General features: G+C 42.8%; 12 protein-coding genes across 24 annotated transcripts; 7 read left to right on the forward strand and 5 right to left on the reverse strand.

Annotated features, from left to right (window-relative positions):
- The first annotated feature begins 355 nt into the window (after positions 1 to 355).
- Positions 356 to 4,033, forward strand: LOC121401303 (vomeronasal type-2 receptor 26-like). The gene is made up of 3 exons (XM_041585687.1): positions 356 to 369; positions 2,934 to 3,043; positions 3,126 to 4,033. Exons 1-3 carry the CDS (start codon positions 356 to 358, stop codon positions 4,031 to 4,033), a joined length of 1,032 nt encoding a protein of 343 aa, XP_041441621.1.
- Positions 4,034 to 13,387: 9,354 nt separating this feature from the next.
- LOC108710454 (extracellular calcium-sensing receptor) lies at positions 13,388 to 19,243 on the forward strand. Its single transcript, XM_041585688.1, has 5 exons — positions 13,388 to 14,026; positions 14,117 to 14,224; positions 14,991 to 14,995; positions 18,112 to 18,221; positions 18,306 to 19,243. Exons 1-5 carry the CDS (start codon positions 13,388 to 13,390, stop codon positions 19,211 to 19,213), a joined length of 1,770 nt encoding a protein of 589 aa, XP_041441622.1. The 3' UTR covers positions 19,214 to 19,243.
- A 5,113-nt stretch (positions 19,244 to 24,356) lies between these two features.
- Positions 24,357 to 32,950, forward strand: LOC108710455 (vomeronasal type-2 receptor 26). The gene is made up of 5 exons (XM_018251592.1): positions 24,357 to 24,478; positions 24,743 to 25,034; positions 26,710 to 26,937; positions 31,836 to 31,959; positions 32,043 to 32,950. Exons 1-5 carry the CDS (start codon positions 24,357 to 24,359, stop codon positions 32,948 to 32,950), a joined length of 1,674 nt encoding a protein of 557 aa, XP_018107081.1.
- Positions 32,951 to 37,917: 4,967 nt separating this feature from the next.
- Positions 37,918 to 44,574, forward strand: LOC108710457 (extracellular calcium-sensing receptor-like). The gene is made up of 6 exons (XM_018251595.2): positions 37,918 to 38,132; positions 39,749 to 40,040; positions 41,523 to 42,323; positions 42,415 to 42,642; positions 43,461 to 43,584; positions 43,664 to 44,574. The coding sequence occupies exons 1-6, from the start codon at positions 37,918 to 37,920 to the stop codon at positions 44,572 to 44,574; spliced, it is 2,571 nt and encodes an 856-aa protein (XP_018107084.2).
- A 7,803-nt stretch (positions 44,575 to 52,377) lies between these two features.
- LOC108710458 (extracellular calcium-sensing receptor) lies at positions 52,378 to 56,317 on the forward strand. The gene is made up of 4 exons (XM_018251596.1): positions 52,378 to 53,049; positions 53,277 to 53,504; positions 53,652 to 53,775; positions 55,413 to 56,317. The coding sequence occupies exons 1-4, from the start codon at positions 52,378 to 52,380 to the stop codon at positions 56,315 to 56,317; spliced, it is 1,929 nt and encodes a 642-aa protein (XP_018107085.1).
- Positions 56,318 to 93,140: 36,823 nt separating this feature from the next.
- On the reverse strand, positions 93,141 to 109,863 carry LOC108710656 (protein mono-ADP-ribosyltransferase TIPARP). 2 transcript variants are annotated; one of them, XM_041587368.1, is made up of 6 exons: positions 109,526 to 109,863; positions 97,379 to 97,811; positions 95,059 to 95,221; positions 94,432 to 94,619; positions 94,060 to 94,311; positions 93,141 to 93,715 (listed from the first exon to the last, which is right to left on the reverse strand). In XM_041587368.1, exons 1-6 carry the CDS (start codon positions 109,623 to 109,625, stop codon positions 93,265 to 93,267), a joined length of 1,587 nt encoding a protein of 528 aa, XP_041443302.1. In that variant the 5' UTR covers positions 109,626 to 109,863; the 3' UTR covers positions 93,141 to 93,264. The 2 variants fall into 2 exon arrangements, with proteins under 2 accessions (XP_041443302.1, XP_018107259.1); XM_018251770.2 differs by lacking the exon at positions 109,526 to 109,863 and adding an exon at positions 109,193 to 109,498.
- Positions 109,864 to 111,638: 1,775 nt separating this feature from the next.
- On the reverse strand, positions 111,639 to 117,951 carry LOC108711768 (protein mono-ADP-ribosyltransferase TIPARP). 4 transcript variants are annotated; one of them, XM_041587369.1, is made up of 7 exons: positions 117,719 to 117,951; positions 115,280 to 115,366; positions 114,636 to 115,069; positions 113,867 to 114,032; positions 112,690 to 112,877; positions 112,334 to 112,585; positions 111,639 to 112,162 (listed from the first exon to the last, which is right to left on the reverse strand). In XM_041587369.1, the coding sequence occupies exons 3-7, from the start codon at positions 115,052 to 115,054 to the stop codon at positions 111,703 to 111,705; spliced, it is 1,485 nt and encodes a 494-aa protein (XP_041443303.1). In that variant the 5' UTR covers positions 115,055 to 115,069; positions 115,280 to 115,366; positions 117,719 to 117,951; the 3' UTR covers positions 111,639 to 111,702. The 4 variants fall into 4 exon arrangements, with proteins under 4 accessions (XP_041443303.1, XP_018109288.1, XP_041443304.1 ...); XM_018253799.2 differs by lacking the exon at positions 115,280 to 115,366; XM_041587370.1 differs by lacking the exons at positions 115,280 to 115,366; positions 117,719 to 117,951 and adding an exon at positions 117,406 to 117,687.
- Positions 117,952 to 118,614: 663 nt separating this feature from the next.
- LOC108711770 (protein mono-ADP-ribosyltransferase TIPARP) lies at positions 118,615 to 125,848 on the forward strand. 5 transcript variants are annotated; one of them, XM_018253806.2, is made up of 7 exons: positions 118,615 to 118,633; positions 120,620 to 120,702; positions 123,061 to 123,488; positions 124,009 to 124,174; positions 124,407 to 124,594; positions 124,790 to 125,029; positions 125,273 to 125,848. In XM_018253806.2, the coding sequence occupies exons 3-7, from the start codon at positions 123,061 to 123,063 to the stop codon at positions 125,721 to 125,723; spliced, it is 1,473 nt and encodes a 490-aa protein (XP_018109295.1). In that variant the 5' UTR covers positions 118,615 to 118,633; positions 120,620 to 120,702; the 3' UTR covers positions 125,724 to 125,848. The 5 variants fall into 5 exon arrangements, with proteins under 5 accessions (XP_018109295.1, XP_018109294.1, XP_041443307.1 ...); XM_018253805.2 differs by lacking the exon at positions 118,615 to 118,633 and adding an exon at positions 118,843 to 118,903; XM_041587373.1 differs by lacking the exon at positions 118,615 to 118,633 and adding an exon at positions 119,900 to 119,918.
- A 1,766-nt stretch (positions 125,849 to 127,614) lies between these two features.
- chd3.L (chromodomain helicase DNA binding protein 3 L homeolog) lies at positions 127,615 to 184,881 on the reverse strand. Of its 4 annotated transcripts, none has more exons than XM_018253803.2 (40): positions 184,329 to 184,878; positions 167,927 to 168,063; positions 167,650 to 167,814; positions 166,329 to 166,450; positions 165,974 to 166,215; positions 165,343 to 165,464; positions 164,768 to 164,897; positions 163,310 to 163,494; positions 162,852 to 163,082; positions 161,970 to 162,173; positions 161,462 to 161,667; positions 159,892 to 160,023; positions 156,792 to 156,891; positions 156,207 to 156,398; positions 154,837 to 155,037; positions 152,382 to 152,519; positions 150,836 to 150,957; positions 150,405 to 150,578; positions 150,020 to 150,161; positions 149,788 to 149,919; positions 148,676 to 148,793; positions 148,364 to 148,488; positions 147,130 to 147,361; positions 145,955 to 146,124; positions 145,685 to 145,859; positions 144,274 to 144,339; positions 144,102 to 144,187; positions 141,821 to 141,954; positions 141,200 to 141,344; positions 140,632 to 140,797; positions 140,353 to 140,495; positions 137,408 to 137,543; positions 137,055 to 137,162; positions 135,829 to 135,975; positions 135,618 to 135,726; positions 135,306 to 135,438; positions 134,190 to 134,385; positions 132,729 to 132,892; positions 132,310 to 132,433; positions 127,615 to 128,152 (listed from the first exon to the last, which is right to left on the reverse strand). In XM_018253803.2, exons 1-40 carry the CDS (start codon positions 184,576 to 184,578, stop codon positions 128,052 to 128,054), a joined length of 6,105 nt encoding a protein of 2,034 aa, XP_018109292.1. In that variant the 5' UTR covers positions 184,579 to 184,878; the 3' UTR covers positions 127,615 to 128,051. The 4 variants fall into 4 exon arrangements, with proteins under 4 accessions (XP_018109292.1, XP_018109291.1, XP_018109290.1 ...); XM_018253802.2 differs by having other exon boundaries at positions 145,685 to 145,862; positions 145,955 to 146,121; positions 184,329 to 184,876; XM_018253801.2 differs by having other exon boundaries at positions 145,685 to 145,862; positions 184,329 to 184,876.
- Positions 184,882 to 194,210: 9,329 nt separating this feature from the next.
- Positions 194,211 to 200,136, reverse strand: cyb5d1.L (cytochrome b5 domain containing 1 L homeolog). Of its 2 annotated transcripts, none has more exons than XM_018251178.2 (4): positions 199,863 to 200,136; positions 197,329 to 197,405; positions 195,203 to 195,346; positions 194,211 to 194,828 (listed from the first exon to the last, which is right to left on the reverse strand). In XM_018251178.2, the coding sequence occupies exons 1-4, from the start codon at positions 199,987 to 199,989 to the stop codon at positions 194,598 to 194,600; spliced, it is 579 nt and encodes a 192-aa protein (XP_018106667.1). In that variant the 5' UTR covers positions 199,990 to 200,136; the 3' UTR covers positions 194,211 to 194,597. The 2 variants fall into 2 exon arrangements, with proteins under 2 accessions (XP_018106667.1, NP_001088827.1); NM_001095358.1 differs by having other exon boundaries at positions 195,128 to 195,346; positions 199,863 to 200,016.
- Positions 200,137 to 200,248: 112 nt separating this feature from the next.
- naa38.L (N(alpha)-acetyltransferase 38, NatC auxiliary subunit L homeolog) lies at positions 200,249 to 203,862 on the forward strand. Its single transcript, NM_001092050.1, is given in 3 exon segments — positions 200,249 to 200,351; positions 202,768 to 202,939; positions 203,350 to 203,862. Coding segments are annotated over 3 exon segments (342 nt in total). The 5' UTR covers positions 200,249 to 200,294; the 3' UTR covers positions 203,463 to 203,862.
- On the reverse strand, positions 203,788 to 206,387 carry LOC108711771 (transmembrane protein 88). Its single transcript, XM_018253808.2, has 2 exons — positions 205,941 to 206,387; positions 203,788 to 204,520 (listed from the first exon to the last, which is right to left on the reverse strand). The coding sequence occupies exons 1-2, from the start codon at positions 206,184 to 206,186 to the stop codon at positions 204,272 to 204,274; spliced, it is 495 nt and encodes a 164-aa protein (XP_018109297.1). The 5' UTR covers positions 206,187 to 206,387; the 3' UTR covers positions 203,788 to 204,271.
- Positions 206,388 to 224,772: the final 18,385 nt, after the last annotated feature.

Here is a 224,772-nt window from a genome sequence, read left to right on the forward strand (position 1 = left end):
CTACATATACCTCCATTGTAACTTTGCATAGCGCCGTATGCAAATTAAGCATCGCTAGCGTAACTTCACTTTGCTTGGCGAATTAAGGCTAGCGCAACTTCGCAACCTTGCGCTAACCATTAGCGCAACTTCGGATTTTAGTGAATTTTCGTAGCGCTGGTGAAAATACGCCTGGCAAAGTGCGGCGAAGCGGACGCTGGCGCAAATACGAATCTTAGTGAATTTGCCCCTATGTGGTCTGCAAAAATAACAACAGTAAAAAAGTAACCGGGTTCAGTGACAAAGTAAAGAGCCAAGAGTTTAAAATAGGGAAAACAATAACTTGTCTTACAAAATATGTGGTGTATGCGGTACAATGCCAATGTGGACGTACGATAAAACAATTACAGGTTAGATTGGGGGAACATCTGAGAGGTATTGAGAATAAAGATAATGATAATCTAATTTTTAGACATTTCAAAGCGGTTCATGCACGATCAATTTAAAAATTCAAAATGTTTGACATTGATAGCATAAATGAAAACAGTGGGGGTAATTTAATTACTAAATTATTGGAATAAATTGGAATCAAATTGGATTTTTAAATTAGGGACAATTATACCTGAAGGAATGAACAGTCATTTTGAACTAAAACCATTTCGTACATCACTATGGAGTTAATAATATTGTTTTTAATGTTTTATAAAATTTGAAAAAAGATTCGGAGTATTTATGAATAAATATATACAATGGTATTTTATATGTAAAAAAATGGGAGTTATTTATGTAATTTATGTAATATTTGGCACTTAAGCACTTTATTATTATGCACAACTAGATTTGTTTAACTTCAATATAATGGAAATATTTTAATGGTCATGTCCCCTATCCCAAGGATTGAAAATACATTTTAAAATGTATAATTTTAAGAACATATTATGGGGAACTGTGGAGGCTACTGGCTCAGAATGGAATGGAGTGTGTTATAAGCTAAGTGGTGAAGGTTGATAGAGATAGCTATATGAGTAGCCCCAGAACCTGTATAAAATAAGCCCACAGGTATTTAAGGGACATGACCGGTATCAGCCATACCTCCTCTGATGAAGCACCCAATAGCGTGAAACACGTCAGGAGGGAGTTGCTAACACAAGGTAGGCAGACCGGGGGGGAGACACTGCACTGTGGTGTGATTTTGAATGTGTTAATATTAAATTTTGCTGTTGTTAAAATGCACAAATAAATGTTTTAAGTAAGAAGCTGGGCTTGTTTCTAATTTACATGTAGATGCCACTGTTACACTCAAAGCTTTTTTCCGAATTGTAGATAATAGTTGGCTTACCCATTTGATACCATTCTGGTCCCAATTTCAGAAGATCGAGCCCTCAGTACCATTTTGGAAATCAAGGACACTGACAAAGGGAAGCCATAGTGTGTGGGTGGTTTGAAGGTCCATTTTGGACTGGAATTGCCTCCAAGTCTTCAAGGCTGTGTAAAGGAGGGGGTTATTTCATATTTCCTCTGATAGGTTGTGTTGTGGTGTGTGCAGTTGGGCTCCTAGTGTATGGTGTGATCTGTTGGTCCAGGGTTGTATTAGTGAAGGTCTCATTGTTATTGAGCCAATCTTTGATATGTCTGAGTTTTGCTGCCAGGTTTTATAGTTTGATGTCGTGGGAGGTTAATACCTCCATTTGCTTTGAGCTGACTCAGTTTCTGAAGGCCTATAGTCAATCTTTTACCACTCCAGATATATGCAATTAATTGTGCTCTGAGTCCTTTTTCATCTTTTGGTTTTGGGAGTAGTGGCAGAGCTTGAAGGGGTTGTAATAATCATCTTAAATAATTCAGCTTTCCCCAAATAACATAATTTTCCAGTTCTGTAGTTCTTTTTCAATTTTCTAGAGTATGGAAGGAATATTAAGACTTTATAGTTTGTGCTGTTTTTTTTGGGAGAAGGGTCCCTAAATATGGGATTCAGTGTTTGGCCCATTTAAATTGAAAGTGGGTGCCCAATGCAGGGTTATGTTCTAGTGTTAGAGTCATGGCCACCAATTTAGTTCATTGAGTAACCTGATGCTTGCCCAAAGATCGAGAAGAGTTTTAAAATGGGGGTGGAGGAGAGTGGTCTGTGCTTTGTCTATGAAGAATAGCAGGTCATCTATGAAGGCTATCAGTTTGGTTTCTATTTTCCCCAATTCCCTTGAATTGGGTGGATGAGTCAAAGATTCAAAGTAGCAAGTCTAGAGCTAAGTTGAATAGAAGTGGGGAGAGTGGGCAGTCTTGATGGGTCCCTCTCTGTAGGCGGAGGGTGTGTTGGTTCAACACATTGATGGACAGGGTATTTTTTGGGTTGGTATAAATTGACTTGATAAAGTTTGTGAAGTAGAAGCCAAATCTCTGTTCTTGTAAGAGAGTGGTAATAAAATAATACTGTCAAAAGCCTCGGTGGAGTCTAAGCTCAACAGTATGGCTGATTTGCAGTGGTTGGTGTTATATTGTGAAGTGTTGGCTATTGCTGTGTGGATGCCTTTGGTGAAATGTCTGTTGTGGTGAATCCTAGTTGCTGTAGGATAGAATCATATGTAATCGTTATGCCATTATAGATGTTAGAATTTGTGGGTCTACATTCAGCAGTGAAATTGGCAGATAGGCTTCTAGGTTTGTTGGATTCCTTGTCTGGTTTTAGTAGAAGGATCATTTAGGCATCATTGAAATTTGGGCAAAGGGTTTGTTCAGCTCAATAGACAATTTTGAATAAATGACAAGCCTACAAAAGTTACATAAACTTTTCAACCAAAAAATGTTTGGTTTGCACCTGGACTATTTCACTCTAACAATGCAAATTGCAAAACGAAAAGGGTTTGCTATCAGATCTTCTTTTTGAGTATTGATATCATTATCTATCCAACATTAGGTTCTAATATTGGATTCTTTATGCCATAGATTCCTCTTTCCAGATGCAGTGAGAGCTGTCCAGTAGGGTTTACAAAGTTGACATTGCCAGGAAAACCAATCTGCTGTTTCCAATGTGTTCGGTGTCCTCAAGGACAAATATCAAACCAAACAGGTAAGAATTTGAACCTTTTGGATTATTACCATGTTCTTTTACTGAATGAACATGGGAAACATAATATTTGGTTTCTTTCTAGATGCTGTAATGTGTGAGCAATGTTCATGGGATACATGGTCCAGTTTTCAACAAGACAAATGCATCCCAAAGGCAATAGACTTTCTCTCCTATGAAGAACTCTTGGGTTTAAGTCTAGCAGCAATTTCTATTTCTTCCTCAGGTTTTCCACTTTGTATTGTGAGCATTTTTATGTGTCATAAAACCACACCAGTTGTCCGAGCCAACAATTATTCCCTTAGCTGCCTTCTCCTGCTCTCCTTGTTCCTCTGTTTCCTTTGCTCTTTAGGGTTCATTGGTTACCCACAATCTGAAATGTGTCTTCTGCGCCAGGTGGCATTTGGGATGGTTTTCTCTCTGTGTATCTCTAGTGTTCTGGCTAAAACCATCACTGTTGTTATAGCTTTCACTGCAATTCAGCCTGGCAGCAGGTTACAAAGGTGGACAAGTGTTAAGGTGTCCTACTGTGTTGTTTTGTTTTGCATGTGTATTCAGTTATCTGTGTGCATAGTGTGGCTTTCCTTGTACCCTCCATTTCCAGAGTATGATATCAAAACCCAACCTGGAGTCATCATAATTAACTGCAATGAAGGGTCACCCACTGCTTTCTGGTGCATGCTGGGATTTCTTGGCATATTGGCTTCTATCAGTTTCATTGTTGCTTTCCTGGCTAGGAGACTCCCTGACAGCTTCAATGAAGCCAAATTCATTACATTTAGCATGCTGGCCTTTCTCACTGTCTGGATATCCTTTATCCCAGCATACTTCAGTGCACGGGGAAAATACACTGTAGCCATGGAGATCTTTGCCATCTTGTCTTCTACCTGGGCTATGGTGGCCTGTATTTTTATGCCAAAGTGTTACATTATATTGTTAAGACCTGATATGAACTCCAGAGAACATCTCATGAAAAGAGGCAGAGACCAGTGATAGTCCAAAACTTTCTTGAGATTAGATATATACCTGAAGGGATCATGGAAGGAGAATTAGTGTGTGGTTGGGGGCAGATCCCTATTGTTCAGACAATATCATAAAAGTATTTTAATTTTGAAAATATTTTATTCCAAAGAGCAACTTTAGTAGTTTAGAACAAATGTATTCTGTCTAGTTATTTATTGCAATATAAGGGTTTTAGCATGTTTAGGATTCTAATGTTTCTGATTTTAAATTGAGAAAGATTAAAAAAAAACACAAAAATTCAAATCTTAGAGTGAAGTTGTTTCTGCATCTTTTTCCTTCATTGAACTTTTGCGTTAAATTCTAATGCAGCATGTTCTCAGACTACAGCTACTTATTCTCTAAATTATATTATTAAAGAGCCATAGGAAATTAAAAATTGCAAATAATTCAAAACACACAAAAAGTAGGTGAAGTCAAAGTCAAATTGTAACCAAGTTCAACCATTGCAACTCACTCCATCTCAATAATGATGGTTGCACAGCTATTGCTATATACATTAATTTCTGTAATCTTTGAATGTGCAAAAGACATGGATGTTCAAGACATGAACAGAGAATTACGTGCGAATATACTACATGCTCAAAAATATAGAGATTATTTATATATCCAGACATACCATAACCCCCTCCCAAACTCACATCTCCTCAGTCCCAGATATAGGGAGGAGCAGATTAAACTACTTTATTGGTACGAAAATAATGTATGGGGATCCAAATGTGTTTCATGCCTAAGGGGCACTCAGAGCACTCATCTCAACTTAACTGAACACCTATGGGATGGATTGGAACCACACATGTGAGGGCTGATCCCCAATATCAGTGCCCACCTGGAATTGATCCATTCCATCATGACAGGTGTGCCAACATCAGATCATTTCAGTCCTGGCAGGTAAGAGAATTTTTCTTTAGTACCGTTTAACTGTGTTCAAAAGATCAACTTTAAGACCAAAGATGGAAGTAATATCTTTTTGAATGGTAAAAGGGAACCCTCCAGCTGCTTATAGTGAACTGGCATCTGGGTTCCAAGGGCAAGGTGGAGCAGGTTGTGGTTGGGAGATATGATTTGAACTCCCCAGATCAGGAGACTTTGAGCGTAGACAGAAAGGCTGTTACATGGGCCATTTAGGAATCTCAGGTAAGAGGATATATATATTTTACTGTGTGTGTCATTGATATAAGTCATTAGTTCCCAAATTGTTGGGCGTAATGGGAGACCTGAAGTCCAGGCTAAAGGAAAAGTAGGGAAAGCCAAGGGTATTAGATACGTGATTATAATCTCTGGTGGGTGCCTAACATTTTCCACCTCCCCAATGATTTCACCTTTCATTCTCCTTTAAGAGTTGTTTCTAATGGAATCTTCATCTGATAAAAGTTGCTGACTCAGACCATTCAGACTTAGACTGCTCATTGTAGGCCCCCATTTGGTAGCCTGGGGGCCAAACCCCCAGATCATCCCGATTTTGTCCCACCTGTCGATGGCCACATCAGGTTAAGATTGTTTTGTTTTTTTTGTAACTTAAATTTTATTTGTTTTCACAATAAACTTACATATTAAACAGCATATGCCATTTGTCATTATTCTTCGTATTCCATTCTGTTCCATTCAATATTTTCCAATACTGTTACAGACTGTGTTTTGAACGATTGTAAAATATCACAACCGTAATCGATAAGAAAAAAAAGAAAAAGGGGGGACAAATAAAATACCAACACAAGAAATAGCATGAGAAGGGGAAGATTCAGCTCACAGTTACATTTCGTAGCTCAAGCTTTTCAGTAATTATTAGGTGAGTTAAGATCAGTCATCTTTAGTTGTCAAGTAGTAATCCCAGTTGCCCTAAATATTGCTATGCAATTGTAATGAATTGTTAATACGGGCAGTCATTTCCTCAAATCTCTTGTTACTTTCAAGTCTAAGGATTAGTTCTTGAATGGTTGGGATTGTTGAAGATTTCCATTTGGAAGTTATTGCTAATCTGGCTACTGTGGTTACCTGGTTGACCCATTTTTGAGCCGCGTTTTTTCAATCCCGGAATAGGGAGAGCTAGCAGCAAATGAGGCATTTCGATATTCAATGGGGTTTTAAAGACCGCTATTATTAGATTGACACTTTCCTGCCAAAACTCAGTCAAGAACAAGCCCATAGAATGTGATGTAGTGTGCCTTTGTGGTGACACCCTCTCCAACACAGTGAGCTGCTTGTGGGAACATCTTGGAAAGTCTATCAGGGGTGAGATACAATTTCATCATAGTTTTGTATATACTTTCTTGTTGTTGGACACATGTTGTTATTTTGCGGGTGTTCTCCCATATTTTGCTCCATTGGGCAAGGGTTAAGCCAGGTTCCCAAACAGATTTCCAATACTGCATATATAAATGTTTCGGAAAGGGGTCTTCTGGTAGAGCATTCATTAACATGTATAATTGTGAGATTAGACCCTTATATGGAAAATTGCTTCCTAATATTTTCTCAAAGGGGTTAGCCGAATCTGGGTTTGCTGTCTAAGGAGAGTGGAAATATAGTGTTTAATCTGGAGAAATTCCATCTCTTTCCCTGACCCCCATTTACATCCATTAGCGAGTTCCTGGTACGTATAAAACCTTTGTCTTAGTGGGTCGATATAATCAATAATTCTCACAAAATTAAAGGAAGCCCAATGAGATTGGTATGCTTGTCTCCGACCTGGCTGGAAATCTGGATTCCCCTGAAGCAGTGTTAGAGCAGATGGGTGTTTGCTGATCTTATATTTTCTTTGGCATTGCCTCCACATAGTACAGGTGAATTTGATGGGGCTTAAGTCGAAAGTTGTACCTTAGGTTTATCTGGTACTATCAAATTGCTTATGTGAAGGGGAGATGTCCATGCAGCTTCTAATTGAGCCCACTTAGTAGGAGGTAAGGCTTGTAACCATGCCAAAGTTTGGCGTAGATGTGACGCTTCATAATATTTCCCAATATCTGGTACTGCGAGGCCTCCTTGGCTTCTCCCTGATATGAGTACTGAGCGTGGAAATCTAGCCATCGTTGAACCCCAGATAAACTTAAATATCAGCTTTTGAATATGACCCAGTTATGATGGTGGGATTTGGAGTGGGATGGTTTCAAACAAATTTAATAACTTAGGCAGAATAGTCATTTTAATTGCAGCAATACGTCCAAGCCATGAAATATGGTATTGCTGCCATTCTTGTAGATCCTTTGTGATTTGTTTCACCGTAGGTGAAAAATTAGCTTGAAACATTTGGTGGTAGTGCGGTGTTAATTTGATTCCTAAGTAGTTGATATGGGTCTTTTGCCATTTGTATTGAAAGTTTTCTTGCAGAGCCCTCCGTATATTTCCCTCTGTATGGAACATGAGTGCTTCTGATTTTGCCCAGTTTATTTTGTATCCCGCTACTTTACTATAATCTGATAAGGTGTATGGAGATTGGGTAGGGATATTTGTGGGTTACTTAGGGTTAGTAGGACATCGTCTGCAAAGAGTGATATTTTGTAATCCCCGGTGCCTACTGTTATTCCTGTTATATCTGGATGTTCTCTTATTTTAGATGCTAGGAGAGAGAGGGCAGCCCTGCCTCGTCCCGTTCCTAATGTGGATTGGGCGTTCCTATATCTCCATTCAATTTTAAATAGGCTAGGGGAGTTGAGTAAAGAAGATTGATTGCTTGTAAAAAGGAGCCTTGGAAGCCCATGTGCTTGGTCAGAATCGATCAATCTGAGCAATAGTGGTGGCAGTCTTTGAGCCAATAATTTTGTAAAGATTTTCAGGTCGCTGTTTAGAAGTGCTATGGGCCTGTAATTCCCACACAATGAGGGATCTTTACCTTCTTTTGGCAGACATGGGAAAGTTGTGCTCACCACTAATTTTTAAAACCATCAGGCGCGGGTGCAATGAGGCTGTGACCACAAAATACAAATAGACAAATACAAGAGTCCTCTGCAAACAAAAAAATGAGTGGTGAGCACAACTTTCCCTTGGTTGTTATAGTTTATACAGGAGCAGTGACCAGCTCCATGTTGTAGCTCCCACCCTTCCCAGCTATAGTCAGGTGATCCCACTGGTGTCTAATAAAAGGGCAGCCAAGTTTGCGAGTTTTACTTTGAAAACAGCAAGTAAGTTGCAGGTAAAACTTAGTCCAATGTATAATTAAGCAATTGAATTCTTAATTGAATCATTAATGAATGGGTCATATTTTAAAACCAAGGTCTGACCGTCACTTTGTGATTGTTCTAGTGTCTGGAGGGCCCTTGAATAATCCAGATAAGTCGAGGTTGTTCCCTGAAGACCCAGTTAGGGAGAGCAGTGGGTTAAAAAGTGCAGGAATCCTCAAGACCCTCCTATTGTGTAAACTGGAAAAGCAGTTCAAGTGGATCTTCCAACTGGGTTGGGTGGTAGGAAAAAACAAAAATCCAAAAAAGCTAAACCAAAAATAAATGTCAACAAGAGTAAACAACACATTTTTATATACATTGGTGTTACCTGACTTTTGGTAACCAGGGACCCTATCAGTAAATGGTATCCAAATACCAGTGTCCTGTGGAGCGTCCAGGCAGAAAAGATCAGGCGAGAAGGGTCCCCCCCCCCGCAGGATAGGCTTGACAAAATTAACTGTGCCAATTTAGGGTTAAAGCGATGAATATTGAAAATCTGGGAATAAGAGAAAATATATTTCTTCTTTGTCGTTCCTTTTTTCAGGTAGGTGAGTTAGGCACTGGAGTAGAAGATGCTGGGTTCCGGCGTGGGCTGGTCGTCTCCCATTCTGGAGCCAGTCTGGGCAGGCCTGCTTTGGGAGAGTCCCTGGCTGTTAATCAGAGGTCGCTCAGGAACTTGTTACTTTTCAGAGGATCCAAGAGAATATATTGCTGTCCCTTCATTGAGACCATTAATTTGAATGGGAATCCCCATCTGTAAGGGACCTCACGTGCCCATAGGTGCTGGGTAACCAGTCTGAGATCTTTCCTCTTAGCCAAAGTGATGGGTGAAATATCATAGATTTGTGATTTTGCACCCTGGAATTCAATATGTGTTGAGTTTCTAGTTGCCATAATGATTTTCTCCTTGCTCTCAAAATAATGGCAGCAAAGTATAATGTCTCTGGGGTTCGTTTGGCCTGGTTTTTTAGGGCCCAAAGCTCTGTGTGCTCTGTTAAATCTCCTTGCTTCCGTCGGTAAATCCGAGCATAACTTGGAGAACAGGGCTCTTGAATGTTGTCCGATGTCTTTTGGTAAGAAGCTTTCTGGGACCTCTCTTTTCTGTTTTCTGAGTCCTCACAATATGATTTAAGGCTGGCCAGTTCTTTTTGCAGCGTGAGTTGTTCATCATCTAGAGTGTTGTGTCTCAGTATTAAGTTGTCTGAAAAAGTCTCTAGTTTATCGACTCTTTGGCCTATTGGCAATTTGGCAATTCAGTCATAAATTCGTGAACAGCTTCTTTAACAGCTCCTGCTATGGCTGCCGATAGTGAGTTGTGTAAGGCAGATAATTGTTGGACTAGTATTTCAGCAGTAACAGGAATGGATATGTGGAGATCACTTACTTTGTGGGTTCTGGATGGCGCTGGCGAGTGTGGAGTTTGGTAGCAGTGTTGGAGATAATATCGTGCTCCAGATCTGAGTCATCTCCGCCATCTTTGTTCTTGCACCTCTTCTCCATAGCCATGGGGCTAGATAGTGAGCAGTTTTTCCACCACTTCTGACTTATTTGTCTGGGTCGTTGACTTGAGGGGAGTATTTGGGAAGCTGTTGGTCGGGGCCTGTGCTATGCCGACATTTTGGATTTTATCTGCAGCCGAACGTTTATGCAGGAATGGTGTCAGCGTACCTGCTGTTTCGTGATTCCTCTTCTTCCTCATATGTTCCTGTCGGTTTCTGATGTTTCCCCAGGCTTTTGTAAGCTCATTGTCGCTTAAATTCGGGGGTTTATGGCCTCTCACTGCGTAGCTCTGAAAACAAGCGTCTTCACCTAGTCATGACGCACATGCGCCCCCTCAAGATTGTTTTAATACATACACAACATGTAATAAATTATTATGGGTAGAAAACACATTATTTGGGGGTATATGTGTGGTATCATCTCTTTAAAATAAATAAATCCTTTTTAATAGTCCTTCCCTTGAGGAACCACATGGAGAGTTCCATCTCTGGTTGAGCATTACTTTAGATATGGCCTTCCTCCTCTTCAGCAAAGGCCAGGAACCTTGGACTACCCATTACCCATTTCACTATATTTATATGATTTCAGTATGTTTAATTAGCAGATGATTACAAACATACAGCCAGTAATTATTTATGAATGATGACCACTCTCTGTAAATCATTGCACCATATAGTGTCACTATATAAATATAGAACATTAATAATGAAACTTTTTATAAATAATCTCTTGAGGAGGTTCCCAGTTCAGATGGTTTGTAAGGAACTAATCACATCACTGCTGTACAGAGGAGGGGCCCCTTGTGAGATTCAAGCAAAGTGAGGGGGAAAGATTGGAAAATGTAATTTAGCTGCCATTCCTGGAAACATATCAAAGTATAATTAACAAACACAACATAATTAATGTCTGTGTTCCCAGAAGTCCATGTATCAATCCTATGGTACATATACAGTATAAAAGTAGTGTAGTGTACAGCATGGATAGAAATTAAGGGTGTGCACATTGAGCGTGTGGAGCACTTATAGACAAGGGTCTTGTAATTTTATGTCCATGAAAGTGTTACATTCACTGTAGGTTCCTTGAGAAGATCTCTATCCTGTGCATGTGCCATAGTCAGACTTGTTAGAGATGAACACCAAAAGACAAAGGTGTCACACAACTATTCGTGGCCTCCAGCCTGTGACTGTTCTCCTTTATTCTGTAGCCATTGCTGTGGGTTCTTGCTGGGAATCTGGTAAAGGCTGCAGTCTATCCAGTCGCGACATGAGTGGTTTTCTGAGTCAACCAGGAGATATTATTATTGGGGGAACCTTTCTCATTCACGTGTATGGGAATTATATCCAACCCCTATTCACCACCAATCCCACCGACCTGCAGTGTCACACGTAAATCATGTTTTTACCTTGTTACCTCTTTTCAGTGATTTGTCTTTGATTTCTTTTTCTACACAATACACAACATCAATTCAGTCTGTACATGGTGTAAATCAGAGACAAATTGTGTTAAATAATCAGGCATGTGGCCAGAGCTCCATTCTGCTATAAGCATCTAGCGACGTGCCCACTACAGTTTAGTCCAAATACTATTGCTACTTTTTATTACTGTACATGAGAAATTTCATATAATTTTTTTCTCCTTGCCTCAGATTCGGAAGTGAGCATTACCAAGGTATGCATGCCCTGATGTTCGCTGTGCAGGAGATCAACAAAAACCCTGAGCTTCTCCCCAACACAACTTTGGGTTTCCAGATATTTGACACCTGCACGCCCATGAGACGCGCAACACAGGGAATGTTCTGGATGTTATCAGGGAGACAGGAGCTCACCCCAAATTATCACTGCAACAGAGAGTCACGTCTGGTTGGTATTATTGGAGATTCTGGCTCCACCAAGTCTATTTTGATGGCTCAGATCTTAGGACTCCACCATTACCCACAAGTAAGAGTAACTGTTAATTCCCAGGAAATCAAAGATGTGCCATATTTGCTGTAGACAGCCCAATTCTATCTAATAAAATAACAAAAAATTCAGTGTACTAGGAATCCATTTGGCAGTGTTCCCAACCAGTGGCTCATGTTGCTCACCAGGCAGCAAAACAATCCCTATTTCCCCTAGATTCTCTCCTGTAAATAATTGACTAGTGTTGGCTGGAGGGGTCGGCACCTCTCCCAATTGTATCAAAGAAGAAATTTGCCAAACACAAAAGGCTAGTGTAGGGGTGAAATCCCCTGCACGTTTATTTAGCCATATGATGTAACGTTTTGGGGGTGTGCCCCTTCCTCAGACATGCAGAAGCACTCTCAATTAGTGTTTAAAAACCCACAGTGATTTGCATAATTAATACAATAAACCAGTATTTAAGTGAAAAAGTACTTAGATAAACAAATACATAGTGAGCAGTTTTTATAAAAAAAAAACCTTAACCTTGTAATAGCTTCATAAAAAGCTTCGTAAAAAATTTGAAAACTTTAGAAAAAATTTTAGAGAAAATTCAGACAGTGTTAGTCCCAACCTGCAAATGGTAAAGTCGTCTTTGTTGTGCAAGTCCAATCTGTATGAAGAAAATTCAATAGTGTGCAAATATTCGCTAAAAAGATTTCAGGGGATTTCCCCGCTACACTAGCCTTTTGTGTTTGGCTAATTTCTTCTTTCATGTTGCTCACCAACCACTTGGCTGTTCCTCACAGTGGCCCCAAAGCAGATTTCCCAGGAAATCAAAGATGTGCCATATCTGTTGTAAACATCCCAAATCCTTTGAATAAAATAACACCAATGATCACACAAAAATTCAGTGTACCAGGAATCCATTTCAGCAGTGTTCCCCAATTAGTAGCTCATAATGCTCACCAAGAACTTGGCTGTTTCTCACAGTGGCCTCAAAGCAGGTGCTTATTTTTAAATTCTTGACTTGGGGGCAAGTTTTTGTAGCATAAAAACTATGCAAACTGCCAAACAGAACCTCCTGTAGACTGCCAATCCACATAAAGGTTACAAAATAGCCAGTAATAGTCCTTTTATGGCACCCCCTGGTATTATTTCCAGGCTTGTGTTGCTCCCCTACTCTTTTTACATTTCAATGTGGCTTACAGATAAAAAAGGTTGAGGACACCTGCCTTACAGTATTGGTATATTTTCCTTTTCATTCATTATATTGTTCTAACAGTGTTTGCAGTCACCAAATTATTGTGTATTCATCAACTAATCTGAAACACACAAATAATCCCAACATATATTTGGTAAACTTGGGACCACAAAATGGCATTTACAATCAAACGGGACATGTAAATCTGACAATGACATGACATGGAGGGGGCTCAGCAATAAAGTTTTATCGGGTCTCCAGGACCTCCAGTTATGGCCTATGTCTTATTATTGTTATGATTATTTAAAGTGAAATTAATGAAAGACATGAAACCAGTTGATTCTCATTACACATCTGGTGTAAGAAACAGAGGCTGTGCCTTAGATTGGTCAGTTTACTTTTTTTAATGTGTTTACAGATAAGTTATTATGCAACCAGTCCTCTTCTCAGCAACCGAGCCTTGTTTCCTTCCTTTTTCCGTACTATACCTAGTGATGAGTTTCAAATGAAAGGATTGGCCCAGCTTGTCTCTAAGTTTGGTTGGTCATGGGTTGGTCTTATGGCAACTGACAATGACTATGGGCAATATGCGATGCAGGTGGTAAAACAAGAAGTGATCAAAGCTGGGGCTTGTATTGCATTTTTTGTAGATATAATGACCAGCAAGCCTGACAGGAATGCTCCCAAGATTGCTCGGATCCTCAGAGAGTCAACAGCTAAGGTTATAGTTGTGATGGCCTCTGGTGCTGATTTTTTGATTGTGCTGGAAGAACTCTTGAGGCAGAATGTGACTGGCAAAGTCTGGGTAGGCAGTGAAGCCTGGGCAAGTTCCACTTTTCTCTCTGTGAAAAGATTTCAGGATGTTTTGGTGGGCTCAGTTGGCTTTAGCATCCACGCTGATCAGATATCTGGGTTTGCAGAGTATTTTGAAAGCCTCAATCCATCTTCAGATCTTCATGATCCATTCATAAAGGAATTTTGGGAACAAGCTTTCTCTTGTAAGTGGCTCGACCAGGATGAATTAGTCAACAATGCCTCACTCCAGCCATGTACAGGGAAAGAAAAATTGGGGAATGTCATGTTGAAACTAGACTTTCGACTTTCTCTCAATGTCTACACTGCAGTTTATGCATTTGCTTGGGCCCTACAAAATCTACATGACTGTCAGCTTGGAAAAGGACAATTTGAGCATGAGAGCTGTACCAACATCTCCTTTTTCCAGCCTTGGCAAGTAAGAGACCATTCCTTCTCCTCAGCTGCCAACTTCTTATCTGATTTTGGTGTCCTCTTTATTTATTACTTTCCTTTCTTGTTTTCTCAGCTTTTATACTATGTTAAACATGTCAATTTTAAAACCAAAGATGGGAACCATATATTTTTTGATGCTAAAGGGAACCCTCCACCAATTTATGATATTATAAACTGGCGGGTGAGTGCTAAGGGCTCTACAGAGCAGATCATTGTAGGGAGTTATAATGCAAGTGCACCAGATGAGAAGAATTTACCTGTGAACACATCTTCAATATTATGGAACACTGGTGAAACTCAGGTATGAGAAAATAATTCACTTTATCAACTTTGTCAATTTTTAAGAATATGCAAAACTGATTTTAATGGTGAACTGCATAAGGCCCTTAATTATTTTTACTCTCCAAGGGGTGAAAATGAAGACTGTGGGCTTTTGTGTGCTGTAGCAATTCTTATTGGAAAGCCAATTCAATAGATTGTATTACAGGTATAGGGCACAGGATTTTGTAGAGATGTTCTCATCCCACATGCAAGTAGGGTTGGTAGAGTATATGGTATAAATTCACTAGATAAACTTTAACTTCACATAGATGTTTTTAGCCTTTTGGATTTTTGAGTTCACAGTGAAGTGCGAATAGAAATAATTGTGGAATAACCCTTGTCATGTTAAACCTCACAATTACACAATAATCTTTCAGAACCTTGCAGGCTCCAAACAAACTTACCAATCAATGCCTAGATAGTGTACCAAAAACAGTTTAGCATGTAGCCTCTCACTGCTGTATCACACAGACTTGAGAAGCCTTATCAGGCTCACAGAGGTCTACTGTCAAGCAATCCAGATAAGTATCTCGTAGAAATAAGTCTAAAGCAACTGGACTTTTTGAGTTTTCTTGAAATTGTTTCACCACTCATCCGAGCGGCTTCTTCTGTTGTTTTTCCTTCAGCTCGGGTGAGTGGTGAATCATTTTTAAGAAAACTCAAAAAGCCCAGTTGCTGTCGCCTTTTAGGTAACCTTTAGTATATTATAGAATGGCCAATTCTTAGCAACTTTTCCATTGGTTTTATTTATTTTTTTGCCTTTTTCTCTTTGACTGTTTGCAGTTTTCAAATGGGCGTCGCTGACCCCATCTAAAAAACAAATGCTCTGTAAGGCTACAAATGTATTGTTATTGCTACTTTTTATTACTCATCTTTCTATTCGGGTCCTCTCCTATTCATATTCCAGTCTCTTATTCTAATCAATGCATAGTTGCTAGGGGAATTTGGACCCTAGCTACCAGATTGCTTAAAATGCAAATTGAAGAGTTGCTGAATAAAAAGCTAAATACCTCAAAAACCTTGAAAAATAAAAAATGAAAACCAATTGCAAATTGTCTCAAAATATCACTCTCTACATCATACTAAAGGTGATCAACCCCTTTAATTATAATAGATACTGTATATCATGACCTGGATGAATAAAAATCTTTATAGACAATCCAGATAAGCGCCAATGTTGTGAGCCTGAGGGTTTGTGCTTATTCCAACTTCTGGTTATCCTTAGGAATTGTAAAGAAGAGTGTCTCATCCCACTAAAAATGATTTAACTCAAGAAATCCCAAGCTAAAGTTCATAGACTGTGCCAATAGACATTTTTTAATAACTCTTTGTATTTCAAACACAGTGAGGAACAAGCTATTGAGTAACACATGCTATGATATCATCAGGATACATCAAAGAGAATGAAAAAAGCATATTACATCCATCATAATGGTTTCAGGTTCATAGCTGTTCCTACACAATAGGCTTTCAATTATTAGCATACAGGTGACTGTAATTCAATAAACATAAAGTAATTCAAAAAGAACAGTAAGGAAAGGGAAAAGAAGAAGAACATAAAGATAGGTAAGAGAACAGGCACCTGGATCTGGACTTCTCATGCTGCACACCCTCTTAGGCGCAGGTAAGTGGATAGCTGGGTCTTGTAGTACCATTCTACTTTCATATCACTTGGTGGCATGGACTCAGTTATGTATCTGTTTTTTGTGCTTTACTGGTAAAGTGTAGATTTCTCTTTTAGAAAATGGTTTGCTAGTGTAGGTTTCCTTTTGTAAGGATGTCTCTACCCATTCCATTAAGAACACATGAAATAGTTTTTTCTGGAAAAGCATGAATGGAGGTGGACTATTCACCATTGTAGTATTGTTTTATTAGCTACCACAGATATAACTGACAGAAGTTTTTTTGCTCCCACTTGTAAGTTCTGATTGGCATTGGGAGTATAAGTTAAATATTGTCCACTCAGGGGACATGGCACATAGTTTACCAAGACAGCAGTGGCTCATTTTCTGATTTGTACCCAGAAGAGTTTATGTATGGGCAATGCCATAAGCAATGAAACATCTGCCATTTATGGTTGGGTTGATGTTAGGGTTTATGAGATGTCTACGGTATGGGGATAGGTACTCTCTATGGATTATTTTCATCATCATTTCAGTGTAGGTAAATGCCTTTAGTGAAGAGGTTGCATCTATTGTGGCTTGCAGAAAATCTGGGATTGTTAGGGTTGGTAGCTTTGTTTGCTATTGTGATATCTGTTAGGAATAGAGTAGATGCCTCTATTACACTCAGTTGGCTGGCTCAGTTTCTGTAGGCCTATAGCTGATCTTTTACCACTCCAGATGTATGCACTAAATTGAGTGCCTTTTTATATTTTGGTTTCAGGAGTAGTGGCAGAGCTTGAAAGGGTGTATTTATTTAGGAAATAGAGTCATCTTAATTAATTCAGCTCTCCCCAAAGATAATTTGAGTCTTTTCCAGTTCTGTAGTTCTGTTTGGACTAAAGAATATGATAGTTATATTAAGACTGTATAGTTTGTGTGGGTTTTTTTGGGGAGAAGGACCCCTAAATATGGGATTGAGTGTTGGGCCCATTGAATTGAAAGTCTGTGCCCCATTCAGGGAAATGTTCTGGTGTTAGAGTTATGGCCACCAATTTAGTCCAGTTAATTGAGTAACCAGATGTTTGCCTTTTAAAATGTAGGGGAGAGTGGCATGTGCTTTGTCTATGAGTAGTATGTCATCTACAATGCCTATCAGTTTGGTTTCTATTTTTCCCACTTTAATCTCACTTGAATTGTGTGGATAAGTCTAAAATTCTAAGCAGCGGGTCTACAGCTAAGTTGAATAGAAGTGGGGAGAGTGGGCAGCCTTGACAGGTCCCTCTCTGTAGGCAGAAGGGGGGTTGGTCCAACCCATTGATGGACAATGTATTGTTGATGGACAAAAGTATTGTTTAGTATAAATGTACTTGATAAAGTTTGTGAAATGTCAGTTGTGGATGAATCCTAACTGATGTGGCGCTAAGATTGAGGGTACAATCATTTGTAATCATGCAGCCATTATAGATGTCATAATTTTTAGGTCTATAGTCAGCAGTGAAATGGGCCAATAGGCTTCTAGGTTTGTTGGATCCTAGCCTGGTTTTAGTTTGTGAAGTGGAAGCCAAATCTCTGTTCTTGTAAGAGATTGGTAAGGTATGGCCAAATAATACTGTCAAAAGCCTTGGTGGTGTCAACAGATCGACAGTATAGCTGATCTGGAGTAGTTGGTATTATATTGTGAAGTTCTGGCTATTGCTGTGTGGATGCCTTTGGTGAAATGTCAGTTGTGGATGAATCCTAACTGATGTGGCGCTAAGAGTGAGGGTACAATCATTTGTAATCATGCAGCCATTATAGATGTCATAATTTTTAGGTCTATAGTCAGCAGTGAAATTAGCCAATAGGCTTCTAGGTTTGTTGGATCCTAGCCTGGTTTTAGTAGAAAGATCATTTGGGCATCACTGAAATTTGGCCAAGGGGGTTGTTCTGGTTAATAGACAATTTAAAATGAATGCCAAGTCTCCAAAAGTTACCTAAACCTTTCAACCAAAAAATGTTTGGTCTGCATTGGGAATTGGGACTATTTCACTTTAACAATGCAAATGGAAAAAGGATCACCATCAGATCTTCTGTTTGATTTCATTATCTATCTAACATTAGATTTTTGTATTGGATTCTTTATGCCATAGATTCCTCTTTCCAGATGCAGTGAAAGCTGCCCAGTAGGGTTTGCAAAGTTGACATTGCCAGGAAAACCAATCTGTTGTTTCCAATGTGTTCGGTGTCCTCAAGGACAGATATCAAACCAAACAGGTAAGAATTTGAACTTCTTTGGATTATTAGCATGTTTCTTTCACTGAATGAACATGGGAAACATAATATTTGGTTTCTTTCTAGATGCTGTAATGTGTCAGCAATGTTCATGGGATACATGGTCCAGTTTTCAACAAGACAAATGCATCCCAAAGGCAATAGACTTTCTCTCCTATGTAGAACTCTTGGGTTTAAGTCTAGCAGCAATTTCTATTTCTTCCTCAGTTGTTCCACTTTGTATTGTGAGCATTTTTATGTGTCATAAAACCACACCAGTTGTCCGAGCCAACAATTATTCCCTTAGTTGCCTTCTCCTGCTCTCCTTGTTCCTCTGTTTTCTTTGCTCTTTAGGGTTCATTGGTTACCCACAATCTGAAATGTGTCTTCTGCGCCAGGTGGCATTTGGGATGGTTTTCTCTCTGTGTATCTCTAGTGTTCTGGCTAAAACCATTACTGTTGTTATAGCTTTCACTGCAATTCAGCCAGGCAGCAGGTTAAAAAGGTGGACAAGTGTGAAGGTATCCTACTGTGTTGTTGTGTTTTGCATGTGTATTCAGTTATCTGTGTGCATGGTGTGGTTTTCCTTCTCCCCTCCATTTCCAGAGCATGATATCATAACCCAACCTGGAGTCATCATAATTAACTGCAATGAAGGGTCACCCACTGCTTTCTGGTGCATGCTGGGATTTCTCGGCATATTGGCTTCTATCAGTTTCATTGTTGCTTTCCTGGCTAGGAGACTCCCTGACAGCTTCAATGAAGCCAAATTCATTACATTTAGCATGCTGGCCTTTCTCACTGTCTGGATATCCTTTATCCCAGCATACTTCAGTGCACGGGGAAAATACACTGTAGCCATGGAGATCTTTGCCATCTTGTCTTCTACCTGGGCTATGGTGGCCTGTATTTTTATGCCAAAATGTTACATTATATTGTTAAGACCTGATATGAACTCCAGAGAACATCTCATGAAAAGCGGCAGAGGCCAGTGATAGTCCAAAACTTCCTTGAGATTAGATGAAGGGAAGGGATCAAGGAAGGAGAATTATGGGGGGGGGTAGGTCGCTATTGTTCAGATAATGTCATAAAAATAGTTTCATTTCAAGAGAAAAACATTTTATTCCAAAGAAAAACTTAAGTAGTTTAGAACATTTTTTTAGGATTCTATTTTTTCTGTTTTAAAAATTGAGAAAGATTAAAAAAACACAAACATTAGAGTGAAGTTGTTTTTGTATTTTGTTTCCTCCAACTTTTGCCTTAAATTCCAGCTCTAAAGCAACATATTCTCAGACTATAGCTATGTATTCTCTAAATTATGTTATAAAAGAGCCATATGAAATTTAAAAAAAATTGCAGATAATTCAAAAACCACAAAAAGTAGGACAGATCAAATTGTAAAGGTCAAGTTCAACCATTGCAAAACAGAAGAAGACAAGCAACCGGCCCTCTATCTCAATAATGAAGGTTGCACAGCTATTGTTATATACATTCATTTCTTTTATCTTTGGATGTGGGAAAGACATGGACGTTCAAGAATGTTTTTTATATAACTCAGAAACTATTGATGCAGTTCTTTATGTACAGTTCAGTTATGCTCAGTTAGCACACAGTCCTTTTAAGCAACCTTATGATATGGTAGGACCCTTTGCATCAGGACGCAAAAATGTTTAGAGTGGGCCCCACATGCTCCTCTGTTTTAACCCATTGATAGATTGAAAATCCAATCTGAAAAAGTGTCCATGTTATTCCAAAGAGCAGCTTTAGTAGTTTAGAACAATTTTTTAGGATTCTAATTTTTCTGTTTTAAAAATTGAGAAAGATTAAAAAAACACAAAAATTAAAAACTTAGGAGTGAAGTTGTTTCTGTATTTTGTTTCCTCCATTGAACTTTTGTCTTAAATTCCAGCTCTAAAGCAGCATATTCTCACACTATAGCTACTTATTCTCTAAATGATATTATTAAAGAGCCATAGGAAATAAAAAATTGCAAATAATTAAAAAAACACAAAAAGTAGGACAGGTCAAATTGTAATGGTCAAGTTCAACCATTGCAAGACACTTTGCAAGTGGATGCAGAAGAAGACAACAACCAGCCCTCTATCTCAATAATGAAGGTTGCACAGCTTTTGTTATATACATTAATTTCTTTTATCTTTGGATGTGGGAAAGACATGGACGTTCAAGAATGTTTTTTATATAACTCAGAAACTATTGATGCAGTTCTTTATGTACGGTTCAGTTATGCTCAGTTAGCAAACAGTCCTTTTAATCAACCTTTTGGTATGGTAGGACCCTTTGCATGATTTCTGTACTACTGTATAATTTCATAGTTATTATTAGGTTCCTCTATCCTAATGCAGTCCAAGTTGTCTTCAGGATTCTTTCAATGTTCTTATGCAACCTCTATCACATTTAGGGATGTAGCGAACTGCCGTTTTGGTGTTCGCGAACGCCGTTCGCGAACACCGGCAAAAATGCGAACAGTTCGCGAACAGTTCGCGAACTTCGAACACCCGCAAAATCGTTCGGTTCGAACGATCGAAGGATTTTAATCGTTCGATCGAAGGGTTTTCGTTCGAATCGAACGATCGAAGCCATTCGATCGAATGCTTTTCATTCGATCGAATGCTTACAATCGTTCGAACGAATGAAAATCGTTCGATTTTAGCGGTCGAAGGAATCGAATGGTCGAATGGTCGAACGATTTTTATTCGAATCGAACGCGAACTCAAATTGGCGAACGTCGCGCGACGTTCGCGAACATTCGGCGGACGCGAACAGTCGAAGTTCGCGCGAACTAGTTCGCCGGCGAACAGTTCGCTACATCCCTAATCACATTCCTTGAAAGGAAGCTAAATGAAATTACTTTTTAGAAGCTGTGGAATGTCATCCATGTTCCTGGGACACGTGGCCAAATTTCCAGCAGTTCCTTTCTTATGAAGAACCTTTGGGTTAAAGCTAAGAAGGAATTTTCATTATCTCTTCTATACGTGCACTTGTTATTCTGGGACTTTTTATTCAATATAAAAGAACATCAATTGTCTGAGCAAACAATTATGCCATTAGCTGCCTTCTCCTGCTTTCCCTGTTCTTCGGTTTCCTTTGTTCTTTGGGTTTCATATGTTACCCACAATCTGAAATGTGTCTTCTGCGCCAGGGGGCATTTGTGATGGTTTTTGCTCTCTGTATGTCCTGTGTTCTGCTCAAAACCATCGTAGTTGGCATTGCCTTTAAAGAAAGCAATCCAGGCAACAGATTAAGAGAGTAGACAGGAGTAAGGGTGTCCTACTGGATCATTGGGTTTGGTGTATTTATTCAGTCATTTCTGTGTGTGATGTGGCTGATCTTATCTCCTCAAAAGTATGGTCCAGGCAAATAAACAGCAAAAAAAAAATGGGGCACCCATGAACTGCAGCAAAGTAAACCTTCAATTACACATAATTAGAGTTTTAAAAGGTGACTGGCACTAAAAATTGTTGCAACATGTCTCTGTGAAAACCCTGACCAGGAGGAGAAATAGTACACCTTATAGGTGTAAGTCGGGAAATTCCTTGTCCAAGCAAAAGCTACAATGTTTCTCAAGTGACAATAGTCTCTAAGAGAGAGTTTCTTCAGTAGGGTATTGCACTTTAACCAAATCCCTTCAAACGTAATTGATGGAGTGTTGTAGACCATATAACTACAAGATCACTATCTATGGTTGCCAATGCAGGATGTATGGTGGAAATTACAATTTTCCTAATACTTGAGATCAAAAGTAGCCAGTTTATAAAGCCTATAGATGGATTTTTATAATCTATAGATTTAATAAATAGATATAATTTGATACATATTTATGTCAATTGTTTTTGTATGGATTTTTATACAGACATCCTTGATCAAGAAATAATGAAGAAAACAATATGTAATTACTGTGTGCAGTACAACCAACATTTGCATATATTTTCTGATTATCCTATAAAAAATAATAATAAATAAAACTGTTTTGCCAAAAGTGAACTTTTTGTTTCTGGACAAGACTTGCCTGTGAATGTGATATGAAAACACAATATAAAAACATATTGAGGTGCAACACAAATAAGCTGAAATCTTCGTACACAAATGGAAGGTGAAATGACCAATAACTATTAAATGAGAGGTAGAGTTTGACTGTGTGTGTGACAATGATTAAGCAGACCTTTCCAGTGATATGTATTTACTTTTTCACAAAGTTTGTGTTTGATATCTACCTTGGGAAAGAAAAAAAAATATGAGGCTTATGGTACCAAAGTCCTAGTATGAATCCCTCTGCTCCTACTGGGGCACAATGAAAGCATTAAATTACCCAGTCAATAACATCAGCTCTGTGTTCACACACTGCATTACAGACATCAATTATGTGCCAGGAGGGCTGTGTGGAGATAAAATGTCTACTCTTTAAAAGAAAAAGAAAGGTTCAATCACTGTTGGGTGCTAATTGTTTGGGCTGGTGCTCCTGTTAGCAGAAAAGTCCAACGGCCCAGGGTACTTCATAGCAAGATCAATTGTCTTCTTCTGCTTCTTCGTTTTTCAATGGAACCATGAACAGTAGAGTGAAGGCATCCGTTTGCTTAAATTTCAGCACAGGCACATCTGGTGTGAAGAAGGAAGAAGCAAAAACATGGTAGTTCTGTTGTGTTCGCTCAGTAGTACCCCGAGGCATTGCAGTTTTCTGCAAGACGAGCACTGGCCAAAGGTATCAGATAAATGATTATAATCTTTGGTGGGTGCCTAACATTTGCCACCACCCCAGTGATTTAACCTTTCATTCTCTTTTAAGAGTTCTTTTTAATGAGATCTTCATTTTAAAGCTAATACAAGGACTGATAAAAGTTGCTAACTCAGACCCTTCAGACTTGGGAACATCCCAATTGCCTGTCTGGGTGAAAATCAGCCGTCTAATGTGTAGGTTTAAAAACCCAGACAGCTCATTGTAGGCCCCCATTTGGTAGCCTGGGGGCCAAACCATCAGATCATCTCAATATTGCCCCACCTGTCGATGGGCACATCAGGTTAAGACTGTTTTTATATATACACAACATATAAAAAATGATTATTTTTAAAAGACACATTATTACAGGGTACATGCGTTTAGGCAGTTTTCCTATCATTTCTTTAAAATACATAAATCCTTTTTAATGGTCCTTCCCTTGAGAAACCATATGGAGCACTATAACAGCTTCAATCCACACAGGGAACAACAATGAACACTTGGTGGGGCCACGAGTGTATCCCAGTGTTGGCCTCTGTACCCTGGATTCTGAAGACATATTGAGGCACTGGCTGTACCAGAACCACCTATGAGTGCTGAGGAGAATCCCTATTCATAAAGAGTAACTCCATCTCTGGTTGAGCTTTACTTTGGATAAGGCCTCCATCCTCTTTCACAAAGGCCAGGAACCTTGGACCATTACCTTTTTCACTATATTTATATGATTTCAGTATGTTTAATTAGCAGATGATTACAAACATACAACAAGTAATTATTTATGAATGATGACCACTCTCTGTAAATCATTGCACCATATAGTGTCACTATATAAATATAGAACATTAATAATGAAACTTTTTATAAATAATCTCTTGTGGAGGTTCCCAGTTCAGATGGTTTGTAAGGAACTAATCACATCACTGCTGTACAGAGGAGGGGCCCCTTGTGAGATTCAAGCAAAGTGAGGGGGAAAGATTGGAAAATGTAATTTAGCTGCCATTCCTGGAAACATATCAAAGTATAATTAACATACACAACATAATTAATGTCTGTGTTCCCAGAAGTCCATGTATCAATCCTATGGTACATATACAGTATAAAAGTAGTGTAGTGTACAGCATGGATAGAAATTAAGGGTGTGCACATTGAGCGTGTGGAGCACTTATAGACAAGGGTCTTGTAATTTTGTGTCCATGAAAGTGTTACATTCACTGTAGGTTCCTTGAGAAGATCTCTATCCTGTGCATGTGCCATAGTCAGACTTGTTAGAGATGAACACCAAAAGACAAAGGTGCCACACAACTATTCGTGGCCTCCAGCCTGTGACTGTTCTCCTTTATTCTGTAGCCATTGCTGTGGGCTCTTGCTGGGAATCTGGTAAAGGCTGCAGTCTATCCAGTGGCAACATGAGTGGTTTTCTGAGTCAACCAGGAGATATTATTATTGGGGGAACCTTTCTCATTCACGTGAACAGGAATTATATCCAACCCCTATTCACCACCAATCCCTCCGACCTGCAGTGTCACACGTAAGTCATGTTTTTACCTTGTTACCTCTTGTAAGTGTATTGTATTGGCTTTTTTTCTACATAATACAGTCAAACCAGTCAGTATGTGGTATGGATAAGTGGCAAATTGTGTCCAAACTACTTAAATAATCAGGCATGTGGCCAGAGTTCCATTCCCCTATAAGCATCTAGCGACGTGCCCACTACATCTCTGTCCAAATACTATTGCTACTCTTTATTACTGTACATGAGAAATTCAATATCATTTTTTTCTCCTTGCCTCAGATTCGGAAGTGAGTCTTACCAAGGTATGCAAGCCCTGATGTTCGCTGTGCAGGAGATCAACAAAAACCCTGAGCTTCTACCCAACACAACTTTGGGTTTCCAGATTTTTGACACCTGCACAGCCATGAGACGCGCAACACAAGGAATGTTCTGGATGTTATCAGGGAGACAGGAGCTCAGCCCAAATTATCACTGCAACAGAGAGTCACGTCTGGCTGGTATTATTGGAGATCCTGGCTCCACCAAGGCTATTTTGATGGCTCAGATCTTAGGACTCTACCATTGCCCACAAGTAAGAGTAACTGTTAATTCCCACGAAATCATATTTGCTGTAGACAGCCCAATTCTATCTAATAACATAACAAAAAAATCAGTGTACTAGGAATCCATTTCAGCAGTGTTCCCAACCAGTGGCTCATGTTGATCACCAACCACTTGGCTGTTCCTCACAGTGGCCCCAAAGCAGGTTCTTATTTTTGAATTATTGACTTGGAGGCAAGTTTTTAAAAACGATGCAAACTGCCAAACAGAACCTCATATAGACTGCCAGTCCACATAGAGGTTAGCAAATAGCCAATAACAGTTTTTGGTACCCCCTGGAACTATTTCCATGCTTGTATTGCTCCCCTACTCTTTTTACATTTTAGTGTGGAGCACAAATAAAAAATGTTGGGGACTTACAGTATTGGTATAATTTCCTTTTCATTCACCAAATTATTGTAGTTTCATCAACTAATCTCAAACACATATATATAATCCCAACATATACTTTGCAAACTTGGGACCACAAAATGGCATTTTCAAGCAAATGGGGACATGTAAATCTGACAATGGAGGGGGCTCAACAATACTGTTGTATCAGGTCTCCAGGACCTCCAGTTATGTCCCCTGTATTGTTTCATCTTGTCTTGTTATTGTTATGATTATTTAAAGTGAAATTAATGAAAGACATGAGATTAAAGACCAGTTGATTCTCATTACACATCTGGTTCTATGAATAAAGAGGCATGTGGGGTGCATACTTGACGCTGTTCCATGGATTGGTCAGTTACTTTTTTTTTTTATTTATTTCCAGATAAGTTATTATGCAACCAGTCCTCTTCTCAGCAACCGAGCCTTGTTTCCTTCCTTTTTCCGTACTATACCTAGTGATGAGTTTCAAATGAAAGGATTGGCCCAGCTTGTCTCTAAGTTTGGTTGGTCATGGGTTGGTCTTATGGCAACTGACAATGACTATGGGCAATATGGGATGCAGGTGGTAAAGCAAGAAGTGCTCAAAGCTGGGGCTTGTGTGACATTTTTTGTAGGTATTATGACCGGCAAGCCTGACAGGAATGCTCCCCAGATTGCTCAGGTCCTAAGAGAGACAACAGCAGAGGTTATAGTTGTGATGGCCTCTGACGCTGATTTTTTGATTGTGCTAGGAGAACTTTTGAGGCAGAATGTGGTTGGCAAAGTCTGGGTAGGCAGTGAAGCCTGGGCAAGTTCCACTTTACTCTCTGTGAAAAGATTTCAGGCTGTTTTGGTGGGCTCAGTTGGCTTTAGCATCCACGCTGGTCAAATATCTGGGTTTGCAGAGTATTTTGAAAGCCTCAATCCATCTTCAGATCTTCATGATCCATTCATAAAGGAATTTTGGGAACAAGCTTTCTCTTGTAAGTGGCTCGATCAGGATGATTTAGCCAACAATGTCTCATTCCAGTCATGTACAGGGAAAGAAAAATTGGGAAATGTCTTGCTGAAAACAGACTTTCGACTTTCTCTCAATGTCTACACTGCAGTTTATGCATTTGCTTGGGCCCTGCATAATCTATATGACTGTCAGCTTGGAAAAGGACCATTTCAGCATGGGAGCTGTGCCAACATCTCCTTTTTCCAGCCTTGGCAAGTAAGAGACCATTCCTTCTCCTCAGCTGCTAATTTCTCATCACATTTTTATTCATTACTTTCCTTTCTTGTTTTCTCAGCTTTTCTACTACGTTAAACATGTCAATTTTAAAACCAAAGATGGGAACCATATATTTTTCGATGCTAAAGGGAACCCCCCACCAATTTATGATATTATAAACTGGCGGGTGAGTGCTAATAGGTCTACCGAGCAGATTATTGTAGGGAGTTATGATGCAAGTGCACCAGATGGGAAGAATTTACCTGTGAACACATCTACAATATCGTGGAAGACTGGTGAATCTCAGGTATGAGAAAATAATTCACTTTATCATGCTTTAAGAGTATGCAACATTGAGAACATTTTTTTCTTATTTTAATGGGGATGGGCATAAGGCCCTTTTTTATTTTTTTAACTTTGTGTTTATTGAAAATTTTACACATGCTTGACAATATGTATTTTCCTTTTTTTGTCAATACATTAAATAAAGAACATTACTAATATGTATTCTTAGTATTTTTTATTCTGTGTTGTATAAGTTTTGTTTTATCATGAACTTGTAATTATACAAGTGAAGAAAAATAAGGAAAACAGGGAGGGGTGGGGTTTAAGGGGAGGTTTTGGTGGTTGAGGTATTATTTATACATATCTTTACAATATATGGAGCATACCTTCTCTAAATGGCCATATAGGCCACACTTCTTCACATTTGTTTTATGTATTTTCCCCATTGTTCTTCCTCTAATGATTCGCCTAGTCTTTGTTCCAATTTGAGCATTGCCTTTGTTTTTTCCCTTGAGTTCGTAAGTATTTCAGAATATAGAAGGCTGATTTTGTGCTTACGATTGGGATTGTTGCATAGCTATTCAAATGGTGAGGCGTCTGGATACGTATGCCCCATCAGCTTTAGTATGTAGTGGGTGATTTGTTGAAATCTGTAGTGTTCCTTTAGTGGTATCTGGTGTTTAACACGTAGAGTATCCCAGAGGAGCGGTTAGTTGATTTTCGAGTTCCACCCATCTGTCGTTGCTGGTATTTGAGTGCCACTTGACTATTTGGGCTAGTACAGCTGTTTCCTATAACTTTCAAGTGTGGAAAGGCCAATCCCCCTCTTGTGGTAGGTTGATAGCATATTTGTTCATTTATTCTATGTTCCTTGTGTTGCCATACGAAATCTAGCATTTGTTGCTGTAGTTTCTCATGATCTTTTTTTGGTGGAGACACAGGCAGAGCTCTATATAAATATAAGAGTTTGGGGAGTAAGTTCATTTTAACAGAATATATTCATCCCAACCATAATATCGGCATCTTGTGCCATCATTGTATATGTTTGCTCAAAGAGGCTAGCAGAGGAGTGTAGTAAATATCCGATACTTGATTGGTTTTAGGAGGAATCATTACCTCTAGATATTTAAGTCCCTGTTAGGCCCATTGAAATTCAAAGTTTAGTTTATAAGTTTGGTAGCGTAGTCTGAGGTCTGGTTATTGAGAATTTTTATTTTGTCATCAGCAAATAATGCAATCTTATATGTACAAGATCCTATTGTAATCCCTGTTATATCTGGATTACGGCGTATCCTGTGAGCTCGGGGTTCTATGCACACTGCAAATATTAGGTGGGCAGTGGACATCCCTGTCTGGTTCAGTTTTCAATTGGGAATGAGTATGAATGATACCCCCCTTTGATATCCGTGCTGATCGTGTATTGTATAGTTTTCTTAATGCTGTGGTGAATTTAGAAGTAATCAAGTTACACTCGGACACCCTGGCCTTCTCAAGCAGTGATACCTGGTGCATAACAACGGAGGAATTGGTTACCTCACTTCTAACGGATCCAAGAAAATTCACTGGCACACAGGTGATACTAACAGGATAAACCTTGCTAATTTATTAAGTGTATTGCAGCATGCAATGTTTCAGGGTGAACCCCCTTTATCAAGCGTCCATGCGTGGTGAATTTAGAGCCACATCCCATTTGAATTAATGTATGTCGTATATATATATCCAGTCTATACGGAGATAATGCTTTTTCTGCATCCAGCGATAGAAGCATAAATGTAATGTTATTATTTTCGACCGCATGGACTATTTGCAATATTTAATTATAATTAATAATTATCTGTTGCCTCCCTGCCTTGTATGAATCCCTGGGTGGATTAGTGTATTTAAGTGCTAATTAAGTCTGTTTGCTAATACTTTCACGTATATTTTAAGGTTTAAATTAATTAGAGATATTGGACAACAGTTTTGACACAAATTAGGATCTCGGTTTTGCTTTGGAATCACAATTATATTAGCTCTAGACATATATTTTGTTATTTCTGTATCTGAGATGAGTAGTGTGTTAAATAATTTTGTGACTGTTGGTGTGAGTATTGGTTGAAATTTCCTATAGTATTGTAGTGTGAAGCCATCTGGCCCAGGAGCTTTGGATGGTTTATGTTGGGATATAGCTAGTTCTACTTCTGCTTCTGTAATTTCTGAATCTGGAGTTGTAAGGTGTCTGTTTCTTGCAAATAGTTTTGTATGGTTGTATGAAAAAATTTTAGTATGTTTTGGGGGTTATTAACTATCTCTCCTGTTTTTGACTTGAGTGTAGTGATGGGCGAATTTATTCGCCAGGCGCGAATTCGCGGCGAATTTGCGCGATTCGCACCGAGCGAATAAATTCGCGAAACTCCCGCGAAAATTCGCGCTAAAAATTCGCCGGCGGCAAAAAATGTTTTTTTCGAAAAACGGACGCCGGCGTCAAAAACGGACGCCGGCGTCAAAAACGGATGCCGGCGTAAAAAAACGGGCGCCGGCGCCGAAAAACGGGCGCCGGCGTCAAAAACGAGACGCCGGCGCCGTTTCGCGAATTTCGCGCGAAATTCGCAAATTTTTCGGCGAAGCGAAACAGCGCAAATTCGCCCATCACTACTTGAATGCTCTTTTCAGACCTAGTTTTCGTTTATCATTAAGAGCTCAAGCTAGCATTGTATCAGGTTTATTGCCTTTATCGTAAAATTTCCTTTGTCTTTTTTTCCAGCGAGTGTTCAGCCTTATGGACTATTAGTAGATTTAATTCCCCGCTACATTGTTTCATTTCAGTTAATGTATCTGAGTTTAGGGCTTGTTTGTGTCTATATTCTAGGTCTCTTAGTTTATCTGTAAATTTCGTTATCTGGTATGTTCTCATTTTTTTTAGGTGGCCCCCATGTGTAATTAGATGGCCTCTGATCACTGTGTTATGAGTGTCCCATAATATCGCTTGATTAGGTGTCTCTTTGCTGTTTTCTTTAAAGTAATAGCGTATTTGCTTATAGAGATACTGTATTTACAGAATGTGTCATCAGCTAATAGGGATTCATTTAACCGCCTTTCTCTTCTTGAGGCTGATACTTGAGGAAAAAGCATTGTGCCTGTTATAGGAGAGTGGTCTGACCATGTTTTGGGTTCTATTGTGGAGTTATATATGTAAAGCTGGCCATAGATGTTCCTCATCGTGAGACCACAATTTCCTCGGAACAATCGTACGATCGTACGAATTGACCATCAACTAAAAGACCAATTTGCCAGGAAAACAAAAGGGAGCTGCCTGCTTGGCCCTGCAAACATAGATAGATTGCACTGTGACTGACAAACAATTTTTGACCTGGCCAATCAATTTCCTGACAGATGTTGGCCGAAAAATCATAAGATGCAAGTACAATCGTTCGAATCCCACTAACTGCACGTTAATTTCGAAGGATTGGTCGGACTTCCCTAAAATTAGTCGTTCGGCAAGAAGAATTGTCGCGTCTATGGGGAGCTTAAGGGAGATAAGTGCCTGATATTAGTAGTAAATCTATTCTGCGGTAAGATTTGTGTGGTGAGTAACAAAAGGTGAAATCTTGCTGTTTCGGATTCAAGCATCTCCATATATCAAATAGATATTGGTCTCTTATGAATTGAGTTAGTGCGCTTTTTGCTTTGCTTGTGCCTCTATCTTTTCTATAGGAAGAACAATCCAATTTACCATCCAACACAGTATTAAAATCCCCTGTGACCACCAGGTCTCCATTTTTTTTTTATTTGTAACAAAATTATTCAGGTGGGAGAAAAAATGTGATTGATTAATTATTAAAATGTGATTATTAAATGTGATTATTAAAAGAATATATTCCTACAACTGTTAGTGGTTTATCATTTGATTGTGCTTGTAAAAGGAGGATTCTTCCTTTCTGATCTGTCTGTGTTGCATGAATAATTATTGGGCATGATTTGTGGATCAGGATTGTTACTCCTCTTGTTTTATTTGTTGCCGAAGAGTAGTAGCATCTCGTTAGCTGGGGATGCCAATATTTAGGTTCTTTTCCTTTTTTAAAGTGTGTTTCCTGTATGACTATTATAGATGCACAGGGTGCTAAATATTCCTTACAAGCCATCCTTCTTTTAACTGGTGAGTTTAAACCTTTGGCATTATGGGAGAGAATGGTTAATTTGTAGTATGTTGTGTTATTCATTTTGATATCTAAGTTGTGTAAGCTGATAGGATACCCAGTGCTCACATGAGGCCAACATTTGCCATATAATTGTGCTATTTTTTGTGCTCAACCACCGAAGGTCAAGGTAGGGTATGTTTGGGAGTCGGGGAGATAAATTTAACCTGAAATGCTTATACTCTAAAACAGAATAACAAAGCATATAATACATTGCCATGGAAAATTTGTTAAGAAAAAGAAATAAAGAGATATTATAGGAAAAAAGAGTGTCAAGATGACATTCAAGCAATGTTTGTTTCCCATCTTTGGTACCTGGGAAAGTGTCCTCTGAGGTCTTAAGTGGGACCCGAGGTTTCAAACTGTCCTTGGGGGGGTAAAGGAAGTTACTTGTCGCCTCGCCTCCCAGGACTTGGGTTAATGTGTTGGAGTCATCCAATGATAATGGATTTGGGTTCTCCAGCTGCCTCCCATTGTTTCTGTGGAGGTGGTCTGCGTTGTTGAGGAAGTGGTTCATCTGGAGGTGTGTAGTCAAGCCTTGCATTGTGGCATTGTTCTCAAGGATGTTTCAGCGTACGGGTTCTGCCTCCATAGTGTACTATTAACTTGAAGGGGCTTGATAAAGGACTGGAATAATTTTGCAAATTGCAAAATGAAGAGGGTTCACCATCAGATCTTCAGTTTGATCATTGATATTATTATCTGTCCAACATTAGGTTCTAATATTCAATACTTTATGCCATAGATTCCTCTTTCCAGATGCAGTGAAAGCTGTCCAGTAGGGTTTACAAAGTTGACATTACCAGGAAAACCAATCTGCTGTTTCCAATGTGCTCGTTGTCCTCAAGGACAAATATCAAACCAAACAGGTAAGAATTGGAACCTTTTGGATTATTAGCATGTTTGTTTTACTGAATGAACATGGGAAACATAATATTTGGTTTCTTTCTAGATGCTATAATGTGTCAGCAATGTTCATGGGATACATGGTCCAGTTTTCAACAAGACAAATGCATTCCAAAGGCAATAGACTTTCTCTCCTATGAAGAACTCTTGGGTTTAAGTCTAGCAGCAATTTCTATTTCTTCCTCAGTTGTTCCACTTTGTATTGTGAGCATTTTTATGCGTCATAAAACCACACCAGTTGTCCGAGCCAACAATTATTCCCTTAGTTGCCTTCTCCTGCTCTCCTTGTTCCTCTGTTTCCTTTGCTCTTTAGGGTTCATTGGTTACCCACAATCTGGAATGTGTCTTCTGCGCCAGGTGGCATTTGGGATGGTTTTCTCTCTGTGTATCTCTAGTGTTCTGGCTAAAACCATCACTGTTGTTATAGCTTTCACTGCAATTCAGCCTGGCAGCAGATTAAAAAGGTGGACAAGCATTAAGGTGTCCTACTGTGTTGTTGTGTTTTGCATGTGTATTCAGTTATCTGTGTGCATAGTGTGGCTTTCCTTCTCCCCTCCATTTCCAGAGTATGATATCAAAACCCAACCTGGAGTCATCATAATTAACTGCAATGAAGGGTCACCCACTGCTTTCTGGTGCATGCTGGGATTTCTCGGCATATTGGCTTCTATCAGTTTCATTGTTGCTTTCCTGGCTAGGAGACTCCCTGACAGCTTCAATGAAGCCAAATTCATTACATTTAGCATGCTGGCCTTTCTCACTGTCTGGATATCCTTTATCCCAGCATACTTCAGTGCATGGGGAAAATACACTGTAGCCATGGAGATCTTTGCCATCTTGTCTTCTACCTGGGCTATGGTGGCCTGTATTTTTATGCCAAAGTGTTACATTATATTGTTAAGACCTGTCATGAACTCCAGAGAACATCTCATGAAAAGCAGCAGAGCCCAGTGATAGTCCAAAACTTCCTTGAGATTAGATATATACCTGAAGGGATCATGGAAGGAGAATTAGTGTGTGGGGGGGGGGCAGATCCCTATTGTTCAGATAATGTCATAAAATTATTTTTATTTTGGTAGAAAAACCTTTTTATTCCAAAGAGCAACTTTAATAGTTTAGAACAAATGCATTATCTATAAATGCTGTATGTATTGCAATATAAGGGTTCTAGCATTTTTAGGATTCTAATGTTTCTGTTTTAAAAATTGATAACAATTAAAAAAATAAAAACATTTAAATCTTAGAGTGAAGTTGTTTCTGTATTTTATTTCCTCCACTGAACTTCTTCCTTAAATTTCAGCTCAAAATTTGCCTTAAATGTTCTCACACTATAGCTACTGATTCTCTAAATTATATTATTAAAGAGCCATAGGAAATTAAAAATTGCAAATAATTCAAAAACCACAAAAAGTAGGTCGAGTCTTCAAGTGAAATTGTAATGGTCAAGATCAACCATTGCAAAACACTCTACAAGTGGATTCAGAAGAAGACAAGCATAGCTATTGCTATATACATTCATTTGTTTTATCTTTGGATGTGCAAAAGACATGGACGTTCAAAATTTCCTTTATATAACTATTGATACATTTCTTTATGTACCCAACAGGTCCATTGGCCCTTAACCTTAGTTATGATAGCACACAGTCCTTTTAAGCAACCTTATGATATGGTAGGACATTGCTTCAGGACCCAAAAATGTTTTGGGTGGGTCCCCATGGTGACCTTGAATACACTAAAAATGTCCTCTTACAATAGGAAGTAGTCATTCAAACTAGGTGCATAGCTACTTTAAACCAATATTATGATACACAATGTACTGTATATATTAGATACAACAAAATTATCCAGAGCTCCTAACTGTCAACTGTGCCCAGAAAAGTTGTTTATGTTTATGCAAAAGAATTACAGTCATTATGTGTCACTATAAAGATAATGTGGTAGAAGCCTACACAAAACTTGTCACTACAGATACTGATGGGAACGGACGCCCAATGGCAAAATCATTCTCAAAAGCATGGATAAAGAGGGAGTGCTGGTTGTACTAAACAGACAATATTATGTAGAAGAGATTTCAACACAATTCTCACAAAGAGAGGTCAATAAACAAGCCTGACAGTAATCCTAAAGTTTGATTTCAGCAATGCACTATGGGCAGGGTGTAAATTGCTTTAGGTGAAGGGGTTATCCATGCGGATCTTAGAAAATATCTGATTAAAGTAACCCAATTGTTTTCTACCAAGGGGCAGACCTATACTGGCAGATCCTGACTAAGCCCTTTAGCAATCTTCTTAGATAGCATTTTACAACCAATTATACATGACATAATATTGTATTTAAAGGATACAACTCACTTATCGAATGTACCCAATACTGTGAGCATGATATGGGTAGTCTTTGTAAGCCACTCTCACATGAATCAGGTGTGAAACATCATCTCAATGGGATGACCACTCACTGACTACTGGGCCTTCCTCCACCAAAATTATCCGATAGATTAGAAGATACCATAGCTGTTATTTACAACTAAGAGGCAATGCCATAGGAAGTAATGTAGCACCCCTTACACTAATCTACATATAGCTTATGTATAAGACACATATATTTATGGAAATGCCCTTTCTCAGGATAACTGTAGACTCCATTTACCCAACATTGATGACCTGTACTTATTTAGGAAACACAAGGATAGTCCCTTACAACTTTCACCCAATATCCCTCAAGAGGTCATTACTCTCCACACAATCTACAAGGGTTAAAGTAATGAGGGTGATTGTGAATGACGTCGGTGTTAAATGACTAGAGGTGTTTTTGAAAAGGGCCTACACCAAGGAAATATTTGAAGAGAATATACAAGGGCTTAAGCAAAAATATAGGAAATATCTAATAGCCCCAAATCAAGACAAACAACTCTTCTTACATTATCCCAAATTTGGAACATACTCTTGTTGGCCATTCTGTTATAAAGGCCAGTCTTATCCATCACTAGGGATGTCGCGGACTGTTCGCCCGCGAACTAATTCGCGCGAACATCGACCGTTCGCGTCCGCCGAATGTTCGCGAACGTCGCGCGATGTTCGCCAATTTGGGTTCGCCTTAGCTGGCGCTTATTTTTGCCCTCTCACCCCAGACCAGCAGATACATGGCAGCCAATCAGGAAGCTCTCCCTCCTGGACCACCCCCACACCCCCTGGACCACTCCCCTTCCATATATAAACTGAAGCCCTGCAGCGTTTTTTCATTCTGCCTGTGTGTGCTTGGAAGAGCTAGTGTAGGGAGAGAGCTGTTGAGTGATTTGAGGGACAGTTGATAGTAACTTTGCTGGCTAGTAATCTACTTGATACTGCTCTGTATTGTAGGGACAGAACTCTGCAGGGATTTGAGGGACATTTTAGGTTAGTTAGCTTTGCTGACTAGTAATCTACTTGATACTGCTCTGTATTGTAGGGACAGAACTCTGCAGGGATTTGAGGGACAGTGAGTTTAGGTTAGTTAGCTTTGCTGGCTAGTAATCTACTTTCTACTGCAGTGCTCTGTATGTAGCTGCTGTGGGCACTGCTTCTGATCTCATCTGCTGACTGCTGTAATAACCCAATAGTCCTTGTAAGGACTGCTTTTATTTTCTTTTTTGTTTTTTTACTTTGCTACTATAAGAGCCCAGTGCTATTAGTCTAGCTGTGTTGGGGAGTGGGACTGGTGTGCTGCTCCTCCTAGTAGTTCACCACTACCAGCACCAACCAGAGTCAAAATTGTTACAAAGTATCTTATTTGCACCTGTTAGCTGTTCTGAGCTCTCTGCCAAAAGCTAATTAAGTTAGAAACTGTTTTTTTTCTGGCTGTTCAGTGCAGAGAAAAGAGGGACTTTCCAGTACAAAAGAGGGACAGGGGGTTGAGTGGTCAAAAGAGGGACAGTTGGGAGGTATGCAAGTGCCACCTAGCTGTGTGAGCTTTTTCACATTCTGTCTAAATAACAATAATAATTCCGTGTCCATAAACATCACCTGAGTGCAGGGGCGCGCCGCCAATGAGGCGAGCTGAGACGCTCGCCTCAGGCGGCAACGCCGAAGCGGTTTCCAGGGGCGGCAAAAAGCCGCTCCTGCACCTTTAAGAGCCGAATTTCCGGTTTTTAAACCGGAAATTCGGCTTTACTAATGCGAGAGAGCGCAATTGCGCTCTCCGCATTAGTGTTCCTGCCTCCCCTCCCAACAAGTAAGTCAGCGAGGGGGGGCGGCATTGCAGGAGCCGCCTCAGGCGGCGCTTAGGTCTGAATCGGCGCTGCCTGAGTGATGTTTTTACAGCAGTAATAATATATTCCGTATCCACTACTGTATACGTTGCCCTTGCAGGCATTGTTTGCCCAGTCTTTAACCAAGTGCCACCTAGCTGTGTGAGCTTTTTCACATTCCGTGTCCAGAAACACCACCTGAGTGACGTAGTGTGATTTCTGCCCTTTACAGCACAAAACGCAGCGCTGTGTCAACAATGTATTTTTCAGATACATTTTTGCCCTTGATCCCCCTCTGGCATGCCACTGTCCAGGTCGTTGCACCCTTTAAACAACTTTAAAATCATTTTTCTGGCCAGAAATGTCTTTTCTAGCTTTTAAAATTCGCCTTCCCATTGAAGTCTATGGGGTTCGCGACGTTCGCGAACCGTTCGCATTTTTGGACGCATGTTCGCGAACATTTTTTCCGCCGTTCGCTACATCCCTATCCATCACCCACACCGGTGAGAGATATGAGATTAACCAATTTTTCCACATGTGAATAGAAGCATTATATCTGTTGACATGCCCCTCTGGTTTGCTCTATGTGGAAAGACAACACGAAAGAGAGAGAGACCGCACACTCCAAACACAAATCCATGATTTGTAGAGGTCCTAAAGCATTAGCTGTCCAGCACAACTTCTATCAGGCTGAAAACTCCAGACCATTAGTCAACTCCAATTTCAAATAATAGAATGAGTCCTGGAATGTAAAGTCAATCAACATGAGCACCATGGGTTTTGACTGCTACTTACAGTATGCATACAGCGATGTGAAAGTGCTTAGTACAGGTGGCAAGGTAGGTCCATAATTCGTCTAAGGCATGTTTGAATGTTTTAATGCTACTGGTAGATACATGTAACTTTCACATTTAAGGATTATGGACTATTACAATATGGACACCAATGGACTGCAATGGCCTCTATGTCTTATAACTATGTATAAATATATAAAAGGATCATATAATAACCTCTGTAATGCTTCGAGGGAGCCAATCAGATTAGGGCAAAGGAGGATCAATGTTAAGGAGGAAAAAGTGATTTGAGCTGTAAGAATGTGGAATTGTCTCCCTGAATCAGCGGTACAGGCTGATACATTAGATAGGTACAAGGAAGGGTCGGATGCTTTATTCACCAGTAGCTCCTCCCAGCAGACAGGAGGGAGCCAATGAGATTAGAGGAGGGAAAGGGGTGTTACAGGGAGAGCTGGGAAGTGAATCAGTGGTACAGGCTGATACATTAGATAGGTTTAGCAAGTGAGGGAATACAGGGATATGGGAGATAGCTCATAGTACAAGTTGACCCAGTTACCATGATCTTATGTTTGCCCAGAACCATGATTTCATGTTCCAATGGTACATGTGGTGCCAATTGTGCTCCTACTGGATGGAACAGTCCCACTGGCAATTACAATTAATGTGATAAATTACTCCAATTACTGACAGTGCCCTATGGAACAGTTACCTATAAAAGTCTATCTCACAAATTCAGAATTTGACAGACTGAGAGAGACGCAGTCCTGTATGTGGTTGTCATTTCCCCCAATTAGAGTGTGTTTGAAACCGACAGACTGACAGACTGACAGAGCTTCTCCTGTGTGTGTAACACTGAGGGAATGATTGAGTTCTATAAAATAAGGTGCCACGGGATTAGAAAATGTATGCAGTCTGTGCCAATCATCCTGTACGCCATAGCAATTTCTGTGTGCCCCTGCTCGGAGTCAGAGAAAGGCTGCAGTCTATCTAGACTGAGTATTGATGGTTATGTCAGGCATCCCGGAGACCTTATAATAGGAGCAACCTTTCTTATTCATGTCAACAGAATCCAGGACAAGCCCCTATTCACCAGCAAACCCACGGAGCTGCAGTGCCAAACGTAAGTACCTTGTACCCAAGTCTTTGCCTTACAGCTGACAATGAGCAAACCCTTAGAAGGTTGTTAGATAAAATGAGTACCCGTTATAGCACTAGGAAAGGTGGTTTGGGTGCTGCTACAACTTTGGGATGCCAGGGGCCCACCAGAAAATCTTAGACTGTGGGCCCATCTTAGACCATGGACTCACTTTCCAAACTATTATTCCTTCTCTCCTCACTCAACCTCTTTATTAACCTAGTCTTTTATATCTACTTGAAATATTCTTCCATTTTTAAGAATTTGTATCCCATAAAGAAATAGGTCACAAATGATCATAAAATAGGCTAAATGGATAGAAGCAAGAGGCCCACTGACACCTGGGCCCACCGGGAGTTTTCCTGGTATCCCGGTGGGCCAGTCCGACACTGACTATAGAGAACTGCTAGTGGGGGTAGAGGGGGCTCATTGGGACAGTGAATAATAAGCAGTTTAAATATATGTCAAAAATGTCATATTCCCAACATTTAGATAGAATGCATAAATGCATAGCATAGTTACACCACTGCCATTAGCGTTGAAGTTGGCCTCAATTACTAGCTACACCACTGCCCTTTGTGTCACTCATGTTCCCAATGTTTCTTTGGGGCAAATTTAGTAAAGAGCGAAGTGACTAATTCTGGCGAAAATTCGCCAGCGTGACATTATTTCGGAACTTCGGCGATTTACTAATGGTCACTGGCGTAACTTTGCTAGTGAATGAGACAGACTCTAGCAGTACTTCGCTCCCTAACGCCTGGCGAATTTGCGCTCTGGCGAATGGACGTAACTACGCAAATTCACTAAGATGCGGATTTTACTGGACGTTCCCTCTTTCGCCAGACTTGCCTTGGCCACCTCAGACCAATAGAGTAGATAGGACTACTCCTATAGTTTAACATTTTCTAAGTCCCAAAAAATGCTAGCATATTTTCCTTTTTTCAGGGTGATAAGCTGCAAAAGAGCGTAATTTTTTTGGGGGGTAACCGGCTTACCCCCTACATTTCCTAACACATAAAATATACACTGGGCTCATGTGTAGGGCATTATAACAACTTTATTGTATTAAGGTTTCCCTGGGCTTGTGTAGTGTAATGTATTTTCTGCAACATATACGTCCATTCAACTTTCACTTCCCGCCATATGCAAATTAGGCAACTCTAGTGCAGCTTCGCTTCGCTTGGCGCAGTAACGCTAGCGCCCTGGATGGAACTTTTAGTGAATTAGCGTTGTCCTGGCGAATCTACGTCTGGCGCTGTGAGCGAATCCATCGCTGGCGAATTTTCAGAGGTTAGTGAATTTGCCTCTTTATATTATTATTATGGTCACTTCAAACTCAATAGTGGAGTCCAACCATAAGTATTAGCCTAATGTAGTTCCCTTAGATGTGACATTAGTAGTGGCATAACTTTTCATTTATCATTACAAAATCTGAGTTTGTCAAGCTCCCCTGGTAGAATTAATTATTTCATTTCTTAATGTATTACTACTATTAACAATGTTTATTTATTATTATTCTTGATAGGTAGAACATAAGGTCTTAGACACTGTTCTGTGCCATGTATTTGTCTCCCTGTAATTCCTACATCTTTGTTCTCTAGATTTGGACTTGATTACTACCAGAGCATGCGTGCCTTAATATTTGCTGTGGAGGAGATCAATGCGAATCCTACATTTCTACCCAACATTACGTTGGGTTTCCAGATATTTGACACCTGCACAGCTCTAAGGCGAGCAGCACAAGGCACACTCTGGATGTTGTCAGGAGGACAAGAGATCACCCCCAACTATATTTGTGTTCCGGAGTCTCGTCTGGCTGGGATCATTGGGGATTCTGCTTCTGTTCGGGCCATTATTATGGCTCAGATCCTAGGACTGTCCCGCTATCCACAAGTAAGAAAAAGCACATCATATAAAGCTCAGAATGAATTTAAAGATCTCACCACAAAATGTATTTTGAAAATGTTGATGTTGTATTTAAATGAACAGCAACCATTTCAGAACCCATTTTTAGTACCCCAAAGGGTGATCCAATGTAACAGTCTGTGGGATGCTCAGATCTACTGTTCAATGGCTCAATGTAACGGTTGGCACCCTAGATTCAGGAGCCCTCAGCTACTCAGATGCCGCCAGGTCTTAAAACGAGAGGTGCAAGGCGAAGGGTTCTGACCAAGCAAAGGGGCACAATGGTTTGCAAAGTCTTTGGGCAGAAGGTCACAGTACAAGATGTAGGACAGGATCATAGTCAAATCAGGCCGGGTCGTGGCAGGCAGAGAGCAAACGTAGTCAGACAGGCAAGGTTCAAACTGGGTGATCAATCAGAAGGGATTTAGCAGGATCGGAGTCAGATAACAGGCAAGGGTCGGATTACAGAGGTCAGGATCGTCGAATAGCCAGGCAGGGGTCATAACAGGAACAAGATCAGATATACAGAATAGCACAATGCTAACAGCTCCAGGAACAAACTCCTATAATGGGCAATACAAGAATGAATGAAGTCCCTTTAAATACCCTTTGAATTTCGCCCTAAGAGACAAACATGGCGCATGAAGATGAGATGGCGTCCCTGCCGCACCACTAGACCACCAGGGTAAGCGGATTTTATTACACTCAAGATCTACTGGTAGATAGCAATCTACCTTTTGGGCACCCCTTATTTCGAGTCCTTTTAACCTTGTTAAGTTTGGAGAGCCTCTAGCACAGACTTTCTCCTCCATTTCTCAGACACTTGCTTTATGTCATCCAAGGTAACATAGTTACATAGTAAGGTAGGTTGAAAAAAGACACACGTCCATCAAGTCTATATATAACCTGCCTAACTGCTAGTTGATCCAGAGACAAATTGAAGCCTCTCCAATTTGCCTCAGAGGGGGAAAAATTCCTTCCTGACTCCAAGATGCAATGGGACCAGTCCCTGGATCAACTTGTACTATGAGCTATCTCCCATATCCCTGTATTCCCTCACTTGCTAAACACCATCCAACCCCTTCTTAAAGCTATCTATGTATCAGCCTGTAAGATTGTTTCAGGAGTTGCAGGGCATGTAATATGCATTAGAATCCTGCATCTGGGAGTAGAACTGTGGGCTTTTGCAACACTCTTATTCTTATATGTTGAGGAGAAAAGTGGTATTGAAGAATTGTGGAAAGTATGTTTGGAGAATAGTGGGGGGCAGAGGGCTACTTGCAGACAGAAGTCATGATTTGGAACCAAATTGGGCACGAAATGTAGGGAAATGTAGGGAAAATGAGGATGCTCAACCTCTTAATGTAACTTCCAATAAAAATGTTTACATTTTATTTTTGTGGAATCCTTGAGTAGGTGTAATAACTTGACCCAATAGTAGGTGTAATAACTACTCATATTTATCTACAGATAAGTTATTTGGCAACCAGCCCCATCTTAAGCAACCGGGATCTGTTTCCTTCCTTCTTCCGTACCATCCCTAGTGACGAGTTTCAGGCAATAGGCCTAGCCAAGTTGGTGTCTCACTTTGGTTGGACTTGGGTTGGCCTTCTGGCAGTTGACACTGACTATGGCCAATTTGGAATTCAACTGGTAAAACAGGAAATAGTGAAAGCCGGGGCTTGTGTGGCATTTTCTGAAGATATTGTGACTGGCAAATCCAACAGAAATGCTCCGCACATTGCCCAGGTCATCAAAGAGTCAACAGCAAAGGTGGTGATAGTAATATCTGCTGATTATGACTTAATGATTGTGCTGGAAGAACTTTTGAAACAAAACATAACTGGAAGAATCTGGATAGCCAGCGAAGCTTGGGCAACCTCTTCTCTGCTCTCAGATAAAAGGTTACAATCTATCATGAGGGGTACTATTGGTTTTGCCATCCATGGTGGGAAGATTTCTGGCTTTCCAGAATATTTTAAAAGCCTCTCTCCATCTGCCCATCTCTATGATGCATTCATAAGGGAATTCTGGGAACAAGCTTTCTCTTGTAAATGGCTTAATCAGGATAATACCACATTTCAAGGGTGTACAGGATATGAAAAAATGGAAAGTTTAAAGATGAAAATAGATATTCGAATTACTCTTAATGTCTATTCTGCAGTTTATGCATTTGCTTGGGCTCTCAAAAATCTGTATGACTGTAAACCTGGAAGTGGACCATTCAAGAATGGGTACTGCTCCAACATCTCATCGTTTCGTCCTTGGCATGTAAGTGACCGTGTTCTTTGTTTAGCCTACAGATGTCTTCCTTGTTTTTGATGACTTCTCCATTCCCAATGTTCTTTTTGTTTGTCCTCAGCTTCTCCACTATATGAGAAATGTTCATTTTGAGACTAAAGACAAGACCATGATTTATTTTGATGCTAAAGGAAACCCCCCAGCAATTTATGACATTGTAAACTGGTGGGTGAATGCAATGGGTGCAATGGAGCAGGTTGTAGTTGGGAGTTACAGCTCAGTTTCTGGAGGTGAGAAGACGTTGACATTGAACAATTCTGCAATAAACTGGATATATAGGGAAACTCAGGTATGGATTATTTTCTAGGACATTTCCTTATAAGACTGATGGAAATATATAACATAAAACAGTAGATATTGGTATATGGTATTATATTAATATAATAGATAATTATAAACATTGCTTTGCTGTTTTTGAGTCTTTTTCAAACTAAATTACTAGGTATCCTGTGTATCCAAAAATCATGCAATATAGTGGGGCATATAGCCATACACAACTAAGAAAAATGAGGTAAAGGAATAGGCAAGAAGGGGAGGAGTATATACAAATGAAACAATATGATAAAAAGGGAGAGGATATGGAGTAACAGAAGTGATAGTGTAGAACAAAATCAGTGGCGTAACTAGATATTACTGGGCCCCACACGAAAAAAAAATTCAGGCCCCCGAAATGTCTAGAGATCTGTTTTACCAATATTTATTGAAATTGTATATGAACCAGCGTCTCTTGGGGCCCCTATACCTCCTGGGCCCCCATGCAGCTACTGGGTCTGCTTCCTCTTTACTTATGCCCCTAAACAGAATAGTAAAGGGAGGCAAAGGAGACACGAGGAGAAAAAAGTGGAGGAGCAGAAGAGAAGGGAAAGAAAAAGGAGAGGAGGAGAAGCATTAGGAAGTGGAACAAAGGAAAAGCAAAACAGAAAAGGGTGGATTGAATGATGAAAGAATGGTGAGCAGAGGCAAAAAAGATCTAAAAATAGATCTAAAAACAGATATTAATGGAGAACAGACAAGTAGACAAAAGGGGGAAATGAGGAAAGGGGATAGATGTACATGTAATAGGAAGAACTTTCATTTGTATCTCTCCTCTGATTATATCTGCCATAGGTTCCTCTGTCTAAGTGCAGTCAAAGCTGTCCAGTAGGATTTATGAAGGTGGCATTGCCAGGGAAGCCATCCTGTTGTTTTGACTGTGTTCGCTGTCATCAAGGAGAAATTTCAAATCAAACTGGTAATTTTTTTTAAAAAAACGTAATGTTTTGTTTGTTGAATGAAAGTAAGAAACAAGATGACAGTTTGCTCTCCTCTAGATGCTGTGGTGTGCACTCAATGTTCAAAAGAAACATGGCCCAACCTTCAACAAGACCAATGCATTCCTAGATCCATAGACTTTCTTTCCTATGAAGATCTCCTGGGTTTAAGCATTGCAACACTGTCAATCTCTTCCTCGGCTGTCCCACTTGGTATTCTGAGCATTTTCATCATTTACAAAAGCACCCCCATTGTTCGAGCCAACAATCATTTCCTTAGTTGCCTTCTCCTAGTCTCCCTGTCCCTCTGTTTCCTTTGCTCTTTAGGTTTCATTGGTTACCCACAACCTCAAAAGTGCCTTCTGCGTCAGGTGGCCTTTGGGATGGTTTTTGCTCTCTGCATCTCCTGTGTTCTGGCCAAAACCATCACTGTTGTAATAGCATTTACCGCAACAAAGCCTGGTAGTAAATTAAGAAAGTGGACTGGGGGTAAGGTTTCAAAAAGTGTCATCGTGTTCTGCATCGGTATTCAGTTCTGTATTTGTGTAATGTGGCTTTCCTTCTCACCCCCCTTTCCTGAACATGACACCAAAACTCAACCTGGAGTCATCATTTATAGTTGTAATGAGGGTTCACCCTACACTTTCTGGATCATGCTGGGATATCTTGGCCTCTTGGCCACCATCAGTTTCATTGTCGCCTTCCTGGCAAGACGACTACCTGACAGTTTCAATGAAGCCAAATTTATTACATTTAGCATGCTGGCCTTTCTAAGTGTCTGGGTGTCCTTTATCCCATCCTACTTAAGTGCACATGGTAAGTATACTGTAGCAATGGAGGTCTTTGCTATTTTGTCTTCCAGTTGGGCTGTGGTGGGCTGTATCTTTGTGCCAAAATGTTACATTATATTGTTCAAACCCAACATGAACTCAAGAGAAAATCTAATGGGGAAAGGAAAAGGTCAAAGGTAGAACTACTAGAGAGCAAATATTTGGAAATAAAATCTGTGAAACCATTCATACCGATATGCATTGTATGCTGTATGTGATGTCCATTACAGTTGTATAAAGGTTTAAATTAAATCATAAAATAGTTTGAGAGAATTCACTCATGCATATCATCATATTTTGCTTATTCTGCAGTAAATGAGCAACATTAGTAAATTAACTAAACATATTCATGGGATAATAGTCTCTGGGAAGGGAGTGTGACTGTGGGATAGCAGGTATAGTAGGGAGAGATGGTGCCTATAGTAACAGTGGATAATAGTCTCTGGGAAGGGAGTGTGACTGTGGGATATCAGGTATAGTAGGGAGAGATGGTGTCTATAGTAACAGTGGATAATAGTCTCTGGGAAGGGAGTGTGACTGTGGGATAGCAGGTATAGTAGGGAGAGATGGTGCCTATAGTAACAGTGGATAATAGTCTCTGGGAAGGGAGTGTGACTGTGGGATAGCAGGTATAGTAGGGAGAGATGGTGTCTATAGTAACAGTGGATAATAGTCTCTGGGAAGGGAGTGTGACTGTGGGATAGCAGGTATAGTAGGGAGAGATGGTGTCTATAGTAACAGTGGATAATAGTCTCTGGGAAGGGAGTGTGACTGTGGGATAGCAGGTATAGTAGGAGAGATGGTGTCTATAGTAACAGTGGGGATAATAGTCTCTGGGAAGGGAGTGTGACTGTGGGATAGCAGGTATAGTAGGGAGAGATGGTGTCTATAGTAACAATGGATAATAGTCTCTGGGAAGGGAGTGTGACTGTGGGATAGCAGGTATAGTAGGGAGAGATGGTGCCTATAGTAACAGTAGATAATAGTCTCTGGGAAGGGAGTGTGACTGTGGGATAGCAGGTATAGTAGGGAGAGATGGTGCCTATAGTAACAGTAGATAATAGTCTCTGGGAAGGGAGTGTGACTGTGGGATAGCAGGTATAGTAGGGAGAGATGGTGCCTATAGTAACAGTAGATAATAGTCTCTGGGAAGGGAGTGTGACTGTGGGATAGCAGGTATAGTAGGGAGAGATGGTGCCTATAGTAACAGTAGATAATAGTCTCTGGGAAGGGAGTGTGACTGTGGGATAGCAGGTATAGTAGGGAGAGATGGTGCCTATAGTAACAGTGGATAATAGTCTCTGGGAAGGGAGTGTGACTGTGGGATAGCAGGTATAGTAGGGAGAGATGGTGCCTATAGTAACAGTAGATAATAGTCTCTGGGAAGGGAGTGTGACTGTGGGATAGCAGGTATAGTAGGGAGAGATGGTGCCTATAGTAACAGTAGATAATAGTCTCTGGGAAGGGAGTGTGACTGTGGGATAGCAGGTATAGTAGGGAGAGATGGTGCCTATAGTAACAGTAGATAATAATCTCTGGGAAGGGAGTGTGACTGTGGGATAGCAGGTATAGTAGGGAGAGATGGTGTCTATAGTAACAGTGGATAATAGTCTCTGGGAAGGGAGTGTGACTGTGGGATAGCAGGTATAGTAGGGAGAGATGGTGTCTATAGTAACAGTGGATAATAGTCTCTGGGAAGGGAGTGTGACTGTGGGATAGCAGGTATAGTAGGGAGAGATGGTGCCTATAGTAACAGTGGATAATAGTCTCTGGGAAGGGACTGTGACTGTGGGATAGCAGGTATAGTAGGGAGAGATGGTGTCTATAGTAACAGTGGGATAATAGTCTCTGGTAAGGGAGTGTGACTGTGGGATAGCAGGTATAGTAGGGAGAGATGGTGTCTATAGTAACAGTGGATAATAGTCTCTGGGAAGGGAGTGTGACTGTGAGATAGCAGGTATAGTAGGGAGAGATGGTGTCTATAGTAACAGTGGATAATAGTCTCTGGGAAGGGAGTGTGACTGTGGGATAGCAGGTATAGTAGGGAGAGATGGTGCCTATAGTAACAGTAGATAATAGTCTCTGGGAAGGGAGTGTGACTGTGGGATAGCAGGTATAGTAGGGAGAGGTGGTGTCTATAGTAACAGTGGGATAATAGTCTCTGGGAAGGGAGTGTGACTGTGGGATAACAGGTATAGTAGGGAGAGATGGTGTCTATAGTAACAGTGAATAATAGTCTCTGGGAAGGGAGTGTGAAGGTGGGATAGCAGGTATAGTAGGGAGAGATGGTGTCTATAGTAACAGTGGGATAATAGTCTCTGGGAAGGGAGTGTGACTGTGGGTTAGCAGGTATAGTAGGGAGAGATGGTGTCTATAGTAACAGTGGATAATAGTCTCTGGGAAGGGAGTATGACTGTGGGATAGCAGGTATAGAGGGAGAGATGGTGTCTATAGTAACAGTGAATAATAGTCTCTGGGAAGGGAGTGTGAAGGTGGGATAGCAGGTATAGTAGGGAGAGATGGTGCCTATAGTAACAGTAGATAATAGTCTCTGGCAAGGGAGTGTGACTGTGGGATAGCAGGCATAGTAGGGAGAGATGGTGTCTATAGTAACAGTGGGATAATAGTCTCTGGGAAGGGAGTGTGACTGTGGGATAGCAGGTATAGTAGGGAGAGATTGTGCCTATAGTAACAGTGGATAATAGTCTCTGGGAAGGGAGTGTGACTGTGGGATAGCAGGTATAGTAGGGAGAGATGGTGTCTATAGTAACAGTGGGGATAATAGTCTCTGGGAAGGGAGTGTGACTGTGGGATAGCAGGTGTAGTAGGGAGAGATGGTGTCTATAGTAACAGTGGGATAATAGTCTCTGGGAAGGGAGTGTGACTGTGGGATAGCAGGTATAGTAGGGAGAGATGGTGTCTATAGTAACAGTGGGATAATAGTCTCTGGGAAGGGAGTGTGACTGTGGGATAGCAGGTATAGTAGGGAGAGATGGTGTCTATAGTAACAGTGGGATAATAGTCTCTGGGAAGGGAGTGTGACTGTGGGATAGCAGGTATAGTAGGGAGAGATGGTGTCTATAGTAACAGTGGGATAATAGTCTCTGGGAAGGGAGTGTGACTGTGGGATAGCAGGTATAGTAGGGAGAGATGGTGTCTATAGTAACAGTGGGGATAATAGTCTCTGGGAAGGGAGTGTGACTGTGGGATAGCAGGTGTAGTAGGGAGAGATGGTGTCTATAGTAACAGTGGGATAATAGTCTCTGGGAAGGGAGTGTGACTGTGGGATAGCAGGTATAGTAGGGAGAGATGGTGTCTATAGTAACAGTGGGATAATAGTCTCTGGGAAGGGAGTGTGACTGTGGGATAGCAGGTATAGTAGGGAGAGATGGTGCCTATAGTAACAGTGGATAATAGTCTCTGGGAAGGGAGTGTGACTGTGGGATAGCAGGTATAGTAGGGAGAGATGGTGCCTATAGTAACAGTGGATAACAGTCTCTGGGAAGGGAGTGTGACTGTGGGATAGCAGGCATAGTAGGGAGAGATTGTGCCTATAGTAACAGTGGATCATAGTCTCTGGGAAGGGAGTGTGAAGGTGGGATAGCAGGTATAGTAGGGAGAGATGGTGTCTATAGTAACAGTGGATAATAGTCTCTGGGAAGGGAGTGTGACTGTGGGATAGCAGGTATAGTAGGGAGAGATGGTGCCTATAGTAACAGTGGATAATAGTCTCTGGGAAGGGAGTGTGACTGTGGGATAGCAGGTATAGTAGGGAGAGATGGTGCCTATAGTAACAGTAGATAATAGTCTCTGGGAAGGGAGTGTGACTGTGGGATAGCAGGTATAGTAGGGAGAGATGGTGCCTATTGTAACAGTGGATAATAGTCTCTGGGAAGGGAGTGTGACTGTGGGATAGCAGGTACAGTAGGGAGAGATGGTGCCTATAGTAACAGTGGATAATAGTCTCTGGGAAGGGAGTGTGACTGTGGGATAGCAGGTACAGTAGGGAGAGATGGTGTCTATAGTAACAGTGGATAATAGTCTCTGGGAAGGGAGTGTGACTGTGGGATAGCAGGTACAGTAGGGAGAGATGGTGTCTATAGTAACAGTGGATAATAGTCTCTGGGAAGGGAGTGTGACTGTGGGATAGCAGGTACAGTAGGGAGAGATGGTGTCTATAGTAACAGTGGATAATAGTCTCTGGGAAGGGAGTGTGACTGTGGGATAGCAGGTATAGTAGGGAGAGATGGTGCCTATAGTAACAGTGGATAATAGTCTCTGGGAAGGGAGTGTGACTGTGGGATAGCAGGTATAGTAGGGAGAGATGTGGGATAATAGTCTCTGGCAAGGGACTGTGGATGTGAGAAGACAGCTAGTTCTTGAAGAAATTGGCAGATGCTAATGTTACGGTCGGTTTGAGCCCACACACAACCTGATAAAGTGTTCTTTGAGAGCTTTGAGGTTTTGGGCTGGCCCACATATCAATACTCAATACCCCACTCAGGCAACCTTATATGGAGATTGTAGTTTTCTAAAAAGGGTAACTCCCCTTTTGGTATATTTCCTCATCCAGCTCCCGACCTATTGCAAGGTAGGGCATGTGAAGTTATCAACCCCTACAGCAGGGGTGCCCAAAAGGTAGATCGGGATCTACCAGTAGACCTTTAGCTGGGGATCAGTAGATCTCAAGACACTGTCAACAAACAGCTTGTCTAAATCACCCTCCTGTCTCATGCTTTTCATTCAGATGTTTATTATAAAGGTTACATAAGAAATATATATATGTAGCAATATATATTTTCTCATGAATCAATATTTTAGTTAGTAAAGTATGGGCACGCCGGCTCTACAGTATGGGTACCTATGTCCTGGGAGAGGTATGAGTTTAGTTCCTGTCCCCTAGTCTATAAAAGTGGAGGATTCACATAGGTCTGTCTCTAATGGGGTTCCACCTGGTGGCAAGGTGGATGTGACGGGGAGCCTGAGAAAGTAGGCCTGACTAAGAAGAGTAAGCAGAAAGGTAACCAGTGACATTGGGTAAAGGGAAGAGAGAGGCAAAGCTAATGTCAGCTAATATTATAGAATGATCAAAGACTATTATTAGTAAGCAGTCTTGTGCTCCACCAACAAGGCTTATTATGGTGTAGTTGCCACTCGCCTAATTGTAGTGTCAATTTCACATGGTCCATTGGAATTAATAATCCCCTTAGAATGTATGGATTAGTACATTTTAAAAAATCCATGCACAACAGTCCCAGGTTAGTTAGGTCTCTGTGGCTGCCATCACCAGACTACAGTATCTTTCCTCATGTAAGATGATGGCAGCTGCCCCCAGGGAGTAGACACTGAAAAAGGACAATGCCTTTATTGTGGCATCATCAATCTGCAAATACCCCAGAAATAACTGCCTGGGGTGCTTCAAGTGGGCAACTAACTTGATATCACTGAGGTTTGTATTTTGGACAGCTGTATGAGGCATTAGGCAGTTTAGTGAGTCTGATTAGTCTGACCAGTCTGGGTTGGAGCTGTCTCTTGGGCAAACATTTCAGAGGGTGTCTTTCCTACTTTTCCCAAAAGGTTCTTAATATGGTTTTTCTTGGGCACCAAGACAGGAATCCCCATACTTTCCCAGCAATGAACTCCTCTTCTATGCCAGCCTGTATGTGCCAAAAGTACACACTAATGAAATGACTGGACACCACAGGAGGGTTAGGGATGGAAGTAGGAAAAAATAGAAGGTAGAACTGAACAATCTTATTAGACTCAAATATAAGATAAAATAAAAATAAGGATTAGTTGTGCTTGAAGTATTGTTATGTGTTATTTGTGGCCCCCCTAAACTTTCTGGGTTACCCAAATCTTCTCTAAGTTGGGTCTGACAATGTCTTTCCACAGCCTCTTGGTGACCAGCATTTTTTTTCCCAATTGTCCTGTCAAGGAGTTCCAGAAATAGATCTCATTCCCATAGAGTCATCAGGGTCTTAGGAAATGAGAACATGCAATTCATACAATTGCTTTCTCCCTGTGGGCAACATCATGTTTAAAAGGAATCTCTAAGCACCAGCACAATTCAGAGACCCAGGACATACGGAGCCCTTTTCCACCCCGTGTGTCCCTCTCTGCATCTGTTCTTACTTCTAGAATCTTTCTTCAATTCATTTGTATCTCTCTATCTCTATCTGGATTATATCTGTTGCACATATCAGACACCGATATATATGTATCGGCTCCTCTCCCTTCTTCCACACTACTAATAATTTCAACTTAGTTTTCACCTACCCAGCTAGGGATGCTGTTTTCTGCCTTCTGGTATCTCCTAGTATTGCTCCTCCAAACTCTTGTCTCCTACCACCTACCCTGTTGCCTAATATTCTTCTGTCTCCTTGCTCCATGTGCAGGGGGTGTAGCTGGGATGGGTGCATGCAGGGCCCCTGAGAGTGATATAGCAGGACTGTACAGGGAGGGTAACATCATTATTGGTGGCGTCTTTCCTGTCCATGTGTATCGTGTCTATCAACAGCTGACCTATAGGAACCCCCCAACACCGGTAACCTGCAGCACGTAAGTAAGAAACCTTCAGCCATCACAATGCTACCCTTTAATACCTTCTTTATACCTGCTGTGCCTATCCTAATAATAAGAGTGATAGTGTTAGGAGGATGGGTATTGTACGACTCAGGAACATAGAATTGGGTAAGAATAGCAGTGTAAGAATTGAAAAGTGTAGGAAAATGTGCCTCTTATATCAGCATTCCAACAACAGCTCTCTGTGCGATAAATAATGGTGGAAAGCTAGAGATGCATTAGAAATATCTAAGGGTTGTAGAACAGTCTAGGCAGGATAGAATAAGGGCACACGTGAGTGTTTTGGCAGTTGCTTTACAGAGGCAAAGCTTGAAAAAATTGTGTAGGTAATAAAACATTGGCTATAAATATTGCCAAGAGTGCAGAAGTCTGGATACAGAGCCTTGAGTTACCCATGGCTAGACCTTGAGGGCTAAATTTGGTTAGCATATCAGACCCAAATGGATTGGTTAGAATTTTAGGAAGAGAACCATGATGCAGCTTGTTAAGAACCTGGTTTAGATGAGGGTATACTAAATGTAAGGGTATATATACGATTATGGTCAAGGTTAATTATGCCTGTACTAGAAATGCATTCATCTTCATTTAACTCCTCAGGTTTGTGCCCCTGACCTTTCAATGGCTACAGACACTTCTCCTGGCTGTGCAAGAAATAAGCACTTCTCCCTACCTTCTCCCTAACATCACCCTCGGTGTCCATTTGTTTGATTCCTGTGCTTCTCCTGGAAGAGCGCTAGAAGGGACCTCCTGGTTACTCTCAGGTGGGGCTTTGAAGCCCATTCCGAACTTCCACTGGAGGTCTCCAATTTCATCACTTGCAGGGGTCATTGGAGATTCAAGCTCTGCTTCTTCTGTGGCTATTGCAAGACTGCTAGGACTTTACAGGTATCCCCAGGTAGGGGATTTAATTGGTTGCTGAGATTTATTCTTTTGATTCCAAGTCTGTTTACATTTTTGTGTTCGATAATCCTACCCTGTTTAAGTGATGTTCTACTTTTCTTGTGTTATTGTACTCTTATGTAGACTTATGCCACACACCACCTCTACTGATTTGTATTCCTTAACCCCCATTTTTCTCAATTGAGATCTGCTTTGACCACCTGACTATTGGTTCCTGCTTTGTTACACCCCAGTGCCATGGATAGAAGAGTAGATCTGAAGTAGTTTTTCAACCACCAATAATAACCCAGTTGATGAAGTTATCTTTGTATTTTCTCTTAGATAAGCTACTTCTCCACCAGCTCAGTACTGAGCGACAGAACACAGTTTCCTTCCTTCTTCAGGACCGTACCCAGTGACATTTTTCAGTCAAAAGGGTTGGCACAGCTTGTATCATACTTTGGTTGGACCTGGGTAGGAATGATAGGAGAGGACACAGACTATGGGCAAGAAGGCATCCGAGCTACCACGACAGAGATTCTGCGGTCTGGATCCTGTGTGGCTTTCACAGAATACATACTGACTAGTCGCCCAGACAGAAATGCCTTTCATCTCTCAAGAGTCATAGTAGAGTCAAATGCTAGCGTCATTGTTGTCTTCTCCAGTGGTTCCAACTTTGTACCAGTGGTAGAAGAGCTTTTAAAAAATAATGTCACAGGTAAAACTTGGGTAGCCAGTGAGTCATGGTCAACATCAGCCTTGGTCTCCAAAGAAAAATACTGGCATGTCCTAAAAGGGACTGTTGGCTTTGCCCTACATAGTGGGCACATTTCTGGACTCAAACAATTTCTTAACTCTATGGATCCCAAGAAGACCCCAGATGATATCTTCTTAAAAGAGTTTTGGGAAGTAACTTTTCACTGTAAGTGGCAGATCAAAGAGGTTCGTTTTATCAACAGCACCAAAATTTGCACAGGGCAGGAGTCTAACGGGGCCATATTCACTGACAGCATCCAGAGGGTTACTTACAGCATCTACATTGCAGTTTATGCGCTGGCATGGGCTCTGCATGGAATCCTAATCAGCAGACAAAGAGCATGTCTTCAGATCCACGAGACCTGCAATGAACCCTTGTCTTTCCAACCATGGCAGGTATTGTATTAGATATGTAATTATATTTTATACTTGTATGTTGTGATCAGGAAGATGTTTAATTTTGCTAATGAGGTTTATATTAGTGGGTCTCTGTCTTGGCTGAGCCAACTGGGAGCCCTAGTTCCTAAGCAGCTTTAAACTATTAAACCTCCACATCAAGGACTTAGATGTTCCACCAAGACCCAAAACACAGACACCACTTCAAACGTCCTCTTTCCTTACAGGTAATGGATTCAATAAGGACTGTCCACTTTGAAGCCAAAGATGGGAGAGATGTATATTTTGGCTCTAATGGGGACCTCCCAGCTGTGTATGACATTGTAAACTGGCAGATAGATGCTACAGGCAAAATACAGCATGTGAAGGTGGGGAATTATGATGGCAGCACCCAGAAAGGGTACACATTCTCTGTGAATACCAGTGCCATCCAGTGGACCACAGAAAGGGAACAGGTAAGTAAATTATTGGACAACTGAGATTGATTGAACTATTTTTTCATATAAGCAATTCAGTCACTTTCTTTTAACAGTACACAATTGTACATGTAAAGATGCAAGCTGACTCTTTTGTCTTGTGTCCTTTTAATCCTCTTCTCCCAGGTTCCTTTATCCTACTGCAGTAAAAGCTGCCCCATAGGATTTAGGAAAGCAACCATACAGGGGAAACCGATCTGTTGTTTCCAATGTGTTCCGTGTCCTTCTGGGGAAGTCGCAAACCAGACAGGTACAGTCCCCAATCAAGTTCTATCAAAACAGGTTCTAGATTGATTCCTTGAGCAGAAAAATAGCTCTAGCCTTTTGTGCTGTATAGTAAACCAGTAATTTTATTAAGAGGACTTTAGTATTAAGGTATGGGCTATTAACAGGACTTCCAGTATTTAGGTATTGGCTAGCCACAGATAATTATGAAATGTGGAGCTCAGTGGTCTTAACCATATTTTTGTAATCCAACATTTAGACAAGGCCCTGCTTATCTTGTAAGATTGGATGGGTGGGAGGGTGGATGGATGGATCGGTGGGTGGATGGATCGGTGGGTGGATGGATGGGCGGATCAGTGGATGGGTGGTGATGGTATTTTTAGTAGTACCATTTTTGACCTCGTGTAAGAAAAAACTCAGTAAAGGAAAACCTTAAGTAATAGTCAGGCAATTTATTCATACATCATAACAGTTTTGTCTGGGTAAGCTGTTGGAGTAACACACAGAATGTCAGCCAAGGACTTACCAAAGACCCACCTCTTGGTCCAGGCGTTATATAGCTTTCAGAAGGCATTTACAGTAATTATGACAAGGGGTTCACGGAAATACCATACATGGTCTGGCGAGGAGACTTACTGACATATATATTTATACATTCCTGTAAGATGTGCAGTTTTGCAACATAAGAGATTTCTGGTTCCAACTGTCCACAGCCTCGTAGACATCTGTTGGCTAAACATAGTCATTGTGGTACAGACAGCTATTGAGCAACACTTCTGCAAAAAGGGCATAAGAGACATGCTGACACTCTGCTGACACTGGAATTTAAGTAACAGAGTGATGATCTTTTGTTTGTATGGCCTAGTATAAGTTATATGAGTGACCATTGTCCACAGTTGACCATTAGCCCATCCTGCCTTGGGCCCTATAGCGTTATGGCGTCATAGAGGGCGGGGGTGACAACTATCAACCCTCTGACACTAGCCATTCGTCCGTCTTAGGAATTAGACCGTTCCAGATATATTTTTTCCATAACAGTGGTTGGATGGATAGATAGAGATACACATGCACAAGTGTCCTGATCCTCATGCAGAGCTGCCATTCAACCTAATTACTGCTCCCCCTTACCTGTATGGAGGCTCCAAGAAATCTATGAGACCTGGATGGTGCAAATTTTTGCACTGACCTATTCTACAACAGTAGGAACTCCACAAGCAGGAGGCCCCCAAGGTCCCTCATAACCATAGGTGTATCACCCCTTTAACCTTTCTTGCCCCTAAATCATGTGCATAGCTTTACATAGTAACTTAGTAAGTTAGGTTGAAAAAAAACATATCCTAACCAAAGAGATTTGGGTAGTGGAAGGGTTTAGTGGGCCAACACATTCATTCCCTTGGGCCTTTTAGTATTGGTCCACAAAAACCAGAGCCTGCAGAGCTCAGTCAGCTTTGATTGTAGGCCACTGACTGATCCCATAACCCCTGGCTGTGTGGTAGGACCTAGCCTAAACAAAGAAGACAACTTTAATGGTTTACTTTGAGTTCAATTTCTATATAAATATTCTCTGAATATTCCTTCAGGCATATTACACACATACACATTGCCTGCCAAGATGTTTGTACTTAAAGCTCAGCCAATGAAAATGTTTTTCTTTGCTTTCAGACTCATTTGACTGTTTCAAGTGTCCATGGGATCAGTGGCCCAATAACCTGAAGGATCAGTGCATTACAAAATCAGTTGAGTTTCTTTCCTGTGATGATCCATTGGGTGTTACCCTAATCACCTCCAATGCCATTTCTTCCATCATCCCAGTGGCATTATTGGGGCTTTTCATTAATTTCAAGACTAGTCCCATTGTTCGTGCCAACAATTACCTCCTTAGTTGCTTTCTTTTGGTATCTCTCAGCCTCTGTTTTCTTTGTTCTTTAAGTTTCATTGGTTACCCTCAACCTGAAAGGTGTCTTTTGCGCCAGGTGTCATTTGGGATGGTTTTTACTCTCTGCATCTCTTGTGTTCTGGCCAAAACAATCACTGTTGTCATTGCTTTCAAAGCCACCAAGCCAGGCAGCAAATTAAGAAAATGGACAGGAACAAAAGTGACCTACTTAGTCGTAGGTCTTGGTGTTCTGCTGCAGTTTTGTATATGCATTATTTGGTTGTCCAACTTCCCTCCTTTTCCGGAAAATGACATCCAGACTAAACCAGGAGTCATCATTGTTCACTGTAATGAAGGATCTCCTACTTGTTTTTGGTGTATGCTGGGATATCTAGGACTTCTGGCCACCATAAGCTTTGTTCTTGCCTTCTTGGTCAGGAGGCTTCCAGACAGCTTTAATGAAGCCAAATTTATCACATTCAGTATGTTGGCTTTCCTCAGTGTCTGGGTGTCCTTTATCCCAGCTTATATCAGTGCTCGGGGCATGTATACTGTGGCAATGGAGGTCTTTGCCATTCTGTCTTCTAGCTGGGCTCTGGTCATCTGCATCTTTCTGCCCAAGGGTTTCATCATTCTCTTCAGACCAGAACTCAACACCAAAGAGAGTTTAATGGGGCGAGGCAAAAATTAAGAAACAGCTTCTATAGCCTGGACTTCTGGATCTGTGAAACAGACACTAATATTCCATTGTGTGCTGCTTCCTCTTAAAGGAAAACTAAACCCTAAAAACAAATATGGGTAGAAATGGATATGAACCTACTGTGCCAGCCTAGCGTTTCATAATCTCTCTGACTATAACAAGTCACGTTTAAATTTGCCCTTTTGGATTCTGAAGTGTCAGATTTGCCTTTTGGATTCTGAAGTGTCAGATTTCACAGAAGCTGCCCAGGGCATGCACTCGGAATTAGTAGGAGAGAAGATGGGGAGCTACAGGGGGCATCTTTCCTGGCATAGATCGTCCATGCTACAGGGCTGTGAGGACCTGGGACTGGTATAGAACCCTCAAAACATAATGTACAACAGCCCCCAAATAGCCTAACCATTCTCCCAGCCATACAAGAAGGGATGACCGTAACTTGTATCCTCATTGTAACCACCTCTTACCCACCTTGGTGTTTAAATTGCCACGACCCCTACCCTCTTAATGATCAGGACATCAATATGACAGTACTCATAAAGGTTTTATTCAAAACTGTTTATTGTTATATATTGTACAGTTCAGATGAAAATGTGTATGTTCTAAGTGCCTATACATTTCTGCAGGCTGGAACATGTCCAGTGACTGCGGACCTAGAACCATGTTTGTAGACACTCCTTTTCTCTGTTTCTTTTATCTGCAAATAAAAATAAATATAAATTAAAAAAAAAAAACCATAATGTACAACATTTCTACCCTACTTTTTTGTTAAGCTTTGGTTCTCCTTTAAATCAAGCATCATTAACACAAAGTAGGAGCATTGCAGCTTGAGATATGAAATATCCTATATGGTTTACAGTGATGGTGGCTCGCTGAGGATGCTGTGAGTTTTAATACACCAAGGTTGGGTGTAAACTCCTTAATATAACATATTTGCCATGCAGAGCTGGCAAAATGCTATTTCTATGTCAGCATTTAAAGGGTTAATACCAAGAATATTTTCTTGCCTATGATCCCATGGGGGTCCAGGACAAATGCCTTCCTGCATCCCATAGAATCTTTATCTGCAATATTTCTCCTTGTATAGCACTGAGCGTGGGGTTGCTAACATTCGCTGGCCTGCTATCCGGACAGGAGTGGGCCTAGAGTTGCCACAATTCCCCACTGCGAGCTTCAGGTGAGGGGCGGGCCAATGCCATCATGGGGTGGGGCGATGATGTTGTGGGCGGGACAGTGACATTGCATGGGTGGGTCGGCGGGCTGAGCTATGACGTGGCGGTTGTTGATCGCCAATCGTCGCATCAATCTTAGGGAAACCTGCCCAGTTTTCCAAATTTGGAAAACCAGGCAGATAGTTTTGACCCAGACAGCCCTCCCAAAAACCGGAATGTCCGAGTCGAATCCGGACAGGAGGCAACCCTACGCAGGCCTATGATATCACGGGGGTGGGCCGATGGCATAATGGGCAGGGTGAGTGTCGGCACGGGGCAGGGCTATGACAATGTCAATCAAGGGCAATTCTGCTTGGTTTTTAATTGGAAAACTGGACAAGCTGTCTGGGTCAGAACCAGATGGTTGTCAACCTTAACTGAGCGTAATTATTGGTCCTTCAAGCAATAATGATAATAAGAATTGCTGCTTCTCATGACACAGGGGATGTCCCTTCCATTGGAACATAAACACTGCACACTACAAGGGAAAACAGCAGGTATGACCGTTATAAGTGAAATGCGCCTGCCCCATTGGGGTATACGCTTCTTAATTACACCTATATATTGGCCACCTGGTGTATAAACATTAGAACTGCAGTGTGTGTTTATATCACAGTTGAAGGGCACGTCTATATCCCACTACAGCTTACGTTGCCGGCAAGTTGCACCCATTTACATGTCAGTCACTGACCAGCCCAAGTCTTTCTGCCTACGCTCTTTAGGCTGTTTTGTGGCTGGCGCAATTATACTGGGATTCTGGGAAAGGAACAACAGGTATTTCCCTGTTTTATGCATTTTGCTCTTGTTTTGAGCTATACTAAGGGGCAGATATTGAAACCTGAGAATGCACCACAGAGGGGCACTTGCCCAATACCAAGTACATAATGTCTTTGAGTGTCATGAGGGCAAAAGAATCCAGAATTTGTCCACCGGCACTGGCCAGCTTCAGTAATTGTTGCATTATTACAAGTGAACCAGTGATGCTGGGGGCAGGGCAATGATGGCGGGGGTAGGGCTATGACATATATAGGTGGGTTTAGTGCTGATTCTGGACATGAAGAAGGGGTAAGTTCAAGTGGGCAGTCCAGGTGCATAACAAGAGATATCACAAGTACACTGACATGAAATTGGTAAAATGGTCTCAGTCTTGGCTGGTGTTCTAGAGGTGGGGTGGCGACCACATTTGCCCTGGTTGACCATGAGCTATTTCTGGCACCAATGGAGGGTGAGAAAGTCATGACACATCACCCATATTGAAGCAACTTGCTCATGCTTTGCAAAGCTGTGTAAAATTGCTGAATTGTGGGAAAAGGCACGCACAATCACAATTAGGCCCACAAGTGGAACACGAGGGCTCGTGTACATCCATAAGTACAATTTCAGTCTCCACTGACATTAAAGGTACTTGTGCCAAAACAACGCTCTTCCATATAGTTGAATAGTTCCTGTCTTCCAATCTGAATTGAGCGATGCTATGCCGAATGCCAGACTATACAACTGCGCCCAATTTACAACTAAACACACAAAAATTGCTTTAATTTAGACAAATCATAAGCAATTGTGGTAGGTGCAGTGCAGATGTGCTAAGTGTATCACCCCCTTACAACAACACTGCAATGGCACCGCAATTCTGGGGAAAAACATGGAGAATCCATCACTGTGCTTGTGGATGTACCCTGTGTTCCCTATGTAACCCCCTAGTACAGAACCCACTCTGACCCTTTCTAAACATTTCCCCCACCCTGTTGCAGCTGAACTATAAATGTGTCCATTGGTTTAGGGGAAGCAGCAAGTTTGTCCACACCATTTCCATGGGCCCATTGTGGGGATTGTCAATGTTTAAATTGCCAGTTCCCCTGTAAACCAATGCCCAGACTGGCTTCTGTTTACCCAAATCCTACCTAAGCCTTTGTTATATTCACAGTTTTGCCCATTGCCTTACAATTATTGCCCTCAACTTTTTGCCTGTTTCTGAATCTAAACACAATCTTGCCTGATCCCTGTCTGTGCTCTACTATTCCTACTCCATGTGTGCAGATTCCACAGCAGAAACATCTTGGGGCACTGGAACAACTACTATTTCCCTGATACTACTTGCCCCAGCTCTGAATCTTACAATGCACGGGCTATCACAGTATAGCACTGGCCAATAAAGAGCCAATAAAAACTTGGTCCTTCCAGAACTAGTTGTCAGCTTATTGGCTGGTGTATGGGTCCCTGTGATGGAATCATCAGACTAGATGAAACAAGGAAGTGCACAGCGTGTTGATACAGTCCTTATATGATAGGTCTTTGTAGGCCCAACTGTATGATCCAATCGTTGGCCATAGACATCAACCTATTTGGCACAGCACATGGGTGGCCAAATCAGACCCAGATCTGCTGATGTTGACCTCGCCATACAAGTGTATCTGACTGTGTTAAGTATCCAAAACACTGGCAACCAAAGATGGTTAAAAGAAGCAACGGTGGAGTTGAAACCCTTAGGCAATCTAATGCCACATTTAATATCCAGACCACATCCATACGTAGGCCAAAAAGTCACATGTCTAGGGGACAAGAGCAGGACGTAGGGAGGTGCTGCTGTGTCAAAGCAAGGGAAGCAGGAGAGCAGGAATGGGCATACGAGGTACTTGTCTGGGGCGTTAGTGCCTTTTGGACCAGCTCTGACCCTTCTTGGAACAAAACTCACTAGATCTGCCGCCGCCCCTGGAGCGGTGAATCAATGGCAAAACTGATATTCGTTTTTTTATTGCTTTTCTGATCTGATAAAGCTGTTTGCTCAATGTTGTAATAAACTTAATCTTACTCCTATTATCTTTCCTTTTATTTATATTTCTATCTCTTTTATCTTATATTTCCTAATACTTTCTCTTTATTAAGTCTCCCTTTCACACCTCAAGGGGGACTTTCTATAGCTTAGCCCCTCTATAAACCAATCCCATAATACCCAGGCCTATATTACTCACTCATCCTACTCACTGCAAACCTCACCCAACCTCTAGTATTGTCCGTTATGGACACCATGAAACATGTGACCGGAGTGCTGAGTCTGCCCATTAAAGGAGAACTAAAGCTGAAACAGGCATTATACCCCCCTCTCCTTTGTTAATCCTGAGTGCAATGAATAGGACTTGTGCTCAACATAAGTTTTGCCTTTTGTTTTAATCACAAAAAAATACTTTTTTTATTTCTTGAGCTAAACAGGCCAAGCCTTCTCTCTGGATCCTCATCCTCATCCTAGTCTGGTGTAAATACAGCTATTTTAGATTTTTTTGGGTTATTTTTACCCACTCAATGCCAGAAGTAAATCTAATATCTAGATAGTCTCTGCTCATTAAATAACAGGTCAGTCATTTGCATAAGTTGTATCTGACCATACAAGCAGAAGACCATAGAGCCACCTAAAGTCCTACTGTGGAAAACCAAAGAAGACACAAAGCCATTGGTCAAGCGTTGTATTTCCCTTAAATGAACATATACACTCAGGGTCGGACTGGGCCGGTGGAACACCGGGAAAAAACACGGGGCCCCAGCTGTTTTGGGCCCCACCAGCACAGACCCCTCCCTGCACTTCCACCCCCTCACCTCCGACCCTGATGCCGGATGCTGGGGGACCTGGAGGATGGTGTGGGGGCCGCTGAGGCTACAAGCCCCAGATCCAATGCTCTATACACTTCATTGATATATTGTGGTGCTCCTTCAGCAACATGTTGGCAGGCAGGTTCCATTTGTAGTAGGAATATATTACAAACAAGGCCATGATGACTAGTAGAATTGGGCAGTTTAGATTTGTGGCCTAAAATTAGGTGTGGCTTGTAAAATATGGGAAGAGTTTGATCAGGAGCATATTGCTGTTGTTACCGGGCATATTGAGGTGGGTCAGGGTATAGACTGCAATGCCCAGATTATGCCATCCAAGGAATGCTGGAATCCATGCCCACTATGCCTCTGGTCATGCCCCATTTTGCACAGGCCATGCCCCCAGTTCTACCCAGTGCTGCCTCTGTTCCTGGTAAATTTGGAAAGGGTTTATAAGCACTTTAGTGGTGGTGGGGGGGAAACTATAGGAAGCAGGTGACTGGGCTGCTAACGCAGGAGACCTGGAGAGGGGGCATGACAAGGGTTGATACGTCTTTTGACCTGTTTCATGGATATTATTATTAAAATAATAAGTGTTGGACTGGATTTGGGGACAAGCCCCAGTCATTTTTGCCTACAATGCAGAAATGTTCCCAGAATTCCAGTGTCATTGCAGACACCTGCTAAACTAAGACTGGAAAGGTAAGACTTTAGATGCACCCACTTCATTGGACCTTCTGGGGGAATAACCCACAGCTCAAGGCAGGTACTTGCACCTCTAACATAGGAAGTGCTAGTTTGCTCTCCACTTGCACGCGGGAGCCCAGTATTTTGTCTGCCCTATATTCAGCCTTGTGTCCCTATGTGCTGCCCCTTCAGGGGGCACCACTCATGGGCATCAGGGTGCATGCTGGGAAAAACATGGAAAATATCTTCTACCTAAATGCAACACATAAGAAGTGCTCAAGGCCACATACCATTGCAGTGCTATACATAGTCGCATTCAGCAATACACGTCGTCCAGGCAGGAACAGCCAGAGTCGTTCTGTATTAATCTGACAAATAGGTTCCAGCTGGCACACTCACACTCAATTCTGATTACAGGGCAGCAGATAAGAGTCAGTGTAAACAAGTAAATAAAATACAGTCACGTGTCCGGTGCAGAACAAGCAGCCTGGTATTTCTGCCACTCCCGGGGCCATATTTCTGCAAATAAATAATAGGCCAGAATGATAGAGGAGCTCTTTAGCAGCGATATCAAGCCTGTACCCCCCCCCCCTGATGATCAATGGAATGGGCAGACTATCATTCTGGTCATAGACTAGTCATGGGCTACCATAAAGCTAGTCCAGCATAGGTATTCCCTGTACTAAGCACAATTCAGCAGGAACAGTCCCCTAAGTTTGTTCATAGTCTGTACAGAGAGATCCCATAAAACTATGGCAGCATAGGTATTCCCCTGTACTAAGCACAATTCAGCAGGAACAGTCCCTAAGTTTGCTCATAGTCTGTACAGAGAGATCCCATAAAACTATGGCAGCATAGGTATTCCCTGTACTAAGCACAATTCAGCAGGAACAGTCCCTAAGTTTGCTCATAGTCTGTACAGAGAGATCCCATAAAAACTATGGCAGCATAGGTATTCCTCTGTACTAAGCACAATTCAGCAGGAACAGTCCCTAAGTTTGCTCATAGTCTGTACAGAGAGATACCGTAAAACTATGGCAGCATAGGTATTCCTCTGTACTAAGCACAATTCAGCAGGAACAGTCCATAAGTTTGTTCAAAGTCTGTACAGAGAGATCCCATAAAACTATGGCAGCATAGGTATTCCCTGTACTAAGCACAATTCAGCAGGAACAGTCCCCTAAGTTTGCTCATAGTCTGTACAGAGAGATCCCATAAAACTATGACAGCATAGGTATTCCTCTGTACTAAGCACAATTCAGCAGGAACAGTCCCCTAAGTTTGCTCATAGTCTGTACAGAGAGATCCCATAAAACTATGACAGCATAGGTATTCCTCTGTACTAAGCACAATTCAGCAGGAACAGTCCCCTAAGTTTGCTCATAGTCTGTACAGAGAGATCCCATAAAACTATGGCAGCATAGGTATTCCTCTGTACTAAGCACAATTCAGCAGGAACAGTCCCCTAAGTTTGCTCATAGTCTGTACAGAGAGATCCCATAAAACTATGACAGTATAGGTATTCCTCTGTACTAAGCACAATTCAGCAGGAACAGTCCCCTAAGTTTGCTCATAGTCTGTACAGAGAGATATCACAAAAATAAAAAAAATACAAAGCACAATTCAGCAGGAAAGTGTGTTAAAATACTATTATATAGTGAATAAAGTACCCCCTCTTGTAAAATATAGGGATATTATCGAGGAGTTCCATGACCATATAAATGCATGAGGCCTAATGCCATGGTCATAGAACTAGGGGGTAACTTCTAATATCCTCATATTTTGCAACAGGGGGTACTATATTTATTACAATTAAAAAGTTTCAGTGAGTCGTGTGACAGAAATGACATCACTAAGCTCCAATTATAACCGTTGATCACTAAGCACCTTTTATATATATATATATATATATATATATATATATATATATATATATATATATATATATATATATATATATATATATATATAATAGGAATGATTTATGTGTATATTTATATAAAATAGAAATATATATATTGCCAGAGTGTATTATATATATCTATACATATAGCATTCCTATTTGCCTTCCCCTAAAGTTTATTCTTTAATGTGATTTCACTACATGTTATTTATTGCTCATATTAACACAAAGACTGAGCAGATAAAATGAATAGAAATAAAAAGAGCAGAGAGGGAAGGGAAAGCCCGTGGGATTCTGGGTTGTGACAGAAGAGGAGACTAATTGCGTGTGTAATTAATTGCTCGTTATCTCCGTGTCGTCTCTACTCACAGGGGTGTCTTTATCTTCCCCCAGGAAGGAGAAGGCTGAGGGCAGGTGTTGTCTCAGTTGCTAATGATCTAATGACAGATAATTACTCCTCCCATCTGCTCCTCGGGGGCCTGTGGGAGCTCCGACCCTGCAGAGCGTTGCTAATAGCTGAGAGCGCTCAGGAGTGTGTACAAGACTAATGGAAACTGCTCTGCTGGGAACTCACTCAATTACTCACCCACATCATTCCATTAGCAATTTTCCCTTCACTAAAATGAAAAATAGGTTCACTCTTTGTATGCTGGATGCGCTCCTCGTCTCCTCTTGTATTGCCCAATGGCCCCCGTTAGATTGTAAGCTCTTCAGCAGCCTTTTGTAAAACCTCATAAACCTCATGTTGACCTCCTCTCCACTGTACTGTTCAATGGCTTCAATAAATATCATCAGAAAATGAGAGTATTATAAAATATGATATAACATTATACATTATATTACATGTAAACCTTGTTTATTGTTTATTATACAGTTTAGAAATGAACTGCATTAGACTGACTTTTTTTTTTTATCATAATCTGTTTTACAGAGAAACGTCCATGTCCCCCAACTTTTATTTATTTCATGCATTATTTGTATTTATTTATTACTATTGATTATTTACATGGCTTTTTTTTTTATTTTTAGCTGATTTTTTATTTTATGCATTAAGTTATTGGTATATTTTATTATACAGGTTATCTGGAAATCCAGATTCGAATCCAGGATTCGGTTCGGGATTTGGCCAGGATTAGCCCTTTTTTCCAGCACGATTTGGCCGAATCCTTCTGCCCGGCTGAACCGAATCCGAATCCTAGTCTGCATATGCAAATTAGGGGCAGGGAGGGAAATTGCGTGATTTTTTGTCACAAATCTAGGAAGTAAAAAATGTTTTTCCCTTCCCGTTTCCCACCTGATTCGATATATATATATATATATATATATATATATATATATATATATATATATATATATATATATATATATATATACACCCCAGATCCTGAGCATTCTGGATAACAGGTCCTAAACCTGTATGCTCGGGACCTGGGGTTTTCCTGATAAAGGGTCTTTCTGTAATTTGGATCTTCATACCTTAAATCTACTAGAAAATCATATAAACATTAAATAAACCCAATAGGCTGGTTTTGCTTCCAATAAGGATTAATTATATCTTAGTTGGGATCAAGTACAAGCGACTGTTTTATTATTACAGAGAAAAAGGAAATCATTTTTAAAAATTGGAATTACTGCATTTGATTAAAATGGAGCCTATGGGAGACGGACATTCCATATTTTGGATCTTTCTGGATGACAGGGTTCCGGATAACTGATCCCATACCTGTATATTTATTTCTTATTTTTTATGTTATTAGTTTGAATCGTTATTATATATTTAATTTATATATTATTTCTATAGATTTTTTTCCCCCAGATTGTTTTTAATATGAATCAAGAACCAGACGTCAGCATTAGTTTTTTGTATGTATTTATTAGTATTGATTATATACATGTATTTGTATTATTTTTTAAAGTACCTATATTATGTTATTGATTTATTTTACTATACATTAATTTATTTTATTTTTAATTTTTATTTAGTTTATTTCTTTATTTTATATTTATTTTATTTATTTATTTGTATTATTTTACATATTATTTTGCACATGTAGGGGGCTGATAAATACCTTCCCCATTTATTATGCGCTCCCCTAAAGACACTGAAGGGCCCCTTAGTTATGGAGGAATTATTTGCGCCTCTTCCTTTTGACTTTTAGAGTTACCTAGTTTAGCCACATGGTGGCAGTGATTGAGGATATATATGTTGGAGCCCACAAAGGTTCAGGGCTTTTGCCAGGGACTCCCTAATGAGTGGAAGAGAGTCAAGAGTGCAACATACCTCCCAACTGTCCCTTTTTCGGAGGGACAGTCCCTCTTTTGACAGCTCAACCAGCAGTCCCTCATTATTTGTACTGGAAAGTCCCTCTTTTCTCTGCACTGAACAGCCAGAAAAAGAAACAAAGTTTCTCACTTAATTGGCTTTTAGCAGAGAGCCCAAAACAGCTAACAGGTGCAAATAAGATACTTTGTAACAATTTTGAGACACAAAAACACAGTTTAGATAAGGACAAATATTTCAAACTTTCATAACCTGCCAAATTTTGTAGAACGAACATGGTAATTAGGGGGTGTGGCCACAGAAAGGGGTGTGGTCAAAAAATTGCTGCACTACGTGCCGAAAAAAATTTTTTGTCCCTCTTTTTACTTCCAAAATGTTGGGAGGTATGGTGGAACTCCAGAGAAGTGCAGGATTTAGCGAGTGATCAGCTGTCTAAGAGATAGTTAGATATAGGTTATTTAGCTGAGCAGTTTTAGGCTCCAACAAGGAGTGCTAGAGGGACTAGATTCCCGGTGCCATTGTTGCCCAGTGGGGGAACCAGTGTGTAGGCCTCAGGAGTTAAAGTGTTTTACTTGAGTTCCACTCAAAGAGGAGTTTCAAGAGAAGAAAAGAAAACTCTGAGTGAACTGATTGATTCCTCTTGTCCCCTGTTCTACAGAGGTGAATGTTCTGCTCACAGTGTTAAAATAGGCTGGCAGGACATCAAGTAAGAACCCGGTGAGCCTCGGCCCTTGTTGTCCCTGCTAGCCCAGAAATACTCTCACCTGCCTGGTGCTCCCCGATCTCTCCCTGCCCGGAGGGTTGTTCTTAATAAATAAGTTCTGGTTAAATTACAAGAACCAATGGCGCCCATTCTTGTGAAATACTAAAGATTGCACTTTAATACCTCCTTGCCTCCACACCTGAATAATAGGTCTCATCTGGTGCAATTATTTGGTAAAGCGGATAGTTCTAAGTGAAGTTGCTGCTCAGAAATGTAAAGTACACCATTGCATAACTAGCTATTTACTAGTAACCAGTAATATTGAAGTATACCGAGAGGGGAATTTATTTAGTGGGATCACAGTGCTCTATCTGGCTCTATCAGACTTTGTTGCTAGCACCCAAGCCCTTGATTTCATCCCATTGTGGCTGCCGGCACCAGAGCTCCCTCCAAGTGGGGCAGTTTTCTTAGAAGATGAAGCTCCTCAGCAACAGGACAGCCAATATAGTATATACTGGCAGACAACCAGCGGGATGACCTATAATAGGAGGTGTGTGGGGCAAAAGCTGAACTGTGATACTCTGAGAATTGTAGTCCTCTGGGATAGCTAAATTTTTCTTCTCATATTTTACCCATGGGAATGGTCTACAATAGGTGATGGACCCTCACTTCAGCAGAGCTCAAAAGGCCTCTCAAAATTGACGCCGGCGTGATGTCACAAGGCTGCGACCAGGAGGAACCACATGGAAGCCGCCGCCTTCTTGGGAGACGCCGCCATCTTGGGAGACGCCATCGTGGGACTCCAGGTAAGGTTTCCTTACAGTACCCCCTTCCTTATGGGGGGCCTCAGGACCACCATGACCAGGCTTGGAAGGAAACTGCTTTTGGAATCTTCTAACAAGTACAGGAGCATGAACATCAGAAGATCTCACCCAGGAACACTCTTCTGGACCAAAACCCTTCCTTTCAATCAAGTTTTGCAATGTGCCCTTGGAGAAGCGAGAATCCAACACTCTTTTGACCTCAAACTCCTGGGATCCTTCCACAATAACAGGAGCATTGAAAGAAGAAGAAGGTTCCAAAGAAGAAGCTGGTTTAAGCAGGGACACATGGAACACATTGGGAATCCGCATCTCTGGAGGTAACTAGAGACGAACGGCCACAGGATTGATAACCTCAATAACAGGAGGAATCTTAATGCAGATATTTCTTGCGGACAACCAAACTCTATCCCCAAGGGAATATTGAGGAGTAAATGCGCTTCTTCTGTCGGCAAAATGCTTTTGAGATAAGGAACTCTTCTCCAGATTAGCTTTGGTGGCATGCCAGATGGCAGACATATGGGCAACTTGATCATTGGCCGCAGGAACATTGGTGAGGAGAAGATCCTGAGGAAAGGCCATAGGATGTTGACCCAATACGCAGAAAAAAGGGGATTTACTGGAAGAAGCATGAAAAGCATTATTGTGTGCAAATTCGGCCCAAAGAAGGAGGTCGGCCCAGTCATCCTGGCATAAGGATACATGACAGCGCAGGAATTGCTCCAGAGCTTGGTTGACTCGCTCTGCAGCACCATTGGACTGAGGATGATATGCAGATGAAAACTGAAGGGAGATGTGAAGAGCTTTGCACAAGGACCTCCAAAACTTAGAAACAAACTGTGACCCTCTGTCCGATACTATGTCCGCAGGAAATCCATGAAGGCGAAAAATGTGCTGGATGAATAGTCTAGAGAGTTCAGGAGCAGAGGGTAACTTGTGGAGAGGAATGAAATGGGCCATCTTGCTGAACCTATCCACCACCACCCAGATAACCGTATGACCCAAGGAAGCAGGAAGGTCAACAATAATGTCCATGGCCAAATGAGTCCAGGGTCTTGAGGGAATGGGTAATGGAAGAAGAAGACCTTTGGGTGGAGAATGTCCAGACTTAGAGGCAGCACAAATGGCACAGGAAGAAACGAAATCCTTCTTTCCGTCTTTCCGAAGAGTAGGCCACCAAACCAGGCGGGAAAGCAAATCGGTTGTCTTCCGAATCCCAGGATGACCAGCCTGCTTGGAACTATGAGACTGCTCAAGAATCAACTGACGGAGTTCAGGTGGAACAAAGGCTACCCCCAGGGGAGTATCCGACGGTGCAGAAGACTGTGCAGATAACAGTTGAGAAGCCACTGAAGGAGTTAGAGCCACCACAATCTTGGTAGAGGGTAAGATAGGTTCAAGATTCCTGGAACTGGTCTCTTCAGGAAGAAAACTCCTAGACAAAGCATCAGCCTTCTTATTTCTGGAACCAGGACGAAAAGTCAAGACAAAAGTGAACCTGGAAAAGAATAGTGACCACGAGCTTGTCTGGGATTCAAGCGTTTTAAAGTCTGAATATATTCCAAGTTCTTATGATTGGTAAAGATGGTCACCGGGACAGAAGAACCCTCCAGCAAATGCCTCCATTCCTCCAAGGCCAGTTTTACAGCTAACAGTTCACGATTTCCCACATCGTAATTCTGTTCAGGGGAAGAGAATTTTTTGGAGAAGAAGGCACAAGGGTGTAATTTTCCATCACTTGAGGACCTCTGTGACAAGACTGCTCCAGCCCCCACATCAGAAGCATCAACTTCAATAAAAAACGGCAGAAGGGGATCAGGGTGTCTTAGAATGAAAAAGAGTCTTTGAGATCTTGAAAGGCTTCCAGTGCCTGTGGAGGCAAACAGCTCGGTTTTCCACCCTTACGAAGAGAAAGAATAGGTGCAATCTTGGAAGAAAAACCTTTAATGAACTGCCGGTAATAGTTGGCAAAGCCAATGAAATGCTGAATAGACTGTCACGGCCGGCACCCAATACCAGAACAGGTGCCAAGTACCCTGGTCTCGGCTCGGCTTCACCAGTAGTGTGACCACCGTTGGGCTTCGGGAGGAGCCCTCAGCTTACTTGGGTGCCACCTGGACTTAACGAGGGGTACTAGGCGAGATGTTCTGGCTAGCAGAGGGGCACGGCAGGTAGCAGAGTCTATTGGGCCGAAGGTCACGGTACAAATGGAGCAGGCAAAGAGAATCGTCAGACTGGCAGGGTCGAGGCAGGCAGATATCGAGAATAGTCAGGCAGGCGAGGGTCAAACCGGGTTGTCAATCAAGGGAATTGGCAGGAAGAGTTGTCGAAGGCAGGCAAGGGTCAGGTTCCAGAGATCAGAATAGTCAAACAGGCAGGCAAGGGTCAAAAACGGATAATCAGACAGAATCAGACAAAAGCACAAAGCTCAGAAGCACCAGGAATAAATCCTATCACGGGCAATGCATAAAGTAAAACTGTACCTTTAAATAGCATTTGAATTTCGCGCCCTTGCGCGCTGACGTCATTACGTCAGCGCGCCTGCGCCTTCAAGAAACCCCAGAGCGCGCCGCGCGCGCCCTAGGATGCCGGCGCCTGCGGCCTACAGAGCCGCTCGTCGAGGCAGGCGTCCCTGCCGAGGGGGCGACAGGCGTCCCTGTCGTCCCCCCCCTAGACCACCAGGTATGCTCGTTACATTACCCCCCCCTCTAGGGGGGGCCACTGGACCCCCAGGCTTACCGGGAAACCTAGCATGGTATTGTCTCCTGAGGCGGTCAGCCTTGATGTCATCAACTGAGACCCAAGAGTTCTCCTCAGGACCGAAGCCCTTCCACCTGGTAAGATATTGTAACTTACCCCTCACGAGGCGGGAGTCGAGGAACTCCTGGATCTCATACTCAGGCTGACCTTCAACCAGCACTGGGGGAGGAATAGACAGATGACGAGAATTATTAGCAGGCTTCAAAAGAGAGACATGGAAGGAATTAGAAATTCTGAAATTAGGAGGTAACTGAAGACGGACAGAGGATGGATTAATTACTGCAATGATGGGGTATGGACCAATGAATCTAGGACCCAGTTTAGGAGAGGGAACCTTCAACTTGATATTCTTTGTCGACAACCATACTAAATCTCCCACCTTGTACTGGGGTGCTTCCCTACGGGATTTGTCAGCAGCTCTTTTCTGAGCTAGGGAAGCTGCGGATAAAGAATTATGAACTTGAGACCAAATTTCGGAAAATTTCAGGATAGAAGAATTGGCAGAGGGTACAGGGGAATTAGAGTCAGAAAAAGAAAACGCTTTGGGGTGCAAACCATAGACAACAAAGAAAGGAGACTCTCCAGAGGAGGAATGGGTAGCATTATTGTATGCAAATTCTGCCCAGGGTAGCAGTTTGGACCATGTGGACTGGTTATCAGACACATAGCATCTGAGATACTGCTCAAGGGACTGGTTCACCCTTTCGGTTTGACCGTTAGTTTGGGGGTGATAGGCAGAAGAGAAAGACAATTCAGTACCCACCAAAGAACAGAAAGCACGCCAAAATCTTGAAACAAACTGAACCCCCCTGTCAGAAACAATATTTACAGGAAAACCATGAAACTTAAAAATATGAGTAATAAATAAGTCAGCCAGGGTTTTAGCAGAAGGGAGATGTGGAAGAGGAATAAAATGAGCCATTTTGCTGAACCTATCAACCACCACCCAAATCACTGTCTTACCCTGAGAAGGAGGCAACTCCACAATAAAATCCATGGAAATGTGAGACCATGGTTTCACTGGAACGGGTAAGGGGTTTAATAGACCCTGGGACAGAAGATGAGATGACTTAGACCTCTGGCAGACTGGACAGGAAAAGACAAATGTTTTAGTATCCAGTTTGAAGGAAGGCCACCAGACATGACGGGATAAAAGAGAAATGGTTTTTGTAATACCTGGATGACCCGCCACTTTAGAATCATGAACCTCCCTTAACACTTGTTCCCTAAGTTCCTCAGGAACGAACCATCTACCAGATGGGGTTTCAGCAGGAGCTGATGACTGTAAAGGGGACAGTAAGGAAGAGAGGTCAGACTCCAAGGTCGCAACAATTATTTCCCTTGGAATGATGGGAGTACACTCACTAGAGTCAGGGGAAATTGCTTCAAAACTCCTCGAAAGTGCATCCGCCTTGGTATTTTTAGTCCCAGGCCGGAAAGTCAAAGAAAAATTAAACCTTGTGGAAAATAGAGCCCACCTAGCCTGCCTAGGATTAAGGCGTTTAGCAGACTCTATATACAACAGATTTTTGTGGTCAGTATAGACCTTCACCAGATGTTTTGCACCCTCCAGGAGGTGCCGCCATTCCTCAAAGGCCCATTTGACTGCCAGCAATTCCCTGTTACCTATATCATAATTCACCTCTGCGGGAGAAAACTTCCTGGAGAAGAAAGCACAGGGATGTAACTTGTTGGTAGTCGGGTGCCTTTGAGAAAGGACTGCCCCAGCTCCCACCTCAGAGGCGTCAACCTCCACAATAAAAGGAAGCGCAGTGTCGGGGTGACGGAGGATTGGGGCAGAACTGAATTCCTTTTTGAGGAATTCAAATGCTTGAACGGCCTCAGGGGGCCATATACTGGGATCAGCGCCCTTTTTAGTTAGATTAGTGATGGGGGCCACAATGAGGGAAAAAGTTCTGATGAATTGACGGTAATAATTAGCAAAACCAAGAAATCTTTGGGTTGCACGTAACGAAAGGGGTTGGGTCCAATCCAGGACTGCTCTCACCTTGCCTGGATCCATTTCTAGACCCTTGCTGGAAATGTTAAACCCCAAAAACTGAACAGAAGAAACCCCAAAAGTACATTTCTCAAGTTTCGCATAAAGATTATTTCCCCTTAGCCTCCGTAAGACTTCACGAACATGATTTTGATGTTCTTTCAGGTTAGAGGAAAAAATCAGAATGTCGTCTAGGTAGACCACTACGAAGATCCCCAGCAGGTCCCGGAAGATGTCATTAACAAACTCCTGAAACACTGCGGGGGCATTACAGAGGCCGAAAGGCATAACGAGATACTCGTAGTGGCCATCCCTGGTGTTAAATGCAGTCTTCCACTCATCACCCTCCCTAATACGGATCAGGTTATAAGCCCCCCTAAGATCAAGCTTGGAAAAGATTTTAGCATCTTTGACCTGATCAAAGAGTTCAGAAATTAAAGGGAGAGGGTAGCGGTTTTTTATGGTGATCTTATTGAGCCCCCTATAATCAATACAGGGGCGAAGACTACCATCTTTTTTCCCAACAAAAAAGAAGCCCGCCCCCGCAGGGGAACTAGAAGGTCTGATGAAACCTCTTTCTAGATTTTCCTTTATATACTCTTTCATTGCCTGGGCTTCGGGCAATGAAAGAGGATAGGTTCTACCACGAGGAGGAGTAGATCCAGGAACCAGATCAATTGGGCAGTCATACTGCCGGTGTGGGGGTAAGGTTTCTGCTGCCTTTTTAGAGAAGACATCTGCGAATTCTGCATATGCAGCAGGTAACCCTTCAAGCGAGGTAGTTGCTACTACAGAGGGAACACATACTCCATCACACATAGCACCCCACTGAACCACCTCCCTGGAGACCCAGTCAATCAGAGGGTTATGCCTCTGGAGCCACGGTAACGGCAAAATAAGAGGAGAGGAAGCACCTTCTATGAGGTAAAAAGCTATCTCCTCACAATGCAAGTTATTTATACACATGGAAAGAGATACCGTCTCCCTGGAAATTACACCTGACCCTAAGGGTCTTCTGTCCACTGCCATTATTCTCATGGGGGCACTTAGGGAAATTACAGGGATACAGAATTTAGTGGCAAAAGCAGTATCCAGAAAATTACCCTCTGCCCCAGAATCCACAAATGCAGACACCCTGACAGAGCCCGTAGGCCAGGTTAGTTTAACCGGTAACAAAACCTTGGAGGCAGACTGGGGAGAGGAAACTCCTGCACCCAAATGGAGCTCCCCTTCTCCATTTAGGCTTCGGAGTTTCCCGGCCTCTTAGAACATTGGTTCAGAAAATGCCCTTTTTCACCACAGTACATGCAAAGACCCTGAGTACGCCTGCGTGCCTTTTCCTCAGGAGTTAAATAGAATATGCCTAATTGCATAGGCTCCTCCTGAGGTAGAAGCACAGAGGGGTTAGAAGATTTTACATGGGTCACCACATTAGATCTAAAATTAGTAACCCCCTGAGAAGCTTGTACTCCTCTCATCCCTTCTCTCCCTTTGCCATCTATCTACCTGGATGGCGAAGGACATGAGGTCGTCCAGATTAGAAGGTAGGGGAAAATTAACCAAACTATCTTTTACAGAATCAGATAACCCCAACCGGAATTGACTCCTTAGAGCCAAATCATTCCACCCAGTCTCCACTGCCCACCGGCGGAATTCGGTGCAATACACCTCCGCATCCCTTTTCCCTTGGCGTAACTTACGAATCGCGGTATCGGCAGACGATGCACGATCCGGGTCATCGTAGAGAATGTATCTGTTAAAGAAAGTATCAAGGGAAAAACGAGCAGGGTCAGAGGAAGGCAGCCTGAGGGCCCAAACTTGGGGGTCACCCAAAAGTAGGGTCATTATGAACCTTACTTTCTCCTCATCTGATTGGAAAGAATGAGGGAAAAAACTAAGGTACAGCTTACATGCCTCTTTGAAAACAAAAAATTTAGTGCGATCCCCACTAAACCTTTCGGGGAACACAATTTTTGGTTCATGGGGTTTTGATGAGTTACCCCAATTGGCAGAGGAACCCACAGAAGGTGTAGGAACCGGAACAGGTTGCTGCTGTGAAGCTTGCGTGCCCTCCAGCTGTCGGGTTAGGTTGTGAAAACCCTGTAGGAGGTAATTTTGCTTCTGTTCATGATCCTCCAAGCGCTGTAACAATGTAGTAAGAAGCACTTCGGTAGTAGTTGGAGGAGCAGCAGCGGCAGCAGCTTCATCGTGACTTTCGTCCTCCATGGCCCGTGATAATGTCACGGCCGGCACCCAATACCAGAACAGGTGCCAAGTACCCTGGTCTCAGCTCGGCTTCACCAGTAGTGTGACCACCGTTGGGCTTCGGGAGGAGCCCTCAGCTTACTTGGGTGCCACCTGGACTTAACAAGGGGTACAAGGCGAGATGTTCAGGCAGGGTCGAGGCAGGCAGATATCGAGAATAGGGGAATTGGCAGGAAGAGTTGTCGAAGGCAGGCAAGGGTCAGGTTCCAGAGATCAGAATAGTCAAACAGGCAGGCAAGGGTCAAAAACGGATAATCAGACAGAATCAGACAAAAGCACAAAGCTCAGAAGCACCAGGAATAAATCCTATCACGGGCAATGCATAAAGTAAAACTGTACCTTTAAATAGCATTTGAATTTCGCGCCCTTGCGCGCTGACGTCATTACGTCAGCGCGCCTGCGCCTTCAAGAAACCCCAGAGCGCGACGCGCGCGCCCTAGGATGCCGGCGCCTGCGGCCTACAGAGCCGCTCGTCGAGGCAGGCGTCCCTGCCGAGGGGGCGACAGGCGTCCCTGTCGTCCCCCCCCCTAGACCACCAGGTATGCTCGTTACATAGACTTTGTACTGGTAGGAAGAGGCCAATCTTGAATGGCAGATGTCTTGGCAGGATCCATCTCGAAGCCTCTTTGGGAGATGATGTAACCCAGGAAGGGTATTTTAGGGGTTTCAAAAAGAACATTTCTCAAATTTAGTGTAAAGAGCGTTCTTTCTTAGACGGTTGAGAACCTCACGAACTTGCGATCAATGTTCTTCCAAGGTTTTAGAGAAAATTAGAATGTCATCCAGGTAGACAACAACACAAAGTACAAGAAGATCTATGAAAATATCGTTTATGAACTCCTGGAAAACTGCGGGCGCGTTGCAGAGCCCAAATGGCATGACAAGATATTCGTAATGTCCATCACGAGTATTGAAAGCAGTTTTCCACTCATCGCCCCACGAATGCGGATTAAATTATAAGCTCTGCGCAGATCCAATTTTGTGAAGAGGCGAGCACCCTTGAGTTGATAGAATAACTCAGAGATAAGAGGAAGAGGGTAACGGTTCTTGGAGGTGATCTTGTTTAACCCCCGGTAGTCGATACAGGGGTGTAGACTACCATCTTTCTTCTGGACGAAGAAGAACCCTGCTCCTGCTGGAGAAGAAGGACGGATGAAACCTTTTTGAAGATTCTCCAGGATGTATTCTTTCATGGCCCTGGTTTCAGAAAGGGAGAGGGGATAAGTACGACCCCGGGGAGGCATTATACCAGGAAGCAGCTCTACAGGGCAGTCGTATGGTCGATGAGGTGGAAGAGTTTCAGCAGATTTTTTACAGAAAACATCAGAAAAATTTTGGTAAGCAGAAGGCAGAGAAGATAAATCCATGGAATCAGAGGATAATTTCAGGAGGGGTTCCTTCAGGAATGCAGTTCTGCTGGCAAAAGGAACTCCAATGAGAGATTTGTGAGGTTGACCAGTCTATGACCGGATTGTGTAGTCGGAGCCATGGTGGTCCCAGGACCACTGGTGTGGAGGGGCAATCAATGATAAAGAAAGAAATCTCTTCAGAATGTAGGGACCCGACTTTGAAGGGAAGCTTGAGTGAAGACTTGAAAATAAAAGCAGAGGACAATGGTCTATCATCGATGGCCAAGACTTGAAGAGGTTCAGGTAATAATTGGAGAGGAATGTTGTTCAGCAAATGCCCGATCCAATAAGTTTCCTGCCGCTCCAGAGTCTAGGAAGGCTTGAGAAGAAATGATCTTGGTGGAAAGTTGGATCTGAACAGGCAAAAGAAGTCTGTGAGAAGAATTATAGGGAGGAGCATTAATTCCACCCAAGTCTCCCCAAGCTTACCTAGGCGTTGGCGTTTCCCGGCTTCACAGGGCACTCATGGGCAAAGTGCAAAGGCAAAGTGCAGGCAAAGTCCTGCTGACCGTCTCCTCAATTTCTCCTGTTCAGATAGTCGAGCACGTCCAATCTGCATTGGTTCTTCCGCAGTAGATGTTGGAGTGGAAGAAGAGGCAGAAGAGGAAGCACCAGTCCAACAGATCGCGGTACAGGCAAGGATTTAAGAAAGAGAATGGTGAAGTCCAGGCAATATGGTCGGTTCAGGCAGCAAGGGTTCAGTAATCAGGAACAGGCAAGGATCAATTCACAAAGGTCAAGACAATAGCAATAGAAGCGCACCCAGGAACTCAGAATAAAGAACCTAGTGTAGGACAATGTGAGCAATGTCTCAGCGTCTTTTATAGGCCTCCTTTGGCGCCAAAATAGACGCAGTGGCGTCATGATGCTGGCGTCCATATGCATGCGTTTTCAACGCTGGCGTTCATTCTGACGCTTTAGACGCTGGCGTGATGTCACAGGGCTGCGACCAGGAGGAACCACATGGAAGCCACCGCCATCTTGGGAGACAACGCCATCTTGGGAGACGCCATCTTGGGACGCCAGGTAAGGTTTCCTTACAGTGAGCTAGTTCAGTGCTGTCCAACTTCTGTGGTATCAAGGACCAGAATTTTTCTGGCCTACATGTGGAAAGCCGATAATGGAAGCCAGTGTTGAACCACTCCCTGTTTTAAACCACATCCACTTTAACCACACCCATGTTACCACAAGACCATATCCACAATAATGGTGGTAGCACACTTATCACTCATATGTGAAAAAAGTTGTCATATTAAGACATACCCTTAAATCCAGATTCATCCTCCTCCCCTGTGGATAACACAGCACCCCTCTCCCCAAGCACATGATTAAAAAGCTTAGGGCCCCAACAACAATTTTCAAATGCTAACAAACCCCCAGAACAAATACCAGGCTTATTTTCCACAGGCAGAGCAGGGCACACACAGACAGGGAGCATAAGGAAGGCAGAGTATGGCACACACAGGGAGCATAGGGCAGGCAGAGTATGGCACATACAGGGAGCATAGGGCAGGCAGAGTATGGCACACACAGGGAGCATAGGGAAAGCAGGGTATGGCACACAAAGTGAGCATAGGGAAGGCAGAGTATGAGACACACAGGGAGCATAGGGCAGAACAGAGCAGGAGACAGGGAAACCTATCAGGACCACTCTAAAATGTACTACATACAGTAACACAGTGCTGGTGCCCCTTCATATGAGGTGTGAACAGGTGGACAATGCAGGGGCCAGTTATTTCTGTAGTGATACCTTTTAAATCTTACACATGGTAAGCAGACACAGCAGCCAGACTTTCATGTGGGGTGCCACACAAGGGGGCGTCGTGGACCACCGCTAGTTGGACAGCATTGAGCTAGATAATGGGGGGGTCCAGCAACATATGGTCAGCAAGGAAACCAGGTGATCATCGCCATGTTTGCTGGCATTGATGTTTCTGACTCTGTAAGTCTAAGACTGATGAGTCCAGGAAGTGGCAAGAGTATGACTGCATGAGATGTCTGAGGTGGGGTAATGAGGAATATTGTAGAATTATAATGGCAAGCTTGCCCCCTTTCATATGCATGGCAATCTACATCTTGACCCCAGGGATTCTGCCACACATGGAACGTTAACAGAGGTAGCCAGGCTGGGAGTGGGTTGTTAAAGGGTGAAAGTCAGTATATTTCTGCTCCTAAGGTAAGTTGGGTTCTCTGATTAATTCGTTTTTCATGTTACTTTGGGAGATCGGTGGGATTATTGTCGTTATGTTTTTCTCATGCCAAGGTGAATGTGTTGGTGGTTAGAAACGTGTTCAACTATTGGACAAAGCACTTAGGGTAGAATTTGTGAAGTTAGGTTTTACTTCAAGGTATGGTGTGGAAGCAAGTTTTGTTGATGGTGATTCAGTGAGCCAGGCTAGCCCCCACCTGGACATACTGATGATGTATGCAAAGGGAAACAACTTGGGGAAGATGTGCCATTGGGAATTAGAGTTATGCAACATGTTATGGGAAGGTTAAAGATTGTACTATCTATAGTCATGTAGTATGTACTTCTTACCCTACACTCTGTGTGGGCAGGATAAATATGTGGAAAATGAGGCTGTATGTATCTCTTCTCACTTTCTTTCTGTACAGGGTATATATGGTTACTCATTCTGCATGTGCTATAAACCTGACCCTCTGCATAGTTACTCATTCTGTACTCTTAGGTTATTCACTCTGTTGGTACCTATCACCTTCCCTCTGGCTGGGCAGGGTATATCTATGGTTACTTATTGTGCAGGTACCACTGACTTTCCCTCTGTCGAGGCACAAGGAAGTGTACACCACTCACGATGCTCTTTGTCAAGGTAGTGGACATCTGTAGTTATTACTATTATATGCCATGGGGCTATGACTGGACTAAAGGAGAAGCTAAGAACAGTGAGCAGACACAAAAGGAGGAACATGGAGAAGGAATGGGGTGTCCATTACCTAGTTTGTTTTTAGTTTTGAAGAAGCTCAGGACAAAAGAGATATGAGGTTCAATTATCTACAGGTATATACAGTAGAACTTTCCAACCTATGGTCCTTCAACTCCAATATGGGTGTCAACCAGGGTCGAATCCTGTTCAGGTTTCAGACTTCTCCTGACAAGCCGTTTTGAACTGGAGAGCCAGTGTAAAAAATGGACTGTCCAGTTCAAAACCAGATAAGTGGCCACCCTACTTAGAAGCAAAGTTCTTCCTGTATGGGCAATAATATTTATGATGATGTCTGAAAGGATAATGGTTATAAAGCTAAACTGCAAACATGTGTTCACACAACCTCTCCAAGAGAAGGCAAATGCCGTCTCAATGGATTTTCCAGATGAGGTGAGATTTAATAGTTCCCCCGAGGATAAAATATTTAAATACCCCTGAAGTGGCAGAGAAACTGTGCATTTGAATTTTCAGGCAGGCTGCTGAGGTTGGTCTTACAGACATACATCTTCAAAATAAGTTCTTTATCAAGGCTTGGCAAATAGACTGGTTCTTTGATTGGAGCAGGGTCCTGCTTCTCTACACCAATAACCCAAGCAAGAATCAACTAGCAACTGTAACACTGCCACCCTATTGAACCAAGAATTGGCACACAGTTGGATTTTTCTCAGGACATTTATAAAGCAGCCCCAAAGAACTTGATAGTGCTCTGATGACAGAGAGAAGAGAGCCAGGCATCTTAAATACCATTGACATAGTTTCCTAGTTGATGGACAATGATTTCAACAATGTTCTCTCTGTGGCTTTTCTTCTTGTTCCCTCTTCCCTTGAGATGTGCATGCATCTTGAATCGACAGGGGGTCAGTGGATATGTAGAAGAGGGGGACATAACACTTTGGGGGATGTTTCCCTTACACCTTGACCCTGGTGCCTCCCTTCAAACCTTTACAGAGCCACCAAACTCTGCACCATGCAAAAGGTGAGAATAAAGGCTTGGGGTGGTTAAGCCTCCTTAAACCAACACCTCCTAAAGCAAACAAGATTGGGTCATTATAGATGAAATAAGCATTATATTTATCATGTCATGAGTTTGGGGCTATTACATATAAAACTGCCATTATTCTATAAGGTGTTCTGGGAGGTATTTTACATGATATTGCCAATCCATTGAACATGAATGACTCCTGCAGAAGGAATACAATGTAGGCTTAGAGTCAACTTATTTATAGTAATTCAAAATATTCCATTGCTAGCAAATTTCCTGGTCTATAGTTTTTGTTTGTTGACTTTTGGTTTGTTTTGTTTTCCCTCTTCCATTTTAAAATTCTAACCAGGTAGGCCAATATCACTTTTCATCTTAACCCAAAAATGTTCTATTTGAGGCTACATTTCAAGTGTTATGTTTTATTACTTATCTTTCTATAGAGGCAGTCTCCCATTCTGACTTCCAAGCCACTTCCTTGTTGTTAGGGTAATCAGAGCCCTAGCAACCAGCCAGCAGCTAAATTTCCAAACTTAATGTCCTGCAGAACTTGATGAACATATGTTATTAGTCACCGTTCCTATGTTACTGTATTGCCATAATATGCTTGGACTTTTTTCCATCAGATTCAGCTTTCGCTCATATCGTTGGGTTCTTGCAATGATGTTTGCAATTGTGGAGCTAAACAGGACCCCTCAGATCTTGCCAAACCTGACATGGGGTGTAGGAGTGCTGGACACCTGTAGCAGTGCGAGCAGAGCTCTTGAGGGTGCAGCCTGGCTCCTGTCTGGGGCCCCTGCTGGAACTTTAAGTCACCATTGTCGTAGGTCTTCACAACTGACTGCAGTGCTTGCTGACTCAGGGGCTGACTCTGTGCTGAGTGTGGCAAAAGTACTGGGGCTGTACAGGTATCCACAGGTAAGCCAGGAGAAAGGCAAGGATAGTACATGGTATAACCATGGCAAGCCCCATGGTTTGGGCCTCTGCAACAAAATAGATCAATCATTAAGATCCTTTCATCTCAAACCTGGTGGGTTAGTGGGGTCAGTATTTATATAATAGCCATGAGGGATATTACAGGGCCAGAGTTACAGAATAGATGGTCTTGTGGTAAGGTCAAATGGTGAAAACTGCTTTACAACCAAAGCTACAAACCAATGGGTAGCGCATCCCTCATATTGATAACAATGGAATAATATATATTCTGAAGCTGGTGTTCTAGGGATGAATTCTGTCAGCCCAGCCCTAAGACCAGCTCTCAATTTATATTAAATCTAAAAATATAGATAGTATGTAGCCCACCATTGAGTGTGCTTTATCAGTATGAATTGAAGTGTATGGACTTTTATGCTTGTAGTGTGCCTTAGACCCACTTGTACCAGGGTAACCCCCAGCAACTCCCGGTATCTCCTCTAGGCAAAATAGAATCCAGTCCCAGGGATTTCTTTGCAGTGATAACTTGTTTATTAACAGCGAACAACAACATAAGTGCACTCAGTAGTCCAGTAATTGAGGTAAATTCATATACAATATAGACAGATCCCTCCCAGAGGTAAAGTAGATAAAGTATAAGTTACCACACTCCAGAGGCAACTCCTTCCTGAGGGTAGAGCACTGGGCTTTGGGATTCTCAGCCTGGGTCCTGTATCTTGGCACCTACCTGGTCCTCAACTTACCAACTGAAATCCCTGCAATAGTGGTACACACACTAGAGGGTCTTAACCCTTGTTTCTCCTTGTTGGTGCAGAAGTTGCTCACTATCTTCACTGATCCTGAGCCTTCCTCTTGCTTCTAGAGAAACTATAACAAAACTATCGCTTGTTAACCCTATCTAAACTTTTACCAAACAGTAGCCCTGGGCCTGTAACAACCTCACAGAGAGGTAAGGTCCCAGGAAAGACCTTGAGAACATGAGGCTATATCCCTTTATACTTTTAAATGCTGCCATCTACTGGGCAACAAGAAACTAGCTCAAATTACACTGGACCCAGGAAGGGAGACATAGCTGACTGACTAGATCAAAGGACCACTTAGGTGTCCAACTATATAGGGAAATTGCCTGAGCAAACTATAACAAAACCTCAGGGTCCCCACATGGATGCTAATGTCAATGTTATGTTCTTTTTTTTCTTCTTCAGGTCAGTTATTTCATTCCTCCTCCTGAGCTCAGCAACCGAGTCCTCTTCCCAACATCCCTTAGTGTTGCACCAGCTCTAACAGCACAGGCTAGAGGTCTTATTAGACTTCTTCAGTTCTTTGGCTGGTCCTGGGTAGGTGTCCTTGTCCAGGAGGGAAGTGTCTCTACAGTAGCCCAGACTTTCCTCAAGGAACTTGAAGGCTCGGGAATCTGTGTAGCCTTCAATGAGAATGTTCCCTCTGTATCAGTAGATGTCAGTAAAATAGTGTCAGTTGTCAGACGCTCCACTGCTACGGTGGTGGTGGTTTTCTCCCTCGAGGCATATTTGAACCCTGTTCTTCTGGATTTGGCCCTTAAAGGAGACAGCAGACCAAGGATCTGGTTGACAACTGAAGGCTGGTCCACATCTCCGGGGCTGGTAGCTCCTTGGCTCTCCCAGTTTCTTCATGGAACTCTGGGTCTTGTTCTTCGTAATGGAGCCGCCCCAGGATTCAAAGAGTTTGTCTTTGGGTTACAACCCAGCATCCTACACAAGGACCCATTCCTTATAGAGTTCTGGGAGGAAGCATTTGGGTGTCATTGGGATGCAAGTGCAGATACATCTTCCTTTAATCCTAATCTCACAGTATCATCTATTTCTGCTTCAACAACTCCCACTTTTTCATTTATAACTTCCTCCTCTACTCACAAAGTATTATGCACAGGTAAAGAGGAACCAGCTTCTCTTCAGCTCTTCTCAGATATTGGAGACCTCCGTGTGACATACAATGTCTACAAGTCTGTGAGGATGATCTATGGAGCTCTGAGGGATATGGCCATGTGCAAAGAAGGAGAAGGGCCACTCTCTGGGGGCAGATGTGTAAACATTAGTGATTTCAAACCTTGGCAGGTGAGATGAAGAAGGGAGATGGAACTATTTTTTGTTCACTCTTTCTATTATCCCCCTTTCTCGGGCTTTTATTCACTCCTCTTTTTTGTGCATCTTCCCCTAGTTCCATTATTACCTTCGCAGAGTACATACTAAGGGAAATATTGGAGATGATTTGTATTTTGACCCCTCGGGAAATGCTCCAGCCGTATATGACATCATTAATTGGCAAACAGCACCTTCAGGAGGCTTTAGCTGGGCAATGGTGGGCAGCTATGAAAGTGGTGCCACTCATGGGAAAGACATGCTCATTAATGACAATTTTATCCAGTGGCGAGAAGATATTAAGAAGGTACAAGAACATTGTTTTTAAGGCCTGATGTGTAGACAACTTGTAATATTACTATGTTTCTTTTCTAATTACCTATTTTGCTGTTTTAGTCACCTAGTTCCGTATGCTCTGAGCATTGCACGACTGGCTTGAGGAAAGCTATACGACAGGGACAACCCAGCTGCTGCTTTGATTGTGTTCCATGCTCTTCTGGAGAGATTTCCAATCAGACTGGTAAGTGCTTTCCTACATTTAGGTGGTTCTGAAACTGTAAGGAAAGTGCTTTTTGAAAATGGGAGAAATTTAGATTGATATTAAATTAGATATAAATTTTAATGTTGTGACAAATATTTACACATGCATTATTCTACATGGTCTATTCCACGTTAATGCTAATATGTGTCCTCTCCAGACTCTGTTGAGTGCTTCCTGTGCTCAGATGATGAATGGCCAAATTCTGCTCGTAATCAGTGCCTTCCACGTGCCATAGAGTTGCTGTCACTCTCCGAACCTTTCGGTCTTTCTCTCGGAGCCACCTCTGTTATAGGATCTCTCCTGCCAGCTGCTGTCCTCGTCGTTTTCATCAGTAACCGAGACACTCCACTAGTACGAGCCAATAACCGTGGACTCAGCATTCTCCTACTGGCTGCACTCTTGTTATCATTTCTCTGTCCCCTTCTGCTCCTTCTCCCACCAGGATCTATCTTGTGCTTTATACGACAAGCAACCTTTGGGATACTCTTTGCTCTTTGCATATCATGCCTCCTAGCTAAGACTGTCATTGTTGTCTTAGCCTTCCGAGCCAACCAACTTAGCAAAAGTATCAGGGTAATTATGGGGCCACATAGTCCTATCTTGATTGCTCTCTTTTGCACTGTATTCCAGCTTATCCTCTGCCTCTCCTGGATAATAAAGTCCCCACCCTTCCCTGAACAAGATACTAAAAGTCAGGTGGGTATAATCACCATAAAGTGCAATGAGGGTCTTGGCTTCTGGTTTATGCTAGGTTACTTGGGCCTCCTCTCCACCATCTGTTTTGTGGTAGCCTTTCTAGCAAGAAAGTTACCTGGAGCCTTCAACGAGGCTACGCACATCACCTTTAGCATGGTGGTGTTTCTTTGTGTTTGGGTTTCTTTTGTGCCAGCCTACCTTAGCACCCATGGGAAGCTTGCAGTAGCAACCGAGATCTTTGCCATCCTGTCCTCCAGTGCAGGCCTCCTCTTTTGCATCTTCTCACCCAAATGTTACATAATTTTACTAAAGCCTCAGCTCAACACCCGGGTATTGGTCTCAAGCCACCAGAGAAGAAGACCAGGCTCCCACTGACATATTCCACAATCACAAAGTAAAAGACTTCTAGCTCTTGTTGATAATAAACTACATATGAAAATTAATAAAACCTGTAATAATGTAAATTATTAAAAAATATTCTGGTTGAATGTTTACAGTATATGTGTCTTATTTATATACGACTGGAAGCTATGCCCACTATCCCATCAGTTCTTACTATCTGTCTCCTTAGATGTAGAGTGATTTTTGTGTTTAGGGAGTGAGATTTACATTTATAATAACTCCAAGATCACATGGCCAGGGAAATGCCGTGACAATATCAAATGTAATACTGTGGAACAGATAGCATAAATTCAGTGCCAAATTTAAGTATAACCCCCAGAAAGCATAGCACCATAAATGAAGTGCCAATGTCAGGTATGCTATCTCCAGAACACATAACAAGGTACAGTGCCAACTCCATACATGATACCCCCCAATATCTGTCATTAAAGCTTCTAAAATTGTCCCCTTCCCACCACCTCCCATACTGTTACTGATCTCTAACACACCCCGCACACCAACATCTGTCTACTACCTTCACTTTCTCAGACTCTTCTCCAATTCCATTGATGACCTGAGATTTGTGTCAGCTGTGCCCAGTCTGGTGACCATTTTATTATAGAAACACATGCTAGTTTTTCCAGCTCACCTTTAATCACCAAGTACTAATTTAGAACTTTTTCTGTTTTCTTTTTTAGGCCTATGTTTATATAGTGGTGGAAAAAAACCTCTTGAACCAGATAAAGTTTCAGTGTTGTTTTATAAAACCTGTGCAGAGTAATGCTAAACACTTTCCATGATAGGAGGTATTAGCTTCTCTCTGACCCAGTGTCAGGCTAGGCCTCTTAGGTCCACTAGAGACCATGATTTCCAGGATCCACAGTTAGAACAATATAGTATGTTACAGAGCCCTTTGGTCTAAATAAGAATGGACTAATTGGTTAGAAGCAGTTATGGTTTTTGCCCACCAGGAGATCCTCTGGTCATCTGGTAAGGTCCTCAATGGACAGTAGACTTTATGTAGATAAGTAGGGATTTTGTCCTTTCAAGAAAGCATGTGCATTCCACATCCTTGTTAGACATACCCTAGAGAAAAATGAAGGCCAGGAATTGGTTTATGGGTTCAAAAATCCATATAAGGTTCAGCCTCTTTGGATTGCACATGAAAGAGGTGGTTGATGATGCTGAAGAACCTGAAGCAGCAGGCCTTAGTAAGAGAAGAAGCCATTTTCTTCCAATAATGATACCTTGAGAGATTGATCTAACAAAAGGATCAGGGCCCAAGAGTCTCAACAACTTTTGAAACTCTTTTTGATCCTAAACCCTCTAAACCATGGGTCACCAAGTGAAGACTCAAGTTTGTAAATCTAACAACCCTTTCTACTTCACCACATGACTATACAGATACACAAGGATTGTATAAGGGTGATTTGAAGACAGTGAACTTTATGAATATTCGATTCTGATGCTCTAATGGGTGACAAAAAGTGACAGATATTGCCTATGCATCCTAGTCTAGGATGTTTCACCAACACAGACACACACCAGCACTCTCATTGGTTGAAAGGGCTAATACAATTCAGGAGAAATTTTTCGTAGTAGTCTTAGCAATATACAGCCAATGAGCCAATCAGAACATACCATGATTACCATCTATCCAATGAAGTTTAAAAAATATTAATTTGAAACTTTAATTCATTCCAAAAATGTGATTGGGATCAGAAATTCCTTTACATTACAGGTTCACGCTTGGGTGCAATAAATCTTCTCCAGGGAATTTTCCTTTGTTTAGATAGGGGTTGTTTCTTAAATAGAAAAAGAGGTTCTGAAATAACAAAAGCATTTTCTGTGCATGCACATTGGAGTGAAGAAGACTTGACGGAAGCTTGTGAGAATCTGGAAAAGACATAGGGAGCCTGCGGGCCCCCAGCAGGAAGTGAATTCCATTTGCTGAGGGATGCTGGGAGTTGTAGTTTTTAAAAAGCTGGACAAAAAGTGTGAATAAAAGAAAAAAACACAGCTGTGGCTTTCATCCTTATATATTGCCCTATTCTCGCTTATATTGCATTTTTAATCTCACTTTAACTGCCCCAGCTCTATGCCCTATATTACTACGGCTGCCGCTGAGTTCATGTATGAGTTTCTCTACTGCTTGCACTTTCTCTAACTCTCTCCACCCCTGCCCCCCCCCCCCACAGGCAGGTCACTGCTGATAACAGCAGATTTAATAGCAAACTCAAAAAATGCTGAGACATTGAGAAAAGGCAGCACCGCTCTGAAGGTACAGTTCTTATACTATGCTCTTACCAGTGCAGGCAGCAGCGAGGTAGTCCAGGTACAGTCCACTATCAGCAGTAGACCCATTATATCTCTTGCCTTTGCTTTTGCAGAAGCCGCTCCCCATTAAGCCACGGTGCTGAGTGCTCATGGCTCCAATATTCTGGATCTTCATCTGCTTGCTGGTGAGTAAACCACTAAACTTGGGCAAATATTGGGGTAGAATGGTAGGACTCCTGTTCTTCTCAATATATAGCTGGTGGCTGTACATACAAGTGTGAAATATCTGTGTATTACTGAAAAATCTATATTCTAAATTAGAATAACTGTAAGTGTTTTTAATCTGGTTTTAAGCCACAACACTCCACGGAAACTGCCCTGACTCGACTAACTAATGACCTTTTAACCGCTAAAGCCAACAATCATTTCTCACTACTAATACTGCTTGACCTCTCAGCCGCATTTGACACTGTAGATCACCCTCTCCTCCTCCAGTCCCTCCAGTCGCTTGGCCTTCGTGACACAGCCCTGTCCTGGTTCTCTTCTTACATCACCAATCGTTCCTTCAGTGTCTCCTACAATGGAGTATCATCTTCTCCCCTACCTCTTTCTGTTGGAGTTCCTCAAGGCTCTGTCCTGGGACCATTACTATTCTCCCTCTATACTTCCTCCCTTGGCAAATTAATAAATTCGTATGGTTTCCACTACCACCTCTATGCTGACGATACTCAAATCTATCTCTCATCTCCTGATCTCAACCCAGAACTCCTAACTCGCGTCTCCTCCTGCCTGTCCGCTATCTCTACCTGGATGTCGCAACGCTACCTTAAATTAAACCTCTCTAAAACTGAAATGGTTCTCTTTCCTCCAAGAAACACCAGTAGCATCCCCGAAGTATCCATCATAGTTAACAATTCCACTATCACCCCCTCTCCCCAGGCCCGGTGCCTTGGGGTTATCCTAGATTCTGCCCTGTCATTCACTCCTCATATTCAGTCACTTATTAAATCATGTCACTTCCACCTAAGGAACATATCCAAAATACGATCATTTATCACCCAAGACGCTGCCAAAATTCTTATTCACTCTCTCATCATATCGCGTCTAGACTACTGTAACTCTCTTTTAATTGGCCTCCCCCTCCAGAGACTGTCACCTCTCCAGTCCATAATGAACACTGCTGCGAGGCTCATACACCTCAGCAACCGCTCATCCTCTGCCTCGCCATTCTGTCAATCCCTGCACTGGCTTCCGTTACCTTTCAGAATCAAATTCAAATTAATGACACTGACTTTCAAAGCACTTCACAACTCTGCTCCACCCTACATCTCTGAACTCATCTCTATATACTCACCCACTCGCTTACTTCGCTCCTCTACTGACCTGCTACTCAACTCTTCTCTCATTACCTCCTCACATGCTCGCATTCAAGACTTTGGAAGGGCTGCACCCCTCCTCTGGAACGCTCTCCCACGATCTGTCCGACTTTCTCCCAACCTTTCTGCTTTCAAAAAATCTCTGAAAACGCACTTCTTTCGAGAAGCCTACCCTCACTCTGCTTAACTACCAAACGCAACACCACATACAACACCACATTTCTCACCCACTTACTTCGATCTTGCCCACTCCCACACCTTGTGTATTACTCGCTTCCCTTTAGACTGTATGCCTATGCATAGGGCCTTCCTCACCTCTTTGTACCTGTATTGATTGTGATGTTTGTTACTCCATATATTCTATGTATGTAATTCATGTGATGTAGTTGTATAATCACAGTTACTTTACAGTGCTACGCAATATGTTGGCGCTATATAAATACATGTTAATAATAAAAATAATAAAAGTGGAGTAGAAGGCACTTACTGCCCCTGCGGCAGCACCACTGTTATCATCTGTATTTTGTGACACCACCATAGTCATCAATGATGACTCATCATTCAGTATAATAGTTTCTGTGAATGTAGGGATGGGCTTCCTCACTGAGTTTAAGATAACCCTTGTTCCTGGTACAACAACCCCCTTGTGGTTACTATGTTTAGCTTAATGTAAGGCAAGGGTGGCTTCCAGATGAACTCTATAGATGTCTTTATCTTCAGGCAGCAGATGTGTTTGCAGATCAGACTCCAGCATTTGACCGCACAGAAGTCCCATCCGTGGTCTGGCCGGACTGGATGTCCTACCTCCCTGATTACCTCCCACTCGCCTCATTGGCCATCCCAGGCACCCATGACACTATGGCATTTTATGGAGGCAATCTTGCTGAGTGCCAGTGCTGGCGTCTCGACAACCAATTCAAAGCTGGTATACGATTCCTGGATATCCGCTGTCGCCATTACCAAGACCGCCTGCCCATTCATCATGGAATTTCCTACCAGCGTACTGATTTTCCAACAATTCTTAATGACACTGTCACATTTTTGATGGAACACCCAATGGAGACTGTGTTGATGAGGGTTAAGGAAGAGTACGACCCATACCAGAACACAAGAAGCTTTTACAAGAGTGTAGACGAGGTTGTGAGACAGGTAGGAGAACAATGGTTTCTGCGGACCACCAGTATTCCCACCCTTGGAGAAGCTAGGGGCAAAATAGTTATATTACAGGACTTTTCTGCCCGTGGGGAAGGTCCAGACTTTGGCCCCCCATATCCAGGGTCCATGAGCATTTCTGACGAATACCAAGTCAATGATGATGCTGTTAAATGGACAGAGGTGTTGAGGCACCTCAATGTTGCCCAAAATGGTGACCCAGAAAGGCCTTACCTTACTTATACCTCTGGTGTACACTGGCTTCTCTACCCACCCGAGACCCTGGCTCGTAAGATAAACCCTAGAGTATTTGAGTATCTGAAAGGGAAGACCATTGGGCCAAAACGGTCGGTAGGAGTTGTCATTATGGACTTTCCAGGGGCAGAACTTGTCAGGGAGATCATCTTAGACAACTGGAAGTAACTAAGAAAGGTTCTGAAGGCATTACGGGAAGAGATTTCGGGTTTATGAGCTCTTTATCTGTATGCTTTAAGGTAAAAAGGGAAAGTTAACTTACAAATAGTTCTTTCATTTTTGATGGATCCTTATTTTTTCTGATCGTTAAATTATAAAATTAATTGAAAATTACATCAGAATATCGTTTCAATGGGATAATGGCTGGAAAAATCCAAGAACTGAATAAGAGAAGTAAATAAATGTTACATTTAAAAAAAAGTAGTGTTTCAACACATTGTGGTTGCTAGGGTCAACAACTGTAGCCACCAGGGAGGTGGAAGTAGCAGTTGAGGTGGCAGAGGTTTATATTATGAAGCTATGGAGAATGCAGTTTGAATTGAATGCCTGTTTTTCCTGGGAAGCTTACTGGATTTTCCCATGTAACAATGTGGGGGCTTGGAGGAAAGTAGGAGGGGTTGTGGTTAGATGTGGGTGTGGTCTATAACTAGGGTTGCCACCTTTAATCAGGGCAGCCCAGGGACATAGGGGTGTGTGTTTGTGCTTTTTAGGGGTTTTTTTCATTGAGAAGAATCAGTTTCAATATTAGGGCAGCCAAATGGTGTTCCATTTCCATAGGCCAAATATTTTAAGCTTCCCTAGCCCTCCAGTGCATACCCATGCTGGACTCTGGCTGCAGCCATCTTGAGAGGTGGGGGGGGTGGAGCTAAGATCCCATAGACAGAAGTACCATGTTCCCAATATTAATATTACAAAAGGTAAGTAGCGGCAGAGAGGTGGGTAAGGGATAGGTCTGTGAGCAATTGCAACAAACAAAAGCATTAATACAGAGATTTGTACTGAAGAAGGAACATTTTATAGCAACAGGTTTTGTGTTTACTTGGTGACACCTAGTGGTCATTTTGTATAGTTACTTTTTTTTATTGGGTTTGCTCAGATGAGTTTCCAGGCATGTAAATCTGCCATACTACTCACATCCAGCTGCCAGGCCTTTGTATATTGCTCTCCTGCTGATGAATAGTTTTATCTTTGACCCTTCAACTGCCAGGGATCATTAATTCTACATCCCTGGTTCTCCCTGGATTTAAACCCCACAATGAGTAGTGCACAGTAATAGCCACCAGTATTGGCTCTGGTTCATTTTAGGGCTGGAGGTTGGGCAAAACTAAATATGCCACAAATCTTGCCCTACAGTCTCCATTTTGTCCCACTTTCTCCATCTTATCCAGTCACTATTTTGCCCTACTGTTTCCATCTTGAATTACTGTCTCCATCCTACCCTGGTGTCTCCATCTTTTCCTACTGTGCCCATTTTGTCCTCATTCTTAATCTTCTTTATCCTACTTTCTCAATTTAGCCCTACTGTCTCAGTCTTATCCTACTGTCTCCATCTTGTCCTACTGTCTCCATCTTGTCCTACTGTCTCCATCTTGTCCCACTGTCTCCATCTTGCCCTACTGTTTCCAACTTGTCCTACCGTCTCCATCTTGTAATACTGTGTCCATTTAGCCCCACTGTCTACATGTTGTCCTACTGTCCTCATCTTGTCCTACTGTCTACATCTTGTCCTACTGTCTCCATCATGAAGAGCAAGATGGAGACTGTAGGATAAAATGGAGAGTCTCCATTTTATTCTACAGTCTCCATCTTGCTCTACTGCTTCCATCTTATCCTACTGCCTCCATCTTATCCTACTGTCTCCATCATGCTGTCCTACATACCCATCTTGTCCTACTGTCCCCATCTTATCCTCCATGTCTCACCCTTACTGGCCAGCAGAGGCATTGCTGCTAAAAGGCATTATGGAAGTGTGCAGAAGTATAAGCTACAGTGCTACACATGTTTATAGTATATATATATATATATGCGCTAATATTTTAATTATTTGTATAAATTAACTTTACTTTGAAACAAACATTGCTTTCCCTGTACGTTGTGTTTAAGCTCTGATTCCCTCTATAACAATTCAGCTTTTCCCCAGTTTTCCTAATGACAAACATAAACCTATATAGACAAATGCAGTTTTTAGAGCCACCACCAGGGGTCACTGTGGGAGGAAATAATTTCACACACTGCGCATTGAACATGGAGACCAATTTATTGGCTCAAACAGAACCGTTTCCAGAACGAGTCTTATATGAAAGAACTTAACCCTTGCTGAGTCACATTCACCAAGAAACCGGCAGGTAAGGAGGCCTGACCCGACCACCTAATGTCCATATGTACTGTATGTGTAACCCTTGTGCAACCTGAGTGTTTCCCTATTGCTTTAATCAACAAAAACTACATACAACACTGATTCAACCTGTGCTAAATACATACCTCCCAACATTTTGGAAGTAAAAAGAGGGACAAAAAAAAATTTTCCGCACGTAGCGCAACAACTTTTTTGACCACACCCCTTTCTGTGGCCACACCCCTAATTACCATGTTCGTTTTACAAAATTTGGCAGGTTATGAAAGTTTGAAAATATTTCTCCTTATCTAAACTGTGTTTTTGTGTCTCAAAATTGTTACAAAGTATCTTATTTGCACCTGTTAGCTGTTCTGGGCTCTCTGCCAAAAGCCAATTAAGTGAGAAACTTTGTTTCTTTTTCTGGCTGTTCAGTGCAGAGAAAAGAGGGACTTTCCAGTACAAATGAGGGACTGCGGGTTGAGCTGTCAAAAGAGGGACTGTCCCTCCGAAAAATGGACAGTTGGGAGGTATGTAAATGTTAAACACCCACATTTACACAATTTTTTTTAAAAGGTGAATTGCAAAATATCTAAATAAGACAAAAGTTAATGGGGAACCTCAACTTCATCAATAGATTTACAAATCTGCCACCTGAGGGAGGTAGAGAGTACTACAATCAAGGGAGGCAAAGGGGGTGGGGCTTGTGCTGAGTGTGGGCGGGGTTTTGGCCAAATGGTTGTCGCTGGAGCAGACTGGCGGTGCGGGGTAATTGTTTTCATTGGAGCCCATTCTACTTGTTGGCAGGGCCACCACCCAGGGGACCCAAGTGATCAGTGAGCTAATAATTGGGGCCCCCTGCTAACTTTGTAGCATAGGACCCCCATGATTACTCTATGTACCTGTTATCTGGTCGCTAGGGCAACTGCACAGCAGCTGGGATGTCTAAATACAAGGTACACAGTAACTACAAATAAAACCAAGAAAAAATAAGAAAAAAAACAAACAGTCAATCTGTTTTTCTGGTTCTCGAGTCAGTGACCCCCCCCCCCCCCGACAACCAGATGGCAGTTTCAGTTACAGACCACGAGGCAGAACAGCCAGGTGATAACATGAATACTATAATAAAAAAAATAAGGACCAACAGAAATAATGCTTGAGACAAACTAAGAATTAATGTTGTGATTTTAAAAAACAAAAATAGTGACAATATTGAAAAAAGAAAGTAAAGTTTACTCGGGTATAAGGAATCCCCCGACCCACTGGTGCTCCGGCTGCTCCACTGCAGCAAATAAAGGGGCAATTTACCTCCCTCCTGCCAAGAGACGCCTGGTTATCACCCGAGGGCGACGCTGTCCTTTATCTCCTGATACTTGATAAGGAAATATGGGAAACACTGGTCATTATCAAAGATAACAAAGATGGAGGGGTCACGGCCGCTGGAGACGCAGGAGTCGTAGAGGGGGCTGCACGGGTCACTGGGGTTTATTTGCGGAGGTCGGCGAAATGATACGTGTCCTACAGACGGACGTCCCACCAACACCTTGGCCAGAAACATGAAGCGATGCCCCGGCAAACTGCCCCCAGTGAAATGGTTTGAGTTACTGGCGTCCCGAGCAAAATAACAGCCCTGACCATACAAAATCCCATTCTTCCCACACATGCGCGGGTCAAAGTTCTGTCTGCAAATTGCCTCAACTGAGCCTTGGTCTGTGCCATGAAACAAATGTCTCTCCAGCAGCCTCTTCTCATTCTCTTCTGCATTCTGTCTCATATGAGCCCTCTTCCTATAAATACATGAGTAATATATTTATATATACTGTATAAGCCTTGTGTCTTTATATGGTCACAGAACAACCCTCAGTGACTTCTAATATCCTTATCATTTACAGTAGGGGGTACATTATCCCTTATAATACATGAGTGATACTCAGAGTTCCCTGTATAACTCAGCCTGCAGCCTTGTGCCTTTATATGGTCACAGAACAACCCTCAGTGACTTCTAATATCCTTATCATTTACAGTAGGGGGTACATTATCCCTTATAATACATGAGTGATACTCAGAGTTCCCTGTATAACTGATTCAGTGGAGGCCACGGTGCCCTATATAAAGACAGTCCCCCCCTTACCGACTGTATCGCTCCCACTGGAAATAGTTCTGGATTCGGAATATCTCCAGGATCAGATAAGATGATTCAGGCATAGTGAAGTGGAAACATCTGTAAATATGAAAGAATTCTCGATCCTCACAGGTGAGTGGAACTCTCTCATAGATTAACAAATTGTTATTTACAACCCAAGACTTTGGGTACAAATATCCTGCATCTGATTGGTCGCTGCATGGAGACGGGTTAATACCGGGGATGGATCTGGGCAGAGTCCTGTAAAGTGAGAAACAAAAGAGAATTGAGACAAATAATGTATCTGCCGTTAATGTGACAGTTGAGAAAGCTCACTCCCGCCCCCTGTAGGGTGACACAGAGAAAGTGGGCGGTCCTTACCGTAACTCAGGTGCCATTAAGGCTAGTGATCTAAAGAGCGGCCTCATCCTCATGCTCCGCTTTCTGCCCGTTGCCTCATTCACCTGATACATCAGAGAGAGGTGCAGGGAGTATTTGTGTCCATTCTCAGAGCAGTGCAGGGTCTTCTTATCTCTCGACAGACCTCTCTCTATGCGCTTAATAAGCCTCTGAGAAGAACAGAACAGCTTCAGAATAAATATGTTCTTAAACTTATATCGATAGAAATATCCACTGAACTGCAACGTAATCAATATTCTGTCATACAGATAGCTAGAATCTCAGCTGCCATAAAGCAGGACAGGACTGCTGCTTACAATGGGGATCAGATAGGATCTGTGCAGCCACTGGGACAGAATGTTCTGTTATACAGATAGCTAGAATCTCAGCTGCCATAAAGCAGGACAGGACTGCTGCTTACAATGGGGATCAGATAGGATCTGTGCAGCCACTGGGACAGAATGTTCTGTTATACAGATAGCTAGAATCTCAGCTGCCATAAAGCAGGACAGGACTGCTGCTTACAATGAGGATCAGATAGAATTTGTTATGTTATAAAAATCGCAACTTGATTTTCATGCAAAACAATGACAGTAAAACGGATCTTACTGGACTGTACTCCTCCCATGTGTGATCTGACATATAATAATACTTGTACAGGGTGTGGAAGGGACGGAAGACAGAGGTGCAGGTAGAAAGACGACGTATGCGGTTAAAGTGCTGGTTACACAAGACTTCCATGCTGGTGAAGTTAACATTCAGCAACACGTTCCTGGCAGAAGAAAAATGTGGATTAGAACTAAAAGAAAGAAGCAGCACAAAGAGATGAGCAATTACACTAAAAAGGAAGAGCCAAACCGAAATGGTAGAACTGCAGAACAAAGATCATATGAAGCTAAAGAAACAGCGGTCTAAAACTGCTAGTATTACTGAAACCAGGAAAAAAAATGTGTAAATTGCAAAAGTGCTTGAAGGAGCAGACTGAGTTTACAGCAATTAATATTTTGGGTTTAGATCCCCTGTAAAGCTTTTTTGCCTTCCCGCTCACATTTGAGTTCCGTCAGTGGAGCCTCCTCCTCCTCCAAGTCCCGGCGCAGATCATTGGAGGAAGCCCCGGGGAGGGCAATGCTAATGAATTATGTCCCAATCAAGCAGCATTCATTATGAGGGATGCACAGAATCCAGGGTTTGGTTTGGAATCCCGCAGAATCATTTCCAGTAGGATTTGGCTGAATCCAATTCGGCCGAAACAAATCCAAACCCTTAAAATCCCGTCACTTTATGTCACATGATTAAGGAATTTTATACACTTTGTCCCCCCTTTCTTGCCCTAAATTGAATATGTGAATTAGGATTTGGTTCCGGCCGAATCCCGAATCCCTTACAAAGGATTCAGCCAAATTTCTGAACCAAATCCAAATATTCAAATGTGAGTGGATGTGCAAATAAAAACAGGGCACCTAAACCCAAAATATAAATTGCTGTAAACTGAGACTGCTCCACTGAGCACTTTTGCCACTTGCATTTTTTTATGGTTTCAATAATACCAGCAGTTTTAGACCGCTCTTTTGGCTCAACAGTTGTCCCAGTACCCCATAGGGTTAATTGACTCTGCAAAAGAAAGTACAATGGCACTTAGGGTCACTGATGTTGTGACCTTCAGAGAAAGCTGTTGCCATTAAAGGACAAGGAAAGTTCAACTAAAGAAGTCGCTAGAAATGATGTACATTCTATTTTGGCCTTCTATATCAATCTAAGGCAACCCCAGCCCTTTAGCAGTAAAGATCTGTGTCTCCAAAGATGCCCCAGTAGCTCCTCATCTTCTTTTCTGCTGATTCACTGCACATGCTCTGTGCTGCTGTCACTTACTGAGCTTAGGGACCACTCACAATATACAGTACACATAGAATAGAAATGTCACATTATAAGGCTGATTAGTAATTAATACAGATAATTACTACATGGCAGCACAGAAACCAGTGCAATTAGCATCAGAATTGAATAATCAGCAAACCTGTAGCATCAGCTTATATTACAGCCAGGGAAGCTCATTTTCTGCTGGATAATTAGTGACGAGCCCTAAGCTTAGCTTCTCAACAGCCAATCAGAGCCCACTGAGCATGTGAGTGTCACAGACACTTTCCAAGATGGTGACCCCCTGTGACAAGTTTGAAGTCCTGGATCATTGCTGCTATTGACAAGCTCAAACTTTAGGCTGGTGCAATAAGTTCACTATATAAAATATGGCATTTTTATCACTATTCATTTTTAGGGTTTAGTTCTCCTTTAAGGCCTGCTGTCAGCAATCTAAAACTGCTAATATCACACATACCACTAAAATAGAGCAGGTATGTAAATTACATTTTTGGGGTTTGGATGCTTTCAAGTTAAGGGGCTGCTTTGAAAGGTCAACCAAAAAACTGTATATGGCAAGTGTGGGCCAATAAGTGATCACTGAAGAGGAGGAGGAGGAGGGTAGGGGCAGAAATAGCCCTAAGGACAGGGTCGTGATGCTCAGTGAATTTCTATTCTTTGCAACAGTGAGTTATGAGTGGGTGGGTTTTTCCTGACCCGCACCCGCTAACCGATATTTGACCTCCCACCACCCGCACCCGCCCGACTTCCGGGTTCCTTTTATAGACCCGCCCGCCAATGTTGTCACAAAAAGGGCAGGGCGAGTAGGTGCGCGGCTATAAGTCAGAAGCCGGTAAGGTGGAACCCACAAATGGGGGTGCAACGTCGGCCCGACATCACTACTTTGTAAGTCTTTACTTCCCCTTTAAAACATAAGCCATGAAGTGTTGTATTCTGTATGTGGTTCAGGATTTAAAGGCCCAGTACACTTATTATTTTCCTACTCATTTTAGGCACATCGCCCAACATCTACTTGGGCCACTCCTCAGTAAACCCTTCTGTCTTTAATACTTACTGATAGGAGACAGTGACATTTTCTCGTTTGGGGTCACAAAACAGTCTCTCGAAGACTCCCTGGGCGCAAGTATCTACATTCGTCCATTCATCACTGGCGGACTCCCTGATCTGCCACCAGTAGGGGAGCATGGTGTGGTGTCGCGGGCATCCTTCACCCTCTGCACATTGTCCAGCAAGAAAGTCTGAGCAGATATCAATCCCTTCATCCTGGTAGAAATGGAACATGGGAAAAGCCGCCGATTCTTCCCAAACGTCGCCATCTTGGTTTGTAGGCGGGGTCCACTTGGCGACAGAGACATCATGTGACTCCAGTTGTTGCAGAGCCAGCTCATCATTGGTCGGTTCCAGGTCTGTAACCCGGACGGGAATGAATGAGGTTGGACTGTGTGGGGAAGAAGATCCAGTGCTGGACATGACGAAAGGAAGAAGGTCTGTAGGGAAGGAATTAAGGGATAATCCTGATTACATGACACTGGTCTATTCTAGCGTTGCACAATATATTGGCTCTATAAATATATCTCTATAATAAATTCTACAGAACAGCTGATTCCACAGGCACAGAGTTCCCTATTTACAGTAAGTGGCCAGTAAGATATACAATAGACGGGCAGTGGAATTACAGTAAGTGGCCAGTAAGATATACAATAGACGGGCAGTGGAATTACAGTAAGTGGCCAGTAAGATATACAATAGACGGGCAGTGGAATTACAGTAAGTGGCCAGTAAGATATACAATAGATGGGCAGTGGAATTACAGTAAGTGGCCAGTAAGATATACAATAAATGGGCAGTGGAATTACAGTAAGTGGCCAGTAGATATTACAATAGATGGGCAGTGGGAATTACAGTAAGTGGCCAGTAAGATATACAATAGAAGATGGGCAGTGGAATTTACAGTAAGTGGCCAGTAAGATATACAATAGAAGCGGGGCTAGTGGAATTACAGTAAGTGGCCAGTAAGATATACAGATAGACGGGCAGTGGAATTACAGTAAGTGGCCAGTAAGATATACAATAGACGGGCAGTGGAATTAAACGTATGGCCAGTACTATATACACATAGACGGCAGTGGTAATTACAGTAAGTGGCAACGTAAGATTAGAATAAATGGGCCGCACGTGGATTACAGAAAGTGGGCCAGTAAGATATCAACAATAGATGGGCAGTGGACTACAGTAAGTGACAGTAAGATATATCAATAGACGGGCAGTGGAGATTACAGTAAGTGGCAAGTAAGATATACAATACAATAGATGGGGCAGTGGAATTACAGTAAGTGGCCAGTAAGATATACAATAGACGGGCAGTGGAATTACAGTAAGTGGCCAGTAAGATATACAATAGACGGGCAGTGGAATTACAGTAAGTGGCCAGTAAGATATACAATAGATGGGCAGTGGAATTACAGTAAGTGGCCAGTAAGATATACAATAGACGGGCAGTGGAATTACAGTAAGTGGCCAGTAAGATATACAATAGACGGGCAGTGGAATTACAGTAAGTGGCCAGTAAGATATACAATAGATGGGCAGTGGAATTACAGTAAGTGGCCAGTAAGATATCAATAGACGGGCAGTGGAATTACAGTAAGTGGCAGTAAGAATATACAATAGACGGGCAGTGGAATTACAGTAAGTGGCCAGTAAGATATACAATAGACGGGCAGTGGAATTACAGTAAGTGGCCAGTAAGATATACAATAAATGGGCAGTGGAATTACAGTAAGTGGCCAGTAAGATGTACAATAGACGGGCAGTGGAATTACAGTAAGTGGCCAGTGAGATATACAATAGACGGGCAGTGGAATTACAGTAAGTGGCCAGTAAGATATACAATAGACGGGCAGTGGAATTACAGTAGGTGGCCAGTAAGATATACAATAAATGGGCAGTGGAATTACAGTAAGTGGCCAGTAAGATATACAATAGACGGGCAGTGGAATTACAGTAGGTGGCCAGTAAGATGTACAATAGACGGGCAGTGGAATTACAGTAAGTGGCCAGTGAGATATACAATAGACGGGCAGTGGAATTACAGTAAGTGGCTAGTAAGATATACAATAGACGGGCAATGGAATTACAGTAAGTGGCGCAGTAAATGTAGTAATGAGCGGCAGGGAATTACAGTAATGGCCAGAAAGATATACAATAGACGGGCAGTGGAATTACAGTAAGTGGCCAGTAAGATATGGGAACAGATAACGGGCAGTGGAATTACAGTAAGTGGCCAGTGAGAATATACATTAGACGGGCAGTGGAATAACAGGAAGTGGCTAGTAAGATATACAATAGGACGGGCAGTGGAATTAAGTAAGTGGCCAGTAAGTATACAATAGGATGGGCAGTGGCATTACAGTAAGTGGCGAGTAAGATATTACAATAGACGGGCAGTGGAATTAAGTCAGTGGACGAGTAAAGATATGACAATAGACGGGCAAATGGAATTCTAGTAAGTAGCTCAGTGAAGATATACATAGACGGGCAGTGGGAATTACAGTAGTGGCCAGTAAAGATATAAGATAGACGGCAAAGCGAGTGGGAATTACAGTAAGTGGCCAGTTAAAGAATATACATAGACGGGCAATGGAATTACAGTAAGTGGACCAGCTAAGATATACAATAGACGGGCCAAGTGATTACAGTAAGTGGCCAGTAAGATATACAATAGACGGGCAGTGGAATTACAGTAAGTGGCAGTAACATATAACAATAGACGGGCTTAGTTGAATTACAGTAAGTGGCCAGTAAGATATACAATAACGGGCAGTGGAATTACAGTAAGTGGCCAGTAAGATATACAATAGGATGGGCAGTGGAATTACAGTAAGTGGCCAGTAGATATACAATAGACGGGCAGTGGAATTACAGTAAGTTGGCCAGTAAGGATATACGAATAGACGGGGCAGTGGAATTACAGTAAGTGCCAGTAAGATATACAATAGACGGGCAGTGGAATTACAGTAAGTGGCCAGTAAGATATACAATAGACGGGCAGTGGAATTACAGTAAGTGGCCAGTGAAGATATACAATAGACTGGGCAGTGGAATTACAGTAAGTGGCCAGTAAGATATACAATAGAATGGGCAGTGGAATTACAGTAAGTGGCCAGTAAGATTACAATTAGACGGGCAGTGGAATTACAGTAAGTGGCCAGTAAGATATACAATAGACGGGCAGTGGAATTACAGTAAGTGGCCAGTAGAGATATACAATAGCGGGCAGTGGAATTACAGTAAGTGGCCAGTAAGATATACAATAGACGGGCAGTGGAATTACAGTAAGTGGCAGTAAGATATACAATAGATGGGCAGTGGAATTACAGTAAGTGGCCATAAGATATACAATAGACGGGCAGTGGAATTACAGTAAGTGGCCAGTTAAGATATACAATAGACGGGCAGTGGAATTACAGTAAGTTGGCCAGTAAGATATACAATAGACGGGCAGTGGAATTACAGTAAGTGGCCAGTAAGATATACAATAGACGGGCAGTGGAATTACAGTAAGTGGCCAGTAAGATATACAATAGACGGGCAGTGGAATTACAGTAAGTGGCCAGTAAGATATACAATAGACGGGCAGTGGAATTACAGTAAGTGGCCAGTAAGATATACAATAGATGGGCAGTGGAATTACAGTAAGTGGCCAGTAAGATATACAATAGACGGGCAGTGGAATTACAGTAAGTGGCCAGGTAAGATAATACATAGACGGGCAATGGAATTAGCCGTCAGTGGCCCAGTAAGATATACAATAGACGGGCAGTGGGAAATTACAGTAAGTGCGCCAGTGGAAGATATAGCAATAGCCGGGCAGTGATTTACAGGTAAGTTGGAGTAGATATACAATAGACGGGCAATGGATTACATGGTAAGTGGCGAGTAAGCATATACATAGACGGGAGGTGGAATTACAAAGTAAGTGGCGCAGTAAGATAATACAATGACGGGCGTGGAGATTAATACAGTAAGTTGTGCCAGTAGATATACAATAGAACGGGCAGTGGAATTACAGTAAGTGGCCAGTAAGATATACAATAGATGGGGCAGGTGGATTACAGGTTCGTGGCCAGTAAGATATACAATTAGACCGGGGCAGTTGGAATTACAGTAAGTGGCCCGTAAGATATACAAATATGCTCGGGCAGTGGAATTACAGTAAGGTGGCAGTAAAGATATCAATAAGACGGGCAGTGGAATTACAGTAAGTGGCACAGTAACATATACAATAGACGGGCAGTGGAATTAGCAGTAAGGTGGCCAGTAAGATATACAATAAATGGGCACAGTGGAATTAAGAAAGTGGCCTTAGTAAGATATACAATAGATGGGGCAGTGGAATTACAGTAAGTGGCCAGTGAGATATTTACAATAGACGGGCAGTGACTAGCAGTAAGTGCCAGTAAGATTACAATAGACGGGCAAGTGGAATTACAGTACGTGGCCAGTAAGATATCAATAGACGGCCAGTGGAATTACAGTAAGTGGCCAGTAAGATATTCAATAGATGGGCAAGTGGAATTACAGTAAGTTGCCAGTAAGATATACAATAGACGGGCAGTGAATTACATGTAAGTGGCCAGTAAAAGATTACAATAGACGCAGGTGGAATTACAGTAAGTGGCAGTAAGACATATACAAATAGACGGGCAGTGGCATTACAGTTAAGGGTGGCCAGTACATATACATTAGTACGGGCCAGTGGAATTTACGTAAGTGGCCAGTAAGATATACAATAAATGGCAGTGGAATTACAGAAGTGGCAGTAGATATACATAATAGATGGGGCAGTGGGATTAAAAGTAAAGTGGCCAGTAAGATATACATGACGGGCAGTTGGAATTACAGTAAGTGGCCAGTGAGATATACAATAGACGGTGCAGTGGAATTACAGTAAGTGGCCAGTTAAGATTTATACAAATAGAGACGGGCAGTGGAATTAAGTAGGCTGGCCAGTAATGATGTACAATAGACGGGCAGTGAATTACAGTAAGTGGCCAGGGGTGAGATATACCAATAACAGGGCAGTGGAATTACAGTAACGTGGCACAAGTAAGATATACAATATGATTGGGCAGTGGAATTACAGTAAGGTGGCCGTACGATCTACACTAGACGGGCATGTGGAATTACAGTAGGTGGCCAGTAAGATTACAATAAATGGGAGTGGGAATTAGTAAGTGGCAGTAAGAAGATATACATAACGGGCAGTGGAGATTACAGTAGGTGGCCAGTAAGATGTACATTATAGACGGGCAGTGGAATTAAGTAAGTGGCCGTGAGATATACAAGATAGACGGGCAGTGGTTATTACAGTAAGTGGCAGTAAGATATAAATAGACGGGCATGGAATTACAGTAAGTGGCCAGTAAGATGGTAACAAGAAGACGGGCAGTGGAATTAAGTAAGTGGCCAGTAAAGATATACAATAGACGGGCAGTGAATTACAGTAAGAGTGGCAGTGAGATCTACACGGTAGACGGGCAAGTAGGAATTACAAGTAAGTGGCTAGTAAGATATAACACTAGATCGGGCAGTGGGGAATTAAGTAAGTGCCAGTGAGATATACAATAGACGGGCAGTTGGAATTACAGTAAGTGGCCAGTAGATATACAATAGAAACGGGCAGTGGAATTACAAGTAAAGTTGCCAGTAAGAATTTATACAATAGACGGGCAGTGGAATTACAGTAAGTGGCCAGTAAGATATACCAATAGATGGCAGTTGGAATTAACAGTAAGTTGGCCAGTAAGATATACAAATAGACGGGCAGTGGAATTACAGTAAGTGGCCAGCTAAGATATGACAATAGACGGGCAATGGAATTAACAGTAAGGGGCCAGTAAGATAGTATACAATAGGACGGGCAATGGGAATTTACGTAAGTGGCCAGATAAAGCTATACATAAGACCGCGCGCAATGTTACAGTAAGGTGGCAGTAAGCTATACAATAGCGGGCAGTGTGAATTACAGAAGTGGCCAGTAAGAATATACCGATAGACGGGCAGTGGAAATTACAGTAAGTGGCTAGTAAGATATACATTAGAATGGGCAGTGGAATTACAGTAAAGTGGCCAAGTAAGATATACATATAGACGGGCAGTGGAATTACAGTAAGTGGCCAGTAACAGCTATACATATAGACGGGCAGTGGAATTACAGGTAAGTGGTCCAGTAAGATATACAAATAGACGGGCAGTGGAATTACAGTAGTGGCCAGTAACTATACAATAGACGGGCAAGTGGAATATACAGTAAGGTGGCCAGTAAGATATAACAATAAGTGGGCAAGTGGAATTACGTACGTGGCCATAAGATATACAATAACGGGAAGTGGAATATACAGTAGGTGGTTCAGTAGATATAAATAATGGGCAGTGGAATTACAGTAGTGGCGCAGTAAGATATACACATAGACGGGCAGTGGAATTAACAGTAGGTGGGCGTACGATGTTACAATAGATCGGGCAGTGGAAATTACAGTAAAGTGGCAGTGAGATATACAATGACGGGCAGTGGACTTACAGTAAGGGTGGCTAGTAGATTATACAATAGACGGGCAATGGAATTTACAGTAAGTGGCAGTAAGATGTACAATAGACGGGCAATGGAATTACAGTAAGTGGCAGGTGGAGATATACAATAGAACGGGCAGTGGAATTTTTAGTATTTTTGGCTAGTAAGATATACAATATGACGGGCAATGGAATTACAGTAAGTGGCCAGTAAGATGTAACAATAGACGGGCAGGTGGAAATTACAGTCAGTGGCCAGAAAGATATACAGATTATGAGGGCTAAGCTTGGGAATTACAGTAAGTGGCTAGTAGATATACAATTAGACGGGCAGTGGAATTACAGTTAAGTGGCCCGTGAGATATACAATTAGACGGGGCGTGGAAATTACAGTAAGTGGCCCAGTAAAGATATACAATGATGGGCCGTGGAAATTAGCAGTAAGTGGCCAGTCAAGATATACAATAGACGGGCAAGTGGAATTACAGTAAAGTGGCCAGTAGATATACAAGTACGGGGCAATTTGGATTAGCAGTAGGTGGCCAGTAAGAATATACAATAGAACGGCAATGGAAATTACAGTAAGTGGCAGTAAGATATACAATAGATAGGGCAATGGATTACAGTAAGTGGCCTGTAAAGATATACAATAGACGGGCAAGTGGAAATTAGCAGTAAGTGGCCAGTAAGATATACAATAGACGGGCAGTGGAATTCACGTAAGTGGCCAGTAAGATATACCAATAGACGGGCAGTGAATTACAGTAAGTGGCCAGTAAGAGTTATACATAATGGGCAGTGAATTACAGGTAAGTGGCGCTAGTAAAGATATAAATAGACGGGCAGTGGGAAATTACAGTAAGTGGCCAGTCAGATATACAATAGACGGAGTGGAATTACAGTAATGTGGCCAGTAAGATATACAATAGACGGGCAGTGGAATTTATTACAGTAAGCTGGCCAGTAGATATACATAGAAGCGGGTCAATGGAAATTCACATGGTAAGTGGCCAGTAAGATATACAATAAGACGGGCATGAATTAGCAGTAAAGTGGCAGTAAGTATATACAATAAGGGCAATGGAATTACAGTAAGTGGCGCATATTTCGTAATGATATAAACAATAAATGGGCAAGTGGATATTACAGTAAGGTGGCCAGTAAGATATACAATAGACGGGGCAGTGGAATTACATAAGTGGTCCAGTAAGATATACAATGAGATGGGGCAGTGGTAGATTACAGGTAAGGTGGTAAGGATATACCAATCGAGGGCAGTGGAATTACAGTAAGTGGCCAGTAAGATATACAATAACGGGATATGGAATTACAGTAAGTGGCCAGTAAGGGTATATCAAATTAGACGGGCAATGGAATTACAAGTAAGTGGCCAGTTTAAACTTACAATAGACGGGGGCATGGAATTACGTAATCGGCCAGTAAGAATATATCATATGGGCGTTGGAAATAAGTAAGTTGGCAGTAGATATACAAATAAGACGGGCAGTGGATTACAGTAAGTGGCCAGAAGATATATAGACAGGCAGTGGAATTCAGTAAGTGGAACACTACGATATACAGCATAGCTGGGCAGATGGGAAATTTACAGTAAGATAGGAGATATATACAATTAGAGGAGATAGGAATTTACAGTAAGTTGGCAGTAAGATATACAATAGACGGGCAGTGGGAATTACAGTAGGTGGCCGTAAAGTATACAATAAATGGGGGCACGCTGGAGATTACAGTAAGTGGCCAGTAAGATATACAATAGACGGGCAGTGGAATTACAGTAGTGTGCCAGTTAGATGTACAATTAGACGGGCAGTGGAATTACAGTAGTGGCCAGTGAGATAATACATAGACGGGCAGTGAATTACAGTAAGTGGGCTTGTCAGATATACCAATAGACGGCAATGGAATGGACAGTACGTGGCCAGTAAGATCGTACAATAGGGGCAATGTGGATATTTTACAGTAAGTGGCCAGTGAGATATACAATAGATCGGGTCAGTGGAATTACAGTAAGTGGCTAGTAAGATATATACAATAGACGGGCAATGGAATTACAGTAAGTGGCCGTGAGATATCAATCGATACCGGGCAAATGGAATTACAGTAAGTGGCCAGTAAGAATATACAATAAACGGCAATGGAATTACGTAAGTGGCCAGTAAGATATCCAATAAATGCGTGGAATTACAGTAAGGGCGTAAAGATATTACAATAGACGGAGCAGTTGGGGGTGGGAGTAGAGTGGCCAGTAAGATATACAATAGACGGGCAGTGGAATTACAGTAAGTGGCCAGTAAGATATACTATAGACGGGCAATGGAATTACAGTAAGTGGCCAGTAAGATATCAATAGACGGGCAATGGAATTTACAGTAAGTGGCCAGTAAGATATACAATAAACGGAGGCAATGGACATTAAAGTAAGTGGCAGTAAGATATACAATAATGGGGCAGTGAATTACAGAAGTGGCCAGTAAGATATACAATAGACGGGCAGTGATTACAGTAAGTGGCCAGTAAGATATACAAATAGATGGGAAGTTGGAATTACAGTAAGTGGCCAGTAAGATATCGCAATATGAAGGGCAGTGATATTACAGTAAGTGGCAGTAAGATATACAATAGACGGGCAATGGAATTACAGTAAGGTGGCCAGTAAGATATACAATAGACGGGCAATGGAATTACAGTAAGTGGCCAGTAAGATCTACAATAGACGGGCAATGGAATTACAGTAAGTGGCAAGCACAATAAATGGGCAGTGGAATTACAGTAAGTGGCAGTAAGATATTACAATAGACGGGCAGTGGAATTACAGTAAGTGGCCAGTAAGATATACAATAGACAGGCAGTGAAATTAACAGTAAGTGGCCAGTAAGATATACAATAGATGGGCAGTGGATTACAGTAAGTGGCCAGTAAGATATACAATAAATGGGCAGTGGAATTACAGTGTGGCCAGTAGAATACAATAGACGGGAATTACAGTAGGTGGCCAGAGTGAATTACAGTACAGTAATATACAGAATTACAGTAGGTGGCCAGTAAGATGTACATAGACGGGCAGTGGAATTACAGTAATGGCCAGTGAGATAATACAATAGACGGGCAGTAGGAATTACAAGTAAGTGGCTAGTAAGATATACAATAGACGGGCAATGGAATTACAGTAAGTGGCCAGTAAGATGTAACAATAGACGGCAATGGAATTTACAGTAAAGTGGCCAGTGAGATATACAATAGACGGGGCAGTAATACAGTAAGTGGCTAGTAAGATTACAATAGACGGGCAATGGAATTACAGTAAAGTGGCCAGTGAGCTATACAATAGACGGGCAGTGGAATTACAGTAAGTGGCCAGTAGATATACAATAGACGGGCAGTGGAATTACAGTAAGTGGCAGTAAGATATAAATAGACGGGCAGTGGAATTACAGTGTGGCCAGTGAGATAACAATAGCGGGCAGTGAATTACAGTAAGTGGCCAGTAAGGTAGTATATACAATAACGGGCAGTGGAATTACAGTAATGGCCGTAAGATATACAATAGAACGGGCAGTGGAATTACAGTAAGTGGCCAGTTAAGATATACAATAGATGGGCAGTGGAATTACAGTAAGTGGCCAGTAGCTATACAATAGACGGGCAGTGGAATTACAGTAAGTGGCCAGTAAGATATACAATAGACGGGCATGGAATTACAGTAAGTGGCAGTAAGAATATACAATAGACGGGCAATGGAATTACAGTAATGGCCAGTAAGATATACAATAGACGGGCAGATGGAATTACAGTAAGTGGCCAGTAGGATATAACAATAGACGGGGCAGTGGAATTACAGTAAGTGGCCAGTAAGATATACAATAGACGGGCAATGGAATTACAGTAAGTGGGGCCAGTAAGATATACAATAGACGGGGCAATGGAATTACAGTAAGTGGCCAGTAGATATACAATAGAGGGGCAAGTGGAATTACAGTAAGTGGCCAGGTAAGATATACAATAGACGGGCAGTGGAATTACAGTAAGTGGCCAGTAAGATGTACAATAGACGGGCAGTGGAATTACAGTACGGGTGGCCAGTAAGATATACAATAGACGGGCAATGGAATTACAGTAAGTGGCCATAAGATATACAATAGACGGGCAGTGGAATTACAGTAAGTGGCCAGTAAGATGTACATAGACGGGCAGTGGAATTACAGTAAGTGGCCAGTAAGATATCAATAGACGGGGCAATGGAATTACAGTAGGTGGCCAGTAAGATATACAATAGACGGGCAATGGAATTACAGTAAGTGGCCAGTAAGATATACAATAGACGGGCAGTGGAATTACCAGTAAGTGGCCAGTAAGATATACAATAGACGGGCAGGTGAATTACAGTAAGTGGCCCAGTAAGATATACAATAGACGGGGCAGTGGGAATTACAGTAAGTGGCCAGTAAGATATACAATAGATGGGCAATGGAATTACAGTAAGAGACCAGTAAGATATACAATAGACGGGCAGTGGAATTACAGTAAGTGGCCAGTAAGATGTACAATAGACGGGCAGTGGAATTACAGTAAGTGGCCAGTAAAATATACAATAGAGGGGCAGTGGAATTACAGTAAGTGGCCAGTAAAATATACAATAGACGGGCAATGGAATTACAGTAAGTGGCCAGTAAGATATACAATAGACGGGCAGTGGAATTACAGTAAGTGGCCAGTAAGATATACAATAGACGGGCAGTGGAATTACAGTAAGTGGCCAGTAAGATATACAATAGACAGGCAATGGAATTACAGTAAGTGGCCAGTAAGATATACAATAGACGGGCAATGGAATTACAGTAAGTGGCCAGTAAGATATACAATAGACAGGCAATGGAATTACAGTAAGTGGCCAGTAAGATATACAATAGACAGGCAATGGAATTACAGTAAGTGGCCAGTAAGATATACAATAGACAGGCAATGGAATTACAGTAAGTGGCCAGTAAGTATGTCAGGGCATGTTGTAGGGAAGCAGAATAAATATAATTCAGGTCTGTAGAAGGAATGCCACAATAGACACAAGCCAGACTGTATATTACAGAACTGTACCTCTCAGCTCTCCTCCACTCTACTAGAAAGGGGCAATTTTAGTTGCACAATATATCAGGACTGAGACCCCTGGAGATGAAGTAAATACCCCTGCAGGTACAGTAAAGATCTGGAGGGACAGAAGTTTATTGGGCAGATGAGAATTCTGGGTAGTGGGAGATCCATGGGACACACGGACAATAGGCCTCACCTGACAATGACTTGCTGAGCTCTACGTGCCCGACCCAACACTAGCGATCAGACCGATCCGCACACACACACGCTCCTTCCTGCGCAAGGTACCGCGCCCTGGCTCCGCTTCCGCTTAACTGCTCCGCCCCGCGCAGCCCTCCTCCTCTCTCGCGCGTTCTACAGTGTTCTAGACTACGTTCTCCTCTAGACCTTGGGAGCGCCGCTTCTTGCTCTCTAGATCTAGATCATCATTATGGGGCAAGTGTGATATTATATGAGGTTCCTCTGGCACAGCAGTAAGGAAGAAGGTAAGGAGCACTTGCTAGGGAGGGTTCTGTACCTCTCTACCTACCCAATCTAGATGAGTCCCATATTGACCCTGGAGGCCAATTCCATTGGTGGGTGGTCCCATATGGACCCTGGAGGCCAGTTCCTTTGGTGGGTGGTCCCATATGGACCCAGGAGGCCAGTTCCTTTAGTGGGTTGTCCCATATGGACTCTGGAGGTCAGTTCCTTTGGTGGGTTGTCCCATATGAATCCTGGAGGCCAGTTCCTTTGGTGGGTTGTCCCATATGGATCCTGGAGGCCAGTTCCTTTGGTGGGTGGTCCTATATGGACCCTGGAGGCCAGTTCCTTTGGTGGGTTGTCCCATATGAACTCTGGAGGTCATTTCCTTTGGGGGTGGTCCCATATGGACCCTGTAGGTCAGTTCCTTTGATGGGTCACTGATTATTGGTCAGGAGGTGTCTGGAGGAACCTGGTGTGAAGCTCTTGAGTGTGGATCTGGAGGCAGCTGCCCTCAGCTGGAGGCCAAGGCAAAAGGTTGTAGAGCCTGGGGAGGGATTTACCAACATGAGCACAGGTTTGCCAGGTCTAATTTTCAAAACCAGCCAAGGTCGGCTACAAAACCAGCCCAAAACTAGCCAAGAGGCTCTTCAAACGTGGCCTAAAAAAGCACAATATGTGCAGAGGAAAAACGTCTAAAAAATTAATTTATATATGTGAAAATACACCTTTTTCAAATTTTCCCTAATTTGCAAATTATTACATGAAGCAAAATGGGACAGATTCATTTGTCACCAGGGGCGTAACTCCAGAGGTATAGGGATCCCATAAGGCCCTAATTTAAAGGACATGTAAAACCCCATGTAAACAAAAATGTAATTAATGAACAGCCTTTTTGAAATCTTTAGATACCTGCCACTCTGGTTGATTAACAGTAAGGCTACAGCATCCCCTTAATCACTTAGAAATACTTCTACTACTCTAACCCACTTGGCCCCTCCCTCAGGAATTTGCTTTGGCTGTTGGCTTATGAGCATGCTCAGTTCTTCTCAGTTCAGATTACTAAACACACCCTCCAGTGTAACAGCCAATGACGAAATAGCATTGCTGGTTCCCATTGAAACTCTGCTTCAGATGTCTGATCCTATTTTTTTCTCCTAACCTCCTCTGCTGAACTCACTTTAACCATTAAAGTGCTCAACCCCAGCAGAACTGTTTATCAAAGTATATTGTGGCTGTGTAACCTGCATTCTGCATTGCATGAACTTTACAGCTTACATGTCTCAATGTTACTGATGATGTGTCACAGGGAAAATGGCCGCCGGGTGAAAGCTGCTATTTGTTTAGGAAAATGTTATGGCGCTGGCAAATGGAGGGGAATATGCAGTACAAATGATGTGGCTTGCGTGGGGAAGATATGCCCGACATATACATGGTAGGAAAATGTAGGCTTTACATGTCCTTTAAGCACAATTTCAATAAATATTGGTAAAACAGCTCAACCTCTTGACATTTGGTGGCCAACAGATTGTTATTGTTGCCCCAAAATTGTCTGAAATTGAGGAAAGTCACTGGAAAATGTGAAAATGCTTGAGTGACAGGAGACTGGGGTACGGAGCCCAAAATCTGGTACCTCCCGTCTTCTACACAAGGCAGTCCCATTGCATGCTGGGTATTGTAGTCTTACATTAAACTTGGCAAATTGTTAAAAAAAACGACATTACCCAACATGCATTGGGAGACGCAGGCTTGGCACATTAAGGCAAGAAAAAACTTTGGCTGGTTTCCAAAGTACAAACCAGCCAAAGGCCCAAAAAGTAGCCCATATCCATACTTTGGCTAGTTTGTACTTTCAAAACCCACCTGGGCTTTAAATTAGTAGCCCAATTTGGCAACCCAGCATGGGTAATATATTTCTCCAGTGCAGTTTAGGTAGCAACCTATCAGCAATTAGTTTGTTCATACAACAAAGGGGTTGTTCACCTTTCAGATGGGGTCAGTGACCCCCATGTGAAAGCTGGAAAGAGTCAGAAGAAGCATGCAAACAATTCAAAAACTGTTAAAAAAAGAAAAAATTAAGGCCAATTGCAAGGTTGCCTAGAATTAGCCTTTCTGTAACCCACCCTGTTAAACATGTCTACCACCAGAGAACACATTGGCAAACACACCAATAAAACAGATTTTTGGTACCAAGCAAATCTTTTATTTCTAACTAACAGATAAGAGTGAAGAATTCAAAGTCCTTTAAGCCAGGATGACCATGTTTTGGGTCTTCTGGTACTTGATGAGGAAATACGGGTAAAATTGGTCGCTGTCAAATATAACGAAAACGTCCGGATTATTGAGCTGGGAAACGCAGGAGTCATAGAGCGGGCTGGATGGGTCATTGGGGTATATCGGGGGAGGGCGACGGAGTGCTTGTGTTCCCCTGGCTGGACGACCCACCAAGACCTTGGCCAGAAACATATAATGATAGCCCTCGGAGCCCTCGGAGGTTGGCTTGGCATAACGGTGGGAATAACTAGCGTCCTTAGCAAAGTAGCACCCTTGACCATAGATTGTGCCATTCTTGCCACTCACTCTGGGATCAAAGTTATGACGGCAGATGGCCTCTACCAGTATATGCTCCGTGCCATGGAAAAGATGGCGCTCTAGTTGTTTCTGCTCACCTTCATTTAGTTGCTGAATCATGTGGTCTCTTTTCCTATAAGACATATAGAAAAAAGAATTTTGTTATTTGCCTGTATATGTATAAGAAAATCTCCCTTCTCTGTAAGCACATTTCTCCAGAAATTCCTTTTCCTAACTCTTGGGCTTTCCCTGCTGCCTAAAAGCAAACCCCTATATCTGTGGGATAGTTCCAAACAGTTCTCACCGTTTGTACTTGTCCCACTGGAAGTAGTTCTGGATTCTGGTCATCTCCAGGATTATATACTGGGACTCGGACATTGTGCTGTGGAAATAGGTATAAACATGAGCAAATTCCCGGTCCCCGTATGTCAGCAGAATGCTCTCATGGGTCACTTTGGGGTTGGTGATGATCCAGGAGCCAGGAAATTGAGCTGCCACATCAGGATGGGGGTTGCTATGGGTGGAATGGGAAGTGGGCTCATGACCAGAGAAGGTCCTAGGTGGAAGAAAAACAAGAGATCATTAACTAAAGGGCAGTTCAATTCCCACTGTTCTGATTATTTGTGCGCTCTACATGACTTGTGATGACAGTCAACTCACTGGAGTTCAGCCTGCATGGTCACAGTGGACCTGAAGATGGGCCTTCTTGCCATCCTCCTCATCGTTCCTGTCTGTAGGTTCAGCTGGTACATCCTGGTAAGATGGAGATCGTACTTGAAAAGGGGATTGCTGTAAGTCACCGTGTCTTGTTTATTTCGAAGACCTTCAGCAATGGCGCTCATAAAGTCCTGTGAGGATCACATTATTGTCAGAAAATTATGCCTTCCCCGAGCTCACAACTACAACGGGTCACATTCTGAGCATCAAATTGCTTCCATAGAACATTTGCTCTGCCCCCCCCTTTTTATTGGTTATGGCTGTTTCTCCTGAACTGTGCTTAGTAGAGGCCAATAACTGTGGTGGCATGGGTTTATGGCATCTCTCTGTACAAACTAAGAAATATCTATAACATATATACAGTATATGTTAGGCACATATTCCTGATAACTTTATGGTCATGTCCACAGATGCAAAGTGTCTGCAGCTACAGAATATTTAAAGGGGAACTCTGGATTCCAAACAAAAATTTGATAAAGAGGCCCACATAACACAGAAACCCCTACTATATCCATCACAGTTACCTGTTTCTTCAAAAAGTATGAATAAATGCTAATTTCTATGCTGAAATCCAACAGTTCTTCTCTTTCTGCATCATTTGAAATCCTGGCAGGGAAGGAGGGACTAAACACTGATGTTACAAATTGTAACAACTTCTCCACAGCTTACAGACAGCATGCAGGAACTACATAACCCACAATGCATTGCACTGTGATGTTCCTTTGTTTATTGAAATCACATGTGCAGGGAATTGTGGGGTTTGGAGGATGCAGGCTGAGGACAGATGGCTGTTGATACAAAGTAACAGTAGTCAGCCAGCTCAGCAAAGTAGTCAGACAGATCAGCAGGAGAGCAGGGGGCTAGGCTTAGGGAACTGTCAGAAACCATTAAAAACCATGAAAAGTCTACGTATTTTTTAAATGATGTATATTGCAAAGTTCCTTGAAATTATGTTTACTTTTCAAAAAGCTTAAGTTATATTTTTGTGGAGTTTCCCTTTAATAAAGTAGGCCAAACCTCAAATAAGCATAAAGAAGTTAATTTGTTATTATCTGTGTCTTAAGGACAGTGCTTCTACACTTGGCACCGGAGGAGAAATTATATATCAGAATCCTATAACCTTATCATATTCGATCCATTTGTCATCGGACTCTTCGTAGAAGTACTTGTAGGAGGTGTGAAAGTGAACGGAAGGGTCAGTGGAGGTGGAGAGGCGTCGTACTCTGTCGATTTCTGGACTGTTGTAAATGTCCATGGTGCTGAAGTCTATTAAGACCTGAATACCCCTGGGGGAGGCAAGAGAAGTGAGAAAGGGTAAGGGGCTGCTTGGAATTAGCAATGAGAAGCATAGTAGTGGGCATCAGCGATGGAGAAACCGTAGTTACAGAACAGGAACTGCAAGAAGACCCAAAAATGGTGGATTTGGAAATAGGTGGGACATACCAGGATTTAAGCGGGGTTTAAGCAGATCAGAGAAATGGCTGGGTTTGACCAGAGTGGATTGGAGTGTGACCTAAATGTCCCAACTTGTATATCAAAATGTAGGGAGAGGTAGGAGAGATATCTGAACTTACCTCTCAGTGTGACCCTATCTCATGTAGGTTATACGTGGCTGTGGTTAAGGACTAGATAAAGAAGAAGCACAGTGATTGGCAGAGAAAGTGAGTCTATGCAGTTTCATTGCTGAAGAACCTATGGCCGCTGGCTGTCTAAAGGAGGATAGTTTTCAACTGGTTAAAGCCCAGGAATGACCATAGTCCAGCAGGGGACACTGCAAACACTTGTTCAAGAGAGGGAAATGAAGATGATGGAGTTACAGATGTGCAAATACATGAGAGGTCAGTGGTGAGGATACTGAGAAGTCTTTCAGTGACAATCGTCTTACTTACTTGTACATTCCTATCACCTGCACAACATGGGGGTCACTAAACAGTCTCTCTAGGGCTTGATGTGCCCCTTCTTCAACATTAGTCCACTGAGTCGTGTGTCGGTCTCTCACTTGCCATGCATATGGAAGCACATTGTGGTGTTTGGGGCAGTGGGATCCCTGAAGGCATTGTCCAACAAGGAAGCTGGAGCAGATATCTACATTGTCCTCCTGGTAGATGTGATATCCGAAATCTGGATACCCTGAATAGAAGGTTATTGGTTCTCCTGGTAGAATCTCTGGAAATCTCCTACCCCATGGAACAGTTGAGGCGTCTCCACAACTGCCAGATTCTAGTTCACCCAGGGCAGTTTCATATTTTGTGGGTTCCAGGCCAGTAACCTCAGATGGCAAGGGGGCACTTTGACGCCTATGACGCATTTTAAGAGGACGATCCTAAAATGACAAAGGATATAATGTCAAGTGGTTCACCCACTGATCCCTCAGCACTGGACTAGTCTTCTAATGCTAAAAAGCTTCCCTGCACAGGTCCACCAGGTCCATACCTTGAAAATACCCAACTGATTGGACAGACCAGGGTTCTCATGTTGTTTTTAATGCCACCGATAAAAGTAAGAATTTAGAGAGGAAGACGGCATAGCTTACCCATCAATGTCCAATCCAGTGGCTCATACAAATGCACTATGACCTGTTAATGCCCAACCCACAATCATGGGACCTGCTTGGAGCAACCTGCAATGAAGATTAACCAATCAGATGTCTGGTTCCAGGAGACCAGTATATGCTACTTAATGATTTTTTTCTGTGGGTTACTAGGCCTGGGTACTGGAATAGATGGTCTAGTAACCCATAGCAACCGATAATGTTTGACATGTTGATGAATTTCAGAGGCCAGTGTAGGTTGAGATTTGGGTGTAAATAACCTACAGTGGGTGACTGGGCTGTTATCACAGAGTACTGGTTAAGGGAATATTAAATTGTGGTGACTCAAGTAAACCCTGTACTTAAAGGGGTTGTTCACCTTTAAATTATATTTTGATATGATGTAGATTTTAATGTTTTGAGACAATTTGCAGTTGGTCTTAATTTTTTGCAGTTTTTCAGTCCTTGAGGCTTCTGTCCAGCGGCTCTCTAGTTTAGTATTTCATCAGCTATCTGGTTGCTAGGGCTGATTTACTCTAGCAATCAGGCAGTGTTTTGAATGAGAGACTGGGATATAAATTGATGAGGGACTGAATTGGAAGCTGCTTAATAATAACACTTAGAAAGTAGCCTCACAGAGCAATAGTTGGCTGCTGGGGTCAGTGACCCCCTGTTTGAAATTCGGACAAATAACTAAAAACTATAAAGAATAAAAAAAATTGAAAACATACTAGGGATGTACCGAATCCCCTTTTTTCAGCAAGATTTTGCATTTGCATATGTAAATTAGGGGACGGGGAGGGAAATTGTCTTTTTGTCACAAAACAGGGAAGTAAAAAATGTTTTCGTCTTCTCACCCCTAATTTGCATATGCAAATTAGGACTTGGTTCGGTATTCGCCCGAATCTTACGCAAAGGATTCAGGGGTTCGGCCGAATCCAAAATAGTGCATTCGGTGCATCCCTAAAACATACTAAAAACAGATATTCGGTTAGGCTACAAATGTATTGTTATTGCTACTTTTTATTACTTTTTTTTTCAGACCTCTCCTATTCATATTCCAGTCTCTTATTCATATCATTGCATGGTTGCTAGGGGAATTTGGACCCCAGCAACCAGAAAACTGCTGATTGCTGAATAAAAAGCTAAATAACTCAAAAACCACAAATAATAAAAAATGAAAACCAATTGCAAATTGTCTCAGAATATCCCTCTCTACAGTTTTAAATGTGAACAGCCCCTTTAACCCCTAAATCACTGTGTGAGATCTTCACTTCATATTTACTTGTAGGGACTAATCACCCTGTGAGAAATGGGGCTCAGGTTTAGACCTGTTTTGGACACTTCAACATCAACATCATGCAATTTCCTTATTATTATTTTTTTTTTCATAACAGTTAAATAAACAAACATGAAGGTATCTGGGAGGTAAAAGGAAAACAATGAAATGCATAATCCATATACATTACTGATTTAGCAGTTGTTTGAGAAAATCGAATCATACGCTTTCAGATTGGTGATCACAAGAAATGCAGTACTGTGCGAGAGAGTATTTCACAATTTCCTTTTTGTATTTTGTTGCTGTTACACTGTATACACAAGAGGGAATTCCCATGGTGTGACTGCAAGGTTGCCCAGAGGCTGGAGACGTGACTAATATACACTGCTGCGTGGCACTGGGGTTGGTCCCCTTGTTTGCTGATTTGTGACATGTTTTCCATGCCCAGGGCTGCCAGGGCCACAGATCCAATGTAGAATGTGCCCACAGGAGAGAACCATCTTGTCGGCCCATTAAATGCATATAGGGGAGTCCACCCAAATACTTTCCTAGGCATAATGAAAAGAAATGTACTTTCCAATATACTCAGTGCTGTACATTACTCCGTGTGTTGCACCCTGACCTTGCTAGCACCAGGCAAAGAGCTGGTCATGTTAGTTACCCTTTGTATTGGCACAGGGGCCTATAAACATGATCACTAAAGCTAGACCCCACCGTGTGCCCAGAATATCTTGTCCCTGTATATTGTGGCCTGTTGCTTACTCAGCAGCAGAACTGAAACAAACAGGATAAAAGGGAAAGTAAAACTTTAGCAATATAAAGTGTAACCTAATGGGCAGGGCTGACGTACTTATTGAAAGTAAAGCAGCTCTTTGCAGCCTTAGCCTCACCACTTCCCGTATCTTCTGTTTCCGGATATCTGCCCGTTCCCCTTGACTGCACTGCCCATCCCATGTAGGACTGGCATCACAGGGCACCGCAATAGCTGGAAGCCAAATCCGGGACTGATTGTAGAGTCATAGTCACGAGTTGTTAGTATGTGGTACAACAGCCCTGTGCATTATTACAGACCTTTACTTGCCCTTTAACAGCAATGTACAGACATAGACAGACAAGGGCAAATACAGGGAGAAAGAAGAGAAGCCCCAGAGGGAGTCACTTACAGTCCTTGCCCGGCTGCAGCCATCATCATCCTCTGTGTGACTCCCATAAACTCTTTCACTTTCTTCTCTGAGTCACATGAGCAATGATACATCCGCATTCCCCAGCTCGGCCCCAGTCACAGGGAGGGGAACCTGCTGTTTGTGCCTTTCTGTTCTCTGGTTCTGACTCTTGAAACAATGTAGCAGATATCCACAGTAAATAGCAGTGCAGTCTGCACCCAATTGATTGCCTATTAGCCAATCAGACACATTTTATATTAATATTTATAATTAAAGCAGGCTAGTTGTTTTCGGGGGGCAGGAGATAAGATTTGTTGCATGGTGAAACTTTTTTTGCCTAATAAAAATTTGGGTGAGTGTAAACCCTGACCTTAACCCCGTCCCCCAGCCCTGCAATATCTATTATGCTTTCCAGACCATCCCCAGGTCGTATGACACAACTATAAGATAAGGGACATATGATAAATACATGCGGCAGGGCTGGGTGCAAATCTGAGGCTGCCTCCAGTGTGTATGTTAACGAGCCAGTCTTGTCAGTCTCCTGGAATGGGGAAGGGCGTCAGTTAGGCTTTGCTGTAAGACAATTTGATACGTTTGCCACAGGCTAATACCCAGCTGACATATATATACATGCAGCTGACTGCACTGGATTTTGCTCAGCCATGCATACGCCAGGTAGCCAACCAGCACAGGGAATTCATGGGTGTCTTGTTTTATAGGGTTGTTTCACCTATAAGTTAACTTTTAGTGAGTGTTATAGAATGGCTAATTCTAAGCAACTTCACAGTTGGTAGTTTTTGAATGATTTGTCTTCTGACTCTTTCCAGGTTTCAAATGGGGGTCACTGACCCCATCTAAACACAAATGCTCTGTAAGACTACATGATTGTGATGTTATTTGTACAAGTAATTGGAGGTAAGTGCCAGTGCCGGGCGTTGTGTGAGCATTGTGTGAGAATTGTGTGAGAATTGTGTATACAGAGGGTACAAACGTTAGGGTCTGTGGTTTCTCTCAGCTCAGTAAGAGGAAGTCCCACCCACTGGCCACAGGAATTTTTACTCAGGTATGTGGCAGGGGCGGAGCTAGAGAGATGAGGCTGAGGGATGTTACTGGTACATGAAAGAGAGGCTTGTGAGGGACAGAGGCAGTTGTTAGAGAGGGACACCATCATAGGGGGTACAGGAGGTACTGCAGTCAGACAGGGGGCCCCAAGAGATGTAAAAGTGTGACTTATGGGTCACAAAAGAGACAGGGCTTGTGGGAGAGAGGACGGGGTTTTGGCATATTTGGGGCCCCCTTGAGGGGGAGGGCTCTGCTAACTTTTAGTTCTGAACAGAGAGGGACAGACACGTGTCAGAGAGAGGGAAAGAGATGCCTGTGAGACAGACATTTGTGTCAGAGAGAGAGAGAGAGGCTGCTGTGAGGAAGAGACATTTGTGTGTGAGAGAGAGGCCACTGTGAGAGACGTGTGTGTGTAAATGGGAGGCCACTGTGAGAGACAGACTTGTGACTAGGGTTGCCACCTTTTCTGGAAAAAAATACCGGCCTTCCTATATATTTATCTTTTTTCCCTATTAATAACATTGGGATCACTGACCTTCCTATATATTTATCTTTTTTCCCTATTAATAACATTGGGATCATATCACTGACCTTCCTATATATTTATCTTTATTCCCTATTAATAACATTGGGATCACTGGCCTTCCTATATATTTATCTTTATTCCCTATTAATAACATTGGGATCACTGACCTTCCTATATATTTATCTTTATTCCCTATTAATAACATTGGGATCACTGACCTTCCTATATATTTATCTTTATTCCCTATTAATAACATTGGGATCACTGGCCTTCCTATATATTTATCTTTATTCCCTATTAATAACATTGGGATCACTGACCTTCCTATATATTTATCTTTTTTCCCTATTAATAACATTGGGATCACTGACCTTCCTATATATTTATCTTTATTCCCTATTAATAACATTAGGATCAACTATCATTTTTACCGGCCAGACCGGTAAAATACCGGCCAGGTGGCAACCCTACTTGTGAGAGACAGCGAGGACACTGTGAGAGACAGACTTGTGTGAGAGACAGCGAGGACACTGTGAGAGACAGACTTGTGTGAGAGACAGCGAGGACACTGTGAGAGACAGCGAGGACACTGTGAGAGACAGCGAGGACACTGTGAGAGACAGACTTGCGTGAGAGGGAGGCCACTATTACAGACAGATGTGTGTGTGAGAGAGGGAGGAGGCTTCTGGGAAGGAAGTATCTATATGGGAGAGACAGCTGTATAATGAATAGGAGAGACAGCTGTATAATGAGAGTGGGACAGGAGAGCCCTTCCCCAGTCACTGTAGTGATTCCTCCAATGCAGAGTATTTGCTTCCCTGTTCCCTCATGTTGGGATTCCCCACATTATACCTGTCACTATACCTGTCACTATACCTGTCACTATACCTGTATGTATCATTTACTCCAGGACAAGGGACTGTCTCATTCAATGGGGGAGAGAAAGACCTCCCATAGATGTAATTGTATTTAGATACATAGTGAATCATAAGCATTTAATGGCTCAGGGACTGGGCCGGGGGTTGAGGAGTTAAAGGGAGAGTTAAAGGGAGTGTCAGTAAATGAAGGTGTTGTGCTGAAGCAGCAGGAGGAGTGAATGGGAGAGGCACATGACGTCATACAGAAACTGAAAGAAGAAGAAACACTAAGAATTCAGCTGCTACTTTCCCACTCACTTGCCCCTCATTCTTGCACTAAAACTGCCCCGGGGCAACCTTCCTACAGGAGCCACTTGTACTGGGGTTATAGGGGGTGGAATGGGAGGAGGTGGGAAGGAAAGGGAAATATTGTGTTATTGTTCTTTTACTTCCGAGGTACTTTCCGTGTCCATGAGATCAGATCATTTCTCAGAGTCCTGCACAAGTGAACACATTCCCTCAGGAGGAGCTGCCAGACAGTAAGTCACATGGGCACTAAAGGGTGAACTGTCCCTGGGTATATGTCTCTTTAACCAGCAGTCTCACTGTCCCTGTGTATATGTCTCTTTAACCAGCAGTCTCACTGTCCCTGTGTATATGTCTCTTTAACCAGCAGTCTGACTGTCCCTGTGTATATGTCTCTTTAACCAGCAGTCTGACTGTCTCTGTGTATATGTCTCTTTAACCAGCAGTCTGAATGTCTCTGTGTATATGTCTCTTTAACCAGCAGTCTGACTGTCCCTGTGTATATGTCTCTTTAACCAGCAGTCTCACTGTCCCTGTGTATATGTCTCTTTAACCAGCAGTCTGACTGTCCCTGTGTATATGTCTCTTTAACCAGCAGTCTGACTGTCTCTGTGTATATGTCTCCTTAACCAGCAGTCTGACTGTCCCAGTGTATATGTCTCTTTAACCAGCAGTCTGACTGTCCCTGTGTATATGTCTCTTTAACCAGCAGTCTGACTGTCTCTGTGTATATGTCTCTTTAACCAGCAGTCTCACTGTCCCTGTGTATATGTCTCTTTAACCAGCAGTCTGACTGTCTCTGTGTATATGTCTCTTTAACCAGCAGTCTGACTGTCTCTGTGTATATGTCTCTTTAACCAGCAGTGGGTAGAGCAACAGATTCCTGCCTATGTGAGTGTCCCTGTCTGACTGATATACTTGGGTGCCTCACAGTTCTGGTGGTATAGGGGCTACTATGGGCTTGTCTGTCTCTTCTCCCTCTGTATCATACTGTCACTGAAGTCCTGTGGGTCTCGCTAAGCTGTCTTTTTGTATATCTTAGCCGCACTAAATCTATACATAGAACCAATCAAGAACCTGCTGTATAAATCTTCATTAAAGTGGCTGCAATTAGTGTTAGCACGGCCGCCATCAGAAATTGCAGGTCCCCATACGGAAAAATTTCCTGGGCCCCCTGGGCTGCGCCCACCACAAGCCCCACCTACAGGTCCGCCCTCTCCACCCCACAGGTCCACCCCCCACCACACACTAAAAAAAAACATTGGTGGCTATGGTTCCCACATGTTAATAAAAAAAATATTGGTGGTCAGGGCCCCCCCATTGAAAAAAACATTTGTGGTCAGGGCCCCCCATTAAAAAATATTGGTGGCTAGGACCCCACATGGAGAAAAAAATTGGTGGCCAGGGCCCTCCCCCCCCCCCCACGTTATAAGACAATTGGTGGCCAGGGCCCCCCTTAAACATCCATACAAAAAAACTTGCCCCCCCCCCAGAAGTTTAAAAAAAATTTGGTGCCCAGGGCCCCACCACACAACAGGGACCAAATGGGTTACCTTTAAGGGGGGCCTGCCATGTTACACTTACTTCATTAGTGGGGCCCACCTGCTGTCAGTGAGCTGCCAACTACAGAAGGGAGGAGGGGCGCACAGATGGCTGCATCTTCTTCCAGTGACAGCATTTTCTTCCCTTATTGGTCACAGAATTTCAAGTCCTGGTAAACTCAATGACCAATAACGGGAAGATGTGCTCCCGCCCTGCCTTCCCGAAGTCGGCAGCTCTCAGAAAGCAGGGGGACCCGGCTAATCAAGAAGGTGCGGCGTGGCCGGGCCCCCTTACCCTTGGGCCCCCTACAACTCTCCCCCTTGTCCCCCCCTGATGGCTGCCCTGAGTGTCAGCAGTTATAAAAGTTCCTGCATTTAGACGGCAGCTATGGCTGCAGATCTCCAGGGTGATCTCTAATATCCTTATAATTTACAATAGGGGGTACATTATCCCTTATAATACATGAGTGATACTCAGAGTTCCCTGTATAACTCAGCCTGCAGCCTTGTGCCTTTATATGGTCACAGAACAACCCCTCAGTGACTTCTAATATCCTTATCATTTACAGTAGGGGGTACATTATCCCTTATAATACATGAGTGATACTCAGAGTTCCCTGTATAACTCAGCCTGCAGCCTTGTGCCTTTATATGGTCACAGAACAACCCCTCAGTGACTTCTAATATCCTTATCATTTACAGTAGGGGGTACATTATCCCTTATAATACATGAGTGATACTCAGAGTTCCCTGTATAACTCAGCCTGCAGCCTTGTGTCTTTATATGGTCACAGAATTACCCCTCAGTGACTTCTAATATCCTTATCATTTACAGTAGGGGGTACATTATCCCTTATAATACATGAGTGATACTCAGAGTTCCCTGTATAACTCAGCCTGCAGCCTTGTGCCTTTATATGGTCACAGAACAACCCCTCAGTGACTTCTAATATCCTTATCATTTACAGTAGGGGGTACATTATCCCTTATAATACATGAGTGATACTCAGAGTTCCCTGTATAACTCAGCCGGCAGCCTTGTGCCTACAGATGTTTCCGATCTCTTCGCCCGGAATCTGCTTTTCCCCGTATCCATTGCCCGGCAGTAGGAAAGTCACTGGCACGGAGCCTACGAAGGAGGAAGTTGATCTTCAGAGACTGGAATGGGGAGTAGAAGACACTGACCATGTGCCTGATCCACATCATGGGACCATGACTGACAGTGAAATGTCTGTTGACCAGCCAGACCATACATATTTTATCCATATGGAAGACGACATTGAGATTTGTTCACGCTTCCTGCTTGGGAAGTGCATGCAGGGAACTCTGTGCCCTCGGCATCATGCCATGCTCCCTTACACCTGGCAGCTGAAGTTAGCGAGCACAGGCATGTGGTACACCGTTGGGGGCTGGGCACAAGAGGCCCTGGAAAGGCTGTTTTGCAACCCAGCTCAAGCGCAAGTTAAATGTGTGCACCAGTAAGTATGAAAATACAGTTGGAATACATATTTATGCCACCTAGCCTGCACTAGGTCCATAACAGCCTATGATTAAGTGCCCACTGGCACGAAACGCATAAGGCTATAGATTAATTTACTCTGTGGTCTAAAATAAAATTCTCCACCTCGAGCTGTAGGTCTGGGGCATGAGCACCTGGACCTCATGTACTACTGGTGAGATTATAAACTTATTGGCTTTACACTGGGATTTTTTTCTTTAAATCCATGGTAACCTGCCCTGCAAGAAGAATCTAAAGAAGAGCGGCAGGCAGGGGCTTCTTTTTAAGAAGATGGATATAAAGTTAGAAATTTGGGTTACCTGTGGGTGCCTAACAAACTGGACCACCACAGTAATTTTTACTTGCCTAGTCTATTTCCCTGATGGGGGGTGCTATATCAATACTTTGAAAGGGCTCTCGTTGCAAGAGGTTCCCAAAGTGTTCATTGTTTCTCTCCTCCTTACTACCTCTCTGACTATTTTTGTTATTTCTCTTTTCAGAAAGAAAGAATACACTCTAGACTTCACCACCATGGAGGTCCATCATAGCCCTGTATTTAACCGCGTCAGACGTCTGTCAACTTCCACCAACCCCTCAATCCCTTTCCACACCAGCTACATGTATTATTACGAAGAGAAGGACAACAATTGGGTTAAATATGATCCGGTAAGTCTCAAATACAGAATTGGAGTTAACAATTTTGTGTATTCTCTGTGACCTCTAGTCATGTCGCACCTTTCTAGTCATCGGAGATTCTCAATCTTAACCAAGCCAACAGCAGAGTTCATGGGTATAGTGGCAGAATGGGTGCCTATAGTAGAGACATTAGATGAAGAAACTTGGTGGGCAAATATAGCTCAGTTTTACTCATTTGTTCCCCTTATAATTCACCTTATAGAATTTTGTAGAGAGCATTGAGGAAGGCCTGAGAGAAGGCTTCCTAGAAGTTCTGTGCAGCAGTTTCCAATTCAGATATGTCCTCCACCTTACCAAGTCTTATCAGGAAAACCTCCAGACGAACACTAAGAGGCGCATGAGAGCCCGTCCCATCTTTAAATCTCCCCTCGAGATGATGTCCGATTTGTGGTAAGAGGGAACAGGGATGGGGGGTTGGTATATTTTTAGGTGCTTCTTATGGCATTTCTTCACAAGGGCCAACATGTTGAGATTTCCCAGATGCATATGGTGCAAGTGCAGAAGGCTTTGGCTGTCAGGCTTTTGTCACTCCATGCAAATATCTGAGCTGAGGTAGGATAAACACTTACACCTGCCTTCTTGTAGGACCCTCCGCATTACTGGGAGCTGTGTGGGCTCCAATTCTAATCCTCCGCCGTACCCTAACATTTGGCTCATGAACAACACCTCGCCTTTGTCTGCCTTCGATTTGGTCCTCTTGCGATGTGAGGACAGAGAGTTCATCTGTGTGTATCGCTGCTTTCACAAGACGATGAAAGAGACAGAGTACGTCATTCTCGAGATCTCCAGGATCCAGAACTACTTCCAGTGGGAAAAATACACACGGTAACTAGAATACTAGATGTGGGGGGCATGTTGATTTAACAGTCTGTCCGTGTATTTGGCACCATCTGTGATAGAACAGTTAAGTCTTTGCTTTCAGATTTTAATGAGGAAAAGTTCTAGCCTAGGATAGGACCTTCAGTGCTTCTCTACCATATTTAGCAATCAGGGTGTGAGAGATAATAAGGTTTAAACAAGTGCAATATTTGAATGTGAAATCTAAACCTCTGATTAATTTATTTGTAGAAAGAGGGATCACATCGCTCAGAGCTGTCTTGTGTCAGAGAGAAACCGACTGGAGCGGCATCTTTTCCATGGCACAGACCATTCCGTGGTGGAAGCTATTTGCAAGCAGAACTTCGATTCACGGGTCTGTGGCAAACATGCCACCAGCTACGGCCAGGGGAGCTACTTCTCCACAAATGCCAGTTATTCCCATAAGTACTCTGATCCCAACAGCAGCGGGCAGCATTTTATGTTTCTAGCCAAAGTCTTAGTGGGGCGGCCAGCACTCGGGAAAAAGTCTCTACGCCGTCCTCCACCATTGTTTCCTAAGGACCCTGCCAGCCCTCTCTATGACTCTTGCGTGTCAAGGAATAACAACCCAGACATCTTTGTTCTGTTTGACAATGACCAATCCTATCCTTATTTCCTTATCAAGTATCAGAAGATCCCAGAAGTGGTCAATGTGGACTAAATTCTTTTGTTCCTTGTGCACCAGTTCATCATCTAATACAAGGGCCTTTTCTTTTGTTACATACTGCACATTCCATAAATGTAAACAATGGTCAATGGAATAAAATGTCAAATGGTAAATGTCAACAAAAGTTGAGAAGGCAGCTAATTACCCTTGTAAGGAGGCGACCTGATGACCTGCCTGATAACTGACCATGTTGGTTTTTTGAAGACGACTCCCTACAGCTCTGAGTAGTTCTGTGTTCTTGGTCAGATCAGCCCCATTTGGGTGGCCAAATTAGGCAAATATCTGACTGTATGTTGACCTTGCCTGAGTGGATCTATTAATGTATGGCCAGCTCAAGATGTAGGGACTAGATTCCTCACTCTACGAGTAATACCTTTAATACTCTATGCAGTGGAGTATCTTCAGTAACGGTGGGTCATGCTGGTGGGATGGATCCTGGAACGACTTTTCTCTCGGGTCTAGCAACATCATGAGCATGTCCAATTCCAACCTCCAAAACTGGTCTCTGGCAATGAAGGTGCTGGACCCAGAAGATAGTCGTTGGGGTCTTTAAATGGTAATTGAACAGCAAGTCTGCTTCAGCAAAAGACAACGTATCTGAAAAAGATTGCACTAGCAATCATCATCCCCCAAATAGCAATGCAAGCCAAAAACGTGTGATTCTGTAGTATCCATTGCCGGACCTCAAAAGCTTGAAGGAGAACTAAACCCCCCGTACCCCTTAACTGCCTGGTATTGCCCCTCGCCCTGTGCATTAGTAAAAAAAAAACCCTTAAAGAAAATCTGACCGTAAAATGCAGAGCAGCGAAACTGCAGGGCACCATCTTCCACCGCTTCATATTGTTTCGGGACTCTATGCCGACACAAAACCTGCAGGAGTAAATGCAATTGGGCTAAGTCAGGAATCGGCTTCAACTGCACATGCTCAAATCGGCGTTGAGTCCTGAATGAAATTGGTGAGAGATGGTGCCCAGTAGCATTTTAGGGTAAGATTTATTAAGAGTTTTGTTTTATTTTTTTTGACTAATGTGCAGTGTGGGGACAATGACAGGCAGTTAAGGGGGGCTTTTTTGGTATGGGGGGTTTAGTGGCCATACTCTATAAGATCCTCTGGTTTGATGAGTTCACTAAATGATCAGATATTTCCCAATATGTCCTACAGCCAAACAATCGGATTACAATGACAGGCATACCAGCTGATGGGCTAGTTGATATGGTCCGTGATCAGGAGGGAAAATCAAACCTTGAGATCTGGCCGATATTTGGCCAGATACAGTGGCAGATATGCTGCCGAATCAGTCTAACGGACTCAAATCATCAGCTTACATCTGCCCGTGTATGGCCACCATTATATGCAGCCCTCTGTCATTACATAGTAACTCCTGACTATCATGCTCGTTAAAAGACATTGTAAAGTGCAATTGACTTCTTCAATTTCAAGATGCCCAAAGTTGGCCATACATATGGAGATCCCCTTATTTGGCGAGGTCACTAAATGAACGAATGTATCCCTAATATGCTCACCCATGTGTGCAAAATTGGGGTGATCCTATCGCTGGCCCTAGGGCCCAACGATTGGATCACAATGAGCCGAAAACAGGCGGCCGGATTGAGGATTGCATCAACAAACCAATGTGGTCTTCTATCCAAAGGGATTTTTAAGTCCAGCCTATCGATATCTGGCTGAATTTTGCCCAGATATCAATTGGGGAATCCCATCAGAGGGCCCCATACACAGGGCAAAATACTGCAGACTTAATCTGTTGACAGCTTATATCTGCCTGTGTATGGGGGCCTTAAAGCAGCTCACAAAGTAAAACCTGTAACCCTCCCATCCAGCCAGGGTGGTAGAGCGCAGCTGGTGGAGCAATGAGACAGATTCGTCTTGTGGACAGAAATAAAAAGTATAATTTATATGTACATCACGGGGCAAGGAGCAGACCATATGAAAGAACCACACGCGGCATTGCAGGCCAGGCAGCGGTATACGGGAAGCGATGTGTGTGAATATATACATGGTATACAACGTCAGCAGAAACAGAGGTCACTGGAAAGGGGTCTAATGGGGAAAGGGAAAATGAGACTCTGGGGTGTAGCTCTGCTCACCCCCTTTCTGGGAGGGGTAGAAATAGATTCATTGCACTTGTATATCACCAAGCAGGAGAAGGGACTGGTTCACAGCTCCCCTCCGTGAGATTGAAAGCTTCAGCCCTATACAGATAGTCCAACAGTCCCATTTGTCCCTGTGTCTTTCTCCATCGTTCACTGATGCACTCTCAGTACAAGGCTTAACCAATGATTGAGCAAATGGGAGTAAGTGCTTCAGTCATCAATACAGATCACCTCCCCTCCTCTGCTTTCCTTTCTGTCCAGCAAATCCATCTCTCGTTCCTTTTTCACGAGAACAGGAGGTCCATTGGAAACTAAAGGGGAAAAAAACATGATATATATTCATGACTGGTGAATTCTAAAAAGGTAAAACCTTGATCTTCTTTTAAAGGAACAGTTCAGTGTAAAAATGGAAACTGGGTAAATAGGCTGTGCATAATAAAGAAATGTTTCTAATATAAGGAGATTTTCTTACCTGGTAAATCTCTTTTGCTTAGGCCCGTACTAACAGTGCAGGACGACTGGGGTTACGTTCTGGAGGCAGGACAAATATTATCTGATTTTGTAGACTCTTTCTGTGTCTCCTTCTACCCTCAGTTTGTTGTAAAGTCTGTGAAGGGAAACACGTAGCACCTTCCTGCCGAACTCAGACGGACTTGAATGAAAAACATCAACCTTGTAGAACTTTGAGAATGTGTGTGGGGATGACCAAGTGGCTGCTTGACAGATTGATTCCAGGGAAACATCATCTTGAAATGCCCAGGAGGTACTGACCTATAGGCTTCAGTTTGTGAACGTCAGGGTACCAGGAAGGGCCTTGAGTTAGGAGATCTCATAGGAGAGGTACTTAGAGAGGGCAGTCTGTTATAGGATAGACATTATGTTTGCATACTAAGTCTTTGCTGGCCATGCTGGTGCTACCAGAATCATTGGGATTCCTTCTTGCCAAATCCTCTGTAACATTGGAATAAGGGGAAGGTGTACGCCATCTGGAATGAGCAAGGTGTAAACAGAGCGTTTACAGCCTCTGCCATAGGGTCCCTGATCCTGGAGAAGAATCTTCTGAGTTGATTGTTGTGCCTGGACGCCATGACGTCCACACAAGCAGTGCCCCATCTGTCCGTCAGCATCTGAAAGATCATTTTCTTGAGTTTCCACTCACCTGGTTCCAGCGTATTGCGACTAAGGTAGTCCACCTGCCATTTCTGAAGGCCTGGAATGTGAATGGTTGTAAGATGTACCGAGTTCTCTTCAGCCCAGCAGACTATTTTGCATATCTTCGACATTGCTGCTGTACTTCTGGTGCCACCCTGCTTGTTGAGATAGGCGATAGCCGTGCTGTTGTCCGACTGGATCTGGACATGAGCTGAATGTAAGGATGGAAGTAGGGCCTTGAGTATGGCTCTTATTTCCAGGATATTGATGTGGAGTTTCTGCTCCTGTGGGCTCCATAGACCCTGGCAGCCCTGGTGCTGCCAGGTTGCTCCCCAACCCTTCAGACTCGCGTCTGTAGAAATGACCATGGGAATTGGTAGCTGCCATGGCTTGCCTTTGGAGAGGTTGGGTTGCCGAGTCCACCAGTGTCGGCTCTTGTGTACTGTACTGGAAAAGCGGTTGAGAGAGATCCTGGTGATCTCAGTTCCATTGGCATAGGAATTGTCTCTACAGTTGTCTCATATGGAATTTTGCAAATGGGACTGAATCTATTATAGATATCATGAGATATCAGCAGTTGAAGAATGGCATGTGCCGTTACAGTGTTTGACTGCACAGTAGGTATAAGGTTTTGATGATCTTCTCTGGCAAAAGAGTCGACTATCATGCCTAAAAAGGGTTAGACTTTCAGTGAGGAAGAGGAGAGCACTCGGGCGCAGATTAACTGTTGTGATTACAAGCAGTTAATCTGGTTCCGAGTGCTCTCCTCTTCCTCACTGAAAGTCTAACAGTTTTGGATGTTCGGTACATCTATTTAAGAGGATTGATGCATTCATCTATAAAGTGTTAATTGGCTGAGCGCGGATTCCCTCTCCTTCTACATGCCTAAAAAGGGGAGGATCTGGCCAGGGACCAGAATGCTCTTTTGTATCCAACTATGCTTGATTAGCTGGCGAATGCAGAGCTGATTGGCTTGGTTGCCTTTGTCTGATGTTTGTGCAAAAATCAGTATGTCGTCCACGTAGGGGAAGACACAAACTTCTAGGCAGTGAATCGTGGCTACGAGGGTCCTTAGGACCTTCGTGAAGACCCTTGGTGCTTAGGTCAGCCCAAAGGACATGGCTTGGAACTGGTAGTGGTGGTGACTGATGAAGAACCGAATATATTTGTGGAACTCCTGGTGGATTGGAATATGCAGAAATGCATCTTTTAGGTCTACTTTGGTCAAAAAGGCTGCAGCTAGCATGGATGCTGCTATTGTGCATACTGTTTCCATTTTTAAATGCTGATACCATATTAATTTGTTGCGGGGTGCAGATTTAGAATGGGGCAAAAGCCACCATCTTTCTTCGGTATCAAAAAAGTATTTGAGCAGAAACCATGGAACTGTTCTTTGAGTGGGATTTATTAGTAATTATCCCCTTGTGTTGTGGAGGACAGTTGCCATGGCTGCCACCTTGGTTAGATCCGAAGGTTTTGAAAGGGACAAATCTGCAGCTTGGAGGGAAATTGTTGAAGAATATTCTGTGGCCTAATGAAACAGTTCTGAGTACCCACAGATTTAGAATAGAGGTTTGCCAAACACTGGAAAAGTCTTTGAGCCTTCCTTGTATCAGCGGAGAGTCAGGAGTCCTGACTTTTGGGTGGTCCTCCTTTCTGGAGGACTTTTTTTAACTCTCTTCCTAGTGGGTCTAGAAGGTTTTCTTTGAATTGGATTCACTACTGGCTGTGCTGACAGATCCTCAATTAAATCAGCCAGCCCTTTAGACTGTGTCATTATACTAGACCTTTAGGCAAATAAGGCTTCTTAGGTAAGGTAACCATATTGAGAGTGCTAAAAATTACTACCTTAGCTCCGGAGCTAATTGCACCTTGTGAGCAGCAAGAAGTATGGACTTACTGCCTTCCTTCCAAGCGAGTGTGCAGCGCAGGTACAGGCTGTGATGTCGTTCCGTGCTAAAAAGGAGGTACGCCAGTAATTTGGTGCCAGACGAGAAAGAAACATGACAGTAATGGCAAATGTCGCGTCTTTCCCGATATTAAGGCTGGGCTGTACTGTAAGCTTTAGGATGAGAAAAATACGCCGGTCATCCTGAGCTGCCCGAACTGATTGAGGAGTCCTCCAATATCTTGCTGTGCCACTGGCCATGAAGAGTAGAGCACACGCATGGTGAGGGGCTCAAGCTGGCAGGAGGATTAACCCGGTGATTACCAGGGCAACGGAGCAACACAGCTAGTACATGGAAGGGGATCATGCTGCATTGTAGAGGGAAAGGGATCATCCACAGTATAGCTATCTGAACGGAGCATTGCGATAATAGAAGGGGATTACGTCTATCCGCAGTGTAGCGTAGGATTGGACTATGTAATTGAGCTCCATTATAGCTGAGGGATCATGCAGCCAGGAGGGGAGCTCATCTACAGTTAACAGCTCGCCAGAATGTGCCTCCGAGCAGGACAAACAACTGAGGGAAGAAGGAGACACAGGAAGAGGAAGGGCTCAGCAAATTTAAGGGGGGGGGGCACACGGGACATAACAATGAGTTTACATTTGATGCTTAGCATTCAGCTCAGATTCAAAAGCAAACAGTTATGATCCATGTGGCCCCCCCCCTCAAGTCACTGATTACTGCTTGGTAACCAATCAGTGGAAAGCAAGAGAGCTGAAAAGCAATAAGTAGTGTTCTGTTCTGTTATGTTAGACATCACAGCCTTTATACATTACATTTTTGGCTAACTAACTATATTAGATACATCTTTTATTTTGCACAGCCTGTTTATTTACCCAGTTTTTATTTTTACACTGAACTGTTCCTTTAACGTTGCTTCACTCTACAGACCAGGCAGCTGTGAATATTACACATGGGAAATCTAATAAGGTCCTGCGTGCTACTACTCCAAGAATGTAGCGTCCTATTAACATGACTGTCTGTGAAGCAAAGCTCTATCATTTCTCTGCTCTACATCTCAAGCCAGGAGTGACGCAGGTCTATCCACGACCAAAGTCTGAAAAGCTGTTTTGATATAAATTGGATCAGGGAGGTGATTGTTTTGGGGCAAGCATAAACAGATAAGTGTCTTGCATGAATGTGCACCCTAATTTGTTCCTTTATATAATACAAAAAGGGGGCTCGCTGGGAAAATGTGTCCCTGGGCAATAACCCATAGCAACCAATAACATTTTTATTTCAATTGCTTATCCTGCAGCTGCCTAAAAAAAAAAAACAATCCCGGATAGGTTGCTATAGGTTACTGCCCATGTGCAAATTTGCCCAATGTTTATTATTGAATAAAGTGAGACCGCAGTATTTCTTACCAGATAGGAAAGAGCCCAGAGGCATCTGGTTATAGTTTGTCCCTGCGAGTGCTGCCGACTGGGGGTTGCTTGCGAATGTGGCCCCAAATATAGGAGGAGTGGTGTAAGGGCCAGGAGGGAACACCTGTAAGGGACAGAGAGAGAGAAAGGACTCAGAATTGGATGATTAGGATTATCTTTAGCCCTCCCCCAGAATCCGTACAAGAAGCCTTGTGCTCCACTATCACTTTTTAGCCAATTCTAGATGATTTAGGGGAATAAAATTGTGTGTGTGTGTCAGCCAATGAGGATATTGGGATCTGTGATGTCATGAGAGAAATTTCAGAAGGGAGCAAGTTGCAAATCGGTAGATGTCCTCTCCTACTTCATCCAACTTGTTCTCCTTCGTGGCTCTCGCCCTCTACCCCCTTTCCTCTCACCGGAGGAGCTGTGCTCTCGCTCCCCTTGCTTGCAAGTCGGCTCAGGATACTGCGCTCTGACATCTGCAGTCTTGCCGCGATGGGCGGGATACGTGCGAGGGAGGCGGGGAGGCGAGTTACGTCCGCCTTCATATCACTCAGCAGCTCCTCCAGCTGGTTGAGCACTGGAAAGGGAGGAGAGCTTAGACACCAGGACTTCCACTAACCCTCTCCTCTTGTCTGTATACATTTCCCAATATGCTCCCTTGGCACCTTCTCACCCATCGGGTCTTTATAAAAACTACTTCACACCCCTCAGCATACACAGGCAGCCAGGTTGCCTGGCACACCCCAGTGATCTTTCAACCAATGACATTGAGCCTAGCCAGGACATCAGGTTGCACATCCCAGCTATGTTCAATGCAATAGCCTGCACCCAACTGCCACCTATAAGTGCCTGTTCATACTGCCCAGAGTTGGTGTCCGGTCAGCAATGGAGACTGGAAGAAGAATAAACTAAAGCCTATATGAACAATATTGTGTTGTGTTCCCTACTAACCTTGTTGCACCTAAATTAAAGGGATTCTGTCATGATTTTTATGGTGTCATTTTTATTTCTAAATGACACTGTTTACACTGCAAATAATTCACTGTACAATATAAAATTTCATTCCTGAACCAACAAGTGTATTTAGTTGTAATATTGGTGTGTAGGTGCATCTCAGGTCATTTTGCCTGGTCATGTGCTTTCAGAAAGAGCCAGCACTTTAGGATGGAACTGCTTTCTGGCAGGCTGTTGTTTCTCCTACTCAATGTAACTGAATGTGTCTCAGTGGGACCTGGATTTTACTATTGAGTGTTGTTCTTAGATCTACCCGGCAGCTGTTATCTTGTGTTAGGGAGCTGCTATCTGGTTACCTTCCCATTGTTCTGTTGTTAGGCTGCTGGGGGGAAAGGGTGATATCACTCCAGTTTGCAGTACAGCAGTAAAGAGTGACTAAAGTTTATCAAAGCACAAGTCACATAACTGGGGGCACCTGGGAACCTGACAATGCGTTTTGAAAAAAACAAGTTTTCCCATGACAGTATTCCTTTAAGATTCCCTTTCCCTTAACCTGCAGTTACTTTCAAAGGGCACTAGAGGGAGCATGAACACACTGCAATTCCTTTTCTTTGCTGGAGGATAAAGCTTTGCCTCCCAAATAAATACTATCAGGGGATAAAGCAGGCTGGATAATAGTCCAGCAGTATCCGGAATTAGATTCTTGTAAATTCTTTGAAAAAACTGTTGGTTCTAACTACACATTCCATCAAAACCATGTTGCTGCAGGACAGCAGACTATAGCAACATCGCATCAATGGTAGTCAGAACCAACAGTGCAGAGTAGAGAAAGGGTGAGACAAAATGGAATATTGCCCCATTTAGATGATCTGCCCCCTACCATTCTGCCCTTCACTCTATGATGTCCTTGTCTCGGGTACCTTTATGGAGCACAGCATTGGCTGGCTTGTTCCCTGCGATGGACTCCTTGGAGAGGTGCTGGTGACTCTCGGCGAGACATTCCACCTCGGAGAAGCGAGCGTTAAGGGCCATGGCCGGGTGTGTCGGGTCCTGGGTCATGTTGAGATAGGCCGCTCTCCGGAGCTGCTCCTCAATCACTAAAGCCTGCTCCAGTAGCTAAGGAACAAGCGAGAGACATGTCAGACCAGACGGCCATACACAGACACAAGTTATAAAAAGCCATTGATGGTCAGGGCCTCTGTATAAGATAAAAAAAGACATTGGAGCCAAGGCCCCCCATAAACGTTTTTAAAAAAAAACATTGTTGGCCATAGCCCTCCCTTACAAGTTAAAAAGAAACATTGGGGCCTATAGAATATTAGATAATGCTTTGGTGGCCTGGGGTTTAATAAAATAAAAAAACACATTGGTGTTCAGTAGAACACAACTCATGGCTTCAGGTCTTTAGCTTTGGCTCCTTTCAGGTCATTTTATGGCGTCAGGACTTCAACTTCGGGTCTTTTTGCTGCTTCGGCTCTGTTCGTGGCTTCGGAGCTTCATGCTTCAGAACTTCGGCTCTTCTGAGCTTCGGCTCTTCAACTTCGGCTCTTCGGAGCTTCGGCTCTTTGGGACTTCGGCTCTTTGGGACTTCGGCTCTTTGGGACTTCGGCTCTTCCGGACTTCGGCTCTTCCGGACTTCGGCTCTTCCGGACTTCGGCTCTTCCGGACTTCGGCTCTTCCGGACTTCGGCTCTTCCGGACTTCGGCTCTTCCGGACTTCGGCTCTTCCGGACTTCGGCTCTTCGGGACTTCGGCTCTTCGGGACTTCGGCTCTTCGGGACTTCAGCTCTTCGGGACTTTGGCTCTTTAGAGCTTCGGGACTTCGGCTCTCTTTGGGATTTCAGCTCTTCAGCTATTCGGGACTTTGGCTAATCGGGACTTTGGCTAATTGGGACTTTGACTATTCAGGACTTCAGTGGTTCAGCATGGCTTCAGTGCTGTCAAGGGCCGGCTATTTTGAAAAGTAGAGCACATTCGGGCCCCCCTTTAGCAGTGGGTGGGGCAAAGAGAGCAGGAACCAAATAAAAAGGGTCAGACCTTAAATCGTCGTGCTAGGAACTTGTTCTTCATCTCCAGGAAATTTCCCTTGTTGGCCTCTGATTTAAATGGTTCATTAATGACGGCAAACGGCGCGTCGTTCTGAATGTCCTGCCAGCGGGCGTAGCCATGTCTGTGAGAGGGTTAAGCGAACACAACGACAGGCACCGCCCTAGTAGAGAAACAGCCAATAGGACTTCTTGCAATTTACACCCCAATATTCACACAGGATGGAAACCTCCGCCTATGCAATCTCATGCACAAGATGGAGAACAAATGTCATTTAATGTTGTGGTGAGTGCAGAAGGATACATCACAATGCCGGCTAATAACCAGTAATCGTGCCGGCGATGCCAGATGTCGTTCAACCTGCCGGAGCAAATGGCGGCTCTTTCCTCATTCTGCCACAAAGTATGGAGCTCTGCAGACAACAGTACGGAAAATGAGCATGTGAGGGGTTAAATATATATATACGGTTGATTCTTTTTCCTATGCAGATTTCTGCCCGGCTGTCTTTCTTTACCTGTGAACCCCCCATCTGCAATGTTGAACATAAATCGAGCTCGTTCTGGTCTGTTCTCGTCTTTCCTTCCATTACTGCTCTTCACATCTTCCTTCTGAATATTCATCTTGCCGTCCTTCACAGTCTCTCTCTCCTGTTTCACCTCCTCTGTAATAAACATTACATAAGAATTCTCCCACCTGCTCTCCAATGCCACAATATATACACATACCAATAATGAAAGTAGGGATGCACCGAATCCACTATTTTGGATTCCGCCAAACCCCCACATCCTTTACGTCACATTCCGCCGAATACCAAATCCAAATATGCATATTCAAATTAGGGGTGGGGAAACTTTTATTACTTCCTTTATTTGTCACAAAAAGTCATGCAATTTTCCTCCCGCCCCTAATTTGCAAATGCAATCAGGCTTCGGTTTGGCTGGGCAGAAGGATTTGGCCGAATCCTGCTGAAAAAGGCTGAACCCTGAACCGAATCCTGCATTCGGTGCATCCCTAAATGAAAGACTCAAGGACTCTACAACAGAATGACACAGTGACAAAAAACAGATGGAGCAGCGAGTCCCCCCCCTGCAGGGTGATACAGTGACACAGACAGAAGGAGAGTCCCTCCCCCTGCAGGGTGATCCAGTGACACAGACAGAAGGAGAGTCCCTCCCCCTGCAGGGTGATACAGGGACACAGACAGAAGGAGAGTCCCTCCCCCTGCAGGGTGATACAGTGACACAGACAGAAGGAGAGTCCCTCCCCCTGCAGGGTGATACAGTGACACAGACAGAAGGAGAGTCCCTCCCCCTGCAGGGTGATCCAGTGACACAGACAGAAGGAGAGTCCCTCCCCCTGCAGGGTGATACAGTGACACAGACAGAAGGAAAGTCCCTCCCCCTGCAGGGTGATACAGTGACACAGACAGAAGGAGAGTCCCTCCCCCTGCAGGGTGATACAGTGACACAGACAGAAGGAGAGTCCCTCCCCCTGCAGGGTGATACAGTGACACAGACAGAAGGAGAGTCCCTCCCCCTGCAGGGTGATAGTGACACAGACAGAAGGAGAGTCCCTCCCCCTGCAGGGTGATACAGTGACACAGACAGAAGGAGAGTCCCTCCCCCTGCAGGGTGATACAGTGACACAGACAGAAGGAGAGTCCCTCCCCCTGCAGGGTGATACAGTGACACAGACAGAAGGAGAGTCCCTCCCCCTGCAGGGTGATACAGTGACACTGACCTCTCTGTGCTTCCCCGACTCCTTCCTGCCTCTGTGATGCTCCATCTCTTTCTGTAATAACTTCTGGTTGTTTTTCAGGCTCAGGGGCAACAACTGCAGCTTTGTCTCCTGTCACAAGAGAGTGAAATAAGCTGTAAATAAGTAAAATAAATCTACAATAACTCTACACATTCTTTATGCACAGAGAGGGGACAGTTAATAAGGTGCGCACCTTCACTTCACGCAGTTTTTACACTTTCTGCAACAGCATCAGAGCTAATGGCGCAGCCCACAGGTGACTGTCCCTTTAATTGTCAGTAAGGTTTATATATTACATGGTGCCCAGACACCAACTGCCAACTGACATCACATACCAACTGCCTCCTCAGTGGCTGCTAATTCTGCCTTTGGTTCTTCCCTCCCAGGAGTAAAATCAAGGGGTTCCGACGGCTTCTCTCCGCTTTTCTCTGAGTCACAGACAGGATTCACTGTGTCCTTAGGACTTGGAGTCTGGAATACAGAGAGGGGTACACAGTATAGAGACTGTATCAGTGAAGCATTACTTATGCTGCACAATGGAGCAAGCCATGCTCAACTATCCTCACTTTACCACACTGTCACAACAGACCAGTCTGTAACCGCCATATTTAGTGCTTGTCAGAAATGCTCAGTATTGGTCAATGAGGTGACAATGTTTATTTACACCCCAATATCACTGAATCTACCCTGGCCTAATAGTATCAGGCATAGCCTACCTGCCCCAGTTTGCTCAGGTTTTGTAGCCTAATATTAACTGTCATACTGTCACTGTCAGCTCAGGCATTATAATCTAATAGTAACGGGCACATCCTCACTGTCAGCTCAGGCATTATAATCTAATAGTAACAGGCACATCCTCACTGTCAGCTCAGGCATTATAATCTAATAGTAACGGGCATACTCTCATTGTTGGCTCAAGCTTTATAATCTAATAGTAATGGGCACATCCTCACTGTCAGCTCAGGCATTATAATCTAATAGTAACAGACACACCCTTACTGTCAGATCAGGCATTATAATCTAATAGTAATAGGCACATCCTCACTGTCAGCTCAGGCATTATAATCTAATAGTAACAGGCACATCCTCACTGTCAGCTCAGGCATTATAATCTAATAGTAACAGGCACATCCTCACTGTCAGCTCAGGCATTATAATCTAATAGTAACGGGCATACTCTCATTGTTGGCTCAAGCTTTATAATCTAATAGTAATGGGCACATCCTCACTGTCAGCTCAGGCATTATAATCTAATAGTAACAGACACATCCTCACTGTCAGATCAGACATTATAATCTAATAGTAACAGACACACCCTCACTGTCAGATCAGGCATTATAATCTAATAGTAACAGACACACCCTTACTGTCAGATCAGGCATTATAATCTAATAGTAACGGGCATACTCTCATTGTTGGCTCAAGCTTTATAATCTAATAGTAATGGGCACATCCTCACTGTCAGCTCAGGCATTATAATCTAATAGTAACAGACACATCCTCACTGTCAGATCAGGCATTATAATCTAATAGTAACAGACACACCCTCACTGTCAGCTCAGGCATTATAATCTAATAGTAACGGGCACATCCTCACTGTCAGCTCAGGCATTATAATCTAATAGTAACAGACACATCCTCACTGTCAGATCAGGCATTATAATCTAATAGTAACAGACACATCCTCACTGTCAGATCAGGCATTATAATCTAATAGTAACGGGCACATCCTCACTGTCAGCTCAGGCATTACAATCTAATAGTAACAGGCACATCCTCACTGTCGGCTCAAGCATCATAATCTAATAGTAACGGGCATACTCTCATTGTTGGCTCAAGCTTTATAATCTAATAGTAATGGGCACATCCTCACTGTCAGCTCAGGCATTATAATCTAATAGTAACAGACACACCCTTACTGTCAGATCAGGCATTATAATCTAATAGTAACAGACACACCCTTACTGTCAGATCAGGCATTATAATCTAATAGTAACGGGCACATCCTCACTGTCAGCTCAGGCATTATAATCTAATAGTAACAGGCACATCCTCACTGTCAGCTCAGGCATTATAATCTAATAGTAACAGGCACATCCTCACTGTCAGCTCAGGCATTATAATCTAATAGTAACAGGCACATCCTCACTGTCAGCTCAGGCATTATAATCTAATAGTAACAGACACACCCTCACTGTCAGCTCAGGCATTATAATCTAATAGTAACGGGCACATCCTCACTGTCAGCTCATGCATTATAATCTAATAGTAACAGACACATCCTCACTGTCAGATCAGGCATTATAATCTAATAGTAATGGGCACATCCTCACTGTCAGCTCAGGCATTATAATCTAATAGTAACAGACACACCCTTACTGTCAGATCAGGCATTATAATCTAATAGTAACAGACACACCCTTACTGTCAGATCAGGCATTATAATCTAATAGTAACGGGCACATCCTCACTGTCAGCTCAGGCATTATAATCTAATAGTAACAGGCACATCCTCACTGTCAGCTCAGGCATTATAATCTAATAGTAACAGGCACATCCTCACTGTCAGCTCAGGCATTATAATCTAATAGTAACAGGCACATCCTCACTGTCAGCTGCAGGCATTATAATCTAATAGTAACAGACACACCCTCACTGTCAGCTCAGGCATTATAGTCTAATAGTAACGGGCACATCCTCACTGTCAGCTCATGCATTATAATCTAATAGTAACAGACACATCCTCACTGTCAGATCAGGCATTATAATCTAATAGTAACAGGCACATCCTCACTGTCAGCTCAAGCATTATAATCTAATAGTAACGGGCATACTCTCATTGTTGGCTCAAGCTTTATAATCTAATAGTAATGGGCACATCCTCAACTCAGGCATTATAATCTAATAGTAACAGACACATCCTCACTGTCAGATCAGGCATTATAATCTAATAGTAACAGACACACCCTCACTGTCGATCAGGCATTATAATCTAATAGTACAGACACACCACTGTCAGATCACATTATAATCTAATAGTAACAGACACACCCTCACTATCAGCTCAAGCATTATAATCTAATAGTAACGGGCACATCCTCACTGTCAGCTCAGGCATTATAATCTAATAGTAACAGACACACCCTCACTATCAGCTCAGGCATTACATCTAATAGTAATGGGCACATCCTCCCTGTCAGCTCAGTCATTACAATCTAATAGTAATGGGCACACCCCTCACTGTTCCAGTTTGTCCAGACATTATAATCTAGTAACATACCCTCACAGTAGCTGTTTGCTCAGGCTCAATGTCCCTCTTCTCTGTTCCCTTCACATCACTTTCCTTCTCCTCCTTGCACTCAGCTTCTCCTTTCTCAACTGGGGTTCCCCCATTCTCTCCCCTCTCGCTGGGGGCAGGTGTGGCTGGAGGAGGGAAGCAGAAACATACCATATATTATTGGAACCCAGGCGATTGACTGAGCAAGCTATAGAGGGGCACTGCATTTATGGGAGGATCTGCGTGGAGCAGTGAATGTTTAGGGGTCACAACTTTGCACACCTGGTTTGGAGGTGCATGGGGTGTTGGTAAGGCTTGGGTCCGGAGTGGTGGTAGAGGTTTTTACAGTGGGAGAGGAGGCTCTAGATGAGAGTTTAGAGTCAAGGCTAGGGTCTGGCATCAGCTCCGGCATGCTCCAGCGACCATTTATATGCTCAAACTCCTGTATCTGTAACAAAAGAAAAGAAACGTTAATAATTAAAGGGATTTTGAAGAAGAAAAAAAAACACACCTACAATATGTGGCAGTTTATTTTTATCTAGCTTACTACTGATTTGACACTTCTCCAGGCTTTCCTCGACAACAATAAGACTCTAGAACGCCGCCTGCAGTTAGCTGTTATGACTGTAGGGGATGGTAAAGACGGGCAAAGCTGGTGCTGATCACAGGGGTGTGGGGTTTGAGATGTGGTGACAGTTTAGGGTGCTAATTTATAACAGGATGCTGCTGGGCCTATGGAAAGTCATTTATTGAGCAGGCCCAGTGCAGTCTGACTGTCAGTTTAGACCATGCTTATTTGTCAGCTATAAATATAAAATAATAAATATAATATATAAAAAAAGGATTTTACCTTTTTCTTTACCAACGACATAACGCCGATGCGAGTCAAAACCTGTTGTCGCGAGAGGCCTTCGCGGGGAACGCCGTCAGCAAATGTCTCTGAACCGTCAGCGCCAGGCTCACAGAGATGTCTCATAAACAGAGACACGTACGCTCTATGGGAGCAATGACACAGACACCCGATGTAAGATTGAGACTAAGATGTCAGCTCTTGGGAGCAGGCTCCTCCGATCCTGCCGTTTCATTCCGTAACCCTTATCAATAGTTTGGAATTTGATCAAATTGTCAGAAAACCGGAAAAATAGAAACGGCAGATATGCCTGTTCATCTTCATCCGTTGTTTACGTCGGCATTTGACTGGCAGCCATCTTGTCCTGTGCCAGCTAATGGGATGGGACACAACTTTAGCCTTACCCCATTCACATACCAAGGCACAGAGTCTACTGTTTGTCTGTGTGAGGGAGGGGGTCGGACACTCGCCTACCCACCCCAGGAAACAGACCGATACGGACCAACGGATATCAGATGAGTAAGAGCATCATCATGTGGGAAGCCGTTCATGAAACAGAAATAGGCTTATACAACTGTCAGACTGAGGGTGGCACTGAGAGCACCGACAGGTGGCACTTACTTGAACTCCTTCTCGGATTTGCCTCTCAGATCCCTCACTAGCCAGTGAGTAGAAAATGCGTCCTGTGGTGGCATCCCCCAGCGCATCACGGCATTCAGGAAAGCCTTCCTTTGCCGAGTGTTGAACCCCAGAACCTGGAGGAGAACACTCACGTTACAGATACAATTTTATCTCCAAATAAATGAGCCCACGCAGGCTGAACATCTTTTTTTTTGGAGAGAAGTCACTCGATATATAAAAACGAGATTAAAAGGAAATATTAAACGATCCCCTTGTTTTGTTCTATTGCATGTAGATAGTAAGAGGCTATTTTGGAAACCTGAACTAAAATCCATTTCCCAAGAAACAAAGATGCTGATAATGGCCGCTTCTAAAAAAAAAAGAACTATTTAATTATTGGCTGAAAAAGGAATCTCCTTCAATAGCAGATATTTCATACCTTAAAGGGATTCTGTCGTGATTTTTATGGTGTCGTTTTTATTTCTAAATGACAGTTTCCACTGCAGATAATTCACTTTACAATATAAAATCATTCCTGAACCAACAAGTGTATTTTTTTATGTTATTCATAATGTTGCGAGTAGGCAGCCATCTTGGGTCATTTTGCCTGGTCATGTGCTTTCAGAAAGAGCCAGCACTTTAGGATGGAACTGCTTTCTGGCAGGCTGTTGTTTCTCCTACTCAATGTAACTGAATGTGTCTCAGTGGGACCTGGATTTTACTATTGAGTGTTGTTCTTAGACCTACCAGGCAGCTGTTACCTTGTGTTAGGGAGCTGCTATCTGGTTACCTTCCCATTGTTCTGTTGGGGGTGGGGGTGATATCCCTCCAACTTGCAGTACTGCAGTAAAGAGTGACTGAAGTTTATCAGAGCACAAGTCACATGACTGGGGGCTCCTGGGAAACTGACAATATGTCAGATTTCAAAATTAAATATAAAAAAATCTGTTTGCTCTTTTGAAAAAAGAATTTCAGTGCAGAATTCTGCTGGAGCAGCACTATTAACTGATGTGTTTGAAAAAAAAACATGTTTTCCCAAAACAGTATCCCTTTAACCAACTCAGTTGGCAAGAAGCTCTGACAGTTAAATCAGAGGAAAACAGATTTAGAGAGTCATTCAAGCTTACTTGGACTCTATATTTTAAGGTTTGCGATTCCAGGGATCCTCCTGAAAACATTATCCACTGGATTATTTATTTTTGTGTTTTATTATTTGTTTACATATTCACTTTGTTACTATTCAGTTTGATAACCTTTTTAAAATGTGTTGATTATCCGAACATATTTCGTTTCCTTTCCTTGTTCATTTTGAACTAGCACACTCGGGGGCAGATTCATCAAGGGTCGAACTGAAAATTCTTGATTCTTTCGAGGTTTTTTTATGGTCACAACTATCAAATTCGAATAGAGAGTTATCCAAATTTGATTTGAGTTCTTTTTTTAAAAATTCAAATGAGATTTTCGAGATTTATCATACTCTGGCCTTTTAAGAATTCTAATTTGACTATTCGCCACCTAAAACCTGCCGAATTACTGTTTAAGTCAATGGGAGACGTCCAGGAATCAATTTGGAAATGTTTGCAGCCTTCCTGACATTTGAGGGTTTTTTTTGGAAAAAAAACTTGAATCGAGTTTGATCGAATTCGATTTAAATTTGATTTGAATCTGTTTCAAATTCGATTTGAATTTTCAGGTCATTTTAATTCGTCTGAGTTAAAGAAATTCGATTTTATTAATGCATTTCGGTAAGTCGAATTTCAAATTGATGGGAGTTTATGGGAGTTTTAAAAGACTTGCATTCATTCAAAACACCTCTTAGTGTTATTTGTAATATGATTTGGAGACTGCAGGATAGTAGCTGTCAGGTTGTTATCTTGTTGCTGTTTATTGTGAAAATTCAAATAAAAAAATATTTAAACGGCCACAGGCTGAACACCCCTGTCTCTGCAGCAGTGTATTAGATTTAGGGGTGCACCGAATCCAGGGTTCGGTTTGGAATTCGGCCTTTTTCAGCAGGATTTGGATTTGGCCGAATGCTTCTGCCTGGCTGAACCGAATCGGCATCCTAATTTGCATATGCAAATTAGGGGCAGGGAGGGACTTTTTTCACAAACAAGGAAGTAAAAAATATTTTCCCCTTCCCACCCCTAATTTGCATACACAAATTAGAATTCGGTATTCAGCCGAATCTTTTGCGAAGGATTCTGGGGGGTTTGGCCGAATCCAAAATAGTGTATTCAGTGCATCGCTAATTAGATTTGGTGATCAGTCAAGCACTTACCTCTATGTTCCCGCCAACCCGAGCCAGCAGAGGTGGCAGAGGCTTGTCCTTCTCATTTCGTAGCTGGCGGCGAGACTGCCTGCGGCCTACCAAAGGAGACAGGAGAACTGATAAGAACCCGCAGGTGTCACAACAAGATACGGGTTACGTTCTGTTTTTGTTTAGCTCTTACCTTCCGTCTTCTCGTCAAAATCTTCATCCTCCTCCTCTGAGCCCACTGAGTATTCAGACTGGTTGTCTGCAGGAGTTGGGAAGAGTCATTCGTATAAGCCTAGCTCCATCTGCACTGCACCCCATCCTTTTCTAAACCCATTCTATATTCCCATGCCTCCCTTACTAAATATCAGGGCTGTATCTGCCACTTACTGACAGTTCTAAAGTCTAAACCGTCCTTAAAGTGGAACTATCGTTGAAATTAAAATTTAAAGGGATACTGTCATGGGAAAACATGTTTTTTTCAAAATGAATCAGTTAATAGTGCTGCTTCAGCAGAATTCTGCACTGAAATCCATTCCTTAAAAGAGCAAACAGATTTTTTTATATTTAATTTTGAAATCTGACATGGGACTAGACATATTGTCAGTTTCCCAGCTGCCCCCAGTCATCTGATTTGTGCTCTGATAAACTTCAGTCACTCTTTACTGCTGTACTGCAAGTTGGAGTGATATCACCCCCAGCAGCCAAACAAAAGAACAATGGGAAGGTAACCAGATAGCAGCTCCCTAACACAAGATAACAGCTGCCTGGTAGATCTAAGAACAGCACTCAATAGTAAAATCCAGGTCCCACTGAGACACATTCAGTTACATTGAGTAGGAGAAACAACAGCCTGCCAGAAAGCAGTTCCATCCTAAAGTGCTGGCTCTTTATGAAATCACATGACCAGGCAAAATGACCTGAGAAGCACCTACACACCAATATTACAACTAAATACACTTGCTGCTTCAGGAATGACATTTTACATGGTAGAGCGAATTATTTGCAGTGTAAACTGTGTAATTCAGAAATAAAAACTACACCATAAAAATCATGACAGCATCCCTTTAATATAAGATTCGTCATACTGAAGAAACTTTCTAAATACAATTAATTAACAATTCTGCATCTGAAATGAATTAGAGTTCACTCAAATAACTGATTCCAGTACAAACAAAATCTAACAAAATAACTGTAACTTTAATAGAGTGAGCTCTAATACATCTGGTAAGAAAGGAGCCCCCCTATAAGATATATTGGATCTAACTGTCAGTGAATATCTGACACCCAACTGCTGCATGAAGACAGAATGAAGAGAAACAGATGCTGAGAGAGGAATAGTGACGATAAACTTGATTATTTCAGAAACGATAAAGAATTTTTAATTGATTCTGTTTAGAAAGTTTCTTATTTCAGTATGATAAAGCTCAAATTTAATTTTCATTTTCGCATTAGTTCCCCTTTAACCTTCAGACTGAGCTTTTTGGACAATCTAGGAGACTAAATAGGAATTCTCCCCAAAAGTCCAGCCCCACAGGTTGAGAAGCCCTATACAAGGGATGTAATTACGTGGGGTGAACGTTTAGGGGATGGAGGGAAATCCTCACCCTGGTCTTCCTGCGCGGCATCATTGTAGTTGACCTGCTTGCGCACTCTCTTCCCCTTGCCGAGGTTCCGCGCCAGGTCTTCCTGCTGCTGCTCATAGTGGTGCCTCAGCAGCTTCTCCCAATAGTCGGGATCCACATTCTCCTCCTGTTTAATCACCTCCCTTTCCAGTTCTTCCTGCTGAACATGGAAGGACGCACGTCACATGGACAGACACAAATGTATCACGCCAGAAACACACACGTGTGACACACTGAGAAACACTCCCTTACCTTCTCCTCTTCCCTTACGACATACTGAGCCACTTTAAAGGAGCTGAGATACTCGTTCATGTTCTGAACCTCCGTGTCCTCCGTTACATCCTGATTGCGATCCAACAGCCGTTCAACTGCTCCGCTATCATAATGGATCACACTGCTGTCCTCTTCCTTATTATCACCTGCTACAGACAATCAGCCAATCAGCGCGGTGCAAATCCCATGTGAAAGGAGAAAGAAGGAGCTCTTGACTGGTCGCTTCCACATGTACCCAACTGCTTAAAGGATAAGTAAACCTTACAAATAAGTGTATGTAAAATTGACGAGGGGGCTATTCTAAAATTATTTTGCAATGTACATTCATTATTTATTTATTTTTAATTCCAAGATATTAAAGGTTACATGTGCTGTTAACTAGAGTCCTGCAGCAGGTCAGGTACCCGCAAAAAAAAGAAGGCACCCTGCAGAATGAGGGGAGGATTTTCAGGTGCGGGTATAGATGCGGGTCGCGGGTCTTTCTTACCTTATGTACTATTGTCCATATTTTACTCCTTTTAAAGTTTTATAAAACTTGTTTCTGTCCCCGCCCACTTTTGATGATGTCACTTCTGGTTTGCAGCAACACCACTTCCTGTTTGATGGTGGTTTGCGGGTTGCAGGAAATGTTGCCATCTTTTTTGGAAAAAAATACCGGCCTTCCTATAGATTTAGATTTTTTCCTTATTAATAACATTGGGGTCAAGCATAATTTTTACCAGTCAGGCCAGTAAAATACCGGCCAGGTGGAAACCCTACTTGCGGGTCGGGTTGCGGATCAAAGTGGGTAAATATGCGGTTTGGGTCGCGGCTTGCGGGTTTTAGAAATTGGTGCAGGACTCTACTGTTAACATCAGTGAATTTTTATTTTGTTGCAACAGCGCCACCTGCTGGCCATTTTCTGACCAGTCTGACCACCAAGTAGTAAAGGAAGACTGGTGGGAAACTGACCAGCAGGTGGCGCTGTTGTAACACAATTCACTGATGTTAACAGTACATGAATCTTTTAATATCCTGGAATTTCCAAAAAAATAAATTAAGAATGTACATTGCAAAAGTGCTTAGAATAGCAATTTTATATTCACTTATTTTTAAGGTTTACTTATCCTTTAATACAGATATATAATATGTAATTTGTTATTTCATCAACTCACTTTCAATCTCATCCTTAAACAGTTCCTCTGTTCCAAATTTGAGGATATCATCCAGCTCCTGTTTGGACATGGAACCTGCCTTGGAACCCAGGCCTGGCCGCACCACCAAGTGAGTCAACATCATCTTTCTTTTGGCCACCTGCGTTATCCGCTCTTCCACCGACGCCCGCGTCACAAAGCGGTAAATCATCACCTTGTTGGCCTGTCCAATTCTATGAGCACGGCTGAATGCCTGGAAAAACATAAAGCCAAAATATTGCCGATTATTTCTGTTTGTGTTTGGGGACTGGTTTAACCTGCCTCTCTCCTTTAAAAGACCAATAACATCAAAAAAATCTTTTAAAAAATATGTTAGTATACATAGAAAAAAAAACACCAAGACAATTTAAACTTTAAAATCACAAAGTCTTTATTAAGAAATTAACTTACTGAAACTCCACTTGCGCTCCTCCTTCGTGCAGCGCTCGATTTCTCATTCCTGCCTTCCTTATAAGGATATAGCCAGGGAGGAGAAATCGAGCGACCCATGAACAAACTCACTGAACAGATATGTCCCATGTACACCCCCCCTTAAATTGGTTGTTCACCTTTAAATTAACTGTTAGTGGGATGTAGAGATTAATTTTCTGAGACAATTTGCAATTGATTTTAATTTTTTATTATTTGTGGTTTTTGAGTTATTTAGCTTTTTATTCAGCAGCTCTCCAGTTTGCAATGTCAGCCATGTGGTTGCTAGGGTCCAAATTACCCTAGCAACCATGCACTGATTTGAATAAGAGACTGGAATAGGAATAGGAGAGTCCTGAATAGAAAGATGAGGAATAAAAAGTAGCAATAACCATACATTGGTAGCCTTACAGAGTATTTGTTTTTTTGACGGGGTCAGTGACCCCCATTTGAAAGCTGCAAAGAGTCAGAAGAAGAGGGCACATAATTAAAAAACGATACAAAAGAAAACCGTTTTTTTTCCCTGGTGTTTGGCCGGCCCAGTACGACCTTGTTTATAGATGGCTAACTAACTATATTAGAAACATTTTTTATTTTGCACTATAGCCTATCTATTTAGCCAGTTTTTATTTTTATACTGAACTGTTCCTTTAAGCCTTCAAGAAAGAACTGTCAGCCAGGGTTAATGGCATGGGCAGTTTGTGGGACCGGCTGCTGGAAATACATCCCAGAATGATCTCCTTTATATTTATCATTCATACTTTCTTTTTAATGTAGGTTCCGTTACCTGGATGTCATTATGGGGGTTCCAATCAGAATCGTAGATAATAACAGTGTCGGCCGTAGCGAGGTTAATACCCAGTCCTCCAGCGCGGGTGGAGAGGAGGAAACAAAACTGCTGAGCACCCGGAGCTACAACACAAAAATTAAAAAGTCAGGTGAGAGGAGAACAGTACAAGTAAGTGAAGAGGAAGAACTATAAGACTAAAAAAATAAAGACCAATAGCTGCCTTGCAATAGGCAATTCCATAACAAACTAAAAGTAAACTTGAAAGTTGAACTTTCATCATCATCATCATCATCGCAGCCTGACTCTCACCATTAAACCGATCGATTGCCTCCTGTCTCAAGGCTCCCGTTATGCTGCCATCTATCCGCTCATATTTATAGCCCTCGAAATCCAGGAAGTCCTCCAGGAGATCCAGCATCTTCGTCATCTGAGTAAAAGAGACCGAGATTGTGAATTAGAGGGAGAGGAATGAAAGGCAAGTGTGGAAAGGAGGAGCAGGAAAAGGAAATGGATATTAAGACAAGTAAAGGTGGGAGAATGAGATGTTGAGCAGGAAGAGGAAATGGATATTAAAGGGTTACTGTCATGGGAAAAAAAATTCAAAATGAATCAGTTAATAGTGCTGCTCCAGCAGAATTCTGCACTGAAATCCATTTCTCAAAAGAGCAAACAGATTTTTTTATATTCAATTTTGAAATCTGACATGGGGCTAGACATATTGTCAATTTCCCAGCTGCCCCCAGTCATGTGAATTGTGCTCTGATAAACTTCAATCACTCTTTACTGCTGTACTGCAAGTTGGAGTGATATCACCACCTCCCTCCCCCCCAGCAGCCAAACAAAAGAACAATGGGAAGGTAACCAGATAGCAGCTCCCTAACACAAAATAACAGCTCCCTGGTAGATCTAAGAACAACACTCAATAGTAAAAATCCATGTCTCACTGAGACACATTCAGTTACATTGAGAAGGAAAAACAGCAGCCTGCCAGAAAGCATTTCTCTCCTAAAGTGCAGGCACAAGTTACATGACATGGGGCAGCTGGGAAATTGACAATATGTCTAGCCCCATGTCAGATTTCAAAATTGAATATAAAAAAATCTGTTTGCTCTTTTGAGAAATGGATTTCAGTGCAGAATTCTGCTGGAGTAGCACTATTAACTGATGCGTTTTGGAAAAAAACATGTTTTCCGATGACAGGATCCCTTTAAGACACGTCAAGGTGGGAGAGAATGAAATGTCGAGCAGGAAGAGGAAATGGATATTAAAACAAGTAAAGGTGAGAGAATAAGATGTTGAGCAGGAAGAGGAAAAGGATATTAAGACAAGTAAAGGTGGGAGAATGAGATGCTGAGCAGGAAGAGGAGATTAGGAAAGACATGAATAAGAAGAGGCCACTGGTGCAGCAGAGTTTACAGTACCTGAGAGAATATCAGCACACGGTGCCCCTGCTCATTCAGCTTCCGGAGCATCTTCTGTAAAAGGAGCAGTTTCCCCGAAGATTTAACAAGCGACCCTCCTTCATACGCACCGCTGGGCAGTTTTGGGGACTCCTAAGAGAAAGGAGAATAGGCTGTCAGAGGTCTTGCTGTGCGACAGGAGGAAATGCCTGGTCCAGTGTGTGGAGTTGCAGGTCTGCTCCCCAGAACTCACCAATGAAGCCGCTGGGAAGAGATATGGGTGGTTACAGCATTTCTTCAGGTCCATCATGATGTTTAGAAGAGACACTTGGTTCCCTCCTCCTCTGGAGTTCAAAGCCTCAAAGTTACGGGTGAGGATGAATTTATAGTATTTCCTAGGGTCAGGAAAGAAAATAACAGTAAGCAGAAGTAACAGCCTTTCCATTTATACTGGGACCAGTCTTGCACCCCATTATACACAACAGTTGTACCAATGCAGTCTGGAGAATAGATGGTGGATCCAAGGTGATGGGACCTCCTTCAGCCACCTCTGCTCTCACATCCTCTTCTTTGCCCCTCAATCTTAAAACTGAAAATACCCCAAATCACACAATCTTTCCTTATTCCTAGTGCCTTACTTCTGCATTGGGCTGAGCTCCACGCGAACGATCAGCTCCGTTTTGGCCGGCATGTTCTTGAACACGTCGGCCTTCATCCGACGCAAGAGGTGAGGCCCCAAGAGGTCGTGCAGTTTCTTGATCTGATCTTCTTTGGAAATGTCTGCAAATTCCTCCAGGAACCCTTCCAGGTTGCTAAAACGGTACAGGGGGGAGATAGAAACAAAAGCATGGGACCATGAGGACCCTGCATTTACACACATTAGTGCAACCAGGCCCTCTAGCAAATGCCAGTGATTAGCAAATAGTGCACTAATTGGTACAAATTGTTTTTAATTTAGCTCACCAGGGGCAGTTCCTAACTCACGGATGGACGGTAACATTGTGATCCCTGTGTGCAGAACATATAAAGCTGAATAATGACCCAGTGGGCCAGATAATTATACACTTACTTGAATCTTACAGGGGTGAGGAAGTTGAGCAGATGGAACAGTTCTTCCAGATTATTCTGCAGGGGTGTTCCCGTGAGGAGCAGTTTGTAATCGATCTGGTATCCATTTAACACCCGGAAAAACTGCCAACACACAAGGAACGACATTGTAACCTCCTATTCATGTTACATGTCATCGCCAAGTCTACATTGGTTCTGCCAGCTGAAATGTAACATACTGGATACATTTTGTCACACAAAAGTATGACTTTTTGGTTTAAAATCCAGCCTGTGTGCACTGATAGGCTGATCCCGGGACAGGCTGATCCAGACGGTGTATCTACACACTGCTGTAATTATCTACTTCACAGGACCAAACATGGAAGAGCTTCAGGCTCCCTGTTGAGCTCAAGCAATTACATAAAAACTAGGGATGCACCAAATCCATTATTTTAGGAGTTGGCCGAACCCTGAATCCTTTGAGAAAGGTGGAGCCGAATACCGAATCCAAGCCCTAATTTGAATATGTAAATTAGGGAAACAAGGGGAGATGAGAACCGCGTGCACAGCGAGCAGCTAAACATGTTTTGACTTCCTTATTTGTGTGACGAAAAGTTTTGGAAAGGGATTTGGTTCGGCCAGGCACTTGAATTCGGCCGAATCTTGCTGAAAAAGGCTGAATCTTGGCCGAATCCCAAAAAGAATCCTGGATTTGGTGCATTCGTAATAAAAAAGTGATTTTTTTTTGTGTGTGATTTAAACAGTAGGTAAAAGGTATGTGCAGCACAAGCCCTATTCATTTTGGCTAAGATCACTTTTAGTATTTGTTCTTATAAGTCAGGGTATAAGCCTCTCCTGGTGAGATGGAAAAACACTTGATCCTCTGGCTAGGGGCCATAGCATTATGAAAGCCCGGGGTATTGTGCCCCCTGCAGGAGGTTGCCAGATTCACGACTGGGTCCAGCACAATGCACTTTAACTTTATATTTTGCTCCGCCCTTTTGGACAGCGAGAAAATTTTTATACTCAGCCGCTGGCCGGAGCCTTATGGCACTTTTTATCACTTTATGCACTTATTTTATGCACTTATTTATTATAGCACTTTTTTTATCTATGTTTTTTATATGTGTGTCTTCAAGCCTTATACGGGCCTCGGGTGCAAGTAGTCCTTTTGGGCTTTGCCACAAGTTATGGATCTGGTGCCCTGGGGGAAGCTTTGGCAGAACCCAGGGTAAAAGGGACTCTCCCTAACCGTTAGGTGAAGGAGAGTCTGAAGACCCTTGACCCCTATCTGTGACTTTTGTGCCGGGGGGGGTCGGGACGTTGGGGCTCATCCTAGCTTCAGCGAAGGTGAGTCCAAAGACTTTGGGCGCCTTTAGCACCTTTTCGCCTGGGGCTCTAGAGTATTTTGGAGCCCATGCCTTTTGGTAGGACTCACTGATGGCACTTTTAGCACTGTGCACTTTGGGTGTAAGAAGCACGACTTTGGGCTTTCAATAAAATAAAATAAAACAAGCCCTATTCATTGCACTGAAGTTGGACAAGGGTATACTACCCTTTTAACCTACTTTGGACTGGTTATTCTTCAATCGGTGAGCCTCGTCCACCACCAGGCAGGCCCATCGAATAGATCCCAGAGCAGCCTGGTCGATTGTGACTAGTTCATAGGAGGTGAGGAGAACATGGAACTTCACCTGGGCCTGAGCCTAGAAAAGTAAAAATATAAAGGGAAATAAAGGTCTGAAGTCATGGGGGGGAAGACAAGATGTAAAGGACAAATAGAAACCCAAAAACAATCAAGGTTAAAAACTAATCTCCCAGTGTACATAGGGCTCCTGTACTGACTAGGAAGTAGAGAACTGGGGATACCAGAGTGGTCACATGGAATGAGTTTATGCAAATGGATCATTACATCACTGGGCATGCACGGATAGCACTGCGAACGACCAGTAGTGATGTGCGGGCCGACCTCACACGCTTCTTCGTGGGTGGCAGGCGGGTGCAGGTTGAGCTCTTCTCCTGCTCTCCCCGCCCGCCACCGTCAAATGCCAGCTTCTGATTTCTGGGTACGTCTTTTATAGATGCTGCGCCTGCTTGCCCAGCCCCTTTTGTGACATCATTGGCAGGGAGGCGTGGGTCTATAAAAGTTACCCAGAAGTGCAGATGCGGGTGTGTGCGACCAAGGGAGGGCAGGTTAGGGTCGGTGCAGGTTGGGGGAAATCCCGACCCGCACATCACTAATGCCCAATAAGTACCAAAACAGCCAGAAGCAAACAGTGCATGTGTAGTGGCACCAAGTGCAGGCAAGAAGATCACTAAAATCACATAGATGCATTTTTACATTTTTTCCAATCACCGCTCTTATATTTGGTACAGTAACATGGGACGTTAGATTGAAAAAAAGACTCACATCCATCAATTTCAACTATTTAAGTCTGTATATAACCTGCCCAACTGCCAGCTGATCCAGGATACCTCTGTACAGGCCCGGACTGGCAATCTGTGGGTTGTGGCAAATGCCAGAGGGGCTGCTATAAGGCCCCATAGAAAGTCACTATTTAGAGGGCTGGTGGGGGCTGTTTGGGCCTCTGTGTAACTGAAATGCCAGGGACTATTTGAATTCTCAGTCCAGGCCTGCCTCTGTATACAGTTAGGCCCATAAATCTTTGGACAGAGACAAATTTTTCTAATTTTGGTTCTGTACATGACCACAATGAATTGTAAGTAAAACAACTCAGATGCAGTTGAACTGCAGACTTTCAGCTTTAATTCAGTGGGTTGAACAAAAAGATTGTATAAAATGTGAGGAACTAAAGCCTTTTTTTAACACGGTAACTTCATTTCAGGGGCTCAAAAGTAATTGGACAAATTAAAAAAGTGAAAATAATGTTCATTTGTAATACTTGGTTGAAAAGCCTTTGCTGGCAATGACAGGCTGAAGTGTTGAACTCATGGACATCACCAGATTCTGGGTTTGCTCTTGTTTAATGTTCTGCCAGGCCTTTACTGCAGCGACTTTCTCTTGCTGTTTGTTCGTGGCCTTTCTGTCCGAAGTTTAGTCTTCAACAAGTGAAATGCAGCTCAATTGGCTTCAGATCAGGTGACTGACTTGGTCATTCAACGATATTCCACTTCTTTGCTTTAATAAACTCCTGGGTTGCTTTGGCTCTATGTTTTGGCTCATCATGTGCTATGCTTTGGATCATCAGCTCTTCCACACCTTCTCCAGACTTTTTTCTTGCCATCATTCTTGTAGAGGTTGATCTTGGTTTCATCTGTCCAAAGAATGTTTTTCCAGAACTGTGTTGGCTTTTTTAGATGTTTTTTTAGCCTTTCTATTCTTGATGCTTATGAGTGTCTTGTACCTTGCAGTGCAGCCTCTGTATTTACTTTCATGCAGTCTTCTCTTTATGGTAGACTTGGATATGGAGACTCTACCTCCTGGAGAGTGTTGTTCACTTGCTCTTGTGAAGGGGTTTCTCTTCACCATGGAAATGATTCTGAGATCATCCACCACTGTTGTCTTCCATGGACGTCCAGGTCTTTTTGCGTTGCTGAGTTCACCAGTGATTTCTTTCTTTCTCCGGATGAACCAAAGTGTTGATTTTGCCTCTCCTAATATTGGAGCAATGTCTCGGATGGGTTTTTTCTGTTTTTGCAGCTTAAGGAGGGCTTGTTTCACCTGCATGTCCTCATGTTGTCTGTTCCACATACAAGCACCCCCCTCCTCAAATCAACTCCTGGGCTTTTATCTGCTTCATTGATAATGACATAACGAAGGAATTGCCCCACCTGCCCATGAAATAGCCTTTGAGTTAATGGACCAATTACATTTGAGCCCCTGAATGAAGTGATTGTGTTAAAATTCAACTGCATCTGAGTTTCATTTAAAATTCATTGTGGTCCTGTACAGAACCAAAATTAGAGAAAAAAGTTGTCTCTGTCCAAAGATTTATGGGCCTAACTGTACATAATTTCTAATGAGATGAAGTCAATAATGTACAGTTCTTTCGCTTTCCGCACCTTCATCTTAAAGGCTTTCTTCCCCCCTTTCATGACATTGTCCTGAAAGGAAAACTCGTTCTCTCTGATGACCGAGCGGCTGTCTTTATCACCAGTGTAGGTTACCACGTAGAAATCCGGGGCCCACATATTGAACTCGCGTTCCCAGTTTATGATGGTGGAAAGAGGGGCGCTGACAAGAAACGGCCCCCGCGTGTGTCCCTGTGGAAGAGAAAAAAACGTGCATAACCAGATTAACGGGGTGGTTCACCTTTAAGTTAACTTTTAGTTTGTTATAGAACGGCCAATTATTTTTTATAGTATTTTAAATTATTCAGCTTTCAAATGGGGGTCACTGTCCCCATCTAAAAAAAACAAATGCTCTGTAAGGCTACAAATGTATTGTTATTGCTGCTCATATTCTAGTCAGGCCTCTATTCATATTCCAGACTCTTGTTCAAATCAATGCATGGTTGCTATGGTAATTTGAACCCTAGCAATCAGATTGTTGAAATTGCAAACTGGAGAGCTGCTGAATAAAAAGCTAAATAAGTCCAAAACCACAAATAAAAAATGAAAAACAATTGCAAATTGTCTCAGAATATCCCTCTCTACATCCCTCTCTATATCCTCTCTCTCATTACTAAAAGGTAATTTAAAGGTGAACAACCCCTTTAAAGGGGAAGTAGAGTATAAAATAGAATAAGGCTAGAAATGCTGTATTTTGTATACTAAACATAAACATGAACTTACTGCACCAGAAGCCCAATTAAACAAATGATTTATGCTTTCACAGTTGGCCGCAGGGGGGTCAGCATCTTGTAACTTTATTATACATCTTTGCAAGAACAAGACCACGCACATGCTCAGTGTGGTCTGGGCATATTTTGTGTTATATGAATACTCCTTTAACACCAGGCCAAACCACCGTATGGGGATTAACACTATAAAACTGCAATGAAAATTGATCGGGAAGGTTGTGGCCATTCTGAGAACAACGGAGGACAAGGCATAGACTGAAATTCCCTCATAATCTCATTTCTGCTTCCACCCATCTTCTCCATTCCTTCCATTATCCTTTAGATCAGTGATCCCCAACCAGTTGCACAACAACCCCTTGGAGATCACTCCCAGTGGCCTCAAAGCAGGGTCTTATTTTTCAATTCCAGACTTGGAAACAGGTTTTGGTTGCATAAAAACCAGGTGTCCTACCAAACAGAGTCTCTTGTAGGCTGCCAGTCCAGACAGGGGTTACCAATAACCAATCACAGCCCTTATTTGGCACCCAAGGGACTTTTTCATGCTTGTGCTGCTCCCCAACTCTTTTTACAATGAAGGTAAAAAAAAGATTGGGGACCCCTACTTTCAATGATCCCAATAAGTTCCCTAACCTCTTTATAGAGGGAGTTGAGAAACACAATGGTTTGAATAGTCTTTCCAAGACCCATCTCATCAGCCAGGATGGTATCGGTGCCCTGCGCCCACGAGAATCGCAGCCAGTTCAGTCCCTCCAGTTGGTACATATGCAGCGTGCCCCCTGTGCTCGATACAAACTGGGGTTGCGTCTCGTACTTCACTGTAGGCTGCAGGAGAAAAACACAAAAACATAAGCTTCATACCACACATTAACCATGGTGTCTGTCAGCAGATATAATTACCCTCCTCCATCATCACAACAAATACACTAATTAGAGATGCACCCAATTCACTATTTGGGATTTGGCCGAATCCTTGAATCCTTCATGAAACATTTGGACAAACAAAAAGTTATGTGATTTGATTCGATCAGGCATGAGGATTCAGCCGAATCCAAATCCTGCTGAAAAAGGCAGAATCCTGGCCGAATCCTGACCCAAATCCTGGATTGTGTGCATCCCTAACATCAATACACCAAGACTGAAGTGCAGGGCATTAATACAGTCAGGCTCAGCCACTGGACACACTACAACACCACGACAAGTATACACAACACTTACTTCATTAATGGGAGAGCTGGGGTGCCCATCTAAATACGATTCCTTATGTTGCCTCTTGTGTTTCTGAGGGCAGCAAGCGCTATCCCCCATGATCAATTCCCTGAAAGGAAGAAACGGAATGTGGAACCATCCTAAAAGGTGGTGATGTGTAAAGCTGATTTTTTTTTTTTTTAATTCTCTTTATTTAGAATTTTTCATAAAGCTGATTTTTTATACAATTTGATCATATTGTACCAGGCTTGTATGATCATTGGCCTACGTGTGAGACAACCCAGAGCATACCTCCCAACATTTTTGAAATAAAATGGACCAAAAAGTTGCCAGCAGCGAACATTTTTTGACCGCGCCCATTTTTGTGACCACACCCCCTAATTGCCATGTTCATTTTACAAAATTTGGCAGGTTAAGAAAGTTTAAACATATTTCTGTGGTTTTTTTTTCAGTTTTAACAGTTTTGCTAATGAAGGCGAATTGCCCTTTAAGTGGTGAGTCTAACTTTTCCCAAGGGACCAGTTCTCTTATATTGTTATTTGTTATACTTATTTGCTTATCTAGAAATTGTTACAAAAGTATCTGATCTGCTGCTGTGGCTGTTCTGGGCTCTCAAACTCCAATTAATCCAATTTTTCCTGGCTGTTCAGTGCAGAGAAAAACGGGACTTTCCAGTACAAACGAGGGACTGCGGGTTGAGCTGTCAAAAGAGGGACTGTCCCTCTAAAAACGGGACAGTTGGGAGGTATGCCAGAGCCCTCCAAGGAATTCCACCAATCAAAATACAGCAGAATGGCAAAAACTGATGTGCCAACGTGTCTGACATACATTAATCCTAAATCTAACTAAATTGCTCATTTGCTGACTGGTCGGTCATTACTAATCGTAAAGCCTCGAGCGTGGTTATATTATATAGAACACTGTGGCAGTTGTGCAAAGAGCAGCCATCTTAAAGGGGATCAAAAGGAAGGAATGATAATTTATGCAGACAAACTCAGAGGGTGACCTTTGACATTTATAATAATTTTATTTGTGTTTAGCGGTTTCTGATATTTTAGCAGTTTTACACCGGTAACCATAGGCTTTCACTAAGCCGCTCCCTTTGAAGGTCAAAGTGGGACATTCACTAAGATGCGTAGTTGCGCCAGCGTCCTCTTCGCCGCACTTCGCCAGGCGTATTTTCACCAGCGCTACGCAAATTCACTAAAATCTGAAGTTGCGCTCAGGGGAAGCGTAAGGTTGCGAAATTGCGCTGTCGTTAATTCGCCAAGCAAATCAAAGTTACGCTAGTGATGCTTAATTTGCATAGGGCGCCAAATTGAAGTTACAATGGAGGTATATGTAGCATCACTACACAAGCCTGGGAAATCTTCAAAACATCAAATAAAATTTTTATTTTGCCCTACACATGTGCCCACTGTATAGTTAAGGTGTCATGAGTTACGTCCATTGCGCAAATTTGCCAGGCGTAAGGGTGTGAAGTAACACTAGCGAATTTACGCCAGCGTCCGTGAATTGGCGAATTAACGAAAATGCGCTACACTAGCGTTAGGCGCTTCGTCCTTTAGTGAAATTGCCCCAAAGTGTCAGTTACCCTATCTGTGCTCTTCCTTTAGAGTCAGTGAATCCCCAAGGTTGCCGCTTCACTGATGCCCAAAGACAGCTGTTGAATCATAAGAGAAAATGACTGTAAATGGCATAAGAGCTCAGAGAAGCACTTTCCATGCTCTTTAAACACATGGGGCAGATTTACTAAAATGCAGAGTGGCCGTCTATAGTGAAAATTCACCAGAAATCTCATCCACAGGGACATCGTCAATTTACTAACAGGCGTAGAGGACAATTAGCTAGCAAAAAAAAACCTTCGCTAGCACAGTTTGGCGCCCTATCGCCAAGCAAATTTTTGCTCAGGTTAACAATCGTTACTCCACTAATTCAAGTGTGAATTCACTTAAGTGTGAATTTTACCTCTTTCACCAGAGTTTTCTTCACCAGCTTAGACCTGGCAAAGATGAAGCTACATCCTCCTCAATCTTATGTCAGTGACATCATATCCTGTTTGCCAGAAAGTCATAAAAGTTCTAAAAAACGCTGGTGTTTTTTTTCATATTTTAAAGTGGCATTGCCTTCAAAAGTTGTAACTGTTAAATATGTTTTGCTTAAAAATGTTTTAACCATTTGAGGGGCATGCCACATTTGTTTCAGGGTGGGCTCATGTCTAGGGCATTTTATCTTTAGTTTGATTCCTTGGACATTTTTAATAATAATAAGTGGCCACTTCAAGCATTTGCACCAACATCTCTAATAAAGGCATATATATGACCTATATGTTAGAGTCCTGCAGCGGGTCGGGTACCCATCCGGTTACCCGCAAAAAAGCTTGTACCCTGCAGAATGAGGGGAGGAGTTTCAGGTGCTGGTATAGATGCAGGTTGCGGGTTGTGTTGCGGCTTGTGTTAAGGGTCTCATCTCAATTTCTTTTCTTATGTAATATTGTCTATATTTTACTCCTTTTAAAATTTTACAAAACTTGTTTCTGTCCCTGCCCACTTTTGATGACGTCACTTCCAGTTTGCAGCACCATCACTTCCTGTTTGATGGTGGTCGGCGGGTTGTGGATAAGGCAGTTGCGGGTCCGGGTCAGGTAGTGAATCAAAGAGAGTAAATATGCGGGTTGCTGGTTCAGGTCCGGTCCGGGTCTTACAAATTGGTTCCACGCAGGACTCTACTACGTGTATATGTACCGCCATATTCAAATTGACCTAAGTGTAAGAGTACTAATGAAGTTTTGCTAGGCAGAAACGAACAATAGCGTCAGTTCTCTATGAAAATGCTCACGGTGACGAATTAACGCTAGTGAAACCGCCAGCGTCTGGCTACAGAGTCGCAACTTCACGTTTTTGTCAGTTAGCGTAGTGGTAGCAAATTGATGCCTGGCAAAGTGGAGGAAAGCGTGGAGGAGCCTTCGCTGGCGAAAATTCGCCCTTTAGTGAATTTACCCCGTTGTGAGAAGGAGAACGAGAGCCTTCTGTTAAACGAATCTCAAATAGCATCAACCTGTACAACACTGTAAAAATGAGGCAGTTCTACCTGCAGCATCCAGTGGTACCTGTGTCTCCAGTACATCTGCTTGTGGTATTCATAATCGGGCAGCTTCATGTCATCTTCTTCCCACGTGGACTGATCGTAGGACAGGTCTCTCCATTTCAACAGGTAGTGATAGTTACCCCTCTTATCCAAACTGAGGAGAGAACATGAGGAAAAGTCAACTGTGCGCGCACACTCAACAAGATCCTTGTATGAACCCATTCTCACATATAAATGTGATTAAAGGGGTAGCTCACCTTTAAAGCAACAGTAACACCAAAAAATTACAGTTTTTCTACGTAACTAATTTATAATGTGCTGTTGCCCTACACTGGTAAAAAAAATGTGTTGGTTTCAGAAAGACTACTATAGTTTACATAAATAAGCTGCTGTGTAACCATGGGGGCAGCCATTCAAGCACAGGATACACAGTAGATAACAGATAAGTACTACTATAGTTTATATAAAAAGCTGCTGTGTAGCCATGGGGGCAGCCATTCAAGCACAGGATACACAGTAGATAACAGATAACTACTACTATAGTTTACATAAATAATCTGCTGTGTAGCCATGGGGGCAGCCATGCAGAAAAGAAAAGGCTCAGGTTTACATAGCAGATAACAGATAAGCTCTGTAGAATACAATGGGAGCTTTTAGTTATCTACTATTTAACCTGTGCCTGTTCTACTTTTTTCAAACTGAATGGCAGCCCTCCCCTTAGTGACATCTATGTGAGTCTATGCAACAACATTTTTCAATGGGGCTATTTGGTAGATTTGAATGGACCTGGATGAGGGGATCTAAAACCCTGTCCCTTTAATGGTGGTTTTATGGTGGTAGAATATGCACCCAAGTAGGGAGGCTCTAGCCCAGTGATCCCCAACCAGTGGCTTATGAGCAACATGTTGCTCTCCAACCCCATGGCTATTGCTCTCAGTGGCCTCAAAGCAGGTGCTTATTTTTGAATTTCTGGCTTGGAGGCAAGTTTTGGTTGTATAAAACCAGGTGTACTGCCAAACAGAGCCTCCTGTAGGCTGCTTGTCCATGTGGGGCCACCAAATGGCCAATTACAGCCCTTATTAGCACTACCCAGGACAGATTTTCATGTTTGCGTTGCTCCTCAACTCTTTTTACATCTGAATGTTGCTCAAGGGTAAAAAAGGTTGGGGACCCCTGCTCTAGCCTATGACCACATTTAGGATGTCCATATGTGGTTTATCTTGACGTGGTATGGTGCCTTAGCAACAATACTAGAAAATATAGAGCAGGTGATACATTTCATTGACTAACTTTGCAGTACGGCCAAGTCAGTTGGTTACTCAAAGACTAAAGAATACTCTTGTCTAGATGTAGCACAACTTGTTCCTCCCAGTGGTTGGTCACAGTTAATAAATATCAGGTGGCTAATTGCCCAGTTCAGTGCATAATCTGGTTTTAGGTGTTTAGTGTTCAGCTGACGGGAGGACTAGAGGCTTCATACCAATAACACCATTTGGACATGTGCATTCATGGAAGCCAACAAAATATAAACAAATGAGTGACCCACTTCCTCCACATGACACATATGACGGCCATTGAGTCACCCTTCAGACCTGTGGTTGATGATTCTCTGGACGCACATCCACTCGGGTTTTATGCCGTAACGGTAGAATTTTTCCTCTAAGTCGGAGTACTCGGCATCCTTGCTTTTCTCACTCTTGCCCTCGTCCTCCCCGGAGCCATAATCGAAGGGAGGAGGTTCGTCCATGTCGTTCTTCCGTTGGAAGTTGCGGTACATGACTGTGTGAAAGATCTCCAGCTGAAAGGAGGGGAGAGATCACTGTGAGGGAGGAGACAGAAGGGAAGAGAGGAATGGGGGGACATAGAAGATACACAGAGTTACATAGGGATAACGGTGTGGTGGGAAGAGCATGACGTAGGTTTAGGTAAAGGAGACGGCATTGATACAAAGCAGCAGGAGGCGAGAAGGACAAAAAAATTAGGAGGGAGTTAAGAAGGGAGAGAAAAAGAGAAATGGTGACCTCTAGCTCTGTTGTTCAGCTGCATTTATATTTATATATATACTGTATCCAGTGCATAAGGAATAGCCCAAACACAGACCTGTAGCTCTGTTATCCAGCTGCAGTGCCAGTACGACATTCCTGCCCACTTCACAAAGAACTCCCTCTCTGACCTCCCTTGCAAGGCTCGAGGGGGATCCTCGTCTTCGGCCCCATCCCGAGGCTGAGAGAGCTGAACTCCTTCCGGAGGTACCCCCCATCGCCAGTGCAGGATCTTCTGCACTCTGCCCTTCAGCTGTGGGCACTGTGGGAACGGGACAGAGAAAAAGCGTCATTATGATGGGAAAGCTTCCTAGAGTTCGTTAGGAAACCACTCATTTGTTTGTGATTGAAATAAACACCGAGAAAGTCTCAGAATTATGAGACTACAGGTATATCGGAGGAAATAAGGAAGTATGTGTACAGAAGGCTAAAAAACGTATTAAAAAGAAGAAATTAAAGCTGGCCATAGACACAAAAATCCGATCGTTCAAATCCTCGAACGATCGGACTTCCCCATCTCCCGACCTGCCACTAACCTTCAGTTTAAATAAAGTAGTAAAAGAACAGATCAGACGATGTTCTTCACCTAAAGGCAATCGTATGAAAGTTTATGTCCGACAAAGCTGGTGACTCCCACTCAAAGTCGTCCAGTCAGCAATACATGCAGAGATATTATCGGCAGCCGACAGACATCTTTAACCTGGCCGATCGACCAAACGACCGATCTCCGTGGTGCGAAAAATGTCAGGACTCTCCACACACGGTCCGAAAATCATACGAATTGAGGATTCATACGATCGGATCTTTGCGTCTATGGCCAGCTTAACTCAAGTGTGGAACTGCCAGCGAAGGCAGCAGCATTTCACCAAAAGTCAGGGCAAACAAAGCAAGAGAGAAATCATTTATTATTTCCGCTCCTTTATCATCACCCGTCTCTCACCGTGCAGCGTGGACACAGCCACTCTCCGTGTGGAATATCAGGCAGTGGAGGGTTGAGGCAGTGGATGTGGTAGGAGGACACACAAGCATCGCAGCACAGCAGCTCCCCTCCATCTTTACAAACCCGGCAGAATTCCATGTGGTCATCTTCTTCCTCCCGCCTATCCCTTTTGCTCTCTTCCAACTCTTCTTCCTCCAGCTCCTTAGCTTCCCATTGCACTCCCTCCTTCTCCTGGCAAACAAAATCCAAATAATGGCAAACAATCATAGTTATGGGAAAAAAACAAATACCTGAACCTCATGGATGAAAATCCAGAAGTTGGATGTTGTTTGGAAAGTGGATATTATGTAAGATGTGCACTTGCTTTTGTAAATGAATCCACCTATATGCCATGTATATTACAGCATAGAAGTGATGCACATTGCTGAGATAGCTTCATAGGTTTCATATTTACTCACACAGTGGGGGCAGCTCCACTTGCCCTCTGGTGCCTGGTCTAGTTCTGGTTCCAGGCACACCAGGTGATAGGCTCTCGGACATGTGTCACACAGGATAATCTCGCCTCCCTGCTGGCAGACTTCACAGTAATCTTGATGGTCAGTCTCGTAGCCTTCACCTGCAGACACCCCCTCCTCTACGGCAACTACAAGGAGCAAGATAAAAAACAAGTTTCAAGTTTATGATCTTGATGACACTTACTTTATTGTCAAATTTCTTGATGCACTGAATCCACTATTTTTAGGATTTGGCAAAATCGTGAATCCTCTGTGAAAGATTGGACCAAATACCGAACCGAATCCAAACTGAATCCGAACCCTAATTTGCATATGTAAATTAGGGAGGAAAGAGGGGAAAGAGAACCGCATGCAGCACATGGTTACTTCCTGTCAGGGGGCCTATCAGCTCCCAGCGGAGGAAGTCCGGACCAAGGATGAAGCTTTAGTCCAAAGTCCAAGTTCACGGTAACAGACAAGGGTTCAGGAACAAACGTAGGCAGGCGTTCAGAAGGCAGGCAGATAATTAGCAAAGTCAAGGTACAGGCAGGGTCAATGGAATTCAATAAACACGAATTTAGGAGCACCCAGAAATGCTTGAAACAAATCCTATAGTCGGGCATTGAACCGGCATACTGGGTCAAAATTTGAATTTGGCGCCAAAACGCGGCGTTGTGACGTCGATGCGCCAGCACCCGAAGCCACGTGGTGACCATGGGCGCCGACCATCGTGGACTCTCGGCAGACGGGAGCAGAAGCTCTTTGCAGAGCTCTTGACACTTCCTTGTTTGTGTGATGAAAAGTCACGTGATCCTGCTGAAAAGGATGAACTGTGGCTGAATCCTAAACTGAATCCTGGATGTAGTTGCCAAAGCCAAGTTTTAGACATGTAAAAGCTAAGTGATAATTGTTGTTATGGGTTACTGGACCCATAACTGACTGAGAAAATAGTCCTGCAAATGAAGGTACCATTGTTTGTCTGTATAAATATACCCTTCTTGACCATAAAGGTCAAATATCAAGTGGCATCAGTTCCAGTTGTCTGTCAATATAACTAGCACCGTCAGTCCCAGTGGAGGGAAAAAAGATAGATCAGCCCAAAAGGGCCAAGGTATCACCAATATGTCCATCCCTATTTCAAAACAGATTGGAAAGATTATGGTTGACCATGAAGGTCACTTTAAATCCCTCCCACCTAAGAATTTGGAGCATGAAAGACCTCTTGGTGAAGACTCCATTAATTATGGGCTTCTTTCTTTTACTAGGGTCTCCATTTACTAGGGTCTTCTTTATTTTACTAGGATCTCCATTTACTTGGGTCTTTCTTCTTTCACAACAGACTGTCCTATAATACTCATTCCTTCTACCCTAATTTTGTGGCAACCATTTCAATGTCCTCTTTAAGATTCACTCTCTTCTCACCCTTTTTCTTTTTCCTTGCAGGCCTTCCTCTTTTCCTCTTTACTCTTCCAGAGCTGTCGGAAGGAGCCGATGAGCTGTGGACACTTGAGTTCTCCAAGTCTGATGCCTCACAGACATCCATCTCTTCACTCTGTAAAACAAAGGCACGTTTTCATACATTAAAATTACATTTTTACACCACAGACAGACATTGGCCAAATTGTGGCATGCACAACATAAAAGCAGCCAGTTGAGTTCTCTTATGTGCACAAATTTCATGAGTACAATCTTTCTGCACGTATTTGATTTTACCCTGTACTATGAAGTTCTTTAACATCTATGTATGTTTATGTGCTCTGCTGATTGGCCAGTAAATATGATTGGCTCCTATTGGTTGCTGGACTTTTCAGCTCCCTTTACTTAGAAGGCACTGTCAGACTGTAGGATCTTGTGCTAACTGCAACCAAAATACATATTTTATCGGTTTTCTATGACACAGATTTGTCTGTAATCTGATCTAACAGGGTCTCCCATTCAACTTGTATCTTCCCGGCAACATTTAGTATGACATTATTTCCAAGTCTGTTGGTACTTACAGAACTACCAGCCTTGCGTTTCACACCTGCCAGCCTGATCTTCAGAGGTGCCATTTTCCTTTTGGCAGGCTTCTTTGGTTCTGCCACTCGCGGGCTCTTGCTCGGCTTCTTATGCCCGGGTCCTGTGAGAAGAATTTAAAATGTAATATTTGGCAGAGGTCTTCTAGTCGTTTATTAAAGGGATATTGCCATCCCTGCATGGGTACATGTCAATGATTAGCTGGTAGAGTGATCAAAGCACAGTACTGCATAGTGACCACTGCTGACGGCAGGAGGTAAAGCTGCAGGGGTCCCTTTCCCCCGTGCAGTTATATGGGTCTGTGAACTAAGAGACAGCCAAGCCAGGACTAAAGGTGGCCATACACGGGCAGATAAAGCTGCCGATATTGGTCGTTTGGACCGATTTGACAGCTTATCTGCCCGTGTATGGGGGCTTCCGACGGGTCTTCCCGATCAATATCTGGCCACGATATCGATCGGGAAGGTTGGATTTTTACCCGACCGACCCGTCGGAGCCGCTTGGCGCATCGTAATTCGATCGATCGGCCAAACGAGCGGATCTTTGAGTCTATGGCCACCTTAACAGTGGTCTCCTATAGCACAGAGGAGATGTTTTTTCTTTAGAGCTTACCCTTTCCCTCCTTAGTCTTGGCTCTGCGCATTGGCAATGCCTGAGTAACGGCAGCAGTAATGGGAAGGGTCACGGGAGTTACTTGCTCAGCAACTGCCGCTGCAGCTGCCGCTGCTACAGCTGCCACTGCTGCGGGTGAGGATTTGAAAGGGTTGTTTGCGCTGAATTCCCGCCACTTGGCACCTAGAATTGTCATCATCTTGGACATGGGAATCTTGGGATTCTTCTTAGCAATGAGAGGCCTAAGAGTATAAAAGTGACAATGATATAATGAAATCCCTTGGTCTGTACTTCCCAGTGATAGAGAAAACAGAGCTAAGAGGACACAAACAGAAAGGAGAAATTAATGCACCACCTCATAAACTGGCTGAAGGCCTTGTAGTTGGTCAGTGTGTGATAATCATCATCTGTGAAGACATAATCTACATCCTCTAATCCCCAACTGGACAGCAGTGCAGCAGAGGACTTTTGCTCCACCTGTCGGCATAATGCAAGATGTCTGCTTACTTGATATGGTCACTTGGCATGGTGAAAAAATATTTGTAGGTGACTACCATGGAAATACAGATATGCTGGTGGAATAGAGATGTGCAGGCCGACCCAAAGCCTGCGGATCAGGCGGGTTTGAGTCAACTGCCTCACAATGTTTGGAGGCCGCGGGTGGTTGTAGTCTGAACAATAGCCTGATTCCACCCCCTTAAGACCTCCTAGTGATCGACTTCGGCCAGATGCACTCCTTTTGATATACTCGCACACCAACGTGCCCCACGCCCTTCCGTGATGTCGGGGTGGGTATATAAACAGGAACTTGCCGTGGGTTAGGGTCGTGTGCAGGTTCTCTGGGTTCAGGTTAGGGTAAGATGTGGGTTGAGTTTTTCTCGACCAATACATCACTACGGCAGAAGGCAGGCAACCTTTTAGAATAACTAAGTTACACTTCATTCGGTGCCCCAGCCCCCATATCGATGGGATGCAAACTTTCAAGCCTACTGAGTATGGATTTAGAAAATATTTGGAGACTTCTATTTCCATTATCCATTGGAATGGACTTTGTTCCATGTGCTAAATCACATGACCATGTATGTGATAATAGGGGTCATTTACGTCCATAAGTAAAGTTTCAGTCATGCAAATTTCCCCTACTTGAAATACTCCCAATCATTAAAATCATTTGTGCAAAAAAGAGCTCCTTGATTATATTTGTTTTTGGCACCGATAAGCCTTTTCGGACTCCTGTTATGAACTGAAAGCAGTGCTTCTTTTGACGCAGGGAAACCCTAGACCTACAGCCACCTCCGAAATTGGTGTTAGCTCTAGAGTTCCCAAAGCGCCATGCATAAATCTCTGCAGTGCACTTGTGCCTAAAGAATCAGGCACACTTCATTTTTGTGCCGACCAAGAAAAGTGCAAAAATGCAATTGTGCGAATTTTGATGCATCACCCAAAATTGCAGCAGAAACATCACAACCTTGCAATTGTAATTATTCCAGAATTATGGTGGAAGCCACAACATGGAGCTTGCTTCTGAAAGTTGCACATTGCACTTGCGATAGTAAATGACCTCTAATATCCACCATCAAGCCACACGATTTGCTCACACTGGAATCTGCCTCATTACCATTACCTGAAGGGGTTAACATTTCTATTCAAGCGGCAAAGAAATATGGCAGGCAGACCTTGCGCTGTACCACGACTACTTCTTCCTTTTTCCTTTTTTTGGTTTTCTTTTCCTTCTTTTCTTTGTGTTTCTTCTTTCTCTTCTTTGCGCCAAGCTCACTGTCACTATCGTGAGAGGCTTGATCCCCAATACCCTCATCCCAGCGCAATTCTTCATCGCTGTCCTAGAGTCAATAGAAAAACATGGAAGAAAGTTTAGGGACAGGCCATGAGGGATGCTGACTCTAAGGGAAAGACACATTCTATAAGGGATAATTATACAAACGTGATTCTTACTGGCTTTATGCGCTTGCGAGGTTTAATGGCCTTTGGTATTTTCACTTTGTCTTTTGCTTTTTTCTTAGGTCCTCTCTTCTTCTTTGTGACGGGTTCTTGGGGAGAAGGCACAGGAGATAAATCGGCATCATCTTGATCTATATAAAAAGAGAAATGAAAGGGCAGATGCAAGTGATTTAAATCTTAAGCACTTATCGGCTAACACAGGGTGGCTCACCCACCCAAAATCCCAATCCCTCAACTGGCCTCCATCAGCTCCCCTCCCAGCTCTGTCTATTACACTCAAAAGGTCCAGGACCAACTTCAACTGCACATGCTCCTGCTGGCTCAGCATTGGTGAAGTGACTGAAGAAGATACAAAGAAGCAGAAGATGGAGCCTGTGAACTCCACTGCGCTACTCATCCCTTTCCTGAGTGGGGAGGGAGCTGGACGGGGGAGGTGGTTTGGGGGGGGGGAAGTTCTCCTTTAAGAACATATTCCAACATCCTACAATAAATATGTGTAGCCAATCTGCATATCATAAAAAGCATAAGTACATATTTAGGGCAGAGAAACACCCCAAAGTCGCCCAAAGAAAACAAAGCACTCCGCGTGCCATGCCGCCGGCAATTTCTATTCTAGCCAGTGGGAAGGCTTTTCGGGGAGATTAGTCGTCCAAAGAAGAGGCGATTTGTCACCGGGCGACTAAATCTCCTTGAATCTTAGTGTGTGCCCTTACCTATAAGGGCCTGAGCTGGGGAACATGTACAAACAATTAGGAGAAAGTTTGTTTGCATTGCCACCTGGTCTTTGTCCATTCCCACCCTAATAGCTTATCTCTCCCTTACTGGCTCCATATAATCCTACCATAGAATATTTCTGTACCTGTCTGCTTTTCCATTACATCTATTACCATACATTCCTACATACTATTATGGTGATCGCAACACTTTGGCAGAAGATTATATTCTAATTTTTTATGATGATGATAGTAAGAAGCTGGACAGTGGGGGAAGCAGTAGATGGGGTTTATTTGGATTTTGCCAAGGCATTTGGTGCCCCAGAAACAACTGCTTTCTAAAGTAAGGTCTGATGCTCCTAGTAAAGTTGTTTGTACATGGATAGGAAACTGGCTACAGGATTATGTACAGAGGGTGTTTGTTGAATCTCTACATTCTCTAGTTCTTAGTGGGTCCTGAAGGGTTTTGTATTGGGTCCACTTTAATTTAGCTTGTTCATTAATAATTTGGGGAAAGGGCTGTATCAATGTTTACAGATGACACAAAACTATGCAGCTCAAGTCATTCAATCAGTGTTGGGGAAATACATAATGGAGAAGAAACTAGGGGGACTTGTGGGAAGGACCAGCAATGCATTGTCCTGTATTGAAAGTGGTGTAGATTCACAGGGGGAGATTATCTTTCCTTACAAAACAATGGACCCATCTTGAATATGAATCATTTAAATAGACCAATATGCTTTTGATGGTGTAATGCAGTGAAGTTACAGTTAGATAGTTGGGTTGAAAAAAAAAAACAAAGTCCATCAAGTTCAACCCCTCCAAATGAAACCCAGTACACATATATAAGCATACTACCAACCTATCAATATACTCACATTTAGGGGCAGATTCACTAACTTCGAGTGAAGGATTCGAATGAAAAAAATTCGAATTTCGAAGTATTTTTTGGGTACTTCGACCATCGAATTGGTTAAATTCGTTCGAATTCGAACGAAATCGAACGATTCGAACGAAAAATCGTTCGACTATTCGACCATTCGATAGTCGAAGTACTTTCCCTTTAAAAAAAACTTCGACCCCCTACTTCGGCAGATAAAACCTACCGAAGTCAATGTTAGCCTATGGGGAAGGTCCCCATAGGCTTGCTAACCTTTTTTTGATCGAAGGATTTTCCTTCGATCGTTGGATTAAAATCGTTCGAATCGTTCGATTCGAAGGATTTAATCGATCGATCGCAGGATTAGCGCTAAATCCTTCGACTTCGATATTCGAAGTCGAAGGATTTCAATTCGAGGGTCGAATTTCGAAGTATTTTTAACTTCGAAATTCGACCCTTAGTGAATCTGCCCCATAATGTATAAACTTTATATACGAATATCTATACCAATTGTAGATTTTAGTATCACAATAGCCTTGGACATTATGAGAAATCATCCAAGTCCCTCTTAAAGGCAATAACAGAATCAGCATCACAACATCACCCGGCAGTGCATTCCCCAACCTCACTGTCCTGACTGTGATGAACCCCCTACTCTGCTTCATATGAAAGTTCTTTTCTTCTAGTCTTAAGGGGAGGCCTCTGGTACGTGATCCTCTTTATGGGTAAAAACAACCCCAACCTTGTCAGTCTCCCCTCATAATTTAACTCTTCCCTCCCTCTAACCAGTTTAGTTGCACTTAGTCTCTGCACTCTCTCCAGCTCATTTATATCCCTCTTAAGTAAAAAAAGAATATGTATGCCCTTCCTGTAAACAAAACTTGTACCAGAATGTCTCTGATGAAATGAAACCTTTCACGAAACGCGTTAGGCCGCTTTCACTTCATCAGAGGCTATAGCCGCGACCCTTACGAATACAGTTCCTCATGTTCTGGTGACCCCCAACCATAAAATTATTTTCAATTGCATTCACAAATAACTTTAAAAGCAAAGTACAATTTTGAATTTATAATTTAAATTGTAAAGTTTGTATTTTCTTGAATTGTGCAAAAAAATGTTCTTGGGTGGAAGACACATAAAAAAGGGGGCATTTATATGATGTAGGTCAATTAACTAGATTATTTAAAATCCATTTCCCTGTTGACTTATTAGTAAGAACTAATAACAACTACCCTTGGCAGCAATAACTGGTTCTTCCTCTGCTGGCATGAACTCAGAGAATGGATTCATCTCCTGCCCCGCGGGTTCAGTCTATTACATAGACACAGTTAAACAAGCACCTCACACTACCCGCCTTGGGAGCTTTCCCCAAAGATGTTAAAACAGCTAAGCAGAGAGATGGTGCTTACACCTTTTTTTTTTTTAAACTGCCATTTATACACCCATTGTTTTCATATGAATGGCTGGGGGACATCCACTTTTATAAACGAGCCCCTCACACCACAAAATTCTGCTGGACTTTGAAAATATGGGGGTGAATAGAAACATAAACGTAAGTAACTGGGGTTTTCCCAAAGGGGTCGCGACCCACAGGTTGAGAACCGCTGCCTTATACTGTCAAAGTTTGCACGTCTGAAATTTAGTGTTTTGGTTACAGAATTGCCTCTGCAACAGAATCTCAAAGGAGACCATGTTATGATCACTATTCCTTAAATGCCCCTCACCCACACAAATGTTAGAGATGAGTTCAGTATTATTAGTTATTGCAAGGTCCAAAAGTGAGTTATTCCTAGTAGGTTCTTGAACGAGCTGGAATAAAAAGTTTACAAACCTACTAGCTTTTTCTGTCTTAGCAACCCCATTACCCCAGTCAATGTCTGGATAATTGAAGTCACCCATAGTAACAACGTGACCCAGCTGTGAAGCCGCTTGTATCTGTAAGAGTAGCTGGGCTTCATACTCGACACTTATACCAGGTGGTTTATAACAACCACCAATGATAATTCTTTTTGTTACCTTTTGCCCAGTCAAAATTCTACACCCTCACCAGGGCCAGCTATGGTTATTTCTTTAGCGCATGGCTTTAATTCAGGCTTTACATTAAAGGTGTAACAGAGGGACCTCCTTAGCTTGTAAACTATATGACCCCCTCACTCCCCCCCATGCTCCCTTACTAACCCCACTGCCCCGTCTACACTATCTTCCCCATAATTCTTTATCTCACCTAGAAACACTCCTCCAACCTCCATTCTTTCCCCTAGCACAGTGTTCACCCTTCCATTGAGGTGCAAACCATCACTACTGTATAGGTTGTACCCCAAGGAAAAATCTGCCCAGTGCTCTAGGAACCCAAACTCTTTCTTCCTACACCAAGACTTGAGCCACGCATTAAACACGTCAGGCTTCTGTCCAATATCTCCCAATAAATATTTTTTATTTTTTTAATTCATTGGCCCTTTATTTTGTGGAGGCACTCACAATTATTGGAAAATTGTGGACATGCACCCTTTGCTCTAATTTTCTATTATACTTTTCCCTGGTAGTACCAACATTAGGCTTTGTGCACCATTCAACGGTTTGTGATCCATGCATTTAGCTCCCTAAGCTATCGCTGCCTTCCCAAATATGCACCTGGAACGTACAAAATTTCAGAAAAAAATACATTGGAAGACCTTTCCTTAATTAGAGCCTAGATCCCTGAAATCACTCTTCGTCTTCCATCTACCATTTATTTTGTCATTAGTACCGATATGCACTAAGACAGTTAGATCATGCCCAGCCCCACCCAATAATTTATCTACCAGATCAACCACATGCCGAACCCTGGCACCAGGTAGACAGCAAACTGTTTGGTTGTAGCGATCTGGACGACAAATTACCCTATCCACTTTCCTAATAATTGAGTCCCCTACAACCACAATCTGTTTAGGCCTGACTCTGCTCTCCTCCCCACCACTACTAGAGAAACTGGTCTCCCGGCTGTTAGAGAGATCAGCCCCATCTAGAATTGCCAATCCAGAGTTCACACTCCCATCATCTTCACACAATCTGGCAAATTTGTTGCAATATATAAGCTCCGGATCAGCCTCCATTTTCCTTTCACCCAGCTAGCTGCCTCAACATCTTGCTGCTGTTCTGTTCCCCCCAAACTATCTGACCCCGCTAGGTCCTGCTCAGTGAGCAAGAGACTCCTTTCAAGATTGTCAATTGACCGCAGTGTTGCAATTTGTTGCTCTAGTGCTCTAACTCCAGTCCCCAAAGTGGCAATTTGCTCACAACCACCACAGAGGTAAGCATTTTGGATCTCTTTTTCCAAATCTGCATACATATGACAGAATGTGCACTGAGTCAGACCTTCAAACTTGCTAGCACTTTTTCCAGTTACAGATCAAAACAGGAATAAAAAAAGATTAGGGAATTAGAACAAACTTTTGACCTAGTTTGAACCTCTTTTAGTTTGAAACTCCGGTGTTTGCAACTCCACTTCCAGATCCCCCACTTAAAGAGCAAACACTTAAGAGAAGCTAACACTAGAGCAAGCTCCACTGGAGTCCCAGGTTTCTATTTATACAGTCTGTTCAGGTGCAACTAATCAAACCCCACCCCCTCAAAACTGAGGGAAAACTAATGGTCCCCATAAACGCGACGATTCTTCTTTGGTGAACGACCGATTTCAGTGCAGTCCAACCAATCCGTCAAATTATCGTGCGGTTAGTGGGATTCGAACGATCGTACATCTTACGATTTTTCGGCCGACATCTGTCAGAAAATTGATCGGCCAGGTTTAAAAATCTTTATTGGTCCCAGTGCAATCTATCTATGTTTGCAGGGACAAGCAGGCAGCTACTCTTCAGTTTTGCTGGCAATATCGCCTGAAATGGTCTTTTTAGTTTATAGACACATCGTACATTTAAACGATCATTTTGAGATAATCGTGGTCTCACGATAACGATTGGATCTTTTACATCTATGGCCAGCTTAACTGCAAAGTAAAGCAGGATGCAACAAACTTGCTGTAACCACAATAGCACCCAAACTTTGCTATTTAGCACCCAAAACAGAAAAAAAAACTATAAAAAATTAAACCACAGTATTTAAATATACAATAAAATAGCAGTTAATAAATACCTTACGTTTTCAGTTGATTTGTTTGCTTTTTCCAGTCACCAGCCTGTTTGTGTGTCAGTTAACTTGAAAAAAGGCCAATTGCGGCCTGAAATATTGCTTTTTTTTGTCTGCATACAAAGCCATTTTGTTACATGAAAGGCTTTTTAGCTTTTTCTATTTGGCTGGTGCTGTTCATTGAACCTTCTATGATAGTAAGTTTGGTCACGTACATAGCAGTTTAGGTTAAAAAGAAACATGTCTATTGTGTTCAAACTTTCGGTCTTGTGGTGGAGAAGTAATAATCATCGTATGCTGTTCCATGATGTGAAAGAGCAAACCTTAATGCCATTGCACAGAATGACATTTCTTACAATTCCGTGCTTCCCACCTTGTGGCAACATTTATGGAATGGTTCTATCCATATTCAGCACAATAATGAACCATGTACATTGGAGCAGTCACTCAATGAGCAGTCCATAAGAGGCAGAGAGGTAAAATAAATATGGATCTATTAGGTAAGAAAATATGGGCCAGGTGGCAACCCTATACATAGCTGATTCTGCTCCTTTAGCTGAAGGCTCAGGGCAGAGCACGTTGGCCACCTCATGACTTATGGTGAGTTATGGATGCAATTTAAGTTCAGCACAATAATGTCCCCATGTGCACTAAAAGTCCCAACGTAATATGGTCTGCTGAGGTGGGAGTGGAAGGACTTGCCCTGTACACAGCCCTGTCCTCAACTCAGCTCTGTCCTCAACTCAGCTGAATCCCTGGGGGATGAATTTAAATACCGATTGTGAGCCAGGCCTGACCCCCAACATTAGTGCCCAACCTCATCAATGCTCTTGTGGTTGAATGGAAGCAAACGCAAGGGGTCTGGATACTTTTGGCTATATTGTCTATCAAACAGGGGAATCAGGTTGGTGTCACTTTAAACCAGGGGTCCCCAACCTTTTTTTACCCGTGAGCCACATTCAAATGTTTATAGAGTTGGGGAGCAACACAAGCATGAAAAAATCCCTTGTGGTGCCAAATAAGAGCTATGATTGGCTATTTGGTAGCTAACCTATGTGGACTGGCAGCCTACAGGAGAAAATACTTGGCACTATACTTGGATTTCATGCAATTAAAGCTTGCTTCCAAGACAGGAATTCAAAAATAAGCACCTGCTTTGAGGCCACTGAGAGCAATATCCAAGGGGTTGGAGAGCAACATGTTACTCACAAGCTACTGGTTGGGGATCACTGCTTTAAACAATCCACAGGGGCAGTTTTGGTATTTGAAGATTTTCTCATCTGCTCTTTGCTGGGGTAAATGACCCTGGAGTTTAGAAATCTATCTAATTTCCATGGTGGATAAAAGGAAAATAGAAAGGTTCAAACAAATTACCATCTTGTCTTGAATTGCGCCTCCGGGTGGGCCTGCCAGACTACTGATTGCTAAACTTTTAAATGTGCTAGATAGAGACAGCATTTTAAGGCTCGCCCGCACTAAAGGCTCTTTGCAGTTCCAAGTGCATAACATATTCATATACGCTGACTTTTCCACTCAGATGCAGAAGCAGCAGGCGAAGTTTTATGAGGCCAAGAGGCAGCTTAGGGAAGCCAAATTAGAGTACATCATGTTGTATCCTGCCAGGCTAAGGGTCATTGCAGATGGCAAAACTTTCTTTTTAACTTCTCCATTGGAGGTTAATAGCTGGCTGGACTATAGAGCGTAAGGTGCAATAAGGTGAAGTTCCATATAATCCTTTCCATCACATAAAAGTCCTGGGCCAGAAGGCCTTCCAATTGAAATCTACAAAGGGTTCAAAGAAGCCATTGGTCCTTACCTATTACAAATGCTCCAATATGCCTTACAGGAAGGATACCTCCCTCCTTCTTTATATAAGGCCTCTATTGTTTTATTGCACAAACTAGAAAAGGATCCCACACATTGTAGAATAAACAAAAGTTATTCATACAATAATTTCAGAGGATCAAACAGGTTTCATGCAGGGTAAATCGACCGCCCTTAATATTAGAAGGCTCTATTTAAATCTAGACACTAAACATAATAACTCTGGCCAGAGAGCAGTTGCCATCTTAGATATAACTAAGGCATTGACACAGTTGAATGGGCTTATTTGTGGTCAATCTTGGATCATTTCAATTTCAGTCCTACTTACTGTAAATAGATAAAGCTTATGTATCAGTCTCCCAAGGCCGCTTTAATTAAGACAGACATCTGCTCCAAACAATTCCCGCTCCAAAGAGGCATGAGACAGGGCTGTGCAATGTCCCCCTTTCTCTTTGCTTTAGCTATGGAACCATTTGCACAAGCAATTAGATAACAGGCAGACTTTATGGCTTTTCTCCTCAAGCCCCTATCTTGATTAAAAAATATTTTTTTTACAAAAATTTACTCAAGCTTCAGGCAACTGAAATGGGCCAGCTCACGCCCTCGTTTCAGTTTGAACACGTTAACTAGAGATAAATTTCAGGGGGGAATATCTTTCCCAAGTGTTTTTCTGTACTACTTGGCAGCACAGTTAAGTCATTTAACTGCCTGGGTAGAGGGGTAGTCCCAGCAGTCATTATACCAACTGCAAAGGATGTTACTGGGAGGTTCAGCCTCCCCATTTCAATGGCTTCTCATTAAAAAACCACAACCATCTGCATATCCTAATCAGATTATGTTATATATGTGTATAATTTGGGGGAAAGCCTTGCAAATAGCAATGGTCAACAAATTACTCCTGCAGACTCCCTTGTGGGATAATCAATGTTTTCCAGGTATTGCTAGATGCGGTAGGAATAAGATATGGGAAAGATATGGGATCACCACATGACAGGAGGCAGGCAGGAGGGCACAACGGTCCCTTTTCAAACTTTGAGAGATAACTACCAACTGCCCATACATCAATGGTTACAATACTCCCAAATACAAAAGAGATTGAAACATCAAAACAGTCAGCAATTAATTCAGATTGCTCAGAATAGTATGGTTGATTTTCTATCGCAGGGTTCTACAAAAGGTCTTATATCCAAACTATATGCAGGCTTGCATACAGCGATTATTAATAAACCATTGGTGGCTCTTAAAGGAAAGTGGAAGATTAGAGATTGGGGTATTATTATTATTATTATTATTATTAACATGTATTTATATAGCGCCAACATATTGCATAGCACTGTAAAGTAAATGTGATTATACAACTAAATCACATGCATTATATACTTAGAACATATGGAGTTACATACATCACAATCAATACAGGTACAAAAGGTGAGGAAGGCGCTATGCATAGGCATACACTCTAAAGGGAAGGGAGTAAGACACAAGGTGTGGGAGTGGGCAAGATCGAATTAAGTGGGTGAGAAATGTGGTACTGTATGTGGTGTTGCGTTTGGTAGTTAAGCAGAGTGAGGGTAGGCTTCTTGAAAGAAGTGCGTTTTAAGAGATTTCTTGAAAGCAGAAAGGTTGGGAGAAAGTGGGACAGACTGTGGTAGAGAGTTCCAGAGGAGGGGTGCAGCCCTTGCAAAGTCTTGAATGCGAGCATGTGAGGAGGTAATGAGAGAAGAATTGAGTAGCAGGTCAGTAGAGGAGCGTAGTAAGCGATTGGGTGAGTATATAGAGAGAGTTTAGAGATGTAGGGTGGGGCAGAGTTATAAAGTGCTTTGAATGTCAGTGTCATTAATTTGAATTTGGGGTACTGGAGAAGGAGGAATTGGATGAGGTGCTGTCCTCCCCTCTATCGGTCTCCATCAACTATAGGGACAGAATGATACAACTGTATCTTATACATAGAGCATATTACTACCCAGCTAAGTTACATCGTCATCTTCGGAATGCACCAGAATTGCTGTCAGGGGCAGAACATCGGCTGATCTGTTCTTTTACTACTTTATTTGATCTGAATGGTTAGTGGCAGGTCGGGAGATGGGGAAGTCCGATAGTTGGAGGATTCGAACGTTCGCATCTTTGCATCTATGGCCAGCTTTAGCCAGCAAACTTATCACAAGAAAATGGAAGGATACTTTACCTCCCACATCTGCACAATGGAGCCAGGAGGTGAAACATATGTGCAAACTTGAGGCCCTCATATACCAGAAAAGAGGCAGTATTAAGAAGTACCATAAAATCGGGGGATAAATGACTAGAGTGGGTGACTAGTATAATAATGATAAATGTGAACAATGTGGCCTACATTGTAATTGCTGGTAGTTCTACTTATCTACTCGCGTCTCCTCCTGCCTGTCCGCTATCTCTACCTGGATGTCGCAACGCTACCTTAAATTAAACCTCTCTAAAACTGAAATGGTTCTCTTTCCTCCAATTAACACCAGTAGCATCCCCGAAGTATCCATCATAGTTAACAATTCCACTATCACCCCCTCTCCCCAGGCCCGGTGCCTTGGGGTTATCCTAGATTCTGCCCTGTCATTCACTCCTCATATCCAGTCACTTATTAAATCATGTCACTTCCACCTAAGGAACATATCCAAAATAAGATCATTTATCACCCAAGACGCTGCCAAAATTCTTATTCACTCTCTCATCATATCGCGTCTAGACTACTGCAACTCTCTTTTAATTGGCCTCCCCCTCCAGAGACTGTCACCTCTCCAGTCCATAATGAACACTGCTGCGAGGCTCATACACCTCAGCAACCGCTCCTCCTCTGCCTCACCATTCTGTCAATCCCTGCACTGGCTTCCGTTACCTCGTTCAGAATCAAATTCAAATTAATGACACTGACTTTCAAAGCACTTTACAACTCTGCTCCACCCTACATCTCTGAACTCATCTCTATATACTCACCCACTCGCTTACTACGCTCCTCTACTGACCTGCTACTCAACTCTTCTCTCATTACCTCCTCACATGCTCGCATTCAAGACTTTGGAAGGGCTGCACCCCTCCTCTGGAACGCTCTTCCATGGTCTGTCCGACTTTCTCCCAACCTTTCTGCTTTCAAAAAATCTCTGAAAACGCACTTCTTTCGAGAAGCCTACCCTCATTCTGCTTAACTACCAAACGCAACACCACATACAGTACCACATTTCTCACCCACTTACTTCGATTTTGCCCACTCCCACACCTTGTGTATTACTCCCTTCCCTTTAGACTGTATGCCTATGCATAGGGCCTTCCTCACCTCTTTGTACCTGTATTGATCGTGATGTTTGTTACTCCATATATTCTATATATGTAATTCATGTGATGTAGTTGTATAATCACATTTACTTTACAGTGCTGCGCAATATGTTGGCGCTATATAAATACATGTTAATAATAATAATAATAATGTTTGCAGTGTTGTCTTTATAATACACTTTGTGATTTTTATGACGCAATGTATAACTAATGTGTGAAATGTTGTACAATGTAAGCGAGAGTATTTTACAGTGAGTTCAATAAACCACGCCTGAATTCAAAGGCAGTCAGGCTACAGGTTCCACATTTGAGACTTGACATCAGAAGGGCTCTCATCTAGAGGGGGCCCAGAGCCATAAAACTCTTTGCAAACATAGAATGGAATGAAAGATCAGAAGTGCCAAGACGGAAGTGCCAAGGGAAGCAAGACACTATGAAGACCGGTACTAATTACTGCTAAGTTATGTACAGGTCTCCTCTTCAACTGGCAGCTTTGTGCCAGATTTTATCTCTGATAATACGTCAACTTTTTTCTTTTTTACCTGTTTTTAAAGAGCTTGATGACTGATGAGAAAGGTATTTGACAGTGTTTTTGGTTTGGTCGCAGATAAAGTAGTTATTATGACACATCGACATACATTAAGAAACCTGGCACATGGACTAAGAAAGTGTGCCATTTAAAAAGGTCATATTAACCATTGCATCAATGAGTCTTTAGGATCTGCTATGAAAATACAAGGATAGCAAAGAATATCTTTTTCTATGGTTGAAGAACAGGTTTTATAATCTGCTGTGGTATGATCATTTTACATTTGCTCATTCATAACAGTAGTTCTCTGTAATTCGGCAAGTTTACCTTTGATTGCTTAGGTAGCAACTCCTTAGTACAGATTTTAAAAACAATTATTGTAGCTAGGAGCCACGGGTGTACAAATTTATGTAAGGGTTACAAGTCATACCTATAGATTTAGAAAAGGGATCTTGTACATACACAAACATCTAAAAAATGTAGGAACTAAGAGGAAACTTTAGCACTGTGCTACCTAGAGTCTGGTGAAGAAGACCATTTCCTTTTGTGATGGCAGAGCAACATACTCCAGCTGATGAGGGCTGAAACACATGAGTCTATTTGTCATCTGAAATACCCTGCCATTTCCAAACAATGAAATTGCAACGGGTAAAATTGTGCAAAAAATGGTTGTCACTCTCTACAAAAAACCTGTGTGTCACTGCACTAGAGCAATAAAAACCCAAAGCAAGATGTGTCCATGCAAGAAGACACAACAGCTGGTTGCAAGAATTCTTAGGGAGTTTAAAGTATGCTGAGTAACGATTGCTCAATGTCCATGTAAATGCATTAGGGGATTTGTGCCCATAAACAACGGGTACCTTTACTGAAACATTTCTAATAAGCAAGGATTCTCATCATAAGAGGAGAATAATGAAGATTTAGGGAGGGGTAGCCTCCTCAAAAAGATCAATCATTATATTAGAATAAAACTTCTGTAACAGTTCTCCTTTGAAAACGCCTCTATTGGTAACTTCTCCAAACAAAAATGTCCCTCTCCCCTGATGCTGAGCTTTGTTTCAACCACCACTCTGAGCCTCCTCCCACTGTAAATTAAACTTCTTGAAAATATTACTTCTGTTGCATACAGACTGAAAATCATGACTGTTCTGCATAAAGAAGGACAGTTGGGAGAACTGTCCTTCTTTATGCAGAACAGTCACAATTTTCCGAGCACATCCCATGTTACCTGGTTCTTCTTCTGTACTTTTCGGCCAGCTCTATGCATCTCAAGTAAAAAAATCCAAAATGGCCATGGATTCCACTGTGGAACACATCTTGGATTTTTTTACAGGAGTTTAAGGCAATCAGAGAGTGAAAGAAAGAGCCTGGTGTCAGAGTCTGGTGTAATTCTTTCAAGCTATCCTTTTCTGCATTGATCTTACTGGCATGTCTGAAAGAGAGCTCATTGGCCATTATATCTACAGTGGTCTTACTGGCATGTCTGGGCTTAATATGCAGATAATCCATTTTCTGTAGTAATTATACTGGCATGTCTGGGGTTAATTTACTTGTTATTACTTGTAATTTACAATAATCACACTGGCGTATCTGGGGTATGTAAAATGGTGTGGTTTGTATGGTCAAAACATTTTTTACTGTTATGCCATTCTAACAAGGTGGGAGTCTGCGGCACTGTGAATGTTTTTAGGCTGGCCATTCAACCACAAAACAACAGGGGACAGTTTTAGATGCTCTGGTAACAAATATATGTTCTAATTAAAAATAAATCACTGAAAATGCCCAACTCCCTGTGGGGTACTGGGCCTTGCCATTGCAGTGACACACACACACACAAAACAAACGTCAAATGTTTTTTCCTGAAATGAGTACCTGTAAATCAGTAGGGCCACCCAGGCTCAATCTGATCTGACATTACATAACATATAGGCAGACTGGGCTTGTCTTTAGCCCCAGGAGGTATATTAGAATGTTCTTTGGTGCCAAACCCAATTTTTTTAGGTTGCTGCCATGATGCTCAGATTTGGATATCCGGCCACCCAACTCCATTTGCATGTACCCACAGGTACTCAACTCATCTCAAGAATGCAATGTTTAAGAATAAGGAGAGATACAGAAACAGATGGCCACGAGACCAAGTGAGAAATGACGCTGTATCAGGTCTACACTGTGTTCCGAGGGCAAAATCACAGCTATGGACAAATGATGCTGGACCAGGACCTTCTATTGTACATTAATAAATAACAATCTGCTGTGCATCCATATGTGTCCCTACTTACTGACTAGGGAGAGAAATAGTCACAGAGCAGACATTGGATTCTTCTGCTTTGTTTTGAACAGTGGGGGTCTTACCTATGCAGGTAAAATGTGAGGAGCCAACAATACAATATACATTATGATTATATATTTATCAATTTCAACAATGCAATTAGCACTAAGTGTTTACAACACCGTAATACATTTGCACAATATTTCTTCTGCTGACACTTTTCCACACTTTTACTCACTTGGAGTTTCAGATTGTAGAACAAGGTCTCCCTACAGGGATCCACATTTTCTGCAACAAAATATACATCTTATCTTTACTCCTTATTATAAAAACAGTAGCTTTAAGGTAATGGCCAATGGGGAGATTTGTCGCTCATGATAAATTTGTACCACCGGGGGCAACAAAACTCCTGAAGATGCTTCCCCACTGACAATATGGAAATGGCCTGTGGCAAAACCTAGGTGTTGAATTCTTAGGAGATTTGATGCCCGCAGTAGCGCAAATTTATCACTGGCGGCAAGTATCCCCATCGGCCATGGCGTTAATGATCAATGTAACCAGTCAGTTAGCAACCAGATCCCCATCTTGTGTCCAGACTACAACCCCCAGGCCGCTTTAATTATCATTTATACATTACGGCCAATGGTGCAAGGGAAGGTTCCCAGAATTATTTGAACTTACTGCTTGGAAAGAGTGAAGAGCAGCATCCAGGTAACTACCAATAAAGTTGGTGGAGGGGAAATTCTTACCCACATGCCCACCACACTGGAAACTGCACAGGCGACAAAACCATAAAACTCCTTAAAGTGATACTGACACTAAAAAATGAATTTTAGCATATGAATGTACATTAAATGTTACCTATAGGTCATGGTGATCATTTTTTGTTGAGAGGTTTGTTTTTGTAAAAAAATGACATTGGGGACCTTATTTATCAAAGTCCGAATTGTTCCAATTATTTTAATCTAAAAATCTTATCTCCTACAGGGACCTGGATTTTACTATTTTTATCTTTAAAAATAGCCCCTTTAGATGTTCTCCCTATAGATGTTCTCTGGTCCCTGTCTGTGTTTCAAATGAGGGGTGGGCGTGTCCTAACGGTCCCTACCAGAAGCACAGTAGGAGGAGGACAGCCAATCACAGCCCTGCAGTCACACAAGCCAAGACAGGTTTCAGTTCCCTATTAGGTCCTGCTAGCTGCTGATTGGTTCCTGACCTACAGTGCAGTGAGCTGAGTGCCACCTGCTCCTCTGCACAACCTGGGAATTCAGGGAGCGAGAAGTGGAAGAGATTATTAGGGTTTTTGCAGAAATATTCAATAAATCAGCCTGAAACACTATTTTTTCTAGCACAATTCTTCTATATCTAAATGGGTATAACGCACTGGTTAGGGACCTCTTCCATTGACTTATATACGGTAGGCCTGAGACGCCGGATTTCTGCATTTGGCCTTTTAGCAGCATCGGGCTTTCATAAATCCTGGGGGAAAAAATTATTCCTTTTTTATAGTCCAAAAATGTTTTTTATTTTTTTATTTTTAACATTCGGACTTTGATAAATACCCTCCTTTTATGTCTGTGCTGATTCCTGGAGTCAAAGCAGAGAAACTAACATCTAATCACTGCACAGAAAACAACAAGTTCCACTAGAGAAGAATTGTTCAAAGTGTGACCATATGAAACTGCCCCAATAATGAACAGAATGACTGTAAGCTAACAGAACTCTGTATTCTAGAACAGAACTCTGTATTCTAGAACAGAACTCTGTATTCTAGAACAGAACTCTGTATTCTAGAACAGATCTCTGTATTCTAGAACAGAACTCTGTATTCTAGAACAGAACTATATATTATAGAGCAGAACTCTAGAACAGAACTCTATAGTCTAAAACACAACTCTATATTCTATAACACAACTCTATATTCTATAACACAACTCTATATTCTATTACACAACTCTATATTCTATTACACAACTCTATATTCTATATCACAACTCTATATTCTAGAACACAACTCTATTCTAAAACACAACTCTATATTCAATATCACAACTCTATATTCTAGAACACAACTCTATATTCTAGAACACAACTCTATATTCTAGAACACAACTCTATATTCTAGAACACAACTCTATATTCTAGAACACAACTCTATATTCTAGAACACAACTCTATATTATATAACAACTCTATATTCTATAACAGAACTCTATATTCTATAACAGAACTCTATATTCTAGAACACAACTCTATATTCTAGAACACAATTCTATATTCTAGAACACAACTCTATATTCTAGAACACAACTCTATATTCTAGAACACAACTCTATATTCTAGAACACAACTCTATATTCTAGAACACAACTCTATATTCTAGAACAAAACTACAGAACATTACTCTATAAAGCTACAAGGACAGGAGCCGAGAGACCATCAATGAAAAAGTCCCTCGCACAGAGCCAAAGCCTAATTAGAGCTCATACAATTGGCGCCAAATCCCTCGCCGGCGTAACCCTGTTGAAAGGTGAAGGGACAGACCAGACCACTGAGAAAGGAAGGAGGGGGGGGTTGAAGTGGACACCAGGGGGCTGTCGTAATCTTGTCAGACAATAGGGGGACACCAGCCTCGAGTCCCCTTGCCCCCCCTCCCTATGCAGTGAGACAGTCCATCGGTTAATGCCAGTGAGTTAAAGGAGGGGGGCCTTGAAGCCGCCTGACATTTTTGATTCCCCTCGCTCCCCCCTAGTGTTTACCTGCGGCCGCTGGGACAGTCGGAGGTGGCGTGTAATCGGTTTCAACACTCCCCGGCTCCCTGGAGGCTGTTGGCGGGAAATAGAGGCTGGGGCTGCAATGGCGGCTCCGTGTCGCCTGCGCTTCGTCGCCTTCATCTCTTTCCTCCTCCTCCTCCTCGCCTTCATCTTCATCATCCTCCTCCTTCTCGCCGTCCCCTTCTTCGGACACTACCATTTCTTCTTCCTCGTCGTCCCTGAGAGGCGAGGACATGGGCTGCAGCAGCCTCTCCCTTCAGCCTGTTCCGAAACTCCGGCCGTGCCCAGGCTTTCCGATCCGGGGGCCCAAATGCTCTAAAAACCGGCAAATCTCCTCAGCCCCAAACCGAAAATATTCACAGGAAAATCAGGGATTCAAATTTTACCTCAAAAATCTTAAAAAAAATAGAAAAAATCACCTCAGGGAAAACATCAAAATAACTGAGGGTGGGGGAGGGAACAAAATGATTCTCATTTCTTTGTCCAAAATATCTTACTGGCAAATCCACCAAAATGTCCACTTACCCCCTTTAAAAAAAATATGAGGAAGATTCATAGAAATATAAAAAAATATATAAATAAGGGAGGGGTGAGAAAAAAAAATTGAAGGGGAATCTGAGAGAGATGGGGATTTATTTTTATTCAGATCAAATGGAAAAGTTGACAGGGAACCAAGATGGCCGCCCCTTCAATTATTATATGTAAAGTTTAAAAAAAAATAATAAAATGAGGCTGTGGGAGATATTTATAAACCTTCCTCATCCCTCCCCCACCTGAATCACACAGCAGCTACTCCCCCTTTTATTAAGAGCATTTCTATTATACACAGCAGCCTCTCTCTGGTGCAAGAGCTGCACAAAATGGCTGGGGGCAGCTGGCAAGTAGTCCTAAAAATATATATATTTTATGTGAGAGGGGACAGTATATGTGAAATATGCCTGTGCACAAAGAATGAGGTGGGTGTGGTTAGCTGAGTGTAAAGTTGGAGCCACTGCTCCGCAGATTTATTATGTATTCTGTTTTTTGTCCCCACATCTGAACATTTAAACAAAAGAAAAATATGCAAAGTGAAAGTGAATGCATTCTGTTTGCTTTCAGATCTTTTGAGGCACAAAGGATTGTTCTTTATAGTTAAGAGTTTGCCCTGGGCCCTCTGTATCTTCATGCCCCTTGGGGGAAATGTCTAATAGCTTAACAGTTTTTAGATTATTATGGTTTACATATCAGGTATGTCCAACCTGAGCTTGCTGACCATCAATGGCTGTCCAGGGCACACTGAAGACCCCATCAGATCAGTACCCAGTAGGGTTGCCACCTTCTCCAGAAAAAAATACCGGCCTTCCTATATATTTATCTTTTTTCCCTATTAATAACATTGGGATCAACCATTATTTTTACCGGGCAGATGGCAACCCTAGTATCCAGTCATATTGCCATGCTTGAAACCCACAAGCTGTATTGGTGGCCATACATGTTACAATAAGATCTTTCCCACTACATTTTCTCTACTGATGTTAAGAGCTGAATTGTCATATATGCAGGTAGAAACAATAGAATTCAACCTCTATCTGACGATTCAGTATTAATGTTTTCTGCCGATGTTCGGGCACCTTCAAAGTTGTCCAATAAAAATTATCCATCCTGTCTGATTGGCAAGACTGATATCCAAGGCTTTTGCCTCATCTTCCACCATACACGCACCAAAGATTTAGTTTTTTTCTCCATCAAATTTAGATTCTCAAGTGGGAGGACTTATTGGATAAGCTTACTGCAGGGGCCATGGCTGAGCAACAGGTTTTAGACTAGGGCCAAACAACTGCAGATGTTGGCCTGCATTTCTCCACTCCAATTCTGCTTTTGCCTGCCATGCACTTGGAAGCATTGTCTCCACTTGGGTACAAGCAGAGGCGGTGGATTTCGGAGCCAAAATGCAAAATGTTGCTCCAAAATCCACCCCTTCCTGCATAAAGAGATGGGGAGCAGCTGGGCATCAGATTCTCCACCTGTGGTGAACCCTTAGTGTCGGGCCCTAGCCTTATGGATTATTTGGACAAATTACAATTCCTCTACAAAAGAGATAAGGAGGCAAAATCCTAATTTGCATATTAACATCTGTGAAACACCAAGAAAAGGCATTATTACTTTCATTCATCCAGAGCAATAAGTACCTCAGCTTTTTTTTTTTTTTTTTTTGCAGGATTTGGGACCGTAGATCCAGTATATCCTTATGCCAAAGGTAACGACAACAAAAAATCCCTTCTGAGGGCGAGAGGCCTCATTAAACAGCTCATTAAGTCTATTTCTAGCATTGCTGGTGGCATGCAAGTTTTACATCACTTTGTATTCTTATAGGGATTGAGAGCTAAAGCAATAGGCTAGCAAATTGCTTTACACAGTAAAGCTAGTTATGCGCTTGGATGGCTTGTGGGGTTGTAAATGCGATGCTTTGGGAATTAAAGCCAGACGTTGGCAGTGTTGTGGGCCACAGCAGAATTTCTCGCAGCATACTATTGATCTTCCAACAGGAAAAGTGGCAGCTTGACTGTGCTGAAGATGGTCGGGAGAGATATCCTCCCCAGAGGGAGGAAAGAAACAGCTTGGTTATGAAAACGACAGTGGTTAGGAGTAGGACTACACTTGGCAGAGTTTCTGGAGATATTCCAAGATAGCCCTTAGCTAATATTCCTAGAGGAATAGCTGTTGCATTTGTACTTGCCAATAGTTTTAGCACCATATTTTAACATTTTTCACCAGCAGTGCTTAGTGCAGGGGAATACCTATGCTTATGGTACTTCTCTGCTATTAGCAGTTCCTGCTGAATTGAGCTTAGTATAGATACCTGGCTGGTATAATTTTATTTTATGATAACTTATGGGGTCATTGCATCTGAACTGTGCTTAGTACAAGGGAATACCCATGCTGGCATAGTTTTATCCTCTGTACAGACTATGAACATACCTGGGGGGCTGTTCCTGCTGAACTATGCTTATCACAGTGGAATTCATATCCTGGCATACAGTTATGGTTATCTTTGTACACAGACTCGGCACTTAAGGTTTATTCCAGCAGAATTGTGCATGCCCATATTAGGCAATAAGAACACCCAGGGAGCCTTTCATGATATCCAGAGTGCCCTTCGGTCTGGTCATGCCCCACCGAGTTCTGTCACAAAGCTCTTGAGAACCAGCCATACCCCTTTTATAGCTTTTAAATAACAGGATCCCTATGGGAAGTGATATTCGGATCTTGTAGTAAGCCTGTAGTGAGACAATGGCTGCACTGCAAAATAAAAAAACAAAGGTGTATTGCCCATTAAGAATCAAACATACATATAAATGGACCTCCCCCATGGGTGAATGATATATTGCTGAAAAGTAAAATAAAAAAGACATGCTATTTTTTTCCCCCTAAGACCTGCTTAGCAATAACCGAGATTTTTTATTTCTGGGTCGGAGAGCAGAATCTAGTCAAAATTCATATTTCAAAGGGAACATTTATTTGTCTCCGATCACATCTATGGCTTTAAAAGATCAGCATGAAACTAGAGACAAAACCAATAAATCTTGGTTTGACATTAATATGTATATATTCTGATGTTTTTTTCTACTGCAGTTCAGAAAACAAAAGATCTGGAAAAAACATGACGACTGGTCCCTCCCTCCCTCTTCCATTTTTTTTCTAAAGACTAAAAGAAGAAAGAAAATAAATATATATTTCTTGTGCTAAGTGAAGGGAGGGGGCTGTGATAATCTGCAGTCATGCACAGTCTGACATCAGCCTTACATTAAGATTTAGTTTTTCGTGCAATGCTTCTGTCTGGAGATGGAAAAAAAAAATAACAATATAAGATGTACATTTGGGAAGCAACCTTTGTATTTACCTGATTGCTGCCTATTTGGTCAGTAAATGAGTAGTAAAAATGTACTTTCAATCTAGATATATTTGTAGACTATTTCACCTTATTCCTATTTAAATCTATTTAATGAAATGCATTTTGATGTCTCAAAAGGCCTAGATAGATAGATAGATAGATAGATAGATAGATACAAATAGCAAAGAAACCGCACTCCAGGTCTTTTAAGGTGAAAAAATCAAATCATATTTATTTCGACGTTTCAGCTCCTAACGCAAGCCGTCCTCAGGAAGTGATAACAACACACATATTTAAACCATAAGATGGCGCCAAAATCAAATCATGACATCATCATCAGGAAGTTCATCCGTCATTCAGAGAGCCACGGGAAACCATTAAGGTTGCGCGACGGATGAACTTACACCAATGGCATGAGACGCATGGGGAAACATGACGTGACGATGAGATCAGTGCAGGCTTGTTGCGGGTAGGCGCTGACATATTGAAGCGGAATGAGATAGGGTTACTCCGGCACAGAACGTAGGTACGTGTTCCACACATAAGGTGATACATTACAAAGATGCATTTGATGAGGTCCAGAGGGGTAAGGAGCTATGTTTATGCGAAACGCGATATGTAATGTTTTTATGTACACGCAGTCACAAAGATGATATTTATGACACAGAGGCACGTATGATATACCTTCTTTAGACACTTCCCATATTTGGATGTATATTATATAACCTGCACCCAGGCGTTTGACATATTTTTGGAGTGCTCCAGGTGGATAGTGTTGTGTTATATATATATATATATATATATATATATATATATAGAGATGCAGATGTTCCGCACACCATAAGTGGCAAAAAACCTGGGTGCTAATCCAAAAGATAAATGGATACAGGTGCAGGGTGGGACAGCACTCCAAGGATTTGAAGACAAGGATATAATGTCAAGAAAGTGAGCAGGTTTATTCAATCCTGATTGAATAAACCTGCTCACTTTCTTGACATTATATCCTTGTCTTCAAATCCTTGGAGTGCTGTCCCACCCTGCACCTGTATATGTATATATATATATATATATATATATACAGTCATGAAAAAGTTTGGGAACCCCTCTTAATTCTTTGGAGTTTTGTTTATAATTGGCTGAAAGCAACTTCCTTTTAATATATAACATGCCTTATGGAAACTAGTATTTCAGCAGTGACATGAAGTTTATTGGATTAACAGAAAATATGCATCATAACAAAATTAGACATCAGTACTTAGTTGAGCCTCCTTTTGCAAATGTAACAGCCTCTATATGCCTTCTACATCCTTTGATAAGTGTCTGGATGGTGGTACTTTTGACCATTCATCCATACAAAGTCTCTTAAGTTCAGTTAAATTTGATGGCTGCTGGGCATGGACAGTCTGCTTCAAATCATCCCATAGATTTTCGATGATATTCAAGTCAGGGGACTGTGACGCCCATTCCAGAATATTGTACTTCTCCCTCTGCGTAAATGCCTTTGTAGATTTCCAAGTGTGTTTAGGGTCATTGTCTTGTTACCCCTGCGTAACTTCAACTTTGTAACTGATGCTTGAACATTATCCTGAAGAATTTGTATATATTGGGTTGAATTCAAGGGCATCAGTCCCTAAACTAGCCACACAGCCCCACAGCATGATGGGAGTTCCACCAAATTTGACAGTAGGTAGCAGGTGTTTTTCTTGGAATGTGGTGTTCTTCTCCCGCCATGCAAAGCGATTTTTGTTATGACCAAATAAATAAATTGATGTCTCATCAGTCCAAAGTAATTTGTTCCAAAATGACTGTGGCTTGTCGAAATGAGCTTTTGCATACAACAAGCGAGTGTGTTTGTGGCGGGAGTGCAGAAAGGGCTTCTCATCCCCCTGCCATACAGATGTTCTTTGTGCAAATTGCGCTGAATTGTAGAACGATGTACAGATACACCATCTGCAGCAAGATGTTCTTGCAGGTCTTTGGAGGTGATCTTTGGGTTGTCTGTAACCATTCTCACACTCTTGTGCATATGCCGCTCCTGTATTTTTCTTGGCCTGCCAGACCTGGGTTTAAAGGACCAGTAACATCAAAAATTTTCACAATAAATTTCGTTCGAGTAGAACGAAAAAAAAACACCAACACAAATTAAAATTTAAAATAGCAAAGCCTTTATTAAGAAATAACTTACAGAAACTCCACTTCCTGAAACGGTGAAAGGGCGACCATCCTGTTGTGAGATTGGGAGGAATGCAGGGGCAGGTTTGACACTGATAGATATGTTATTGGGGAAAATATTGGGGCAAATATGTCTTTTGGGGAAATGCTTTGGCCAGATGCGTCAATAGGAAAAATATTGGTGGACAGATGTGTCATTGGGCTAAATAAGTGGTGCAGATATGTCATTAGGGAAAATACTGGGGGACAGATGTACATTGGGAAAATACCGGTAGACATATGTCATTGGGTGCAGATTTGTCATTGTGGGAAATTACGGGGGACAGATGAGACACGGGAAAATACATGGGACAGATAAAACATTGAAGTATTGGTTAAGCGCAGATGTGACATTAAGGGGATTCTGGTGGCAGATATGGCATTGAGGGGAATGTTGGAGGCAGATTTGTCAAAGTAGGCATAATTTATTTGGTGGGTTTTAATATTGGGGCAATTGTTGGTGCAGTAATAACATTGAGGCACAGCTAGGGTTAATATGCTAATTAGCCATCTTTTGCAGTAAATGTGTACTGTCAGATCTTTTGTTTAATATTCTGATTATCCATTTAATACTGCCATGACTGAATAAAGTTTTTTTATTTTTGCCGTGCTAAGCATGCCAGGGGTTTGGAGGCCCACTAGTTGACTCTTTGCCCAGGGCCCACCAGGCTCCAGGTCTGGAGTAGGTGGTGCATGAAAGCAGAAAAGTAGGGTGGCCCCCTGGGACAATTCAGCGATGTCTCTGCCAATACCTCTCTCCCTGAACCACTTCTGCTGCCAGTCTTGCTCAGTCCAAATCTGCTATATATATAGTAACTGTGTCTCTAACAGTATCACTATTAATACCGGAGCTCCACAAGGGTGTGTTCTTAGCCCCCTGCTGTACTCTCTCTACACCCACGACTGCGTGGCCACACATCACTCAAACACTACTGTGAAGTTTGCTGACGACACGGTAGTGTTGGGCTTCATCAACAATGAGGTGGCCTACATGAAAGAAGTGGATAAAACAGCCTCCAGCTGAAAGTTAGCAAGACCAAGGAGCTGGTGGTGGACTTTAGTAGGAGACAGCAGCGGAACTACAAACCCCTTAACATCAATGGGACCCTAGTGGAGAGAGTGAGCAGTTTTAAATACCTCGGAGTCCATATCTCTGAGAACCTGACATGGTCTAAACATATCCAAGTTCAAACTAGAAGGGCAAAGCAGCGTTTGTACCATTTCCGACAGTTGAGAAAGTTTGGGGTCTCTTCGAAGATCCTAAAGACTTTCTACTTCGGTATTGTAGTGTCCTAACACAGAACATTACATCCTGGTTTGGAAACAGCTGTGTCCAGGACCACAAAGCCCTTCAGAGAGTTATACGTGCAGCAGAACGCTACTACAGGTCAGCTCTTCCATTCATATTGAACATTTGCACCAAGAGATGCAGGATTTTCAGGGGCTAATCACATCCCAGTAATGGACTGTTTAACCTTCTTAAATCAGGGAAAAGGTTTTGCAGTATCCTGGCCAGAACTGAGAGACTTAAAAGGAGTTTCTATCCTCAGGCCATTAGACTGCTAAACCAGGACATGCCACCTTACCCAGAATTTTATATTATTATATATTGTTATCCCTTCCCCCTTCTTCTTTTTCTCACTTGCACCTATTTGACCTATGTGACACTCTACATCACTACAATACAGTATTGCACTGCTGTTTTTTGTATATTTGTATACGTTTTATACAATCTTCACTCACTGTCACTATGTAAATAATTTGTTTCATGTCACCTTACCCATATCTCCTACCCCCTCTCTCTTTTTTCACTTGCACCTACTTGATCTATGTGACACATTACATCACCACAATACAGTAGTATCCAATTCACATACAGTATATTGCACTATAATACTGTGTACTGTTACTGCACCATTTTATTTCACCATCACCATAATATGGCTATTTGGTGTACTATACTGCACTGCTGTTTTTATATTTGTATACAATCATCACTCACTGTCACTAATGTAAATAACATGGTTCATCTTGTACTACATATGCTCTGCTGCTATACTTCAAAGTGTAGAATTTTTTTTAAGTAAATAATTTTTGTATTTAGTTGTAGTATTTAACTAGTATTATTATTTAACTAGTTTTAACTTTGCACAGTCTAAAAAAGTGGATCGGGATGCATTTCACTGCATGTTGTATAACTATGCACGTCACAAATAAAGAATCTTACCTTATCTACCTATTGCCATGCTTAGAGGTCACAGCTTATGCATCTGAGCATGTGGCATCTCTATGGAGTCCTTGTAGATGCCAAATCCTGGTGGGATGCTTCTAATTTGCACATACTTGATTCTTGACAAGTCTACATCAAGTCTCCTCTTGCCTGATAAGTCCTTATTTTCCCTTCATTACTGATCATACTGTGTACCCTACAGCCTCATTCTTGCATGCCTAAGTAAAAAAAAACGCTACATTGGCAGGAGTTTGGCAGCTGTAGAGTAACTATGATAATATAAGCTTCATTATACTGAAATAAGAAATGTTCTAAATATAATTGATTAAAAAGTCTGTACTATTCTATAAGTTACTATTTACTCTCCCCCTCTCAACATCTGTATTTTTTCATTCTCTCTTCATACAGGAGTTGGTGGTCTGATATTGAGAGGTAGGTCTAATACAGCCTTTGGGGGGTTTGCTCCTTTTGCCTAGAAGATGTACCGTATATACTCGAGTATAAGCCGAGTTTTTCAGCATCCAAAATGTGCTGGAAAAGTCTACCTCGGCTTATACTCGAGTCAGGGGCCAGTAGCTGAGATTGCAGTCACTTTTAATCATTCCTATACCAACAGTTCACTTGGGGAGAGACTGCAATATCCCACAGCTCCCTCTGTTGGTTATATGAAAGAATAACAGTGACTGCAATATCACACAGCGCCCTCTGTTGGTTATATGAAAGAATAACAGTGCGCCCTCTGTTGGTTATATGAAAGATTAACAGTGACTGCAATATCACACAGCGCCCTCTGTTGGTTATATGAAAGAATAACAGTGACTGCAATATCACACAGCGCCCTCTGTTGGTTATATGAAAGAATAACTGCGCCCTCTGTTGGTTATATGAAAGGTTAACAGTGACTGCAATATCACACAGCGCCCTCTGTTGGTTATTTGAAAGAATAACAGTGACTGCAATATCACACAGCACCCTCTGTTGGTTATACGAAAGATTAACAGTGATGGCAATATCACACAGCACCCTCTACACATGGTAGTGGGACAGTGGGACAATGCACACAGTAATCCGTTTGGCAATTCTCTGTCACCATCAACTTTGCAAAGAAGTCCGGTTGATCGCTGGGCGGGTCGCTTTGGCGGAATGTGCGCTGCTGGGAGACAGGGCTGTAGTTGTGTCTAGGCTTATACTAGAGTCAATAAGTTTTCCCAGTTTTCGTAGGTAAAATTAGGTACCTCGGCTTATACTCGGGACGGCTTATACTCAAGTATATACGGTATTAGAGCTTTTAACATCCCCTGTATTTCAGAACGCTAAAGCTTATATAACAATTTCTTTTTTTTTTTTTAGATTCAGGTTTCCGGTAGACAGCATTTGGCTGGAATTGTCTGCCTTGGAGGTATGCCTATACTTTGCTGGCCAACCAAATCTTCCCATGTATGCATGGATAACGAGGAAGAGCAGGCACCAGTTACAAATCCCTTTATCAATGTCAGGAATTGTATAAAGAAGCCTGGCATATCCAAGGGAAATACAAATCACAACCAATCTGCTGTATGCTGACAATAAGGGTTTATTTGAAATTGCAACAATATTTATATCTCCTACATAAATCTGGCACCATGGGCTGCCCATTATGGCAAGTACAATCCTTGCTTACCAATCATTAGTGTCTGACTGCCTTGAGCTGCAATTTGATTGGCTACAAAGATATACATGTAAGAACCTTAGACATTCTGTTTGGCTGTGTGGTACTGGTTAGTTACAGATTGGCCTCTGAACTCGTATAGTACACACAATGAAAGAGATTGAGAGATGAGAGAAATGAAAGAGAGAGAGATTTTTTTGGCTATATGTGTGCGAGCATTTTTAGTCGTGTGTAGAGAGATTTCTATTAAACGTGTAACTGGCACTATATTTTGAGTTTTACCCCTGTTGCTCATCACAGCTCAGTCAGATCATCATTAAAGTACAGATGTATACTTGGCGTATACAGATCAGCATCTATCTTAAGCTCTTCAAACTCCAGGTCTTCATCCTGCACACCATTCTCCTGTAGGGTCTTGTCCATGTCAAGAGGAACCCCACAGAATTTCCAGGTGTAGCTTGCTGCATGGGCGTTATATGCCAGGTAACGTTGTAGGATCTCCCATATTGTCTCCTCTGAGCAGACCTGCCAAAAGAAGAGACATTGGTATTGCTGCTGGCTTGTTTCAGGGGGTGGGCAGAGCTATATCTTTCCATTCCATTGGCACCACAGACACTGGACTAGATCAGCCACCGACCTCCCCACGGTGATGAGTATAGTTTGCGTAATGCTGATCACCAAAGAAACAACCTTCTCTTTATATATATGGATCCCACGGGCCACCCCATGAAGCTGCCCCCCTAGTCAAAGGCCCATAGATCCTTCTGGCTGTGTTGCCCAGCAGGGGTTAGTGCAGACTCAATCAGCCAGCAGTAATGTCCCACCTCTAGCATCTGCTCCTGAGACGTTAAGGTGTTGATGATGCGGATAAACCTGGTCTTCGAGGACAAGATCCCAACCTGATAGATGGTGTCCTTCCACCAGGGCCGTCCAAAGTCATTATCCCATCCCGAGCATGGAAAGCAGGGTGCTATGTGCAGGAAGCGTCCCTGGGGTGTGTAATACTTCAGGCATCCAGTCTGTGGATCAATATGGGTTTTTACCTAAAGAGCAATAAAGAAACATTTGATTTAAATATAAACTAACATGGATGGTATTATCCCCAAAAAAGCTTATGGGGTCTTCAGTAAAACCTAATAGAATAACAGCTTTCGGGAAAACATTTGAATAGCAGCTTCAATAATTGTGTTTTACTAGTGTTCGGTGTTTAATTCGTCATTATTTTAATGAAGTGCCACATAATGAAATATATATGTAAAGTCTGAGTACTTATTGGCAAGGGTGCTCTTGTTTTATAGGTATGTACTGTATATGCGCAGGAAGGGAAACGGGCAGAATTGGTCTTCCCCCATAATTCCTTGTGGTCATTGTGAGTACATGATATTGCTGGCTTAGTGGGCTTGCTGTTGGAAGGAGGGTGTTAGAAGGTTGGCATGGTCTCAGTTCTGCTGAGCACTTTTGCAGGGTAAGTAATCTTTGCACAATTTGGCCAACCACGTGCTGGGCCAAATCAGGCTGATCCGATCCTTGGTTCAAGGGCCAACAATGGGCACATTAACACACCAATAAGGTCCGTGCCTGGTGGCAGATGTATGTGAAGCTTTAGGGCAAGGCCAGACGTGGCATTTTTGAGGCGTTTTTACGTTGCGTTTTTAAAAAAGAACAGCCAGGCGTAAATACACCACTGAAACCAGTAGCGATCCTAGAGGGGACGGGCCCTGGTGCGTGACATCCTCATTTTCAGCGGCGAACGGACTGCGGGGGGGCCTGAGGAGGTGCGGGCCCTGGCCCGCTCGCACATCCGGTAGTTCCGCCACTGAAACCACATGCGACCGTCAACATGCGTTTTTCATGTGTTTTTCAGCACGTAGGATTCTTTGCCCAACATGCACTTCTCATTGTTCTCATTGAGAATTTGGACGCCATATTTAAAATACGCTGCGTATTTACGCAAAGTGTGGTTTCAAACGTGCAGATCCCATAGAGTCTATTGATTTGGTAGTTTCTTGACGTATTGGCGTTTCTGCTAAAAAACGCCAATACTTGCGTCCTGTGGCGGATTTCAGCTTGCAAGCGCCCTGTGTGAATTGCCATAGTGCGTTTTCCATTAATTTCAGTGGTAATGCAGTTTATGGGTATTTACGCCTGGCTGTTCTTTTTTAAAAACGCAATGTAAAAAACGCCGCAAAAACGCCACGTCTGGCCTTGCCCTGATGGAGAAACAATAAGAAAGAGATGTCCAACCCCTGAGATGCCTGTAAGGAATGTGACGCATGCAGTGCTTACAAACCCATCCCTTTACTTGGACCATGTGGACAATTGTCATGTCTTATAACACAATAGGAGAGTAATGCAAGAGTAGTAGCTAAGGGAGTTTTAATCTGAAAGGCCTTCATAAAAGATGGGAAAAACAAGAATGGGGAAATGTAAATGACGTACATTTATCAAGAGAATTTACCGGAATGAAGGGCTTAAAGGTTAGTGGTACACAGCTACGGCTTGGGTTGCCTAGATTTTATGAGGGTGTTACCAACTCATCTCGCTGTAAGTTGCCATTGTTTCAGGCCGCCCGTATCACCTCCTGTGACTCTCCTGCAATGTAATGGTGAATAAGGAACCAGGGGTGGTGAAGGTGCTGTTACTTCTGAGCGTGTGTATACAGACTGATCTGGGAATATTGGACAATCCTCACTATTGTGATGCTAAATGGTGCCTTCTGCTCTGCTTGTAAACGTGGCTCCCCCTGCTGGTGAGAAGACAGATTTGGGCGAAAACCCAAAATCTCTTGGAAGTGAACGAAGCAGCAAATCGGCAGTGGATTTCGGACACATGAAATAGTAGTAGTATTACTGGCGCTCACGCTAATGATGTAAAGCAGCACCGCCATGTACAGAATGTGATCCATCACTGAGAGAGAAGAAAGGGGTCATCAAAGAGGTTAGGAGGGGTCAGCAAACAAACTGGAGGGAGGGAGTGTACAGCTGCAATGAATTAGCAGTACTGCCCCCCCCTCACAATTACTTACGTCCCCTGTCTTGGGATTGAACCAGTGACTGATATCCCTGCCCCCAGCTGCAATGATTGGCTTGAGTAATACGTCACCTAGAGGAAAAGAGAGATGGATGTGAGTGGGGGGGGCACAGGATTAAAGATTCACATTAACCAGCAACCCACTGGCACCCAACAGCCCCAGCACTGCAACCATATACCTGTGCTTCCCCATGTAATTCACCCTGCAGGGGGAGGGACTCTCCTTCTGTCTGTGTCATTGTAACACCCTGCTGGGGGAGGGACTCTCCTTCTGTCTGTGTCACTGTATCACCCTGCAGGGGGAGGGACTCTCCTTCTGTCTGTGTCACTGTATCACCCTGCAGGGGGAGGGATTCTCCTTCTGTCTGTGTCACTGTATCACCCTGCAGGGGGAGGGACTCTCCTTCTGTCTGTGTCACTGTATCACCCTGCAGGGGGAGGGACTCTCCTTCTGTCTGTGTCATTGTATCACCCTGCAGGGGGAGGGATTCTCCTTCTGTCTGTGTCACTGTATCACCCTGCAGGGGGAGGGACTCTCCTGTCTGTGTCACTGGATCACACTGCAGGGGGCGGGACTCACGGCTCTTTCTGTCTGTCTCACTGTATCACCCTGCAGGGGGAGGGACTCTCCTTCTGTCTGTGTCACTGTATCACCCTGCAGGGGGAGGGACTCTCCTTCTGTCTGTGTCACTGTATCACCCTGCAGGGGGAGGGGCTCTCCTACTGTCTGTGTCATTGTATCACCCTGCAGGGGGAGGGTCTCTCCTTCTGTCTGTGTCACTGTATCACCCTGCAGGGGGAGGGACTCTCCTTCTGTCTGTGTCACTGTATCACCCTGCAGGGGGAGGGACTCTCCTTCTGTCTGTGTCACTGTATCACTCTTCAAGGGGATGGAGGGCCAACTCTTCCACCTGTGTAACTAGGCCACCCTAAAGGAGAGCAGACCCTCAGCTACCTCTGTCTGTGTGGGTGATTCTGACACCCTGCAGGGGGAGGAGCTCATTTATCAATATCAGGCAAATGCGCACCTGGGCAGTGACCCGTGGCTAACGATTGCTTTGACTGATCAGTTGGTGCAGGTTACTGCCCAGTGTTGGTAAGTGAGCGCTCACAGATTTTAATCCAAATCTCCCGGGAACATTTTTTAGTCAGATATATTAAACCCTCCCAGCTTTGGGCATTTTGGATTTTCTGAAGGTTATACATTTAATGGTGTCTATTGACAATTCTGTGCAATAAAACATAACATTAGGGGTAGCGGCTTCACTTCTATGGGTGCCACAGATTTACCTTCTCCTCACATAATGACTGTGACCCAGATACCCCCACACAACTGCCATTTGTCTGCTCTTTGTGCTGCTACTGGGGGGCTAGGAGTCCATTTGGTCTTTAAACTCCATGTATTACATTGGGCATTTTTAAAACACCCCCATGTGCTGTATCCCTGGAGATCAGAGGGGGGATTTGGCTGTAAGTGAGATATTCAGTGTGTCCAGGAGATCAGAGGGGGGATTGAGTAAGTAAATAGGAGAGATAAGGCTGATCCCAGGCAGAATTCAGCCCATGAAATATTTATCTGTTTCCTCAAAAGCAGCCGAGAGAAACCTGATCCTGTTCTTGTGGATAAACTGCTGCGAGGAAAGGCGGGTGTAAGTTCTTGTCTCCTCTTCCAGAAACCAGTAGGGGAGCGGAATTATATATAAATATATAAAGCCCACTGCTTATTTTGACTGCTAACCCAAATAGACATTGTTTCCAAATGGACCATCAACCTCACCCCGACCCAAAGAGCTGAATCTGGTTTTTTTCCACAGGATTTTGGAAATTAACTTGGCATCTAAGGTCCCCAAACAAGGAGATCCCCCCCCCCCCAATTTGGCCACCAATGCAGTCGTCACCCAATAAGTCTTTATTTCCTGTCCAATAGGAATGTGTCATTTTTCTGGCAAGATATTGGCTGGTCCTGCCCCCAGGAGAGGCCCTTGGACCAATCAGGAAGGGGTTGTTCACCTTTAAATGAACTGTCAGTATGATGCAGAGAGGGATATTCTGACACACTTTGTAATTGGTTTCCATTTTTTATCATTTGTGGTTTTTGACTTATTTAGCTTTTTATTCAGCAGCTATCCAGTTACTAGGGTCCAAATTCCCCTAGCAACCCTGCGCTGATTTGAATAAGAGACTGGAATATGAATAGGAGAGGCCTGAATAGAAATAGGAGGAATAACAAGTAACAATACAATACATTTGTAGCCTTACAGAGCATTTAGGGCCACAACACATTCATGTCCATCACTTAATCCCTCCCCCTACATTCACCCATTCCCCTTGCTCACTGCCCCTCGGAGTCGCCACGCCCCCTCCACATCAGCCTATAGGCTCCCCGGGATGTGTGCGGCCCCTAGTGGCAGCTCAGTACATTACAGCTCCTCAGTACAGCTCGCAGGGGATTATGGGAGTTTTAGTTAAAGAGGAGCAGATTGGGAGGTTGAGAGAGGCAAATGTACTAGAGGCTTCAGTCAGTCTCACCTTTGTGCTGCTCTAACAGAGGAGTCAGGTCGTACACTCTGCCCAAGTAGGAAACCCACAAATCGCTGAGGACGCAGTGTCTGGACACTTCCCGTGGGGTGAAGTACCGCGGCCGAACAGGACTCATGGCTGAAGCGTCCCAGTAGGTCTGTTGCTATGGCACCTAGACGCGTTACGCCGTCACTTCCGTGTTTCACTGCACCTGAGCCTGAATTCCGCCATTGCGTGTCACGCCTCACTTTGAATGTGCGTGGCTCGCCGTCCTTCTGCGTTCTACCCTGTTGTTGTGACAGGGGCTGACGTCACGGGTCTTTGCCTTCTCATTGGCTGGCGGATATAAATGTCGGGCAAGACGCAATGGGAGTTGTAGTTTTCATTTTGTTCCATGCTTAATTCGGACTACAAGTACCGACAGGCTGAGCGGGATTTGCTATGGCAGCGGTGTTAGAGGAGAATGGCTGCAGCAGGCAGAGCAGCCCCAGTGCCGGGGTAAGTGTCCTCAGGAATGTAGTGGTGTCCCTTCCAACCTCTTTTATTGTATCTATTGATTCCTGTACTGTCTGACCTCCCCCCATAGAGTATAGTTGGTATATCCCTCTGTACCCCTCCCCCCCCATAGTGTATAGTTGGTATATCCCTCTGTACCCCTCCCCCGTAGTGTATAGTTGGTATATCCCTCTGTACCCCCCCCATAGTGTATAGTTGGTATATCCCTCTGTACCCCCCCCATAGTGTATAGTTGGTATATCCCTCTGTACCCCTCCCATAGTATATAGTTGGTATATCCCTCTGTACCCTCCCATAGTATATAGTTGGTATATCCCTCTGTACCCTCCCATAGTATATAGTTGGTATATCCCTCTGTACCCCCCCCATAGTGTATAGTTGGTATATCCTCTGTACCCCCCCCCCATAGTGTATAGTTGGTATATCCCTCTGTACCCTCCCATAGTGTATAGTTGGTATATCCCTCTGTACCCTCCCATAGTGTATAGTTGGTATATCCCTCTGTACCCCCCCATAGTGTATAGTTGGTATATCCCTCTGTACCCTCTCATAGTGTGTAGTTGGTATATCCCTCTGTACCCCCCCATAGTGTATAGTTGGTATATCCCTCTGTACCCCCCATAGTGTATAGTTGGTATATCCCTCTGTACCCCCCCCATAGTGTATAGTTGGTATATCCCTCTGTACCCCCCCCCCATAGTGTATAGTTGGTATAATCCCTCTGTACCCCTCTCCCCCCATAGTGTATAGTTGGTGTACCCCTCCCCCCCATAGTGTATAGTTGGTATATCCCTCTGTACCCCCCCCCATAGTGTATAGTTGGTATATCCCTCTGTACCCCCCCCATAGTGTATAGTTGGTATATCCCTCTGTACCCCCCCCCATAGTGTATAGTTGGTATATTCCTCTGTACCCCCCCATAGTGTATAGTTGGTATATCCCTCTGTACCCCTCTCCCCCCCATAGTGTATAGTTGGTGTACCCCTCTCCCCCCATAGTGTATAGTTGGTATATCCCTCTGTTACCCCCCCCATAGTGTATAGTTGGTAATATCCGCTCTGTACCCCCCCCATAGTGTATAGTTTGGTATATCCCTCTGTACCCCCCCCATAGTGTATAGTTGGTATATCCCTCTGTACCCCCCCCATAGTGTATAGTTGGTATATCCCTCTGTACCCCCCCCTCCCCATAGTGTATAGTTGGTATATCCCTCTGTACCCCCCCCCCATAGTGTATAGTTGGTATATCCCTCTGTACCCCCCCCCATAGTGTATAGTTGTATATCCCTCTGTACCCCCCCCATAGTGTTATAGTTTGGTATATCCCTCTGTACCCCCCCATAGTGTATATAGTTGGTATATCCCTCTGTACCCTCCCATAGTGTATAGTTGGTATATCCCTCTGTAACCCTCCCATAGTGTATAGTTGGTATATCCCTCTGACCCCCCCCCCCCATAGTGTATAGTTGGTATGTACCCCCCCCATAGTGTATAGTTGGTATATCCCTCTGTACCCCCCCCATAGTGTATAGTTGGTATATCCCTCTGTACCCCCCCATAGTGTATAGTTGGTATATCCCTCTGTACCCCCCCATAGTGTATAGTTGTATATCCCTCTGTACCCCCCCCCCATAGTATAGTTGGTATATCCCTCTTACCCCCCCATAGTGTATAGTTGGTATATCCCTCTGTACCCCCCCCCCATAGTGTATAGTTGGTAATCCCTCTGTACCCCCCCCCATAGTGTATAGTGGTATATCCCTTGTACCCTCGCCATAGTGTATAGTTGGATATCCAGCTCTGTACCCTCCCATAGTGTATAGTTGGTATATCCTCTGTACCCCCCCCATAGTGTATAGTTGTATATCCTCTGTACCCCCCATAGTGTATAGTTGGTATATCCCTCTGTACCCCCCATAGTGTATAGTTGGTATATCCCTCTGTACCCCCCATAGTGTATAGTTTGGTATATCCGTCTGTACCTCCCCATATGTTGGTATATCCCCTCTGTACCCCCATAGTGTATAGTTGGTAATACCCTCTGTAGCCCTTTCCCCCCCCCCCCACATAGAGTACCGTTGGTATATCCCTCAGTAGTAGTGAAGCAGGGGCAGGTGTAGGAATATAAAGCCCCACATGTTGAGTAAGAGGAGGGCAGAGAAGCTGCAGGAGGGGCGTCTGTATATTCAGCCTCATGTCCTGTGGGGCAATTAGGGGGTCGCACCCTTGTGTGGGAGGAGCAGATTCCTGCCACTGGCTCACCCTTTTATGGAAGGGCCAAACCATAGCAGCCAATGGGATGTTTGCTCCTACACATGTGACCAGTAACTGCTGCCTGCTGATTGGTTGCTATAGGTTACTGCCCCAGGCAAACATAAGGGCATGTGTTTTTTTGGCAGGACTCTGATGCAGAGCCGGGGGACACTGCCCGTCACAAGTTGGAATCTCTGCTCAACCGCAACATGAGGATTGAAATGACAGACGGACGCTCCCTGATTGGCTGCTTCCTCTGTACGGACAGAGACTGTAACGTCATCTTGGGCTCCGCCCAGGAGTTTCTGCGACCGTCCGGTAGGGCCCAGGGATTGGCTTTTATTCTCTGCTGAAACCCCAGTGCCCACAAATAGCTACTGACTCAACACTTCTGATTGGCTCTCCTGTCTGTCCTACATCTTCTTTACAAGCGGGAAGCCTCAGTGGTGCCCAATCAGATTGTTACATTAGTGCCCACCCCTCCCCATATCATTTCTGCCCTGGAGACTCTGCGACAATATAATTAGGTTCATACTGGCCTGTGATTGGTTGTACTGGCGGAGGATGGGTGGCACTGGCTGGTTCTTACTCTGCTCCCAGAACAGATGTGGTGGCACGGAAACACAATATACGGGGCACAGTGATGCCTGTTATACACGTTACTGCTATGTATAGACATTGGAAGAGCATTTTATTATTCTCATTTAACTATTTTTTCCCCCCAACAGACTCCTTTCCTGTGAGGGAGCCGCGGGTGCTGGGTCTGGCCATGGTTCCTGGGCATCACATTGTGTCCATCCAAGTGGAGCTGGAGAGTGTCACCTCCCCGCAGTATATCTGATTGGGGGACAATCACACCAATGTTGCTTGGGAAGCCCAGCCCCTGAGTACAGTGCCCGCCCCTGAGGACCCACCTGTCTATAAACTTGGAGGAACATGTGATTGAAGCTGCGTGTGCCACGCGTGTTCTGTGCCAGGCTGTTACCTGGGTTGGTGTTGCTTATATGTTTGTTGTCACTTTGTAATTATTGTATAAAATCCATTGCTAAAGGGGCGGGGCCCCACTACTGATCATTTTGTTGTTTCCTCGTACACCCTGGCACCCCCGTACCCCCACACCAGTTACAAGACGCCCGGCTACAGATATTCAGATTTTACACAGAGACACTGAAAGATATTGTATTTCATATGAAAATTTGTACAAGTGAAAAAAATCATTGACAATAAACACATTACATAGCTTTGGGCACATTGATTGGTTGAGAAGTGGGTGTGCAAGTCTATTCTTGGATGCTGGGGGTCGCTGACCCTTTCAGATACATTCAGCTGCAGAACAGGAAGGCTCATCATTCGATAACCATAAACGGAACAAAAACCGTAGCTGAAATTCATCCATGCGAATGGTTTAACTTCCCCTTTAAAGAGGACTGCGAGTGTATTGCAGTGGTGGTGTGATGTCATGGAGAGCGCCCGCAAAACTTTACAGATATACAGGACCATCGCTGTTCCACTGCATGAACACGACAGAACTGACTTTTATGTATGATGATAATTGGTCATGGAGTTAAAGTAGTGATGTCATAAGCAGAATGATGATGTCAAAAGAGGAATGATGTCATCAGATGCACAGTCACTTGTTTGCCCCGGGCCTTACACCCAGGCTTTGCTCTCCTGAGGTCGGCCTTTTGTTACTTGTTTGCGCTGGGCGGGGCCTTGGTAGACGGCGCGGCTGTATGGCAGGAAGCAGGAGGCCAACTGGAGGCCCCGGGCAAGTCTGGCGTAGGCGGCGAGGCCAAGAATCAGCAGTGGGAGCAACAGGATGACTCCAAACACCAGGAGGGCAGTGCAAGCAGCGGGGGTGAGAATGGGAGAGCAGAGCGGCTCTGTGGGTCGTCGGAACTGGAAGGACAAGAGGGACAAGATTTAATATTGAATGATATCAGAACCACCCCTGCTGGCAGCCAGTTGCCTGTGCCGACTACTCCAGCTAGGTGGCTTATATCAGGGTGGCCAAAGGGGCAAACAATCAGATCATATGTCCTCAGGGCAACAACTAATCAGTCCTTACCCCAATGGAATTTTTAATCCAACCCGATAGATATCTGCCCAATTTTAGGACCAAAATGACGACTTAAAGAGATACTGACATCAGAAAAATAACTTTTTATTATAGATCATAACATTGTCTTTGAATAAATTTATAATTTTGCCATAAAAGTATTTGCCTGATGCTTTTACATTTACCTTTCTTACCCCCTTGTTCCTCTATGAGGAGGCAGCCATATTTGTGCAGCAGGAGTCCGTTACCTTTAGAGACTCTTAACTGACAGTTTGAGAAGGGACAGCCTGGTTGGCAAAACTGTCAGGTTTAGGAACTTCAAGTGACAATTACTTACGAAAGCAGAACTATCAGCGAAAAACAATCAACATGATCTATAAGCAACTTTTAATGTAGATTAATATTTTGAAAAGAACATTTTTAATGTCAGTATCACTTTAAAGGCGTTGTTCACCTTTAAATAAACTTTTAGTATGACGTAGATAGGGATATTCTGAGACAATTTGCAATTGGTTTTCATTTTTTATTATTTTTGGTTTTTGACTTATTTAGCTTTTGATTCAGCAGCTCTCCAGTTTGTAATTTCTGCCATCTGTGGTTGCTGTGGTCCAAATTCCCCTAGCAACCATGCACTGATTGGAATAAGAGACTGGATTATGAATAGGAGAGGCCTGAATAGAAAGAGGAGGAATAAAAAGTAGCAATAACAATACATTTGTAGCCTTACAGAGCATTTGTTTTTTAGATGGGGTCACTGACCCCCATTTGGAAAGAGTCAGAAGAAAAAAAGCAAATATTTAAACAACTATAAAAAATAAATAATGAAGACGTGCTTGGAATTAACCATTTTATAACATACTAAAAGTTACCTTAAAGGTGAAGCACCCCTTTAAACCTGTTCATGTATGGCCACATTTAGATGCCACAATGGTGATCCTCCTTCCCCAGAGACAATGGTTTAGCCATGAGGAACAGAGACACCACAGGAATGAGTGGGCAGTTGTGTTGGTATATGGCAGTTTATGAGCAAGTCCTCAACTCTTCCACACCACCCCCACCTAACACAGTGGTACATGCCAGTAATGCCCTAACCAGTCACAAATGTGCTTTTATAACAGCGTGTGTCCCAGTGTGATGGAAGCTCAGTGCTGATTGGCTGCAGGTTACACATGGGAATACCCAGCGGCTGCTGCTGCATATAATAATAACGAGCACCTAATGTATCATCCAATGCCTCCAGCCCAGTGGGGGGGTACTTACCCGGGGGTGGCACAGGAACCCGTAGAGCAGCATGGCAGCAGCAGGCAGGAGGGCTCCTCCGCACAACACCAGGAATATCAGTAGGTTGGTACATCCCACCAGCAGGTTGTGGGCAGTGATGAGAACGGCACAGGCCCAACAATCCAGGGGTTCCCTTGGCACAGGGGGTACTGGGGTATAAGGAGGGGGCAGGGCGGGGGCATCATCACCCCCCACCACTGCCAGGCTCACGTCTGAGTGGGACATAAATCTCTGTTGGTGCAACTGTCTGTTCTGCCCGAGCTGATCAACTGCCAACTGCAACACTGCCCTGTCCCATGCAACTCCTGTAACAACTCCCTGCGCCTCTCCTCCTCCCTCCCCATCCTTATCTAGGAATGCAGCTCACTCCCCCTAATGCTCTGCTCACTCTCAGGAATGTGAAGACCCCCGCCGACCAACCCCCCAATATACAACCTGCCTCCTGATACTACATCCCAGCACCCATCCCAGCACCCATCCCAGCACCCTGTAGCACCGACACAGGGAACGGGCACAAGGGAAAGGCATAAGAGGCGGGTGCTTTCTGGTACCCTGGTAACTGGATACGCACAAGATCATTGGCCACAGGATGGAGCAGCAGTTGCTGGGGAGAAGTAACCAGTATGGCAGCTCCACTCCCATCAACCTCCCTGTACCAATAATGAGCATTTACCTTCTCTATAATAAATGGGGGTCCCAACTGTGCTCAGGATGAAATAGTGAATCTAACTGGGCTCCATGTTGCAAGGCTGGAGCTGCACCAAGATGGGGGTGCAATAAGGGCCCCTCACTTGGAATTGTGTTGGTCGATACTGAGACTGGGGTGCCATAGGGAGGCAAGAGGTTGTCATTAGCCCCTTATGATGTCATCATCATCATCCCAGAGAGGCTTGAAGTGACCTCATCTTGCTCTAAACTCAGCAGGATTAACCTTCAGTGTGTGGCGCTGTCTCTTTAAACTACAAATATGTAGTTCTGCCTTCAGATTACTGACATTCCTTATCTGTATGTTTGTAATGTACGGACTCCCTATGGCACCGCTCGGCACTCATCTATATACACAACCGCTCCCCAAGCTTTCTCTATCTGGTTCAGTAGCAGCTTCAATCCACTATAGAGGAACTATGACATCATAGCTATTATCACAGCATAGGCATACTAAGCACAATTCAGCAGGAACAGTCCCTAAGTTTGCTCATAGACTGTACAGAGAGATCCCATAAAACTATGGCAGCATAGGTATTCCTCTGTACTAAGCACAATTCAGCAGGAACAGTCCCTAAGTTTGCTCATAGTCTGTACAGAGAGATCCCATAAAACTATGGCAGCATAGGTATTCCCTGTACTAAGCACAATTCAGCAGGAACAGTCCCTAAGTTTGCTCATAGTCTGTACAGAGAGATCCCATAAAACTATGGCAGCAAATGGATTCAGTGGGAAACTTGGCTGCCCTGTGATGTTGGGAGTTGTAGTTCAGAGCTGGAATAGAGGTGTCAGACTGATACATTGGGAGTGTTGGCCAGTGGCTAATGGCAGAGGCTGGGTGGCTTCTCTTCACTCTCTCACAGGTTTGAGATAAAACAGACACTGACCCCACAGCTGGACGGGTCACATTCAACCCCCCAAGCAAAGGCAACAGCCCTAGGGGGAACCCGGGGAAAGTCTCCAAGTCATATACAGAGTGTGTGTGGGGGGAGGGGCTGAATCATGGCTCTATGTCATTGTCACAATTGGGAGGGGGAAGGGTATAATGATGATGGTACATAGTTAATTAAGGTGAAAGGAAAAGACAAAATTCCATGAGCTCTTGTACCTACACCTGAATACATCAGCTCCCATACAACTAATATACATCATGAGTCTCTTATTAATTCCCACCTTGACTACTGTAACTTACTCCTTGCTGGTTTCCAACTTGTTGCCTTTTTCAACTTATAAACTCTGACAGAGTCTTTCATCTGTCTCACCCCTATCAGCTGCTCCCTGTGCACCCCTATATCCCTATATATATATATACACCCCTATATCCCATATATATATATATATATATACACCCCTATATCCCATATATATATGTATACACCCCTATATCCTATATATATATATACACCCCTATATCCCTATATATATATATACACCCCTATATCCCTATATATATATACACCCCTATATCCCATATATATATATATATATATATATATATATATATATATATATATACACCCCTATATCCCATATATATATGTATACACCCCTATATCCCTATATATATATATACACCCCTATATCCCTATATATATATATACACCCCTATATCCCTATATATATACACCCCTATATCCCTATATATATACCCCTATATCCCTATATATATATATATATATATATATATATATATATATATATATACACACCCCTATATCCCATATATATATATGTATATATATATATACACCCCTATATATATATATACACCCCTATATCCCTATATATATACACCCCTATATCCCTATATATATATATATACCCTATATCCCTATATATATATACCCTATATCCCTATATATATACCCCTATATCCCTATATATATATATATATATATATATATATATATACACACCCCTATATCCCTATATATACACCCCTATATCCCTATATATATATCTATACACACCCATATATCCCTATATATATACACCCCTATATCCCATATATATATATATACACCCCTATACCCCTATATATATACCCCTATATCCCTTCCCTGGCACCCAGTCTCCTCTTCATTTCACATTACTGACACATTCACATTCAGGGCCCTTAAAGGGGTTGTTCATCTTTAAATGAACTGTCAGTATGATGTAGAGAGGGATATTCTGAGACAATTTGTAATTGGTTTTCATTTTTTATTATTTGTGGTTTTTGAGTTATTTAGCTTTTTATTCAGCAGCTCTCCAGTTTGTCATTTCAGCCATCTGGTTGCTGTGGTCCAAATTCCCCTAGCAACCATGCACTGATTTGAATAAGAGACTGGAATATGAATAGGAGAGGCCTGAATAGAAAGATGAGGAATAAAAAGTAACAATAACAATACATTTGTAGCCTTACAGAGCATTTGTTTTTTTAGATGGGGTCAGTGACCCCCATTTGAAAGTTGTAAAGAGTCAGAACATGAATAAGGCAAATAATTAAAAAAACTTAAAATTGAATTGAAAAGTTGCTTAGAATTAGCAATTCTATAAAATACTAAAAGTTAACTTAAAGGTGAACCTCTCCTTTAACGGTATTACAAATGGCCAAACTGTCAGCTGCAGAAATGCGGTCACAATGAATGTTGAAAGACTGCGTTCCACATGAATCCAGTACTGAGGCAACAAAAAGAACTAAATGATGCAAAAACCACAGATAATAAAAAATGAAAACCAATTGCAAATTGTCTCAGAATATCCCTCTCTGCATCAGACTGACAGTTCAATTAAAGGAGAATCACCCCTTTAAGCCGAAAGCTTATTGGATACATGGGTTGAATCATGAGGCTTCTTCTGACAGTTGCACAAATGCACAACAGCGACACCTAGTGGTGAGAATGATCTTTTTTTCAGTTACCTTTAGTGATGTGGGGCTGGAGTTTCTCTCGACCCACCAACTTCCATCCCAAACCCGGCCCAGCCCACTCCACCCTCCCACACCCACCCCTGTCCCTTTGTGATGTCACAAAAGGGGTGGAGCAGGCGTGAGTCTATAAATTCAGGGAACAGAGGTTGTGGATGGGGAGAGCTGAAGCAAAGGACAACCCTAAGATTTTTGCAGTACCAGGTCTGAACCTGCCCGACCCTCGGGTCCTATGGATTTCAGGCCGGCCTGCACATCACTCGTTACCTTGTATAATTAATTAATCCTGTGCTACATACAGTATTTTCAATGGGAAACAGAAGGAACCATGCACTGTATTAGATGCAGCATCATATGAGCTGGAACATAGATTGGAGCACTGGTCCTTTATTTGTAAATTTATAAAGTACCCCCCTTGTAAAATATAAGGATATTATAATTATTACCGAGGAGTTCCATGACCATATAAAAGCACGAGGCTGAAGGCCGACTGTTATTATACAGGTCATGGAACCCCGAGGTGACTTCTAATATCCGTATATTCTACAAGAGGAGGTACTTTATTACAATACATAATAAGTTTCAGTGAGTCATGTGACAGAAATGACATCACTAAGCTCCAATTTTATCCAATGGCATCACTAAGCACCGTTCATAAAGATATAATTTACACGATATTCATGTCTCCACCTAGTGGCAGCAAATGGGCATTACAATACCAAATACTTAGAGACCCTTCTGTAATCTCATGTCTTCACCTAGTGGCAGTAAATGGACATGAAGTTACTGATGGGGCTATAAGTATTGGTATTGTAATGCCCATTTGCTGCCACTGGAGGGACACATGAGATTACTAAATTTAGTATTGGTATTGTAACGCCCATTTGCTGCCACTGGAGGGAGACATGAGATTACAGAAGGGGCTCTAAGTATTATTATTGTAATGTCCATTTACTGCCACTGGAGGGAGACATGAGATTACAAATATACTCTAAGTATTAGTAGTGTAATACCAATTTAGATTTGAGATTACAGGTGGAAGGCCACTTTTTCTGGTTCCATATAGAATGGGGATTCATCCATCAAACAAACAAGCGGAATAAAATAAATCAGCTTCTTTCTGTGAATGAGCTGCGCTTCTTCTCAATCCATTAGTGATTTTTGTGCTGATTCCTTTACTGATGAGTTGGAGCTGCATAATCTTAATCATTTCTGGACCAAATTTTTTCTAATTTGCCCACTGAGTTGTTTCCCAGTGACCCTGTGTGACCCTGTGTGACCCAGTGTGACCCTGTACAGTAGATTCTTGCAGAGGGAATAAAGTCATATTCCACTTACTCTTTCATGAGAAGGAGAATACGACACTCCACTGACAACATTGGCCCAATTAAAAAATGTTGCCTTTTACTTCTGACACTTTCCAGCTTCTAAATGGGGGTCACTGACCCCATCTAAAAAACAAATACTCTGTAAGGCTACAAATGTATTATTATTGTTACTTTTTATTCCTCATCATTCTATTCAGGCCTCTCCTATTCATATTCCAGTCTCTTATTCAAATCAATGCATGGTTGCTAGGGAAATTTGAACCCTAGCAACCAAATGGCTAACATTGCAAACAGGAGAGCTGCTGAATAAAAAGCTAAATAACTCAGATAATAAAAAATGAAAACCAATTGCAAATTGTCTCAGAATATCCCTCTCTACATCAGACTAACAGTTAATTTAAAGGGGAACAACCCCTTTTACTGTCCCTTGATGAGGCCACAATGCTGTAAAACAGCTTCACCCCCCTATTTTGTGGGTTACATAATACAACTCATTACTTCACAGGCCACTTCTTTGTATCCCCCATCAACTTACTCAAATATCCTTTCTCCAAATACATTTTCCACGTCTCCCGTAAGTCGCCTTCCTTCATTAGCGGATGGTTATGCCTGCGCCACTCTCAACATTCAGGACTTGGGATGAGAGTGGAGCAAATGTTTCAGGTGTCAGCTTCTGGAATGCAATACAGGTATGGGACCTGTTATCCAGAATGCTCCGGACTTTGGGGTTTCCGGATAACAGATCTTTACGTAATTTGGATCTTCATACCTTAAGTCTACTAGAAAATCATGTTAACATTAAATAAACCCAATAGGCTGGTTTTGCCTCCAATAAGGATTAATTATATCTTAGTTGGGATCAAGTACAAGCGACTGTTTTATTATTACACAGAAAAAAGGAAATAATTTTTAAAAAACTTGAATTATTTGGATAAATTGGAGTCTATGGAATATAGCCTTCCTGTAATTTAGAACTTTCTGCATAACGGGTTTCTGGATAACAGATCCCATACCTGAAATGTGTCCTATTTCTCTGTATCTAAATCACACCCCTTTGTATAAACTGTCACATGTAAATTGGCTGGGCAGGGGAGAAACCCAATTGAGGACATCTGAAGGACCCAGGGAGAACCTTTGCTTTGGAGCTCAACCTACAGGGAGATTCAGGAGAGGGTATAAAGAAACCCCTGCAGAAACTACTATCAGCTGAGACAGTGACATGGACCAGACTAGAGCTCCAGCCATATAGAGCGAGTGCTTTCTGCTCAACTGTCAGCGAATCCATTTATCAGCCGCACAAGTGCCACATTGCCAGGGACTGAACTGTGAAATTGCGTTTGTGCATCCGGAGTGAAGTATTTGTGAGACTGTCCCAGGAGCTGATAGACCACACGGGTTCCCCAGTTCAGGGTTTACATTGTTTATAGTGAACATTTATTGTTTTATACTTTCTCATTTTATATCAAGTTTATTTTCCTGGTGGGATTCCCCTGAGTTGTACTCGTTAGTGGCCACTAGGTGGAGTCACTGCGCTGCAGATCCCAGTTCCCACTATCTTTCATAAGCAAAGAGAGTTCAGAGCTGAATGCTGGATCGCTTGGTTCACTAAATAAATTCCCATAAATCTAAAAGTTGGTAATCTGTGTCCCATAGATTAAAGGGTAAATCTTACCTTACGACAGGGTTACCCATTGGTTCATGGAACGTGTCCTGGATCTCTCCAAAGTACATCAGGCCCCACAGACAAACCATCCTATAAATAACATGTGAATGTACAAGTAAAGTGATGTAAAGGGATTCTGTCATGGTTTTTATGGTGTCATTATAATTTCGAAATTACACAGTGTACATTGCAGGTAATTCATTCTACCACTTAAAATTATATTTTTCAACCAGTAAATATATATTTTTTAATTGTAATATTGGTGTGTAGGCAGCCGCTTTGGGTCATTGTGCCTGGTCATGTGCTTTCAGATAAGCTATTGTTTCTCCTTCTCAATGTAACTGAAAGAGTCACGACTTTGATTAGCCCGACTTGGATTTTTCCTATTGAGTGTTGTTCTCATATCTACCACTAGGTGGAGCATGGGACTACTTTTAGCAATGCAGGTGTCAGGGAGCTGTTATCTGTTACCTGACCATTGTTCTGCTGATGGTCTGCTGGGGTGGGGGTGAGAGGCAGTGATATCACTCCAACTTGCAACAGAGCAGTAAAGAGTGACTGAAATTTATTTTAAAAGTCATGTGACTGGGGGCACCTTTGCAACTAAGTCTTGTCCAGATTTAAAAATCAGATTTTAAAATTAAATAATAATTAAATAATAAAATAAATATAATTATATAATAAAATAATATAATAAAATCTGTTGGATTTCAGTGCAGATGCGATTTTTAAAGAATATGTTTTCCCGTGACATAATGTTGTTTTTTTGTTGGACTGTTCCCGTGACTTGGTAAGTGATATATACAACATGCGACTTTTGTAACCCCTGTCTAGAAAAATTGGATGTCCGAATAGTTTGCAAAAAAGGTAAAGCTTTAATACAAATGAATGTAAACAAGGCTCCAGGGCCTGATGGCATACACCCCTGGGTTCTAAGAGAGCTTAGTTCAGTTTTAGACCAGCCCTTATTTCTGATTTCTGGATTGTAGCTGACGTTATTCCAATATTTAAAAAGGGGAATGAAATGAGGAGCAGTGAACACAGTGTAACGAAGGCAAACACACTGCAAGTTTGTGTAGATTAAACTACTAATCACAGAAGAAAAAGAAGAAGTGAAATCAAAACACTATTAGTCCATAAACACTCACTTCAAAGCAAACTAGTTCAGTGTGGCGCCTATGTAGTATGATTGGCAAAACTGCCTTAAGTAAAACGTAACTTTTAATAAATAGGCTAAAAAGAGGAGCGCCCACAAAAGACAAACCCACTGCTAATAGCCCATAAGGCCGCAGTGCAGGAACAATATCCCTAAAAAACATTCATTTAAAAACCAGCAAATGGTGGAAACGGTGGTATCTTAATCAGCCAAAGAAAATACTTTGACGGTAGTAGTATAAACCAATGGTTACAGTGCAAGCACTACCCACTCCCACCCTTCCATTTGTGCCCAAAGTTTGTCAGCAAGAACCTGCCTGTCTACGTAGGGACAGAGTGGGAGCTAAGCTGCCACCGTCCACCTATGCCGCCCAACGCGTTTCGCTGACTACTTCAGCTTCCTCAGGGGCATAAGTGGTGGGCGCTCATCTTTTCAAAGTTTAAATAGGCATTCGCTGCGTGTTCGCGCCGCGTGTTCATCAAAAAAAGGTCGTAGAGACGTTAGTGCGTCTTTTCGCTGGCGTATTTACGCACAATTATATTGCGCCTGCGCGCCTGACAAATATGCTGGCGTATTATACTACTACCATCGAAGTATTTTTGTTGGCTGATTAAGGGGGATGATGTTTCCACCATTTGCTGGTTTTTAAATGAATGTTTTTTAGGGATATTGTTCCTGCACTGCGGCCTTATGGGCTATTAGCAGTGGGTTTGTCTTTTGTGGGCGCTCCTCTTTTTAGCCTATTTATTAAAAGTTACGTTTTACTTAAGGCAGTTTTGCCAATCATACTACATAGGCGCCACACTGAACTAGTTTGCTTTGAAGTGAGTGTTTATGGACTAATAGTGTTTTGATTTCACTTCTTCTTCTTCTGCAATATTTACAAAGGGATTACGATCTCAGCCTGGCAATTATAGGCCAGTAAGCTTGACATCTGTGGTGGGCAAATTATTTGACGGTTTGTTAAGGGATCACATACAAAATTGTGTCCTAGTGAATGTCATTATGAGCAGCAATCAGCATGGCTTTATGAAGGATAGGTCATGTCAGACAAATTTGATTGCTTTTTATGATGAGGTAAGTAAGATGCTGGACAGTGGGGGGGTAGTAGATGTGATCTATTTGGATTTTGCCAAAGTGTTTGATACTGTGCCCCACAAACGACTGCTTTCTAAACTAAGGTCTGTTGGGCTTAATGAAGTCGTTTGCACATGGATAGGAAACTGGCTACAGGATCGGGTACAGAGGGTGGTTGTTAATGGGGCATTCTCTACTTGGAGTAAGGTTCTTAGTGGGGTCCCTCAGGGCTCAGTATTGGGTCCACTTTTATTTAACTTGTTCATTACTGACTTAGGGGAGGGTATTGTAAGTAATGTATCAGTGTTTGCAGATGACACCCAATTATCAGCCCAATTAATTCCATCCAGGATGTGGCACTTGCAACAGGATCTTGACAAACTGGCAATCTGGGCAGCTAAGTGGCAAATGAGATTCAATGTTGATAAATGTAAAGTCATGCACCTGGGATGTAAAAATATCTGTAGGGACCTATAGGATCTATTAGGCTCCTATAGAGTTAATCCCCTACCTTTGCTTAAGTTCTCTTTTCCCTTGTTATTGGGCCAAGCCCTTGTAACTGGTAAAGTGTAACATCTGCACCTATTGGACAAAGAGTGTAATGACACTCCCCTGCCACACTGCTATATAGTGCTGTGTAGGGAGTGGCCTCTTCCTCTTTGGCTCCTGGTGTCTGTGCTGCTGGTGTTTCCCATTGAGCCTGGGATCACCAAGGCCCCAGTAAAGCCATTTACCCCAAAGGGACCTGTACCTTTGGTGCTGAAGTCGGGAACCAGGCAATCCCGTGAATGAGGTTAGTTATCATTAGGGCAGATCTGTAATAGTCTCTCTAGGAGAGAGAGATAGCCAGATTAAGGTAGCATGAGCAGTTCTGTGCTCCAACAAGGAGAATAGCAGGGAGTAGCCTCCCAAAGGCTTTTAAGGTGCCTTTAGTGTAGGGAACTCAGTGATAGGGAATTCAGTTATCAGAGCACTGCCTGACCCCTACTTGATCGATCCTGTTTCACATTGGTCGCTGGTCTTTGGGAGTGAGAGATTCTTCCTACTGTTTGACTTGAGGAGTGACATCTGTACAGGCTGCATCATCATCATCAATGCTATCCTTTCTCCTCTGTGATACTCTAACTCCTACTACAGCTCCTGCGTGAGTAAACCTGTGGTCAATTGCCTTTGCATATTGTTGTGCTAAATAAACCATCTCACTTGTTTTCACTATCTAAGAACCTCCTGGCGTCCATTAATCTATCTTTCACACTAATTAGCCTGTGGGTTGTAGTTGTACACCATTTTAAAGGGGAAGCTTCCATTTAGCGAAGGCTCCGCCCTGAGTGTAGTTTCACAGTGTAACCCATGCTCATACACTAGCTGGACACCCTTGACCCCTAATTGGCGGGATAGGCCAAGAAAGCGTTACATATCCACTTATAATCTACAGACCAGCTAATTCCCTAGGGGCCAGACTGTAAATTATATCCTTATAAACGGCGCGTTCTTGCGTCAGAAAGCGCCGTTTATATCCTAAAGAGACAGCAATTGTTACTGCCGTTCTCTCCCTGAAGCTTCTCCTCCAGCCTCACATCTCACTTCCTTACTTCAAACGGTCGCTCCTCCTTCTTCACTCCGGCTGTCTAACCTTCCCTCTCACGGCCTCCCAGGTACTGCGCCCTCTGCGACGCTCCCTCTTTGTCTCTCTCCCTCTTCCGCCCTCCTTAATCTCCGGTTACACTGGCAGAGTCTCTCTCCCTCATTCAACCTCCCACTTCATCTGCGGACGCGGTCTCACCTCTCGATCCCTCTTCCACTCCGTCTCCCGTCATGTTCCCTCTGTCCCTCCAACCTTCCTTCACTCTGGTTTTATTCCACGGTCACTCTCCATCTGTAAATCCCCAGTCAACTATGTGTCTCGCTCACTCTGTCCTGCCGGCCCAAGTCCCTCTGTCTCTCCTACTCCCACATTCACCATCAATCTCCTGTCTGTATTGCTCACATCGCTGCTTTAACCCTTTGTTCTTCTGTGCCTGTGCACTTTCCACCCTCTGTATCTCTTTTGCCTTTCCTCCACTGCAACAGCCTGCACAAATATGGTATATATGGTCAGCATGCCTCAGTCACTCATATGAAAGGAGGACAAAAAGGCAGCTACAAGAACTAGGTACAGAGGGACTGTGTAAAGCATAGGGGAATGGAACAGAAATAAACTGGTGTGCATAGATTATGTGTAGATTATAATGAATAATGTACCCACTACCGAAATTTATAAAGATATTTGTAGTCACCTCGGAGTTACGTGACCTGTATAAAAGCACTCGGCCTGCGGCCTCATACTTTTATATGGTCACGTAACTCCTCGGTGACTTGTAATATCTTTATAAATTACGGTAGTGGGTACATTATCCACTTATACCCTTAATGGGACTGCACTAGGCAAATCCATAATGGAGACGGAGCTTGGAGTCCTTGTAGATAATAAACTTGTCTGTAGCAAGCAATGCCAGTCAGCAGCATCAAGGGCAAATAAGATCTTGACTTGTATTAAATGGGGCAGAGAGTCACGGGAGGAGGGGGTCCCACTGTATAGAGCACTGGTAAGGCCCCATCTAGAATATGCCGTACAGTTTTGGTCTCCATCACTCAAACAGAACATTATTGTATTAGAGAGGGGACAGAGAAGGGCAACTAAGCTGGTAAAGGGAAAATCTTAGCTATGAGGAAAGACTGGCCAAATTGGGGATGTTCACGCTGGAGAAGAGGCGCTTAAGGGGTGATATGATAACTATGTATAAATATATAAGGGGATCATATAATAATCTCTCTAATGATTTATTTACCAGTAGGTCTTTCCAGCTGACACAAGGTCACCCATTCCGATTAGAAGAAAAGAGGTTCCAGCTAAATATTGGGAAGGGGTTTGTTACAGTGAGAGCTGTGAAGATGTGGAATTGTCTCCCTGAATCAGTGGTACAGGCTGATACATTAGATAGGTATAAGGAAGGGTCGGATGCTTTATTCACCAGTAGCTCCTCCCAGCAGACAGGAGGGAGCCAATGAGATTAGAGGAGGGAAAGGGGTGTTACAGGGAGAGCTGGGAAGTGAATCAGGGGTACAGGCTGATACATTAGATAGGTACAAGGAAGGGTCGGATGCTTTATTCACCAGTAGCTCCTCCCAGCAGACAGGAGGGAGCCAATGAGATTAGAGGAGGGAAAGGGGTGTTACAGGGAGAGCTGGGAAGTGAATCAGGGGTACAGGCTGATACATTAGATAGGTACAAGGAAGGGTCGGATGCTTTATTCACCAGTAGCTCCTCCCAGCAGACAGGAGGGAGCCAATGAGATTAGAGGAGGGAAAGGGGTGTTACAGGGAGAGCTGGGAAGTGAATCAGGGGTACAGGCTGATACATTAGATAGGTACAAGGAAGGGTCGGATGCTTTATTCACCAGTAGCTCCTCCCAGCAGACAGGAGGGAGCCAATGAGATTAGAGGAGGGAAAGGGGTGTTACAGGGAGAGCTGGGAAGTGAATCAGGGGTACAGGCTGATACATTAGATAGGTACAAGGAAGGGTCGGATGCTTTATTCACCAGTAGCTCCTCCCAGCAGACAGGAGGGAGCCAATGAGATTAGAGGAGGGAAAGGGGTGTTACAGGGAGAGCTGGGAAGTGAATCAGGGGTACAGGCTGATACATTAGATAGGTATAAGGAAGGGTCGGATGCTTTATTCACCAGTAGCTCCTCCCAGCAGACAGGAGGGAGCCAATGAGATTAGAGGAGGGAAAGGGGTGTTACAGGGAGAGCTGGGAAGTGAATCAGGGGTACAGGCTGATACATTAGATAGGTATAAGAGGGGTTTGGATGGTGTTTAGCAAGTGAGGGAATACAGGGATATGGGAGATAGCTCATAGTACAATCCAGGGACTGGTCCCATTGCCATTTTGGAGTCAGGAAGGAATTTTTTCCCCCTCTGAGGGCAAATTAAAGAGGCTTCAGATGAGGGTTTCATCTTCTGGATAAACTGGCAGTTAGGCAGATTAAAAAAAAAAAGTCAAAAGGTTGAACTTGATGGACAAGTGTCTTTTTTCAACCTAACTTACTATGTTACTATGCTTGTTTACATTTGATTTGTTGGACACCTCTACACCGGTGGCTGTGCCATAATACAAGTCTGCTCATTACATATAACGATGCACATGAGCTGGAGCCCATTGATGCACCACTGCTCTGCAGATAAAATTCATTTACAAGACAAATTTTCAACGTCTTTCCAACAATTGACATGGAAAGTTAATCTGGGGGGGCTGTCCTACTCCTGTGAGTTTCCTACTACACCTGCGAGTATTACTAAAGGTGCAAATGTGCTGAGATGTTACTCTGAGGCTTCTGGGTCAATTGTCAACAACAATACTGGGAACCAATGCTGGGAGTGTTAAAGAACAACTTTGGAAGCAGTGGAAATGTGAAACTTGTGAAGACTCATTTGGCCCCTATATTTTTGCTGGTTTCCTACATGTATCTACTGCCTAAAGCTCTCCATAATTGGATCCACAGCTCTTCCAGTTAATCTGGGGGAGCAGACTGAATCTGGTAAAAAAGGGGTGTTACTTAGGAGGAAAAAGGGAGGGTTGGGCATTTTTTGTCCAGTGGCTTTCTTTGGATCCATCTTCTTGAAGTCCAATTCTTGGGAACTTGATGTCGTCACCCTCCACATCTTGAGATGGGGCTGAAGCTCTGGAGGAATGGGATGTCATAATCGGAGAAACTGGATCTGCCCTCAGAAAAATCTATTGGGGGATCCTGGGGACCCATTTCACCCTGAGATACTATATGGGGGACATTCTTTTTCAGAGCCTCCCATGGCTCAATAACAGAAAGGTGCCCCCCAAATGTTTTGGTTATAACTAACTTGCCCTTCAGGGAAGACGTTTTGTCTGGGACAATCTGAGCTACTTAAAGGAAAACTATACCTGCAGTATGAATACTTAACCAACAGATAGTTTACAACTTATTAAGTCACCTGTTAAATAATCTTACCAGACTGGAATATAGAGTATATATTAGTAAATAATACACAAAAGCCATGAATATCTTGTAAATTATATTCTTAGAAACGGTGACTTCTGATGTCATCAGTTATAAACGGTGAGTTCTGATGTCATTTCTGTCACATGACTCACTGAAATTGATGTATTATAATAAATAAAGTACCCCCTTCGGCCTCGTGTTTTTATATGGTCATGAAACTCCTCGGTAACTTATAATATCCTTATATTTTACAACTGGGGGTACTTTATTCACTATATATTGCCCTTTTACATCTTTTACCTTGAGCCGTCATCTTGTGATGGTCTCTGTCCTCCCTCAGAGACCCCAGACCAGAAACAAAGCAGCTCCAACTGTACCAGGAAGAAGTGTTGGTGTATCCTTAATATTCTTAAAGGGGAACTATTGCAAAAATTATAATTTAATATACATTTATAGTAATTAAGACACGCTCTGTATTTATTCAATTAAAAGTTATGTCTCTCTACATGCAGGATTTGTGCCATTCAGTTATTTTGTATGTTTTTGTTTGTACTGGAATCAGCAATTTGAGTGAGCTCTAATATATCTGATAGGAAAAGGAGCCCCCTATAAGATATATTAGATTTGTCAATGAATATCTGACACCCAACTTGACTGAATGATTTATCTGTATGTCACACTACATCAGAGTAACAAGTAATGTGGACAGAACAAGGGGCGACCTGTTTGTCATTACCCCTATCTATGCTGCTAGTGCAATCTACGTTCCTCCAGTCTTAGCGGATGTCCAAGTTTCTTCTTGCAGTTTATTAGCGGCATATTACATTAACCTTGTCCCTCCCCTGAGATTCCCTGTTCCACCCAGAGTATAACAGTCCCTCCCCTGATCCACCCAGAGTATAACAGTCCCTCCCCTGAGATTCCATGTTACACCCAGAGTATAACAGTCCCTCCCCTGAGATTCCCTGTTCCACCCAGAGTATAACAGTCCCTCCCCTGAGATTCCATGTTCCACCCAGAGTATAACAGTCCCTCCCCTGAGATTCCATGTTCCACCCAGAGTATAACAGTCCCTCCCCTGAGATTCCATGTTCCACCCAGAGTATAACAGTCCCTCCCCTGAGATTCCATGTTCCACCCAGAGTATAACAGTCCCTCCCCTGAGATTCCATGTTCCACCCAGAGTATAACAGTCCCTCCCCTGAGATTCCATGTTCCACCCAGAGTATAACAGTCCCTCCCCTGAGATTCCATGTTCCACCCAGAGTATAACAGTCCCTCCCCTGAGATTCCATGTTCCACCCAGAGTATAACAGTCCCTCCCCTGAGATTCCCTGTTCCACCCAGAGTATAACAGTCCCTCCCCTGAGATTCCCCTGTTCCACCCAGAGTATAACAGTCCCTCCCCTGAGATTCCCATGTTACCACCCAGAGTATAACAATCCCTCCCCTGAGATTCCATGTTACACCCAGAGTATAACAGTCCCTCCCCTGAGATTCCCTGTTCCACCCAGAGTATAACAGTCCCTCCCCTGAGATTCCCCTGTTCCACCCAGAGTATAACAGTCCCTCCCCTGAGATTCCATGTTACACCCAGAGTATAACAGTCCCTCCCCTGAGATTCCATGTTACACCCAGAGTATAACAGTCCCTCCCCTGAGATTCCATGTTACACCCAGAGTATAACAGTCCTCCCCTGAGATTCCATGTTCCACCCAGAGTATAACAGTCCCTCCCCTGAGATTCCATGTTACACCACTGAGTATAACAGTCCCTCCCCTGAGATTCCATGTTCCACCCAGAGTATAACAGTCCCTCCCCTGAGATTCCATGTTCCACCCAGAGTATAACAGTCCCTCCCCTGAGATTCCATGTTCCACCCAGAGTATAACAGTCCCTCCCCTGAGATTCCATGTTCCACCCAGAGTATAACAGTCCCTCCCCTGAGATTCCCCTGTTCCACCCAGAGTATAACAGTCCCTCCCCTGAGATTCCATGTTCCACCCAGAGTATAACAGTCCCTCCCCTGAGATTCCATGTTCCACCCAGAGTATAACAGTCCCTCCCCTGAGATTCCATGTTACACCCTGAGTATAACAGTCCCTCCCCTGAGATTCCATGTTCCACCCAGAGTATAACAGTCCCTCCCCTGAGATTCCATGTTCCACCCAGAGTATAACAGTCCCTCCCCTGAGATTCCATGTTACACCCAGAGTATAACAGTCCCTCCCCTGAGATTCCATGTTCCACCCAGAGTATAACAGTCCCTCCCCTGAGATTCCATGTTCCACCCAGAGTATAACAGTCCCTCCCCTGAGATTCCCCTGTTCCACCCAGAGTATAACAGTCCCTCCCCTGAGATTCCATGTTACACCCAGAGTATAACAGTCCCTCCCCTGAGATTCCATGTTCCACCCAGAGTATAACAGTCCCTCCCCTGAGATTCCATGTTCCACCCAGAGTATAACAGTCCCTCCCCTGAGATTCCATGTTCCACCCAGAGGTATAACAGTCCCTCCCTGAGATTCCATGTTCCACCCAGAGTATAACAGTCCCTCCCCTGAGATTCCATGTTCCACCCAGAGTATAACAGTCCCTCCCCTGAGATTCCATGTTACACCCAGAGTATAACAGTCCCTCCCCTGAGATTCCATGTTACACCCAGAGTATAACAGTCCCTCCCCTGAGATTCCATGTTCCACCCAGAGTATAACAGTCCCTCCCCTGAGATTCCATGTTTCCACCCAGAGTATAACAGTCCCTCCCCTGAGATTCCATGTTCCACCCAGAGTATAACAGTCCCTCCCCTGAGATTCCATGTACACCCTGAGTATAACAGTCCCTCCCCTGAGATTCCATGTTCCACCCAGAGTATAACAGTCCCTCCCCTGAGATTCCATGTTCCACCCAGAGTATAACAGTCCCTCCCCTGAGATTCCATGTTACACCCAGAGTATAACAGTCCCTCCCCTGAGATTCCATGTTCCACCCAGAGTATAACAGTCCCTCCCCTGAGATTCCATGTTCCACCCAGAGTATAACAGTCCCTCCCCTGAGATTCCCCTGTTCCACCCAGAGTATAACAGTCCCTCCCCTGAGATTCCATGTTACACCCAGAGTATAACTGTCCCTCCCCTGAGATTCCATGTTCCACCCAGAGTATAACAGTCCCTCCCCTGAGATTCCATGTTCCACCCAGAGTATAACAGTCCCTCCCCTGAGATTCCATGTTCCACCCAGAGTATAACAGTCCCTCCCTGAGATTCCATGTTCCACCCAGAGTATAACAGTCCCTCCCCTGAGATTCCATGTTCCACCCAGAGTATAACAGTCCCTCCCCTGAGATTCCATGTTACACCCAGAGTATAACAGTCCCTCCCCTGAGATTCCATGTTCCACCCAGAGTATAACAGTCCCTCCCCTGAGATTCCATGTTCCACCCAGAGTATAACAGTCCCTCCCTGAGATTCCATGTTCCACCCAGAGTATAACAGTCCCTCCCCTGAGATTCCATGTTCCACCCAGAGTATAACAGTCCCTCCCCTGAGATTCCATGTTCCACCCAGAGTATAACAGTCCCTCCCCTGAGATTCCATGTTACACCCAGAGTATAACAGTCCCTCCCCTGAGATTCCATGTTCCACCCAGAGTATAACAGTCCCTCCCCTGAGATTCCATGTTCCACCCAGAGTATAACAGTGCCTGCAGTGAGACTACCTGTTCCATCCTGAGGAAAATAGTCCCTCCCATGAGATTCCCTTTTCCATCCAGCAGTCCAAGTCATAATTTGAAGGTCATGGTTTTCTGTCGGAAGATCCACCCCTCTATCAACAACACATCTGAAGTCTGTCTTCAAATATTAAAATAGAAGGAACCGGCATGAAGAGGAGGAAATATCTGGTAGGGCCACGCATTAAACGATATATAACTGCTTAGGCCCATTTCACCCCATGTTTTATGCTAATACAGTTTAATGCCTCCCTAGAGTTTAATACCCCGCTAGAATTCTCCAACTATTATGGGCACACCATATATATATATATTTATGACTGCAGCTATGCTTCTGTCGTTTGTAATCAACGGTGGAGGAAAGTGTTAATAATCAAAATCTTTTATTTTTGTTTTCAGATTTATTAATATCACAAATTCACAAAAAAGGCAAAAAATCGCTGGCTCAGTTAAAAAAAGAACAAGTTTTGAGTTTGTGTGATAGCGGTGGCGTTGTGGAAAGGACGAGAGGCCGGGATAGTCCCCATGCGCCAGCTGGTGAGGCGGTGATTCCGACGCGCTGTCAGCGGTACAAAGGAATTAGGGCCGGGTAAATATTTCTACCCTTCGTTCCAACAAACAAAATACCCCCCAACAAGTGACTGCCCCGTTTATAACAAGTGAGCTTCTTTTCCAGTGACTCTCCCCTGTAAAAGGGGGCCCATAATATGAGTGAGGTCTGATTCACATAGGGCTCGTCCCAGATGAATCCAATCCGGCACAAATTGATTCACCCCAAAATGGGTTAAAGGAAGGGGGTTAGCAGGCTCTCAGGCTCTAGCAATGTGCTATCACAGTCAGGGAATAAATAAACGTGGGGCCCATCCGCGGGCCCGACACTTACATAGGTGTCTTTTTTCTCTTCAGATCTTATTAAATTAAAATATAAAACCTGAATATAAAACATTAAGTAGCACCAGGTAACTAATGCCGAGAGAGGGGGTGCCCTGTGGTCCTGAGGTAAAGGGGGATCATTAGCACCAGCGACCAGCAGAGCTTACTGTCGGAACCCCTCTCCGGCCAAAAACCTGCAAGATCTGACTCTCTTCCCCCACTGCTTATAAATATCTGTTCTCTTCCGTGAGTCCTGTCCTGCCCACCATCCTTCAAGGGGGGCTAATAACACGAACACCCCCTTGCTGTTTAAAAAAACAAAAACAAACAACCCCTCCACCATTTTTAACAAGAC

Source organism: Xenopus laevis, chromosome 3L, assembly GCF_017654675.1.
Source record: "Xenopus laevis strain J_2021 chromosome 3L, Xenopus_laevis_v10.1, whole genome shotgun sequence".
NCBI classification, from domain to species: Eukaryota; Metazoa; Chordata; class Amphibia; order Anura; family Pipidae; genus Xenopus; species Xenopus laevis.

Bases quoted from the DNA above. Each gene is read 5' to 3' on its own strand.
- LOC121401303 (XM_041585687.1), top strand. The intron at 3,044-3,125 runs GTAAGAATTTGA...GTTTCTTTCTAG, and splicing joins ACAAATATCAAACCAAACAG to ATGCTGTAATGTGTGAGCAA.
- LOC108710454 (XM_041585688.1), top strand. From the start codon at position 13,388: ATGCAGGTGGTAAAACAAGAAGTGATCAAAGCTGGGGCTTGTATTGCA. The intron at 14,027-14,116 runs GTAAGAGACCAT...TTGTTTTCTCAG, and splicing joins CCTTTTTCCAGCCTTGGCAA to CTTTTATACTATGTTAAACA. The intron at 18,222-18,305 runs GTAAGAATTTGA...GTTTCTTTCTAG, and splicing joins ACAGATATCAAACCAAACAG to ATGCTGTAATGTGTCAGCAA.
- LOC108710455 (XM_018251592.1), top strand. From the start codon at position 24,357: ATGAGTGGTTTTCTGAGTCAACCAGGAGATATTATTATTGGGGGAACC. The intron at 26,938-31,835 runs GTATGAGAAAAT...TTTATGCCATAG, and splicing joins GGAAGACTGGTGAATCTCAG to ATTCCTCTTTCCAGATGCAG. The intron at 31,960-32,042 runs GTAAGAATTGGA...GTTTCTTTCTAG, and splicing joins ACAAATATCAAACCAAACAG to ATGCTATAATGTGTCAGCAA.
- LOC108710457 (XM_018251595.2), top strand. From the start codon at position 37,918: ATGCAGTCTGTGCCAATCATCCTGTACGCCATAGCAATTTCTGTGTGC. The intron at 42,324-42,414 runs GTAAGTGACCGT...GTTTGTCCTCAG, and splicing joins CATCGTTTCGTCCTTGGCAT to CTTCTCCACTATATGAGAAA. The intron at 42,643-43,460 runs GTATGGATTATT...TATCTGCCATAG, and splicing joins GGATATATAGGGAAACTCAG to GTTCCTCTGTCTAAGTGCAG.
- LOC108710458 (XM_018251596.1), top strand. From the start codon at position 52,378: ATGATAGGAGAGGACACAGACTATGGGCAAGAAGGCATCCGAGCTACC. The intron at 53,505-53,651 runs GTAAGTAAATTA...CTCTTCTCCCAG, and splicing joins GGACCACAGAAAGGGAACAG to GTTCCTTTATCCTACTGCAG. The intron at 53,776-55,412 runs GTACAGTCCCCA...CTTTGCTTTCAG, and splicing joins GGAAGTCGCAAACCAGACAG to ACTCATTTGACTGTTTCAAG.
- LOC108710656 (XM_041587368.1), bottom strand. From the start codon at position 109,625: ATGGGACCACCCACCAAAGGAACTGGCCTCCAGGGTCCATATGGGACC. The intron at 97,812-109,525 runs GTAGGTAGAGAG...CCTTCCCTACAG, and splicing joins ATGGGACTCATCTAGATTGG to ACCTTCTTCCTTTCGTCATG. The intron at 94,312-94,431 runs GTAAGGACCGCC...CTCACTTTACAG, and splicing joins TTAATGGCACCTGAGTTACG to GACTCTGCCCAGATCCATCC.
- LOC108711768 (XM_018253799.2), bottom strand. From the start codon at position 115,054: ATGCGTCATAGGCGTCAAAGTGCCCCCTTGCCATCTGAGGTTACTGGC. The intron at 112,878-113,866 runs GTTATAGGATTC...TGATCCTCACAG, and splicing joins AATGGATCGAATATGATAAG to GACTTTATGAGCGCCATTGC. The intron at 112,586-112,689 runs GTGAGTTGACTG...TCTTCCACCTAG, and splicing joins ACCATGCAGGCTGAACTCCA to GACCTTCTCTGGTCATGAGC.
- LOC108711770 (XM_018253806.2), top strand. From the start codon at position 123,061: ATGTTTCCGATCTCTTCGCCCGGAATCTGCTTTTCCCCGTATCCATTG. The intron at 124,595-124,789 runs GTAAGAGGGAAC...GCCTTCTTGTAG, and splicing joins GAGATGATGTCCGATTTGTG to GACCCTCCGCATTACTGGGA. The intron at 125,030-125,272 runs GTAACTAGAATA...ATTTATTTGTAG, and splicing joins CAGTGGGAAAAATACACACG to AAAGAGGGATCACATCGCTC.
- chd3.L (XM_018253801.2), bottom strand. From the start codon at position 184,578: ATGTCCTCGCCTCTCAGGGACGACGAGGAAGAAGAAATGGTAGTGTCC. The intron at 150,958-152,381 runs GTAGGTTAAAAG...GTGTGTTGGCAG, and splicing joins TGAAGAATAACCAGTCCAAA to TTTTTCCGGGTGTTAAATGG. The intron at 145,863-145,954 runs GTAAGGGAGTGT...TTCCATGTTCAG, and splicing joins TCGTAAGGGAAGAGGAGAAG to CAGGAAGAACTGGAAAGGGA.
- cyb5d1.L (NM_001095358.1), bottom strand. From the start codon at position 199,989: ATGAGTCCTGTTCGGCCGCGGTACTTCACCCCACGGGAAGTGTCCAGA. The intron at 195,347-197,328 runs GTAAGTAATTGT...ATTGCTCTTTAG, and splicing joins TCAATCCCAAGACAGGGGAC to GTAAAAACCCATATTGATCC. The intron at 194,829-195,127 runs GTGGGACATTAC...TTCTTTTGGCAG, and splicing joins CTCAGGAGCAGATGCTAGAG to GTCTGCTCAGAGGAGACAAT.
- LOC108711771 (XM_018253808.2), bottom strand. From the start codon at position 206,186: ATGTCCCACTCAGACGTGAGCCTGGCAGTGGTGGGGGGTGATGATGCC. The intron at 204,521-205,940 runs GTAAGTACCCCC...TTGTCCTTCCAG, and splicing joins GGTTCCTGTGCCACCCCCGG to TTCCGACGACCCACAGAGCC.